The 270,937-nt window shown below is 44.2% G+C and overlaps 2 protein-coding genes, 1 long non-coding RNA gene and 2 pseudogenes across 9 annotated transcripts; 4 read left to right on the forward strand and 1 right to left on the reverse strand.

Annotated features, from left to right (window-relative positions):
* Positions 17,351–171,009, forward strand: GLG1 (golgi glycoprotein 1). The gene is given in 27 exon segments (XM_005664351.3): positions 17,351–17,871; positions 97,577–97,609; positions 111,375–111,461; positions 117,795–118,010; positions 126,318–126,521; positions 127,358–127,429; positions 128,806–128,989; positions 133,163–133,258; positions 133,261–133,376; positions 137,900–138,021; positions 139,447–139,548; positions 141,546–141,699; positions 144,394–144,531; positions 146,682–146,768; positions 148,831–148,893; positions 149,654–149,767; positions 150,793–150,881; positions 151,838–151,955; positions 153,112–153,204; positions 155,273–155,410; positions 157,268–157,391; positions 158,793–158,935; positions 159,115–159,216; positions 160,314–160,421; positions 162,924–163,044; positions 163,665–163,771; positions 165,734–171,009. Coding segments are annotated over 27 exon segments (3,588 nt in total). The 5' UTR covers positions 17,351–17,382; the 3' UTR covers positions 165,902–171,009.
* Positions 86,830–88,768, forward strand: LOC110260915 (annotated as a pseudogene).
* On the forward strand, positions 192,899–236,123 carry PDPR (pyruvate dehydrogenase phosphatase regulatory subunit). 7 transcript variants are annotated; one of them, XR_002344508.1, is made up of 20 exons: positions 192,899–193,141; positions 203,363–203,651; positions 206,134–206,267; positions 210,420–210,501; positions 210,598–210,761; positions 211,649–211,770; positions 213,517–213,634; positions 214,376–214,525; positions 214,818–215,010; positions 217,529–217,653; positions 219,742–219,897; positions 220,360–220,493; positions 220,872–221,020; positions 221,487–221,599; positions 223,318–223,412; positions 224,870–224,959; positions 229,341–229,523; positions 231,150–232,723; positions 233,922–234,083; positions 234,253–236,123. XR_002344508.1 is itself a non-coding variant. In XM_021093788.1 (18 exons), exons 2-18 carry the CDS (start codon positions 203,428–203,430, stop codon positions 231,552–231,554), a joined length of 2,637 nt encoding a protein of 878 aa, XP_020949447.1. In that variant the 5' UTR covers positions 192,899–193,141; positions 203,363–203,427; the 3' UTR covers positions 231,555–236,123. The 7 variants fall into 7 exon arrangements, 2 of the variants coding, with proteins under 2 accessions (XP_020949447.1, XP_020949448.1); XR_002344509.1 differs by having other exon boundaries at positions 234,701–236,123; XR_002344505.1 differs by having other exon boundaries at positions 231,150–234,083.
* LOC102164581 lies at positions 234,234–239,251 on the reverse strand. The gene is made up of 3 exons (XR_001306914.2): positions 238,741–239,251; positions 237,850–237,999; positions 234,234–237,557 (listed from the first exon to the last, which is right to left on the reverse strand). It is a non-coding gene; the product is annotated as an uncharacterized LOC102164581 (long non-coding RNA).
* On the forward strand, positions 259,956–261,727 carry LOC110260916 (annotated as a pseudogene).

Here is a 270,937-nt window from a genome sequence, read left to right on the forward strand (position 1 = left end):
TTATTTTTGCTTTTTAGGGCTGCACCTGCAGCCTATGGAAGTTCCCAGGCTAGGGGCAAATTGGAGCTACAGCTGCCGGCCACAGCCACAGCAACATGAGATCCAAGCCACGTCTGCTCATGGCAACATCAGATCCTTAACCCACTGAGCAAGGCCAGGAATCAAATCGCCTCCTCACGGATGCTAGTTGGGCTTGTTAAATGCTGAGTCATGAAGGGAACTCCACCCTTTTCTTTCTATTAGTCTTTGGCAGCTTTTCTGAGGGTGGTGGCAGCACTGGGCAAATGTGGGCTCCTGGGTTTGTGCTCAGCACAGTTCTGGCCACTTGCTCAGCTTCTTTTTCTGTTGAGTTCAGGGATCCCTTTTGCCATAAATAATGGGGTTCTGGGATTAGACTGGAAAGGCTGAAAATGTTTTCTAGCCAAACAGCAAGTGGAATTTAATAGATTACAGGAGGACTAAATCCATAGGTATAAATAAGCTTAACATTGTCAGGGAGCCTGACAGAAAAGGATAAAGAGGTAAAACCCCAAATTACCAAGAAACCTAACACCACTCTTTTCTCTTCCGTAGTGTTCTTTTTTGTTTCCCATCTCAGTGATTGGCTGCAAGTGAAATCTCTGAAAATAAACGCCTGTGTGTCCTTGTCCTTTGATCAGTCAACTTGTTTGTTGGTAAGAATCTCTTCTGTTTATTAATCCCTGTATAGTACACAAAGCCCCTTCCTAATAATTTTTAAACAATGTTGTGGAATAAATATTATTATTCCAATTTATAGGGAAAGAAACAGGTTAAAAATCCAGTTAAAGGCGTTCCTGTTGTAGCTCAGTAGGTTAAAAACCCCATGTAGTGTCCATGAGGATGTGGGTTTGATGCCCGACCTCACTCTGGGTTAAGGATCCAGTGTGACCACAAATTGTGGCATAGGTCACAGACATGGCTCGGATCTGGCATTGCTATGGCAGGTGCAGCCCTAAAAAGGAAAAAAAATTAAAAATCCAGTTAAAGAGAAAAAACATTTAGGTGGCATTTAATTCAGTTTTACATATCCTAGTCTTTACATTCTATACTTTGCATTTAAAATTAAAGCACACAGGTAGTTCCCATCGTGGTGCAGCAGAAACAAATCAGACTAGGAACCATGAGGTTGTGGGTTCAATCCCTGGCTTCACTCAGTGGGTTAAGGATCCGGTGTTGCTGTGAGTAGGTCGCAGATGCGGCTTGGATCTGGCGTTGCTGTGGCTGTGGTGTAGGCTGGCAGCTGAAACTCCAATTAGACCCTAGCCTGGGACCCTCCATATACCGCTGGGGCGGCCCCCACCCCCCACAAAAAAGAAAAAGTAAAATTAACGCATTTTCTTGTGACCCTTTATATTCTTCCGAATGCTCTCATTTGTCTTGGGTTTCTGGGTGCTGAGGCTGAGAACACTGTCCAGTGGAAGAGTCCATGATACATGGGCCAGAGCTACCCAGTTCACTGCTCATCGGAGTTGGGTTGAAGGGAGAAGGAAGGTGGTGAAACTGCTCTGTCCTGCTGTAGAAAGCAGGGTTCAGGGCTGGCAGGATAGAAGCCTCCTGCTGTTGAGGGGTGAGAAGGGCCGTGAACTCTCACTTGGCCCTAAGAAGTAACAATAGGTGTATCTAATTATGGACACACCAAGCAGAACTGGAATGTGGGCCCAAAGTAACAACATCTAGATTTGATTTTTTTTTTTTTCCTTGTTTAGGGCCACACCCATGGCATATGGAGGGTCCCAGGCTAGGGGTTGAATCAGAGCTATAGCCGCCAGCCTATACCACAGCCACAGTAACATGGGATCAGAGCCGCATCTGGATCCTTAACCCACTGAGCGAGGCCAGGAATGGAACCTGCAACCTCATGGTTACTCGTCCGATTTATTTCCGCTGCACCACAACGGGAACTCCTGGATTTAATGGAATGTTGCACATTGAGAAGAAAACACAGGGAGTTCAGAACTTAAAGACATGAGGGTAAAAAGGCCTAGAAGTTCTAAGCTAAGTTTTGTGTGAGCTGCAACAGTTGGACTATAGGTTAATGAAAATCGGGGTTTGGAGGACTCCTTGTTCCTGAAATAAAGGAGAAATATCTGGCCTGGATAAATGGCTATACATGCCTTCAAACTGTCCACTGCTGGGGTCTGTATCGTGCCCTTAGACCCTGCTGTCTGATTAGAATGCCACCATAAGCTTAAAACAGTGCATCCAGAGGGCCCTCGCTGGTAAATTCCCAGCCTTGAGGTTGGTAGGGGTGTTGGGTGCTGGTGTGGCTCAGTTGTGTCTCTTACACATAGTCCAGAAAATTGATTGTTCATCAGATTAGCCAGGAACAGGTAAGAAAGAGTGATGGGGGTGGGGGAAGAGGAGAAGTTGCTGTGGAGTCTAAGCCCAGAGAAGTTCTGCAACCTGAATTATACTCCAGTGGAAGCCCGCAAGCTGACCATGACCCCAGTTCCTCTCATGAAGATGGAATCCTGACATGGAGGTGGAGAGAATAACAGTACTTTTAATGCCACTAGGCAAACACTACACCCCTTCCCTCAGCTCACATGAGTTACTTGCTGCCTGAGGCAAGCAAAGGAAACGGAGTTCCTATTGTGGCTCGGGGAAAACGGGGGAACCCGACTAGTATCCATGAGGATGTGGGTTCAATCCCTGGCCTTGCCTACTGGGTTAAAGAATACATTGTGTCATGAGCTGCAGTGTAGGTCACAGACTCGGCTCCGATCTGGTGTTGCTCTGGAGGTGGTGTAGGCTGGCAGCTGCAGCACCGATTTGAGCCCAGCCTGGAAACTTCCATATTTGCTTCTCTGATTAAGACACTTCCCTCCCCTCCAAAAAAATAAACATGGAATTCCTTGACAAACCATAGTTTGTGCCACATGGTAAATTGTTGTAAGGGAGGTAGGGACATCCACACTCTAGAAAACTGGACTTTCTCTGGGTCTTAGATGCTCACCCTAGACAATCACTGAGATGTCTCTGACAGACAAGTTCAGATCCCATAACTGGATAGTTGGGGGGGTGCTTGGAAATACATTATTCAGTTTTTCATCCCTTATTGATTTTAAGCCACTGATGCTGAGTAGTCATACCATTTGTTTTTCTAAAATTCAAAAAAATCAGAACAGTTTATTTTAGGTTTATAGTAACAGCTTACATTTACTGCGAATGGGACTGATGCTGTGGCACACCTCGTATATGAAAGGAACTCTCAGAGAAGTGAAAGAATTTGCCCACCGGGAGTGTGGTCGCGAACCTGAGCCTCTCAAATCTCCAACCAAGGAGGGCCATGACTGTGGTTCCACCTGCTGAGCTCTGAAATCCATGACTGCATCACAGGAAGGCCTCACTTCCCAAGGTCTGCTCCCAGCCCATGACTGATACTTAGGGATACTGAGGCAGGCCCACTTCTGGGAGACGCTGAATGCCTGTGGGCAGCTTCAGCGTGAGGACTCTCCTGTGGCCTTGGCCAGATTTTTTTAGAATTGAACTTCAGTCCAAATTGTTTCCACTCAGCCATCCTTTCTTCCTCCCTCTTTCCTTCACAGGGTGAGGTCTGTGTTTGCTCTGCTTGCCTCATTGGAGTAGAATCATGCAGTATTTGTCTTTTTGTGACGGGTTTCTTTCACTTAGGGGAATGTGTTCAAAGCTTCTCCATGTTGTGGCACTGTCAGGATTTCCCTCCATTTAAAGACAGCAGCATTCTCTTGTGAGCATGTACCACATTTTACTTATCCATTCATCAGTCAGTGGACACTCGGGTTGCTTCCACATTTTATTTTACCTTTTGTCTTTTTAGGTTCCCAGGCTAGGGGTTGAATCGGAGCTGTAGCCGCCGGCCTACACCAGAGCCACAGCAACTCGGGATCTGAGCCGCGTCTGCAACCTACACCACAGCTCACGGCAACGCCGGATCGTTAACCCACCGAGCAAGGCCAGGGATGGAACCCGCAACCTCATGGTTCCTAGTCGGATTCATGAACCACTGTGCCATGACGGGAACTTCTGCATCCACATTTCAGCTGTTGTGAATAATGTTGTCGTGAACATGGGTTTACAAATACTTCTTTGAGACCCTGCTTTCAGTTCTTTGGGGTACACACCCGAAGTGGAATTGCTGAATCATATGGTGATTCTAGTCTTAGTTATTTAAGGAACTGCCATACTGTTTTTTCACAGCAGCTACACCAATTTACATTCACTAACAGTACACAAAATTCCTGTTTTTCCACATCCTCTCCAACTTTTGTTATTTTCTCTTGTTTTTCTTTTGACAGTAGCCATCTAATGCTGAGAGGTGGTATCTTACTGTAGATTTGACTTGCATTTCCGTAATAATTAATGATGTTGAGCATCTTTTCATGTGCTTATTGGCTATTTGTAGATTTGGAGAAATGTCTATTCAAGTCCTTTGCCCACTTTTGCCCCAGTTTCTTTTCTTTTTTCTTATTTTTAAGGCTGCACCCATGGCATATGGAAGTTCCCAGGCTAGAGGTTGAATTGGGAGCTGCAGCTGCCAGCCTACACCACAGCCACAGCAACACCAGATCTGAGCCATGTCTGCGACCTGCGCCACAGCCCAGGACAACACCAGATCCTCAACCCACTGAGCAAGGCCAGGGGTCGAACCCACATCCTCATGGATACTAGTTGGGTTCATTTCCACTGAGGCACAAAGGGAACTCCTCCTTTGCCCACTTTTAAATTGGGTTGTTTGGAGTTCCCTTTGCGGCTCAGCAGAAACAAATCCAACTAGTATCCATGAGGATGTGGGTTCGATCCCTGGCCTTGAGCAGTGGGTTGAGGAGCCAGTGTTGCCATGAGCTGTGGTGTAGTTTGCAGACGTGGCTCAGATCCCATGTTGCTGTGGTTGTGGCATAGGCCAGCAGCTGCAGCTTCAATTCCACCCCTCTCCTGGGAACTTCCTTATGCCTTGGGTATAGCCCTAAAAAGCCAAAAAAAAAAAAAAAAAAAAAAAAAAAAGACTAGGTGGCCACGCTTAACTGCCAGAAGCCAAGAGGCCACAATTTCCGTTATTACCAGCAAGACTAAAGAGGTGACCAAGGCGTCTTGACCAGCAGGAAGCTGGGGAGAGGGTTAAGGAAAGCTAGCATCCCTAGAGGCAAAAGAGACATAGCCACTGAGGGTGCTTTTAAACATCTGTAACCAAAAAGGTCCACAAGAAGGGACGGGCGGGGGCTAAAGTGGTCATCCCCAGTCAGTCGTGCTCCTGTGCTCAGTTTCTAGATCTGAGCCCGTTTTCAGATCCAGAGCCCAGTGCTGAATGAGCAGCTGGGAACCTAGGAAAAAAGACCCTACAACACCATGGCTGCTAGTTACCACCACTGTGATTCCCTCAGTCCTTCCTTCCCCAAGGAGACTCGGGGCAATTTACCTGGGTGACCATATGCTGACCAAAGGGCAATTACCAAATATTTGAAGACCGTTGGATACTTGGTCCTACTTGCCATTGATACTCAGACCAAAAGCAGCATCATAGACCCCTGGGACCCTGGAATTATAAATGCAGTCCTGGTTAGAGTATGGCTCCCAGGGGTCGAACTGGTTACGTGGACCCATCCAGGAATCCTTTCCCCAGTCTCCAAATATATAACTGGAAATGATCTGGAATAATGGAGCCCAGAAACACTACATCGTTGTGAAAATGATCTCGAAACACATTGTTTCTGGCCTATGGGGTAAAAATTAGGACAGGAAAGGCCCAGTGTAAACTTTGGAAACTGCTCCCCAATCCATGGCCAAGAAAATAAATTAAAAGCAGTGTCTTATTGGGGGATGGAGAATGGTGGAAATTCGTGCCACCATCAAAACCGAAAGGATCCAAGTATGACCCTGAAAGATGGCAGAGAGTGGAAAGATGAAGCTGTGCCCTTCATCTTTCCACTTTGTATGGAAGGAGAAGTGGTTTAAGGTGAGACTATAAACAGGGCCCGACAAGCTGGTCTGGGATTGAGGTGTGTTGTTGAAGCATGTAGGAAAAGGGACAACGCGCCAAGATTTTTCATCACAGGACAATGCCCACCATGGAAGAGGCACTGAACCACCAAGTCGGCAAAATGACTCGGCCACTTGACCACCAGCCTTCAGCCTCTGCAGACCTGCTATTCTGAGCCTATGAACGGAGTGGCCATGTTGGCAGAGACGGAGGCCACGTATGGGCCTAAAGTCCGTATGGGAGAATGGACTGCCCCTTAGCAAGGCACCTCTGAACATCCAACCTGCCAGCAACAGGGACCAGCACTGGGTCTCTCATATACATGGTTCCTAGAGAGGAGCGTGCAGCTCCTTGGTGGCAAGTCAGTTACAATGGGTCCCTTCCTCCTGAAAAGGCCAGCAGTTCTTTACAGGGATAGATACCTATTCCAGATATGGATTTGCCTTTCTTGCTTTTAGAGCTGCAGCCAGTGGAATGCCAGACTGAGGCATAGATTGCTGCAGAGCATCATCTCTGAAGCATGATGCAGGGACCCACTGCATCATGAAGGGATTGCAGAAGTGGACCCGTGACCGTGGGATCTGTTGCCCTTGTCATATACTATACCATCCAGAAGCAGCCAGCTAAATAATGGCCTTCTAAAGACACAGCTGAAACACTAGCTAAGAAGCACCCTGAAAGAATAGGGTGCCACTCTTCAGGACGCAGTGTTAAATAAGAGACTTCTGTTGGTGCAGTTTCCCCAAAAGGAAGAATAAATGGGTCCAGAAACCAGCATGGGGAAAGAGGAACAGCTCCCCTAACATCACTCCTCATGACCTGGGAGTGATTTTGTACTTCCCACCCAGCAACCCTGGGCTCCACATGGCCGAAGGTCCTAGGTTCCTACAGGGGGCGCACTTTGCCAGAGGACACGCAAGGGTCCCACTGAACTACAGATGATGGCTATTCCCAGAGCAGTTTGGGATCTTGTACCCAGGGATCCGTAGGTGAGAAGAATCACCATCCTGGCAGTGGTAACCATCCCTGATCAACGGGAGGAAGTAGAGCTGTTTCTACATAATGGAAGGAAAGGGAAATAACCTAAGCGGTCTCTTGGATACTGTCTGGCCCTCCGTTGCCTCTGCACCTGCAACCATACCGCACGAGAAAGACTGGGTTGGGATGACCTCTACCCGCACCAGCCCAGGAAGGAAGGCGTGGGTCCCATCACCAGGGAAGCCACCAAGACCTCTGAGGTGCGAGCTGAGGGTAAATGAGAGAATGAACACCACTTGCAGCCCCAAGATCACCGGCAATGAAGGATGTTAGTATATCTCACTAATCTCCCTCTTCGGAGTTTTCCCTCTGAAAAAGAGATTCATGGAAACTACAGAGTTGCTGCTCACCAAATTTTTTTTTTTTTTTTTTTTTTTTTTTGTCTTTTGTCTTTTGTTGTTGTTGTTGTTGCTATTTCTTGGGCCGCTCCCGCGGCATATGGAGGTTCCCAGGCTAGGGGTCTAATCAGAGCTGTAGCCACCGGCCTACGCCAGAGCCACAGCAACGCGTGATCCGAGCCGAGTCTGCAACCTACACCACAGCTCACGGCAACGCCGGATCGTTAACCCACTGAGCAAGGCCAGGGACCGAACCCGCAACCTCATGGTTCCTAGTCGGATTCGTTAACCACCGAGCCACGACGGGAACTCCTGCTCACCAAATTTGGGTAGAGAAATCTGTGGGGCACAGGGAACGGAATATTATGGTCATGGAAATTTGCCTCTCAGATCACCAATCATGAGGACTGTAATTGACCAATGGTCCCAGCTGCTGTGCGGCATATGGAGGTTCCCAGGCTAGGAGTCTAATTGGAGCTATAGCTGCCGGCCTACACCACAGCCACAGCAACACAGGATCCAAGCCATGTCTGCGACCTACACCACACCTCGAGGCAACGCCGGAGCCTTAACCCCAAAGAGCAAGGCCAAGGATCAAACCCGCAACCTCATGGTTCCTAGTTGAATTCATTTCCGATGAGCCACGATGGGAACTCCCAACATTGCGACTGAGCATTAAAGGATAAGAAAAAAAAATTTTAGGATGAAAGTGTTAGAACTTCATGGGTCGATGTGACATTTATTTGATCTCCAAATTTTGGATATGCTTGAGGAGAGGGAGCCCACCAATGAAAGCAGTCCTGCACTAGAGCAATAGTTGCCAGAGACTGGCAGGGACCAGAGCTGGCTTAGTTGTTGCGAAAGCATATGCCTGGATTCCAAATCAGAAAAATTTGCAAATCGCTCCAGGTGATTCAGCTGCACAGGCAAGTGTGGGAAAGTATTCCTGTACTTTGGAAACTGCCAGAGTCCTCAAATGGGAAAGATGGCAAGAAGCCAGGGAGGAAAGTGCTCGGCCCCAGTCACCTCCTTTCACCTACTTGCCCAGACAATGAGGGGAAAATCAGAGAGCTGCAGGGAAATAGGAACCTTCAGCCAATCAGCAGTGGGAGGAGCAGTTTGACCAGTTCCGTAAGCCTTCATTGATCGCCCTCTGTGTGCCCAGAGTCCCGCTGAGCTCCAAGGGTAGTTGTGAGGCAGTTAAAGAGTGTTAGCTCTTGCTTGGTGATTAAACCGCACCCCTGCTGATCCCTCTCCAAGTGTTTTCCAATGCACTTCTATGTAAGTAGACTTAAACCTAATGCAATTGTTTTCTATTTGCCCGTGTTTTTTTTGTTTTGTTTTGTTTTTTTGTCTTTATGCTATTTCTTGGGCCGCTCTCTCGGCATACGGAGGTTCCCAGGCTAGGGGTCTAATCGGAGCCTTAGCCACCAGCCTACGCCAGAGCCACAGCAACGCAGGATCCGAGGCACGTCTGCAGCCTACACCACAGCTCACGGCAACGCCGGATCGTTAACCCACTGAGCAAGGGCAGGGATCGAACCCGCAACCTCATGGTTCCTAGTCGGATTCGTTAACCACTGCGCCACGACGGGAACTCCTGCCCGTGTTTTTTTAATTTTCTTTTCATTTTTTTAAGTAGACTTAAACCAAATGCATTTGTTTTCTATTTGCCCAATTTTTTTTTCTTTTTTCTTTTTCTTCTTTCAGTTGCACCCACGTTGTGTAGGTGTTCTTAGGCCAGGGATCCAACCTGCACCACGACAGTGACCTGAGCAGCAGCCTTGACAACTCTGATCCTTAAGCCAGTTCCACAAGAGAACTCCTCCTGGCTGTTCTTTGTTCCTTTATTCCCATGCTTTTGGTCTTCTTTTGAATTACCAGTGCTTTACACTTACTTACAGCACTTTTTTTTTGTTTTTTGCTTTTAGGGCCACACCTGCGGCATATGGAAGTTCCCATGCTGGGGGTCAAGTCAGAGCTGCATCTGGGACCTACACCACAGCTCACAGCAACACCGGATCCTTAACCCACTGAGCGAGGCCAGGGATCAAACCGGCAACCTCATGGATCATGGCTACTAGTCAGATTCATTGCCACTGAGCCACAACGGAAACTCCTACTTGCAGTCCCTTTGTAGCATTCTTTTAGTGTTTATCCTAGACTCCAGGGCCTAGCAATACAATCTGCCTTCTCTATATAAGCTCTGGGGGTCATGTATTTCACTCTCACATATGTTAAAAATCCTCACTATCATTTAAAACAGTGGTAACTGCCCACATACTTACCCTCTCAGGGCTCTTGATTCCTTCCTGCAGTCCTATGCTTCCATTGGGGAATCATTTTCCTTCAACCTGGAGCCTGTAGATCATGTAGCAATCAATCACCTCACTCTCTCAGCTTTAGTTTGTCCGCAAATGTCTTTATTTCATCTTTTTTTTAATGGACCCCATTGTATTAAAAGAAAAATATTTATTGAGATAAAACTCAAGTAACATAAACTCCACCGTTTCAACAATTTTCAGTGTACAAATCAGTGGTTTTTAACGTACTCAGAAAGTCGGGCAACCATCATCATCTGATTCCAGAATATTTCCATCATTCCCAAAAGCAATGCCTTACTTCTAAGTTCTCCCTTCCTCCCATCTCCTGGAAACCATTAATCTACTTCTGTCTCAAAGGATTTGCCTATTCTGGTTATTTCATATTAATGTCATCCTACAACAGATGGCCTTTGTCTCTGGTTTCTTTCACTTAGTATCGTTTTCCAGGTTCATCCATGTTGTAGCATGTATCAGTACTAATCATTCCTTTTTTGTGGCTGAATAATATTCCATTGTATGGCTAAGTCCCATTTGATTTATCCCTTCATCATTTCCTGGAGACTTGGGCTTTTCCACCTTTTGGCTATTGTGATGTGTGCTGCTATGAACATTTATGTAGACGTTTTTGTGTGAACATATACTTTAAATTCTCTTGTAGTAATGGAACTGCTGGGTCATACGGTGACTTTGTTTAACTTTGTGGGGAATTGTCATTTTTCCACAGTGGCTACACCATTTTACATTCCCGCCTGCAATATTTGAGAATTTCTCCACATCCTTTCCAATGCTTGTCATTTGGTATTTTTTCCTTTTCTTTCTTTAGAAATTGTAACCATACTAGTGGGTATGTAGTGGCATCTTTTGTCTTTGGTTTTTTCTTTCATTTTTTGGCTGCTCCTGAGACACATGGCGTTCCTGGGCCAGGGATCAGATTCGAGCCCCAGTTGTCACCTTTGCTCTACCTGAGGAAACACCGGATCCTTTAACCCATTACTTGGACTGGGAATTGAACCTGCTTCCTGGCACTGCAGAGATGCTGCCTATCCCATTATGCCACAGCGGGAACTGCTCATTGTGTTTTGTTTTGTTTTTCTTTTTAGGGCCACACAGGTGGCATATGGAAATTCCCGGGCTAGGGGTCTAATCAGAGCTACAGCTGCCAGCCTATACCTCAGACACAGCAACGCCAGATCTGAACCACATTTGCACCCTACATCACAGCTTGCTGCAATGCCAGATCCTTTACCCATTGAGTGAGGCCAGGGATCAAACCTGCATCCTCATGGATACTAATTGGATTCTTAACCTGCTAAGCCACAATGGCAACTCCTTTACTTTCTTGATAGTGTCCTTTGTTATTTTTAAAAATTTATTTATTTATTTATTTATTTTTGTCTTTTGCCTTTCTAGGGCCACTCCCGCAGCATATGGAGGTTCCCAGGCTAGGGGTCTAATCAGAGCTGTAGCCGATGGCCTGCACCAGAGCCACAGCAAAACCGTGTCTGCGACCCACACCACAGCTCACGGCAGTGCAGGATCCTTAACCCACTGGGCAAGGCCAGGGATGAAACCCACAACCTCATGGTTCCTAGTCAGATTCATTACCCACACCACAGCTCACGGCAGTGCAGGATCCTTAACCCACTGGGCAAGGCCAGGGATGAAACCCACAACCTCATGGTTCCTAGTCAGATTCATTACCCACACCACAGCTCACGGCAGTGCAGGATCCTTAACCCACTGGGCAAGGCCAGGGATGAAACCCACAACCTCACGGTTACTAGTCAGATTCATTAACCACTGAGCCACGATGGGAACTCCTCTTGATAATGTCCTTTGATGCACAAAAGTTCTACATTTTGATGGAGTCCAATGTATCTATGTTCTCTTTTGTTGCTTATGCTTTTGATGTCATATTTAATTTACTTCTTTTGGGAGGGAGGTGAACCTGCAGCATGTGGAAGTTTCTGGGCCAGGGATTGAATCCACACCATAGCTGTAACCACGGCCACAAAGTGACAAAGCTGGATCCTTAACTTGAGCCCTGAAGGAATTCCTAATTTTTTTTTTTTTTTTTTTTTTTTTTTTTTTGCTTTTTAGGGTCACACATGAGGCATATGGAAGTTCCCAGACTAGGCGACAAATCAGAGCTACAACTGCTGTCCTATGCCACAGCCACAGCAACGTGGGATCCGAGCTGCGTCTGTGACCTACACCACAGCTCACGGCAACACTGGATCCTTAACCCACTGAGAGAGGCCAGGGATTGAAACTAATGGATACTAGTCAGATTTGCTTCCTCTGCACCACGATGGGAACTCCCTAATTTGCTTCTTTTTTGAGGAACAGTTTTCCTGGGGTGTAGAATTCTAGGTTAGCAACATTTTGTTTCTTTCAGTATTTAAATACTACTGCTTTCTGGCTTCCCTAGTTTCTTACTGAAAAATCAGATATTAGTGTTATTGTTCCTTTGAAGATAATCTGTCTTTATCTGCTTTTAAGATTTTCTCTTTCTCTTTTGATTGTCAGCGGTTTCACAATGACACACCAAGATGAGATAGTCTTCAGATTTATCTGCTTGGGGTTCACAGAATTTCCTGAATCTCTGGCTTGATATCTTTCATTAGTTTGAGGAAATTCAAAGCATTGTTTCTTCAAATATTGAGATGTACCTTTCTCTTTTGTCTCTCCTTTTTTGGATGCAAATCATATGTATGTTAAATTTTCCGTATGTCTCTTACAGTCTGTTCTTCTATAAAAATCTTTTTTTCCTGTGCTTTCTTTGGGATATCTTCTATTGGCCTGTTTCCCTTCAATAATTCTATCTTTGTCCCTATCTAGTGCTGAACTGAATATTTGTGTCCGTCTTAGATTCATATGTTAAATCCTAATCCCCAATATTATGGTATTTGGATGTGATTAGTGGAGATCTCGCTGTGGTGCAATGGGATAGGCAACCTCTTGGGCGTGCTGGGATGTGGTTTGATCCCCAGCCCGGAACATTGGGTTAAGGATCCCGTGTTGCTGCAGTTGCAGCTTAGGTCTTGACTTCGGCTTGGATCTGATGCCTGGCCTTGGAACGCCATATGCCACAGGTGGCCAAAAATGAAAAGAAAAAAATTATCGAATTAAATAGGATTTTAGTGCTTTTATTTATTTCTTTGGTCACATGTGCAGCATATGGAAATTCCAAGCTAGGGGTCGAGTCAGAGCTGTAGCCATTACCCTACATCACAGCCACAGCAATGCAGGATCCAAGCTGTATCTGTTTCCTACACCACGGCTTGCGGCAATGCCAGATCCATAACCCACTGAACGAGGCCAGGGATCAAACCTGCATCCTCGTGGATACTAGTCAAATTCATTTCCACTGAGCCACAACAGGAACTCTGATGCCTCATAATTTTTTTTTAATTGTTATTTCTCCAATACATTTTTTTTTCTACTGTACAGCATGGTGACCCAGTTACACATACATGTATGATGCCTCATAATTTTTTATTCGATGCTGGACTGTGCAGATTAAAAACATAGAAGCTCTGGATGATGTTAATCTTTCTCCAAAAAGGTTAATTTTTCCTCCTATAAAGTACTGAAGGACACCTTGACCCTATCGAGGCATGTTTTAAGCTTTATGAGGGTCCGCTTATTGTAGTTTTACCTTTTCTTCTAGGGAAAGGTACTGACCCCTGAAATGTGGTCCTTTTTCCTGAAGTATGGCCTTTGTTCCTAAGGTATTAAAAAAAAAAAAATCCAAGCCATTTTTATGGTTTTATTTCAGTGGAATTACATACTCGCAGTAATAGTTGAAATCAGAAGCTTCTTCAATTACATGCATGTACAGGGCCTGCAGGGCCTTATGTGGCCTGACCTTTGATGGGTTCTCTGACTCTTTCTTCTAGTCCCCTCTTTTCCCCACTAGAACACTGCTACATAGGCCTTCTTTTTTTTTTTTTTTTAATTAAAAAAAAATTTTTTTTTGTTTTGTCTTTTTGCCATTTCTAGGGCCCCTTCCCCGGCATATGGAGGTTCTCAGGCCAGGGGTCGAATCAGAGCTGTAGAAACTGGCTTACGCCAGAGCCACAGCAAACGCGGGATCTGAGCCACGTCTGTGACCTACACCACAGCTCATGGCGACATCAGATACTTAATCCACTGAGCAAGGCTAGGGATTGAACCTCCAACCTCATGGTTCCTAGTCGGATTCGTGAACCACTGAGCCATGACGGGAGCTCCTATGCCTTCATCTTGAATGCTTAGTCCCATTGAACTTGTCGTTAACTTCTGCTTCTGGAAGTCTTCGGTTATGGTCTAAATGCTTTTGTCCCTCCTAAATTCCTATGTTGAAATCCCAATGCCTACTATGATGGTAGAGCCTTTGGAGGTGCTTCGATCATGAGAGTAGAATGAGATTAGTGTTCTTATAAAAGAGACTCCTTAGCCCCTTCCACATGTGAAGACAGACCTAGAAGTTGGCAGTCTGCAACCCAGAAGAGAGCCTTTGTCAGAACTCAACCATACTACAACCCTGAACTTAGACGTCCAGCCTCCAGAAGTATGAGAAATAAATTTCTATTTTTTTTAATAGGCACCCAGTGTTATAGAAGCCGATTGGCTCTTAGCTCACCGGTCACTAGCTGCCTTTATATGAAAGCTCCTCCCTGGGAGTTCCTCTGTGGTTCTGCAGTTAAGGACCTGGCATTGTCACTGCTGTGGCTCAGGGTGCTGCTCTGGTGTGGATTCAGTCCCTGGCCTGGGAATTTCCACATGCTGCAGGCACAGCCAAAAGAGAGAAAACAGTGCTCCTCCTCATCCCACTTATCTTTTTTTTTCCATAGCACTTAAATTGTGTGGAATTATCTTTCTCTTCCTTCACTATCTTACTGTTCCTCTCTAATATAAAACAGTTCTTGAGCAATGCCTGGCATATTAAAGAACATACTCAGGTGTTCCCATTAAGGCACAGCAGAAACAAATCCAACTCGGAACCATGAGGATGTGGGTTTGATCCCTGGTCTCGCTCATACTACGACCCTGAACTTAGACATCCAGCCTCCAGCACTATGAGAACTCAGACCATACTACTACTCGCTCAGTGGGTTAAGGATCTGGCATTGATGTGAGCTGTGATGTAGGTCACAGATGAGGCTTGGATCTGGCATTGCTGTGGCTCTGGCGTAGGCTGGCAGCAATAGCTCCGATTAGACCCCTAGCCTGGGAACCTCCATATGCCGCAGATGTGGCCTTAAAAAGACAAAACAAAAACAAAACACATACTCAGTACCTACTGAATGAGTTAGGAAAGTGAGGCAAGAAACAAAGGGTCAGTAAAGGGCAAAATGGATTCCTAGTTTTGACAAAGAGATTCTGTTTTTCTGTTTGTTTTTTGTTTCAGGGCTGCACCCTCGGCATATGGAAATTCCCAGGCTAGGGGTTGAATTGGAGCTACAGCTGCTGGCCTATGCCACAACCACAGCAACACCAAATCTAGCCAAGTCTGTGACCTACAGCACAACTGGCAGTTAGTGTAGCCGGCAGCACCGGATCCCTAACCCACTGAGCGAGGCCAAGGATCAAACCTGCATCTTGAGGATATTAATCAGATTTTTAACTCACTGGACCACAGCGGGAACTCCAAAATATTGTTTTTATTGAAAGGTCACTGAGGTCAGGAGACCCAGATCAGGGCAACTGTCTTCCCACTGGGTTATGGGTTGGTGCCATGTGTAAAGTCTAGACTTGCCTGACAGTTGAGCTGGCTGGTTCCCAGATTTCTCTCCATTTCTTGCCTCTTGGTCACTGTAATTTCAAGATAGGCACATATACTCCTCCCCATCTCCAGAGGCAATCAGGGACCAGGTATTGGGTTTCCTCACTGCAGGCTGTCAGGCTACTGCTGGCTTCTCATAGCAGACTGTCACTTCCTAGCCTTAAACTGGCTTACAGTAAACTCTCACTGGTTGTCTGAGCACATGCAGACCCATCATTGAAAATTCGTAAGTCTTAGTGACTTTTCAAGAACTTTAGGTCTCTAGCCTGCCTGAGATTTGCCTACGCCATACATCTGTTAAGCAACATGAGCATTTATCTGGTCTACCCTGGGCTAAGTCAATGCTCAAGGTTGGCACCACATTATGGCAGTAGGAGGGGTGACTTTTGGTAGCGATGTCAACATACCCTCATTCCTAGAGATGGAGGCCTCTGGTCAGCCACAGTGTGCAGTTTTGTTTTTTAACGATTTTTATTTTTTCCATTATAGTTGGTTTCACGGTGTGCAGTTTTTTACCCCCAGAATATTCTCTGTCTCAGGGGTTCCTTTGGGGCCCATGAGCCCCCACCTGACTTTTCAGGTTCTACTTATATCTAATCTGGTCTTCACTGCTCATTTGTAGGTCAGGACAGCAGAAGGTTCATTTTTGAACATGGATGACTAGTTGGGATCACATGCTCCAAGCTGCCCTCATTCTTCAATATGGTATATTGGCAGAGTGGGATAAAAGTGCACCACATCAGTAAGCGCCCAGGGATTCTGGTCCCAAGCTGGCAAAGTTCATCCTGGGCAGGACATTTAACCTGCTGTACAGAACCATTACCATCTCTCCCATTCCTCAGTTGACTCAGAACCCAACCCAGGCCTGAGGCATGGCTCAAATGACACAATAGATGTGAAGATGCTTTAGGAAATATCATCTCACTGATGGAAGTCTGGTCTGGACACTGGTGTAAAGAGAAGCAACCATTCCAGCCTATGGTGCTGCTGAAGATGCCGCATGCAGGAAAGCAAGATGGTTACTGAGGCACAGACTTCACCCGAGGCCTCAAAGTCATGCTTAATTATTTTCTTTCCTTCCTTGAAAGATGAATTTAAAATCTGACTCACAGGGTGTTCCCTTTGTGGCTCAGCAGTAACGAATCTGACTAGAATCTGGGAGGAGGCAGGTTCTATACCTGGTCTGGCTCAGTGGGTTACGAAAAAAAAGGAAAAAAAGAAAAAAAAATCTGGCTCACAGGCAAAGGGCTTCCCAGTTTATTTGAAACACTGTTACAACTTTTTGAATTCCATACTGTGGATTAGACACTTTTTTTTTTATTATTTCCGATCTTCACAATTACACTTTACAGTAGGGCTCCTACTCTTCTTTCTCAAAGGCTCAGAGAAGTTAAAGGACTTGCCTAGTCTGCGGAAGCGCAAGGATTATAACGGAATCTGGGCTCCTAACCCGGCTGACCTCTTCTCTGGGTAAGAAAGACTTTTGAGGCAGATGGAGGGAAGCAAGGAGAAATGCAAAATGAGGTTTTTAGATTCCAGAATACACCTGATCGTGTAAAGTTCACCTCTACACATAAAGTTTTTTTTTCAAGTCATTAGACGGGGGACATACTCTACCGGCCATCTTGGTTGTGGCAACTCCGATTTTTAAAAAAAATTTTTTTCTGTGACGACAACCAAGGGAATTAGGCAAAGCCGCCCTACCTAGGGTTATTGAGGAGCACCAGGAAATCCCCCGGCAAAGAGCGCTGCTTTCCTGCCGCAGAGGTGCAGGCAGCGGACACCCCCGGCCTTTGCTCCCAGCTGGCGGGTCGGCGCCAGCGCAGGAGGAGCTCGGACGGACCCCGTCAGGCCCCGCCCCGCCGCCCCGCCGCCCCGCCCCCTTATCTAAATACGCGGCGCCGGCGGGTGCGTCGAGCTCGCCGCGGACCCAAGATGGCGGCGTGTGGACGTGTACGGAGGATGTTCCGCTTGTCGGCGGCTCTGCAGCTGCTGCTGCTCGCGGTGCTCGGGGCAGAGAAACTCTCCGGCCCAGGCGGCCACAACCAGGGCCAGGGCCAGGGGGGCAACTTTCTGCCTCTCGTAGGGCAGCCTGGAGGCGGCGGGCTGGCGGGTCAGCCGCTGCTCCAGCTGCCTCAGTCATCTCAGTTCCAGCAACAGCAGCAGCAGCAGCAGCAACAGCAGCAACAGCAGCAGCAGCAGCAGCAGCAGCAACAGCAGCAGCAACAGCCTCAGCAGCCACAGCCGCCTTTCCCGGCGGGTGGGCCTCCGGCCCGGCGGGGCGGAGCAGGGCCTGGCGGGGCTGGCGGGGGTTGGAAGCTAGCGGAGGAAGAGTCCTGCAGGGAGGACGTGACCCGTGTGTGTCCCAAGCACACCTGGAGCAACAACCTGGCGGTGCTCGAGTGCCTGCAGGACGTGAGGGAGGTGAGGAGGCGGGACGGGGCCGGGAGGTCCAGGCCTGGTGCGGGCCCGAGGGTGTTGCCGGCCTTGACGCCGGTCTGCTGCTTTTCTGGCTTCCTCTGTGGTGCGCTCGCTCCTTCCCTCTCTGCCCCTTGCCCTGGCGCTTTCCAAAAAGGGACCCCACCCCCACCTTTCATTCCCTCGGGGTGCGGGGCCTGGGACTCAGATCCCGGCTCCGCGCGGCTATCAGCGAAGGCCCAGAGCGTGTTTATGTTTGCTCCGGTCTTTTGTGTGATGCTCTAAGCTCTGTGGCTCCTCGCTGAAGACCTGTTTAGGATTTTGCCACGCGTATCGACTTGGATAATTTGTAGCAACCTTTTTAAACACGAAAAATGGTTGGCGTACTTCAGCTGTTAAAGAATGTCCTGGTGTTTGTTGGCGGTAGATAACGTTTGTTTAGACAACTCGGGTTCTATTCTGATGTGTGTTACGGTCAGCAGCCGAATTTACTGTCTTTGCCCTAGTCTTTTGTAATTCGAAAATTCCTGTTATTTACCAGCTTCTGAAACTAATGTGTGCTTTTTTTCCGCCTTAACTTCTTTTGGTTAATTTGTAGTGAATCTCAGCTGTAAGATCACTCCAAGTGATTCAGAGTCCCAAAGCTTGAAAAGTTGGGGTAGCGTTTGAAGTTGTAATACAGCTACAGTATTTATGATTGCTTTGTGGAGTCTTTGCCTTTGTGACGTCTGAATATGATTTTAACAGTACCTCTTAATGCAATCTAGGTTTGGGATTGTAGCAGAATTTCTCCTCTGCATTTAATGCTGCAAATGTAAATGCATTTTTGACAGTTCTCAAAGTTTGGGAGCAAATCTGGTGGGGATACTTAAAAAAATTTTTTTTAAATTAAAGTATAGTTGATTTATGATGTTCTGTCAGTTTCTTCTGTTCTGCAAAGTCACCCAGTCATAAATCTGTATATACACTCTTTTTCTCATGTTATCTTCCATCACGTTCTCTCACGTGGTAGGAATACTTTTTAAAAAAGGTTTTGATGTATAGAATTAGGGCCAGAGGTTGACAAGTGGAATGTAGCCACTGCTTGAAACACTTTTATTTGGAAAATTATCAGAATTGTCTAAGGTGTTCGTAGTCGTGGGAAGACCCCTGGTTTGTCCAAAATTGCTAGTCTTGGCAGTGTTTCCCCCCCTTATCCCACTGTGATATTTGTTCTGGTATTCCATGCAGAGTAATTCACAAGAGGAATAGATATACATACTCAAGAGACAGAAAGGACGTTTCTAGAGCTGCCTGAAATATAGGGCCTTAGATGACTTCTTATCTACATTTTGAAAACCAGAAGGATAATCCCTTGTTATTCTTTATTCTTCAGCTATTCCTGTAGTAGATACAGCTAAGATTCTTAACTCTGTCAAGCCCTTTGAAATTTTCTCTTTGGCCTTTGAGAATATATGATAGATGTTGTTCTCTCAAACTAGGATCCTAATATTGAAGGCCAAACTCTTGGTCAGTGGCTTGTTATTAGTTAAAGTGGCCAAAAGTGGTCCGTCCGTTCAAGGAGTACATATCTCCTTATGTGGGTTTAGGGACATTTGGAAACCTTCACTCCCAGGAGCAGCCTTCCTTTGTCATGCATGTAGCATATATAATCCATAAATAATTGAGATTTGACAACTTTTGGAGTCTGTTTAATTTGGTAGGTACTATCTTTCTTTCATTAAAGAACCTGGCCTGAAAATGGAGTCCCTGTTCTTCCTTTGTATGATTCTCAGCACACATTTTGTTTCTGTAACTACATTTTTCTTCCTTTACGGGGTTGTTATTTAAACTCTGATTTTTAAAGTTTTCCAGAGTACCTCATTCAGTGCTGAGACTCAGTAAATAGTATTGACTGTTTCAGGGTGAGTAAACCAGTTTTTGGAGTCCATTTGTTTTATGCTCCAGAGGAAGAAAAGGTGTCATGTGAATTGGAAGAGGGGTTTGGGGAGGGGGGGCAGGGGTTTCCAAATTTCCAATTTAATTAATTTTCCTCAAATTTTATGTACATAACAATTGAAAGATGGTTTCCAAGGAGGAGGGGAGAGGGAGTGGGATTTAGCAAATACAAACTATTCAATTTAGAATGGATAAGCGTGAGGTCCTCCTATAGAGCACAGGGAATTATATTCAATCTCTTGGGGTAGAACATTATGGAAGATAGTATGAGAAAAAGAATGTGTATGTGTATACTGTGTTAGTATACTGTGTAGCAGAAATTGGCCCAACACTGTAAATCAACTCTACTTTAATAAAAAGAAACAAATAGGAAGTTACCTTTGTGGCTCAGTTAATTAAGAATACGACTAGGAGTTCCAGGAGTTCCCATCGTGGTGCAGTGGTTAACGAATCCGACTAGGAACCATGAGGTTGCGGGTTCGGTCCCTGCCCTTGCACAGTGGATTAACGATCCGGTGTTGCCATGAGCTGTGGTGTAGGTTGCAGACGCGGCTCGGATCCCACGTTGCTGTGGCTCTGGTGTAGGCCGGTGGCTATAGCTCCGATTCGACCCCTAGCCTGGGAACCTCCATATGCCGAGGGAGCGGCCCAAGAAATGGCAAAAAGACAAAAGAATACGACTAGTATCCATGAGAATGTGGGTTCAATCCTTGTCCTCACTCAGTGGGTTAAGGATTCGGCATTGCCCTGAGCGGTGGTGTAGGTCGCAGATGCAGCTCGGATCCCTTGTTGCTGGGGCTGTGGTGTAGGCCAGCAGCTGTAGCTCTGACTTGACCCCTAGTCTGGGAACTTCCTTATGCCAAGGGTGTGGCACTAAAAAGAAAAAAAAAATTGAAGTAATAGGACATGAACAATTGTGTATGTTCTTCAGGAGGTGAAGCTGTTTTTAAACTAGTTTTTTTCCTTCAAAGACAGCAAAAGGAAATTTTATTCTACTTAGTTTAGGAATTAGTTAAATCTAATTTATGTGTTTGAAAGAATATAACAATGAAAAAAGTAAAGCTAGACATGTTTGATGCGAAAATATGGAATATGTTTTGTATGTGCTTTTTGATAAGTAGGACTGTTTGTTAGGCAGTAGACATATATGCTTCTTTTTTGGGGGGGCTTTTTGTCTTTTTAGGGCCGTACCTGCAGCGTATGGAAGTTCCAAGGCTAGGGGTCCAGTGGGAGTTATAGTGCCAGCCTACACCACAGCCACAGCCACACCGGATCCTTAACCCACTGAGCAAGGCCAGGGATCAAACGCGCAACCTCAGTGTTCCTAGTCAGATTCATTTCTGCTGTGCTACAACGGGGGGTCTTTATGCTTTTGGATACATATTTGGGGAAGATTGTTCTTGCTATTAGAATTATGAAAAGGCAAAGTGTCTGAGTATTTAAATGGCAGTATAGTAAACTACATTTTTATTTTGAAACAACATGATAATATTAGGTTAAGTCTTTAGGTTCAAGTTTTTTTTTTTTTTTTTTTTTTTTTTTTTGTCTTTTTGCCATTTCTTGGGCCGCTCCCACGGCATATGGGAGGTTCCCAGGCTAGGGGTCGAATTGGAACTGTAACCACTGGCCTACGCCAGGGCCACAGCATCGCGGGATCCGAGCCGCGTCTGCGACCTACACCACAGCTCACGGCAACGCCGGATCCTTAACCCACTGAGCAAGGGCAGGGATCGAACCCTCAACCTCATGGTTCCTAGTCGGATTCGTTAACCACTGCGCCACGATGGGAACTCCCAGGTTCAAGTATTTTAAGGTTCTCTTCAGTGTACACAGTTATGTACTGTTTCACTTACATAATCTATTTGAAGGTATTTTTGGTTACATTAAATAATTTTGATGGATACTTTGCCTAATGCATCGTATACCAACAAATCCAAATTTTACGTATAAACTATGGTAAAACTGCACATAGATTAAGATTAGCTCACAGCTTTTTCTCAGTCATTGTGGCCACTATTTTGAAGATCTGGGTTGTGTGGAGGGTTGCCTTTTTTACCCTAACCCTCTCAGATGAGTCATACTTTTTAAAAGGTCAAGTACACCCAGTGGGCCTGCTATTATGTACTTGGTATATTAACAGTAATGGTGAGATAGTAGTCCTGGTTTTACACACACACAACACACACACACACACACACAGATGCATATCTAGTAGTAGTTCTAGTTGTAAAAATACATAACTAGAAAGTATAAGGGGAGAAAGGAAAAATACACCCTGGGCTGTTTTCCCAGGTGCAGGAGCACTAATACCAAAGAGAGAGAAGGTACTGCTGTCTAGTATGGTACTTGATAAAGAGATAATACAGGACTTTTCTTTGTGGCGTAGTGCAGACGAACCCGACTAGTAACCATGAGGACGCAGGTTCGATTCCCGGCCTCACTCATTGTGTTAGGATCTGGCATTGCCATGAGCTGTGGTGTAGGTGGCAGATGCAGCTCAGATCTTGAGTTGCTATGGCTGTGGTGTAGGCCAGCAGCTGCAGCTCCAATTTGACCCCTAGCCTGGGAAGTTCCATATGGCAGAGGTGCAGCCCTAAAATGCAAAAAAAAGAAAGAAAGAAAAAGAGATAACACATGGTTTATGTTGATAGTAATTTTAAAATACTTTATATATATTTTTGGCTGAGATGACAAATAGTATCTTGTGTTTAGAAGTTTCAGATGAAGATGTTGGTTCTTGAGAAGTTTATTAGTGATAAGCATAGTTTTTCTTAGATTTTTTTTTGTTGTTATTAGATTTAAAAAAAGTTCTGAAGTTCCCCATGGAGTAGCAGAAACAAATCCGACTGGGAACCATGAGGTTGTGGGTTTGATCCCTGAGCTTGCTGACTGGATTAAGGATCCGGCGTTGCCGTGAGCTGTGGTGTAGGTCGCAGACATGGCTCAGATCTGGCATTGCCGTGGCTTTTGGTGTAGGCTGGCAGCAACAGCTCCAATTGGACCCCTATCCTTGGAACCTCCATATGCCACCGGTGTGGCCCTAAAAAGACAAAAGGACAAAAAAAAAATTTCTAATATGGAAAATTTCAAACAAACAGAAGCAGAAAGAATAGTATAAGACTCCTCTCGTATGCATCATACAGCTTTAACTATCCCCACTTTTTTTTTTTTTTTCTTAATCACAGGGATTGGGAAAAGGGCATATTTTAAAGCAAATGCCAGACGCTTTGTCATTTCATTTATAAATACCCCAATGTTTATCTCTGATAAGGACCAAAAAAAAAAAAAAACAAACAAAAAAAAACCCCACCAGAACCTTAGTGTTATTTTTTTAGTATTTAAAAGCACTGTGAATATTCCTTCTGAATTTCTTGGTACCCTCTCTTGATATATCAGTTTCAGGTTATAGACTGTCTCTTCACTGTGCACAAAGTGAATATTTTATAAATATTTATTTATTTATTTACTTATTTTTGTCTTTTTGCCATTTCAGGGCTGCTCCCGCGGCATATGGAGGTTCCCAGGCTAGGGGTCTAATCGGAGCTGTAGCCACCGGCCTACGCCAGAGCCACAGCAACGCGGGATCCGAGCCGCATCTGCCACCTACACCACAGCTCACGGCAATGCCAGATCCTTAACCCACTGTGCAAGGGCAGGGACCGAACCCTCAACCTCATGGTTCCTAGTCGGATTCGTTAACCACTGCGCCACGACGGGAACTCCTTTATAAATATTTAAGATGGACTATTATATATATTGAACAGGAATTAACATTTCAACATTACAAACTGTAAACTTACTTTCAAACTCATAGGTGAACATTTTTTGTACTCGATTCTTAGCCTTTCTCTTAACTGTATCCTAAGATAGTATACCACACTATATATTATCTCATTTAATATTCTTAATAGTCCTTTGAGATGGTAGTGAGTGTTCTCTTATTATCTTAGTTGAGAAACAGACTCAGAGGGAGGAAGTAACTTGTCCAATGTTAAATCCTAAGTGGTAGGACTGGTAGTGAAGTGCTTTGAGTTCAAAGACTGGTTGCAGCTAAGGAAATTAGTATGTGGCTTTTGAGAATGCCAAGGGTTCATAAATAGACACAAAATAAGAAGAGTCACCTGGAATTAGAATCCTCTTTTCTTCATGATCAAAGAACCGTTGGGTAGCAGCAGCATCTTTGCATTGGAGTATTGTAGATTTCTTAGGCAGACTGATGGGCATTATTAGAAAAAGCTAACTTAAGTACTAGTCTGAGTTCATTATGAATAGAATTTCTGCTTCATGAAAAGATTTGCAAATCCCATCTCACTTTAGGCAGAATTTATACTGGTAAAATGGAAGAATTTAGTTATAATCCCCTATTTGTATTGACTCCGTGGAATACCACAAAGAGGACTGTAGCTGGCACTGTCATTAGCTAATAGTATGACTGTGGGCAAGTCATTTTACCTCTGAGTCTCAGTTTCCTCATGTGTTAAGTGAGAGGTTTGAGTAATAGAACAATTTCTAAGACCCCTGTTATTTAACCTGTATGAGTTGTTTCCTTGTATATATTCTCTGTCTGTATGTATTTTATAGTTTCTAGGATTTATATGCATACTACCATCTCCTGATTCCTTATTCTTTCATGGGGGAAATAGTGATATGAATAATGCAAACAGCAATTAATCCAAATGCTATTTGGCTTTAGGATGTAATATGATTGTTTTGTTTGAGCCAACATGGAATTTCCTCCTATGCAGACTCTCAGTGGAAACAATCTAACCACATAGTCAAAGCATTTATTGATCTCCTCTTGTTAGGCACTTAGTGTGGAAGAACACTAGTACTTTAAGGCACCACCATTGCTTACAGTTGGCTTGATAAATGCGATTGTGATCAAGAAACAGTTATATAAGAGAGGGTTCATCACTTGGTGTCATACACACAGTAAATTTTTAGGACAATGAAAAGAGCACAAAATTAAGGATTTAAACTTGGATGGAACTCTGCTATTCTTGGATTAAAAGTTATATCACTTTTTTTTTTAACCCTTAAGTAGTGACACACTGGATCCTTAACCTGCTTAGCCACCAGGGAACTCCTACTTTTTATTTTTTAATATGACTACTAGAAGACAGAAAATAGGTGGCTTCCATTATATTTCTGTTGGACAGCACTGACCTGGAAGAAGAAAAAGATAGCTTTTTTTTTTTTTTTCCTCTTTCTTGGCTGCCTTGTGGCATAAGGAGTTCCTCCTGGGCCAGGGATCAGATCCAAGATGCATCAGTGCTGGATCCGTTCACCCGCTATGCTGAACCAGGGATCAAACTTGTGTCCTTGTGCTGCAGAGACACTGCCAGTACTGTTGTGCCACAGTGGGAACACCAAGATATCTTTATTAAAATCAAAATATAAGGTATAAAATAGTAGGTACTGTAAGAGAAGGATACATTGAATGCTGTGGTCATATGTTAGAGGAAATGGTTCAGAGAATCAGAAAAAAGATCTTCAGTACTTTTCATTCTTAAGTTGATTGTTCATGTCATGAAATTCTTAATTTAGCTGCCTTAAAACGCCTGTTAATCTGGTTAATGGATGGATCTCATCTTCCCCATGCTGAATTTATGAGTTGTTAAGGGATGTAATAGCTCCTTCATATTGAGACGAGCTGTACTCATAAAACTGGAAGTCAGTAAGTGACTCATCTTTATTTGATTGAGTTCAATATATTTGCAACTTAAGAAAGAATTTCAAGTGATGGCCCTCAGGACTGTGCCAGTAGTAACCCTTGTATCTGCATTAAAGTCGAGTGTGGAGGAACAAGTGTGAACTGAAATCTACAAACAATGAATTAAGAGAACCAGACATCTGTTTTTATTGAGCTTTAGTAATTTCACTAAAATTAGGAAATTATCTTGGATTGCATGGTATTTACAGAACCTATAAATTCTCCTATTGAAGGCTTGAATAATATGTAAAACTCTTTATAGGGGGAGTCAGACTGAAAATGGGTACTTACTTGAATTCCTGGATCTACATATTTATAAAATAGAAGGAATCCTTAAAATTGTTTGTGTTCCTTTAAAATAAAAATAACAAATTTGATGCACACTTAAAATCACAAGCAAGATAAACAAGTGAAATGATATGAGGGAAATTAACCAGGGGAATGTGCATATGTTATAAATCAATTCAAATGTAGAGTTAAAAAAAAAAAGAGAAAAAGAAATCATATTTAAAGAAAATACTCTGATATCTAAGAAGGTTTCTTTTTCTTTTCTTTTCTTTTTTTTAAAGTCTTTCTTTTTAGGGCCGCCCTCACGGCATATGGAGGTTCCCAGGCCAGAGGTCCAATCGGAGCTGTAGCCGCCGGCCTACGCCATAGCCACAGCAATGCAGGATCTGAGCCACATCTGTAACCTACACCACAGCTCACCACAATGCCAGATCCTTAACCCACTGAGCAAGGCCAAGGATCAGACCTTTGTCCTCATGTATGCCAGTCAGGTTCGTTAACCGCTGAGCCATGATGGGAACTCTGAATAAGGTTTTATTTGTAATTTAAGTTTAATTAGAAAGATAGACTGCAAGTTGCTTAACAGAATTCCCAAAGTTCCTACACTGGCCAGATAAGCTCTAAGCAACAAGAAGTGAACAAAACTTCCAGGAGGGGGAAGGGGAAGTAATGGAGCGTTTTAATCATGCGCAGAATCTGCCATCTATTAATTAGCATCATCTACTGAGCAAACCTATTGCTCATGAAATAATTGGAAGAGACAAGGTCCTCTGGTCATGTGGAGCTTATGATAGGAGAAGCAGTGTCGTGAGTGGCAAAAGAGATTGGGCTCTGGAACTACTGTCCTGGATTCAAATCCACTTACCACGTTCTGTTACCTTGGACAGATTTATGTCTTCAACCTTCACTTGTCTGTAAAACCTATTCCCACATGGTTATGATGAGGATGAAAAAATTTTAAATGAATAGATCATCAGTCAAATTGCACTTGCTGGGAGTTCCAGTCTTGGCACAGCGGGAAATGGTGAGGAACCATTGAGGAACTAGGATCCATGTGGTTGCAGGTTTGATCCCTTTCCTCTCTCAGTGGGTTAAGGATCCAGTGTTGCCGTGAGCTGTGGTGTAGGTCATGGACGAGGCTCGGGTCTGGCCTTGCTGTGACTGTGGTGTAGGCTGGTGGCTACAGCTCCGATTTGACCCCTAGCCTAGGAACCTCTGTACGCCACAGGTGAGGCCCAGAAAGACCAAAGGAAAAAAAAAAAGCCCCACCACCAAATTGCACTTGCTCATCAGTGGCCTTTCTCTGCCCATTGTTGCTGCAGGTGACATCCTTCAAGATAAGGCTTCATGTTCACTGTCTGAAGAGAAATGTTAAGTGAACTATAATGTGCCATACCTTTTTATATAATCCTTCTGAGACTTCTTGAAGAGAACTATAGTTGAAATTACTTGAAGAGTGATAAGATCAAGAACATTTATAGAGTCTTTACTGGGTATTTAAAATGTGTATACTTTGAGGAGTTCTCTTGTGGCACAGCAGGTTAATGATCTGGCATTGTTACTCTAGCGGTTGGGGTTGCTGCTGTGGCATAGGTTTGATCCCTGGCCTGGGAACTTCCACATGCTGGGGGCGTGGCCAAAAAAAATGAGTACACTTTGAGGGGAGTTTCCGTTGTGGCCCAGTGGAAACGAATCTGACTAGTATCCATGAGGACACAGGTTCGATCCCTGGCTTTGCTCAGTGGGTTAAGGATCCAATGTCGCCGTGAGCGGTGGTGTAGGTCACAGATGTGGCTTGGATCTGGTGTTGCTTGTGGCTGTAGTGTAGACCAATAGCTACAGCTCCAGTTTGACCCCTACTCTGCGTATGCTGTGGGTACGGCCCTAAAAAGACCAAAAAAAAAAAAAAAAAAGTGTACACTTTAAGATTGTGGAGTGCAAAGGAGTGAATTAACTCTCAGTAAAGGAAATCAGTTCTACCAGATGTTCTTTAGTTCTCTTGCCCTAAATACTGCTGAAATTTGGATTATACTGCCTTTCAGACAGATATAGACACTCTATTTTTCATCTGTAGGGATTTGATTTGGGTTTTATATACATAGATATATTTTTTCCCATTTCTCTTTTATGTTCATATTTTCCTTTACAACCTTGAGTGTATTTGTAATAGTTGTTTTAAGGTCCTCATCTGCTAATTCCATACTTTTTCATCATTTTTTGGGTCATTTTCTACTGATTAATTTTTCTTCTCATGATCACATTCCTACATCTTTGCATGTGTGGTGATTTTTTTCATTGGGTGTTGGCCATTGAATGTTTTACATCTTTGTTGAATTTTGTTGAATTCCTTTAAAAGAGTGTTGGCTTTTGTCTGGCACACAGGTTACATGCAGATCAGTTTGATCCTGTTTGCTTTTAAACTTTGTTAGGGCAAGTTCAGAGCAGCCTTTAGTCTATGCCTAATTTAATTCTACTGCTGAGGTATGACTCTTCCGGGACTTTGCCCAATGTCCGAGTCATATGAGGTCTCTCCTTTCTGGCTGGTGGGAATGAACTACTCCCTGCCTTGAGTGAGCTTCAAGAATTCTTTGGCCTATTTGCTTTTTAGTATTTTGTTTCCCACAGCACACACACAGGATAGGTCTTGACTCAGAGGGATCCCTGTGAAGATCTCCTGGGCTCTTTGTACAGCTCTCCTTTCCATTACTGTCTTTGTCTTGCAAATTCTGGCCCCCTTTGATCCCCTGAAGTTTGATTTCTCTCCTCTACTCAGCAAGAATACTGGAGTCTGTTTGGGTTCCCCCTCCCTATGCTGCTGCCTAGAAACCTCCTGGCCGGAAGCTGGGGTAATTGTTGCGCTCACCTTGTTTGTTTCCCCTTCTCTCAGTGCTCGTAGGCCTATGCTGCCTGTTGTCCAGTGACTGAAAATCATTTCATGTATTTTTTTCTAGTTGTTAATTACTATGGGCGCAATGCCTGTGGTAATTAATCCTTCAGGGTCCAAAGTAGAAATTGCTGTCCTTTGAATTTTAACTTCTGGCATGTCAAATGGAAATGTGTAGGAGAATTTGTTAGAAAAGGAGATTGAGAATTATTTATTAAAGTTGGAAAGGTATGTATCTCTCTTTTGACCTAACAGTCTTAGGTCAGAAAACTATATTAGGTCAGAAAACTTATATGTGATCGATGTGTAGGAGGTTTTTAAGTGAAGCTTTTTTTTTGTTGGGAAAGGTAAATTATTGTGGATCCATACAATGGACTATTGTATTGCTGTGGAAAATAAGCTCTTCATGTGAGATATGGAAAGATCTCCAAGATCTGTTATTAAATTAAGAAAGTTGGAATTCCCTGGTGGCTCATCTGGTTTGGGATCCAGCATTGTCACAGTTGTGGTTTGGGTCGCAGCTGTGGTGTGGGTATGATTCCTGGCCTGGGAACTTCTGCATGCTGAGCGTGTGGCCGGAAAAAAAAAAAGTAAAGTTACCGTTGGTATAGTATCTACCTTTTTTGTAATCAAAGAGAATAATAAAAATATGTATTCATATTTGCATTAGAATGTTCTGGAAGAACACAGGAAATACTGGAGGATAAAAATGGGTGGGAAACTTTTTCTACTAAATAATTTTTTTTTTTTTTTTTTTTTTTTTTTTTTTTTTTGATGACCACCCCTGTGGCATATGGAAGTTCCTGGGCCAGGTTGAACTGGAGTTGCAGCCACAGGCCTGTGCCGTAGCCACACCAGATCTGAGCCACATCTGTGCCCTATGCCACAGGTTTCAGCAACACTGGATCAGTAACCCACTGAGCAAAGGATTAAACTCGCCTCTTTATAGAGACAACAGCAGGTCCTTAACCCACTGAGCCACAAGGGGAATGACATTTTTTTTATTTAAAAAAATTTTTTTGGGGGAGTTCTCTTTGTGGCTCAGCAGTAACAAACTAGACTGGTATCCATGAGGACTCGAGTTTTGATCCCTGGCCTCGATCAGTAGATTGGGGATCCGGCGTTGCCATGAGCTTTGGTTTAGGTCACAGACACAGCTTGGATCGGAGTTGCTGTGGCTCTGGCGTAGGCCAGTGGCCACAGCTCCAATTTGACCCCTGGCCTGGGAACTTCAATATGCCACACATGCGACCCTCCCCCCCAAAAAAAATTTTAGGGCTTTTTTTTTTGTTGTTGTAAAATAAGGAGCATAAACCTGTAGGAGTGCTACAAACAGCATATCTCTCTGAAGCACAAATATCACACACACCAACATCAGCAGTAACAATCAGATGCAAATTTGTTCAAACATGTTAGAGTAATGACTGCATTATTTTTCTGCTCTTTCCATAAAACAATTCTGCATGAGAGAATTGGTCTGTATTCTGTTTGAGAATACAGCCAAAAATGTAAGCAAAAGCATTTGAGATGCATTTATTAATTCATACAAATGTTATTTTTCTGAATTTTGTGATGTTTGTGGCATTTGTCATCTTAAAATACATAGCTGTTGGCTTATTCATTATACAAAGTTTATCATAAAATAACTAAAATATTACAAACTTATTGTAAAACATGTATATATTACATAACATATACATTGTATTACATTACTGTAAGACTGTGTATACATATTTTTTAAAATATACATGTTATACAAAAATATGGGGTTTTTTGTAGCCAATTTGTTTTTATAATTTCACACATTTCCTTACAAATTATACATGCCTTAGGTCCCACCAAGCCTACATCCACCCCAGCCTGCATCATCTGTGCATCAGGGAAGCACACCTCTAGAGAAGTAGAACTTGGAATTGCCTGCAGGGTGACCAAAAAAAAGGGCATGAAACTGAAACTGACTTCAACTACAAAAAAATCGATAAGGCTACCTTTCCTTTGCATCCAGTTTGCCCACCCACCTTTCCTGCTTCTGGCCAGGTGCTGGCTGGTGGCTCCAGATCCCCGAAGTTGCAACCAGGAAGCAAGGTGTGCCTACCAGCGCTCCCTCTTCTCCCTGGGTCCCCTCCTCTCCTCTTCAGTCCCTGGTGCTCGGTGCTCGCTGCTCTCGCTGGGCACCCCCATTTGCATTTCCCCTTACGAGACCCCACCCCACATCCTGCACCCCCAACCTGTTCCGAAGGCCTCGCAGCGGAAGGCCTCGCAGCGCTGTCTCCCCTAGCTGGGTTTCGCTTCCCCTTACCTCATGTCTTCTGCCTCCCCCTAGCGCCCCGCCCCCCCACATCGTCCCTCAGTGCTCCCAAGTGCCCTCTCAGTGCCCCCCTAAGCACCCCCAGCGCCCCCTGCCCCCTCTTCAGCTCCCCATCTACAGCCATGCTCCACTCTGACCCTGACATCTCCTGCCCTGCGTCCCCGCTCCCCCCCACATCTTCAGATGAGCAGGGCACGGATTGGCCTTTGAGGGCATTCTTATTGTGGCTCAGTGGATTGAGAACCTGATACGGTGTCCATGAGATGCGGGTTCCATCTCTGGCCTCATTCAGTGGGTTACAGATCCGACATTGCCACAAACTGTGGTGTAGGTCACAGGTGTGGCTCCAGCCCTGCATGGGTGTGGCGTAGGCCTGTGGCTGCAGCTCCAATTTAATCCCTAGCCTGGGAATTTCCATGTGCCGCAGGTATGGCTGTTTAAAAAAAAAAAGTGGAAACACATCCAACTAGTATGTATGAGGATGTGGGTTCCATCCCTGGCCTTGTTCCTTAGGTTAAGGATTGAGCATGGCAGCAAGCTGTGGTGTAGGTCACAGACGTGGCTTGGCTCTGTCATGGCTGTGTCTGTGTCTGTGGTGTAGGCCGGCAGCTTCAGCTCTGATTTGACCCCTAGCCTGGGAACTTGCTTGTGCCACAGGTGTGGCCCTTAAAAAAAAGCTGTATGTATATGATACCTATTTATTTCTTTAAGATAAGATAAAGATCTTTTTTTTCTATTCTGTTGACAAAACTACCTTAGTATGAGAGTTCCACAGGTATAATTTCATTTTGTATCAAGAAGATCAGCTTTTTTGTAACTGGGTTGAGCCACACCTTTAGAGTCCTTAGTACCCTTCCTTTCATATAATTCATATGCCAAAAATTCACCCTTTAATCTCATATTTTTAAAAGTCCTGGCCACCAGGTTATCAGCTGTTTTGTTCACATCCCACTGGAGAGAACTCTTAACGTGCAGCACCTAGATGCACGGGGACTGGGTACTGCAGTCCCAGTGACAGTTCCCCACTGTGAAACGGGGGAGCACAAAATGCTAGTAGACAGCTAGCAAGTTGTCACACTTGTCTGGGCACGTCAGGTCAAGCTCATGTTCCACCCTTTGATTTTTCTTAATAAGCAGTTATGGTCCTTCCCGTTTTCTTTAGGAAGTGGAAGTTGTTGATAAACAAGCAGGTTTTTCTTTTCTTTGCTCTAAATGTGTGGTAATACCTTCTTTGTCAGTTTTCAGTGTCATAATATCTCTCATTAAAAGTATGGAAGCAGTGTCAGCTTTGTGTAGTGATCTCAGTTCCAATTTTATACTTGCCAAGGGTCAAGACCTGTATCAGATCCCTGGTTGTTAAGCCTCAAGCCCTAGGTTCATGGAACAGTCAGTCTCCCTTCTTCCTTCCTCCCCTTCTGGTGCCATCCTTTCTAACCCTCTCTCCTTTTCTTGGCATGTAGAGAATTCCTCTTTCTCCTAAGTTCATCTGCTCCTTTAGAAAACTTTGCTTATACTTCTAAGTGTTTATCGTTGAAGGCTTTTTAAGTTCTGAACATACGTATTGCTAGAACTTGAAGGTCTTGACTTTTGAGCTAGCTCATTCTTTGGATAACTGACACTGTTCAGAAGGGAAAAGGAGATAGATTATTTATTGGGCAACTGCTGTGTGCTTGTGTGTGTTATCTGATTTAATCACCACTGTTACTCTAAGAGTTATGTTTAGTTTTAGCCCCCATTTTATTATGAAAAATTTTAAACATACAGAAAAGTTTAAAAAAATTACACACTGAACATTCATATAGACAACCACTAAAATTTTACTATTAACATTTTACTATACTTGCTTTATAGCATAAAAATATTAATTATAAACATCTTTTGTATATAGAATTATATTCCATGTCATTTTTATTTAAAAAAAATTTTTTATAGTCACAGATTCAGCATATGGAAGTTCCCTGGGCCAGGAATCAAATCCTGTGCCACAGCTGTGACAGTGCCAGATCCTTAACGCATTGTGCCACGGCGGGAACTCCCCATATCAGTTTTAGTTCATAGCTCTTCTTGTACTTAATAAAAATAATACTCTACGGCAGAATTTAAAAAATTAAAAAAAAAAACTTGTTCTTAATTAAAAACAACTCCATTTATTTTATTATTATTATTTTTGCGGAGTTCCCGTCGTGGCTCAGTGGTTAACGGATCCGACTAGGACCCATGAGGTTGTGGGTTCGATCCCTGGCCTTGCTCAGTGGATTGAGGATCTTGCAGACAAGACTCAGCTCCCTCGTTGCTGTGGCTGTGGTGTAGGCTGCTGATTAGACCCCTAGCCTGGGTACTCTCCATGTGCCGCGGGAGTGGCCCTAGGAAAGGCAAAAAGACCCCCAAAAAAAAAAAATTATTTTTGCTTTTTAGGGCCGCACTTGCGGCATATGGAAGTTCCTAGGCTAGGAGTCAAATCAGAGGTACAGCTGATGGCCTGTGCCACAGCCATAGCAACACAGGATCCAAGCCAAGTCTGTGACTTACACCACAGCTCATGGCAACACCAGATCCTTAACCCACTGAGCGAGGCCAGGGATCCAGCCTGCATCCTCATTGGGTTCGTTAACTGCTGGGCTGCAAAAGGAACTCCAACTGCATTTATTTTATATTAGTCTTTTTTTTTTTCCCTCAAGGTGGTTGGGAAAACCAGTGTCTTTCTGAGGCAAGTCTGCTCATTTTGCTCTGATGAGCCAAGATCCTTAGACTTTGCTTTTTCCCTCACTTTCTAAAGATGTTATTTTCACAGTTGTCTTTTTCTAGATTTGGCTTTTCCATTATAAGTATCAGTTTATGTAACCTAAAAGGAATTCCAGCTGATTGAGGATATACCGAGCTTGGGAAATTAAGCTTTCCCCTGAATGGCAGACCCTGCAACATGGCAAGGCAATCCAGATTGACACATGTTGTAACTTCTGCTATTTCCCATGAGAGTTTAACAATGCCAGAGTTCCCTGGTGGCTTAGGGGGTTAAGGATTCACTGTTGTCACCATTGTGGCTCAGGTCCCTGCCATGGCATGGATTCAGTCCTTGGCTCCGAAACTTCTGCATGTCACAGGCACGGCCAAAACAAAAACAAGCAAAATGCCAGGTAATGGTGATTAATAGATTGTATTGAGATAATAATAGATTCATTCTTTTTTTTTTTTTTTTTTTTTTTGTCTTTTTGCCATTTCTTGGGCCGCTCCCACGGCATATGGAGGTTCCCAGGCTAGGGGTCTAATCAGAGCTATAGCCACTGGCCTATGCCAGAGCCACAGCAACGCGGGATCCGAGCCGGGTCTGCAACCTACACCACAGCTCACAGCAACGCCAGATCCTTAACCCACTGAGCAAGGCCAGGGATCGAACCCGCAACCTCATGGTTCCTAGTCGGATTCGTTAACCACTGCGCCACGACGGGAACGCCCCAATAATAGATTCATTCTTTAGATTAATTGGAACCTAGAAAGTAGCAAAGGCACAGAATATTTGTTCCTCTGAGCTTGTATCTTCCATCATCCAAAATAGTTGTTTAATAATTTAGTTATAATAGCAACAGCCTATATAGTACATTGTCAACCTTTTGACATGTCTGTGTTTAATTTACCCTTTTGTGTGTGTGTGTGTGTGTGTGTGTTTGGGCCTCACCTGCGGCATATGGAGATTCCTAGGCTAGGGGTCAAATTGGAGCTACAGCTGCTGGCCTACACCACAGCCACAGCAACACAGCATCCAAGCTGCCTCAGTGATCTATGACCTACACCATAGCTCACGGCAACGCCAGATCCTTAACCCACTGAGTGAGGCCAGGGATCGAACCCGAAATATGATGGTCCTAGTTGGATTAGTTTCTGCTGCATCCTTTTTTTTTTTTTTTAATTTACCTTTAATTTACTTTTCAAAAGTTCTCATTGTGGCTCAGTGGTAATGACCCCAACTAATATCCATGAGGATGTGGGTTCCATCCCTGGCCTTGCTCAGCAACGCAGCTTCCTGCGTTGCTGTGACTGTGGTGTAGGCTGGCAGCTGCAGCTCCAGTTCAGCCCCTAGCCTGGGAACTTCCATGCCTCATGTGGGGCCCTAAAAAAACCCACATGTGGGGCCCTAAAATGATAGGCATTTGTGAGGTAGTTAATAGTAACATTTCGAAGGTGATATTAGTGCTGGAGTTCTGCAGGGAACTAAAGGAGAGTCAAAGAGAGGACTTAGTATTTTTCAAAGCCGTGGTCAGTGGTAAGGGCTGCCCTGAGCAACTGACATTAGTGTTCTTGGCAAATTGAGCTCTTCAGTGAAATGTCTGTATTAACTTAGTTTTTGAGGGAAATAGGAAGTCATGAAGATTGTTAAGAAAGAGAATGGCATGGCAAATAGTTTAAAGAAATTTTTTTTGGAGTTCCCGTCGTGGCGCAGTGGTTAACGAATCTGACTAGGAACCATGAGGTTGCGGGTTCGGTCCCTGCCCTTGCTCAGTGGGTTAACGATCTGGCGTTGCCGTGAGCTGTGGTGTAGGTTGCAGACGCGGCTCGGATCCCGTGTTGCTGTGGCTCTGGCGTAGGCTGGTGGCTACAGCTCCGATTCAACCCCTAGCATGGGAACCTCCATATGCCGCGGGAGCGGCCCAAGAAATAGCAACAATAACAACAACAACAACAACAACAAAAAAAAAAAAAAAAAGAAAGAAATTTTTTTTGTGCCCATGTGGATTGAAGTCAGGGAGATCTGAAGGGGCTTATTGAGTGAGCTGCTTTTTTAATTAAACCATGGCCCACAATGGACTAGTAGCAGTGGAGATAGAAATGAATGGGATTGATGGGAGACTCAGGACACATCTAGAGTACTTTTGTTCATTCATTTGACAGATTTTTAGATAGATATTGTTTCCTACAGGTCCGCACCTTAATGGTAGGTGCTGGGAATATGGGGATTATCATACCCTCATGTCCCACTCTTAAAAGGCACGGTGATCCTGGTTCTCATGGACCTTACGTCTAGCAGAGGAAATAGCTGCTGAAGAATCAGAACATAAGTGGAAAATTATAGTTATAATAAATGGTTTGAAGGAAATGTATGTGGACATACATTAAACAGAGAGTCAGGAGATATTTTCCTGAGAAACTGATGACTGAGCTGAAGGAACAGTAGAATTTAGCCAAGTGAAGAAGGTTAAAGATTAACTGTTAGGCTCCCTCCAGAAGTATATAATTCTTAGCTTGTGTTGAATTCGGAATGACAGCCAGGCATTTCAAGCAATTTCCAGTAAGAGAGTGTATATTTGGAACTGAATCTTGAACTGAATCTAAATTTTAGTCATTCAGCTTAAAAGGCTGTCGTTGGCGGTATGAAAATGGTTGAGCCCTCTTAAAGAATGTATAAATAGAGGAGTGCGAGTCCAAGGACTGAGCCCTAGGGAATGCTCACAATTGAGGGCTGCAGAGAGGCTTGTTGAGGGAATTATAGGGAAGAGAAGGGAATGGTTGAGAGTTAGAAGAAGGTTTAGAAAAGTTTTTAATTGTAGAAGCCAAGGAGGGAGATTTTAGTTGTGGGAGCCAAAGAAAGGACATTTGAAGGAAGGTGACAGTATTCTCAAGGGTAACTAATAACACAGTTAAGGTTAATGACTGAGAAGAGAGCTTTTTAAAAAAAAAAAAAAATAGAGATGGAACATATTCTGTAGAATCCAGATGTGGACTATTTGAAACTGTTTCAGTCTATTTCAGAAGTTTGTTAGTGACAAGAGGTGAGACTCTCTGGGAAGTTCCTGTGTGGTGCAGCAGGTTAAGGATCCAGCATGGAATTAGGCCAGGAATTTCCAAATGCTGTGGGCATGGACAAAAATGAAATATTACATGAAGATTTAAAAGTAATAAAAAATATTTTTTTAAAAAGAGGTAAGAATATCTGGAAGGGAAGACATCTCAGCTAAAGATTTTTTCAAGATTCAAGAAAGGCATTTTAGTTTAAAGGCAAAGAGAAAGGAACCAGGAGAAAGTGGAAGGTAGATGTTGGTGAAGAAGAAGGTGAATATAAATGCAGATAAAGGAAGGAGGGAGTTTCTGTTGTGGCACAGCAGAAACTAATCCGACTAGTATCTGTGAGTATGCAGGTTCGATCCCTGGTCTTGCTCAGTGGGTCAGGGAACCGACCTTACCATGAGCTGTGGTGTTTAGTTCACAGATTGCAGCTCTGATTCCGTGTTGCTGTGGCTCTGGTGTAGGCAGGCAGCCATAGCTCCAACTTGACCCCTAGCCTGGCTACTTCCACATGCTTCAAGTGCCTTAAAAAGGAAAAATAATTAAATAAATAAAATATTTTTAAAAAGGGAGTTCCTGACGTGGCGCAGCGAAAATGAATCTTATATCAGCCTAAACTCAATACCATTAAACAATAACTACTCATTATTAATATTATTATTATTTTGTCGTTTCCAGGACTGCTCCTGCGGCACATGAAGGTTCCCAGGCTAGGGATCTAATCGGAGCTGTAGCCGCCAGCCTACACCAGAGCCACAGCAACGCGGGATCCGAGCCACGTCTGCGACCTACACCAAGGCTCATGGCAACGGTGGATCCTTAACCCACTGAGCGAGGCTAGAGATCAAACCTGAAACCTCATGGTTTCTAGTCGGACTCGTTAACCACTGAGCCACGATGGGAACTCCTCATTATTAATATTATTGATAACTGCCTATAATCTCGCAAGTTGCTGGCAAATACCATTCTGTTTTCTGTCTCTGAATTTGACTACTCTGGTACCTCCTATAAGTGGAACATACAGTTTTTTTTGTCTCTCCTAGGGCTGCTCCTGCAGCATATGGAGGTTCCCAGGCTAGGGGTCTAATCGGAGCTGTAGCCGCCGGCCTTCGCCAGAGCCACAACAACGCGGGATCCGAGCCGCGTTTGTGACCTACACCTCTGTGACCTACACCACAGCTCAAGGCAATGCAGGATCCTTAACCCACTGAGCAAGGCCAGGGATGGAACCTGCAACCTCATGGTTCCTAATCGAATTCGCTAACCACTGCACCACGATGGGAACTCTGGAACATACAATTTTTGTTCTTTTGCGTTTGACTTAGTTAGTGTCTTTAAGATTCATCCATGTTACAGAATGTGTTAAAATTTCCTTCCTTTTTAGGCTCAGAGTTTAATGAACGTAACTAGGATCCATGAGGATGTGGGTTTGATCCCTGGCCTCCCTCAATGGGTTCACGATCCGGCGTTGCCGGGTGTGGTGTAGGTCGTAGACGCAGCTCGGAATCTGTGTTGCTATGGCTATGGTGTAGGCCGGCACTTGTAGTTCCAATTCAACCCCTAGCCTGGGAACCTCCATATACCACAGGTGCAGCCCTAAAAAGACGGAAAAAGAAAAAAAATTTCCTTCCTTTTTAAAGCTGAATAATGTTTTATTGTATGTATATATTACATTTTATTTATCCATTCAGCTATAAAGCAGCTTGGGTTGCTTCTGCCCTTTGGCTGTTGTGAATAATGCTGCTATGAACACGGATATACAAATATCTGAGAGCCTGCTTTCAATTTTTTGGGGTATACATGCACTCAAAAGTAGAACTCCTGGATCATATAATAATTTTTTTTTAAATTTTTTGGGCTATAACCATACTGTTTTCTGTCATGGTTATACCATTTTACATTCCCACCAGCAGAGCACAAACTTCCAATCTCTCTATATCCTCTCCAACACTTGTTATTTTTAAACTTAAAACTAGTATTCTAGTGTGAAGTGCTATCTTGTGGGTTTAATTTACATTTCCCTGGTTATTACTGACGTTGAACATCTTCATGTGCTTTTTGGCTCTTTGTTTGCCTTCTTTGGAGAAATGTCTTCGAGTCCTCCCCCCTCCCGCCCCCGTTATTATGGCAAGACCCATGGCATTTGGGAGTTCCCAGGCCAGGAATTGAATCTGAGTCAGAGCTGCAACCTACACCACAGCTGTAATAACACTGGATCCTTTAACCCACTCTCTCAGGCTAGGGATTGAAACTGTGTCCTGGTGCTGCAGAGACATCATGGATCTGTTGCGCCACAGCAGGAACTCCCAAAGGTCTTTTCTTAACTCTTGTTTTAACTGGATGATGCAAGATAATCTATGCAGATCTTATTTTGAGGGAATTAAAGCAGAGCCAGTATCTCTAGACCAGATAACTTTCTCTTTGTACCGAAACACAGCAGAATAGGAGTACATTTTTAGAAAATGTTCCCATATTCACATAGATTCTACATGTCCTGATAAGCATTTGTATTTTGTCTCTCCCCCTCTTTTTTGTTTTTTCATTTTATGGCCGCATGTGCAGCATGTGGAAGTTCCCAGGCTAAGGGTCGAATCAGAGCTACACCTGCCAGCCTGTGCCACAGACACAGCCATGCAGGTTCCAAGCCCTGTCTGTGACCTACACCACACCTCACAGCAGCACTGGATACCTAACCCATTGAGTGAGGTTAGGAATCAAACCTGAGGCCTCATGGATACTAGTCAGCTTCGTTACTGCTGGGCCACAATGGGAACTCCCTTCCCTTCCTTTTTTAATTCAGTGGTACCTACATAGTTTTACTACATAATTTTAATTTATTTTTGGCCATGATGTACAGCAGCTTAATGTGGTGTCTCAGTTCCTAGACCAGGGATTGAACCTGGCTACAGTGGTGAAAATGTCAAATCCTAACCACTAGACCACCAGGGAACTCCTTTAATACATATCTATATATATATTTTTTTGGGTCTTTCTGCCTTTTCTAGGGCCGCTTCCCATGGCATATGGAGGTTCCCAGGCTAGGGGTCTAATCAGAGCTGTAGCCCCCGGCCTATACCGCAGCCACAGCAATGTGGGATCCGAGCTGTGTCTGCAACCTACACCACAGCTCACAGCAACTCTGGATCCCTAACCCCACTGAGCAAGGCCAGGGATTGAACCCGCAACCTCATGGTTCCTAGTCGGATTCATTAACCACTGCACCATGACGGGAACTCCAATACCTAATTTTTAAAGTCAGAGTATAACCAGGTTTATAATGGAAAACTAATATCCTATTTTAGCTCTCCCTAATTTCAACGTTTAGTTCTTCTTGTATTTATGTAATTTTTTTTTTTTTTTTTTGGATCCTTTTAGGGCTGCACCCATGGCATATGGAGGTTCCCAGGCTAGGGGTTGAATTGGGGCAACTTGGGATTCGAGCCACATCTTCGACCTACACCACAGCTCAGTGCAACGCTGCATACTTAACCCACTGAGTGAGGCCAGGGATCAAACCCTCAACCTCATGGTTCCTAGTCGGATTTGTTTCCACTGCACCACAATGGGAACTCCTGTATTTATGTAATTTTTTTTTTTTTTTGTCTTTTTGCTAGTTCTTTGGGCCGCTCCCGCGGCATATGGAGGTTCCCAGGCTAGAGGTCAAATTGAAGCTGTAGCCGCTGGCCTACCCCAGAGCCACAGCAACGCGGGATCCGAGCCGCGTCTGCGACCTACACCACAGCTCACAGCAATGCTTGATCCTTAACCCACTGAGCAAGGGCAGGGACCGAACCCTCAACCTCATGGTTCCTAGTCGGATTCGTTAACCACTGTGCCACAACGGGAACTCCTATTTATGTAATTTTTAAGTAGAATTCTTATGTTCTCTTTTTTTAATTAGACATTACCTATTGATTTCTTACAGTTTACATTTAATTTTCATAAAACACACTTAACAGTATTTACTCTGAAATTGAACTTCATAGAGCAAGAAATCCTACAAAGCTGAAGGATAAAATAGATTGTGCTGCACCGCAGGCAGGATTCATACAACCAGTGGCTTTAGAATGTGGTATTAATTGGCTGAGTTCTACAGAAAGCTTTTATCTACTCTCTAATGAGATCAATTTTGGTCCATTTCCTTCTTGTCTCAGTCTCATTCATCAATCATGAGTCATCAACACACTTATGTACTAAACAGTTTTTTAAAAAAGATCAGATTCATTGCTACTTAGGTCTGATTACTTAAGAAAAGCAAACAAATGAAAAAACCCACAAAACCCCTCAAAGTTGTATCTTACTCATTTTTTAGGTTTAATAGAGAGCAGGAGCAAGTCTAGTCATTGCTGTTAAGAATATTTTAGTGTGAATTCAGAATACTTAATGCAAAGCAGTGGTCTCCCTTTGTGTTTTATAACTTTCATTATTACATTTGGGATTCCTGTTATGGTTACACTCTTCTAGCTGTGTTTCTTTTGCATTTCTGGACCCATAGTCATGGCCCATATTAACTGCATAATTCTTTTGTTAAAAAACATTTCTGGAGTTTACCTTTTGGCGATGATTTCTTTGTGATTCAAACATTACCAAAATAGTTTACTTAGGTTATCCCTCTGTGGTGCAGTGGGTTAATGATTGGCTTGTCTCTGTGGACGCATTGATTCAATCCCAGCCCAGACCAGTGGGTCAAGGATCCAGCATTGCTGCATCTGTGGTGTAGGTCACAGCTGCGGCTGGGATTTGATCCCTGGTCCGGGAACTTACATGTGGTATGGGGGTTGCTAAAAAAGAAAAAAAAGATTTACTTAGAACTTGTGTGAACCTTTTTTTTTTTTCCTTTCTTTCTCTTTAGCTTTGCCTGTGACATACAGAAGTTCCTGGGCTAGGGATTGTACCTGAGTCACAGCAGTGACAATGCTGGATCCTTAACCTGCTGTGCCACTAGGGAACTTGTGAATCTGGTTTTTAAATTTGGAAAAGTTTTATTCTGCATAGGAACAGCTAAGGGTATATGTGTGGTCAGTTTGACAGAGATCCTTCTGAATTGGTGTTCAGTTTTTAAGTTTCTCTTAATAACTATTGAAAAAGCCATTTATATAAAATTCAGCAGTAAATTTATTTTCCGTTTTATAAACAAGTACGTACTAGGCATCATGAATACTAAAACTGTTGCCTTAGCCTTGGCTTCTTCTCACTAGTCCTGGAGAGTTAATTTTTTGTTATTGATGGTTATTAAAGCCTGGATAGGCTTTGCTACTAGCTAAAGTGAGTAGGATGATCCTCTGAAAGTTATTTTTTGTATATTTATGTTGAAGCTCAGGTTTGGAGAGGGCGGGGTCCCATGTCTAGAGTATGATAGGCATCATTAGAAAAAATGATTTGATCTCAATGTCTGTTTTTCTAAATTAGAATTGGTACATGATTATCCTCCAAGAAGTAAGAATTAAATATTTCTTTATGTACTCATTCATTATGAGTACATAAATTATGAATAAACAGAACCTTGTCAAAGGTTATATTTTAAGTGAAAAAATAAAAAAATAAACTTTTTCTTTGGTATGCTTCATTGCTTTTTTTTGGCTAATCAGTTCTGGTTTAAAGCATTACTAAATAGCTGTTAATTTGAAATCTAGACTAGATCAGTTCTCTAATTTCTTCACCTTGTTTTATGAAGCACACATTTACACCCATTTGTATCTTAGACTAGAGACTGGCAAACCATTGCCCATGGGCCAACCAGCCCACAGCCTGTTTCTCTATGTCTCTGGAGGTAAGAATTGTTTTTACAGTTTTTTTAAAACCTTAAAAGAAGACACCACAAAACTGTAGAGACTGTTTATAGCCTGCAAAGACTAAAATAATTACATGTCGTTTTATAGAACAAATTTGTTTCAGACTACTATATGTAATGTATATGAAGCTTTTTTTTTTTTTTTTTTTTAAATGTCTGCACCCATGGCATATGAAAGTTCCTAGGCCAAGGATAGGATCCGAGCTGCAGCTTCGACCTGCACAGCACCTGCTGCAGTGCTGGATCCTTTAACCCACAGTGCTGGGCCAGGTATCGAACCCGCGCCTCCACAGGGATGTGAACCGTTTCCATTGGATTCTCAACTGACTATGCCACAGTGGGAGCTCCTGCAGCTTTTAAAAAATGGTTTATAATCCATCTGAGTTAGTGTCGCCTTCAGTAAGAAAAATGTCTTGGTATATCTCATTGCATATCCTTCATTTTTATAAGAATTCACCAAATTTGTCAGTTTTATAGTTGGTGTGGGCTTTTATTCATCGGATGCTATGTATAGGTTGCTGAAGACTTTAATTAAACTAGCTTGAGGTTTGAGAGAGGAAGCGAGCACCCCTGTGCACCTGTGATTATCCTTGTGCTTGCTCTTGGGTGTGTACCTTTTTGTGATACTGCCTTAGGAATGATAATGAATTTGAATATTGCCATTTCTCCACAGATGAAACATTTTCTCATTTATGCCTTTGCCTGCTCCATAGAGTGCGTGTTATTTCTTTGAGGCTGTATTTTGATGTTAAAATTGGCTGGTGTGTTTGGTTTGGTTGAGTTTTAATACTGGTAGGAGAAAAAAACCTGGTTATAATGCTTTGTCATTTATCATATTTTGTTGATTCTAAAACATACTTTTTATTTTTCACCTTAAATTTCTGAAATCAGGGAGTTCCTGTCGTGGCGCTATGGAAACAAATCTGACTAGGAACCATGAGGTGTCGGGTTCTATCCCTGGCCTCACTCAGTGGGTTAAGGATCCAGTGTTGCCATGAGCTGTGGTGTCGGTCCCAGATGCAGCTTGGATCTGGTGTTGCTGTGGCTATGGCGTAGACTGGCAGCAACAGCTCTGATTGGACCCTTAGCCTGGAAACCTCCACATGCCGAGGGTGCGGCCCTAAAAAGACAAAAAAGAAAAAAAAAAAAAAGAAAAAAAATTTTGAAATCAGGATGTATCTTAAATTTTATGACCTTATTATAATTGGCAGAGTTTCCCCTCCAATGGTACATAAAATAATGGTGCATATTCCAGTCAATAGGTATGGTTCATATATTCTACTCATTTATATTATCTATTAGATGAATTGTTTTCTTGTTCCTTGCATTGATTCCACCTGCTCTTACTCATTTCAGTATTGCAATTTCATTATTTTGGAAATCTTTAATCATTAAAGAATTTGTTTTGGGGCTTATTTTAATTCTGAAATTTGAGTTAATTTGAGTTAGTCCATATCTAGTCAACAGAGCACTTTAGGAAAGTAAACAGTTAACATAGGGGTTTGAGTAGCACAATATCCTGATCTATTACTGTTAATTACCAGGTGGCTGGCAGCCTGATGTTTTGTATTAGTTACTATTTTGCTGTGGATACTGTAGAAGAACATTAACCAGAAAACCAGTTTCTCTTCTGCTTTAGCTGAAATTTTCTTGGGTGTTTACAACTGAGAACACCTTGTGAATGTATAGTAGTAACCTGTCAGTGGGAAAAAATTAGTTATATATGGTGGTTGTTTTTTAGACCTTTAGTATCTCTGAAAGTGAGCCAATTAGTATTATAGAGATAGTATTTTTTTTTGGTCTTTTTGCCTTTTCTAGGGTCTCTCCCGAGGCATATGAGGTTCCCAGGCTAGGGGTCCAATCAGAACTGTAGCCGCCGGCCTACACCGAGCCGCGTCTGCGACCTACACCACAGCTCACGACACCGCCGGATCCTTAACCCACTGAGCAAGGCCAGGGATCGAACCCGCAACCTCATGGTTCCTAGTCGTATTCATCAACCACTGGGCCACGAAGGGAACTCCTAAAGCTTATTTTAATGGAGAATCACACATCAGAAACTTGAAAAGGCAAGCCAAATAAAAGGGGAAGGGAAGTGAGCATCAATGCCACCGTTAAAGATAGAGGCATAAGCTTTTTAAGTCAATGATTATAAATTCTCGTTGCCCCTAGGGTGATTTTTATTTTTATTTTTTGTCTTTTTAGGGCAGCACCCACAGCATATGGAAGTTCCCAGGCGAGGGGTTGAATTGGAGCTATAGCTGCCAACCTATACCACAGCCACAGCAGCATGGGATCTGAGCCACATCTATGACCTATACCACAGCTCACGGCAATGCCAGATCCTTTACCCACTGAGCAAGGCCAGGGATCAAACAAACCCGCATCCTCATGGATACTAATTGGGTTCATTACCGCTGAGCCTTAATGGGAACTCCTAGGGGTATTTTTAAAATATCCATACTCTGAGGTCTCAGGTAAATTAAATCATAACAGCTGAAATTGGTTGCTGGTGTTGAATTTTATTTTTTATTTTATTTTTTGGTCTTTTTGTCTTTGTTGTTGTTGTTGTTGTTGCTATTTCTTGGGCCGCTCCTGCGGCATATGGAGGTTCCCAGGCTAGGGGTTGAATCGGAACTGTAGCCACCGGCCTACGCCAGAGCCACAGCAACGCGGGATCCGAGCCGCGTCTGCGACCTACACCACAGCTCACGGCAACGCCGGATCGTTAACCCACTGAGCAAGGGCAGGGACCGAACCCTCAACCTCATGGTTCCTAGTCGGATTCGTTAACCACTGCGCCACAACAGGAACTCCTGGTGTTGAATTTTAAAAATTCTTTAAGGTACTAATATTGTATTACAAAAGCAGTGTTTCTGGATTTACCCATATGGTTAGTACTTTCTTTGCTTCTCATGCCATCTTGCATCTCTTATCTTCCTATAGGACCACTTTCCTTCTGCTTACAATGCAGTTTTTAGACTGTCTTTTAATGAGGATTTCCTGAGGGCGAGCTCTCAGGTTTTGTTTGTCTTTATTCTGCTTTACTCTTTTTTTGTGGGGGGCGGGCGCGCCCATAGCATATGGAAGTTCCCAGGCTAGGGGTCGAATCAGAGCTGCAGCTGCTGGCCTACACCACAGCCACAGCAATGCTAGATCAGAGCTGCACCTGTAACCTACACCACAGCTTTCGGCAGCAATCTCATATTGCTGTGGCTGTGGTATAGGCCAGCAGCTACAGCTCTAATTTGACCCCTGGCCGGGAGCTTAGGTCACATACTGCAGGTATGCCCCTATTTCCTCATGAACCTGTGGGTCAACAGTTTGGTTAGGGCTCAGTTGGACGGCTTGTCTCTGATCTACATCGTATCTCATTCACGAGTTTAGAGTCACTGTTGCATCAGCTGAGGCCTAGACAATCCGAGACGGTCTCACTTATATGTCTGGTGCTTTGCTAATGTGAAAGAGGAACTGGACAACATACCTCTCATCTCTCAGCGACTAGGCTAAACTCCTTCACATGGTGGCTGAGTTCAAAAAGCAATACAGAGATGGCAAGCTCCAACGCATGAATGCTTTTCATGCTTCTGTTGTCATATTTGCTAATGTCTCATTGACTAGAGCAAGTCAGATGGCCAAAGGGTGGAAAAATTAGACTCCGTGTCTTGATGGGCAGAGGGACACTGTTACATTCAAATTGGTTTGCATTAAGAAATTAGAAGGAATCATGGCCTTAAAAAAAAAAAAGTCAATCACAGGAGTTCCTGTCGTGGCTCAGCGGAAAATGAATCTGACTGGTATGCATGAGGACACAGGTTTGATCCTTGGCCTTGCTTAGTGGGTTAAGGGTCTGGAGTTGCTGTGAGCTGTGGTTTAGGTTGCAGGTGCAACTCCCATCTGGTGTTGCTGTGGTGTAGGCCAGTGGCTACAGCTGATTTGACCCCTAGCCTGGGAACTTCTATATGCTGTGGGTGCAGCCCTAAAAAGCAAAAAAAAAAAAAAAAAAAAATCAATCCGTATAGAATTTTAAGTTGGAATATTTTTTCTTTCAGCACATTTTCTTTCCTCTGTCTTTTGGCTTTTATTGTTGCTACTGAGCACTTGGTTCCTATGGCTTCTTTTTTGATCTTTGTTTTTTCTTGTGCACTGTGATTTGTCTTCATGTGAATTTCCTTTTACTTGTCTGACCTGGGCTTTATTGTATTTCTTTTTTATTTGGTATCTCACTCTTTCTGGAAAATCCTTAGCCACTGTCTGCCTCTTATTTTCTTTCTTTTTTGGTTGAACTTAAGTTAGAGTTCTTACTGTTTTTCCATGTTTATTTATTTATTTATTTTTAAATCTTTGTCTATTTAGGGCCACACCCACAGCATATGGAGGTTCCCAGGCTAGGGGTCGAATGGGATGTGTAGCTGCTGGCCTACACCAGAGCCACAGCAGTGTGGGATCTGAGCCGTGTCTTCAACCTACACCATAGCTCATGGCAATGCCGGATTCTTAACCCACTAAGCAAGGCCAGGGATGGAATCCTCAACCTCATGGTTCCTAGTCGGACTCATTAACCACTGTGCCACAACAGGAACTCCTTTTCCGTGTTTATATATTTTTTCCTATAAAGGTTTTTATTATGCACAGAGTGGAAAGGGGGCTTGGTCCTTGGCAGCTGCTTTCCTCTTGACAGCCGAGACATCACTCATCTCCTTGTTTCCTCTTGGCGTAGATGTGAGTCCCCACTCTTTTCCTTTTTTTTTTTTTTTTTTTTTTCCTTTTTGCCATTTCCTGGGCCACTCCTGTGGCATATGGAGGTTCCCAGGCTAGGGGTCTAATTGGAGCCGTAGCTGCCAGCCTACACCAGAGCCACAGCAACGTGGGATCCGAGCCGCGTCTGCAACCTACACCACAGCTCACGGCAACGCCAGATCTTTAACCCACTGAGCAAGGCCAAGGATCGAACCTGCAACCTCACAGTTCCCATCCGGATTCACCAATCACTGAGCCACGGCGGGAACTCCCCCACTCTTTTCTTGATGAACTTCAGAGCCTGCATGTCCTCGGAGAGCTTGAGCATCTCCAGAACACTCTGCTTGTATGAGATCATGGGCCATAGGAACTTGGTGTGCTTGGTGAGGAGTCTGTGGCAGTGGCTGTGCTTCACCTTGCTCATACTCTTGGTCACTCATGATCCTTGTTGATGCCTGTGGTCATGGCATAGTACAGAACCATGGCTCTGATCTTTTTTGCGGGGGTTGGGGAGGGCCTGCCCACAGCATCCAGAAGTTCTAGGCCAGGGATTGAATCCACACCACAGCAGTGACCTGAGCCACAGCAGTTAACAGTGCAGGATCCTTAATGGCCACCAAGGCACTCCGGCAATCTTTGAGTTTTATCTATATATCTCTGCTTTTGCCAATAGCGAACTCTTAATTACTGTTGTTCTACTATATGTCTTAAAATCAGGTAGTATTCCCATTAAGGTCTTACATTTCCAATCTGCTAGATCACTTTTTTATATCAGAAGATTTTGTCGGAGTTCCTGTCGTGGCGCAGTGGTTAACGAATCCAACTAGGAACCATGAGGTTGCGGGTTCGGTCCCTGCCCTTGCTTAGTGGGTTAACGATCCGGCGTTGCCGTGAGCTGTGGTATAGGTTGCAGACTCGGCTCGGATCCTGCGTTGCTGTGGCCCTGGCGTAGGCCGGTGGCTACAGCTCCGATTCAACCCCTAGCCTGGGAACCTCCATATGCTGCAGGAGCGGCCCAAAGAAATAGCAAAAAGACAAAAAAAAAAAAAAAAAGAAGATTTTGTCAAGTTTGTTTCATTTCTATAACTCTTGTTGTACTGAAAAAGTTCCATTGGACTCAGTTTTAGATTTTTAGTTTCTTTTTTGAAAAATAGTATTTATGAAGATTAATATCTCATGATCCTTATTCTTTTCTAGAAATCTTTCAAAGAACAAAGAGAATATTTGTTTTCTATCATGCAATTATCATGTGAGTGCATTGGATCCTTTTATAATTCTAAGATAGTGTCTTTGTAGTTTACTTTAAGCTTTCACTGAACACAGTTGAAAAATCAGGATTTTTCATTTTTTTTTTTTCCATAATGGCAAAGAGAAGAAGATTGACAGAAGAAAATACAGTTTCATGAATTAGAAGATAAACATAAAGAGACAAATAGCAGCACTGTGGACACATGCATTTTGGTATGGTAGCCACCAGCCATATGTGGCTAACGAGCACTTAAAAAGTGCATCTGAGGTGTTACTCTAAGTGTAAAATACTCATGGGATTTCAAAGCCTTGGAAAGAGAAAAGAACTTTAAAATATCTCAATTTCTACATTGATTGCATGTTGCAATATCAGTTTGAACGAGTTGGAATAACTAAAGCATATTAAAGCTCATTTCACTTATTTTATTTTGTTTTTTAATGTGGCTACTAGGAAATGTAAAATTACATTGCTGCTCATATTACATTTCTGTTGGGCAGCAGTAGTCTGTACTTTAATAGTATAGAAGTGGAGTTCCGTCATGGCGCAGTGGTTAACGAACCCGACTAGGAACCAGAAGGTTGCGGGTTCGATCCCTGCCCTTGCTCAGTGGGTTAACGATCCGGCGTTGCCGTGAGCTGTGGTGTAGGTTGCAGACGTGGCTCGGATCCAGCGTTGCTGTGGCTCTGGTGTAGACCAGAGGCTACTGCTCCGATTCGACCCCTAGCCTGGGAACCTCCGTATGCCGCGAGAGCGGCCCAAGAAATGGTAAAAAGACCAAAAAAAAAAAAAAAAAGTAGTATAGAAGCAACACTTCAGACTGAGTCTTCAGATGATAATATCCTAGATACACTTTCTGAAACTAAAAATTCAGTGGGTAAACTGGAGTTAAGACCTGACATAGTTTCCATGAGGATGTGGGTTTGATCCCTGGCCTTGGTCAGTGAGATAAGGATCTAACGTCAGCGTAAGCTGCAGTGTGGGTCACAGATGCGGCTTGGATCTGGTGTTGCCATGGCAGTGGCATAGGTCTGCAGCTGCAGTTCCAATTTGACCCTTAGCCTGGGAGCTGGATATGCCACATGTGCTGCTGTAAAAAGAAAATTAAAATGGGTGAATAGGGAGTTCCTATCGTGGCTCAGTGTTTAATGAATCCGACTAGGAACCATGAGGTTGTGGGGTTCCATCCCTGGCCTCGCTCCTTGGATTAAGGATCCTGCATTGCCGTGAGCTGTGGTGTAGGCCAAAGACGCGGCTCGGATCCCGAGTTGCTATGGCTGTGGTGTAGGCCGGCGGCTACAGCTTTGATTAGACCCCTAGCCTGGGAACCTCCACATGCTGGCGGGGCCCTAGAAAAGGCAAAAAGACCAAAACAAAAAAAAACAAAAAAAATGACTACAACCACAAAAACAACAACAAAAAACAAAAATGGGTGAACAAATTATTTCTTTTTTTTAATTTATTTTTTTATTTTTTTGTCTTTTGTCTTTTTGTTGTTGTTGTTGTTGCTATTTCTTGGGCCGCTCCCGCGGCATATGGAGATTCCCAGGCTAGGGGTTGAATTGGAGCTGTAGCCACCGGCCTACACCAGAGCCACAGCAACACGGGATCCGAGCCGTGTCTGCAACCTACACCACAGCTGACGGCAACGCCGGATCGTTAACCCACTGAGCAAGGGCAGGGACCGAACCCGCAACCTCATGGTTCCTAGTCGGATTCGTTAACCACTGCGCCACGACGGGAACTCCTATTTCTAAGGATAAAAATGAAATACAATATTCTCACTTAGTTATTCAGCAAGAAGGTCTTTATCATGAAGTGTTCAATGACATGTACCTAGAATACCTCCTTTTGCTAGGAGGATGTGTGACAGTGTTTGTACATCTTTCATGATGTTTTTGCACTCAAATTGACTAGACAAGTGGTCAGATGCTAAAGTCAAGTGTATATATGAAGGTGAATAGAAGGATACAGGTGTTGTAGAAATGAAAATTTTCTTTGGATTTGTTATTCTGATTGGTTTTTATTAATATACGAATGAAAATGTTTTGCAATGATGAAGCAAAGAAGAGTTGCTCTTGTTTCTGACAAGATTATGAAGTATCAAAATGTGTAAAATGGAGTTCCTGTCGTGGCGCAGTGGTTAACGAATCCGACTAGGAACCAGAAGGTTGCGGGTTCGGTCCCAAGGATCCCGCGTTGCCGTGAGCTGTGGTGTAGGTTGCAGACGCGGCTTGGATCCCATGTTGCTGTGGCTCTGGCGTAGGCCAGTGGCTACAGCTCCGATTCGACCCCTAGCCTGGGAACCTCCATATGCCGTGGGAGCGGCCCAAGAAATAGCAAAAAGACAAAAAAAAAAGTGTAAAATGATTACATTTGATGATGCAGGTGCGTGAAGAACTAGAAGTAATGATAAGTTAGAATCTTTTGGAGATATTTATTGAAATCTGGGATTGGTATTTATGAGATAGATCTTGTTCCAGGTTTGTGATTAACAGTTGATAATCATATATATATATGTGTGTGTGTGTGTATACCTTCAAACTCAGGAGAATGTAGAACAGATATTTGGGTTTACTATGTGCAAAATGTATGTTAAGATTTCTAATAGACTCTTTCACTTTCACTTTATTCTATCCTAAATTCTTAGAATATTTTTCTCATAAAGTAATATAAAAATAAATACTGTTTTTCCTGTTGCTTTAAAGGTTAAGTATAGCAAATATGATTGTTCTATCATCTCTGTCTGATAATTCCAATAACTGAAGTCTCTTAAGATGTTTTTGTCGTAGTGGTGATTCTCGTTTATGGTGTTTTGTTTCATAGAATGTTTATTATTTTTAGTATATGTTGCTCATTGTCTTTTGAAAAATTATTTGTAGGAATAGCTTATGGCCCAGATGAAGTACTGCTTTTCAGAAAGGATTTTTGTTTCTGTTAGATAGTTAGGACCACCACCAGTCCAGGACTACCTTAAATTGATTTTGTAGTTTTGGGGTTTTTTGAAAGGTCCAGACAGCGTGAATCTGTGGAAGGGCTAGTTTACTTGTAGGTTGCCCTTGATTTAAGACTGTAGCTTTTTGAGGGCTCATCTCTTTGTAGGTTTTCTACCTTGGGTAGGACTTGAGCTTGGTTTCTGCCCACATGGCTCTTAAAAAAGGAGGACCTAGGAGTTCTCTTGTGGCACAGTAGATTAAGGATCCAACTTTGTCACTGCAGAGGCTCAGATTGTTGCTGTGGCACGGGTTCAATCCCTGGCCTGGGAACTTCCACATGCTGCAAGTGCAGCAAAAAAAGGGGTGGTGGGGTGGTGGAGGAGGACCCATTTCGATGATTTCAGCAAGTCCCTTCAGGGGAAAAGTGAGCTTTTGAGCTCTCCCATGTTTTTCGGCACCCCCTTTTTCTTTGGCTCTGGTTTACTGACACCTATAGTATTGTTAGTTCTTTATTGCTTTTAAGATTTTTTTTTCTTCCAGCATTTTTAGTTGTTTATAGTTTGAAGGTTGTTCCAAAAAATCTGACCCACCATTACTAGAAATGGATTGCCACAGTCCTATTTTTTAAAGCTTTTTTATGTATATTAGATTTAGAATGATAGTAATTAAGCATCTTGCAAATAGGAGATATATGTAGAACTATAATAATCAAATAGATGAGGGACATATTTTAGGAGGGGGAACCTAACAGTCATTAAAGACAAGGGTGACACTCATTTCAGTTTAAACACACACACACACAGACACACACTTGCACCCACCCACCCAGACAAAAACTTGCTTTTCTTCAGTTATTAAAAGAGTGAAACAAAATGTTTCTATTATCTTCAGGGTTTTTGAATTGATCATATATGTTTGAGGCTGTAGGAAGTTGAGTGTTACCATGTGGAAAATTAAGGAGTTCCCGTCGTGGCATAGTGGAAACGACTCCAACTAGAAACCATGAGGTTGTGGCATTGCTCAGAGGGTTAAGGATCGGGCGTTGCTGTGGCTGTGGTGTAGGCCGGCAGCTGTAGCTCCGATTGGACCCCAAGCCTGGGAACCTCCACCTGCCACGGGTGTGGCCCTAAAAAGACAAAAGACAAAAAAAAAAAAAGAAAGCAAGACAGCAAGCAAGCAAGCAAGCAAGCAAGAAAGAAAATTCAGGCCTGGTATGAAAAAAAAAAAGATCACCAAGACACTGATTAATGGCTGTTACAGTGCCTGGATGACAGAAGATCACCCATTCCATAGTCATGAGTTGTGACATGCCTAATGGAAATGAAAGGTTAAAACTTTTCTAGCAACCTTATTTTGAGGATAGCTTAATGCAGTAATTTATACTTATTTTAGGATTCTGTGGGGTTTTTTTGGGGGGTGGGGGGGATGCTGCGCCTGTGACATGCAGAAGTTCCTCAGCCAGGGATTGAATTTGTGCCACAGAAGTGACAATGTGAGATCCCTGACTGCTAGGCCACCAGGGAACTCCTGGATTTAGTTTTTATAATTTATAGTGAGCCATTTTTCTAAGCTACTATATATAAATGCAACAAAACATTTGTAATTTTACATTCTCTAGTCTAAATCTACAAGTGAGGTATAAAATAATTTGATCAAATTATTGTTTCCTAAAGATTTTAACTTCTACTAAAAACAAGTTTTTCTTCCTCAGTGATTTTCTATTACATTTACATGCTAGGTACCTAAGGAATTGACATTTTTTCTTAGCACTTAGCAAGTAGTTTGGCTTGCACCTCCTCACTAAGAATGTGGTTTGTAATGTCATTCTGGACTACACAAGCTAGGAATTAAGGTATTTAAGTATTAGAGGAAGATCAAATATTTTGGTAACTTATAGTAGGTTGTTGCTGTGGCACTTGGATCTTGAGGTTTGTGGTCTCAAATTAGACATGGCAGAAGGTGAATAAAATCTGTGTGATGGTGAATACAAGCATAACAGCTGGTACCTTTTTCTTTTTTTTTTTTTTTCCTGACTGTGCCCACAGCATGTAGAAGTTCCCAGGCCAGGGATCAAGCCCGTGCCATAGCAGTAACTCATGCTGCTGTGGGGACAGTGCCAGATTCTTAACCCACTGTGCTGGAAGAGAACTCCAGCTGCTGGTACTTTTGTCTCCATTAGTATTTTATAGTTGACAGAGGCAAAAGAAGAAATAAATTGATAAATGTATTTGTTTTCTAAGGAGTGAAATTTTTTGCCTTTTACATAATTTGACAACTGTGTGGCTCATAGCATGCTCATTCGTAATACTTCGGTTTATATGTTAAGAGTTCCCTGGTGGCTCAGTGGGTTAGGGATCTGGAATTGTCACTGCTGTGGCTTGGGTTGCCACTGTGCTGCGGGTTCAGTCTCTGACCCTGGAATGTCTACATGCCATGAGTGTGGCCAAAAAAAAAAAAAAAATCACAGCTATTAAACATTTAATGTGAACACTGATGTTTACATTTGGCATAATGACTTATATTTAGGTTCATTGTCAGCCGAGAAAGTCAATATAAAGTCAGCTGGAGTTATTCCAAACATTGAGCAATTCAGAATGCTTTGAGCTTAATATTTTTCAGGCTGTAAGATTTACCACATTTTTATAGCAACGATCTAGTGCTATTGTTATAAAAACACAAGTAAGTTCCCTTTCTATACTTGTCTTTTTTAATATAATCTTTTTTATTTTCTCTCTTGACTTGCATTCTTGTAGTAGTTGACATAGCAATTACTACAAACCAACAGCAAAACTCTTATTTTTTGCTTGTTTTTTTTCACACACATATTTCTGAGAAAACAAACATGATGACTTCTCTCCAGGGCTAATTACATGTCATCACCCTCTGGGCCTTCTAGAGAGGCAGGCATTCTGTTTTTAAAATGTTCCACCAAAACGCCCATTTGACTTGTTTTGCTGTGGGACTATCATGGAAGTCCCCTTCAGGATTTCAGTACACTGTAGCCGCAGCCAGAGATCCGTTAATTGAATTTATTTAATACCGAGATGTAAACTTAGTAGTTTGCCATCTGCCCATTAAAAAACAGAAGAGAGTGAAATAATCAGGTTATTTCTAGACTTTCTAAAAAATGTGATTTAGAAGGCTGACAGATCCCACCAAGATTACATAGGTATAGGATATGAAAGTGTGTCATGTTACTTTCGGAAGATATTAGACAGAAGTTGCTGTTAAATGTGCTTTGAGGAGTTCTCTTGTGGCTTCGTAGGTTAAGGATCTGGTGTTGTCACTGCAGAAGCTCAGGTTGCTGCTGTGGTGCAGGTTCGATCCCTGGCTTCCTCTGAATGCCGGGGGTGTGGCAAAAAAAAAAAAAAGAAAGAAAGAAAGATGTGCTTTAGAAATAAACAGGCTCATTTGCCTAGAGCATGGAATAATTAGCTTTAATGTCTTAAAAGTACTAAGTTCCTTTTTCTCGAATCTCCTTAAATTTGACTAGGTAACTCTCTTGAATTTAACATAGAGTCTACATAATGCTCCTGGATCTCTTTGAAATAAAAGGGACCTGGAGTTCCCATCATGGCACAGTGGAAACGAATCCAGCTAGGAACCATGAGGTTGTGGGTTCAATCTCTGGCCTTGCTCAGTGGGTTAAGTATCCAGTGTTGCCATGAGCTGTGGTGTAGGCCAGGGGCTACAGCTCCAATTAGACCCCTAGCCTGAGAACCTCCACATGCTGCAAGTGCAGCCCTAAAAAGATCAAAAAAGAAAAGAAAGAAAAGGGACCGGAGTTCCCATCGTGGTGCTGTAAGTTAACGGTTCTGACAAGGAAACCATGAGGTTTCGGGTTTGTTCCCCTCCCTCACTCAGTAGGTTAAGGATCCAGCATTGCTGTGAGCTGTGGTGTAGGTCACAGACGTGGCTCGGATCCCGAGTAGCAGTGACTATGGTTTAGGCTGGCTGCTGTAGCTCCGATTAGACCCCTAGCCTGAGAACCTCCATATGCCAAGGGAGCTGCCCTAGAAAAAACAAAAAACAAAAAAAAAACAACAAAAAAAGAAAGAAAAGTGACCTTTACTATGTTGTCATTACAATTTTAAATGAACATGGGCTAGATAAAAGTAGTAAAGTTATTCTGAGGTTTCTTTCACCTTTGTTTTATCAGGAGTTAAGATTCTTTTGTAGTAACTGGAAGTCCTATCCAAACTAGCTTAAGCTAAAAAGAATTTACCTTATGTAACTCTAAAGATATAACATTGGCTTTGGGCTTAGCTGGATCCTGGGCTCATCCTCTTAGCTGGACTGCTGCTTCCTTCATGTGGCAAGGTCTTATCCTTGAGTAGCTCTTATCCTTACACCTCCATATGTGCCAGTATGTTTATCGTTGTCCAAATCCCTGAACCACTTAAGAGTCTTGGATTGGAGTCATTTGCTCTACCCCATCTCAGAAATGAGGTCCCACCCAAAGCACTTGAACTAATAATAGGACTAAGAATGAGAGAGAAAAAAGTTCAACATGAATATTAGGGTTTCTGTATAGAAAGCAGAGATTTTTTTATCTTTGAGAGTTTTTTACTTTTGAGTGACCCAAATCAAAAACAGTCCTTTGTCCTAGGAAACTAATGTTTTGAATTTACTTCTTTCCTTAGAATACTTGTCAGTTTGGTCATTTCACTTTCTAAGGAATTGGCATAGTGAACTTCCCCGAAACCACCAAGAGCCAGGCTAGAGCTGAGGGAGATGTTTATAATACAGGTAGTTGGGAGTTCCCGTTGTGGCGCAGTGGTTAACGAATCCGACTAGGAACCATGAGGTTGCGGGTTCGGTCTCTGCCCTTGCTCAGTGGGTTAAGGATCAAGCATTGCTGTGAGCTGTGGTGTAGGTCGCAGACGTGGCTCGGATCCCGCGTTGCTGTGGCTCTGGCATAGGCCGGAGACTACAGCTCCGATTAGACCCCTAGCCTGGGAACTTCCATATGCCGCGGGATCGGCCCAAGAAATAGCAAAAAGACAAAAAAAAAAAAAAAAAAAAAAAAGTAATAATAATAATAATACAGGTAGTTGAACTTACTGTGTTCCTTCCACCAAAATACAGAACAGAGGAGACCAATAGCACACGTGGGCGCCCTCTCTCACTCTCGCTACCTGTCAAGGTGAAAGGCAAGTCTAAGAGACCTAAATTGTCCATCCCGGCTGTTAGTCCTCAGCAGTTATCTCAAGAACTTTTTAATACAGTTATAGTATTTTGCTGACTTAAAATTTTCAACCTCTATGCAGTCATGTTTTCCTATGTTAAAAATAATTGTAAACCAGAGTTCCCATCGTAGCTCAGTGGTTAACGAATCCGACTAGGAATCATGTGGTTGCAGGTTCGATCCCTGGCCTTTCTCAGTGGGTTAAGGATCCGGCGTTGCTGTGAGCTGTGGTGTAGGTGCAGATGCGGCTCGGATCCCGCGTTGCTGTGGCTCTGGTGTAGGCCGGTGGCTACAGCTCCAATTCAACCCCTGGTCTGGGAACCTCCATATGCCGCGGGAGCGGCCCAAGAAATAACCAAAAAAAAAAAAATTTGTAAACCTTTTCTAGTCAGGAATGTTATTATCATTCTGTAAAAGTAAAGAAAAGTAAATGACATTTGGGTAACTCACACTTGATTTCCTTAACAAAAATAAGATGTATCCTCTTCGAACCATCCCCTGCCCCCACCTTGCCACTGTAACGTAATTTTTTTTTTAATCTTTTTTTCATTTTTGTTGCCCCACAGCATAGGGAGTTCCTAGGCCAGGGATCAGATCCGAGCCTTACTTGCGACCTATGCCTTAGCTGCTGTGGCGCTGGATCCTTAACTCACTGTGCTAGGCAGGGGAATCAAACCTACGGGCCCAGGCATTCCAGAGACCAGAGACACAGCTCATCCATTGTGCTACAGCAGGAACTCTGCTCCTGTAACATCTTTTATTTCTTATGTTAAGTACCACCTTTTCTCCAGCTCAGGTTAGGATATGAAATTTAGTCAAGATGTTTGCCTACAGAAAATTCAAAACACTAAGTTTGAGGAGACCATTGAAGAGTCCCAACGATTTCCTTAGATTCTTTTTCTGGGCAAAGACATTTTCCTTTTCTTAGCTTCTTGTTAGCTGTAGTTTTGTAGCACCTTGTACATTTTCTCTTCTAACATTTACATTCTTCCTGTATTATATGTACTTTTCATTCACACCTTAGCGATATGTGTTGTTTAAAATAATGAACATTAGAACTTCATGCTGTGGTGCAGCAGGTTAAGGGTCTGGCATTGTCTTTGTGGTGGCGAAGGTTGCTGCTGAGGCATGGGTTTGATCCCCAGCCTGGTGCAGTAGATTAAGGATCTGGCATTGCTGAAGCTGCAGTGAGGTCACAGCTGTGGCTCAGGTTCAGTCCCTGGCCTGGGAACTTCTATATGCTGTAGCTGCAGCCGAAAAGAAAAAAGAAAAAATTTAACATTTAAATATTTCTATTGTTTCTTTTAATTTTCAGCAAGCTGTTCTTATATTCTTAGCATGGAGACCAAACTCTGGTGAAGAAAAGTTTTATTTTATCTTCTACTTCCCAACAACTATTTATTATGCCCTTTTTGCATTCTAGGTATAAAACAGGGATACTCTTTCTTCTGTCTTTACAGAAATTTCTGTCTCCTACAGTATGAAAGGCAAATTGAAGCAGAACAAGGCATGGAGGCTTAAAGGGAAAAAAAAAAAAAAGAAACCCCACAACCTGCTTAACAACCTGAGCTTAGGTCATCTAGAAAATGGGGATTTGGATTAAAGCAATTATAGAAGGAAAGGAGATTGGCCGAATCTAAACAATACTGAAAAAAGATGACTAGGGAGAGCTTGTTAAATGACTAAGATAGGACTAATATATGGAACTTGCAGGAGAAAAAGGAATCAAAAGTAAACCCAAGGAGTTCCCTTGTGGCACAGCAGGGTAAGTATCTGGCATTGTCACTGCAGTAGGTCAGGTCACTGCTGTGGCGTGCGCTTGATCCCTGGCTCAGGAACTTCCATGTGTTTTAGGCGTAGCCAGAAAAACAAAACAAAACCAAGTTCCATTGCATATGTGGGAATTACTTACTGGGGGATGATGATGCCACAGAAAACTGACTTGGGGATGAAAATCAATTCTGTTAAATAGCTAATTGGGGAAGAAGAGACATTTCCTATACAGCAGAATTAAAAATAAAACCTAGCACACACTCCCTTGGCCAAATGGTCAAAGGTGGCATCATCAGCCTTTGATATAGGATGTGTTGAGAATGGCACTTCCTCCCCCAAGCCTATAACCTATGAGAAAAATAGCACACAAACCCAAATTGGGGGACATTCTGCAAAATACCTTGCCAGACTTCCTCAAAACTGTCAGGTCATTAGAAACGCAGAGGCTGAGGAGACATAATGACTAAACCCTGGATGGGAATAATGTTTGACCAGACATCTGGGCAACTGTTGGCCCGGTCAACTTGACACATAGTCTTATGTCATTGTCCAAAACTAAGAGGGGATGAGGGGTAAAGAAGATAAAGGGTTAAGGAAGAGAGAGTTATTTTTTAAAACATCAGAAATTACAGAAAGCTGAAAGATGAGATAGAGAAGATCACTTTATTGATAAAAATCACATGAAGCAAGAAATAAGGAAAGGTAGTTTGATTCCTCATTTAGAAAGTCAGAGGAAGATGCACAGTCAGTGACAGAATGGATAATGAAATTAAGTTTTCATTTTACAGTTGACTCTTGAACACACTAATTTGGACTGCACAGGCCCACTTTTACACAGATTTTATTTTTCAGTAAGTAAGTAGTTCTACATGATCTGAAGTTGGCTGAATTCGCAGATGTGGAACCATGAATACAGATTGTCAACTCTAAGGTACTTGGATTTTTGATTGTGAGGATTGTCTATGCCCCTCATTCTCCTGAGTTGTCCAAAATTCAGATGTGTTTTAAGATGAGATTACATGTTTGAAGATGCATTTATTTTTATCTGCCACTCTCTGGGGACATCCCTTTCTTCTAACTACTCTAGTCCCAAAGTAGGTCCAAAGTAACTGATACGTAAAACCTACCTTCACTGTTGGGGGGAAACATGTTTACTGCCCCCACCCCCCCACCCCAAAGAAAGCAGATTCTTCATATCCTCTAAAAATGTCTTAAGATTTGCCAGTACTCACATTTATGAAGGCGTATCCATGGAAACAAGGATAAAAGTCATAAAGGTTAAAGTCAGATTTACATGTTATGAAGCAGATGCTTAGTGAGTTTTATCGATATTATAAAATCCTAATTTACTCTTAACCTTTTATGTATAGCCTGCAATAATATAGTTCAAATATTTGTGCATGTTCTTTCATTTTACTATTCATCCTTTATAATTGAATACATGAAAAACTGGCTTTAGGCCAGAAAGCAGTCAATTAAATTTGAAATGCTTCTTTCTGCTTAAATTAGCACTTGTATTTTTCCTCCTCTTTTTCCCCCTAAGCCCAATAAAATATTTTAATAATTTTAGAAAGATGCATCTTAAGTGGTGATACTGCCTAAGGTTAAATATTGTTGGGCAAGTAGTACTCCCACTCAGTAGCTCAGAAGTTTGCCAAATTAAAAAAAAAGTTTTTTTAATTTAGAAAAAATTTTGGGAGTTCCCGTCGTGGCGCAGTGGTTGACGAATCCGACTAGGAACCATGAGGTTGCGGGTTCGGTCCCTGCCCTTGCTCAGTGGGTTAAGGATCCGTTGTTGCCATGAGCTGTGGTGTAGGTTGCAGACCCGGCTTGGATCCTGCGTTGCTGTGGCTCTGGCTTAGGCCTGTGGCTGCAGCTCCGATTCAACCCCTAGCCTGGGAACCTCCATATGCTGTGGGAGCGGCCCAAGAAATAGCAAACAAAACAAAACAAAACAAATATTTTGAATTCTTAATTACCTGGAGTTTCATTGTTTTACTGCTTTCTTTTTTAATGTATATAATGATTTTTATTTTTTTCCTTTATAGCTGGTTTACAGTATTCTGTCAATTTTCTACTGTACAGCATGGTGACCCAGTTACACATACATGTATACATTCTTTTTTCTCACATTATCAGTCTCCATCTAAGTGACTAGACATAGTTCCCAGTGCTACACAGCAGGATCTCATTGCTAATCCATTCCAAAGGCAATAGTCTGCATCTCTTAACCCCAAGCACCCCATCCATCCCACTCCCTCCCCTCCCCCTAGGCAACCACAGGTCTGTTCTGCAAGTCCATGATTTTCTTTTTTGTGGAAAGGTTCATTTGTGCCATGTATTAGATTCCAGATATAAGCGATATCATAAGGTATTTCTTTATTTTTCTGACTTACTTCACGTAGTATGAGAGTCTCTAGTTCCATCCATGTTGCTGCAAATGGCATTAGTTTGTTCTTTTTGATGGCTGAGTAGTATTCCATTATGTATATATACCTCATCTTCCTAATGCAGACATCTGTTGATGGACATTTGGGTTGTTTCCATGTCTTGGCTATTGTGAATAGTGCTACAAATGAACATGTGGGTGCATGTGTCTTTTTCAAGGAAAGTTTTGTCTGGATATATACCCAAAAGTGGGACTGCTGGGTCATATGGTAGTTCTTTTTTTTTTTTTTTGTCTTTTGTCCTTTTTTTAGGGCCGCACCCGTGGCATATGGAGGTTCCCAGCCTAGGGGTCTAATTGTACCTGTTGCTGCCAGCCTACACCAGAGCCACAGCAACATCAGATCCGAGCCGTGTCTGCGACCTATACCACAGGTTGGGGCAATGCCAGATCCTTAACCCACTGAGCGAGGCTAGGGATCGAACCCGCAACCTCATGGTTCCTAGTCGGAACCCTGCTCCACTACGGGAACTCCCTTATGGTAGTTCTATGTATAGTTTTCTAAGGTACCTCCATACTGATCTCCATAGTGGTTGTACCAGCTTACATTCCCACCAGCAGTGCAGGAGGAGTCCCTTTTTTTCACATCCTCTTCAGCATTCGTTATTTGTGGATTTTATGCTGGCCATTCTGACTGGTGTGAGGTGGTGTCTTGTGGCAGTTTTGATTTGCATATCTCTAATAATCAGTGATGCTGAGTGTTTTACTACTTTCTTTTATGTATCTGGAAGTTCTCTTCAGGCCCAGCAGGTCAAGGATCCAGCATTGTCACTGCAGCAGCTTGGGATTCTGCTGTGGCGTGGGCTCAAAAAAAAAAGTAAAATAAAAATAAATAAATGTGTGTCTAACCAACATTTTTAAATGTAATCCTGTTTTCAGCAATGTTTTCCCCAAATACCTAGTGTATTTTCTGTTTTTTTTTTTTTAAATCCTTATTGGCTGTGTCCAAGGAATATGGAAGTTCCTGGGCTAGGGATCGAACCTGCACCACATCAGTGACAGGAGCCATTGCAGTGACAAATGCCTGATCCTTAACCAGATATGCCACAAGGGAACTCCTAGTGTATCTTCTATGAAAAGGACTCATTTTTCCTCTTTAGTATAGGGAAATGGATTAAAGACAGGTCAGTATTTACCAAGGAACTAAGCTGGCTGCTTCTAGTTAGCTGCACTAGGCTTCTTTCTTTCTTTTTTTTTTGTCTTTTCTTGGGCCGCTCCCATGGCATATGGAGGTTCCCAGGCTAGGGGTCTAATTGGAGCTGTAGCTGCCAGCCTACACCAGGGCCACAGCAACGGAGGATCCGAGCTGTGTCTGCGACCTACACCACAGCTCACGGCAACGCCGGATCCTTAACCCACTGAGCAAGGACAGGGATCGAACCCGCAACCTCATGGTTCCTAGTCAGATTCGTTAACCACTGCGCCACGACGGGAACTTAGGCTTCTTTCAGATACTTCTGAGGTACAGTCCTCTGACCAGGGTCTTCAGCCTTCTTGCTTCCTATTACCATCTCTCTCTCTTTTTTTTTTTTTTAATTTTTAGGGCTACATCCATGGCATTTAGAGTCTACCAGGCTAACAATCTAATCGGAGCTGTAGCCATTGGCCTACACCACAGTTCATGGCAATACTGGTTCCTTAACCCAGTGAGCGAGACCAGGGGTCCAACCTACATCCTCATGGATGCTAGTTAGATTGTTTCTGCTGAGCCACGATGGGAATTCCTACATCTCAGACTTAAAATTCCTCACTCAAGCATTTGTTCTGTTTCCCTGTGGTTTCTGTACCTGGACTAATGTCTGAATTAATCATGCCCAGAGTTTTGATCTACCACCGTCTGTAGGTTATATTCACTTCTAGCCAGTCACATGCTCTTAGAGCAGCCTGTACTCTGTTGTTAAAACTAGAGCTTCCTGCCTGTTTTAGTATCTAAAACCCTCTATTATTAAAATTTCTCTTGAGTCTTACTGCTTTACTTCAGCTCACTTATTATATAATACAGTGAATTGCTACTCAGTGAATAAAAATCCATACAAGTAAAATGAAATTTACTACTCAAATATTATGTAGTTATAGGAGTTCCCACTGTGGCTCAGTGATAACAAACCTGACTAGTGTAGTATCCCATGAGGACTAGGGTTTGATCCCTGGCCCCATTCGGTGGGTTGAAGATCTGACGTTGCCATGTGCTGTGCTGTAGGTCAGCAGCTAGATTTCCGATTCGACCCCTAGCCCGACGTCTTCCATATGCTGCGGGAGCGGCCTTAAAAAGACAAAAAAAAGAGAGAGAGAATGCGATTAAGTTGATTAAAAACATATCTTTAGAGTTGTTCTTGTCTGCCTATGTAATGTAAACAGCCTACATACAGTTAGAATGTTAGTTTTAGCTATGCTTTTACTCCTTGCTTTTACTCCAGACTTCAGATTATTTTCCATATAACTTGTATAATAGGATGCTCCATACAAAAATTGATGAAAGAAACGTGCTTGAGTTAGTCCCAGATACAAAAGTTTTGTAGAGAAAAGTCCATTTCTTCTAGAAAAAACTATACTTTTTAGTAAAAAATCTAATAGTATTTAAAGCCAAGTTTTATAATATGATGAAAATTAAGAGTTCTCTTGTGTCATAGCAGGTTAAGGATCCAGTGTTGTCACTGCAGCGACTTGGGTTGCTGCTGTGGTAGGGGTTCGATTCCTGGCCTGGGAACTTCCACATGCTGTGGGCACAGCCAAAAATACAAAAATTTTTAAAAACTTTTTTAAAAAGAAAATATTTAGTAGGCTGCTATGTGCCTGTTTCCATGATCTTCCTCTTCTCCTATAGGATTGTTTGGCTTTCTTGTAGTAAAAGTGAAAGTGTGGGTGTGGTTTTAGAATTTGGGGTTAACTCTTATTGTAATATAAAATAAATGAATTATCACTGGCTTAATTGTCCCTGTATGACTTAGTGACTCTGCTTTTTCCACAGAAATTGTTTCAGTCCTGGACTGTTTCAGAGCCATTGCTCAACCTATATTCAGAATGAGAGCATATTTTATAATTAACTCAAGAAAAACATAATTAATACAGTTAATCTATTGCTAAATAGAGCCATATGATGTTCCAAAGCAAAAATATAAATGTGGGTTTATGTATTCCAAACCAAGTTCCTTAGCATAAGTGGTAGAAAGCCTAGGAGTCCTCCTAGTTCTTGTTATAGAAAGAGAGCTAGCAAGAGACTGTTTTTTTTTTTGCCATTTTCTGCAGTACGTGAAAATTCTACCACTACTGTCCTATGTTTAAGAAAGTAGTTAACACACATTAACAATTATTTTGATGTTAGGCATGGTTATTTTATACAGAAATGTAAAAATATTTGGAAATCATTCTTTGGAGAATAGTATAACACTTTAAATGTACTGATGGAATTGATTTAAAGGAAAAACTTGTGCTGACTTTGGGTTTTTTGTTCCTGTTCTGTGTAGTGAGTCCTTTCACAACATGAATAATTGACTTATGTTTTGTCTCTGTGAAACAAAGCCACTAAACAGGATGATACTACGATTTGGTGAGTTTGGTGACCTAATTTCAAAGAAGGAAAAATTGTAATTTGTGAACTTCTAAACCTCCGCAGTGATCATCTGCTCAGTATGTAAGGATAGTCCATTTAGTAGTATTTCTGAGCACAGGTGTAACTTTTTTAATTGATTTTTTCCCATTTTACCACAAAATCCTGTAAAATAAATTACATCTTTTTATATTAGCATCTCATCATTATTGAGGTATCTATCAACAGGTCCACTGTTGAGCAGAGATGTAGTTAAAGTGACAAGCAATGATGCCATTGAATTTGCAAGTTGAGGAAATGAATATTAATAAGATACATCCATCAAAGGATAATTTTATTCATGGCGTTTACCATAGTTCCTGGGTATAACATAGTTCTTTCCTTGACTTGTCATTTTCATCATGACATCTTGAATGATGTCTCATCTGACTTTCAGTGACCAACTTAAATTGATATTTAGTAGTAATATATTGCAAAAAGTGTAGGAATCTCAACCCATTTATTGAAGGAAATCTGTCTTAAATCATTTTTGAACAAAGTCAGGTTTAATAAGTAATACTGAGAAATTGTACAAATTGGTTTTTTTTTCCTCAAGACTAATTTTGTTCAAATAATAATACTTAAGTATCTCTTATAATGACTATTTTGTGTTGTACCTGGTTCTTAAAGACTGAGGTTTGCCATGGTTAACTATGTTGCCATGATTGAGAATGTTGCAGACATATTCTTTGTTTGAAGACTTTTTTTTTTTGGCTGTGCTCCTGTCATGTGGAAGTTCCCAGGCCAAGGACTGAACCCATGCCACGGCAGTGACCTGAACCACTGCAGTGACAATGCCGGATTCTTAACCCTGTGCACCACAAAGGAATGATCTGGTTGAGGACTTTTAATAATCCCATAATCAATCTATGTTGATAATTTGTATCTTTGTATATGTGACTCCTGCTATTATCACATGGCTCCTTCTTTAAGAGCTGTTTTTTCCCAAATTATTGAATTTGGATATACAGTGAAAACTCAGCTTTTCACAGCTATGAGAGGACCAAAATTTTGGCAAAGTGTGAGAACTGGAATGGAAACTGTCCTATGGAGTCAATATTTCAAAGAATGTTCCAGAAAAATGCCCTTTATTTAGTTAATACTGATAACCGAGAGTCTGTCAAAACACATTGTGAACAAAGATAAAACAAAGTACTGTGACTCAACCATAAACTTAATTGAGAGAAAATTTCTCTCTCATAGAGGAAGAGGAAGTAAAAGTTGGATTTAGTGAGGTTGTCTGGGAGAATGGAAAGTTCTTCCTGAATTGTATGTAGCCCATACTAACTATACTGAGGCTGAGGCGTGGCTGAGGTGTGGCTACTGGAGACACTCTACAGACAAATCCCAAATGAAACTACTCACTTTCTTCTGGGCCCCTGTTGTGCCTGAAATGCCCCAAGCTGATTTTGGTTTTTTAAAAGGCAGTTGTAGCAGAGCCTGAGCATCCACCTCATATACATCACTGCGCTTCTGCACTGGTGAACTAGTGGCATATTTTCTAAGGAACCAGGTTTCCCTCATTTTTTAAGAGTGTAATATAATTAAAAATATGTAATTGGTCCTTGTCCTCAGTTTCTGGCACAGAGTTCCTAAAATCCTTGGAATTTCCAGAGCGGTAGGAATTCTTTTGTTACTTCATAAAAAGTCCCTTTCATTATATTAGAGTTTATGCTAATGAAATGACTTAAGATTGGCCCCCTGGGGGAGAGCTCAGAGGATGGGCCGGTCACCTGAAGGAATGATTGAAGGTTGGAACTTCACTTCCACCCACTAGCCTCCAAGGAAGGGGTGGGATGGCTGACTGGAGACTGAGCTTTATAAAAACTCCAACTAGAAGACCTGCGGGAGCTTCTGTATTGGTGAGCAGATCAAGGTGGCGGGAGGATGATGTGCCCTGAGTGGACACCAGGGCTCTGTGGCTCCTTCCCTCACTTTGCCCTGTGTATCCCTTCCATTCGCCTGTTCCCGAGCTGTATCTTCTATAATAAACTGGCCAATGTATGTAAAGTATTTTCCTGAGTTCTGTAATGTGGTCTACAGAATTATCATACTTGAGGAGGAGGTGATGGGGCCCCCTCAAATTTGTAGCTAAGTTAGAATTACAAGTGTCCTTGAGACCTGGGACTCAGGACTGGGCATCTGAATTAAGGGCAGTCTTGTGAAACAGAGCCCTCGACTTCCAGGTAGTATGACGATGAAAATTAATCAGTAGTCAGTATATGAAAGAAGTGGAAAACTTTCTTTGAGCTAAATTGGAGGATTATAACCCGGAAGAGCATCTCAGAAAGCTTCAAGAACTGTACCACCCATTAGAAGTCAAAACAGCTATAAAAGTTTTTTTTAAACAGTGCTGTACATTAAATGATGTTTATTTATTTATTTATTTATTTGTGGTTGAATCCATGGCATATGGAAGTTCCTGGGCCAGGGATAGAATTTGAGTCACAGCTTCCACCTACACCACAGCTGCAGCAACACCTGATCCATAACTCACTGTTCTGGGCAGGGTATCGAACCTGCACCTCAACATTGACCTGAGGCCCTGTAGTGGGATGCTTAACCTACTGCACCAGAGCAGGAGCTCTTAAACGATGTATTATTGACGGTTTACACAATCTTGATCTAAACATAGCCCCTTACAAGATCAAGAAGGAATGCTATCTTTTAAGGGGTTGTCTTGTTGATGCTAGGAGAATGTCGCTCTTCATGGTTGAGCAGGTCTTTCTGCTGCTGGGGGAGGTTTGATTGGTGCATAATGCGGATACACAGCACACAGTAGTGGGGGGAGAGGAGACCAAAGGGCAGAGACAGTTTTTTATGCTTAAATTTTTCTTGTCTTGCCATAAAATACGAATTTTATTTCACCGTGTCAGAACTAAATTGACATTGTAGCAGAATTTGAGAGTTGGTATTACAGAGAAATAAGCTCTGCTTTGTTTTTATGTTGTTGGTAGAGATTAAAATTTGCATTGAAAACGATACATAAGGATAAATTTACTCAAAGATTAAGTGTTGACTGAAGAAATACGCACAACCTAAAATTGCAAGTTATGTTTTTGTCTTTTTGCAAGTTATGTTTTACTTTGTGACCTTACTGAGGTCTGTAGCCCAGGAGAGAAACTCTCACAACAACTTCTCAGACTGTTTTAAAGAGTTAAGGAAGGAGCCACGATATGTAGGAGTATTTGCTGAAAAAGAATTACGTAGTTGAACCTCAGAAGATTACTACTAATCACAAAAAACAGACATTTCAAGTTAATGATTTTATAGCTTTTCTCTGTATGGGAAGATGCTACTAGCATCTAGACCCATTGAAATTATTCCTTTAAAAAAGAAAAAGTTCTCGCTGTGGCACAGTGAGGTAAGACTCTGACTGCAGCGGCTTGGGGCACTAAGGAGGCATGGGCTTGATCCCCAGCCTGGTACAGTGGATTAAAGCATAGGTCACAACTGTGGCTCAGATTCAGTCCCTGTCCCAGAACTTCCACATGCCTCAGGTGCAGCCATAAAAAAAAAAAAAAGAAAAAAAAATATTGGAGTTCCGTTCGTGGCTCAGTGGTTAATGACCCCGACTAGGATCCATGAGGATGCAGGTTTGATCCCTGGCCTTGCTCAGTGGGTTAAGGATCTGGCATTGCTGTGAGCTGTGTAGGTTGTAGATTCGGCTTGGATCCTGTGTTGTTGTGGCTGTGGCACAGGCTAGTGACTACAGCTCCGATTTGACCCCTAGCCTGGGAACCTCCGTATGCTGAAGGCACAGCCCTAAAATAGCAAAAAAAAAAAAAAAAAAGAAAGAAAGAAAAAAAAAAGAATTATTCCTTAGGTATACATCTTAACTCATCTAGGGCCAGTATCTTGTTTTTTCTCCATCCTGAATTCCCCTTAGAGCACATTGTGGAAGGAGGAGGGGCTGCAGTGTCTGATGGCTTGGTGGTGGCCACATTTGTTTTTTACTGGAATGACAGGCAACATTCTTTGTCCACAAAAGTGAAGATCCAACTAAACAGAAAGAGATAATGTTATTTCTGGATTTGGAAGACCTGCAGATCACTCCAGTGCAATCCCAACCAAAATCCCAGCAGATTTTTTTGGGGGGGGGAGCTATGAGATAGAAAACCTTATAAGTTGAGTCTAAAATTTATTTATTTATTTATTTATTTTACTTACTTATTTACTTACTTATTTATTTAGGGCTTTAGGGCTGCACCTGTGCCATATGGAAGTTCCCAAGCTGGGGGTCAAACCGGAGCTACAGCTGCTGGCCTGCACTACAGCCACAGCAACACAAGATCTGAGCCATGTCTCCAACCTATACCACAGTTCATGGCATCGCTGGATCCTTAACCCACTGAGTGAGGCCAGGGATCAAACCCATATCCTCATAGATCCTAGTCAGGTTCGAAAACTGTTGAGCCACTGTGAGAACTCCCTGAGTTTAAAATTTAGATGGAAATGCAAGTGAACTGGAATAGCTAAAATAGCTGAACAAGAAGAATAAAATTGGACTACTTGCGTTACTTGTATTTCAGCACTTTAAAAAAGATTTCCTGGAAAGTAATCAAGACAGTATGGTATTGTCAGAAAGATAAACTTGTAAATATGGAGTCCACAAAGTGGCTGTATATTTTGTAAGTAAAATTTTATTTGGAACAGGGCTCAACCTATTGGTTTACATATTCCCTAAGGCTGCTTTTGGTCTGCAGTTACCAGATTGAGCATAACGGAGACTGTATGTGGCCCCTAGGCTAAAATACTGTCTATCTCTCTAAGATAAGTGGTTCAGAATAGAAAGTTGATAAAAAGGTCCACGTGTTTGATTGTTACTTGCAGACTGGTTTTGCCTCTTGGTGGGTGTCAAGCCAAAAGATAACCAAACCAAAGACTGGGAAGAGGAAGGATTTATTACTTGCAGCAAGTAAGGAGAACTCCAGGGATCTTTCTCAAAGCAGTGTCTCCCAGAACAGCAAAATTGGGGAAGTTTCAAGCTAAAGGTACATGCAGATTCATGAGGGGGCATGAGTAGAGAAGTCAGCATAGAATTGAGGCAGATGTTGAGTCCAGGCTTGAGTTGATTAGAGTCGTGAGGGTCAGAAAAGGTCAACATTACAATTCCTTAGGTATTGACCAGTTTGGGTTTCTTAACATGTAGTTGCCATTCTCCACTTGAATGGGGGCCTTAGTTTTTGTGGAACAGTTCAAGATATGTATCAGATTGTTTATGTCCTTCCAGGAGGAGCTAGACTCTTTTATTGTTGAATTGTTGTTTCTGGTCTGCTTTTCCTCTGTTGCTGTATTCCTTTGTTCCCCTAAGATCATTGATTACTAAGACCTATTCTAGGGCAAGCATTGTGGCCAGACTTAGGCCAAAAATGCCTCCTTTTATGTCGGAAAAAAAGCTATATCTGGTTCTTTTCTTCTTGGGACCCTGTACCCTATCTGCCTACAGGATCATATGATGTTTAACAAAGATGCCAATCAAAAGGGAAAGGATAGATGTTTGAGCACAATCTGTTGAGGAATCTGTTGGTTTTATATGGAAAAAAAATTTAACTTCAGCCCTACCTCATACCTTCATAAAAATGCTGGAAATGGCCCTACCTCATACCTTCATAAAAATGCTGGAAATGGATTATAGGTATAAACTTAAAACTTTGTTAAACTTTGACTGAGTAAAATGTAAAGATCTTACTGGCTTTATTTGTGAACAGGACAGCATCCCATCCAGCAAAGAGAAAGGAGCTCTGAGGAGCTGTGCAAAATCAAAGGCTTTTATAGGCAAAAGTGGGTGGGAAAAGGAAGTTTATAGGAAAGAGTGGGTTGTTTTAGGAAGGTCACTTTCCTTTAGGGGGCAGAAGGGGTCTGTGGGGTGGATGACCTCAATAGTGCTGACCAGTTATTGACCAGATTGACTGGATAAAGTTTCCATTCCTCTTAAAGGCTGAAACTGCTGTCAGGTTAGGGAGTAAGTCTTTTTTTAACTTTTTTTTTTTTTTTTTGTCTTTTCTAGGGCCATACCTGCGGCATATGGAGGTTCCCAGGCTAGGGGTCCAGTCGAAGCTGTAGCCACAGGCCTACGCCACAGCCACAGCAACTCGGGATCCAGGCCAAGTCTGCAACCTATACCACAGCTCATGGCAACACCGGATCCTTAACCCTCTGAGCAAGGCCAGGAATTGAACCCACATCCTCACAGACACTAGTCGGGTTCTTAACTGGCTGACCTACAATGGGAATTTCATGGTTAGGTAGTAAGTCTTGATTTGCTGATGTGGAGCTTAGGACAAGTGACTCCATTTTGAGCCTGCTATCTCTTTTTTTAACAAACTAAAACTAAAAATTCTAGAAGATACAGAATATTCATCAACTTGGAGTAGGCAGGGAGTTCTTAAGACATAAAAGCACTAACTCTAAAAAGAAAAAATAGATAAATTTGATTACATAAAAATTAAAATTTCTGCTCTTTAAAAAGCACTATCAAGAAAATGAAATGGCAAGCCACAGACTAGGGGTAAATATTTGTGAAACACGTATCCATCATTCTCTCCCCAGTAGTTCTCTAAGTGCATGATTTATCTCATACTTCTGAAATTAGCTGTATAACATCATTGTAGCCTTTGGCGTGACACCTAAAGACAAGTCCCTTATGGCCCCCAGCCCACACATGTGCACACTAATCAGCCGACACGTTAAAGTTGTATTTCCTTTTATTAAAAAAAAATAAAAGATTTTGAAGGGATGAGAAGATACAATTCTGTAAAACCCAAAAAGCATTTCTCATTTCTTCCTGTCATAGTCCTCTGATTAATTTATATCTTTCAGGCATTAATATTCTCAAGAAGTTACAACAGCGAGTATGACAGAACAAAGCAAAATTGTTAAATTACTTTTTGGCAGTTGTGATCTCTATTTGGCGTTCTTTGTCTTTCTCGTGTCAAAAGCCCAAGTACTGTTGCCTCAGTGGTTCTTAAACTCGAGGTGTCACATCCCCTGGAAGCCTTGGTTAGAATACAGATCCAGTAGGTCCAAGCATTTGCAGGTACTGATGCACTTTGAGAACCACAGTTGCTTGGATGAATATTCTGCATGTGGGGTTATTTATTTCTTTATTGGCTGCACCCACAGCATGCAGAAGTTCCTTGACCAGGGCCAGCGATCATACCTGGGCCAGAGCAGTGACATGAGCTGCTGCCGTGACAACAGCAGATCCTTAACCCCCCTGCCCCGAAGAGTAACTCCCAGAGCCCTCTTTAGTTGAATGTTATTTGAGTTTATGGTTCATCTTATCTAGATAATTTGTGTTTATTGTTGTTCATGGAATTGAACATGCAGGTAAATGGAGTTCTCATCATTTTAGATTTAACCTGGTCCTTATCTTAAAATTTTTCTTGCCTTATATAAAGCAGTTTGTAAAACCCATTTTGTCAGCTCAGGGAAAGCTAAAAGCTATTTTTATTACTTATAATTAACCTAATTCAGGAAAAAGAAGCAGGCTTGGGGGAATGGTGAGCATTGGAACAAGTGTGGAAGCTCAAAAATTGCCTTTCTGTTAGTAATGTTAGCAGCCTCAATATACCATTTGAAATTTTTAGAATCTTAGACCTAGTTACTCAAATCTAGGGCTGAGTTTGTAAGGGTTAAATAGTTTTGTCTATGGATTCGACATGAATATTTCCAAGGTGGGTCTAAATTCAAACATAAGATCAATTTATTTGAAAAGTTGAAGGTGTGTCACTATGCACACACTTGAAGTCGCTATGAACCATCTTTCAGCTTCTCCCATCTTCTGCCCGTGTTTGATGTTATCAAAACATAGTATTCCAAAAGCTGATTCTGTATATTGCAGCTTTATGTTTATAGTATAACTGTGGAGAGGTTTGTTTAAATCTTCAAAAAAATTTTTTGAAAGAATTGTTGCCAAGCTTATTCCCTGTTTCTTGACTTTTGTTTGAGTCTTTGTCTTATTTCAAAGACTGAGAGCTGTTACCCAGTGGAGGCTTAAGTTATAAATGTCCTGTATTTTTGGAATTCCCTGGTGGCACAGTAGCTTATGGGTCTGGAATTGTCACTGCTGTGGCTCAGGTCGCTGCTGTGGTTCAGGTTTGTTCCCTGGCTCAGAAACTTCCACATCCCTTGGGGTGCGGCTTAAAAAAAAAAAGAGTCCAATATTTTTTAAATCTTAAAATTAAAAAAATCTTTTTAAATTAACATTCTTATGTTTTAAATTTGGGATTTATCACGTTTTATAGACCAAAATAGCACATTCAGTTTTTGGCAGCTTCTGTCCTGTCCATGCCAATAAAAGCAGCACCATATGGTGCGACTGCTGTTATACTAGGAAACCCACACCCTGTGGAGACATTGCCTGGCACGAAGCAGAGCCGCTGCTCCCCATATGCTCATCCTTTTAAGCCAGCCTATTGACCAAGATACAATAAGATGCCAGGACATCCTATCAGCTGAGTCTTGTAGCCTCTTTTCCTACCAGCTTTAATGCTGACCACATTATGAAAACACATACTCAAAACTTTATGGAATCTCTTACCCAACCTCAAAACGAAACTTTTGAATGACTTTTATAAGAAAGGAAAAATACTTTTTAGTTGCAGTCAATAAATGTTTTTTAGTGCGCCTTAACTGCTGGTACCCCTCCATAGCTATCTCCTTTTTTGATGATAATCTCTTCCTCTCCTACTCACCCAATCCCCTGACCAAATATCCAAAAGGAAGAGAGTTTGCGATATTGATCTTAGGTGTTGGTGTAAGTGTTGGAAGATGGGCTGAAATTTGTCATCCTGGGTGATGGAAAGAGTTTAGAATATGACAAAAAGAAAGGGGATGCTTGCTCTTCTCCTCACGCCTGTGTATTTTGTCCTTTGTTGAATAGATGTACTTTGTTTTCCAAATAACTGTCCTCTGCCTGTTCTCTTTTATGCTGGAGCATAACTTTCATCCAAACATTTCTCAACCTTATGAAATTACTGTTAAGTCTTTCCAGTTATAAAATTAGCTAATTCTTCTGAAAATAAAGGCACACAGCTAAGTTTTGTTCATCCTACAGATTGTAGTGTTCAGTAACTTTAGTTATTCCTGAAGCAAATATTAGTGAGCATTTACAGTGCTAATTGTATAGGAGTAGACAAAATTCCACCCTCCAAGAACATATGAGCAGATTATAATTCAAAGCAATGCTTTACTGGCAAGATATAAAGTATATTATGGTTGTACCTTTTTTTTTTCTTTCTTCCCTTTTTGGCTGTGTTTGCAGCATATAGAAGTTCCTGGGACAGGGATCAAACCTGTGCCACAGCAGTGACCTCAGCTGCTGCAGTACCACACTGGGTCTTTAACCTACTGAGCCACAGAGGAACTCCACTACGGTTGTACCTTGAGACAGCCCCTGTAATTACACTTTCTTTTCTTTCTTCTTTTTTTGTCTTTTTAGGGTCGTACCTGTGGCACATGGAAGTTCCCAGGCTAGGGGTGGAATTGGAGCTGCAACTGCTGGCCTATGCCTCAACCACAGCAATGACAGATCCGAGCCACATCTGTGACCTCCACAGCAGCTTGTGACAGTGCTGGATCCTTAACCCACTGAGTGAAGCCAGGAATTGAACCTGCATCCTCATGGATACTACTCAGGTTCTTAACCCACTGGGCCACAACAGGAACTCCCATAATTATAATTTTTAAAGACTCAAAGAAAAATAAAATACTTTGACATTACAGCTAAGTCCTTATGCATGTTATTGTCCGGTCTGTCAAAAAAAATTTGCTTAGGAGTTCCCGTCGTGGGGCAGTGGTTAACGAATCCGACTAGGAACCATGAGGTTGCGGGTTCGGTCCCTGCCCTTGCTCAGTGGGTTGACGATCCGGCGTTGCCGTGAGCTGTGGTGTAGGTCGCAGATGCGGCTCGGATCCCGCGTTGCTGTGGCTCTGGCGTAGGCCGGTGGCTACAGCTCCGATTCAACCCCTAGCCTGGGAACCTCCATATGCCGCGGGAGCGGCCCAAGAAATAGCAAAAAAAGACCAAAAAAAAAAAAAAAAAAAAAAATTTGCTTAAAGCTCAGAAATTTGTGGAGTTCCCGTTGTGGCGCAGTGGTTAACGAATCCAACTAGGAACCATGAGGTTGCTGGTTCGATCCCTGGCTTTGTTCAGTGGTTTAAGGATCCAGCATTGCCGTGAGCTGTGTTGTAGGTTGCAGATGTGGCTTGGATCCCTTGTTGATGTGGCTCTGGCATAGGCTGGTGACCCCTAGCCTGGGAACCTCCATGTGCCACAGAAGCGGCCCTAGAAAAGGCAAAAAGACCAAAAAAAAACCCTCAGAAATTTGGTTCAAGCTAAGTGACAAGTAACTGAAAAAAATCTCTTTAAATATTTTATATTATGTCTAAAATCTGAACATCTAATAGTCATGTTTGATTTTTCAAAGTTAAAATTTTGGAAATTTATATATTTTTATTTGAATATGGTAAAATATTTTGTTAGTAATGCAGGTGCCTTATATTTAAATATTCTAGAATAAGAATCTACAGGTACTTTACCTTTTGAGATGTTAGTCGATAGGAACATGGTTTAAATCCGTGTTTTTTAGCAAGAATGTTTTTGGCATTTTTATTTTATTTTATTTTATTTTTTTGTCTTTTGTCTTTTTGGTTGTTGTTGTTGTTATTGTTGCTATTTCTTGGGCCGCTCCCGCGGCATATGGAGGTTCCCAGGCTAGGAGTTGAATCGGAGCTGTAGCCACCGGCCTACGCCAGAGCCACAGCAACGCGGGATCCGAGCCGTGTCTGCAACCTACACCACAGCTCACGGCAACGCCGGATCGTCAACCCACTGAGCAAGGGCAGGGACCGAACCCTCAACCTCATGGTTCCTAGTCGGATTCGTTAACCACTGCGCCACGACGGGAACTCCTTTTTGGCATTTTTAGAGGGACTGTGCCCACAGCATGCAGTTCCCAGAAGTTCCCAGGCCAGGGGTTGAACATGCCACGGCTATAACCAGAGCCACAGCGGTGACAATGCTGGATCATTAACCTGCTGAGCCATAAGGGAACTCCTTTTTTTTTCTTTTCCTTTTTTTGTTTGGTTTTGGCATTTTGAGGAACCTTTCCTCCTTGTGCAGTACTGTCCTGTGCATTGAAGGATGTTTAACATACCAGCCTCTTTCTATGTTTTGTATTTATATAAAAAGTTGAAGGTCTGCTTAAAACTGTTTGACCAGTAACATTGAGGCAGCTTTTATTAAGTTTAAATGAATGAATACTCTTGTGGTGCAGCAGGTTAAGGATCCAGCATTCGCTGCTGTGGCTTGGGTTGCTGATGTGGCATGGGTTTATTCCTTAGAGTGCGAATTTCTACATGCCGCCCCCCAAAAAGGAATGGCAGTATGTATTTACTTTTTTTTTTTTTTTTTTTTTTTGTTGTTGTACTTTTAGGGCTGTACCCAAGGTGCATGGAAGTTCCCAGGCTAGGGGTCAGATTGGAGCGATAGCTGCTGGCCTACATACACCACAGCCACAGCAATGCTGGATCCGAGCCGTGTCTGCAGCCTGTACCACAGCTCCCAACAGTGCCGGATCCTTAACCCACTGAGCGAGGGCTGGGATCGAACCCAAGTCCTCACAGATGCTAGTTGGGTTTGTTACCACTGGGCCATGATGGGAACTCCCTGAATTACTGTTTTTAAAAGCAGTAAATCATATTTAAAACATTACCCTCTAAGTGCCAAAGTTGCCCCCCTCCCAGCCCAAGTCGTTTTGATGAATAAAAATATCCCTTCACATTCCCAAATGTACTTGGTTGGAAATTGACCATCTGCTTATTACGTAATACTTTTACTATCTGTACATGTGTACCAAAGTTTATTTTCTGAACTTTGAGGTTTGCCCTAAACTTTAATAAAACATTTCTCTCTCCCCCCCTCCTTAACTCTCTCTCTCTCTCCCTCCTTCCCTCTCTTTCTCTGTCCCCTCCAGATCTAATCCATTGGTATTTATTTGTATGAAGTGTTTTTTCTTAGTCATTTCTAAAATCTTCATCTGAGGATGAGCAGTTTCTCCTGATGGAATTGGATTTAAATAAATAATGGTGATGAATTCCTTTTGTGATGTGTAGAGAATCTCCAGAAATGTCGTGCTTGATAATTCTTTCCTTCTTCATCCTAGTTCTGTGCCATCAATTAAGAGAAATAATAGTGCATTTAGTGTTCTAAGAATAGTGCTCTTTGACATCCTTATTTAATAATTTCTTGTTCTGTCCATCTTAAAGTCATTGCATAATATCAGGCTTAATTTGGTGCTTTGTTAGGGAATTGATATTAAAATGAAAAGTGAAAAATAGACCAAAAAAGGAAAAAGGTTGGGAGAAGTTGTTGATTTCATTCTGACCCCAGTAACTGACAGTGTGCCTTTGGAAGCCAAGACGTTAAATTGAATTTCTGTCAACCGAGTAACGACTGCATGTAGAATGCCTGTGTATGCCTAGTAGTGTATCCCAGGATGTAATTACTGCCTTCCAGGAACTTCCTTAAATGTAAGTTATCTGAAGAAGAAAAATTCTGCCAATCAACCAATAATTTATTTTATTAGGATTCTTTTTTTTTTTTTTTTTCTTTTTAGGGCTGCACCTGTGGCATGTAGAAGTTCCCAGGCTAGGGGTCTTACTGTAGCTGCAGCTCCCAGACTACGCCACAGCCACAGCCACGCCAGATCCCAGCTGCGTCTTTGATCTACCCACAGCTCATGGCAACGCTGGATCCTTAACCCACTGAACAGGGCCGGGTATTGAACCTGCATCTCATGGATGTTAGTCGGGTTTGTTACTAGTCAGGGAGCCACAGCAGGAACTCTTGGGATCTAATACCTTTAAGAAGATTTCAAAACAAGTGTAACTTGAAGCCAGATTTATGCCAGTAAAATTATCGTTTCATTGCCTGCTCTGTAATGTCATAATTCCATTAAGGAAGAATTAGAACATAGATTTGAAATTCTTACTCAATTTCAGATTGAATAAAAGTATCCTGTAGCAGATATCTTCAGAATGCAGGATCAGCTATAGGACTTAGATTCTCATGAAGAATCTAATACTGGATTAGTGACTTTTAAAAACTTGAACTTTTTATTCTGAATTATTTTTGTGTTCTGAAATGCGAGTTTAAGTTGTCATCAGTGGATTAAATCACTATTTAATTTGTCCCAAACTAAAAGTTATATTCTTGCATTAGTAGAAAGTGGATATTTTTTCACAGATGTTAACTATTGTGAGAATTGTCAGATGGCTTTAGATAAGTATGGCTCTAATTTTTATGGGAGAAAGGTGTGAAAAAATATGCATTTTTCTTTTCACCATAGTTAAAATTTAAAGTATTCTGATGGCAGAGGGTGCATTTAATGATTGGCTTCTCCCAAATCATAGTTTAACTGGTAGAATAGAAATAGGAATTAACAATTTCGTATTCTAGTCAGTTGCTTTTCTCACCGTGCAAAAAGGAAGCTAAATATGAAAAAAAAATTTGAATTTTGTTATTAATGGAAACTGTAGCCTTAAGCCAATACACAGATGTAAGACACTTTTGTTGTGTCTGGTCTATTTTGGTGGAGTTAATTATATTCTAGAATGGCTTAATCTTAAATTCTAAGGTGAAGGTCATTAGTCATCTTTGGGAAAAGAATCCGCTATTCACTTTTTTTTCCCTTTCCTGAAATTTTTAGAGAGAATATATAATTCTACTAAATACACTATTGGTGAAACAGGGAAAAGATTGAAGAGATAACTTACATTTTTAGGAATTTTTTTGTCAACTGTTTTTAAACAATAACAGAAGCACACCATAGCAGTGACCCAAGCCACTGCAGTGACAATGCTATTTCCTTAACAAAGGGACTCCAGAATTTTTTTTTATTGAAGTATAGTTGACCTACAAATCAATTTATTTAGTTTCTGTTCAGCACAGTTGCGCGCGCACACACACACGCGCACATTCTTTTTCATATTCTTTTCTAGTATGGTTTATCACAGGATATTGAATATAGTTAGTTCCTCCATGTATAATAGCTTACATCTGCGGACTCCAAGCTCCCAATCCATCTCTCCCCTACCCCCACTCCTCCTTGGCAATCACAGGTCTGTTTCTTTTTTGTAGATAAGCTCATTTGTGCCACATTTTATTTTATTTATTTTTAAAATATTTTTAAAATGAAGGTATAATTGACTTACAATGTTTTGTCAATTTCTGCTATACAGCAAAGTGACCCAGTCATACAATGTGTATACATAGTCTTTTTCTTGTATTATCTTCTATCATGTTCTATCCCAAGAGATTGGATAGTTTCCTGTGCTATGTGGTAAAACCTTGTTGTTGATCCATTCTAAATGTAAGAGTTTGCATCTATTAACCCTAAACTCCCAGTCCATCCCACCCCCTCAGCAACCATACATGTGTTCTGTATGTGAATCTGTTTCCATTTTATAGATAGGTTGATTTGTGCTGTATTTTAGATTCCACATATAAGTGATATCATATGGTATTTGTCTTTCGCTTTCTGATTTAACCTCACATGGCATGATAAGTTGCATCCATGTTGCTGTGAATGGTGTTTTGTTCTTTTTATGGCTGTGTAGTATTCCATTGCATATATGTACTGCATTGTCTTTATCAGTTCATTTGTTAGTGAACATTTAGGTTGTTACCATGTCTTGGCTCTTGTGAATAGTGCTGCAGTGAATATAGGGGTGCATGTATCTTTTTTGAATTACACTTTTGTCTGGTTATATGCCTAGGAGTAGGATTGCTAGAGCACATGGACACTCTATTTTTTTTTTTTTAAGGAATTTGCATACTATTTTCCATAGTGGCTACACCAGCAGTGTAGCAAGGTTCCCTTTTCTCCACACCCTCTTCGGTATTTGTTATTTGTAGACTTTTTGTTGATGGCCATTCTGACCGGTGTGAGGTGGTACCTCTTTTGATTTGCATTTCTCTAACAATTAGTGCTGTTGAGTGTCTTATCATGTGTTTTTGGCCATCTCTATGTCTTTGGAGAAATGGCTGTTTAGTTCTTTTGTTCATTTTTGAATTGAGTTGTTTGTTTTTTTGGTAAGTTGTATGCGCTGTCAGGAAAACTTAGGAATTTTTAATGGCCCCAAATGAAGAGATTGTTTGAAATCAGGGATGTTGATTTCCTATTCTTATGCACTGTTTCTTCAATTAGGAAGCAGGGCCAACTTAATAACCAGTGTAATAAATTTCTTGTTAAGTCATGGATGTTGAGATCAGCATGTGTTGTGCAAATTTTTATCTCCTGCCTGTTCCTGCTTTAACTAGCACATCCTGGAGTTCCCTGGTAGTGGAGTGGGTTAAGGATCTGGTGGTGTTATTGCTGTGACTCAGGTTCTGTCCCTGGCATGGAGACTTCCACATGCTGCAGATACAGTCCCAAAAAAAAAAAAAAAAATTACAGGAGTTCCCATCATGGGTCAGTGGTTAATGAACCCGACTAGTAGCCATGAGATTTCAGGTTCAATCCTTGGCCTTGCTCAGGGGGTTAAAGTTCCGGTGTTGTCATGAGTTGTGGTGTAGGTTGCAGATGCAGCTCGGATCTGGTGTTGCTGTGGCTGTGGCGTAGGCTGGAGGCTACAGCTCTGATTGGACCCCTAGCCTGGGAACTTCCATATGCTGCCCTTTAAAAAAAAAAAAAAAAGACAATCTATCATATCCTTTAGAATTAGGCACTGTAGTTACTCTCTTAATTCTGGTGGAGGGCCAGTCCCTGAATCACATCTGTTCTCTTAAGCAGCACCAGTCATCTGAACTGGGTCATGCAGAAATGGTTCTGCACAATCTGGTAGTTCAGACCTATTTGCTTCTCTTCAGGCTAAAGAAAACAGTGTATTGGAAGTTCCTTTTGTGGCTCAGTGGGTTAAAGTTTTAGATCTGGCATTGCCATGAGCTGCGGTGTAGGTCACAGATGCAGCTTGGATTTGGTATTGCTGTGGCTGTGGTGTAGACTGGCAGCTGTAGCTCTGATTCAATCCCTAGCCTGGGAACCTCCATATCCCCCTAAAAAGCAAAAAAAAAAAAAAGAAAAGAGCAAAGAAAACAGTGCACTCGCCACAGACCCATATGGAAGAAATGTGGTATATTTAGATACTTGAGTATGGGACATGAGAAATTACATTTAATTTCAGGACCTTTTTTTGCATCCTAAAATTTTTTTTTTTTTTTCTTTTTTGGCTGCATGGCATACGAAAGTTACGAGGGATGGGAATCTGAGTCACAGCAGTGACCTGAGTTGCCTCAGTGACAATGCCGGATCCTTAACACACTGGGGCACAAGAGAACTCCCATCCTCTAATCTCATATCCATTTTTTTTTTTTTTTTGGTTTTATCTTTTCACAGTCATAGAAGTAGCATGGTTGGATTGGAGGTAATGAGCTACATTGATAGAGTCATTTCAGATTTACTAGGTACACACATTAATAGTACTGTCAGATGTTTAGAAATCTATTTTAGTCTCCTTTCTCACTTTGCATTTGGCTATAGTACCCACTATTTTGACACATTTGTGCCTATATTCAGCTGTTCCAAATCATCCGAGATGGCAAATAAAGAATATGAAGGATACTGTATTAAAGTTGATGTTCTGTTACTTTTTTGTTTCCAGTTTTACTGAGATGTAGTTGACATACAGCCCTGTATAGGTTTAAGGTATATAGCATAATGATTTGATTTACTTTCATCCTGAAGTGATTATCACAAAAGTTAAGTGAACATCATCCCATAGAGGTATAAAGTTAAATAAACAGAAAACTTTTTTCCTTGTGCTGATAACTCTTGGGATTTACTTTTAACAACTTTCATATGTAACCTATGGCAGCTGTCATTATATTTATTATGTTATACATTGCATCCCTAGTCCTTATTCATTTTTATAACTGATAGAACGTGTGCCGCAATTGCAACTTGCACACACAGGAACTTCCAAGTTTGCACTTCAGGACTGCCTTTATCCAGTTCCTTCTACCCTCCCCTCATCCCTGTCCTCCTTCTCAGGCACCCACAAATCTAATCTCCTTTTCTATGTGCTTGTTTGTTGTTGTTGTTGTTTCTTTTTTACTGTTGCACCTGCGCCATATGGAAGTTCCCAGGCTAGGAGTCAAATCAAAGCTGCAGCTTCTGGCAGTGCCAGATCCTTAAACCACTGACTGGGTCTGGGATTGAATCCACATCATCATGGACACTACGTCAGGTCCTTAGCGCACCCAGCCACAGTGGGAACTCCCGTGTGTTTGTTCTTGAGGTATAATAGACCTACAACACTATGTTCCTGTTACACAGCATAGTGATTCGATGTTTCTGTACATTGCAAAATGGTCACCACAAGTCCAGTTACATACTTCACCATACAAAGATATTACATAGTTATTGACTGTATCCGCCACAGTGTACACGTCCATGACATTTATTTTGCAACTGAATATTTGTACTTCTTAATCTTCCTCATCTATTTCTTTCTCTCTTTTTTTTTGGTCTTTTTTGCCTTTTGTAGGGCCGCTCCCGGGGCATATGGAGGTTCCCAGGCTAGGGGTCTAAATTGGAGCTGTAGCTGCCGGCCTACGCCAGAGCCACAGCCACGCGGGATCCGAGCTGAATCTGCAACCTACACCACAGCTCATGGCAGCGCTGGATCTTTAACCCACTGAGCGAAGCTAGAGATCAAACCTGAAACCTCATGGTTCCTAGTCAGATTCATTAACCACTGAGCCACGACGGGAACTTCTCCCTCATCTATTTTTTACTTCTCCCACCCTCCTTCCCTCTGGGAGACATCTTTTGTTCTCTATAATTCTGTTTGTGTTTTGTTATGTTTGTTCATTTGTGGGTTTTTTGTTTGTTTGTTTGTTTTGGTTCCTATCAGATTGGTTTCCACTGTGCCATGACGGGAACTTCCCATTTGTGTGTTTGTAGATTTCACATATAAGTTATACCATAAAGTATTTGTCTTTATCTGTCTGACTTATTTTTCTTTTGTCTTTTTTTTTGTCTTTTTAGGGCCACATGTGCGGCATGTGGAGGTTCCCAGGCTAGGGGTCCAATCAGAGCTGCATCTGCCGGCCTACATCACAGCCACAGCAACTCGGGATCTGATCCACGTCTGCAACCTATACCACAGCTCAGGGCAACCCCAGATCCTTAACCCACTGAGCAAGGCCAGGGATGGAACCCGCAATCTCATGGTTCTTATTCAGATTCATTAACCACTGAGCTATGACGGGAACTCCCTGACTTATTTCACTTAGGATAATACACTCTAGGTCCATCCGTACTGTTGCAAATGACAAGATTTTATTCTTTTTTATGGCTGAGTAATATTCCTGTGTGTGTGTGGGTGTGCATGCGCACACACACACATATGCGTGCACACACGCGTGTACACGTGTGCATACCATATCTTCTTTATTCATCTGTTGATGGGCAATTAGCTTCCATATCTTTGCTATTATAAATAATGCTGCAGTGACGTAGGGGTGCATATATCTTTTCAAATTAATATTTTTGTTTCCTTTGGATAAATACCTGGAAATTGAATTGCTGAATTGTATGGTAGTTCTATTTTTAAATTTTTGAATCACCTCTGTAGTGTTTCCATAGTTGTTGAACCAATTTACAATTCCACCAACAGTGTACAAGTGTGACATTCTGTTTATGATTCATACAATGCTCTTCAGAGAATTTTGTTTTCATCTCTCATTTTAAAACACCCATGTAAAAGTTGACCACACTGGGAAAAATGGACCATAAAATTGTTAATGTGCTTTTCTTAGAGTAGATAACCAGCGTAGGACTCTTAGCAGGGCCAGATTTCCACTTGCCGTGTTCCAGAGAATGCACATGTCCCATGTTTCCTCACCTGATCTGAAATGAAATAGACAGTGGAAGAGAAAAAATGAGAAAAATATGCACTGAGAAGAGCATATCATTAAACTTCCTTGGTGACTCCATCATGAAGATATATTCCACATATTTTCAAAGTTGTCTATAGTTATGTCTTAAAATAGAGTTGTCTTTGGCTTTTTTTCTTTTTTTAATTTTTTTCCTTTTTTTCACATCATACAAAATTCAAAAAGTGCAAAAGGGTATGTCGCAAAACTAAATATTTTGATATATACTTTCAGAAATATACATACACAATCAAATATGTATGTCATGGGGTTTTTTTGTTTTGTTTGGTTTGGTCTTTTTCTTATTAGGGCTACACCCGTGGCATATGGAATTTCCCAGGCTAGGGGTCTAATTGGAGCTATAGCTGTCAGTGTATGCCACAGCCACAGCCACACAGCATCTGAGCCCTGTCTGCAACCTACACTGCAGCTCATGGCAACACCAGATCCTTAACCCACTGAGCAAGGCCAGGGGTCAAACCCACATCCTCATGGATATCAGTTGGGTTCATTAACCACTGAGCCACAACAGGAACGCCTATATTTTGAATTCTTATTCTTTGCCTGCATGAATTATGGACTACTAGAAAGCAGTAATGTTGCTTTTGATGTTTATATGATTAGATTATATGCAGAGACTGAGGGTCAGTTTTATGATCCTCTATAATTTTCAGAGGCCTTTTACATAATTCTAGTCATAACAGCCCTGTGAAGTATGTAAATCAGGATTTATTTGTTTTGTAGACATGAAATTTGAAGCCTAAAGAATTATGTGACTTGACCAAAGCTTGTTATGCAATGAATTTGCAATGGAACTGGAATCAGAACTCAAGTTTTTTGGCTCCTAAACTGGAATTGTTTCTACCATGTTGCCTCTCAAACATGATTACATGAGGGGATCTATTATGTGGTGTCTGTTTTTATGAGGTATGAAAAATAACTGTGAGTAGCTTTTTAGAAGTTTTTTTTTGCTTTTTAGGGCCGTACCTGTGGCTTATGGAAATTCCCAGGCTAAAGGTTGAATCAGAGCTGCAGCTGCTAGCCTACATCGCAGCCACAGTAATGCTGTATGGAAGCTGCATCTAGGATCATAGCTCACAGCAGTGCTGGATCCTTAACCCACTGAGTGGGGGCCAGGGATCCAACGCACATCCTCATGGATACTAGTCAGGTTCATTTCTCCTAAGCCACAACGGGAACTCCAATTTTAGAAGAAATTTTTTTTTGCTTTTTAGGGCTGTACCTGGGGCATATGTAGGTTCCCAGACTAGGGATTGAATCAGAGCTGCAGCTGCTGGCCTACACCACAGCCACAGCAACGACAGATCCGAGCTGCGTCTGCATGTACACCACAGCTCATGTCAACACCAGATCCTTAACCCACTGAGCAAGGCCAGGGATCGAACCTGTGTCCTCATGGATACTAGTCAGATTTGTTCTGGCTGAGCCACAATGGGAACTCCCGATTTTAGAAGAATTTTGATGCTGTATTTTTATAGGAGTGGTATAGTGGTAGCAGTCGTTACAGCCTTACAGTTTTGAGGAATTATGTCCTTTTTGGTGTGTTGTCTGCAGAGCAGTTTATAAGTATTAGCCACTTTAGACTGAAGGATAGATAATGCTCTAGGTGCCACTCTTGTAACATGGGCACCAAAACTGACTTTATCCAGGAAACTGGGCAAAGAAAAACTAGGTCTTTATTCCTTTGCAGCTGTGTGCCTGCCATGGCTCAAGCCAAGTTGATAGACCTGTCCAAGATTCTTTCCCGTGAGTCTCAAAGGAGAATCTGGCCAAGCACCTGATGGAATGCCTGACTGTCTTCTTCCCCCATAAATTAGGACCAGACTGGATTCTAGATTTCTAAGTCATCTCCTGGGGAGAAAAAATGAGTAGGTAGGAGGTAACTTTTCCCTCCTCGGGATAGTAGGCCTTCACGAGGATGATTTAGTCTCAGAAAAACTCATTCGTTCATGGAGGCGAAGTGTGGCAGAGGCCTTGCAAGGCCATAATTGGATTTCAAAACCCTTGTCATTATAAAACAATCCCTCTGTTTCTTCAGTATCAGGCAGTCCCAAATGGGACATTCATGAAAAGGTCGAATGAGTTGTCTTTTTTTTGTGTGTGTTTGTCTCTTTAGGGCCACACCCTCAGCACATGGAGGTTTCCAGGCTAGGGGTCCAATTGGAGCTGTAGCCACCGGCCTATGCTACAGCCACAGCAACGCACGATCCAAGCCTCGTTTGCAACCTACATCACAGCTCATGGCAATGCTGAATCCTTAACCCACTGAGTGAGGCCAGGGATTGAACCTGCATCCTATTGGATGCCAGTTGGGTTTGCTAACTGCTGAGCCACGACAGGAACTCCGGTACTTTTATTTCTAATTCATAACAGTAAAATGGGGAGTAAATGGGGTTAGAGTTCACAACATTTCTTATATTAGAGAAAATTACTTGGTTTTGTAACTTACGGTTTTAAGTAAACTTTGATTTGTAGGAGTTCCTGTCGTGGCGCAGTGGTTAATGAATCCAACTAGGAACCATGAGGTTGCAGGTTCGATCCCTGCCCTTGCTCAGTGGGTTAAGGATCCGGCGTTGCTGTGAGCTGTGGTGTAGGTCGCAGACGTGGCTCAGATCCCGAGTTGCTGTGGCTCTGGCGTAGGCCGGCGGTTATAGCTCCGATTCAACCCCTAGCCTGGGGACTCCTATACCGCGAGAGCGGCCCTAGAAAAGGCAAAAAAGACAAAAAAAAAAAAAAAAAAAAAAAAAAACCACCACCACCAACAACAGCTTTGATTTGTAAAACCATAATCCAGTGTGTATCCTTTTGGCCATAATGTAATGATGCAGTTTATGTTCAGTAATTAAATTACTATATCCTTATTTGTCATTCCCTGGTTTGGGCACAGAAGATGATAAATTACATTAATTTTGAGTGTTTCCATTTGGTTATTTTAACTAGTTTTAGAGTTTTCTTAGGCAAAAATAAGATGTAATTTGACTTCTCAAATTTTGAGGCATAGCATTTTCATAGATAATGGATCATTCTGTCAGTGAGTCAAGAGTTACTCAGTCTTTCTGTGTGTGCACTGTTCAGTCCAATAACTAGCCAGATTATTGTGTTTTCCTGTTTTAACAGGAGTAAAACCTCACTGAAGATGACTTAGTACTTGACAAAGCTGAAAATCTTGCCAGTATTTTAAATGTATGAGTAGGAAGGAGAAAAAAAAAAAAAAAAAAAGGAGTTCCCGTCGTGGCGCAGTGGTTAACGAATCCGACTAGGAACCATGAGGCTGCGGGTTCGATCCCTGCCCTTGCTCAGTGGGTTAAGGATCCGGCATTGCCGTGAGCTGTGGTGTAGGTTGCAGACGCGGCTCGGATCCTGCATTGCTGTGGCTCTGGCGTAGGCCGGCGGCTACAGACCCCTAGCCTGGGAACCTCCATATGCCGAGGGAGCGGCCCAAGAAATGGCAAAAAGACCAAAAATAAATAAATAAATTAATTAATGAATTAATTAATTTATGAGTAGGTATGTTATCTGAACCAGAGCAGAACTATTTGCTAATTCCCACTATAAGGTAGATAGATAGATAGATTAATAGATCAATTGATCAAATTAAAGAGCATTGAGGATATTTTCCACTTGAAAGTTAAAGGTGGAATTCCCGCTGTGGTGCAGTGGCATCTCTGCAGTGCCAGCACTCATTCTATCCCTGGCCCAGCACAGTGGGTTAAGTGGCATTGTCATAGCTGCAGTAGGTCACAGCTGCAGCTCACATCTCATCCCTGGCCCGGGAACTCCATATGCTGCAGGGTGGTCAAAAGAAGGGGGGGGGAAAGGTACAAATAAGTCTTGACCTTACCATAGTCCCTTGATTGCTCTCTGTTTATGTGAGACTGTCCAAGAGCCAGGGATGAATGGGCCCTAATTTGTCTGTAGGAGAGTCTTGCGTATTTATCTTTTATCCCTTTAAATTGCATTGTGTTCCTGTGGAATTAACTATACATGATTCTTGGCATTGAGTTTTGGGGCTGTTTCTCTGGACTACGTCTAAAGTGGTGCCCTGGTCAGTAGTCTGCTCCAGCACCTCCTACCGGGGAGAGTGTGACAACAGTGAGCAGCCCCTTGATGTCTGCTACTGGTTTTGTTGCCAATTGGTCTTGGTGCTGGACTGTGAGAGAAAATACCCATGAGGCCTTGGGATTGGTCTGTGTGATCGATGCTGCCAGACACACCCACAAGTTTTATAACACAGAAGACACTGTGTGTCATTGGAGGGCTGAATGTCTTGAAGGACAGAGATATGTGACGTGCATATGGAGCAGTAGACACATTTGGCTAGGGTTTGGGGAATACAAAATACATAAATATATATACTCAGGAACAAGAGCCTCCTAAGAAGGTGATGGTGACCAAATGGACTAAAGACATGATGGGCATGTGCAGCTGTGTCACTGTGTCGGCTGTTGATAAAGAGGAAGGGGAGGTTGAGGCTAGGAATGCTGGCTTGTGTGCACAGAATGCCGGAGTGATTGAGGCCTGAGCAGCAGGCACTTGCAAGAGCCAGCTGAACTGGAGGCCAAGAAAGTGAATATGAAGGGACCTTGACTGACAACTGGTTCAAATGATTAGGATCTTTCTCTGAACCCAGACTGGAGGCAAATGTTTAGATAAAGAGGAAAAAGAACTTTTTCTTGACTACATGGACTGGTTTCTACCTTTATGCCCCAGCAGAAGGCTTTACGTGGCTTCTCCTTGATTCTCTTGTATTCATTGAAATCTGTGAGTCCATATGACCTGCTTTCTAGAGTTGGATTTTTCTGAATCTTTCTGTATAAATAGTATATAGGTTTTGTGTACTATTTTTTATCTCTTTGATGTAAACTTCTTGAGCTGTGTGAAAACTCTATGAATAGATCAATATTTACGTGTCTCCGTTTTCCTAAGTAGCTCTTCTTATTCATGTTAGTAAAATATTTAAAGATTATTAAAAAAGAAGTAATTATACAATATTTACCAGTTGTTACCTCAACACCCACTGAGGAAACATGCAGGTAAATAACAGAAAATTGAATCACTTTGTACTCTGTTTAGCATAACACATTTCTTGGACTTTGGAAACAATTACTGAACCAGTGTTGGGATTTCATTACAAATTGGTAGTGTTTCTCTCACCGAATATGAGGAACCAAATGTCAAGTCTGAGATTGGTCACCATCGTGTTCCTTGCTTTGTCACTCAGGTCTCTGCTCTCTTTGCGGAGTGTACCTTTCATGCCTCGCAGTTCTGCCCTGCCCAGCCCCTCTCATCTGCCTCAACCTACGCACAGTGTGTATCACCAGGTCACAAGCTTTTTTTTTTTTTTTTTTTTTTTTTTTTTGTCTTTTTGTCTTGTTGTTGTTGCTATTTCTTGGGCCGCTCCCGCGGCATATGGAGGTTCCCAGGCTAGGGGTCCAATCGGAGCTGTAGCCACTGGCCTACCCCAGAGCCACAGCAACGCGGGATCCGAGCCGCGTCTGCAACCTACACCACAGCTCAGGGCAACACCGGATCGTTTAACCCACTGAGCAAGGGCAGGGACCGAACCCGCAACCTCATGGTTCCTAGTCGGATTCGTTAACCACTGCGCCACGACGGGAACTCCCACAAGCTTATTTTAAGGCTGAACTCAATTGTTCCCTCCTCCAATACACTCTGATTTCTTCTTTCTTTCCCTTTCTTTCTTTCCTTCCTTCCTTTCTTTCTTTTTCCCTCTCTTTTCTTTCTCTCTTCTCTTTCTTTCTCTCTCTTCCTTTCTTTCTTTCTCTTTCTTTCTCTCTCTCTCTCTCTTTTCTTTTTCTTTCTTTCTCTTTCTTTCTTCTTTTTCTCTCTTCTTTCTTCCTTCCTTTCTTTCTTCCTTTCTCCCTTTCTCCTTTTTCCTTCCTTCCTTCCTCTTTTCTTTCTTCCTTCTCTTTCTTTCTTTCTCTCTTCCGTTCTTTCTTCTCTCTCTCTTTCTTCTTTCTTTTCTCTCTCTCTCTCTTTCTTTCTCTCTCTCTCTCTCTCTCTTTCTGCCATACCTGTGGCATACGGAGGTTCCTGTGCCAGGGACTGAACTGAATCTGAGCCACAGCTTCAACTTCAACCACAGCTATGGCAACATTGGATCCTTAACCCACTGTACCAGGCCGGGGATCAAACCCTTGCCTCCACAGTGACCTGAGCCGCTGCAGTCAAATTCTTAACCCACTGTGCCATGGTAGGAATCCTACTCTCTTTGATTTCTGTCATCCTGATTCATGATGGGGGATGGTACTTCTTTCCTTCTTTAAAATATCAGCCCCCTCATCCGCACACTCAGCTGTGTGTGATGCTTAGGTATAGACTCATGTTTTACCTCCACTATCACACTAATTTACTTGAGAGCTGGCATCTGTAATTCTTTCCCATACCTTTTTATCTCCCATTGGACCTCTACAGTAAATTCTTTCTGAAAAGATGGATGAGTGTGAAAGAATCATATAAAAGCAAAACTCTTTAGTGAATCAGAGCCTTGTTGGAGGGCACAAAGCCTATGTTGATCACTGATCTTTTGATGAAACAATACTTAGCAGTTGTCCCTGGATACAAATAAAAATTAATTCTGATTGAGCCAGAATAAGGCACTAAGAGGAACTTAGTTGTGAATTGACTGAGGGTCAATATTCAGTTTACACTTGCTCAGGGAAAGTTTACCGAGATTAAAAGACCGGATTTACCTAAGCATTACCAGCTGCATTATTTTCAGTTTGCTGTTTTTGAATAGCTTGTATGATTGGAAGTTTACTAGGTTCTTAATGAATAAACTCCCAGAAGAAGAATTTACTTACTTCTGCAGCAGAATGTTTCTAATCAGAAGAAGGAATCAGGGTATTGCCCAGCCTTCAGATTTTTACAAGGCCAGGAAAGCACAAATACACTGATTTTTTGTTGTTCATTTGTTTGTTTTCTCTCTGATGATTAATAACCAGCATCTCTTGCCACTTACTTTAGTATCAGGTGTGATCTGGTGAGTAGTTCAACTTCTGTTGCTGTGACTATAGAAATGTTTTATCTTTTAGACACAATCTCACTCCCAGGTATTTCTTTTAAAGAACTGGGACAACTTCCAAGTTAGTTTTGTGAATCCTTTAATTTCTTCTGCCAGACTCATTACCTCAGCCTGTTCGCCTTGGGGAAATCATAGTTCCAGACTTGTACTCTGTAAAAATCATCCTCTTAAGTGAATGTGATGGTTGATTTAATTGAGAACATTCAGACTGCAGCTTTTCAGCAGTGTGTTAGGAAACCTCTGTTGTGATTTTGACCAGCAAAGAATGATTAAGATGAAGTAGTAGGAAACCGTAATAATAATAATATGCAAATTACCTGCATTAGAAGATGTGGACTTCAACAAATACTTTTTTTTTTATGTTCCACAGCTCAGTTTTGTAGACTAGAAAGCTGGAAAAAATTTCAACCATCTTAGACCAATGTTTCTTAATTTTTCCTTAAGGATCTTTTTGAGATTATGATGACAGCTGTGGATTCTCAGAAAATACCTGCACACAAAAGTTTTCTTTCAGATTCAGGATGATCTCATTCCTAATGTTTGTCATGCGATCCTTGGGAGTGAATCCCTATTTTAATCCAAATCCTGTCCTTGAGGTTTGAGAGAAGTTAAGTGACACATCTAAAATCTCAGATCTTCTAGCTAAATACATCTGTTAGTCTATTGTTCTTTTTCCACAGTTCTGTCCCTTAAAGCTCATTCTGAGTTTATGGAACTTAGAGGAAGGGCTAGGGGTATTAAGGTTTAAAATCAACTACTTCAGCTTGGCTTATCCAATTAGGAGATTAAAATAATACCCAAAACATTGTAAGCAAAGTTTTTTTTTTTTTTTGTCTTTTCGTTTTGTTGTTGTTGTTGTTGCTATTTCTTGGGCCTCCCGTGGCATATGGAGGTTCCCAGGCGAGGGGTCTGATCGGAGCTGTAGCTGCCAGCCTACGCCAGAGCCACAGCAACGCAGGATCCTAGCCACGTCTGCAACCTACACCACAGCTCACGGCAACACCGGATCGTTTAACCCACTGAGCAAGGGCAGGGACCGAACCCGCAACCTCATGGTTCCTAGTCGGATTCGTTAACCACTGCGCCACGACGGGAACTCCAGTTTTTTTTTTTAAATATAACTTGTGGTAATTTGAAGGGCTAATCCAGACCGTAGTTGATCTGATTACCAGTTTCTTACCCAGGCTATTGATGAATTCATTACATAGTTGTCAAATCAGTCTAGAGCACTAGTTCCCTTTATTGTCCTGTCTCCCTTTCTTTTTCTTGTACCTCCCAAAGGCCACCCCCCCATCATTGTGCTCAGCCTGACTTACTCACCCTTTTTTGGGAGTGTCAAGGTGAAAGCATCACAGTAAGCATTAGTTGTCATTTATGATCAATGTGTAAATCCAGTTTTGTCGTCTCCTAGCCTTGCATCTTTGATTATGTCCCTCAGTTTATATTATCTGTAAATTGGATGCAGTACTCTTTTTCTTGCAGTCCATCATATTGTAAGAAATAAACGTAGCACCAGTTCAGTGACCGCCTGTGCTGTTTTCTGCTGCACTCATCACATTCTTTACTGGAGTCGAGCAGGTGTCTCCAAGGACTCAGTGCTTGTCTCTCCTGTGCTGCTGCTGCATCCTTCATTCAACATTAACTGAGTTCCTTCTCTATTTTAGTCACTGCTGTGTTAGGTTAGAGGGATGTTTCATGTTTTCTCCTTTTTTTTTCTTTCCTCTATTCATAATAATTTCTTTATTGATACTAATATGCAACTTTAACAGACTCTTCTCCAAAATTTGATCATTAATTTAACAGCTGTTGGTGAGGCTTTTTGTAAATTTTTCTCCTCCCAGTTTTCCATTGTTAAGAGGACAGTATTTTAATTCCAGTGAGGAAACAATTGATGTTAGAGACTTTTCTTTTTGAAGTCCAGATTTCTGTCTCCAAACTAATAGAGAGCAGCTGATAATGTGGCAAAGCTCAGCTTCTAATTTGATGCTTCCACAGCCTACGAGCCATCACTTTGCTCTGTGATTTGAAGGGGCGGGGATTTGGGGGGGTAGGACTCCTAAACTGGTCAGAAGAAATGTTTTAGTTCTTAACCCTCTATCTTAATTGTGTTCTTCTTATCATTTGAAAAAAATTATTAAGCAGACTCTAGTGTGTGTGTGGTGTGTGTGTGTGTGTGTGTTGTATATATAGTTATTCATAAAAATATTAAAATATAAATTAAAGGATGAACTTTTCAGGAGATTTTTTTTTTTTTTTTTCCTTTTCTTTTTTGGCTACCTTGAGTCACATGGATCCCAGGCCAGGAATTAGATCCAAGCTGTAGTTGCAACCTGAGCTGAAGCTCCTGCAACAACAGATCCTTAACTCATTGTGCTGGGCCAGGGATTAAACCTGCATTCCAGTGCTCCCAGGATGCTGCTGATCCCTTTGTGCCGCAGCAGGAACTTCTGAAGGCGTTCTCTCGTAGTGCACCAGGTTAAGGATCCAGCATTGTCACTGCAGTGGCCCAGGTTGGATCACTGGCCTGGGTAGCTTCCACATACCATGGGTATGGCCAAAAAACAAACAAACAAAAAAACCTTTAAAATCTTGTGACTATTTAGAATAAAATATCATTATAATTTAAGATAGGGAAAAAAGGGATGAGCTTTTTAAAAAGAGAGGTTCTATTATTTTCTTCCTGAGCCCCAGGAGATCATCTAACTTAATCCTCTCTGGAAACTATTCTTTGGTCTACTCCTTTATTTTATTTTATTTTTTTGCTTTAATGATTTTTATTTTTTCCATTATATTTGGTTTACAGTGTTCTATTTTCTACTGTACAGCAAAGTGATCCAGTCTCACACTCTCTCACACACACACACACATTCTTTTTCTCACATTATCCTCCATCATGCTCCATCACAAGTGACTAGATGTAGTTCCCAGTGCTATACAGCAGGGTCTCATTGCTTATCCATTCCAGAAGGAATAGTTTGCATCTGTTAACCCCAGATTCCCGGTCCATCCCACTCCCTCCCTCTCTGCGACCACAAGTCTGTTCTCCGCGTCCATGAGTTGTCTAATCCTTCAGATCTAGCTCAAGTCCCTATTCTTGTTTAATTGCTTGATTTCACCGTTTTATTTCTGCAGCTGGATTATAAACTATCTGAGGTTAGGGACAGTGCATTACCTTTTTTCTGTATCCCACAACATTGCCCAGCACAATTTTGGGTACATCATAATTATTCAACATTTACTTGTTGATGCCTTTCTTGGGATCATTTCAGAGCGTCATTTCACTGATTGTTAACAAAAGGGGAAAATCCTCAGGCTTACATTCTCCCTTAGTAGTTCTGGGGTTAGTCCCCATTGTATTCATCTCTAGGATGAAACATCATCACGCCTATATGCATTTACAGATTTTCAGAAATACACTACATCGATGAAGTGATGTGATTGGGACCTCACAGCGGTGGTACAGTGGTGCAGGCTCAGAGCAAGGCCTGTGTCAGAACCAGTCCACGCTTGTTTTCGTTCCTTGAGATTTCTTTTAGTTTCTTACCAATGGCTGAGTGCTGAACCACAGCATTTTCTTTTTTACTTTCTCTAGAGTTAATTCGTGCTGGCATTCTTCATTGTTTGGGTAATCTACTTTTTATTTTGTATTTTGTAGGTCTCTCTTCTGTTCCTGTGAACCATTACTGTGTCCTTTGATTCTAAAGGCCTTTTTAAATTTGTGAGAGTAACTATTTGTAATGACACGTGGAAGTTTTTATAGCTGTTCACTTCTATGAATCTCAGTGATTTAACATCATATAACATCATGTAACATATATCATATAGCATTGTATAACATTTAACCTCATATAAACATAGAAACATTGCTCTTAGGGCATTCCTATATTGGCATGTTCTCTTTCTAGGTGGAAAAACTAAATCTAGATAGAAAAAAACAAGATCGGTTTATTCTTAGTTGCACATCAAGACAGTGAAAGAGATGAAAGCCAAACACTGATTTCCACATTTGCAGTTCACTTAGTCTCTGTGGACTGTGTCATTCCTTCATAAAAGGTGCAGTACTCTGTGCTTAACTAATGTGGTTCACTAAATTAGATCACAGCAGTTACTAACTACAACTTAAAGTTTTTGAAATTTTTATTATATCATGTGCTCGATGGGCATATTAGTCATTTTTTTCTTCATTACAAAGACCCCCAAAATTTCAAGGGCTTATAATGAGAAATATTTGTTTTTCTCATTCATGGCTATGCAGGTCACTTGGGGTGGCTGTGCTCTGGGCTGTGGGTTAGGTTTGGGTCTGCTCCACGTGTCTTTTGTTTTCCTTTTACTAGCAACTACTTGTACTTGTTCTTCTCATGGGGAATGGCAGGAGTGGGAGAGTACAGGCCAAACCACCCAAGCACATTTAAAGCCTCTGCTCATATTACACCTGCTAAAATCCCATTGGCCAGAGCAAATCCACGATGTAGCCTGACATGAGTGGAACAGGGGTATACTCAGTCCATAGCAGGAGGCTGTGCAGAGTTCCAGGGCGAAGGATCTGGATATCAAATCCTATTAAAGAGGAGTGGAAAACTGGGTGAAATAATTTAGTCTGCCATTGTAGGGAAGCAAGCTGTTAAAACAGTCATTAACTTGCTAATGTAAGTCCTGTGGATTATAAACATGGCAACACTTTTTTCCCATGGGTAGCTTAAATCTCATTTGACTATGTTACTTTGAAAATTCTCCAATGTTCTGAATTTCTTTCAAGAATGCCCCTTTAGGAGTTCCTGCTGTGGCGCGTGGGTTAAGAGTCCTGGCTTGGCTTTCTGTGGCATGGGTTCAATCCCTGGCCCTGCTTAGTGGGTTAAATGATCTGTCATTGCCACAGCTGTGGCTCAGATTCAGTCCCCATCCCAGGATTTCCATATGCCGCGTTTGCAGCCTTTAGGGGGAAAAAAAAAAGCCCCTTTAAACCAAAGTTATTGTTCAATAGAAATATGTACAAATAAGACGATAGTGATATTAATTGCCATCTGTGCTTTGTTAAGGATTATAAATCTGAATTGAAGTGAACACAGTTAAGCTAGATTAATTCACAGTATAGAGGCTGATTTCTGAGACTCAGAAAGGCTTTAAAATATCTATTCTTACTTAGACAAGGAAGGAAAAAGCTCAGAAGTGGTGTGTTATATTATTATAATTGCCAAGCAATCTAATTAAAGTCAATTTTAATATATTTTATAAGTAACTACAAAAGTGAGTTTGTAGGAGCTCTTGCTGTGGTGCAACAGGATCAGTAGCATCTCTGGAGTACTGGGATGCAGGTTCAATCCCTGGCCCTGCACAGTAGGTAAAGGATCCAGCGTTGCCGCAGCTGCAGCATAGGTAGCAACTGTGGCTCGGATCTGTTCCCTGGTTTGGGAATTCCATAAGCCTTGGGGTGGCCAAAAAAAAAAGGGGCATTTGTACATCAGTATTAATACCTGCTAAATACTGCAGTATAATGAATAGTTCCCTAGAAAACTTTTTCTTCCTGAAGTGATGCTAGGTATGCTTACTTAATTTGTTAACATTTGCCGTTTTATTTATTGTCTTATTTCTATCCTTGAATATAGATAATCTTTTTATTTTGAAAATGGCAACTTTAACAACCTATGTTGGAAATATTTCATAGAGGGAACACAGAATTCACTTTGAACAGATTGGAATGCTTTGGAGACTCAAAGGAAATACTTTGTTATGGTGTGCATTATGATAGTTATATCTTTTTAAAGGTATGACCAGAGAAATTAAAGGAGAGGTGTATAGCAAAGCTATGCAATATTAGACATAACCTAGGCTACTTTTTTGGCACAGAATTCAAGTTCATTTCATCTCAGGTATATGCACCTGGCTTTATGAGCAAATGTATTCATGGGAACATGTAAATAATTTCTGTTCTTTCTTTCTTTATTTGTTTAGAGTTCCCTGGTAACCCAGCAGTTAAGGACTCGAGATCGTCACTGCTCAGCTTCAGTTATTGCTGTAGCTCGGGTTTGATCCCTGGCTTGGGAACTTTTGCATGCTGTCAGTGGAACCAAAAAAAGGGGAAATTTATGGGTTTGTTTTGTGTTGTTTCTTTTTATAGCCACACCTATGACATATGAAAGTTTCCAGGCCAGGGATTGAATCAGCACAGCCACACCGGATCCGAGCTGCATCTGAGACCTACACTGCAGCTTGCGGCAATGCTGGATCCCTGACCTACTGAGTTAGGCCAGGATCAAACCCTCATCCTCACTAAGCTGGGTTCTTAGCCCATTGAGCCACAATAGGAAATCTGAAATTTCGTTTTTTTTAAACTTCTTATTTTTAATCATAGTCCTGCAAGATTATAGGCACATAGAAAATTACAAATGTAGTACATAAAGGTCCTGTGTACCTACTATCTTGCTCCCCTAGTGGTGACGTGAGACTAACTTTTAATCATTGTCAGACCTTTTTTGCTCTCTTTAATAAGCCGATTGTTTCAGATCTTTAACTTTCTTTAAAGCAAGGAAACCTGTATTATGCCTGATTCTCTTTAGCTTTCAGAATTATCGCGTGTCGTATAAGGATTCTTCTGTGACTGTTGCTTTATATCTTTAGTACATTCTTCTCCATTTTCCCAATTTCCAGATTGTACCATCAATTAAAAAGGGACTGTGCTGCATCTACTTTTCTGGTGTCTTTCTCTCCAGCAATCTAAAAGATAAATAAGGCCCCTTCCCCATGTTTTTGGTTTTTTTTAGATTTTTAGGGCTGCACCTGCAGCATGTGGAAGTTTCCAGGCTAGGGGTTGAATTAGATCTGCAGCTGCCAACTTACAGCACAGCCACGGCAACACCATTTCCTTAACCCACTGAGCAAGGCCAGGGATCGAACCTGCATATGCCCTCATGGATACTAGTTGGGTTTGATTCTGCTAGCCACAATGGGAACTCACATAAGCCTCATTTTACTCCTCATATTGAAGAAATATATGCAGTTGAATACTCACATTTCTTGTTTTTAGTGTATTTTGATGGTGTTTGAATACTTGAGAAGTTTTTAACAATCTCTTCTTTTTTTTCACTTTTAGCCTGAAAATGAAATTTCTTCAGACTGCAATCATGTAAGTATGGATTTTTCATAATTCACCACATATGCTTTATGTATATGATGACAGGTTTTGGGATACTCTTCCTGTTGTTTTATGAAATGTCATGTTTTCTTAGATTCACTTAATCTTAACAAGAGGATGATTAACCTTATTTAAGAGCCGTGGTCTACAAATCTACAAATATTTCTTTCTTCTAGAAAGGAGCAGTCTCTGCCAAATAATATTTAATACTTAAGTTTAAATTTTTCTTCAGTTACAGCTGCCTTATGAAATTGTTTATTTGCATATCAGGCTACAGAATTTTAGAGTTCCATATTTTAAAGTTGTTTCATTTAGTCATCATACCGTCATCTGTCAACTCTGTACTAAACCCTGGTGGAAGTGTGACACATAAATAAACACCTTGAAGACAGAGACATATATTAGAATTAGCAGGTTAGAACTCCAGAGATAACTAATTAATATACTCAAGGCCATATGTATATATCTCCATATTACATGAAGTCTAACATTGAAAGGGGATTAACTGATGTGAAGTCAGATCTGTGCAAAAAGTAAGAGTGCAATGGGGACACAAAAGTGAATTTTGCCCAGATGGGTTGATGTCAAGAAACACTTAAGAGTGGAGATGGTACTTGAGTTGTGACTTGAAAGAGGAGTAGTTATCTATCTGACAGAACTGGAATAAACCGCTCTCTCACTGCATTGTTTGATAGTTTGAATGGGAGACTACAAAAGCAGAGAAGCAGGCTGGTCGCTTAAGTTGACAACTTAGCCTAGAGAAGGTCTAGGTAGGTCTAAAGTAAAATAAAATCTCAAGGGTGGTAGAAGAAAACATACAGGGGGAAGGGTTTAATGTTTTTATTTTTTATTATAGTTGATTTACAGTGTTCTGTCAATTTCTGCTGTACAGCAGTGTCCCAGTCACACATATGTATACACATTCTTTTGCTCACATTATCCTCCATCATGTTCCATCACAAGTGACTAGATATAGTTCCCTGTGCTATACAGCAGGGGTGAAGGTTTTTTGAACATGATACAACCTTTAAAAAATACAGAGGAGTTCCTGTTGGGGAGCAGTGGGTTAAGAATCTGACTGCAGTGACTCAGGTCACTGCAAAGTGTGAGTTTGATCCCCATCCTGGCGCATCGGGTTAAGGATCTGGCATTGCCTCACCTGTGTGGTGTAGGTCACAGCTGCAGTTCAGATTCGATCTCTGGCCTGGGAACTTCCATATGCCCTGGGTGCAGCCAAAACAAAACAAAAACTGTATTGCTAAAAAATAAAGAAAACAGAGATCTCTAAAGCTAATTGCATTGAAAATTTTTATAAAGAGATTTGAAGGTTTTTTTAAGTTAAATTATGAAAAGGTATTTGCAACAGATGCAAAGGACTACATTCTTTAATAGAAAGTGCTGTTAATAAATGTAGATAAAGGTGTGTCAAAAACATAAATAAGTAAACACAGCAGACATAAATTATTCACAGGAAAAGAAAAAGAATGAGAAAATATTTGCAAATCATATATCTGATAAGGATCTAGTGTTGAAAACATTTTAAAAATCTTACAACTCAACAATTAAAAAAAAAACACCCAAACTTTAAAATGGGCAGTGGAGTTCCCATCGTGGCGCAGTGGTTAATGAATCTGACCAGGAACCATGAGGTTGCAGGTTCGATCCCTGGCCTCACTCAGTGGGTTAACGATCCAGCTTTGCCGTGAGCTGTGGTGTAGGTCGCAGACACAGCTCGGTTCCCACATTGCTGTGGCTCTGGTATAGGCCAGCGGCTACAGCTCTGATTAGACCCCTAGCCTGAAACGTCCATATGCCACAGGAGTGGCCCAAGAAAATGGCAAAAAGACAAAAAAAATAAAATAAAATAAAAATAAATGGGCAATGGATTTGAACAGACAGTTCTCTGAGGAAGGTATAAGCACATGAAAAAGATGCTCAACATGATTCATCATTAAGGAAATGCAAATCAGAACCACAAGATACTGTTTTACATCTACCAAGATGACTGCAATTTATTTATTTTGGCCAAACCCATGACAGACAGAAGTTCTCTGACCAGGGTTGAACCCACACCACAGCAGTGACAATGCTGGGTCCTTAACCCACTGTCAGGAAATTATCAAGATGTCTGTAATTTTATAAGATGGACAGGGAGTTCCCATTGTGGCACAATGGAAACGAATCCAACTAGTAACCATGAGGTTGTGGGTTCAATCCCTGGCCTCGCTCAGTGGGTCGAGGATCCGGCGTTGCTGTGAGCTGTGGTGTAGGTTGAAGACATGGCTCAGATCTCATGTTACTGTAGGCTGCCAGCTATAGCTCGTTTGACCCCTAGTCAGGGAACCTCCATATGCTCTGGGTGAGGCCCTAAAAAGACAACAAACAAACAATAACAAATGTTATTGAAAATACGGAGAAATTGGAGTTTTCCTACATTGTGGAGGTTCAACAGTTATCATCTAACCCATCAGTTCTACTCCCAGATGCTCCCAAGAGAATTGGAAGCATATGTTTACACAAAAATGTGTATACAGATAAGCAAAAAATAGAAACAGCCCAGATGTCCATCAGTGGAATCATTGATAAGTGAGATGTAATACGTCCATACAGTAAAATATTACTTGGCTGTAAAAAAAAGAATGAAGTACTAATACATGCTGCAACATGATGAAACTTAAGAACCAGACACAAAAGGCCACATATTATGTGATTCTATTTATATGAAATGTCTAGAGTGGGCAGATCAACAAAGATAGAAAGATTAGTGGTTGCCAGGGACTCGGGGGGAAGTGGGAAATGGGTAGTGACTGCTGCTGGGTATAGAGTTTCTTTTTGGGATGATGAAAATATTCTCAAATTAGATAGTGGTGATGTTTGCACAACCTTTGACTATACTAAGAGCCACTAAATTATACTTTAGAAGGGTAAATTTTAGGGTATATAATTAATATTTCAGCTGAGTATATAAAATTGGCTCTCATGTAATCACCACCTCACTTTGATCATTTAGATCAATCTTATATCAACTATACCTCTTCTTGCCCTCCTTTTGTTTTATTTTAAAGCAGAACCAAAATATCTAATTTTAGACCTGTCCTAGAAGGGAATTTATTTATTTAATCTGATAAAAGGTGGTTGTAAAAAGACCTATAGCAAACATGATGAAATACTGACAGGTAGAAAGGTAAGACTGGCAATAAGACATAGTTGGCTCACTCTCAGATCCTAGCCACGGTAGTATGGTAAGATAAAAAGAAATAAAACAGGTAAAAACTGGAAAGGAAAAAGCAAAACTCATTGTTTCCAGATGGCATTATTTACAGATGACATGGTTGCGTAAATAGAAAATCGAAAAGAATTTACGGTCGGTTAATAGATAAATTTAGTGAAGGACCGAGGTACAAGATAAGCATACAAAACTTAGTTATACATTTAACTAATCATAACAAGCCAATTTTTGAAAGTGAATTAAAAAGTAATACTATTTGAGGAGTTCCTGTCATGGCACAGTGGAAACGAATCTGACTAGTATCCATGAGGACGCAGGTTTGATCCCTGGCCTCGCTCAGTGCGTTAAGTAAGGATCTGGTGTTTCCATGAGCTGTGGTGTAGGTCGCAGATGTAGCTTAGATCTGGTGTTGCTGTGCCTGTGGTGTAGGCCGGCAGTTATAGCTCCAGTTGAACCCCATATGCTCCAAGTATGGCCCTGAAAAGACAAAAAAAAAAAAAAAAAAAAAAGACAAAAAAAAAGGCGGTCTATTTGAAATAGTGTACAAAGCATCAAATACGTAAGAATCAAGCTAACAAAACATTTAAGAAATCTCTACAGATAACTATAAAATATTATTCAGAGGAACTTGAAGACCTGAATAAATGAAGAGATAGATAATTATGAGTTGGGAGACTCATTATTATAAATGCCAACTCTCACCAAGTTACAGATTTTGTGCAGTCCAATTTCTGTTGTCATCAAAATGGCAAGCTGATTCTAAAGTTTATGTGGGAACGTATTCTTGACCAATAATAGCCAAAACAATCTTGAAAAGAACCAAGCTGGAGTTTCCACTGTAGCGCAGGGGGTTAATGACCCCACTTGTCTGTGTGGTGGTGCCAGTTTGATTCCCAGCCCGGTGCAGTGTGTTAAGGATCCAGCATTGCCACAGTAGTGGTGTAGTAGGTTACAGCTTCATTCGGATTTGATCCCTGGTCCAGGAACTTCCATATGCCATGAGTATGGCCAAAAAAAAAAAAACCAAGCAGAGAAGATTTCACCACCTGATTGAAGACAATGTACCATGGCTCTGTGTGTGTGTGTGTGTGTATATGTATATATATATATGTGTGTGTGTGTATATATATATATATGTATTTGCCACACCTGAACCATGCAGATACAGAAGTTCCTCACCAGGGATTGAACCTGAGCCACAGCAGTGACACCAGATGCTTAACATGCTAAGCCACCAGGGAACTCCTAAAGTAGCAGTAATTAAGGCAGTGATCAAGGCACAAGGATCAACAAGTAAACCAATGGAACAGAAACAGACTCATATGTGACTCTTGAGTAAAGAGTCTTAAGCCTTAATGTGCACCATTCACAGAAGATCCATTCTAGATGCATTATAGATCTAAATGTCAAAAGTAGAACCATGAAATTTCTAGAAGATAACATAAGAGAATATGTGGGATTAGCAAAGATTTAATAAATGGGAAACAAAAAGCAGTAAGTAAAAACAAAAGATTGATAAATTGGATTATATTAAAGTCTGTTTCATCAAATACAGTATTGAGAGTATGAAAGGCAAGCCATAGAGAAGGAAAAAATTCTTTTTTTGGGGGGGGGGTCTTTTTGTCTTTTCTAGAACTGCTCCTGGGGCATATGGAGGTTCCCAGGCTAGGGGTCTAATTGGAGCCTAGCCACCGGTCTACGCCACAGCAACGCGTGATCCGACTGAGTCTGCAACCTACACCACAGCTCACGGCAATGCCAGATCCTTAACCCACTGAGCAAGGCCAGGGATCAAACCTGCAACCTCATGGTTCCTAGTCGGATTTGTTAACCACTGTGCCACGACAGGAACTCCAGAAAAAATTCTTTAGTACATATCTGACAGTATGTGCAGAATGTGTGACAAATTCATAGAAAGTAGTAAAGACAAGACAATGAAGTAGAAAAATGGAGAAGATAAATTTAACCAAGGAAGTGAAATTTCTTATATTGAAAACTATAATATGTTAATGAAGAAATTGAAGAAGACACGAATGAAAAGATTCCATGCTCATGGGTTGAAGTTAGGATTGTTAAAATGATCTACTGGGTATTTATCCGAAGAAAATGAAAACACTAACTCTAAAAAATATATGCACCCTCCTGGTCATTGCGACATTATTTACAGTAGCCAAGATATGAAAACAGTGTGTTAAATGGTTAAAGAAAATATGTCTATGTATGTATGTGTGTGATGAAATATTACTCAGCTATGAAAGGAAGGAAATCTTGCCACTTGGAATAACATGGATGGACCTTGAAGGCATTATGCTAAGTAAAATAAGTCAAAGAAAGTCATATACCGTATGATCTTTTTTCTTTTCTTTCTTTTTTTTTTTTTGCTACTTTAGGGCCACTCTAGTGGCATATAGGAGTTCCCAGGCTAAGGGTGGAATTGGAGGTTGCAGCTGCCACCCTATACCACAGCCACAGCAACATGGGATCTGAGCCGTGTCTGGGACCTACACCACAGCTCACAGCAACGCTGGATCCTTAACCCACTGAGCGAGGCCAGGATTGAACCTTCGTCCTCATGGATACCAGTCAGGTTCATAACCTGCTGAGCCACAATGGGAGCTCCCCGTATGATCTTTCTTATGTGTGGAATCTTAAAAAGAACAAAACAAAAACAAAAAAATCGACACCAAAGCTCATAGATAACAGATAATAGATTGGTGGTTGCCAGAGGTGGGAGAAATGGGTGAGCTGATTTTTGTTGTTATTTTAGTTTAAATTGAAATTTTTTAAAAATAGAAATTATGCCATATGATATGTCTATTGTATGGACACGTTTAGAATAAGCCCTTAGTTTAAAAAAAAAAGAAAAAAGAAAAAAAATGTGTAAGGTATTTGAACATCCATGTCTTAAAGATGATACTTGAACGACCTATAAACAAATGAGAAGGTATTCGTCCTCATTAGTTATCAGGGAAGTGGAAATTCAAACCTCGGTGAGATGCCAGTATCTACTTTTCATCATTAGAATTGCTACAGTTCAAGACTGACAGTGTTAATACCAAGTATTGCTGTGAATATAGAATAAAGGAGTTTTCATGTACTGATGGTGATTATAGCTACTTTCAAAGCTGTGGGTATTATTTACTAAAGTGGACCATACCGTGGTATGTGTACAGCCATTTTACGTTGAGGTATTGACTCCCCAGAAATGCTTATGTATCTCTTACCCATGTAAGGAACATTTACAGCAGCTCATAGTAGCCCTGTGAGTAAAAGGTTAACACAACCCTTTCTTTCCCTTTCTTCAGGGGAATTTGAATCCTGTTCACTACCTAGCTTATTAGTTCCCTGGTGACCTGATAAGAGTGTAATATCAACTAGGTTCAAGGCAGTATTGCTTGTGATAAAATGACCCTGATTGGTAAATTCTGTAGGGATTTGGAAGAACTGTAAGGAAAATTTTAAATACTCAATGGGGATACTGTACTGCAGGCTCCCCGAGTGTGGTGACTCTTATACCTGGGGTATGTCCCTTGCAGGAACCCTGGAAACTATGCCCAGAGGATTGTTTCAAGCAAGAATGGCTCCCATAGGGCATGAGGTTTCTAAGCAAAGCTCCTCCTTCTAGTGCCTGTTGTGAGTCTTGTCTTCTCACACCTGAGCTGTCCTCTGGAGAGAAGATCCCTCCAGATGGCTACATGGACTGCTGCCAGGACTCCAGTTGGAGACGATAATTGATGCTGCCCCTGCTGACAGTTTGTGGTTCCTGTCTTCTTTCCAGCACAGGCTTTTCCATGAACTCCAGGCTCCAAGTGCTGATTTCACATTTCTACTCTCTCGTAATCATTTCTAGAACTGAACTCAGGATATTCTACCTCTAAACCTCTCTTGTTACTGTCTTCCCAATCTCAGTTAGTGGCTCCTCAGTTCTTCCCATTGCTCAGATTAAAAACCCTGATTCCTCCCTTCCTCTTAAATTCCACATTCAATCCCTTAGCAGCCTTGCTGACTGGCTGCTCTTTTGGAAATGCATCCTGATCTGGCCATTTTCATTGCTACCTCCCTGGTCCCGCCATCATCACTCTCTCCTATGCTCCTTTAATAGCCTCCTGAGTAGTCTCCCTTCTTCTGCCCTTGTCCCTCTACAGTTAGACTCCATGCTGCAGCTCACATGATTCCTCTGATAGGTAAGTCAGGTCATATTACCTCTCTGCCCAAAAAACGCTAAAGAATTTTTTCTCACTGGTGAAGCTCTTAGGTCCTTAATACTGGCCTTCAACACAAGCAGAGAGCACAGACCTGCTCTATGGCCTCTTCTACCACTGTCCCCCATGCTGACCTGACTTAGGCAGCAGCAGCGTCCTTGCTGTCCCTTCAGAATATGCCTGACTTAGGTTCTGCGTATTTGCCCTTCTTAATGGAACAGTGGCCTGAGGATATTCACTGTGCTTGTCCCCCTCTGTTACATAAAGTAACACCCCTCATCCAGTCACTTCAATTCTTTTATCCTAGCTTAATTTTTTCACTAACATTTATCACCTGATCTGTTTGATTGTTAGCGTCATAGAATATAAACCCCTGTGGGCAGGGATTTTACCCTTTTTTTGTTCACATCCATCTTGAGTGGCACCTGGTATGTATTAGGCACTCAAAAAAAAAAAAAAATAGATTGAATGAAAAATAGAAAATTCCCAAGAACTATGAAAGATGAATTTCTAGATTAAAAGTGTCCATCGAATGCCTTACACCCTGGATGAAAAGGTAACCCAAACCAATTTTAGGGTTCCAAAAAGAACCCTGGGAGTAAACAAAAGATCCCAAAAACTTTGGTTGGGGGTGGGGCAGGTGGGGAAGAGCCCTGAGAGTTTGAATATGATACTTCTCTTTGACGTTACTGGAAACTAGAAGATAGTAGGCCAACGCCTTCAAAATTCTGAGGAAAAATGATAGGAAAGAGAATACAAAAGAGACATTTCAGACATGTACTTTTCCAAGGTATTTACTACCCACACATGTTCTCAGAAAGCTGTTAGAGGATGTGCTTCAATAAAATGCGGGAATACAGCAAGACAAAGAATGTTAAAGGATCCAGTGGTGAGTGAAGGATGACACCTGACACCTGTGGGCGGCCTAGCCGACAGCCAGGCAGTGAAGCCGGAAGATGGAAAACACCAAGTCTCACCCGAGAGATCTTTTGAAGCCTTTTTTTTTTGCTGTTGCTTTGTAGGGCTGCACCTGCGGCACATGGAGGTTCCCAGCCCGCCTACACCACAGCCACAACAACACAGGATCCGAGCCACCTCTGCAACCTACAGCACAGCTCCCGGCCATGCTGGATCCTTAGCCCACTGAGCAAGGCCAGGGATCGAACCTGCGACCTCATGGTTCCTAGGTGGATTTGTTTCCACTGCACCATGACAGGAACTCCCTCTTGAGGCCTTTGAACATTTTGAGAGATTTTCTTTAGCAGTAAAGAGAAATTTGGATTAAAATAATGGGTTTGTCAGGAAGCAGGCTTATGAAATAAATGTTAAGTGTATGACAAACTATAAATTGAAAGAAACATAATAATACTCTGTATGGCTCATTATGCAGTTTTTTGCATAACACAAATACTGAATATCTGACACCGTTATGATTTAACTCTGTTGGGAGGATTGGGATCAGGAAGAGGTTATAAGAGTCCATTCCTTATCTTCTGTAGTATAAAGCTATTATAGAATATTATAATATCTAAAACTAACAGTTCAAGAAATAGCCATTTTAGTTGCTTAAAAGTATAGAGGTGATTACCATAAGAAAAAGCTAAAAGAATTAAGCATTTGCCTCTGGGGAGTGGGTAGGGGTTTAGAAAGGGACTTTGCTGAGGAACTTCTTGTTTGTTTTGACTAACTAATTGACTAAATTGACAAGTTTGATTTAAAAAGTTTTAAGGATGAGTGGAAGAGTTAAATAGATGAGCTCACTTTTATCTGTTTAACTCTTCCATTCATCCTTAAAACTTTTTAAATCAAAGTTATCAGTTTGGCTGTGCCCTAGGCTGGCACTTATAGCTCCACTTGACCCCTGGCCTGGGAACTTTGAGATGCTGCAGGTGTGGCCCTAAGAAAAAAAGAGCTTAAACTATGCTTTCAAGGGGCTTGACTTTGAAGGAAGAATTTTCCTCCACTCCCGCCCCGTACCCAAATCTTGTCATTATTCTGTATATGTCAGATACATCCCATCTTCTCCCATTAAACAATTCTTGCCTTTTAACCCCTCAATGTCGTCCTTCTCTACACTCTGGTTAAAATTACCCATTAGCTTCTCATTTCCTTTGGACTAAAATTGGATTCTTTAAGATCAGCTGTAATACTCAGTGTAACCTAACACCCCTCCTCCCCTGACTTTCATACCCTCAACTGAAGCCATTCTGAACTAATCCCAGAAGTTAGCATTGTTCTCTTTTTTCCTTTCTACCTTTGTAGTCCCAGGACCCCCCTCTTCCTCAGTTCATCTGACACAATTCCATCTTACTCCTGGCCCAGTATCACTTGACCACGGCCAGCCCCACTTAGCCCTCCTCTGGAATCACTGTGATGTGTTCTTCGCTTGTATTCCCATAATATCCTCTCTATGCTTCTGTTACTCCGTTTGTCACACTGTTTTTATTGCTTATTTTCTTCCCATTCTGTCTCTTCCTTCTTTTGTCTCCTGTGGTTGAGCTTCTTGAGTGCTGAGATAGTGGGGTTTTTTTGTTCTTTTCTTTAAACTTCCACCGTTCTCAACTCTGTCACTAGCGTGATACATTATAGTATCTGCTCAGTACATATTTGGGAGAGAGACATGGGGGAATAGATGGATTCAAAGATAAACATTTTAAAGTTAAGGAAATTGAACCTGAAATATATCATGCTAACCAACAGTACTTACTGTCAAATTGCAGTTATTTTTCTTAGTTGATTATAGCCACTCAGAGGAAAGGATACTTATTAAATACTGTGTAAATAATCAGCTCTCAGTAGTCAAGTGTAATGTGTGTTTATCTGTATTGTAGAGGAAAATGTACTTGTGGCAAATCTATGTTGAATTCCCTTTTTTCCCTATGTTCTTAAAAGAATAATAGTGTATTAGTAAGTCAAACTAAAAAAGAACAGAAATTAGATTAATGGATGCAAATGATGGGAGTAGAGAGGCTGGGGAGTGACAATAAGCATGGGGTTCCTGCTGGATGATGAGAATGTTCTAGAATTAGAAAGTGGTGATAGTTGTACAGCTTTGTGAATACAGTTGACCCTTGAACAATGCAGATTTGAAATGCATGTGTCCACTTATACGTAGATTTTTTTTTTCAGTAATAAATACTGCAGTACTGCACGATCTACATCTGGTTGAATTTGAGCATAGGGAGCTGTGGGTACAGATCTTATTTGTTCCAATAGTAGGTATAAATTTCCTTACAAATAGGACCCCACCTGACAACTATGATACTCTTGTCTAATGCTAAATATTCTACCTCTCATTTCTTTTTTTTTAATCATGTGGTTGCAACTATAGCTTGGATTAGGAGTGCCATATGCTAAAGAGCAGCCAAAATGACAACAACCAACAAACAAAAAAATATGTTGCTTTAATTTTAAAATTAAATTTGAACTGTTCAATTAGATAGTAGCAGATAGATAGATAGATAGATAATAGTAAAATGTGGAGTTCCTGTCGTGGCTCAGTGGTTAGCAAATCTGACTAGGAACCGTGAGGTTGCGGGTTCGATCCCTGGCCTCGCTCAGTGCGTTAAGGATCCGGTGTTGCCGTGAGCTGTGGTGTAGGTCACACACTTGGCTCAGATCTGGCATTGCTGTGGCTGTGGTGTAGGCCGGAGCTACAGTTCCGACTAGACCCCTAGCCTGAAACCGCGAGTGCGGCCCTAGAAAAGGCAAAAAGACCAAAAAAAAAAAAGGGTAAAATGTATTTGTCTAAAGCTAACCTTGTCTTTTGAATCATGGACTTCATCTCTATTTCTGAGGAGCCAGGAGGCCTAAGATTTCTTCAGTTAAAACTAACTTCTCCTTTATCCATTCTCAGTTTGGCTTTACATGTCCTATTGGTTGAACATATCATGACATAAACTTGTTCTTTCGTTGATCTATTCAATAAATATTTATCCATGCCTATGTGTTTTCCATGCACTCTTTGAGGCCCTGGGCCTACAGTGGTAAACAAGGCAAAAGTCCCATCCTCTAAGCTTTTCATTGTAGATGGTGGCCAGATTCTTACTCCTTTTTCTAAAACCTCTTATTGATGATAGTTGGGAGATTAGAGCGTTGTTTTTTATTTTAACTTTTTTTTTTTTGGCTTTTTAGGGCCATACCCATGGAAGTTCCCAGGCTAGGGATTGAATTGGAGCTGTAGCTGCTGCCCTACACCACAGCCACAGCAATGCCAGAAATGAGCTATGTCTGTGACTTGTGCCACAGACCATGGCAACACTGGATCCTTAACCCCCTGAATGAGGCCAGGGATCAAACCCACATCCTCATGGAGACTAGTTGGGTTCTTAACCCGCTGAGCCACAAGGGGAATTCCAGGAGATTAGAGGGGTTTTTTTGTTTTGTTTTGTTTTGTTTACTGCTTTTCTTTGTTTTTGAGTAGGGAGTAGAAGAAATCCTATTCTTCCTTTATATTTTATTTCTTCACACAGTCTTCCTCAGCCCTCCTATGTGTAATTAACTGCCTGTTCTTTGTCTTTCCTCATGCCCTTTATATGGCCTCTGCTCTACTTCTGAAAAGCAAATCTGGCCATGCCACTCCCTTCTCTTTCAAGTGACTCCCCATTACTCTTAGGTTAAAGTTGAAGTCTGACTTAACGAGGGCTTTATGATCTGGCCCTGGCCTGTGTTTCCAGAGTCAGTCAGTCCTCCATTGGACTTTGAGATCCTCTAACATGCTCTGCTTCCCATTGCAGTATGCCGTTTTATTTACTTAAAAGTCTTTTCCTTACCCCTTTTAATAAGGCTAACCACTGCTCATCTTTCATATTTCACCTTAGGCAGCTCTTTTTCTGGTGCACCTTCTCTGACCAAACCCCTACCACAGTCTGGGGCACTCCTCCCCAGTTGGACCTAGTGATGGCATTAACCAAATACCCGGTCTTATTACCTGCCATTGAGCTTAGCCACCCTGGACGGTCTTGGTTTTTCTTCTCGTTTTATCCCCCAGTTCCTAACACAGTATGTGCTCAAGCCTTTGCTTCTGTTCTCTGTAATAGCCGGTGATGCCCTTGAGATTAGACTGTGTGTGGTATATCATAAGAAGTGCTAAGCAGATGTTTCAAAGAATCAGTCAGTGAGCGGTTGTATTATTTAGTCTTGGATTGCAGCAGTCAGAGAGAAAGGCTTGCGAACTGCCCCTCAGACGCCAGATCTCTTCAAGTTCTACCTCATACAAAGCCCCTGCAACTGTTTGTCCATCTGCATAGAGTTTAAGAGCTCATTTTTGCTACTTTTCAGAAATTCAATCATGATGAAATTGTTAAACTGAAGCTGCAGAGATAAATATTCAGCCCTTACCTGTGAATAGTAATAATGGCTTTAGAGATTTCTTAGTTTAAGACATGTTAAAACAGTTGTGTAACATAGACCTTTTAGTGTGTATGTCAAATAGGATTTTAGAGGAATAAAAATAGGCCTGAAAATTAGGCTATGGACAAGTCTCCTTCATAAAAATATGCTCTATAGAGAGCACTATCAATTGTGAAATCTGCAACTAAACCTAACAGTTCTGAGCTTCTGGGTATGACTTTTATTTGAAGAAGAAGTTTGTTTATACAACCTCTTTATATTTTCTCTGAAATCCTCATCAGGAATTTTCATTTTGATTTTTTTCCTGACTTAAAAAAGTTTATCCTTGGGAGTTCTCTTATGGCACAATGGGTTAATGATCTGGTGTTGTTATTGCAGCAGCTCCCATTTCTACAATGGTTTGGTTTGATCCCTGCGCCAGGAACTTCAGTGTGAGCACTCCCCCCCCCAAAAAAAGTTAAGAAGTATGTCAAAATAGTAGTGTTTTATTTTGTTTGCACATTATTTTCCTTTTATTTGTAAATACAGTGACATTTTGTCTGACTTTTTGTTCATTAACTGAAGTGTGAATATGCTTTATCTGACTCTGTATGATGGAATTTTATCATTTATAGTAACCGTTAATGATAAATTTTGTGCTATTCTGGAGTTCCCGTCGTGGCGCAGTGGTTAACGAATCCGACTAGGAACCATGAGGTTGCGGGTTCGGTCCCTGGCCTTGCTCAGGGGGTTAAGGATCCGGCGTTGCCGTGAGCTGTGGTGTAGGTTGCAGACACGGCTCTGATCCAGCGTTGCTGTGGCTCTGGCATAGGCCAGTGGCTACAGCTCTGATTTGACCCCTAGCCTGGGAACCTCCATATGCCTCGGGAGCGGCCCAAGAAATGGCAAAAAGACCAAAAAAAAAAAAAAAAAAAAAAAAAAAAAAATTGTGCTATTCTAAACTGGATTTTCTTTTTCTTTCTCTTTTACCTAGTTGTTGTGGAATTATAAGCTGAACCTAACTACAGATCCTAAATTTGAATCTGTGGCCAAAGAGGTTTGCAAATCTACCATATCAGAGGTAAGTTGTGAAAGAAAAAAATTTGTGTGTATTTACGGCTTTGAAGAGAAAATTACACCTGGTGACCACACCAGTTATTAGGGGAGGGATAACTAATTCCATTTACTTTGCTTGGAATTCACATATGTCTTGGTTGAGAGATAGGCTAAAGGGGTGTAATGGGATTTATTTTCCTTAGCATTTACTCACACTTACAGTTGGATGCCACTGATTCAGACAAGTTGGAGATCAGGCTCTTTTTGTCCCCAAATGGAGAATATAGTCGCTTCTGTCATCAGTCAGTGCTTTCACACATTGTACAGTCTGCTTATTTCCTCACGAGGCTCCTAAACATTTCTAAGTGTTTTGCCTGTGCAGTTGGATCAGTTGAACCATGGAGGCAAATGCTTCAAATAATAAGAGTTGTTTAACCTTTGGAGTTCTCGTCGTGGTACAGTGGAAATGAATCTGACTAGGAACCGTGAGGTTGCAGGTTTGATCCCTGGCCTTGATCAGTGGGTTAAGGATCCGATGTTGGTGTGAGCTGTGGTGTAGGTTGAAAACACAGCTTGGATTCTGCGTGGCTGTGGCTGTGGTGTAGTTCCAGTTTGACCCCTAGCCTGGGAACCTCCACAGGCCGTGAGTGTGGCCCTAAAAGGCAAAATAAATAAATAAGAGTTAGCCTTTAAAAAACTTGAAAATGATTGTTATAAATGGCTATTGAGGAATTCCCGTCGTGGCATAGTGGAAACAAATCCAACTAGGAACCATGAGGTTGTGGGTTCGATCCCTGGCCTCACTCAATGGATTAAGGATCTGGGGTTGCCCTGAGCTGTGGTGTAGGTCAAAGACATGGCTTGGATCTGCCATTGCTGTGGCTGGCAGCAATAGCTCCAGTTAGACCCCTAGCCTGGGAACCTCCATGTGCCATGGGTGTGACTCTGAAAGGACAAAAGAAAAAAAAAAAAAGGCTATTGAGTAGAGACAAAAATAATTAATGAGTTCCCGTCGTGACTCAGTGGTTAACGAATCCAACTAGGAACCATGAGGTTCGGTCCCTGCCCTTGCTCAGTGGGTTAAGGATCTGGCGTTGCCATGAGCTATGGTGTAGGTTGCAGACGCAGCTCAGATCCCGAGTTGCTGTGGCTGTGGTGTAGGCTGGCAGCTACAGCTTCGATTAGACCCCTAGCCTGGGAACCTCCATATGCCGAGGGAGTGGCCCTGGAAAAGGCAAAAAGACCGAAAAAAAATTAATGAAAATTTATAACATTGTATGGATGCTAATTGGTGATATTTTTCAATTATTTCTCTTGGCTTAGTGTATATATCAGATAATATTAGTGAAAATTACGGTATTGAGATTTTCATTTTATTTTTTAGAATTAGTGATAGAAATTCTTCAAAGCCAGAGATTTCTGCATGCTGAAAGAATCACAAAGAAAACAGTTGCTGTTTTTTTTTACCTCAGAGTTAACTACAGATCTTGCATCATACAGATCTGTCCCCAAACTACCTCATTGATGACAAGTCAGGACCATTTTCTCCTGAGCTCTTAAGGAAGACCCTGTTCCAGCCAGATAAGCCCTCAGCTAGTGTTCCTCACTCACGTCTTTATGGGATCTTGTAGACCCTGTTTTCTTCCTCAGACCTTCTATGAATCAGATAAGCTTTATTCTTCTAAAGCTGTGACTCTTCTTCATATTTGTTGGGGCTTCAAAATAGACTAGCTTCTATGTATTTATTTTTTAAATATTTTTTGTTTAATTTTTTAAAATTAAAATACAGTTGATTTACAATGTTGTGCCAATTTCTACTGTACAGTGAAGTGACCTGGTTATACATATATATACGTTCCCTTTCTTACGTTATCTTCCTTCATGGTCTGGCCCAAGAGACTGAATATACAGTAGGACCTCATTGCTTATTCATTCAAGAATAGCTTATTTTAAAACGTAGAGGAGTTCCCGTCGTGGCTCAGTGGTTAACGAATCTGACTAGGAACCATGAGGTTGCAGGTTCGGTCCCTGGCCCTGTTCAGTGGGTTAGGGATCCGGTATTGCCGTGAGCTGTGGTGTAGGTCGCAGATGCAGCCCAGATCTGGCGTTGCTGGGGAACTGGCGTAGGCCGGCGGCTACAGCTGCCGTTCGACCCCTAGCCTGGGAACCTCCATATGCCTCGGCAGCGGCCCTAGAAAACAGCAAAAAGACAAAAAAATAAAATAATAAAATAAAATAAAACATTGATCCTCAGCTTCTAGCTTCTAACTCCCTTAGCTAGCTTTGTCACTAGCTATACATACCAGGTTGAGTGCCATGTGGAAAGTGAGCTCAGAGAATATGCAGATTCATCAGAATAATTTCACCCTCTGCTGGTTTTATCTATCTCCCTATCTAGAATAGAACTGGCTTCCTTGTAATGTATATGTAAAGATGGCCCTCTTATAACCTTTTGGGCTGTTGTGGTTTTATAAAAGATTCAAGTAATAGGGGCCCTTCTCCCTCCCTAGAGGGATATTATACTGGAGTCAGGAAAATTAAATATAAGGAAGGACATAATTGCCAACAAAACATTTTATTCTACATCTCCCTATTATCTTCTTTCTTAATTTTGGAATCCTTCTTCCAAGGAGGAAAATAAACCCAACTTTTATTTACTCTCCATGATTGAGCCAAATACTGCTTGCTTTTCTCCTGCCTCATGTCAAAAATAGAGTGATTATAGGGAGTTCGCCTTGTGGCTCAGCAATGACGAGCCCGAGTAGTATCCATGAGGACATGGGTTCAATCTTTGGGTTGGGATCTGGTGTTGCCATGATGAGCTTCAGTGTAGGTCCCAGATGGGCGTTGCTGTGCCTATGACATAGGCCCGAAGCAGCTGACAATTCAACCCCCAGCATGGGAAATTACATACGCTGCAGGTGCGGCCCTAAAAAGACAAAAAAATTAAAAAAATTAGAGTGACTGTAGCATTTTTTTATTGGCACCTTAAGAATCTGCTCCACAGCCACTCCCGAGTTGACTCTCATTCGTAAATATTGATGATTTAATGCTGTTTTTTTGTTGTTAATCTTAGAAATTTTCTTTGTTGCATTGAACTTCTCTCTAATAGGTTAAAGAAAAGCATAAAATTTTTATTCAAACACTATATCCAGTTATAATTGGTGGTGAACTGAAATACAAATAGGTTCTAACATCTCAAGTATTTCAGTAAAATCTCAAGTGATTGAAACTAAATATACATTTAATTTCTCTGGGTCTTTCTTCAGATTTTTAAACTGTTGGTTCCCCAGTATTAGAGCCTGTATTAATACTTGTATTTCATTAATTTTAAAACCCAAGTATCTGCCACTAGTTATGTTTTTGTTTTGTTTTTTTTTTAATGATGAGCTTTTTTCAATGGTTGGATTACATGAGTTCCTGTCATGGCTCAGTGGTTAACAAACCCGACTAGGAACCATGAGATTTCGGGTTCGATCCCTGGCCTTGCTCAGTGGGTTAAGGATCCTGCGTTGCTGTGGCTCTGGCCTAGGCTGGCGGCTACAGCTCCAATTCGACCCCTAGCCTGGGAATCTCCATGTGCCGAGGGTATGGCCCTAGAAATGGCAAAAAGACAAAAAAAATAAAAAATAAAACAAAAATAAATAAATGGTTGAATTATAGATGGTAAAATTTTTCAAGCAGCTCGTTATCCTTTCACTTTTGAAACTTAACCTCTATTTTGCTTTAAAAAAAAAATCCCCAAAATACTTTTTCCTGGAATTACATTCATGGCTTGCGCTCTCCCTCTTTCACTCAGTCTCTTTTTGGCTCCACCCGTGGTAGAAGTTCCTGGGCCAGGGATCGAACCCGCAGCTCAGCAGTGACCCAACCCACTGTAGTGACAATGCAGATCCTTACCCTGCTGCTCCACAAGGGAACTCCTCTTGGCCTTCTTTTTAGGCATCTCCAGAAAAAGAGCTCTAGGTTAAGCTGAAAGAATTGCATTCAACTCGTTGATGTCGAAGAACTCTGCTGCCTCTTGAAGCCAGTGTGAGACTATTCAGTTTCCCAAGTTTGCTTAAAAATAAACAGTTCTTTCTCTTGCACTGAGTCTTTGACTTGCTCTAGATTTAACACTGGGGTTAGACATGAAGCGATCCAGGGGCTTGTAGGATAATTAGTGTGTGGTGTGTCCTTCACCCGGCAGCACCTTTTGATGAAGGAGATTGTGTTTGTTTTACCGTGTGTACATATTTGCCATAGGTGGTGTAATAGTGGAGAATGGTCTCTGTTGGTTTCAAAGAAACCAATAAAATATTCCCGTCTCATTTATACTGGAAAAAAAGTTACATTTGGCTCTTCCTCGTGTCAAAACTGCCATTTTTCTTTGTTTTTAATTTCTCCAAATGAAATAGGCTTTTTCGTTTTATTTTTATTTTAATTTTTAAATTTTTTTTGTCTTTTGTCCTTTTAGGGCTGCACCAGAAGCATATGGAGGTTCCCAGCTAGGGGTCCAATTGGAGCTGTAGCCACCAGCCTACGCCAGAGCCACACCAGATCTGAGCGGCGTCTGCGACCTACACCACAGCTCACAGCAACGCCGGATTCTTAACCCACTGAGCGAGGCCAGGGATCGAACACACAACCTCATGGTTCCTGGTTGGATTCGTTTCCATTGCGCCACAACGGGAACTCTGAAATAGGTTTTTTCAAACAACCTTCTCTACTTTATAATTCAAACTTATAACCCTAAAAGTAGATTTCACTTTTTTATGCCTGAATTTCAATACTTTTTGGCTAATTTCCTTCTTTAACACTTGTGGTTTTAAATGTACTTTGAAGGACTGCTACCCCCCTGTGAAGTCACTCTGTGGTTGATCCACTAGATCGCATGTCTAAACCACCCAAATTAGATTTGCAGTAGCCTTCACCTTCCCAAATTTCTCGACAGACTGCACTGAACATCATTTTAACCACTGTTCCAGACCCTGCTGGTGACGCTGGGATTCTACTAAATTCAGAAACACATGTCCAGGGAGTTCCCCTTGTGGTGCAGCAGAAACGAATCCAACCAGTATCAGTGAGGATGTGGGTTTGATCCCTGGGCTTGCTCAGTGGGTCAGGGATCCAATGTTGGCGTGAGCTGTGGTGTAGGTCACAGGTGCGGCTCGGATCCCGCGTTGCTATGACTGTGGTGTAGGCCTCAGCTGCAGCTGATTTGACCCCTAGCCTGGGAACTTCCATATGCCACATATATGACCCTAAAAAGCAAAAAAAAAAAAAAAAAGTCCAAATCCGTAGTTAATCAGAGCACATTAAAGTCAAGAAGTAATATTGTGTCTACTCCCTCTCCTTGGACATTAGTTACCTAACAATAATAGTTTGGTTTGTAGCTTGATTTGGGATATACAACTAGTGTTCAGTTCTGCACCTATTTTCCAGACCTATTCCCTAGATTAATTTCCTCACTGTCCATTGCATTCTTTGTGTGGAAAAAGAACTCAGTAGAATCATTTTAAAGCTGTAGCTGGTGTTCCTGTCGTGGCGCAGCGGAAATGAATCCAACTAGGAACCATAAGCTTTGCAGGTTCAATCCCTGGCCTCGCTCAGTGGGTTAAGGATCCGGTGTTGCTGTGAACTGTGGTGTAGGTCGCAGATGTGGCTCAGATCTGGCGTTGCTGTGGCTGCTGTAGGCCAGAGCTATAGCTACGATCGGACCCCTAGCCTGGTAACCTCCATGTGCCACAGGTGCGGCCCTAGAAAGACAAAAGACAAAAAACAAAAAACCGAAAAAATAGAGCTATAGCTGCTCTTTTTAATGAATGCATTTTAATAAATTTTCTAAATAAAGCTGATTTTTTTTTTTTTTTTTTTTTTGGCTTTTTAGGGCTGCACCCGTGGCATATGGAGGTTCCCAGGCTAAGGATCCAATCAGAGCTATAGCTCTGGCCTACACCACATCTCATAGCAATGCCAGATCCTTAACCCACTGAGTGAGGCCAGGGATTGAACCTGCAAGCTCATGGTTCCTAGTCGGATTCGTTTCCACTGTGCCACGATGGGAACTCCAAAAGCTGGTATTTTGTAAAAGTTTGTTTTACTCCATTTAAACATGAGTTCTACCTGAGCATTTGTATACGTACGTATTTTTTGCAGAATGCATTAATCAGGTGTATCCTAGAAGGTACAACAATCTGAATAGGTATGGCCACACTATTTTCTTTAAAACAAAAGCATTTCTAAGTGTTTTCCTTTTCTTCCCCCCACGTGTAGAGGTGGGAAGTCAACCAGAAAATGTCAGACATTCTCTCCTTCATAAAGGTTGTTTGGTAAGAGAATAGAACACTTGTGTAAAACAGCCTCTTCTTTTGAGCAGATCAAAGAATGTGCTGATGAACCAGTTGTAAAGGGTTACTTGGTTTCCTGCTTGGTGGATCACCGAGGCAATATCACCGAGTACCAGTGTCACCAGTACATCACCAAGATGACAGCCATCATTTTCAGTGATTACCGTCTAATCTGTGGCTTCATGGATAGCTGTAAAAACGACATCAACATTCTGAAATGTGGCAGCATTCGGCTTGGAGAAAAGGTATCTACTATACTGGCTTTGTATAATGGATTTGGGAAAAATTTAGGGCTGAACTTGGAGTTAAAACTGAGGTCTAGCCTGCCCCAGTATCTAAGGCTAGTCTACCAGTGAATGCATTTCATCTCTTTGTAACACAATGTTTCAATAGTGTATGGGGCAGTAGAAGAATTGGTATCTGGTAAGATTAGTGCTACCTTCAAAATACAAAACCAGTTGCTGGTTATTTATAATTTCCCTCTGGAAAAGCATTCTGTAGTTTTGTGGGAAAAGTTGTTGGTTTAGGAGAAACTCGAGTTCTCTCCCTTTCTTTGCATATTCCTCACTGTCACCATAAAAAAAAAAATTACTTAGCACACCAAAACAAAGGAAGATAACGTATTTAAATATTAGAAAATTTAAAGGAGTTCCCGTTGTGGCTCAGTGGTTAACGAATCCTACTAGGAACCATGAGGTGGCAGGTTCGATCCTTGGCCTCACTCGGTGGTTTAAGGATCTGGAGCTGTTGTGAGGTGTGGTGTAAGTTGCAGATGAGGCTCGGATCCCGCGTTGCTGTGGCTGTGGTGTAGGCTGGCAGCTACAGTGCCGATTAGACCCCTCGCCTGGGAACCTCCATATGCCACTGGTGCAGCCCTAGAAAAGACTAAAAGACAAGAAAAAGACAAAAAAAAAAAAGAAAAAAAATTTAAGGATATGAGAAGGTGTATCTGGCTTGTCAGAAGAAAGTTACTTCATAAAGCTGTTATATTGTTATCTTCATCTCCAGAGAACTAATTTTAGTAAAGACAATAACTACCAAGTTTCTTCTTTAATTATATCTGATCTTATTTGTCCGTGATAGTCTGTTTTCCAGAAGGTCCTAATGGAGGTTCAGCCAGATTTATGCCAAATTTGTTTGCTCAGCAGAAATGAAAGGAACTCCTGAGAAGCAGTGGGTGCCAGTGGGAGAGGTAGCCTGAGGCCTGTGTGTGGCCTCAGCTGCTCATTAATCTGCTGTAGAGGAAGTGTGAGAGAAAACAAAATCCCTTTGTCTCTGCCCTCTGTTTGTTCAGAGCACCCTGGCCTGCAGGTTTCCCTCACATGGTGCTGCAATGCTGGACTGCACATCCCAGTGCAGAGGAAGCTTTGAGTGCTGGTGATTGTCTGACTGTCACCAAATACCCGTTGCTTCATACCAGCACAGGGCCCTGGCCCTCTCACCCGACACTTCTGAGCTGGTCTTGAGAGCACTGTGCACTGGCATACAGCTCTCAGGCAGCTAATGAAAGGCCAGTTTTTGTTTTGGGGGGTTTTTTGTTTTTGTTGCTCTTTTTTCTTCCCTTCTTTTCTTGTTCTCTCCTCTTGTGGTTTGATGACTATCTTTAGTGTTGTATTTGAGTTGATTTTTCTTATTTGTGTGCGTATCAGTTGTAGATTTTTGGTTTGTATTTATTCTGACGTTTTGATACGAGTCTACATATATACAGGATTGTTTTAAGTTGTTGGTCTCTTAATTGCACGTTCATCTCCAGTGTCCTGCATTTGTACTCTCCTCTTCTCACGATTTCTGATTTTGGTGGAATAATTGTGTGTGGATGATTTCGTATCTTTATATATATATATATACCTTTACTGGTGAGCCTTGTCATTCGTGGTATTTTTGTTTCTGGTTGCGGCCTTTTCTTTTCTGTCTAGAGAAGTTCCTTTAGTATTTGTCATAAAGCTGGTTTAGTGTTGCTGAATTCTCTTAGCTTTTGCTTATCTGTGAAGCTTTTGATTTCCCTTCAAATCTGAATGAGAGCCTTGCTGGGTGAAGTCATCTTGGTTGGAGGTTTTTTCCTTTCATCACGTTAAGCATATCATGCCACTCCTTCTGGCCTGCACAGTTTCTGCTGAAAAATCTCCCGATAACCTTATCAGGGTTTGTGAGTGTGTGATTTGTTTCTTTTCCCTAGCTGCTTTCAATATTTTCAATATTTTCTCTTTGTCTCTAATTTTGGTCAGCTTGATTAATATGTGTCTCGGGGTGTTCCTCCTTGGGTTTGTTTTATATGGTACTTGTTGTGCTTCCTGGATTTGAGTGAGTGGTTCCTTTCCCATGTTAGGGCAGTTTTCAGCTATTATCTCTTGGAATATTTTTTCTGTACCCTTCTCTCTCTCTTCTTCTGGCACCCCTATAATACAGATGTTGGTGCGTTTCACATTGTCCCAGAGTTCTCTGAGACTCTCTTCATTTGTTTTCAATCTTTTTTCTCTTTTCTGTTCTGCATCCGTAATTTCTACTAATCTGTCCTCTACCATTCTTGTTTGTTCTTCTGCCTCCTGTATTCTGCTGTTGGCTGCTTCTAATGAATTTTTATTTCAGTTATTGTATTTTGCATCTCTTCTCATTTAAGTTTTATATCTTGTATCTCTTTGCTCAGTGTTTCCTGTAAATTATCCATCTTTGCCTCCAGTTTATTTCTATTTATTTCTTGCATCATCTTCAGCATCAACAGTCTAAAGTCTTTTTCCTAGAGGCTGAGAATCTCCTGATCACTAAGCTGTTTTTCTGGGTTTTTTTTCTTTCTCCCTTATCTGAGTTATAGTTCTCTGTCTTTTCATTTTTATAGGTTTTTGGTGTGGTGACCTTTTTACAGATAATAGAGTTGTAGCCTCTCTTACTTCTGGTGTCTGCCCCCCTTGTGGCTGAAGTTGGTACAGGGGCTTGCTGTAGGCTTCCTGATGGGAGGGACTGATGACTGCCCACTGGTAGATGGAGCTGATTCCTATCTCTCTGGTGGGTGGGGCTTTGTCTCTGAGTGAGATTAGAAGCTAGCTGTGTGCTGGCCTGGTTCTTTAGGCAGCCTGTTTACTGATGGGTGCCGCTGTGGTCCTACCTGGATTGTTGTTTGCCCTGGGGCTTCTCAGCGCTGATTTTCCCATTAAGGCCACCTCCAGAGAAAGGCACGCTGCTGAATATTCCCAAGAGCTTTGCTTTCAATGTCCTTCCCCCACAACAAGCCACATTTACCCGTTTTCCCAGAAGGTCCTCCAAGAACTGCAGTCAGGGAGTTCCCGTTATGGTACAGTGGTTAACGAATCCGACTAGGAACCATGAGGTTGCGGGTTCGATCCCTGCCCTTGCTCAGTGGGTTAACGATCCGGCGTTGCCATGAGCTGTGGTGTAGGTCGCAGATGCGGCTCGGATCCCGCGTTGCTGTGACTCTGGCGTAAGCTGGTGGCTACGGCTCTGATTCGACCCCTAGAATGGGAGCCTCCATATGCCGCGGGAGCGGCCCAAGAAATAGCAAAAAGACAAAAACAAAAACAAAAATAAAAACAAAAACAAACAAACAAAAAGAACTGCAGTCAGGTTTGACCCAGATTCCTACGGAGATTTTGCTTTGCCCTGGGACCCAGTACACATGAAAGTCTGTGTGCACCTTTTAAGAACAGGACGTTTCCCCCAGTCCCATGGAGTTCCTGCGCACAAGCCCCCCCGGCCTTCAATGCCAGATGCTTTGGGGGCTTTCTCCCAGTGCCAGATACCCACACGTGAGAGTTTGATGTGGGGCTCAGAACTGTCATTCCTATGGGCAAGTCTCTGTGAAACAGTTACTTTCCAGGCTGTGGGGCTTCCTACCCAGAAGGTATGGGGTTGCTTATATCGCATAATTGCCCCTCCTACCTCCTGATGTGGCCTCCTCTTTGTCTTCTGGAATAGGATATCGGCTTGAAGGTTTCCGGTCCATTTGGTTGAAGATTGCTCAGCATTTGGTTGTAAATGTTATTGTTTTTAGGGGAGAAGTTGAGCTCCAGTCCTTCTATTCTGCCGTCTTAATCCCATCTCCACAACAATGCCTTACTTTGATCCTCATATCTTTGAACCTCAGGTGTGTCTCTTATCTGACTAAAATCGGTCTTTTCTCTGAGCTGCTACCAGCCGTGCCACGGGTCCCTGGCATTCTGCCTCTCGCACCTGTCGCAACCCAGCTGCAGCACCTACAGTTCCCTGCTGCCCCCTGGGTTTTTTGTTGTTGGGTTTTTTTTTCCTTTTTTAGGGCCACACCCGAGGCATATGGAGGTTCCCAAGCTAGAATTTGAATTGGAACTATAGCCACTGGCCTACACCATAGCCACAGCAATGCAGGATCTGAGCTGCATCTGCGATCTACACCACAGCTCACGGCACTGCCAGATCCTTAACCCACTAAGCAAGGCCGGGGATTGAACTTGCATCATTGTGGATCCTAGTCAGATTCGTTTCTGCTGAGCCACAGGAGGAACTCCAAAAGACCAGTTTTTATAAAGCAGGCACAATCTTTCCTTTCCCAGCACACTCTAGAAATGGCACAGAAGCCTTAAGTCACCCAGACAATTCAGGAAACTCCTCTAACTTTATTTAGGGTGTGAGGATTATATCCAGTTCCAAACCTCACTCTTAAAAATCTTTATGTAATTGTTTCAGACATACTTTTCAGGAATCACTGATGACACCTTTTCATATTTGTGGTTAGTGGTCTATCTTGTAGAATAGACCATTACAAATTACCTCTCTTTATAGTAGTTTTTCTCTATTGCCCATCAAAATAATCACTGGTGAGCTTCCTGCCAGCAGTCTGAATTGTCACTATAAAACTTGCTTTTAGCTGCGTACATGAGTTACTGAGCCTGCATTGACTTAAGTGATGGCAGAAAATAGTGCTGGAGCCCAGAGACAGCATAGTAAGGGTTGCTTTTTAAGCTTTGTTGAAATAACAGAAAACATTTCTGTGGACCATCCAAATGCACATTTTTGTTATTTTTATCTTTTGCTATACCTGCCGGTAAGATAAATTTCTTTTTATGTGAGACCCCACCCTAGGACCAGATGGACTCCTGCCTGCACTTCTGAAAAAAGCATGTCCTTTCTGTATAATGCTCTCTGTTGCTATAGCCAAGTTTGAAGATGCTGGCCGTCTGTCCTCAGACCTTCTCTGCCTTTTCTGGCTATAGTTTACCTCTCTGAAGCCAGTTATTTAGATAGGAAAATTATCCTGAAAATTAATAAATCAGCTTCTGACCATAGAAAAGAACACTCTCATCATTTGTAAACTTGTTGCTTTGAAGCTTGCAAACTCCTCTGTGACCAGCTTTGAACTGACCTCCAAAGGTCAGAGAAGAGGGGTTGTGGTTCATCTGTTTGTACCCTGCCACTTTATGGACATATAAATGTCATGATTTCAAAACTATGATTATTTTCAAAATGTTAATATGTATACATTTTAAAACAAGACTATATACTTAATAATATCTTTAGAATTTTCGAAATAGCTTTTTTAAATGAAAACAGGGAGTTCCCGTCGCGCAGTGGTTAACGAATCCGACTAGGAACCATGAGGTTGCGGGTTCGGTCCCTGCCCTTGCTCAGTGGGTTAACGATCCGGTGTTGCCTTGAGCTGTGGTGTAGGTTGCAGACACGGCTCGAATCCTGCGTTGCTGTGGCTCTGGCGTAGGCCTGTGGCTGCAGCTCCGATTGGACCCCTAGCCTGGGAACCTCCATATGCCGCGGGAGTGGCCCAAGAAATAGCAAAAAGACAAAAAAAATAAAATAAAATAAAAAATAAAATGAAAACAAAGATCTCCAAAGATAAATGTCCGTGATTTATGTCATCCGAAGAGAAGTAGAGTGTGGGGTCCACAGCAGGAACTTAACGGTGGACGTGCGACACGTTATTATTACTTTCATATTTTTCACTCAGACATGTCATTTTATCATTCCCTGCTTTTACCAGCTGCTTTGAGTAATTCACACAGTCTTTTCCCCTCTTTATCTAGAGATGTAGTTCACAGGAGGCGTCATAAATGTTGAAATGGAGAAATGAAAGAGCAGAAATGAAAACAGTTCCTGCCTACCTTTTTGTGATTAATGTTATCATGTTATCCTTCTTTCTCTCTCTTTCTTTTTTTTTTAAGGACAAGGTTTAGGAAAGAAAAAATAGTACCTTTTGAAGTACGAAAGCTGATCAGAGCACTAGTAGTAGTTTTGAGACAGACATTTGTCTCACCACAGTAGAATTTTTGAAATTCATTTAAGTCCATTTACAGGATCATATGTTACTCATATGTCAAGCCTGTATGTTAATAACTTAACTTTTTTTAACCTAAGTGATTTTTTTTTTAACCTAGGTAATTTTATTTTCTTGTGGCTAATGCCCTTTACTCTGATTCATATTCAGTAATAACCCTACAGTCTTCTTTGTCAAGTATTTGTGTGTATTTCAGTTGTATAATTCAAATGGGCTAAACTGCAAAGCTCAGAGACTCTGGGTAACTGAAAAGTATTCCTAAAATATCTTTATTTGAAGAAAATTATCTAAAGCTACGATGAATGAAAACGTCTAATGGAGGTGATATTGTGGCCTGATCGCAATATGTGGTGCTGCAACTGCTGTCATTAAAATTACATCTCAGATTCTTCAGGGGGTCTCAAACCATGCTGCTGCTGCATTTAAACAGTTATGAACCCTGAGTATCCAAGGAAACACTTGACTCATTACACGGAAATCATTTCTTTATTCTATGATGCCAGAAGTAAAGGCTCAGTCTGAATCTAAAGTTGACTCTCATGCTTCTATTTTCAGCCTCTTTTATATGATCTTGACCTGATTGCTAGTGACCATCTCAGTAAGTTATTATGTGCTATGAAAATTTGGTATAGGACATGACTTTATAAAATCGTGTTGATACTTATCTCTTGTATACTCTAAATAGAAAGTGACTGATGTGTTTCCATCCAAATCTGTGTTATCCTAGGTTTGTTTTTCTTTCGGGCAGTGGAAATGGTTAGGGCTCTTCTAAGAGGGCCAAAGTCAGACGGAGGACTTGATTGTCACTCTCAAGTTAGGAAGGAAAAATAAGCCTTTCTCTGGGTTTCTGGGATTTGTGTCTCCTTCTCTCTCTGTCCTTAATCGTTTTGTTACTTGTCCTTCAGATTTTTGTTTCTCCCAGAATTACTCTCCAAAAAACCCTTCTGGTCATCTCAGGTCACGAAGCACTGGACAGATCATAGAGCTGGTGAGGAAGTTTGAGGTACAGATAGAAAGTAGGAAGGCACAGGAATCTGCTCGTGTAGTGTGCTTCCTGATCTTTTTGGGTTAGAAAACCTTTTGAAATTTAATGAAAGCTATGGCCTCTCTTCACAAAAAATTTACAAAACCCACATACAAACTGTAGGAATTTCATAGAACTCTGAGGTCTGAAAAAACAAATGACGGGCAGTTAACCAGGTGCCATCTGCTCTGCAGTTGGACGAGCTGACAGACTCCTCTAGGCCTCTGTTTACTCATCTGCACAATGGGAATCACAGCTCCTACCCCTTTTTCACAGGCCTATGAGGAGAGAACATGAACACTTTTTTGGAAATACCTGGAAATTAACATACTATGGAACAAAGCCAATTACAGCAAAATGGGGAAAACTATGTACATTTTTGTTGAATCAAAATTTTACCTAAATTAGATGTTTCCCTACCTAGTTTTAGGAATTTTTTTTAAATATATAGATTCCATCAACATGATATTTAACATAATGAGATTTTATATGCATGAGTGTGTGTGTTAATAAATGATAGCCCTGTATTTTCTGCTGCTTTGGTTTGCTTTGTTAATGATATACCTCTCACATTATTGAAGCCTATCTTCTAAGTATAGAAGATTGGGATTCTTGAATAAAAAATGTTTAGGGGAAATTTTTCGTATTTTGAATGAATGTGTGTGGTTGCTATGGGGTCGATGCCTTGTATATTTGAAGATTATTGGATGGTTTTAGGAAGACTCTCAAAAGTAGTTTAGTAAATGGAGGTAATCTTGTTAAAATCGCATTAAAATAAATCCAAAACATCAAGGTGAACATTACACTCAAGATTGGGCTCTTTGTGGATAGTATAAATAGAAAAAAGAGAAAGAGGGTCTCTCTATCATCTTTTCTCAATGAATTTTATGGTTTCTTGTTTTTTTTTAAAACTTGGCTAAAGCACTATTATTTGGGAAATACATAACCCTTCAAGGTAAATGAACAGAGATTTCTGCAATGTTATTTCAGTATTGACATGTACTATGATCAGTGCATTGGGCTAAAGTAATTTCTTTAAATTTTTCTGACTTCCTAATTTCTAAAAAGTCAGGTTCCTGTTTCTAGTACAAACTAAACTGACTTAAATTTCCCAGGATCTGGTTGGTTCCCACTCTGTTTCCCAATAGAACAGTGAGAAGCTATGTGTGTTGAGGGCTCATTTGTTCGAACCAAATGACATTTTTTGAAGCTCATTGTGGTGAAAGTTTTAAAACGTGAGTATCCTTGCTATTTTAGGATGCACACTCACAGGGTGAGGTGGTGTCATGCCTGGAGAAAGGCCTGGTGAAAGAAGCGGAAGAAAGGGATCCTAAGATTCAAGTCTCTGAACTCTGCAAGAAAGCCATTCTCCGGGTGGCTGAGCTGTCCTCAGATGACTTTCACTTAGACCGGCATTTATATTTTGCCTGCCGAGATGATCGGGAGCGTTTTTGTGAAAATGTGAGTCATCTCAGAAACTTTTCGCCTTTGCTTCCTTTTCTTCTTCAATATTTTTTTTATACTTGATTCTAAAATTAAACCAGCACAGCCCTCGCATGTGGAAAAGCCAGTGAAATGGAAGGTGGAGTTGGTCCCAGGAGAACGGAAAGTGATATACTAGCCTTAATGGAACATCTAGTTAATGCTTGGCTTTGGACTATCTCTGTGCATTGTTTTTTGTACTTTATCTCACTTTTCAATTTCAGTTCTTGAAAGTCTCTTTTATCTATAAGAATCCTATTTTGCCAGGGAATCCCATTCGTATATATTCCACAGCTAAAACTTGGCCATGTTACGTATTTATATTTAAATAGTTTCAGCTAAGAGAAGGAAACAGCTTCTAAAACTAAATCCTTAATTACTTCCTGCAAACCCTATAAAACAACTTTCTAACCCTTTAGGTAGAAATAATCTCCATCTTTACCACAAAGGACTGAGAGTGGCTTGTGTATACTCCCACTTGGTCTGCTGTTTTGAATTACTAGCTTTAACTACCAGAACCACTGATCAGAGCCAATGCTAGAGTTTTATTGACTCAGGCATAAAGTTGTAAGAACTAACACTTCTCTTTGGGTCCCTAATTAACTGTATATTTGGGAATACATGACAATAGTCAGACACCATGGGAAATTATTTTTCATCTTTATTGCGATGACTGTTTTCTTTCCAAGGCGACTAAATTTTATAAATGGCTGAGGCTCTGTTCAAAGGTCGTCATCATTGTTATAATTTAACAGAAAGTTGTGGATAATGCAAAGCGTAACTAGTCATAGTGATGATGACGTTATCTCTTCCAGACACAAGCTGGTGAAGGCAGAGTATATAAGTGCCTCTTTAACCATAAATTTGAGGAATCAATGAGTGAAAAAGTAAGTATTACTTTGAAACAAACCAGCATTTTATTCATTTTCTTAAAAGTGTTCTCAAGTCCTCTCAAATAACATTCTTCTTATAAACTCATACCCAAATTTAAAATGCTAATACATACTCTGGTTTCTCTTCATATCGTATAAATCTTTCGCCTTTTAAAATACTGATACGGAAGTGCCCATCTTGGCACAGTGGAAACCAATCTGACTAGGAACCAGGAGGTTGCAGGTTCAATCCCTGGCCTTGCTCAGTGGGTTAAGGATCCGGCATTGCCGTGAGCTGTGGTGTAGGTCGAAGAGGTGGCTCAGATCTGGCATTGCTGTGGCTGTGGTGTAGGCCAGCAGCTGCAGCTCCAATTAGACCCATAGCCTGGGAACCTCTGTATGCCATGGGGTGCGGCCCCAAAAAGCAAAAAAATAAAAATAAAATAAAATACTGATACAGTTTATCCTTTTCAGATAACTTGGCTTTTAGTAGAAAACCAAAGCATATTTCACTTAAATAAAAAAAATGAAGTTTTTCATGATACCTGGATAGGGAAGCCAGGTGAGAATTTCGGGAGTAAAATCAGACAGTTTTATATCAGAATTACACTGAAGCCATCCTTGTGTACTTAGGAAGTTTATACTAAGCTAACCAATGCACTTCCCTATATACTTAGGAAGTTTAGGCTAAGCAAACCAATGTACTTCATAGGTAATTAGTAATTTAATTTTTCATCAGCTGTCTCTAAGCATTCTCATGACTGTTAGTCCTCTGTCCCTGGATGGATGCAAGAATCTTTAAAAAAATTTTTTTTCTTTATTAAAGTGTAGTTGATTTACAATGTTCTGTCAATTTGCGAGAATCTTTTATGGCTTTTAGAAGTAATTACTTTTGGCTTTGCCAACGTGTCATTTACTTTCCTTGTAGCTGAAGGAATGCTTTTCATTTCAGTTACTTATATCATTTACTAATGAAAAATTATATTTTAAAAGTATAGAATGGACCTTCCATGGTGTTATGTCAGTTGCCATTTTCATTCTGGTGAATTTTACTTTAGGAATATTGTTGATGAGGAAAAGAATGCTTTGTCAAGTTAATGTATTAAAGTCTAAAACAGCCTTTTCTTCTCTCTAATGTATTAAAGTCTACCAAACTGTGTTTTGGATATTTGCTATTGCTGCAGCAATCAGCAATTCACCATAGAATTCCAGAGTTTCCCACTTATTTACTCCTCCTTCTTGCCACAGTAGATCTTGTGTTGAATTTTAACCAAACTTAAACATTTTGCTTCCTGTGCTTGGCCATGAACCTCTGCTTGTCTTAGAGGTATATGTGAATGGCTGAGCCACCTGCGTGATCTCACACCTTTCTTGCTGCGCTCTTCCCTCAGTGTCGAGAAGCACTAACAACCCGCCAAAAGCTGATTGCCCAGGATTATAAAGTTAGTTATTCATTGGCCAAATCCTGTAAGAGTGACTTGAAGAAGTACCGGTGCAATGTGGAAAACCTTCCCCGGTCCCGGGAAGCCAGGCTCTCCTACCTTCTGATGTGTCTGGAGTCAGCTGTGCATAGAGGTAAGAGTTAATTTCTCTGTCCTTTTCACTCCTTTTTGGATTGTTTCCTTCTTTGCTGACTCTTTGGAGTACATTCGTACAAGTGGCTCAGGAGCCTTTCTTTGTCAGCAGAACTCTGGGCTGAAGGCTTCATATCCCTAAGCCGTGTTGAAGGCCCTTCCTCTTAGCTCAACAGTCCTCATTTTGGTTTTTCATTACACCTCAGCTTTTTCTTTTCTCTCTCTCTCTCTCTTTTTTTTTTTTTTTTTTTTTGGTCTTTTTGCCTTTTCTAGGGCCGCTCCCTCAGCATATGGAGGTTCCCAGGCTATGGGTCTAATCGGAGCTGTAGCCACTGGCCTATGTCAGAGCCACAGCAACTCAGAATCTGAGCCGCATCTGCGACCTACACCACAGCTCACAGCAACACCGGATCTTTAACCCACTGAGCAAGGGCAGGGATCGAACCTGTGACCTCATGGTCCCTAGTCGGATTCGTTAACCACTGCGCCACGACGGGAACTCATTCTTCTCTTTTTTTAAAACTAAGGTCTATTTCTCAAATCCAAATTTTAATTTTTAAAATGCATGTCACATAGCAGTTTTAGGGGTGTCAGGGAAACATAATGATTTAACAGGTGAGCTTTGGGTCAGAGAGACACAACTTCAAATTATGGCTCTATCTCCAGACTCACTGTCATTGTTTATGTCTCTTAATCCCTCCAAGCCTCATTTTCTTTTCTTTTTTTTTTTTTTTTTTTTTTTTTTTTTGTCTTTTTGCTATTTCTTTGGGCTGCTCCCTCAGCATATGGAGGTTCCCAGGCTAGGGATCTAATCGGAGCTGTAGCCACTGGCCTACGCCAGAGCCACAGCAACGTGGGATCCGAGCAGTGTCTGCGACCTACACCACAGCTCACGGCAACACTGGATCGTTAACCCACTGAGCAAGGGCAGGGACCGAACCCGCAACCTCATGGTTCCTAGTCGGGTTTGTTAACCACCGAGCCACGACGGGAACGCCTTTTTTTTTTTTTTTTTTTTCCATTTTCTTAATCTATAAAACAAAACTGTATTACCTATGTTGAGGAGTTCTTGCGAGGATTGAAGGAGGTTATTTGGCATAGCACTTAGTATATAATAAGTATTGTTATTGTTCTAACAGTGTTTTGTGTTTTGTTTTGTTTTCGTCTTTTTAGGGCCATACCTGCAGCATATGCAAGTTCCCAGGCTAGGGCTCGAATTGGAGCTGCAGCTGCCAGCCTATGCTACAGCCACAGTGACACAGGATCTGAGCTCATCTGCAACCTATACCACAGCTCACAGCAGTGCCAAATACTTAACCCACTGAGCAAGGCCAGGCATCAAACCGGCATCCTCATGGATACTAGTCCAGTTCGTTACCACAAACCACAACAGGAACTAATAGTACTATTCTAACAGTATTGATATCAAGAAATTACACCCTTAAAGAAGAAAGGATTTCCTCATAAGGTCAGATGCAGGGTCTTTTCAGTCCAAAAGGCAGTCCCCAACAAAGGAACCAAGAAAGTCAGGGTCATTAAGGAAGACATTTCTTAACATTGACTATAGGCTATAAAAATCAAATCCTAGCTGTTGGGAGTTCCCGTCGTGGCTCAGTGGTTAACGAATCTGACTAGGAACCATGAAGTTGCGGGTTCGATCCCTGTCCTTGCTCAGTGGGTTAAGGATCCGGCGTTGCCGTGAACTGTGGTGTAGGTTGCAGACACGGCTCGGATCCCACGTTGCTGTGGCTCTGTCGTAGGCTGGAGGCTACAGCTCCTATTCGACCCCTAGCCTGGGAACCTCCATATGCCACGGGAGCAGCCCTAGAAATGGCAAAAAGACAAAAAAAAAATCCTAGCTGTTGAATAGATGGTGCTAGGACAGTTGGCTAGTGATTAAACAGGTAAGTGGGGAGTTTCTGTTGTGGTTCAGTGGTAACAAACCAGACTAGTATCCATAAACACTCAGGTTCCATCCCTGGCCTTGTTCAGTGGGTTAAGGATCTAGCATTGCTGTGGCTGTGGTGTAGGCCAGCAGCTGCAGCTCTGATTTGACCCTAGCCTGGGAACTTCCATATGCTTCAGTATGGCCCTAAAAAGCAAAAAAAAAAAAAAAGTGGAAAAAAAATAAGTTGTTAAATAAAGCTCAGAAGGTTTTGGTGATTTTTTTTTTTTTTTTTTTTTTTTTTTCATATCTGGGTCGTTAAAGAATCCTAAGCTTAGAAGCAGTGGAATAGCAACCAGAGATAATGCATGGTCTGAGGTTGAATGCCAAAGGACATTTTGGAGGCAGTTGGAAATTTTGATTATGGTCTGGTTGTTTGATGAAATTTTCCTGAAATGTAAAGGTAGAGATTGTTGACCAATAAAAGCATATTGTAAAACAGTATGCATAATATCTAATTTTGCTGTTTAAAAAGTAGAGTTAATCTCCTTAAACTGCAAATTAGTAGGAAATACACAAAGACTCAGTAAAACAATGACCACAGGATAGGAACAGATAATTTAGAAAAGTTACGCAGATTTCTAATACCTTTTTTGCGGGGGGGGGCATACCAGTGGCATATGGAGGTTCCCAGGCTAGGGGTTGAATCGGAACTGTTGCTGCCGGCCTACACCACAGCCACAGCAACGCAGGATCTGAGCCATGTCTGCGACCTACACGACAACTCAAGGCAACGCCAGATCCTTAATGCTGAGCGAGGCCAGGGATGACCCCTTGTCCCCATGGGTGCTAGTCAGGTTCATTACCCACTGAGCCAGGACGGGAAGTCCACAGATTTCTAATACTAAAAAGACGGATCATATTGAATGTCGGCAAGGATGTGAAAGAGCTGTAGCTACACTACTGATAGGAATTTTTTAAAATGGTACAACCAGTTTGGAAAATAGTTAAAAACATACATCTACCTTATGACCCTGCCATTTAACTCCTACGTATTTACCCAAGAGATATGAAAGCGCTAAGTCCATATAAACTCGTGCATGAAGCTCATAATAGCTTTATTTGTAATAGCGCCAAACTGGAAATAACCCAAATGTCTGTCAGCGGTTGGAGCAGTAAACGAATTGTGTATAGTCACATAATGGAATAATATTACTTAGCAGTGAAAAGGAAGGCACTGTTGATCTGTGGCTGAATCTCCAACTAGTTATGCCGAAACAAGTCAGACAAAAGAAAGGGTCCGTACTGCATAGTGCCGTTTGTAGGAACTATAAAAAATACAAACTAGTAAACTGATCTGTAGTCACAGAAATCAGCTGGGTGATTGCCTGGGCAAGGGGTGAGTTGGATAGAGAGGGAAGGAGGGCAGGGACTCTCAAGGAACAAGAGGAAGCTCTGGGAGTTAATGGGCATGTTCTGTGTCTTGGTTGTGGTGACGGTTTCACCAAAGCAGACGTATGTCAGACTTTGCCAACTGTAGGTTTTAAAAGCGTAGTTTAGTGTATGTTGGTTATTCCTCAGTAAAGCTGTTTTTGTTTTTTTTTTTTAATTTCCTTTGTTTTCCCAGATGGCATTGACAGCTTAACCAAGCATGAAAAAGCTGTAGTGAATATTCAAAGTGAAGTTTTCTCCACAAGCTTTAAGGGTGTAAGCTAGTAGGGATTTTCCTGGCTTTCACTTTTTTTTGGGGGGGGGGGCTCATTAGGGGCACATTGGCAGCATATAGAAGTTCCCAAGCCAAGGGTAGAATCGGAGCTGTAGCCGCTGGCCTACACCACAACACAGCAACACCAGACCAGAGCTGCGTCTGCAACCTACACTACAGCTCACGGCAACGCCGGATCCCTGACCCACTGAGCGAGACCAGGGGTTGAACCCACATCCTCATGGATACTTGTCAGATTTGTTTCCTCTGTGCCACAACAGGAACTCCCCTAGCTTTCATTTTTACCCCAGTAGTTATCTTATTGACAAGACTTCCACTGGCAAAACATATGCATTATTAGTTCAGTAGCATAAAGGTCTGTATAAGGCAGAACACTGACAAGATAAACCCTAGTTTTCAGAGTCTTAAACTCATGCTGAAAAGGCTCGATTCTGAGCTTTTCAGTCTAGGTAATAGCATGACTGGCATGTTATATTGAGAGGGAAACGTGTACTTTTAATACGTGGTGGTATCTGACCCTAATGCTCACCGTCCATAATGTTATGACTTAAATCCTAACTCAGGGCGACAAGTGAGCAGCGAGTGCCAGGGGGAGATGTTAGATTACCGGCGCATGCTGATGGAAGACTTTTCCCTGAGCCCTGAGATCATCCTGAGCTGCCGGGGGAGATTGAACACCACTGCTCTGGATTACATCGAAAGGGGCGCACCCTGCATTGTCTGATGAAAGTAGTTCGAGGGGAGAAAGGGAACCTTGGAATGAACTGCCAGCAAGCGGTAAGGACAGATCTTCCACTGCCCTTTTAAATGTTACATTGTATCAGCTGAGGAGCCTCTTGCTGCCACTGCCCCAGCTTATTTATCTGGATCATGTGTGACATCACAGTGAACCTTAGATACTAAGAACTAGACACAGATTATTGTTCCTTCAGGAATATCAGAGTAAGAATGTGGAAGTTGAGCTCATAATTAATAAAAAGAGCTATATAGTATATTAAAGAAATAGATAAAATGCATTTGCTTTTTTAAAGAAAAGATATTTGGCTGGATTGGGTTTACCAAACTCAGAATCAAAGCAAACTAGATTCTGGTAAATCAGAAAAGGTCTTCCGCCAAAAGAGAATTTGCCTCTCTTACCAGGTGTGATTAAGTTGAGGCTGAAAGAGATCTGAAATGAATTGAAATTTTCTGAGTCTTTTTTTATTACTTATGTGCAGTATGGCATGAATTCCTGGCTTGAAGGATCAAGAAAACATGTCATTTTCAAAATCCTACCATGCATGGCAGGGTCTGTCTACTGCTGAACTATAGTCAGTCTGTGAAGACAGTTGGAAAAAATTAGCATGCTTTGCTTTAAAAGATAACTTTTTTTTTTTTTTTTTTTTGCTTTTGCTTTTGCTTTTGCTTTTTAGGGCTGCGCTCGTGGCATATGGAAGTTCCCAAGGTAGGGGTTTAAACAGAGCTGTAGCTGCCGGCCTACACCACAGCCACAGCAACGCTAGATCCAAGCCGCAGCTACACCTACACCACAGCTCATGGCACATGGCAACGCAGGATCCTTAACCCATTGAGTGGGGCCAGGGAAGGGGTCGAACTCACATCCTCATGGATACTAGTCGGGTTCGTTAACCGCTGAACCCTGATGAGAACGCCATTCTTTTATTTTTGTTGTTGTCGTTTTTATTAAAAACTGTATACTGTTGAATTTTATTTTCTTGCTAATCACATAAAGTCATAGTTTTACAGTCTGAAACACAAAATGTTTTTCAAATTTTGATGTGGAGTAAAATTTTATCTTAACTTCTATTACTCATGCTGACCCAGAGTGGGCAGTAGTTGGCACATCCCACAGTGGGGAAAAGAGACAAATGTAGCCTCTTCTCCAGAATACGGAGCCTGGCTAGAAGGAAAGCTTCTGGGTGTCATTCCTTAGGAGCAGTCCTTGCTGGTGATTGTCCTAGGAGACCTCTGTCTGTGACAGTGGGTATCCCTGGGCCCCAGACCAAACAAATCAAGACGTTTCATCCTTAATCCATTGTGGAAAGGGGAACATGGAGGTTAGGAATAAACTTGTTTTTACTGAGGCTCCACTTTGTACTGAGGTGTACAGAAAAAAGAAATTGGTTTCACTTTATTGAGAAGCATATAGTTTACCTCCAGGGCTTTTTGAAATTTATTTGTTGATAGAGCTGGTGACTCAACTCGAGAAAAAATAAGTCCCACCCATCTCATCCTTTCTGTCCAGGAGAAGAGTGCTCCTAAACCTAAACCTAGAAGTTAGCCTCAGAACGTGAAATAAGTGGTTTTGCCCACATTAGGTTTGGCCAATTAGGCAACAAACACTTCTTCTTCTTTTTTTTTTTTCTTTTTTTCTTTTTTGCCACACCTGGGAAGTGCACATGTTCCCAGCCCACGGCTTGGACCCCCCCCCCGAGCCACTGCGGTGACAATGCCAGATCCTTAACCGCTACACCACTAGGGAATTCCCTCATTTTGCTTTTTATGAACCCTTGGTCTTTAGCCTTTGCTCACAAAAACTGAAGGAGTAGATGATCCAAAGGAAGAAAATTTTCCCTAGTCTCCTACTTCATTATCCATCCTCAGTCAAATGGAGGAATGTTTTGAAATAGTTATTTCTTCAAAATTTTCTTTCTTGATATGGTAGATTTCCATGCTTGTCTGTGGTTGACCATTAATTTTCTTTATTCTCTGCTTGCTGGTGTTTCAATTTAGTGATTTTTCATCAAATAGTAAACTGTGAAGCATAAGAATAATTATTATATTATACACTATTATTAATTATGAATATATACTCTTCCAAATACACTGAGATCATGAACTTAAATTCTTTTCAGTTACAGTGGAACAGATCTGGGCCCAGTCTCTCCTGGGCCAAGGGGAACTGCCCAGTCTAATCTTTAGACTAATCATTTCTTAGAAGCATTTTCTCAGGTTTTCCTAAGCAGTCAGGGGCAGAATAGATGTATAATCATGTTAACAGTTCACATTCTTAGTGTTTATGTCCCATGCTGCTGTCACTGGATTCCAGGGTGGCAGTGATCCCTCGAGGCGTTAGCTTCCTAGAGAGTCTAAAGGGCATTCATTGTCTCCTTTTAGAACCTGCAATTTGGTGCCTGCCTGGAGAATTCTCAAAGTTTGCCTGTCAGTCCTGGCTATTTAACTGATACACTTCTTGGAGAAACTTTTAGACTCTCATGATGCTTATAATATCCCTCAGAAAAAGATGTAAATATTTTTGTCATTGTCAGCAGATGTCCTAACTAAAGTTGGTTGTCATTTGACAGGAGTAGTAATCTTCTTGCTAACTAACCACTGGGTTTTTGTAGCTTCTCCACCTTGCCACCAAGGTGTAAATCACTTCCATCCCAGAATATCGGAAATCTTTCATACTTCTCTCATCTTGGTTGTTGACTTCTTTTAGGAGAGACGAAGTTAGGGCTTTCTTTCTTCATTTCTTCTTTTAACCTTTGTTCTTTAATCAAATATGTGGTGGGATCAGTGCTTTCATGTGAGCCCCTGTAGGATTGTAGCTCAGATGTGTGAGGATCAGAGAAGGCGCCAACAGAGGCTAAATCCATGACACAAAAAGGGCTCCAGTTCTTTCACTTGGAAAAAGGAAGGAACCCCAACCAAAAGGATTGTAGCTTTTAAGTTTGCTTTGTCTTATTTAAGACCCCTACCCCAAAGCACCATCTGCTGCCCATCTGCAGTAATGATGATCTTTGGCATGTCACGTGCTCTGCAGCTTATGTACCCTTCTATACGTTCGTCCTCTGCAGTTAAAGAAACCGGAACTTCGAAGTTAATCGCCTTGCCCTTGTTCTCAGAGCGAATATCTGGCAGAGCCAGATCTGTTAATAGAACTCAGGTTTTCTCAGCCTTCAGTTAGAGCTTTTTCTACTGTGTCCCAACTGCTCTCTCCTCAAAAACAGGAAAAAAGAATCTGAGGCACATCTTCTCATGCTTTCACTTTATTCCATGACAGAAGGTGGACCAAGCAAAAGTAAATTTGAAGAATATATCCTCATTTTCAACTGCATAATGACAAATATTTTTCTATAAATTGTAATAAACAAGCTCTGATTTATGTCTTGGTTATATAAAAGATAATACAGGAAAAAATAGGAAATTATAAAACTGTATTCTTGTTTTTTGTAATTGATATTTCTTGCAACTAGAATCGCAGTCTGTTTTTAATAAAAGCAGAAATATGTTTGTTTTATGCCAGTATCTTTGTAGGCAGAATTCAAATTCTAGATAGCTTTTTTAGGGGCACCTGTGGCATGCAGAAATTCCTGGGCCAGGGATCAAACCCATGCCGCAACAGTGATGCAGGTCACAGCAGTGATAACACCAGATTCTTAACCCACTAGGCCACCAGGGAACTCCAAGTTCTAGATTCTTAAGACCAAATTAGATCTTTAACTGGGAATATCTTCTCTTGACTCTTCTTCACTCAACTCTGGCTTGGCACCGAGTGTCAGATTTAGTCATGTGAATAATAGATGCGAGGAAAGAGGCAGCTTTTATATTGCAAAGACCTTTTGTTTTACAAATACCCACGGATGGTTCAGACAATAGGCAGGCTATCCCTAAATGAGTTAAACAGGAAAAGCTTGCAATCAAAGTAGAGGAACCAGTTGGAAAATATTTGACAAGAACTATATTGAGCTTGGCCAGTGACAGTTGTAGTACCTTATTAAGAGTACATTGTGGAGTTCCCGTCGTGGCGCAGTGGTTAACGAATCCGACTAGGAACCATGAGGTTGCGGGTTCGGTCCCTGCCCTTGCTCAGTGGGTTAACGATCCGGCGTTGCCGTGAGCTGTGGTGTAGGTCGCAGATGTGGCTCGGATCCCGAGTTGCTGTGGCTCTGGAGTAGGCCAGTGGCTACAGCTCCGATTGGGCCCCTAGCCTGGGAACCTCCATATGCCGTGGGAGCGGCCCAAGAAATAGCAAAAAGACAAAAAAAAATAAACAAATAAATAAATAAATTTAAAAAAAAGAGTACATTGTGAGAGAGTTCCTACTGTGGCACAGCAGGTTAAGGATCTGGCCTTGCTACAGCCATGGCATAGGTCACAGCTGCAGCTCACATTCCATCCCTGGCCCAGGACCTACCATATGCCTCAGGCACAGCCAAAAAAGGAGAAGAAGAAAAAAAAAAAAAAAAAAAAAAAGAGCACATTGTGATATCCTAGAATGAGATCTGACTGAAGAGATGACACTGCTCTTCCCTGATGTTTAAGTGACTTTTCTTCCTTATTTTTTTTAAATCCAGCTTCAAACACTGATTCAGGAGACTGACCCTGGTGCAGATTATCGCATTGATAGAGCTTTGAATGAAGCTTGTGAATCTGTGATACAGACAGCCTGCAAACACATAAGATCTGGAGACCCAATGTAGGTTATCTTGTTTGCGGTGTTTATCCACATACTGTGTGATATTTGGCGACGTAGCACTGGGAACATATCCCCAGATGACTTCTGGATAGTTTAACAACTTAACTGAAATTTTGTTAAGCAGGAACACCTACCAGCTTTTGGTAAAACTTGTATTGGTTTTGAGACTTGGGCTCTGCCTGCCTCATCTGTGATGTAGAACCTAGACCAGCAATGTGATGATGTTTGTTGACAGTGAGCATATACAGTCCTAGACATCAGGTCACTGAAGAAGTCCACCTAATTGATTTACATACATTGGCTACTTGATAATTATTAGAGAGTAATTAATTATCATTGAAATAAAATACAAAGTGTGGTAGTTGAAGAGGGTGATCATAGACAAAATGAACTCTGAAGTTACACCCCAGATCTAGGAAAGCTGTAAAATGCTGTAATAAAGCATTGAGTCTCATGTATTGGTTTTATTCCATAGGAGGCGCAAACAGTTCTTAAAACCAGGTTGCGAGTAAGAACAGGTTTCTCGTTCCGCAGAAACCTCTTATCGCCTGCAGCCGGCAGTACCCAACTGCATAAAACAAATGCAGCCCATGTTTCTCATCCTTCTGCTATGTGTTCATTCCAGCTGTTCATGCTCTGGAAGGGGTTCAGAAAAGGTCGTCATCCTTAAAAGCTCTTAAAGCTCTGTGAGGGTGGAGGAGGTAGACAAACACTTAAGACTGAGCAAGCATATTTACTAATGTAAAAATAACTGCATCAGCTGTAAAGGGAGCAGGGGGGAAGGAAGGAACTGTACAGATTAAATAGATTTAAGGCACCATCAATTAAATGCCAAGTGTGGGCCCTTTCTAGTCCTTGATTTGAACAAACATGTAAAAAGACGTGAGATAATTGGAAAAAAATGAAAGCTTACAGGATATGCATGATATGGAGGATTTTTAAGTTATTGGTGGATGATGGTATTATGTTTTCATATAATAGAGAAACATGCTAAAGTATTTGCAAACAAAATTATGGGATATCTGAGATTTGCTTCACAATATCAGCAAGGTGGGACGGGGGCGGAGGGTGGGTAGAGAGTTAAAACAAGCTTGGCCATAGATTGATAAAGCTAGTGGGAAAATAATATTATATGATTTTCTACTTTTGTATGTGTTGGAGATTTTTCATAATAAACAGCTAAATATAAAGCAGCTGCACCCAGATCTTGTGCAAGTTGAATTCTAAGTGCTACGTGGCTCTGAAGTTGATAGAAAGCATAGTGACTGTTAGGCTGAGTTAATTTGAGTGATTCTTAAGCAAAGTACATCTCTGATTGCTCTAGGAAAAGAGCTAAATGGCTTTTTTCTGCAGACCAAGGAAATACTGGAGTGAGAGTTAGGAACCTGTTGTCTCTCATTACAATTTCACCCGTTTTATGCCCAGGATCCTCTCGTGCCTGATGGAACATTTATACACAGAGAAAATGGTAGAAGATTGTGAACACCGACTCCTGGAACTGCAGTATTTCATCTCCCGAGATTGGAAGTGAGTATTTTGAAGCCATCATAAGTATAAGCCTCAGCCTGTTCTCCTGTGTAGTCACGATCCCTTGTATTTTTAAAAAATAATCAGTAGGAATGTGTTTTTGTTAAGTTCTTGGATAGCTGACCCTCTGATCTCTAGACAAACCTTTGTTGCTTTCAAAACAGTATCAAAGAGCAGCGACAAGCCCTGCAGTTCTGTCCCTAAGTGTCCCCGTTAACTCTTACATTGAAATAGTTTCTGATACCACAGACATCGTTCTAGAAAGAACTTGGGCACATGTGGGGCAGCAGAAGCATCCACACTTACATCTCTAAGAAGATAGTTGTGCATTTTATTTTTATGGACTTGTCCTGGGTATGGGAATTTGCTTTATTTCTTTAACTCTTCAAAGTTACTGAATTTATTCTGTCTTAAGAGGCACTTCTCGATAAGTGACAACTTGGTTCTCTTCTCATCCCATTAGCCAGAAAAAAAGAGGGAGTAGATGAAAGAGAAGCATCTCTATTAGGGTCAGAGTAACTGTCGTTCATGGGCTGCGCCCCCACCGTCTTTCCGGGTCTCCTTCTCCCTCCCCACCTCCGGACCAGGCTTCTCCTCCTGCCTTCCAAGTTCAGCTGCTTCCTGATTCAGTTGTTTTAAGCCGCTGTACTTTGATCATTAGTTTTTCTGGTGCTTAATATATATTTTACCATGTACTGCACTGGAAAGAGATTACTTGAAGATTCAATATGTTTCTAATTCTGTTCCCTCAAATTAGTTCTGGAAAGGACTTCAGAAACCTGGGTGGGCGTTTCCCTGTGCTTACTCAGACTGTGTAAACCATAATAACAAAGAGTTCACGGAATTAACTGCCTTAAAAAATCATGTTTCTTCCTCTTCTGTAATTCCTTCACCCATGATCAAAAGATGCTTGGAGTTCCGTGGTAGCCTAGTGGTTTAGGATCTGGCGTTGTCACTGCTGTGGCACAGATTAGCTCCCTGGCCCAGTAACTTCCACATGCTGCAGACACAGCCAAACAAAGATGCCCTACAGTCTTTAAATCTCCTTATTAAATATTAGCCCTTTTTCCTCCCATTAAATAGTCCTCCCCCAAAGTTGATATAATAATGTGGACAGAATTAAGTATCTATTGGTCTAATTTGGAGATGCAACAGACTCATTGCCTAATCCACTGTCTCCAGGGTCAAAGCCAAACATCAGGAGGTGTTTTTAATTGATAAGCAGGTCCAGGTAAACTAAATGTATAACTGCCTTAACTTGTGTGGGAAAAAGAACAGGAACAGTATTACTAGAAAGGAACTTGACTGGGAGTCTGGGGTTAATAGATGCAAACTTTGCATTTGGAGTGATAAGCAATGAGATCCTGCTGTGTAGCACAGGGAACTATATCTAGTCACTTTTGATGGAACGTGATGGGGGATAATGTGAGAAAAAGAAAGTATGTATGTGTGTGACTGGGTCACTTTGCTGTATGTAGAAATTGACAGAACCCTGTAAACCAACTATAACAAAAAATAAAAATCATTAGAAGTGAGAAGAAAAAAAAAAGAAACAGTAAGAAAGTCTGTTTATCTTGTCCTTTCCTGATCTTATTGAATCTAGTATATCAGGCAGGATTGAATTGTAGTCACACTTAGAAAAACTGTTGGGCAGATGTTGCAAAGTGCCTGGTGATAGCTCTGACCGTTGTTGTCTCATTTCAGCCAGGGTGTGTTCAAGTCTCGTAGTGTCGTGTGCCTTATACAGCCAAGATACAATCTTTGACTTAAATCTAGAACTTAAATCTTTTGTTTTAAGGTATAATAGACTTGTACAGATAGACCACCGTGTGTTCACACAGAACAAAATTCAGAACTATACTTCTGCTTGTTACCTGCTATCTCCGTTACTCTACAGGGATGGTCACTGGCTACACCAGCACCTTGCAGAAACCCTTAGCATGTGTTGGGAGGCAAGCTATAATAAGAGTGGTTATCTTTTAATTCTAACCCTATAGGCTGGATCCTGTCTTATACCGCAAATGCCAGGGAGATGCGTCTCGCCTTTGCCACACCCACGGCTGGAATGAAACCAGTGAACTTATGCCTCCTGGAGCTGTGTTCTCTTGCTTATACAGACATGCCTACCGCACCGAGGAACAGGGCAGGAGGGTATGCACTCAGTATTAACTTCATTCCTTCCTGTTGTCCTGTGTTTAATTAATTTGCTGCAAATTGTGATTTCCATCATCCTAGGAAAGCTTTGTTGGTGTATCTGGTGGGGAGGGGGTTGCTACACTACCAGAAACCACTTCATTCACTGAGTGTACGTGGAGTTGTCCTGACAGCTTCTTTCTATCTGATTTTATGGGGTTTTTTTTGGGGGGTTTGTCTTTTGTCCTTTTAGGGCCACACCGGCGGCATATGGAGGTTCCGGGCTAGGGGTCTAATCGAGCTGCAGCTGCGGCCTCCCCAGAGCCACAGCAGCACCACATCTGAGCTGCATCTGCAGCCTACACCACAGCTCACGGCAATGCCAGATCCTTAACCCACTGAGCAAAGCCAGGACTGAACCCGCAACCTCATGGTTCCAGTCGGATTTGTTTCCACTACACCAAGATGGGAACCCTTCCTGATTTTATGTTTTAACGAAGTGAGTCAGGACATTGCCAGTTTTTCTTTAAATTGTCAAAATCTAAATCACAAGTACACAGATTCTTCTACACTAACTTTATGTAGCTTTAAAGATCCATTAGAAGCTCTTAGCCAGGATGTAAATGGCCTTTATGCTTCTGCCCTTGGCAGCAGAACCCATAATGCCTGTATTGATGAGGCCTCTCCGACAGTACACTGATTGGAGCTGAAACCTCCACACCCAAGGCTCTTGGTATTTGTCTGCCTGAGTGCTTCCTCTTGTCGGGATGTTTGTGTATGCTTGGCTTTCTGGCAGTATTTGCAGCCTTCTGGTGCCACCCTGGCATGCTGCTTGCTGTCTAGAGTGGCCTTTTTAAGCCTTCTGAGACACTCTACTGCATTTCAGCCCTGCATTTATTACAAAATATAGAGATGGTATTATTTCACATGCATGTTTACAAATACCCCTTCTGAGCTTAATGCAAAAGTCTCTTTACAATTCAGAATGAGGAGACTCAAACAGAAAGAAATGTCTATTGTAGGAGTTCCCGTTATGGCACAGCAGAAACGAATCTGACTAGGAACCATGAGGTTGCAGGTTCAATTCCTGGCCTTGCTCAGTGGGCTGAGGATCCAGCGTTGCTGTCAGTTGTAGTGTAGGTCGCAGACACGGCTCTGATCTGGCATTGCTGCGACTCTGGCATAGGCAGGCAGCAACAGCTCTGATTGGACCTGTAGCCTAGGAACCTCCATGTGCTGCGGGTGCAGCCCTAAATAGCAAAAAAAAAAAAAAAAAGTCTGCTGTAGTTACTTCAGTCTTAACTCAGCTTTTATATTGCTTTGTAGGAAAATATGGGCATTTATTGTTACTTTTTTCTTCATGTAATGAGCCTGTCGTTAATCCCAGAAGCTCCTAAAACCTGGTATCTTGGTAGTCACTGTAGTAAGAGGTTCCTTGGCCTGTAAATAAAGAAAAGGTTGGAGTCTGGTATGCTGTCCTCTTAAAAAATCTGCTTCTTTTAAAAATTGAGATGAGGAGTTCCATTGTGGCTTAGCAGGTTAAGAACCCAACTAGTCTCTCTGGGGATGTGGGTTTGATCCCTGGCCTCACTCAATAGGTTAAGGATCTGGCATTGCAGCAAACTACAGTGTAGATCCCAGATGTGGCTTAGATCTGGTGTTGCTGTGGCTCTGGTGTGGGCTGGTAGCTGCAGCTCCAATTTGACCCCTAGCCCAGGAATTTCCATATGCCGCAAGTGTGACCCTAAAAAGAAAAAAAAAGTGTGAAATTTACATAACATAAATTTAGTCATTCTAGAATGAAAAATTCAGTAGCATTTAGTATATTGACAGAGTTGTGCAGCTACCACCTCTATTTCCAAAATATTTCCGTGTCTCCAGAAGGAAAATGCCATGTCCATTAGCGGTTACTTTCTAAACCCCTCCAAGACCTCCTCAATATCCCCCCCGCCCTGCCCCAGATGCGTTGGCTCTTTTAGGAGGAGAGACTGACTGTACCTGTCAGTGACGTCTTGCTCACAACTTTTCCAAAAATACTAGTTTTCATCTGTTTCACCTGCCAATTACCAACTTACCTAGAAAGAGTCTGGTTCTGACCTGTAGTAATTTGTCACCTGCTTGTTCTGAGTTTGGGTAAATCTGAACTCATTTCTTCTTACCCAAGTATTTATTCTTTTTTTAGTCTTTTTGTCTTTTTAGGGCCACACCCACGGCATATGGAGGTTCCCAGACTAGAGAGCTGTAGCTGCCGGCCACAGCCACAGCAGCACCAGATCTGAGCTGCGTCTGTGACCTACATCACACCCCAAGGCAGTACTGGATCCTTAAACGGTGGAGTGAGGCCTGGAATCAAACCTGCGTCCTCATGGATGCTAGTCAGGTTCATTACCACTAAGCTATGACGGGACTCCCCAGTTCACTTTTTAATTGAAGGATATGGAGTTTCCCTGTGGTACAGTGGTTTAGAAATCCAACTGCAGTGGATTGGGTTGCTTTGGAGGCACAGGTTCAATTCCTGGTGGGGTTAAAGGATCTGCCTCGGAATCCTCATATGCCACACGTGTGGCTCTAAAAAGACAAAAAAAACAAAACAAAACAAAACAAAAAAAACTATAAAGTTATTTGTTAGTTTCCTGGCAATAGATTTACTTTATCTAGTGTCTTTTTGTTTCTTTGGTATCTTTGAAGCATTTTGCTTATTTTTTCACATAGCTCTCACGGGAGTGCCGAGCTGAGGTCCAGAGGATTCTTCATCAGCGAGCCATGGATGTGAAGCTGGATCCTGCCCTTCAGGATAAGTGCCTGATTGATCTGGGGAAATGGTGCAGCGAAAAAACAGAGACTGGGCAGGTAGGTGATAAAGCTGCCTATTTCTTGACCAGTAGCAATAATGTTCATGAGTAACACTTTCTGTGGAGTACACACGCCGTAAAATCCGTCTCCATCAACCTCAGAGACACAGTTTGTTATATTATTCACTGTTCTCTCTATAAAAATCCTGAGGAAAATGTTCTTTGGTCTCTATAATTATACTTTTCCTAAGCGGTTGTTTGTTTTTATGTTTTGGTTACCAGATTTTGTATCGATTGTTTTCCCTCTTTGTGTTGCTTCTTAAAGAGCTTCAAGCCAGAAACTAAGACCTAGAGAGACTGATTTTTTTAACACAGCTAGTTAAAAAGCCTTGAGCAAGTGTGTAAGATTTTCTGGTAGGCATTTTGTGTACTAACTTACTACTGGCTTCATCCCATTTTCCTTAACATATTTGCCTTTTCTCTTTTTCCCTCGTTTTTTATTTTATCTTGCCTTTTTCTCAATTTTATAAACCACATTAAGTCCTTTTGTGGGAATGCAGGGCATAAATATATACAGAGATATGTAAATACGGACATGCACACATAGTGTGCTTGCCCTACAACCACCCTGCAAGAGATGGAGCAGTCCAATTATTTTTCCCGTTTAATAGTTGATATAGTTGAGGCTCAGAGACGTGAAGTGTATTGACTTTCATACTCAGACCTCAGGTCTGATCCTAGGCAGGCGTTTGTTCCATTATATTATAACCTCTCCTTATAGGAAAGTGCCGAGAAGGAGAAGCCCCAGAATTATGTGCATGCTATGAATGGCTCCCTGGGATTTTGTGCCTAGTTATAAAAAAAAAAAAGTATGTTACTGCATTCAAGCAAATTAAATGGGAAGGTAGCTTGACTTCTTTCTTAAATAGGGAGCCAAGCAGTGAGGAATAGCTACTTGTTTAAAGCCCCATTAATACGAGAATGAGGCATGAATTCAGGTTTTGCAGTTCCCTTTGCACCACTCCAAAACACCCTCTGGGATTAAACTAATAAAAAGTCACCTATACAGGAATTGGACGTTTTTAAAAAGCAACATGACTGCTTACTCAGATCTGTTAGGCCTGGGAATCATTTTCAGGAGTCTCTTTCCTGGGCCTACTGCAGTTCTGACAAGTTTATTTATAGAAAATGCCTATAGTTCAGCTTATCTACTCCCCCAAATTTTATGCGTTTTCCTTTAGGAGTCCCCTCCCAGCTCCCTTTCTCGCCTTTCTATAATTCCTACAATCCTTCCCCTCCCTTCCCATTCTCATTCCCAAACAGAGAGATTCTTGCAGAACAGTCAGTAAGTTAAACTTGATCCATTAACAGAGCCCTTTGCTGAGAAATAACTGTTTATGTGCTTTGGGAAAGTCAGCTAATGTAAAACTTAAAACCTCAAACTCTAGGAGTTACCACTGTGGCGCATCAGTGTTGGAATGTGGGTTCAATCCCTGGCCCAGGCACTCTCTAGGCCGTGGGGCTGCCAAAGATTAAAAAACAAAGCAAAACAAAACACAATCCTGTAACTCTCTAAAAGCAATAGTAATTGATGTTGCAGGTAACTCCTGCTCAGTTTCCGAAGCCCAGGCAAGGTTGCTTTTACATACTCATACCCTAGTGTGCTTACTTGTTATGCAGTTTCCCTCAGAGGATCCTTTTGTGTGGGCTAGGCCTGAAATCCCGATTTGATTTGCAGGAGCTCTCAGCTCTGCTCCTGTGTTTTAGGTCCTGGGTCCCAACCTACTTTGCCCATGAATAGTCTTAAAATATGCTGTCTTTTATTGTGAATTTTTTTTATCCAGTGATCATTATCGAAATGCGGATTAGCAGGGTGTTAGCAGAATGGAGTAAAGGACTGATAAGATTTTTAGACTCTGAGGGCACCTGAACATTGATTCTTGTTGGACTTATCAATTTGACCTTCTGGAGGATTTACATGGCTGTTGTACCCCCGTGACCCTCTAACCACCCTGTTACATCAAATAATTATCTTTTCAAGAAATCTAGTTTGGGGAATCAAATAAAGCTTTAGCATTCTGTTCAGTGAAGTCATTTTAAAAAGAAAAGAAAAGGAGAACCACTGAAGAGGAAGGAGACCCTGGTATCTCAGCTTCCCTGATCTTTTATAGAATTGACAAATGCTGAGGGATCGCCTTTGTATTGCAGGAGCTTGAATGCCTCCAGGATCACCTGGACGACTTGGCTGTAGAGTGCAGAGATATAGTCGGCAACCTCACCGAGCTGGAATCCGAGGTGAGCGGCCCTATCAGCAGCCTTTCTTGGTTCTGCTGTTTCTAGATTCTTGAGAGTGCAGATTCTCAGCAGAACAGAAAAAACCTTGTCAGATTCCGTGTGTGCTCTATAAAGAAGAGGGTTGTATTTCAGTAGACTAATTTTATTTTTTATTTTATTTTTTTGCTATTTCTTGGGCCGCTCCCACGGCATATGGAGGTTCCCAGGCTAGGGGTCCAATCAGAGCTGTAGCTGCCAGCCTACGCTAGAGCCACAGCAACGCAGGATCCGAGCCGCGTCTGCAACCTACACCACAGCTCACGGCAACACCGGATCGTTAACCCACTGAGCAAGGGCAGGGACCGAACCCGCAACCTCATGGTTCCTGGTCGGATTCGTTAACCACTGTGCCACGACAGGACTCCAAAAATGCTTTTAATAACAGATTATATGAATCTCTTTGTCTTTAATTTGTATTGGCTTTTAAAACCTTTGTTACTTTGGTTAGATAAATAACTAATGTTCAACAGTAATCAATGATTTTATCTGGCCAGGTATTTTTAACATTTTCCTTATATATATATTTTGTTTGTTTACAAACTTCCTAAATATAAATTACCAGGAAATTTTTGTCAAATAAAAAAATATGGCAAACACACACACACACAAAAAGAGTATTGTGATACTGCCTGAACTCCTTTCCCCATTTCGCCAGCAAAACGTGTAGCCCTTCGGTTTTCTTCATAAGCTAGAATTATCACAGTAACAAGACCAGTCTTTTTCCCCCTTTGAGAAAAGACAGCAGCCGTACTTCAAGTCTCTTAATCACATTCAAGAATAGTCCAGGCATTCTTATTCTGTCATCCTGGCTCTTTCATTTGTGTCATTTGGTAATGTTTGAGTGTTCACAGAAGTAAAATAAAAACCTGGGACCTGCAGTTAAACAGGGTGGATTGAACATATGTGTTTTTCCATCAAATCCACTAAAATACAAAAAATGAGATTAAAAAGCCTCATAAGCATACACATATCATTTCAAAATAGATTTTTGGGGAGGCAGTTAAAAATGTCGAAATTGAGTTGTAGAGTCAGAAATCAGGGGAACAAGATTGCTTTTTTTTTTTTTTTTAAATCATAAGCTTTTTAGAACTGTTTAAGTTGTCAGAATGAGCAATATATAAAATTACACTTCTCAGGGTCTTTTTTTTCTTCTGCTTTTCAAGAATGTATTGTCTTCTGTTATCGTCTGTCATCTCCTCTCTTTCTTGTTGTCCTTGTGGGCTAATGAGGACATTCTGGGGCGCGTAACTGTTTAAAGGAAGATGTTATTTTCTGCAGCCAGTGCTTCGCAGCAGTTACTCTGCTTGAAGGCATTTAGTGTATGTTCCCAAGAGGCAGTGGTTTGTCATCTGGTTTAAGGACAGGATGATAGATGTCACTTACTCCTGTTTTCTTTTTGAACTGCTTCGCTTTTGGGAAAACCGCCAAAAGCTTTACATATTCTAATGTCATTTTTAAATGTTTTTTTCTCCCTACTGTTCTTAATTCTGCCTTTTCTCATTCAAGCACAAGTGGAGTCTGTCTCTAGAAAACCTGCCTTCTGTTGTGGTTGCCAAGAGGGAAGGGAAGTGGGGGGACTGGGAACTGGGGTTAATAGATGCACACTACTGCCTTTGGAATGGATAAACAATGGGATCCTGCTGTGTGGCACTGGGAACTATGTCTGGTCATTTGTGATGGAGCATGATAATGTGAGAAAAAAGAATGTATACACGTATGAGTGACTGGGTCACCTTGCTGTGCAGCAGAAAATTGCCAGAACACTGTAAATCAGCTATAATGGAAAAAATAAAAATCATGATTAAAAAAAAAGAAAACCTGTCTTCCAAAGTATAATAAAGGAGCGTAGAACTGGTGTTCTGCCTGCGCTGGGGCTGACAAACTTAAACTCTAGACTAGTTTCCAAATGCACATATTGGATTATTTGCCCATCAGATGATACTGATGCAGAGAAAGAAACCACTCTTCCCCCACCCCTGGCTCTTTCTCATGCAGAACTATTAATGTATTTAATCTTGTACAGGATATTCAAATAGAAGCCTTGCTGATGAGAGCCTGCGAGCCCATAATTCAGAATTTTTGCCACGTAAGTAATGTCTAGAGGAAAAAAGTTAAAAACAGAACCAGTTTTGTTGGGGCCCACACTTGTGTTGGACTCGTCTCTGTCTGTAGCACACATTGCTCCTGAGTGATAACCAGCTTTCACAAGTTAAAGTTGCAAACGGAAGTAACCTCGAGGGAAACCATCCTGGGAAACCTTATTTGCTTACCCCTGTAGGTGACCAGATTGGTGATGAGCTGCCCTTGCTGAGGTGCCCTTTGTAAAGGAAGATGGGGCGGGGGGGGGATGGAAAAAGCCCCCTTAGCAGGGCTGAGTTGCTTCCCATATGTACAGCCAGGATTTGCTAACAGTAAAGTGGCTTGCCTTCCAATGTCGCGTGTACCTGGTGTTGAGGGTGTGCTGTTACTTTATCACTTAGTCCTTATTGAGCTACCTAAATTGTGGGAGTGAATCACACCCAGGAACCGTAAGGATCTGACAGCCAGGAGGCAACATTAGATACTATCCCAAAAGCCAGCTGCCGGCATCACATAAGGAAAGGAATTAAAAGAACTGCATGGTACCTGTTCTGGTTGGAGCTTCATGCAAGACAACTTGCTGCATACATTTATTCCCTTGAACGTTTATCCTTCGTATTTTCTCAGGCTTATTTTGACATAATTTGTGATGTGTCTTGTTGGTAAAGGCACTAGGATCAGCTCGTTTGCATTTTTTCATGGGCTGGGGTGCAGGATTTGTTCTTTAATGATTGCAGATGAAGTGTGCATGTGCATTGCTTCCGCAGGATGTGGCAGATAACCAGATAGACTCTGGGGACCTGATGGAGTGTTTGATACAGAACAAACACCAGAAGGACATGAATGAGAAGTGTGCCATAGGAGTCACCCACTTCCAGCTGGTCAGTAACACCTGGCGCATCCTTCCTGAAAGGTTACCGACTGCCTTCCCTTCTCGAAGCATCGAGCACCTTTGTGTGAAAAAGCAGGGAGTTCCCGTCGTGGTGCAGTGGTTAATGAATCCGACTAGGAACCATGAGGTTGCAGGTTCGGTCCCTGCCCTTGCTCAGTGGGTTAACGATCCGGCGTTGCCGTGAGCTGTGGTGTAGGTTGCAGACGAGGCTTGGATCCTGCGTTGCTGTGGCTCTGGCGTAGGCCGGGGGCTACAGCTCCGATTGGACCCCGAGCCTGGGAACCTCCATATGCCACGAGAGCGGCCCAAAGAAATAGCAAAAATCAATCAATCAATCAATCAATCAATCATTTTTTCCAAATATCTGTTCAGTGCAGCAGTCCAAGTGTATTTTGGTATACTGGACTCTAAGCCTTTCTCTCTCTCTGTTTTTTTTTTTTTTCTTTTTAGGGCCATACCTGTGGCACATGGAAATTCTTGGGCTAGGGGTGGAATCAAGCTGCAGCTGCTGGCCTACACCACAGCCACAGCCACGAGGGATCCTTAACCTACTAAAAGCCAGGCCAGGGATCAAACCCACATCCTCAGGAGTACTAGTCAGGTTTTGGGGTTTTTTTGTTTTTGTCTTTTGTCTCTTGTCGTTTTAGGGCTGCACCCAAAGCATATGGAGGTTCTCAGGCTAGGGGCTGAATTGAATTGGAGCTATAGCTGCTGGCCCACACCATAGCTAACAGCAATGCCAGATCCTTAACCCACTGATCGGGGCCAGGGTTCGAACCCGAATCCTCATGGATACTAGTCGGGTTTGTTCACCACTGAGCCACAGCACGAACTCCTAAGGTTTTTTTTTTTCTCTGAAATCGTATTATGCAGCCCTGGCATTTGAAGGTCCTGAAATCTGAGAGAGACAGTCGTGGAGGGCCTGGAAAGCCAGTCGCCACAAATGGTATATGAACACTGCTGGTGACACCTTGTCACAGAGCTTCTGATTTTCTTTCTCATCATGTTTTTTAGGTACAGATGAAGGATTTTCGGTTTTCTTACAAGTTTAAGATGGCCTGCAAGGAGGATGTTTTGAAACTTTGCCCCAACATAAAGAAGAAGTATGTAACTTTTAATTGATTCATTCTGCTTCCCTCAAGTCCCTCTTAGCTACTGAGTGAGTATCAGATATGTCAGGTGGCCTGCTGCTATCTGGCAGGACCAGCCCTGCAGGCCTCCTCCCCACTCCTTTGGAGGTATGGCTGAACGCTTGGACTGTACAGACAGATCCTCCTATAGCAGCCTAGAGCCACACATGCTGATGGTAGTTCTGATATGGGGAGCCTGTGGGCTAAAGAAGCATTTTTAATTTTTCCAGGTTCAGGCTGTCTAACTGATGAGACAGATACAGTTTGTGTACTTAGAAGGGCAAGTTGCGGAGTGAATGAGAGGGTAACTGACTTCCTCCTGACATTGTTCCATTATGTCATCTCCTCAGGGAAGCAGGAGAGGCATTTACTGAGTAGGAGATGTTGTAAAGAAACAAAAACTTTATTCATTTAAGAAGTAGGTCTTAAGGAGAGCGATAAGCTTTTACAGCATGGCTGCCCAAATTCTTCCATGCTGCTCTTTGCCAAGGAGTGTATTCTGGAATACATTTCCCCGCGTATAAACCACGTTCCCTCTTTTGCTTCGGTTTCTGTGCCTTTCAGGAGTGATTTTCATAGTGTATCAAAGACACGGTGCATTGTTAAGAGTAGCATTCCCCTCTGGTCGCATGTGATTAACAAACAAGTGTTGAACTGCCCTTGCACACATGTGCCCTCCTTGACCTCCCCACCAGCCAGGGATGTTATCAGTATTTGGGCTGTGGCCCAGCTTTTATGACGTGTACAGTCAAATTGCTGCTCTTAACTCTCTGAAAACGCAGGGAGAGTTTCAAGAAAGGCATTGAAGAAACTTGGTAAAGGGGGTCATGGGCTCTGGAGGGATGCTGCGGCCCCTGGCCCAGCCCAGGCCTCCGCCGTCTGCCCGGATGTGGCTCCAGCCAGTCTCAGGCCTCTCCTTTCCTCGGCAGGGTGGACGTGGTGATCTGCCTGAGCACCACCGTGCGCAATGACACTCTCCAGGAAGTCAAGGAGCACAGGGTGTCCCTGAAGTGCCGCAAGCAGCTGCGCGTGGAGGAGCTGGAGATGGTAACACCTTGCAGCCCAGCCTCTGGTCCCAGAAACCGCAGGGCAGGGCTTGGAGAGTTGGGCGAGGGGCGAGCGCAGGTCATTAGATTTCAGCCGGAAGTGTGATTGATGGTTTTAACAGACTTGGAATGACGTCCTAAATTTTTACCATAGGACAGCTTCTTGTTTCCCTTGTTTTAAAATGACAAAAGTATTTTTTGAGCACACATAACTGCACGTCCGCTCTAAGCATGTGATGCGATCACTGCATCAGTGATGTCCTTGAGGATCCAGGGCCTCTCCCACTCCACTCTGCTGTCTTGGGGCACAGCTTCATCATTAAGGCAAGTTTCCCTCGTGGCTGCACAGTGGCTGCCTGCAGCAGCTGGGCCTCCTGCTCCAGTATTCATCTTCAGCAGGAAAATAAAAACAAGAGTCATCAAGATCCTTCCCCTCAGTTGGCTGTGTCACTGTGAGATCTGTGCTGCCTCCATGAACAGCTCTCATAATCAAGGTCAAGTGGATGTTGGGAAGCCAGCCACAGTGAGCACTATAAGAGGACACCTCTCACTTTACTTTTGAGGTTAAGCCCAAGCCATGTTAAGACAACTAAAACTATGTTTTAGTATGTTTTATATTATGAATCACACTTATTTCACCTCAGCCTAAGCAAAAACTAGTAATAGATACCAGACACCATTAATATCCCAGAAGCAGCATTACCAGATTTTCATATATTCTGGTAGTGATTCACTGATAATTATGTTCAAGTGGAGCGAGTCTAAACATCCTTCTATAACAGAAACTTAGGGTCCCTAGATCTGAACCTGGCTCTTTCAGTAAAATAATAATAATAAAAGTAGAATCCTACATTTATATAATGGCTTTAGCTTTCAGAGTGGTTTCCATGTCACATTATCTTATTTCATCTCACAGTAGTCCTGTGAAGGGGTCAGGGGAGATGGTAGCTTTTTCATTTTGCAAAGAAAGTCTGAGGCCATGTAGCTAGTTAGTGGCAGAACTGAAACTCAGTCCTCTTACTGCAGTGACCACACTGCTGCCACTTAGCGTAGAAGTTAAGACAAGACAGGATCTAATCAACAAATAAGTATATAGAGTGTTTGACCTCTCCAGCTGAAGTAAGGTCACTTTTCCATGCTGGTTCGCACTCCTACAGACAGAGGACATCCGTTTGGAACCAGATCTGTATGAAGCCTGCAAAAGTGACATCAAGAACCACTGTTCCACTGTGCAGTATGGCAATGCTCAGGTAACTTTTCAATAACTGGTTCTCTCCTGTGGGCTAGGCCTCATCACATCCTGTCCAGCCTGATGCTCCAGCTCCCCCACGCTACTTTTCCCAAACAGGCTCCTTTTGCTCACTTTCATTCCTCTTTGTCACCTGTTCATTCTCTTCCCTCTTTCAGGTTGCCTTGTCCTCCCTGACCTTGTCTGCCTAGTAAACTCCTAATGATCTTGCAATGCCTCCTCCTCTCTAAAGCATTCCCAATATTCTACTCCTCCTACATTTCTTAGTCCCTCATAATCCCATTGCACAAAAGTTCTTAACTAGCAGTCATGTAAGAACCTCCATGGGAGGTTTTTTTACCCCTCATTCACAGGACAAGGCCCACCTGGAATTGTCAGGAATGAAGTCCAAGCGAGTGCATTTATTTTATTATTTTTTTTATATTCTCCTGTTGACTCATCTCCCTCTTCTAGTTCAGGGCATTGCTATGGTGCTTTAGCCTTTGAGAAAATGGCTTCGTTGTCTTCTTATGTCTGCTGTTGGTGATGTAGAGACCGAGGTCAGTCTCGGCCTCATTTCTGTGTAATTAATCCACCTTTGAGTGTTTGCTTTATCTTTAATGATCTGTCATTTCAGTGTGATGTAATTAGGTGATAGTTTTTGTTTCCTTTATCCTCTTTGGCTCATTGAGCCTCAGAATTCATGTCTTACTTCAGTTCTGAGACATTCTCCAACATTGTTCTTTTTGGTATTGCCTTCCTTCTCCTTTTTTCTGGAACTCCTGTTAGACATTTGGAACATCTGAATCTGTCCCCATGTCTCTCAGTTTTTCCTTACACTTTTCATTTCTTTATCTCTGTACTACATTGAGGTAATTCTTCGTTCTGTATCCCAGCTTCATAATTTATTATTTAGCTCTTGCCATTCTGCTCTTGAGGGAGACCGCAATTGGATTTTATTTTTCATTTCTGTCATCTCTATTTGGCTCTTCTCATAACTCTCTGTTCTTGATTCTGTTTACTCTTCCTTTTTATATTGCTTTGAGAATATTAAATATACATTTGATTGCTCTGTCACCTTTTCCCTTCGGCTTCGAAGCCTTGATTTATTTTATCTATCATCTTGCTTATGGTAGTAGTGGTCCCTAGCTGCATTTGATCCTTGAACAACGTGGGGGTGAGGCGCACCAAACCCCCACATAATTGGAAACGTTTGTATAACTGGTAGTCAGCCGTCCATATACACGAGCCCTCCCTGTCTGAAGTTCCATGTCTGCAGATTCAGCCAACCATAGACCCTGTAGTACTGTAGTTTTTACTACCGAAAAATTTTGGAAGTTGACCTGCACACTTCAAACCCTTGTTGTTCAAGGGTCAGCTGTATTTGGTGATTTTTCATTGTGCCTTGAGGATTTCATAGAAGAATCATGATTTCATGCTACCACTCTAGCTCCTACAGCTTCCCATCTGTTTTCCTTCTTTATCTTTAATGATCTGTCATTTCAGTGTGATGTAATTAGGTGATAGTTTTTGTTTATCCTGTTTGGCTCATTGAGCCTCAGAATTCATGTCTTACTTCAGTTCTGAGACGTTCTCCAACATTGTTCTTTCTGGTATTGCCTTCCTTCTCCTGTTTTTCTGGAATGTGTCTAACGTTTCTTGTACAGAAGAGGAGATTTTAGGATATACTTAATTCACTCACTTAAAATCTATTCCATTATACTTTATGCTTTTATGTTAACTCACTCATGTTTTTACTGTAGTTGTTAGTATTTAAAAAACTCTGCCCTGTGAGACTACATGGTCTTCAAGGGTAAGGATTGGGTTTGACTCACAAGTGGCATCTAATGTTCTCTTCTCTCTTGTGGTCAATGGTGAATTGAACTGAACTCCCTGGCTTGTGCCTACTGTCTATGCCAAGAGCCTGATGTATGCTCCACAGGAGTCTTGACCAGCAAAAGGAATTAGAAATGGAAAGCACTTGAATAGAGAAATGAGGGCTGCACTAAGAATTGAGTAGTTCATTCAGAATACATGGATTATTAATCCCTGATCCACCCCTTAACTTGGCCATAACTCTTATGCCCTAGATCATTGAATGTCTGAAAGAAAACAAGAAGCAGTTGAGCACCCGTTGCCACCAGAAAGTTTTTAAGCTGCAAGAGACAGAGATGATGGACCCAGAACTAGACTATACACTCATGAGGGTCTGCAAGCAGATGATAAAGGTAAGGGATCCAAAACCAAGAGCTGAGCTCAGCATAAGTCACAATAACAACAGGAGTTCCCACTGTGACTCAGCGGGTTAAGAACCTGCATAGTCTCCATGAGGATATGGGTTTGATCCCTGGCCTTGATCAGTAGGTTAAGGATCCTCCAGCCTTGCCACAAGCAACAGTTGTGACTTGGATCTGGTGTGGTTATGGCTGTGGCGTGGGCCTGCAGCTGCAGCCTACTTTGACCCCTAGCCTGGGAACTTCCGCACGCCAAAGATGCAGCTGTAGAAAGGAAACAAAATAACAACATCAACTTCTTTCAATTTCAGAGAAAATCCGTATAATCTTTCAATTTGTTTTGAAGAGCGAAGGCCTTTCTTCTCAAAGTCTGGTCCGTAGACCAGCAGCATCAGCACCACCTGGGAACGTACAACATTTCAGGCTCTAGCCCTGTCTCTGAGTAAGAAGCTCTGGGAGTGGTGTGTTCTGTTTTCACAAATCCCCAGAGTCCTGACGCAGCTCCACTTTGAGAACCGCTGAGCTGACTGATCTCACTTTGACCTGAGGCACAAGTAAATAGATGTCCATTAAATGCGTTTTGAGGGAGGTTGGTGGTAGGTATACTTAGAAAGCCACCACTGAATGTCCTGATCATCCATCTGCCACCATCAAAGGCTTTTCTGTTCTATAAGCTGTTCTGTTTTGTTTGCTTGCAGCAGGGCTGACTGGAGAGCCTAGCTGTCAATTCCTGGATTTGTCCGCATGTACGGAGATTCAACTTAGAGTGCTAACCCATTATTTTAGCTTCTCTTTAAAATGAAATGATCTCATCCAATCAAGTAAAACTCCAAACGTTGTGAAAGTTAGAAGTCTCTTTAGCTGGGCCCAAAAGGTTGAGTCCTCTGTAAAAGTGGAAATGTCAGGCTCTGATTTGACAGAGCTTTGTCAGTTTTGATGACTTTGATAAAAATCCATCAGCAATTCACATCCCCGTTACTAAGATATCAGTAGACTCTAATTAATAGACTCTGGATTACCAGACAGAGATGGAGGTTATTACTAGTCCAAAATGGATCTTTGACTTCAAGGACACTTAAAAGTGCACAGAGGCTGGCCCACAGGGTTTGGTAGAATTATAGCTCCTGTAGGTAAAAGATGGATCACGTTGTGTGATGATGGGTAATTCCTCAATTTCCCATTGGAATTGAGTAGGTACACCCGAGGGCCACATGGTTACCTGGTACAGTGTTATGTTCATGCCTAAGCAATGTTTAAGTTCAGGAGATGCTGTGAAATGTAGCATAGCCATCTAAGTAGGGAATCAGTCTTGTGCAAAAGAGGAAACAGGTGGAAAGAAATATGGGAAACAGAGTAAAGATAAAGGGGAACTTGAAACTGGGTGGGTTTTTTCTCCCCCCCAGTTTTTTAGGCCCGCACTCATGGCATTTGGAGGTTTCTAGGCTAAGGGTCAAATCTGAGCTACAGGTGCCAGCCTACACCACAGCCACAGCAACTCAGGATCCAAGCCACATCTTTGACCTACACCACAGCTCATGGCAATGCCGGATCCCTGGCCTACTGAGCGAGGCCAGGGTTCAAACCCTTCCTCATGGATACTAGTTGGGTCCGTTTCCGCTGCACCACGATGGGAACTCCGAAGCTGAGTATTTATTCAGGCTTAGCTGTTTCTCCTGTCCCCGGTGATAACCTTTACGTTGTTTCTGTCGTAAACCCCTCAAAAGATTTAAGAGTGGTAAATAAGGTGTTAATTGCCATATTTTGAGGCTGACCCATTGCCGACTGCACTAAGGAGGCTGACTAATTGCCATATTTGGATAATTGCTTATATAAAATTTTGTCTCTTTGCAGAGATTCTGTCCAGAAGCAGATTCCAAAACTATGTTGCAGTGCTTGAAGCAAAATAAAAACAGTGAATTGATGGATCCCAAATGCAAACAGATGATAACCAAGCGCCAGATTACCCAGAACACAGGTAACCTCTTGCCGTGCGTTTCCTGGTCCCATTTGGTATAACTTGCAAGGAATTGGGTGGACATATCCTTGCCTAGTTAAACTAAAGGTGCTTTGTTGTTCATGAATGTTAAGGAAAGAGATTGAAAGTCATAAGCAAAATGACTTACTCCTTCCTTGAAGACTCTCCAGAAGAATGGAATAAAAGTCATGGGGAAAAGGAGGCTGAAAACATAGAAAAGTGCCTTTGAAGGGCATACAAAAGGAATTAGGACTAGAGTTCCTTGAAAAGGCCAGAGATTTAATAAAACCTCATCCATGTAACAGAAGAATATGTGGACAGTCTAAGAACAGAGGAATTTAATCTCTGAATTGGAGAGACCCTGTAACTTAATGAGCAGAGTGAATTGGATATTCTTTTCTCAAAAATACGTATTATGGAGTTCCCGTTGTGGCTCAGTGGTTAACGAATCCGACTAGGAACCATGAGGTTGGGGGTTCGATCCTGACCCCTCTCTGTGGGTTAAGGATCCGGTGTTGCCAGGAGCTGTGGTGTAGGTTGCAAACTCGGCTTGAATTCTGTGTTTGCTGTGGCTGTGGCCAGTGGCTACAGCTCCAATTAGACCCCTAGCTGGGGAACCTCCATATGCTGCAGCTGTGCCCTAGAAAAAGACAAAAATATATATATGTGTGTGTATTATGGGTAAGGTTGCTAATGTCTTGATTTTTATGAGGCCTACTTAGGGTGTTGGTCTCAATAGACCCAGCAGAGCTGCTCCAGAGTAGGATTCCTGGGCTTCTCTTTCACTACGTTATATCACTCATTTAAAACAGTGTAGTGGGGTTCCCATTGTGGCTCAGTGAGTTAAGAACCTGACTAGTATCCTTGAGGATGCGGATTCAATCCCTGGCTTCAGGGATCTGGTGTTGCCGTGAGTTACGGTGTAGGTTGCAGATGCAGCTTGGATCTTGCATCGCTGTGGCTGTGGTGTAGGCCAGCAGCTGCAGCTCTGATGTGACCCCTAGCCAAGAACCTCCATATGCTGCGAGTGTGGCCCTAAAAAGAAAAAAAAAAAAAAAAGGAAACGGTGTTGGTACAAGCTGAGGGGTAGGTCATAGATGCAGCTCAGATCTAGTGTTGCTGCGACTGTGGTGTAGGCCAGCAGCTGCAGCTCCAATTTGACCCATAGCCCAGGAACTTCCATATGCCACAGATGTGACCCTAAAAGGAAAAAAATAATAATAAGGAAAGAAGGAAGGAAACAGAATAGTGAGAGTTCAGTAAACATTTATTGAATGAACAAATAAATCATTGGTTGATTAGTGGTCATTGATACAGTATACCCCCTTTGGGAGGTAGATCTGAAAGCATTGTGAATCCAGATGGAATGTTTAATCACATACTTACCACTTTCTGCTCTAGATTACCGCTTAAACCCTGTGCTGAGGAAAGCCTGTAAAGCTGACATTCCTAAATTCTGCCATGGTATCCTGACTAAGGCCAAGGATGATTCGGAGTTAGAAGGTCAAGTCATCTCTTGCCTCAAACTGAGATACGCTGACCAGGTAAACTGACCTGGGCTTGCCGTAGAAGTGTACTTATGGCACTCACTATGTCTGGCAGTTTTTTTAGTTGGAAGTCCTTAGCTTGCTCCTACTTTTCCCAAGACCTTTTCCAGACCGTCTCCAAGCCAGGACCCAAATAAAAGTTCTAACAGGGACATATTCTTCCTTGTCACATGCAGCGCCTCTCTTCAGACTGTGAGGACCAGATCCGGATTATTATCCAGGAGTCTGCTCTGGATTACCGACTCGATCCTCAGCTCCAGCTACACTGCTCAGATGAGGTAAGATTTGTGTACAAAACTGGTTGTGAACACAGCTAGTCAGAGAAATTTTTATTGGAGAAAAGTTCTTTATTCTTTCCCTTCAGTCCTAAATCCAGGGTTAGTTGAATGCCCATCTTCTAGGCTCCCCATTGTCTGAGTTCCTGGTTCCCTGTAATACTGCATTTGGTTCGGCCTTCGTCCTGTCACTATTCAATTTTGATTCCATAGTTCTCTTTTGAAGAAGAGTTTTCCTTTATCGTATCTACCTATATATGTAGTTTGTTCTTCCCTCTCCTTATTCTGATGGTCAATCCAGAACATCCCTCTACTTGCCAGAAAGCTAGACGTGATCCTTTAATATCTCTAAAGAAGTGCCTATCCTTGTAAATTAGTCGAATTTCTAGCTAGAAGAAGCCACGTGGAGACTTCATTCAACATCCGTCAACTTTAGGAATTCCCGCTGTGGTGCAGTGGGATGACAGGCGTCTCTGGAGCACCAGGACGCAGGTTTGATCCCTGGCCCAGCGCAGTGGGTTAAGGATCTGGTGTTGCCACAGCTGCAGCTCAGATCTGATCCCTGGCCAGGGAACTCCATATGCCAATGGGTGGCCAAAAAAAAAAAGTCAGTTTTATATGAACATATAGCTAAAGCTCTTTCAAAGAGGCTTCCTCATAAAGCTGTCCAAAGAAGGTGAAATTTTAAATCTGTGCCACAGGCTGTATGTCAGGACCTGTGTGTGTGTTTGTGTGTGTTTCCACATTGTGCCTCTGAGTTGACCCTGAACCTCTGTACATGTCAAGCATTTGCTTTTAGTATTTTACTTGGTTGTATGACCTTCTTCCTGAGGAATCAGGGAGTAACCTGCTTTGTGACCAGTTCTGGGACAGTCTGACTGAGGTCTGGGAGTAGACAGCATGAAGATATGTGCACTGATTGCCTTTTGACTCTCTGCCAGTGCCTGTGAAGGAGACAGAGCCTGGCATCCCAAGTGGGGGCGAGGGAGTGAAATCCAGCAGGGTTCCTTTGGAGAAGAGCCCTGGGCACCTGGGTGTGGGAGGATCACCACGTCGACACATTTCAGAGACCAAGGCTTCTTTGTGTGTGTCCTGAGCAGATCGCCAGCCTCTGTGCCGAAGAAGCAGCAGCCCAGGAGCAGACAGGTCAAGTAGAGGAGTGCCTCAAAGTTAACCTGCTCAAAATCAAAACGGAAATGTGTAAAAAGGTAACCACCATCAGTCACCATTCTCTCACTGCATTTCCCTCCTCTCGCTCTTCTTCCTCTTAAAGCTGTAATGTCTACGTCTTTTTTTTTTAATCATTTCAGAGCCTCATCTGCAACATGTGGAAGTTCCTAGGCTAGGGGTCGAATTGGAGCTGCATCTGTGGCCTTTGCCACAGCCACAGCAATGCCAGGTCCAAGCCATGTCTGCAACCTACACCACAGCTCGAGGCAGCACCAGATCCTTAACCTACTGAGAGAGGCCATGGATCAAACCCTCCTCCTCACGGATACTAGTCGGGTTCTTAACCTGCTGATCCACGAGATCTCTTGTACATCTTTCTTTTTTCCCCCACACCTGCAGAAGTCCCTAGGCCAGAGATCGAACCTGCACCACATACATAACCAGAGCCACAGCAGTGACCATGCCAGACCTTTAACCTGCTGAGCCACCAGGGAACTCCTGGAGTCTGTACATCTTAATGATAAAATCTAAACCTTCCTTCCCTGAATTCCATCCTGTTCCCTCTTACCAAACTAATTTGGCTTTTAACTTAAATATTCTTTCACATGTACAAATTGTTTGTGAATATGTCTCGTCCCCACGATGAGACCATTGCTCCAGGACATTGTTTAAGTGCTACACCAAAGCAAACTATCGATTTCAATATACCAGTGATTGTACTGCATTCATAAAAATCAATGAAACTAAAATTTAGTTCATTTCATAAACAACACATAAAAATAAAATTTTGAAATTACAGCTGAGCATACATTATCTTAGATTGAAAGTAAGATAATATATTTGATCTTTTTTAAAAAGCTTTATCCTTTTTCTGAAGTGTTTAAGTGATATCATTATTGAGTCACTGTAAATATGACGTGCGATAGTTTCATCTGCTAGAAGAGTTTTTCTTAATATTGTTTTTAATGTTTAGGGCCACATCTGCAGCGTATGGAGGTTCTCAGGAGGCTGGGGGTCAAATTGGAACCTCAGGTGCCAGCCTACACCATAGCCACAGCAACGCCAGATCCGGGCTGAGTCTGCAACCTACATTGCAGTTCCCTAACGCACGGAATGGGGCCAGGGATCAAACCTGCATTCTCATGGATACTGGTCGGGTTTGTTACTAATGAGCCACAATGGGAACTCAAAAAGTTTCTAAATCCACATCACCTGAGGAATGGTAGGAAGTGGCTAAAAGCCGAATCTAGGTATTTTCCTTTGACTGCTGTTTCATTAATGATCTCATTTAACTTTGAGGAGGACTTTTTGAACAATATTTCACTCTTACTGTTTTGTTTTTATTGTTGCTTTACAGTGTGTTGTGAGAGCAAACTTTTTTTTTTTTTGTCTTTTTGCCTTTTCTAGGGCCACTCCCATGGCATATGGAAGTTCCCAGGCTAGGTGTCGAATTGGAGCTGTAGCCACCGGCCTACACCAGAGCCACAGCAACTCAGGATCCGAGCCGCATCTGTGAACTACACCACAGCTCACACGGCAATGCCGGATCCTTAACCCACTGAGCAAGGCCAGGGATCGAACCCACAACCTCATGGTTCCTAGTCGGATTCGTTAACCACTGAGCCACGACAGGAACTCTGAGAGCAAACTTTTTTATTTAAGAAAGCATTTCTGGCCTGTCCTTACCGCCTATAATTACGTCATGTATAAAAAGAGTCTATAGAGTTGATATCTTTTCTGTATTGTTTATATTCCTATTGTTCAGAACATCTTTAAACTCACATGTGAGTTATTCTTACACTATAAGTTATGCTCTGTTAATTCTTTTTTCCTTTTGAGGATAATGGAGACAAAGTGAAACAGTTTACTTATTTGGGAAGTTATGTAAGACCTTGCTGTTTGGGAATTTTAATATAACTGATTACTCTTTATTTTCAGTTTTCACATTTTCAGACTTCTGAAAGTAGCAAAACAACTATATTAAATCAGTATAAACACTCTCACTTAGTATTTAATAATATGGCATACCGGAATGCCAGAAACCCAGTCCTGCTTTGCTTAGCCATCAGCTTTGCATATGCTAGGTCCCTCAGTTGTATTTACTGAATTAAATTGGATGCTGAAAATCTGCCTTCTAGAGTTCCCATTGTGGCTCAGTGGGTTAAGGACCCAACATAATGTCTGTGAGGATGCAGGTTCGATCCCTGGCCTCACTCAGTGGATTAAGGATCCTGCATTGCCTCAAGCTGCAGTGTAGGTCCCAGATGAGGCTCAGGTCCCGTGTGCTGTGGCGGTGGCATAGATCAAAGGTCCGATTTGACTCCTAACCTGGGAACCTCCATATGCCACAGGTGTGGCCCTAAAAAGAAAAGGAAAAGAAAATCTGCATTCTTGGTAGCATCACCTCCTTGCCTCCTATCTCAGAATAGCCTCTGTTGGCTCAGCTTGCCCTGCTTGACTTTTTTGTCTATAAAGTTTTACAGACAACAGTTCTGATGTATTTCCTCCATAAAAGCTCTCTGATGATCTTCCCTTCCCAGGAAGTGTTAAACATGCTGAAAGAGAGCAAAGCAGACATCTTTGTGGACCCAGTTCTTCACACAGCTTGTGCCCTGGACATTAAGCACCACTGTGCAGCCATCACCCCTGGCCGAGGGCGTCGTAAGTCAGCCTGTTCCCCGACCCTGTCTGAACTGTCTTGGGGGAGGAGCGAAGACTTCCTCTGAGACGTCACTTCAGCTGCTCTGTTCTGTAGCTCCAGCTCACCCGTAGACAGCACCTCTGGGGGCCTGGTTGATGCTGGGACTAGGCCTTTGTAGCCATTTGAATTCAGAAATAATCCTGCAGGGTTGAACTGGTGCAGCCATGACCAGAGGTGAAGATCTGATGAAAAGAGAGGTTGAGTTACTTCTCACGAAAGCAGAAGCTAACATGGCCCCTTCCCCACCTTGTCCAGCCTTGTACGGCTTCACCAGTTTCCTCAATGGCCACGTTGGGCCCAGGAGACAGGTTCTGTGTGAGGTGGAACCTGGGCAGGTGCAAAGTTGTATCTGAGCCATGTGTTTCTAATGAATAAGAGAGGTTTTAAGAGAAACTGTGGATAGCCAACCTTAAGTATTCTTCTCCATGGTGGGTCTTGGGTTAAGTGTCTGTGAATGGATTTTGTTTTGTATAGCTTATAAATCTCAGTTCTCTGGCGGCTAGATGCCCTTCTCCTCAACCTTCCAGAAATTTCTGTCCTGTTCAGTTTCAGGCTCTCCTTAATCTCTTTTCTTGCACAGAAATGTCCTGCCTTATGGAAGCCCTGGAAGATAAGCGGGTGAGGCTACAACCTGAGTGCAAAAAACGCCTCAATGACCGGATTGAAATGTGGAGTTATGCTGCAAAGGTAATGACCCCGAGAATCTTCTGAAGTGGCTGTCTCCTCTGTCAGCTTCCCAATCTCTTTGAGATATTTCACTGGCCTCTTTGTCCTTGTTGTGAGACTGGCAGTATTAAAAAAAAATCCAGAGTTCCCATCGTGGCTCAGTGGTTAATGAATCTGATTAGGAACCATGAGGTTGCAGGTTCGATCCCTGGCCTTGCTCAGTGAGTTAAGGATCCAGCATTGCTGTGAGCTGTGGTGTAGGTTGCAGACGCGGCTTGGATCCCGGTTGCTGTGGCTCTGGCGTAGGCTGGCGGCTACAGCTCCGATTGGACCCCTAGCCTGGGAACCTCCATATGCCACAGGAACAGCCCAAGAAATGGCAAAAAGACAAAAAGACAAAAAAAAAAAAAATCTGCCAGTGCATCTGCAAGACTCCTGGGCTCTGTGAGCCTGGAGCTGTCGTCTCCAGGTGGGGCACCAGAGACATTAATTAGGCTCTTCTTTCCTCATCAGTTTCCTCTTTTGAGCTGCTAAGCATTGCTCCACAGTGATTCCACAGCTTGCTTTGTATGGGCAAATGTTGGGGCTCAAATCGCATTAAGCTAAAGCCCCCTTATTCTGTTCTGGGTACAGGGATGAGCATAGAGGCAGCCCAGACCTCTCTGGCCGCAGCCTCTCAGGCATCCAGACTAAGTTGAGACTTGAAAGAACAGGTCCATGTGCAGCTAGGGACACTTTTGGTCCTGTTTCTGCCATAGCAAGCTACCATAGAGGTCTCCTGGAAGAAGCAGTGTGGAAAACCGAGGATGAAAACTGGCTAGACTCTGTGTGTCCAGGACTGGGGGAGTGGTTATTTCTAGTCAGCCTAAGTCCTGTTTGCAAGTTGTTTTTGGTGTAGGGATGCTGATGATATGATGGTGAGTGGACACAAGATAGAGAATTAGGAATTCCCATCGTGGCTCAGCCAAAATGAATCTGGCTAGTGTCCATGAGAACACGGGTTCAATCCCTGGCCTTGCTCAGTGGGTTAAGGATCCGGCGTTGCTGTGAGCTGTGGTGTAGGTCACAGATGCAGCTTGGATCTGATGTTGCTATGGCTGTGGTGTAGGCTGGCAGCTCTAAATCCAGTTTGACCCCTAGCCTGGAGACTTCCCTATGTCTTTGTGTAGTCCTAAAAAGACAAAGAGAATTAGCCTCTGACACAATCTCAACTTTTCTCTTTGTTCTTAGAAAGGCAGGCACATGTGAAGAAAATCAGTCAGAACATGTAAGAACCTGTGACCTTGTGCAGGTCACTTGACCACTTCCCACCCCTTGGGCCTCTGGGTCTTCATCAGTAACATGGGACTCATGAAATCTATTTGCCAGGATTGGTGTGAGGACTGAGTGACGGAAACATGTTGAGCCCTTGGCAGCACATCTAGTCCTCAGCCTGAGGGCTGTCACTCCGTGGGCGGTGGTGGTCACTGCAGTGAGTTGTATGAAACTCCACTTCTTTGTGTTTGTCTGCATTTTCTAATCTAGTGCAGAGATAGACAGCATCCTGATCAGGAAAAAGAGTTAGGGCTCTGTTTCCTTGTCCCTTGCCCTCCTCTCTCCCCAGAAGAAATGACGTAAGTTAAAGTAAGTGTTGAGGAGTTCCCGTCATGGCTCAGCGATTAATGAACCCAACTAGCATCCACGAGGATTCGGGTTTGATCCTTGGCCCTGCTCGGTGGCTTAAGGATCTGGCGTTGCCATGAGCTGTGATGTAGGTCGAAGATGCGGCTCAGATCTGGCGTTGCTATGGCTGTGGTGTAGGCCAGTGGCTACAGCTCCGATTGAACACCTAGCCTAGAAACCTCCATATGCTGCAGGTATGGCCCTAACAAGACAAAAACATGAAATAATAAAAAGTCAAGTAGATGTTGACGAGGCAGTTTGGGGCAAACATCCCTCCCAGTCCACTTCTCTCTGGGGATGATACTGCTGCGTGTTTTCCAGGTGGCGCCAGCGGATGGCTTCTCGGACCTCGCCATGCAAGTGATGACATCCCCGTCAAAGAACTACATTCTCTCCGTGATCAGTGGGAGCATCTGCATATTGTTCCTGATCGGCCTGATGTGTGGACGTATCACCAAGAGAGTGACACGAGAGCTCAAGGACAGGTAGAGCCGCCTTGACCGCCAGAGGAACCGCCTGTCCAGTGCCCCGTTTGTACAGCCCTCCTGTAGAGTGTACCCACGCACCTCGTCCTTCTGCGAGGTGACACCAGTACCCATGTTAGAGCAGCCGCAGGTACCCACCGCGTTGTCCCACCTCAGACTTGGCCCTTGTCCATGGTGTCCTCCTCCTCGACCATTTGTGCAGCAGCTGGCCGCTTTGGGTATTGCCTTTGTTGGCAGACTTGGGTTTACCTGCCCATAGACAAGTCTCATACCGATGGAACCACCAGTACTTCCAGAACCAACTCACCTGACCTGCAACTCAAATGATTTTTTTTTCTTTTTTTTTTTAAAAAAAAAACAAAAAACAAAAAAAAGAGAAAATTTTTAAAGAAAGAAAAAAATGTATATAGTAACACATCTCTTCCGGGCTTGATTTGAGCAGTGGGGTTGTTTCTTCTGTGTGACGGTGTACAGTGAAGGCGGGACTTGGGGGGAGCACGCCTCCCAGTGCGCTGTAACTGGGCTGTCTGGCTTGTTTCTCAGAAGCACCGTTGGCCCACGTTGGGGCCATGGACTTCACTGATGAGTGGGAAATGACTAACCAGCCCGCTTCAGGGCTTGTTTTCTTCTGCTGCCACCCTAGTAGAGCCACTGCTGGTCAAGACCCCAAGGCCATGGGTGTTTCTGTGACCGCCTCACCTCAGTGAAGTAGAGTAGGCGCTTCTCTAGGCCACGGGCAGGAGGGTTGGAGAGGGGATCCGAGTGTGCGAAGCCGATCAGTCCACTGATCTGCACTGGAGGCTGGATCCCGAGGCCCAAGGCAGCTGGATCCCAGCAACCTTCCTCCTCCAGGCCAGTGAGGACTCAGCCGTGTTCAGACGGACTCTGCCGGGGTGGCAGTTCCTCCAGAAGTCCTGCGCTTCTCTGGGAAGCCGTGGCTGTGGGAGAGGGAGCAGAGGGCAGGAAGGAGGAGCAGGGGTTCGACTCACTTTGCTTTATTTTTCAGGCCACAATGCAGGTCAGAGACAATGGCTTATAAAGATTTAGCTTGGGCTCGGGGTGTGACTGGCAGTCCAGCCTGACCTTTCTGCAGGCTCAAGGCCACCTTCCCAGACAAGCTTCCTTATGCCTCCTAAGTGGAGAGGGTGTGGAGAGTTACTGCATTAAAAGATGGGGGCTTTTCTCCACTTTTTCTGTCTCCCCATTTGCGGCATACACCCCCTGTCGTAGGCGTTTGGTGACTCGTCAGTCTTGCCTGAGGCTGAGCTTTGTGGAAGCACTGTTCCTGGCTGTCTTCCCCCACCCTCCTCAGCGTAGAGATGACAGGTTCGGGGTGTAACAGGGAGGAGGCAGGCATCACGGTCCAGCCTCGCGCGCCTTGGCTGCACAAGAGGGCGGCGTGTACAGTTGGAGATATATTTATATAATATATATTTTATTAACCTGTTAGACGTCCACAAAGTATTATAAATCACGTGCCTAAAACTGTCCACATAGCCCACGCGCGCTTCCCCGCCCTGCCCCCGCCTCTGTCCACACGTGCTGCGCGACCTTCCCACGTCTGTCTTCCCTGAAAGCGGGTCCGTTGATCCAAAGGACTCCTTGTCTAACCTGACTGACATATATTTGAATACTGTGGTTTCCTTTTTCTTTCTTCTTCCTTTTCACTACCCTTCCCAGAGGCAGTGGGTTCCAAAAGCCAGCTGCACACCCCGCCTAGGATACTGTAAGTCACCAAGGGGAGCGTCAAAGCTGCTCGGTCCCTTCAGTCCTGCTCTTAGGGTCTTCTTGATTCTCAGCAGCTGCCCTGGGACTCTTCAGTCTCATAAAACTTGAAACTCTTGGAGTCTGAACAACACCCCCGGCTACCGCACTGCCGGACTGAACTGAGCCGGCCCAGGTAGTTCACCTCCAGGGTTCCCGCTGGGCTCGAGGGCCTAGGATCGAGGGGTCGGGATGTCATCTGTACACAGGTCCCCACTGACGCGTGTGATGCGGTTTCCAGGATAGAGTACGTGTTCCCCATTTGCTGAGAGCGGGGGTACCATTCTCCTCCTCCGCAGTCTCCCCCCAGTACATGTAAAACACCTCTGTGGTTTAAGATGTCTTGATGCTTTTGTTCTTTCTGAGCTGAGAGATGATCTCAATTGTCTGAAGCAGATCTGGAAGTTTGAAAAGGAGTTTGATTCTTGAAATATTTGTCACCTTTCGAAAGGATCCAAATAGATAGAAGGGATAATGCTGCTGCTGTCTTTGCTCATTGCTAGAAAGCATTTCACCACGCTACTTGGAATAGTTTCACATGACCCATTCTTGAGAGTCCCCGGGAGTGTCCTGAGCAGTTGCCTACGTCCAAGGGGCCCAGCACCATCTGAACCTGCAGCCCGCCAGTCCCCCTTCTGACCGCATTTGGTGTAACAGCACAGGTTCTGGGACACCTCTGGTTACTGGCCTCATAGGTCCTCTTGGGTAAGTTATCTAGTCGAGAACTAATCAAGAAGAAACCATGGCTTTAGTGGAGGAGCTGGTGATGGGCCTCGTTCTTTATCTCCTCTCCTGGTGTCTAGCCCATGATAGTAACAGAAGCAGCGGGTGGGGTTTTTGGCCTGGGCCAAGGCTCTAAGCACTTGCTGAAGATGACAGCAGCCAGGAAACTCATTAGGCCTTGTCATTTCACTCCAGTGTCTCAGGAACTCAGATTTAGTGTCTCCACAATACTCCAGAGGTGCCAGGAAGTCAGAAATGTAGGCAGAATGTCAAGAGCAAGGCTGACTGCTCCCTCTAACGGAGCTTCTCACACAGACGGCAGGCTCGGGGAGGGAGACCTTAACCCTAGTGCCTCCCTGGCCGCTGTTCTTGCCGCTGTCCCAAGAGAAGTCTGCCGGCGAGGTGCGCCAGGATGGGAGGCAAGCACAGGAGCAGGAAGCACTCCAGCAGGAAGGCCCCCCCTCTCAGCATTCCCTCAAACTCTGGTACCACTACCAGGCCCGGTTCTGTGGCTGCCGGCAGCTTGCCCTGAGCCAGTGCATCCGTGGAAGCGAGGGGAATTCTGGTTTTGAGTGAGAAGGTGTGGACTGGTATTTGTGGCAGGTCTTTGGCTGGCTCACCTCATGCACTTCCTCTTCTCAGGGATGCTAAGAGAGGGAGGGAGAGTCTCCTTTCCTAGGTGAGACAGAAGGTTGCCATCGGATTTTACTTGTTCCGTTTTCCTAAGGTCAGGTAGTTAGAGAATCCAGAGATAAAAGGTCATGGCACCCGTCTAGGTTTTAGCAGGCAGAGTGCCGACTTGCTTCCACCTCCCAGGGCAAGACTCCCTCTCTTTGTGTGTGACTTCTGCACCACTTCCAGGCTCCCATCCCCACTAATGTGAGTCACCCGGGAAAGGGGTCGTGGCTTTCTGGGCTTCCTTTCTTAGCTGGTCTCAAGTTCCTCAGAGAAAAGGCCTTGGCTTCCCATTTCTTCCCCTCCCCTCCCCCACCACAAAGCAAACATTCTCTGCATGTCACTTGCTCTGAGCAGGCAGATACAGAGAGGGAGCCTGGAGTGGAGCCCCTTGGAAGCCAGCCAACAGAGCCTGACACATTCAAACTATATGTCAGCCATAGAACAAAAAGAATATGGCGTTTTGAATCATGTGCATTTTCGTATACTTACTTATATCTCAGATTCTTAGGAATTTGAAAAACTTCAGACTCCTTTTATTTATTCTCATCATTTGGAAAACCCCTAAGTAGTTTTTTAAATGCAGGATTGGGAGTTCCCGTCGTGGCTTAACGGTTAATGAATCTGACTGGCATCCATGAGGACGCAAGTTCCATCCCTGGCCTTGCTCAGTGGGTTAAGGATCCGGCGTTGCCATGAGCTGTGATGTAGGTTGCAGACACGGCTCGGATCCTGCGTTGCTGTGGCTCTGGTGTAGGCAGGCAGCTACAGCTCCGATTCGACCTCTAGCCTGGGAACCTCCATATGCCTTGGGTGCGGCCCTAAAAAGCCAAGGAAAAAAAAAAAAAAAGCAGGATTCCAGTGCTCTGAGTTCCCCCCAAGCCTTTAGAGACTCTCCATTCCTGAATCACCTCTTCCCCAGTGGTCTTCAGTTCCCCAAGGGCGTAGGGCCAGAGCCCGTGTTCTGGTCTCTCTCCCCGCTTCCCCTCATTCTCCCTCTCTGTCTCTGACTCTGTCTCCTCCTTCCCCTGCCTCTCTCATTCTTTTTCTCTCTCACTTGCCTTTGCTTTGTCTTCTCTCCAGCTGCACTCCTCTCGGTCCTCCTCTGCACTAGGACAGGGTCACATGTCAAGGCAATCGTGTTTGAAGCCGAATCCCCTTTCCTGCCCAGACCTCAGACAAAAGATAAGTCATGAGCAAACCCAGACTGACCTTCCGGGGTGACACGCTCCCCCAGACCATCTGGTGAGATCGCAGTGGAGACCCAGGGACTGTCGCTGGAGCACAGAGAGAGCACTGTCTTCTCAGGCTGGTGGTGAGGGAAGCCCACGGTGATTTCCTCTCCTTCCCCATCCCCAGGACCCGCCACGACACACAGGTAGGGATGTCGGGAGGCAGGTAGGGATAGCGGGAGACACGCAGTGGGCGAGTCTCCCTGGGCCAGGACAAAGCTGAGATAGTGCCTCTATATTCTGTTTTGCCTTCCGCCCAACACTGACACCTGGACCCCGTAGCCCAGCAGGCCCTGCACCACACATGCTAGATGAACATGTGAACAGCTCCCCCGGTCAGACTGCAGTGCACTGGATGGCACGGCCGACACGAGGGCTGGCAGCCCGAGGCGTCCTGCGTGGCTTCTCCCAGCGCAGTGTTCCCAGGTCAATCCAAGCAGGAAAACAGACTATACAGCAAATGCTGTGTGAGATCTTAGGCCTTTACTTTTATGTTTTTGTTTTTGTTTTTAGAGAAAGAAGGAGAAAAAGAAAAGTAAAATTAACACGCCTCTTTTGTAAATGGTTTTCCTTTCTGTGTATAAAATCCCTGCAGTTCCTTGTTTTTACATGTTCATGCTGTGTAATTTTGAGATGTTACTGAGATTCTGAACATAATGTGCATTTTTTTCTGTACAGATGAAATGGGAGACTTTAATAAAGAGTTTGCAGGTTTTTACTTGTTAAATCTTCTCTGTGCTGACTGGGAGGACCGTCCACCCCCCTGCTCTGCTGGTAGAAGTCTCCTGAGCTGTGAGCCCTGACGGTGAACTTGGCACTGATGTTCAAAACGTAACTGCTAGAATGTCTGTGTTCTTGGCTACTTAGGTCAAGCAGAGTAGGGCTACAGGCCTTTTAGAGGAGAGCGGGAAGCCAGATCTGGAGTTTTTCTGACTCTCAGGCTGATGCGTCCAGAATTACTCATTCTAACTGATGTGTTTAAGCCATGTCATGAGTCTCCTTCCTGTGGGAGCACGTATCTGGAACTTCTTACAGATGTGACGCATGAGCAGCACCGTGTCTCTGGTGGCCCACCTTCTCATTCAGGCCCGGAACTAGGCCGCGTTTATTTTCCAGGCCCTGCTCTGTCCCATAGTCAGTGCTTGCTTCCCCATTCCAACAGCCCAGTCCAGAGGTCATGACACTCCTCCCATGTCTTTTCTTCTCCCTTCCCTCAGCTAAACTAATTTGCATCAGGGCATTAAAAAGTGACAGTTTAGGAGTTCCTGTTGTGGATCAGCGGTTAACAAATCTGACTAGCATCCTTCAGGGTGCAGGTTCAATCCCTGGCCTCTCTCAGTGGGTTAAGGATCCAGCATTGCCGTGAGCTGTGGTGTAGGTTGCAGACGAGGCTCGGGTCCCGCGTTGCTGTGGCTCTGGTGCCGGCCGGTGGCTACAGCTCCGATTCGACCCCTAGCCTGGGAACCTCCATATACCGCGGGAGCAGCCCAAGAAAATGGCAAAAAAAGACAAAAAAATAAAAAAATAATTAAAAAAAATAAAATGTAATACAATGAACTTATTTACAAAACAGAAAGAGACTCAGATTTCAAAATCAAATTTATGGTTACATGTGGAATACACAGGGGAAAGGATAAATCAGAAGTTTAGGATTAACACATACACACTAATATACATACATCATAGATAATCATAGAGTCTGCAGACCCCCAGACAGGCCACCCCTGCGAGCTTTTAGCTTTATTGCTGGGTTTCCACCTCCGTTGCCCAAAACAACAACCCACAGCACAGCAGGGTCTTCTCAAATTACTTGTTAACTACAGAGAACAAACTAGTCCTTTGCAGTGGAGGAGATGCGGCCAAAGCCCATGATCTGTATGAACATCATCAGGAATGGGACGAATAAACATCCCACTCCTGATCGAAAGTACCGAGGGCACAACGTCCTTCCTGTGGCATTTCTGTCAAAAGTGCTGCAGAGTGTGACCCTGGATTGAAAAAACCATTTTTTTTTTTTGTCCCTGCCCAAGGCATACGGAAGTTCCTAGGCCAAGGCTCAAACCCATGCCACAACAGCCACCTGAGCCACTGCAGTAACAATGCTGGATTCTTAACCTGCTGCACCACCAGGGAATTCCCAGAAAACAAACTTTTTTTCGTTACTCAGCACACACTAAGGTAACCTTTATGGAGAATTGTGTCTCTAGGGTTTTTGTTTTTGTTTTTTAATTTTATGGCTGCATCCACAGCACATGGAAGCTCTTGGGCCAGGGGTTGAATCCAAGTGGCAGCTGCACCCACGCCACAGCTGCAGCAACACTGGATCCTCAACACACTGTGCCAGGCCAGGGATTGAACTTGAACCTCCTCAGCGACCCAACCACTGCGTTACAGCAGCAGCTACTAATTGTGCCTCTGGGTTTTAAATGATGCTTCTACGCTACTGAGAACCAGGCAGCCAATAGTAGTTCTTACTTTGTTTTTTGGTTCTTTTTTAAAAGGTTATTTTTGGAGTTCCCATCGTGGCACAGTAGTTAACAAATCTGACTAGGAACCATGAGGTTGTAGGTTTGATCCCTGGCCTTGCTCAGTGGGTTAAGGATCTGGCGTTGCCGTGAGCTGTGGTGTAGGTTGCAGACTCGGCTCAGATCCCATGTTGCCGTGGCTCTGGCGTAGGCCGGTGGCTACAGCTCCGATTTGACCCCTAGCCTGGGAACCTCCACATGCCATGGGAGCGAGCGGTCCTAGAAAAGGCAAAAGGACAAAAAAAAAAAAAAGACATTTATTTTTTCCATTATACTTGATTGAGTACTTTGGTTTTTTTTGTTTGTTTGATTTTTGCTTTTTAGGGGCCACACGCACAGCATATGGAGGTTCCCAGCCTAGGGGTCAGATTGCAGCTATAGCTGTCAGCCTATACCACAGCCACAGCAACGCAGGATCCAAGCCGTGTCTGTGGCCTACACCACAGCTCCCAGCAGCACTGGATCCTTAACCCACTGAGCGAGGCCAAGGATCAAACCCAAAACCTCATGGTTCCTAGTTGGATTCATTTCTGCTGTGCCACGACGGAAACTCCATGTTCTTACTTTGTAAGAATAGTTTGATGCAACCAATAAAGAAGATTTGAATATGGAAAAAAAAATTTTTTTTTTTCAGGGCCGCACCTGTAACATGCAGAAGTTCCCAGGCTAGGGGTCACAAATCAGAGCTACAGCTGCTGGACTATACCACAGCCACATCAACGCAGGATCTGAGCCATGTCTGTGACCCACACCACAGCTCCCAGCAGCACTGGATCTTCAACCCACTGAGCAAGGCCAGGGATCGAACCCGCATCCTCATGGATCCTAGTCAGGTTCATTAACCACTGAGCCATGAAGGGAACTCCTGAAAAAAAAATTTTTTTGACAATTGTATTATGTTACACTAAGACTGATGCCTGACTTATCAGAAATGATAGAAGTCAGAAGACAGTGAAAAGACATATTTAAAGTCCAGGGGTAATAAACTGCCAATGTAGAATTTTTTACCTAGTTGAAGTAGCCTTTAAAACAAAGCTGTTTTCATATAAAGGAAAGCTGAGAGAATTTGTCACTGTAAGACTTGGACAAAAGGAATCCTAAAGGAAAATCTTCAGGCAAAAGAAAAACGATCCTAGATGGATGTATAGAAATGCATGAAAGAAAAAAGACGACTAAAAAAGGTAAATATGTGGTTTAATGTAAGTAAAAATTTAAATAAAATTTTATATTAATTTTAAATAATTTTAAAATTAGGCATGAGTAATAAAATTTTAAATTAAAATATATGAAAATATTGTTCATACAAAGTAATAGAAATATCTTTAAAATATATACTGACTTAAAATGTCTTACAAGAACACTACAGAAGTTGGGAGAAGTGAAGTCAAAGTGTTTTAAGGTTGTAGCCTTACTCAAGAAGTGACCAAAGTAATGTATTGGACTGTTAAGTCAAATGCATATTTTAATCTGTAGGACTAACCACTAAGAATAAGAATGTATAATTAAGTTATTAGAGGAGGGAATGATATTTTTAAAGAGAAAACGGTAGAAAAAAGAACAAGAATTAATATGGTAAATACAAATGTAAATATATTAGTAATTACACTAAATATAAGTGGACTAAATTCTATTAAAAGACTAATAGAGGAGTTCCCATTGTGGTGCAGTGGTTAACGAATCTGACTAGAACCATGAGGTTGTGTGTTCAATCCCTGGCTTTGCTCCATGGGTTAAGGATCTGGCGTTGCCATGAGCTGGGTGTAGGTCACAGACACAGCTCGGATGTGGTGTTGCTGTGGCTCTGGCGTAGGCCGGCGACTAAAGCTCCGATTTGACCCCTAGACTGAGAACCTCCATATGCTGCAGGTATGGGCCTAGAGAAGGTAAAAAGACCAAAAAAAAAAAGACTAATCGATTAAATCTAAGAACTGTGTTCTGCTAACAAAAGATACCTTAAAAACAAAGGACATCAAAGGTTGAAAGTAAAACATACTAGTAGAACTGATGTAGCTCTACTAATATCAGACAAGTAGACTTTCAGGCAAGAAATACTCCTCGAGATAAAAATGTGCATTGAGTGATGTAAAGGATTTCCCAGTGATGCAGCAGGTGAAGGATCTGGTATTGTCACTTCAGTGGCTCGGGTGCCATCCCTGGTCCACGACCTTCCACACACTGTGGGCGCAACAACGAAAGGTCAGATTGGATAAAATAAATAAGACCTAATAGAATTCCGCCTACAAGAAACCCATTTAAAGACACAAATAGCTTAAGAGAAAAAAGATGGAAATGCTATACCATGCTTTTATGAATTTTCAAGGAATTGAAGTGGCAGTATCAAAATCAGATAAAGTAGATTTCAGAGCAAAGAATATTACCAATGGTTTAAAAAGGGGCTTATTTCATCATGTTAAAGAGTTTAACCCATCAAGAGACAGGAACAGTCTTAGGCACATGATACCAGAATTTTAAAACAGGAGAAGCAAAAGTAATAGGACTGCACAGAGAAATGAAGAAAAAGACAATCTACAATAACAGAAATTTCAACACCCATCTCTGTTTGATAGGACAAGTAGACTGAAAATCACTGGGGATAAAGATGACTTGACAGGAGTTCCCGTCGTGGCGCAGTGGTTAACGAATCTGACTAGGAACCATGAGGTTGCGGGTTCGGTCCCTGCCCTTGCTCAGTGGGTTAAGGATCCGGCGTTGCCGTGAGCTGTGGTGTAGGCCGCAGACTCGGCTTGGATCCCGCGTTGCTGTGGCTCTGGCGTAGGTTGGCGGCTACAGCTCCAATTAGACCCCCCCCCCAGCCTTGGGCCATGGGAGCGGCCCAAGAAATGGCAAAAAGACAAAAATAAATAAATAAATAAAATATATGGTCTATTAGAATTAATAAGTTTATCAAGATCACTAGATATAAGGTGAATATAGAGAAATATTGTACTTATGTATCACCTAAAAATAGACAATGAAATTAATATATTTATGATAGCATCAAAAAAAAGTCAAATACATAGAAATCTTAGAATCTTAGAAATATTAGTAGTGGAGTTCCCTGGTGACCTAGCAAGTTAAAGAACTGATGTTGCTGCTGTGGTGAGTGTTTGGTCCCTGCCCCAGGAACTTGCGCATGCCGCAGGTGTGGTCAGAAAAAAGAAAAGAAAAGGAAATCTAGGGAGTTCCCGTTGTGGTGCAGTGGAAACAATTTGACTAGGAACCATGAGGTCGTGGGTTCCATCCCTGGCCTTGGTCAGTGGGTTAAGGATCTGGCATTTGCGTGAGCTGTGGTGTAGGTCGAAGACACGGCTCAGATCCCGCACTGCTGGGGCTGTGGTGTAGGCTGACAGCTGTGGCTCCAATTAGCCCCCTAGCCTGGGAAACTCCATATGCCGTGAGTGAGCACCGCCCCCCAAAAAAGCAAAGGAAATCTTGGCAGAAATTTCTTGATACAACACCAAAAAAAAAAAAAGTTCAATTATAGTGGAAAAACTATAAATTGAACAACTTTAAGATCAGGAGGTTCAAAAGACACCAGTAACAATAGCAAAAAGATCACAGATGGAATATATTCATGATACATATGACAAACAAGGGAGTTTATTTATTTATTTATTTTGTCTTTTTGTCCTTTTTAGGGCCGCACCCTCGGTATATGTAGGTTTCCAGGCTAGGGGTCTAATCGGAGCTGTTGGTGCCAGCCTATGCCAGAGCCACAGCTATGCCAGATCCAAGCCATGTCTGCAACCTACACCATAGCTCACGGCAACACCGGATCCTTAACCCACTGAGCAAGGCTGGGATCGAACCTGCAACCTCATGGTTCCTAGCTGAATTCCTTTCACCTGCCCCACGACAAGAACTCCGGGAGTTCTATTTAGACTGTAGAAAACTTCCTATAAATCAGTAAGGAAAAGTCAAATGAGTTCCCCAAAAAGTCAAACGAGTTCCCTAAAAAGACAAAAAAAAAAAAAAAGAAAAAGTCAAACAAATTGATTTTGAAAAGAGCAAAAGACTTGCACAGGACAGACATCCAGAAAGTTGATAAACATGAAAGTTGTTCAGTTTCCTTAGTCATCAGGGAAACGGAAATGCAGACTAGAGTGAAGTCAGCTGTACACACACACACACCTGAATGGCTAAAATGTAAAGACAGAATATTTCATTTTAGCAAAGATGCCGAACCATTGGAATTCTCACACGTGTATTTTATCCGTTTTTGCTCATATTCCAGTCAGAAGCCATTCGTAGCAGCAGTGTATGGTTTTATGATTATAGGAAATGTTCTTTCTTTCTTTTTAGGGCCATACCCACGGCATATGGAGGTTCCCAGCTAGGGGTTGAATTGGAGCTGCAGCTGCCAGGCTATGCTACAGCCACAGTAACTCCAGATCTGAGCCCCACCTGCAACCCACACCACAGCTCCCAACAATGTCAGATTGTTAACCCAATCTGAGCAAGACCTGGGATCAAACCTGCATCCTCATGGATACTGGTCGGGTTTGTTGCCACTGAGCCACAACAGGAACCCCTATTTGGGAGAGCTTACACCGTTCAAAGTACTGCCTCTGCCTGGTGCTATTCCTCTAATCCCTCAGGTGGCCTTCGGAGGCCCCACTGTCTGTCCAGGTCCAGCCCTGGTAACTTCTCCCCGTCTCCCTGGCCTCCATCATTCAGGCTGCCTTCTTCATGTGGGGTGGCAGTGGGGATCCACAGGATTGCACCAGGATTCTGCTCTCCAGCCCATGGCCTCTCCCTCCCTCCCCAGCCCAGGAGGCCCCTTCTTTATGGGCTCCAGAATGTGTCTTTTGCGCAGCCCCTCGTCTCCCTCACCCCATTAAGAAGGAGGGAGAAACGCAGGATCAGGGGAAGGAAGAAGGGAGGACCTCGCCTGAGGCAGAGAATAGCAGCCAGAGCCCCAGGGCCCAGCCAAGGCTGTGGCTCCTCCCAGAAGCCTTCTGTGGGTTACCATCTCTATACCTGCCCCAGGGCAGAGGGTGCAGCGCTTCTCAAACTGAACCCTCTCTGTGGCTCTAGAACCAGGGGCTCGACATCTGCTTCCTCCCTAGGTGTGGAGTGGGGGGGCAGACAGGTGCAGTGCAACCGTGGGCCAACTCCAATACCCAGGTCTCCCAAGCCCCTAGTCTGAGCTCAGGAGGGGAGGTGGGGTAGGCCATCTGAGTGCTGGAGTGAAGCCCAGAGGACTGCTTCATTTGCAAGGAAAAGAAACTCAACTGCAGCTGGTTTAAGGAAAGAAGATCATTCATTCATTCATTCATTCATTTATTTATTTTTCAGGGCCGCACCTTCGCCTATGAAATTTCCCAGCCTACACCACATCCACGGCAATGCCAGATCCAAGCCACATCTGCAATCTACATCGCAGCTTGCAGTAACGCCAGGTTCTTAACCCACTGATCGAGGCCAGGAATTGAACCCACATCCTCGTTGATACTAGTCAGGTTCTTAACCCACTGAATCACAACAGGAACTCCTTTAAAGAAAGTTTATTGGCACATAAAATAAAAGTCCTGGGGAGGTATCAGCTTCAGGCATAGCTGGATCTAGGACTTTAACTATGATGTCAGAAATATATCCCTTTCCTTCTCTCTTCTCTGCCTCCCTGTTTTGGTTTGGTCCTCAGGCAGGCTCTCCACGTGTGGTAGAGAGATGTCCACCAGGTACCCAAGGCTCAAGCCAGCTTAGCCATCCCAAGGGAAAGGAAAATCTCCTTCCTGTCAGTTAGAGCACAGGTCCAAGCCATATTGGCTTAAAGTAGCATGGATCCTGAGTTTGCCCAAACCAATCACCGTGGTCAGTGGGCTTCCCATGCCTGGGTCACCTGTGCCCCTTTGGAAGCTGAGGGCATGGGGAGAAGGAGAATGTCAGTTGTTCTCTGAGGACTTTAAGTTCCCAGAGGAAAGCTGGATTCAATTACTAAAGGGCGCTGGGCAGGCATCTACCTGTTCAAAGGAACTGATAGCAGCAGAAGGGGGACCACCACTGCCCAAGAGGGGCCCTGCCCTCTGCTGGCCTCACCCCACCTCTCAGTTCAGCTGTCATGCCCTGACCTCTCCCCACAGAACCTCCCCCTGGGTGCCTCTCCAAGTCGCTCTCTAGAGGGTGCCTCTCCTTCCCGATGGATCCCAAGAAGTGGGCAGCAGTTTCTCCTTACAGCTCAGGGAGAAGAGCCCCGAAGTTCTGGTCACCAGAGCCCTGAGACACCCTTCCCTCCCAGAGACCAAGGCCTCACGTTCTAAGATAACAGTCAAGACCATTATTATTGGAGTTGCCATCATGGCACAGAGGAAATGAATCCGACTAGGAAACATGAGGTTGCAGGTTCGATTCCTGGCCTCGCTCAGTGGGTTAAGGATCCGGTGTTTTCGTGAGCTGTGGTGTAGGTCAGCAGCAACAGCTCCAATTAGACCCCTAGCCTGAGAATCTCCATATGCCGAGGGTGTAGCCCTCAAAAAAAGACAAAAAACAAAAAAACAAAAAAAATTATTATCATAGAAGGTACTGGCCATCTCATCTCCGCCTCGGGCTGGCTTGTTGGGAGGACTCAAGGGTGGTGCTGTGAAGCTCTTAAGCTCACACAGGGCCTGGCCTGTTGGAAACTGTTGGTGAATGAGGAAGGTTGTATTTTCCAAGATAGCCACCACAGCCTGTCCTCTCCACGTGCCCTTTTTTCACCATCCTAGTATTTGTTATTTTTATTTTTATTTTTTTTTTTTTATACTTTTTTTTTTTTTTTTTTGGTCTTTTTGCCTTTTCTAGGGCCGCTCCTGAGGCATAGCCACAGCAACGCGGGATCTGAGCTGTGTCTGCAAACTACACCACAGCTCATGGCAATGCTGGATCCCTAACCCACTGAGTGAGGCCAGGGATCGAACCCACAACCTCATGGTTCCTAGGCGGATTCGTTAACCACTGAGCCACGATGGGAACTCCGTATTTGTTATTTTTAAAATTGAGATGTAATTGGCTCACAATAAACTGCACACATCTAAAGTATACAACTTGGGGGAGTTCCCGTCGAGGCTCAGTGGTTAACGGATCTGACGAGGATCCAAGAGGATGCGGGTTCGATCCCTGGCTTCGCTCAGTGGGTTAAGGATCCAGCATTGCCATGAGCTGTGGTGTAGGTCGCAGACTCGGCTCGGATCCCTGGCATTGCTGTGGCTGTGGTATAGGCTGGCAGCTGTAGCTCTGATTTGACCCTTAGTCTGGGAACTTCCAGATGCTGCGAGTGCAGCCCTAAAAAGCAAAAAATAAATGAATAAATAAAGTATACAACTTGGTACAATTTGACATGTATACACCTATGAAACCATCACCACTATCAAGATACTGAATATTGGGGGTTTCCTGGTGGTCAAGCAGTTAAGGATTCAGTGCTGTCACTGTTGCGGCTCGGGTTTAATCCCTGGCCCAGGAATTTCTGCATGCTGGAAAATCAAAAAACAAAATATTGAATATTTCCATCAACCCTAAGTTTTCTCCTGCCCCTTTGTCACCCCTCCCTCGCCCCAACCCCTGGCATCTCCAGGTAACCACTGGTGTGCTTTCTTGTCACTCAAGGTGAGCTTGCATTTTCTAGAGTTTTATATATATTGAGTAATACTGGCTTCTTCCACTCAGCATAATAATTTTGAGAGCCATCCATGTTGTTGTCTGGATCAATACTTAATTCGTTTTTATTGCTGAATTGTATTTCTCTATATAGCTATGCCACAATTTGTTTATCCACCTGTCTTTTGATGGACGTTTGAGCTGTTTTTCCTTTTTGTCTAGTTCAAATAAAACTGCCATGAACATTCATATGTTAAGTCTTTGTATGGACCTTTGCTTTCATTACTCTCAGGTAAAGGCCTCAGAAGTGCATGGCTGGGTCGTACGGTAAGTGTATTTTTTAACTTCCAAAGGAACTGCCAAGCATTTTCTAAAGGGGTTGTCTGAGAGCATCCTCGACAGCCGGGGGTAGGGGCGCTCTTTTTTATTTCAGACCTTCTACTAGGCAAGTAGTGGTTTCTCCTCGGGGTTTTCATTTGCATCCCCCAGTGACTCTGATGATGTTACCCAGTCGCCAGCAGGGAGAGGCCTCCGTGTAGGTGTCTCTTGATCACCAGCCTCATTGTGTAAGTGAGCAAACCCTCAGCTGACCTTAGCTCCCAGCCTTCCAGCCACTCCTGCTAATGCCACCACGCCCTGCAGATTCATGGGCAAAGCAGGTGATGGGCGTTTTAAGCCTCTCTCTTCGGGGTGGTTTACGCAGCAATGGATAACCGGAACAGTGAGTCTAAGCTGTGATGTGTTATCACTACGGACCTAGCTCTTTCCTCCATGTGTGTTTTATGTTCGTCTTCTCAATAAACCCTCAGCTCCTAGAAAAGAGACATCATCTTCACTTCTGGAATCCCAGCCCCAGAACCTTGCTCCTCACTGTCCCAGCTTATCCTTTCGGGCCTCACCGCCCGCCCACTCATGGCAACTGCCCACCCCCAGTCCTGCTATAGTCTCCCATCTGTTACATTAGCTCCCCACCCCTTCTCTTAGCCACCTTCTCAGGGGACAGAGTGGTGTGTTGAAAAGCTGAGGGTCTCCTGTCGGACTGCCTGGATTTGAATCTTGCCTCTGCTTCTACTTTTTTCCTTTTCTTTTTTGCTCCTTCTTTTCCAAGCTGTAAGAAATTGACCACATTCTTGAACTGCTCTGAGCCTCAATTTTACCTTCTATAAAATGGGAACAATAGCACCCACCTCAGGGTGGTGATGAGGCTTCGTGGTGATGAGGCTTCAAGATGATGAGCCTTGAAGGTGATGCTGTGTGTAAAGAACTTAGCAGCCGTGGCTCGGTTCCCGCTACTGTTATTTTCACTGCAGTGTTGTCTGTTGCCTGTGTGCATATAAAACACCTTCCCTCATTCTCTGCCTGGGAGCTCATCTGCCCAGCTCCTGCTGGCAAGGCATCAGGTGTCTGGGTGGGAAGATTTAGTACCTATTGTTCTAAGAGATTGACAAACCTGAAATCACTTGCAATTTTTGTTCCTTTGGCCACACCCACAGAACATGGAAGTTCCCAGGCCAGGGATCAAATCTGAGCTGCACCTGTGACCTCTGCCAGAGTGGCAGCAACACCAGATCTTTAACCCGCTGTACCATAGCAGGAATTCCTCACTTGCGTTTTCAAATCCTGTCTTCTCTCCTTGCAGATCTTATATTGCCAGGCAAAGTGTTGCTTCCTTCTGAGCCTGCTTCCTGCAGCCAGAATGGGGGTAACACTGTCTGTCATACAGGAGTGAACACAGTGGCCTTAAAGGCACAGTCCTGACACAGAATGAGCCCCTATATCTAGCTGGTAACACTGATAACATTTATGCCTTGGTGCAGCTAGTAAGAGTTTACTCAAGAAGGAGAACAAGGATAGGGAGATTTTTTTTTTTGGCCACAGCTTCAGCATGCAGAAGTTCACCAGGCCAGGGATCAAACTCATATCACAGCAGGAACCTGAGCCACAGCACGGATCTTTAACCTGCTTAGCCACACAAGAACTCTTTTTTTGGGGGGGAGATTTTTTAATGAATTTTTTTTTTGAGCTTTAAAATGTTCATATTATATATATTGCTTTAAAATTATATATAAATTTAGGAGTTCTCATGGTGGTGCAGCAGTAACCCAACTGGTATCCATGAGGACTCAGGTTTGATCCCCAGCTGCTCTCAGTGGGTTAAGGATCTGGTTTTGCCATGAGCTGTGGTATAGTTTGCAAACACGGCTCAAATCTGGTGTTGCTGTGGCTGTGGTGTAAGCCTGAAAAGTTTCATATGCCTCGGGTGCAGCCCTAAAAGAAAAAAAAGTTAAATATAAATTTAAATGAATAACATCAATAAATTCAAATTATTAATAAATAATATTTAAAATATACTGTGTGCCAGATGGATATTTTTATCCTATTTTATAGATGAAAACTGAGTCTTATAGTGGAATATCTTGTCCAGGATCAGCCAGCAGGAGCTGGAGGCAGGATTAGAACCCAGTCAGCCTGACTCCAGCGCTTGTGGCCTTTCCCTGCACTCGCCATCCGGTTTCTGGGTAAGCATCTTTGGGTGGTCAGGTGATCTAATGGATGGGAGTACTTCCTGAAATCAGCTTCCCGGGGAGAAGCCGGCCATGGCCAAGCCTCCTTGGAGTCCTGAAGGTGGGACGTCCCCTCTGGAAATCTTCTCTTGGGCGTCTGGGCCTCTTGGCACTCCCACTTTTGCCCCAGCAGTGGTCCCCACGCCTCAGACTGCAGCTGAGTCTAGGACTGAACAGGCCCCTTCACAGGTGCAGGCCCCCCACTCCTAGTTTCACTAACTCATGGTCTCATGTGGGGTTTAAGCACCTCAGAGTCAAGCTGTTGAAAATCAATGATAAAAAGAAAATCTTGGAGTTCCCGTCGTGGCGCAGTGGTTAACGAATCCGACTAGGAACCATGAGGTTGCGGGTTCGGTCCCTGCCCTTGTTCAGTGGGTTAATGATCCAGCGATGCCGTGAGCTGTGGTGTAGGTTGCAGACACGGCTTGGATCCCGCGTTGCTGTGGCTCTGGCGTAGGCCGGGGGCTACAGCTCTGATTGGACCCCTAGCCTGGGAACCTCCATATGCCGCAGGAGCGGCCCAAGAAATAGCAAAAAGACACACACACACACACAAAAAGAAAATCTTGAGGAGTTCCCGTCGTGGCGCAGTGGTTAACGAATCTGACTAGGAACCATGAGGTTGCAGGTTCGGTCCCTGGCCTTGCTCAGTGGGTTAAGGATCCGGCGTTGCCGTGAGCTGTGGTGTAGGTTGCAGACGCGGCTCGGATCTGGCGTTGCTGTGGCTCTGGCATAGGCCAGCATCTACAGCTCAGGTGGACCCCTAGCCTGGGAACCACCATATGCTGCGGGAGTGGCCCTAGAAAAGGCAAAAAGACAAAAAAAATTTAAAAATTAAAAGAAAAAAAAAAGAATCTCAAAAACAAAGAGAAACAGGAAATTTCATACCAGATTTGCATGACTTGCACTGCTCATCCGGAAGGGAAGGGGAGGAGTTCCCATGTGGCTCAGCATAGCAAACCCAACGAGTATCCATGAGGATTCGGGCTCAGTAGGTTAAGGATGTGGTGATGCGTGAGCTGTGGTGTAGGTCGCAGACAAGGCTCGGATCTGGCATTGCTGTGTCTGTGGTATAGGCTGACACCTGTAGCTCAGATTCAACCCCTAGCCTGGAAACCTCCATATGTCACGAGTACAGCCCTAAAAAGCCAAAAAAAAAATAAATAAATAAATAAAAATAAAGAGATAGGGAAACAGATGTTCTTCAAGATGAACACTTTTATTGATGTATGCATGTATTTTTTTGTTGTCGTTGTTGTTTGTTTTTTAGGGCAGCATCCATGGCATATGGAGTTTCCCAGGCTAGGGGTCCAATCAGAGCTACAGCTGCCTGCCTACACCACAGCCACAGCAATGTAGGATCCAAGCCACGTCTGCAACCTACACCACAGCTCATGGCAACGCCGGATCCTTAACCCACTGAGTGAGGCCAGGGATCGAACCCTCGACTCCCTGGTTCCTAGTTGGATTCATTTCCACTGCTCCACAATGGGAACTCTAATGTATGCATGTATTTATAAGACTTTTTTTTTTAATTTTTAAAATCTAAATTTTATTGTAGTATATTTAACTTTGAAAGTTGTGTTGGTTTCAAATTCACAGTGAAGTAAATCAACTATACATGTATCTGTTCTTTTTCAGATTATTTTCCCATATGGGTTATCATACCGTATTGAGTAGAGTTTGCTGTGCTGTGTCAGTACATCCTTGTTACCTATCTTTTACATATAGTAGTGTCTATATGTCAGTTCTTACCCCCTAATTTATCCCTCCCACCCCACATTTCCCCTTTGGTAACCATGAATTTGGTTTCAAAATTTTTTTTTTTTCTTTTTGCTATTTTAGGGTCACACCCTCGAATATGGAGGTTCCCAGGCTGGGGGTCGAATCAGAGCTGTAGCTGCCAGCCTACACCACAGCCTCAGCAACGCCAGATCCGAGCCGAGTCTGCAACCCACACCACAGCTCACGGCAACGCCGGATCCTTAACCCACTGAGCAAGGCCAGGGATCGAACCCACGACCTCATGGTTCCAGTCACATTCGTTTCCGCTGCGCCACGACGGGATCTTTGGTTTCAAAATTTTTGAGTCTGCTTTCAGTTATGTAAGTTCTTTTGTATGAGCATCTTCAAAAAAATCTACAACAAATGCTGGAAAGGGTGTGGAGAAAAGGGAACTCTATTACACTGTTAGCGAGAATGCAAATTGGTGCAGCCACTATGGAGAACAGTATGGAGGTTCCTCAAAAAACTAAAAATAGAAGCAGGAGTTCCCTGTTGTGGCACAGAAGAAACAAACTAGTAACCATGAGGTTTCGGGTTCGATCCCTGGCCTCACTCAGTGTGTTAAGGATCTGACATTGCTGTGAGCTGTGGTGTAGGTCACACCACAACTTGGCTCAGATCCTGCATTGCTGTGTCTGTAGGGTAAGCCAGCAGCTGTAGCTCCGATTTGACCCCTAGCCTGGGAACCTCTATATGCCGCAGGTGCATCATATGGAGGTAAAGCAAAATAAATAATTCATTAATTAATATAAAAGATTAAAAAAAAAAATAGGAGTTCCCGTCGTGGCGCAGTGGTTAACGAATCCGACTAGGAACCATGAGGTTGCGGGTTCGGTCCCTGCCCTTGCTCAGTGGGTTAACGATCCGGCGTTGCCGTGAGCTGTGGTGTAGGTTGCAGACGCGGCTCGGATCCCGTGTTGCTGTGGCTCTGGCGTAGGCTGGTGGCTACAGCTCCAATTCGACCCCTAGCCTGGGAACCTCCATATGCCGCGGGAGCGGCCCAAGAAATAGCAACAACAACAACAACAACAAAAGACAAAAGACAAAAAAGACAAAAAAAAAAAAAAAAAATAGAACTACTGGAGTTCCCTAGTGGCTCAGCAGGTTAAGAATCCCAAATTGTCACTGCTGTGTCTCAGGTCACTCCTGTGGCTGCAGGTTCAATCCCTGTCCCAGGAACTTCCACATGTTGTGAATGTAGGCAAAAATAAATAAGTAAAATAAAATAAATTGAACACCATATGACCCAGCAGTCCCACTCCTGGGCATATATATATCTAGAGAGAAATCATAATTTGAAAAGATACATACACCCCAGTGTACACTGCAGAACTATTTACAGTAGCCAAGACACTGAAACAACCTAAATGTTCATTTATAGAGGAGTGTATAAAGAAGATGTGGTATATACACAATGGAATATTACTCAGCCATTAAAAAGAACGAAATAATGCCATTTGCAGCAATATGGATGGACCCACAAATTATCATACTAAGTGAAGTAAGACAGAGAAGGGCAAATAGCATATGAGATCACTAATATGTGGTATCTAACAAAAGATCAACATCTTTAAATACTGAAAGAAGAAAAAGCAGTCCATCCCAAATTCTATATCCTCTGAATATGTCCTTTAAGAATAACAGTGAAGGAATTTCCCCTGTGGTTCAGCAGTAAGGAACCTGACTAGTATCCACGAGGATGCAGGTTCCATCCCTGGCTGAGTTAAGGATCCCACATTGCTGTGGCTATAGCGTAGAGCGGCAGCTGCATCTCCACTTTGACCCCTAGCCTGGGAACCTCCATATGCTGCAGGTGTGGCTCTTAAAAAAAAAAAAGACAGTGAAAGCACAAACATTGTAAATCAATGATACTTAAAAAGAAAAAAGAATGAAAGTGAAATAGGAGTTGTCCTTTGCACAGCATGTTAAAAATCTGGCATTGTCACTATAGTGGCTTGGGTCGCTGCTGTGGCATGGGTTCCATCCACAGCCCAGGAACTTCCACATGCCTTGGGCATGCCCCCCTCAATGAGGGTGAAATAAAGACATTTTCAGATTAAAAAAACTAACAAATGTGATTATAGTACATGAAATGGCGCAAATGGAAAAATATTTACACAGTTAAAACAATGTAAACAATGAATACTGACAGATGTTCAGATAAAACCAAATTTAAAGGATCAGTGGCAATCAGGGGAACCAGTGTGTATATATTGTATGAGAGATAAATTATCTTCCAGGTCAGCAGAGTATATCTGAAAACTGGAAAACTAAAACAGAGCAGGATAAACATGAATTAAGAAATAAAGTGTTATGGAGTTCCTGTCGTGGCTCAGCAGAAACGAATCCGACTAGAAACCATGGGATTTAGGGTTTGATCCCTGGCCTTGCTCAGTGGGTTAAGGATCCTTTGTTGCCGTGAGCTGTAGTGTAGGTCAAAGACGTGGCTCGGATCTGGCATTGCTGTGGCTGTGGTGTAGGCAGGCAGCTACAGTTCTGACTGGACCCTAGCCTGGAAACCTCCACACGCCTTGAGTGCAGCCCTCAAAAGACAAAAGAATAAAACGAAAAACAAGAAATAAAGTGTTAGAAGGGAGTTCCCATCATGGCTCACTGGGCTGAATTCCAGGGGGGAATGAAAAGCAATTCTCCAGTGCCACGCAGGGTCCCGAAAAAGCTGGGAAGCTCGGAGGCCAAATCAGCCAAGATCACAGAGGCCTGGGGTGGAGGTGCTCACAGGACATCCACACACGTGCAGCCCTGGGCCTGGAAAGAGCTCAGTGAGCTCAGACGAGTGCACTGGATCCCCAGGGTGCTCCTGACTGAGTTTCCACCAGGCCCAGGTAGATGGGAAACAAGTCACAATGAGCTCAAAGCATTGGCCCCAGTAGCACCTGGGGGTCCCCGTTCAGCACCAGCCACAAGCAGTGGACTGACGGTCTCTGCTCTTAGGCTGCATGACCCCAGCCCCTGTGGTCCTTTGATTGGGCTCATCTCCCTACCCCACACAGCCTGGAGCCTCAGGTGCCAGGCCTGGCAGCAGACTTTGGAAGAATAAGAACAAAAGCAGCTGTTGTACAGTGGAAAGTGATGCAATGGGAATAGTATTTTATAAGCATTAGTTGAGCCTTGCTAGAAACGAAAAAAGTATCATTGCCCATTTTACAAGCAAGTACACAGAGGCTAGGTGATTTTAGGTGTCAACCTGACTAGGCTGTAGTGTCCAGATGTTTGGTCAACACCAGTCTAGGTATTGGGTTTTTTTGTTTTTTATTTTTTTGGTCTTTTTTTTAGGGCCGCACCTGCTGCATATGGAGGTTCCCAGGCTAGGGGTCATATTGGAGCTGTAGCTGTGGGCCTGCACCACAGCCACAGCAACGCCAGATCTGAGCTGCATCTGCAACCTATGCCATGGCACACAGAACCTTAACCCACTGAGCAAGGCCAGGGATCGAACCTGTGTCCTCGTGGATACCGGTCAGATTCATTTCTGCTTGACGGGAACTCCCAGTCTAGGTACTGTTGTAAAGCTGTTTCCTCAGTGTGAACAGCAGTTAAAGCACCGACTTTGAGTGAAGCAGGGCACCCTCCGCGGTGTGGGTGGGCCTCATCCATTCCGCCCAGAACTGGAGAGGAAACACCGCCGTCCTGCGGAGGAAGAAGGAGTCCCGCCTCCACACTGACTGCCTTGGGCCTCGAGAGCCAACTACCACCCTGGCCTCCAGCCTGCCGCCGGCTGCCCCCATCTCAGACCTGCCAGCCCCTCCATCCCGCCAGCCCCTTCCTCAGCAGGAATCTCTCCCTCTGCAGATACACACACATGCTATTGGTTCTTTATTATTTCCTCTACTGGTGACTAATACAGAGGCCCAGGAGAGGCAAGCCCCTCCCAGGGTCACACACCAAGGAAGGGCGATGGTGGCGCCCAGACCCAGGCCAGGTGAGCTCCGCCGTGGGGCTCTTAACCAACCGCCACGACCACCCCTCCTCTCGGACTCTGAGGGGCTCCAGTCAGATGATGCTCCGGATCCTAGAGTCGGAGGGTCCCGAACGCTGCAGAGCCTCTCACGGGGGACAGCGGGGGGATGGGAGGCTGCACCAAATCAGTCCCGCCTGCGTCACAGGGACCAGGCGGGGTTATCACCTACGGGGGAGGAGATGTTATGAGCCGCGACCGGGTTTCTGAGTGATATCCACGTAGCCCTGCTTTTCCTGCCCCGCGCTGTGCGGACCAGGAAGCTCCATGTCTTAGGCCACAGCGCCACCTACTGCTGGTTTCTAGGAACAAAGGAGGAATCCCGGTGCCTGAGGCCACTCCCGGCTGGGTGACCCGGGAAGCCCCATTTCATAGGCCACAGCGCCACCTACTGCCGGTGTCTAGGAACAAAGAGTGACTGCCTCACCGGGTCTGAGGCCGCTCCAGCATCAGCCCCACTTTACAGATGGGCAAACAGAGCTTCTTTACGAATCAGCTCAATCCTACCTCACCCACGAAGCTTCACACAATGACCATTTCTCCTCCGGACTCGTCAATAGTTGGCACTCAGTGGATTCTAGATTCAAGAGAAGTTTCTGGAAAGCTCTTTAGAGGAACAGTGTGTCAGCCTTGGTGATTCCAGTTCACGTGGAGGCGATGGTTTGCATTCTTCGCAGGTGATTCTACTGCACCCAGGTGATGCTCGTTCACGGTTCCCACCGCCTTAGCACTCACTTGACTAGATCACTGCTCCTCTTGCTAAAGGCTGAGCAGTGAGACCTGGTCTTGAGTCTCTGTACCTGGAGCATGTGCTTCTCTCGGCCCCACTTTCCTCGCAGTTGAAGCGGGACCCCTCTCCTCTAATCCACACGGTTTGGGTGAAGTTTCCACAAGGTAAGGCAGTTAGGGCAGCGACCCAGCGCCTGGCACAGGAGCCCCTCGCGACATTGCTGTGTCTCGCAGGGCCTGTGAAACAGCGGCCCTGCGCCCGGCACAGCACAGAGTCCGGAGCAGGTGTTTTACTGCACAAGCGCACTGTGATTTGGGGGTGGAAGTGGGTGTAGCGAGAACACTGGCTGCTTCTCTCGGAGAAGGGATGAGCAGGGATGCACGCACAGCCCGCTGTCCACACCCGGGCTCCCGGGGACGTGGGGGATGCGCCCAGCGCCAGGTTCTCACCATGAAGTCAGGGTAAGGCAGGATGTCAAGCCCAGGGACAGTTGCCCAAGAGGAGGAACGGGTTCCCCCAGCCATGCCCCCGCTGTGTGGGGGGCCACAGTTGGCAGTGCCTGTACTTGGTTACCGTGGTCCCCAAAGTCGGTTTTGCACTTTGGTAACAGGACACCCATTTTACCCGCAATGTTTATCCTTTCTGATGGCAAATACACATGCTGGGTTGCTGTTGGTGTAGACTATTTCTTGGCAGCCAGGTCAGGTAGTTAAAATGTCCGTTTATTCATTCGCAAAGCGAGTGACCTGAAGAGAAAAATCCTTTTAATTGAGGCAGAGTTGATTTACGTTGCGTCTGCTGTATAGCAAAGTGATTCAGATAAATATATGTATACACTTTAAAAAAAGGTCTTTTCCCTTATGTCTGATCACAGGACACTGACTGCAGTTCTCTGTGCCGTACCGCAGTATCTCGTTGTCCGTCCCCTCTGTGTGAAATAGCTTCCATCTGCTAAACCCCAACCTCCTCCCCACTGGCCACCACACGTCTGTGCTCTGTGTTTGTGAGTCTGTTTCTGTTTCTCAGATAGGTTCGTTTGTGTCACATTTTAGATTCCACCTATGGGACATTATATGGTATTTGTCTTTCTCTTTATGGCTTATTTCATTCAGCATGATAAAGTCTAGTTGCCTCCATATTGCTGCAGATGGCATTATTTCGTTCCCTTTTGTGGCCAAGTACTATTCCATTGTATATCTGCCCCACATCTTCTCATGAGAAGAAAATCTTAATTGAAATCTGGCTCAATGGAAATACAGTGCACAGTGGTAATACCGCGTTCCCGGAGGACAGAAGTGCTCGGGCACCCCATGTGCCTCTCGTCACCAGGGCTCATGAGAAAGATCCCATTTACTAAAGGGCCTCGAATGCCTCGGGACCACATGCTGACACTACAGAGGGACAGAAAAGGCTGCGCTGAGCTGGACATTTACAAAGGCAAGGAATGAGTTGTAGCTCTTTACAGTAACTACAACGACAGTGTCGTATATGCCAAGAGTTGACCAAAGATTAAGGGTTAGCTCTGCTGCTAGAAAACCCTTCCCTGAAACGAGCTGCAGAGATGTCTCTTGCACATCCCCTTGTTCTGGGGAAGGAGAAGCTCTGTGGAGTGGATGGGTACCCTCAGACAGAAATGAAGGTACTTTTTCTCCATCCTTCCTGGCTCCACCCACCATGTGACACTCTGGAGCATGAGGCACTAGAACCTAACTTGGAGGGAAGAGGTGCTCCAAGCTCCGGTTCTTGGTGTGCAAAGCAAATCTTGGCATAGATCTTTTGAAACAGCTGCTAGTGGTACCTTCCTCACTTCCTGTAATTCCTGCCCTTGAGAGAGTGAAAAGGAGAAGGCAGAAGGTTTACAAAGATAAAATAGATGCATCTAAATATCAGGTGAGGGAGTTTCCGTTGTGGCTCAGTGGGGTACGAACCCAAACAATATCCCTGAGGTTGTGGGTTCGATTCCTGGCCTCGCTCAGTGGGCTAAGGATCCAGAGTTGACAGGAGCTGTGGTGGAGGTCACAGATGCGGCTTGGGTTGGCATTCCAGTGGCTGTGGCCACAGCTCCAATTTAACCCCTAGCCTGGGAACTTCTCTATGCCTGGATGCGGCCCTAAAAAGACAAAAAAAAAAAAAAAAAAAACACACACACACAAACAACAAGAACAACAACAACAAAAAACTGTGACAGCGTTCCCTCGTGGCACAATGGGTTAAGGATGTGGCATTGTCACTTCAGTGGTTCAGGTTGCTACTGTAGTGCTGATTTGATCCTTAGCCTGGGAACTTCTGCATGCAGCCGGCGACCTAAATAAATAAATAAATAAATACTTGTGACATTTTCCTCCTGAAATTGCCACATCTAGGTATCAAGTACATCTTAGCAAGAATATGCCTCAGATCTGTTAGTCTATAATGTCTTCATTTGGGAGCAGCTGGTGACCATAAGCTTTAAGCCCATAACTGAACCATTTAAGTACATTTCTTGCACCGAAGCCAGGAACGCCTTGAACATTCATACATCAGGGTAGCAAAATGCAGTGTCTGTTGCCGGGAAACCAGACCTCAAATGGGCTGTCTTGTGTGAGTTCACTGGCAAGTAAAAATGCATAAAGTGCAAGTTTCAGGCTGGCATGGTGACACAGGGGTCCCTGGAACTTCACTGCCACACTTTAGTGGCAGAAGCCCTTTCTTGTGCACGGCTGAATCCCATCACCTGGCACAGTGCCAATCCTTTAACACAACTGGTTTGAGTGGTGAGATGGGCTTGGGTGTGGCCCCAAGTGGAGAGAAGCCTGTACCATTAGATCGCTTTCCATTCTAAGAAATATTTACTGGATAACGTGCCACACGCTAAGCGCTGAGAACACAGCAGAATAGGAGATTTAGGGTCTACTGTCAGAGGGCAGAGTGTGCAGCTAGTTGGGAAAGGTAGTCAACTAATTTACTTTAGCACAAGTTCTATAAAGGAAAGAAAACAGCGTGATGTGCTAATAAGCAAGGTGCCCAGATCGCAGGTCTTCTTAAACTGCCTCTGAGATCGGGCGGGGACAGCAGAAAAGATTCCTGATCCGCTGTACTAGTGATTCGCCCAGGAAGACCGCAGCAACGGCCAAAAACAGAGCAGCTTTCGGTCCAAGAATCTTTTTTAGGCCCTGGACTGAGTGTCCTTAGGCGGCAGACACGTGGGACCGGACCTGAGGACTCGCCTCGCGCGCGCGGTAAGAGAACCCCTGCCCTCCGCAGGCTCCACCAAAGCTCCGGCCATCTTGGCCGTCCCAGCTGCATCGGTAGAAATCGGTAAGGTCCGAAGCTGCAGTTCTAAAGCGACTTTGAAACACCCCGCCTCCAGTGCGACTGCATCTTCGTCGAGACGGTGGTTCCCCTCCGCCCACCTTCAAGCGGAGACACTCGGGACCCAAACAACCCCCCACGTGTCAGGGGCGGAGCAGTCGATGACGTCACGACGCGCGTGCGCGAGTGGGATCACGCGCTGCCGTACCCTTCCTACGGATCGTAAAGCGCGGAAGGTCGCGGACTCAAGCTTCCCCGGAACTTTTTCGGCCCACCGCCCCGCCCCCTTCCCATTCCCTGTCCCCACCCCCCTTCCGGCCCCCAGGACCCCAGCCAACTGTTGTGGTCGCTTCCCTGCTTCAGCCGGGGTGTGGCTGCTTGCGGAGCTTGTGGAGGCCGGTGAGGTAAGGAGAAGCTCCGGGGGCCGCTCTGGCCTCCGGGTCTGCTCGGACTTTGCCGCCACGGGGCCCTCAGCCCCCCACCCCCGTTCCTGCTGGGGGCTCCCGGCCGCGCTTCGTTTCCCGTGGGTTCTGCCTGGTCCTCCCGCAGGCTCGTCCTGGCGCCGGGACTCCGCCCGCCCGGGCCGACACTGCGTTGCCCGATCTTCCTTAATCTCACCCGCGGCAGTGGCGCCTAGCGGACCGGTGCCCGGCTCCCCGGTTCTTCCAGGCGCCCTCAGCCTAGCCCGGATGCCCAGGACGGCGGGAATGACCTCGTTCCTGGCGCCCCGCCTCGGGCTTGCACACCGCCCCCCCGCCAGCCTCCGCAGCGGGGGTCAGGCTTGTTCAGCTGGGCCAGGTCTGCAGGTGAAATTGTTTTCCCGCGTGGAAACGTGGTCCGCTTGCGCTTAATTAACTAGTAAAACTGCTGCGGAGTCGGCAGTGAAGTTACCTGGAAAGTCCAGGCCGGGGCAGTGAGCTCGCTACTAACGTTTGACCTCTTGGTTCTGATGTGTTTGACCCTGAGGTTTGATTCAAGCATTTTCAAGCTTTTTTCGCCCTCGCTTGTGTAGGGGGATGCGGGACATGGAGTTAGCCTGTGTGAAAGGGACACTTTTCCAGGGCCAGGGATTTGTATTTGTACAGGGATTTGTATTCATTTCTTAAACTAGTCTGATTATCTGGTACACTTGTTGAAAAAAACAGCAACCTGAACCAGCAGGATCAGAATGTTAAGAGATGGACTCTGGGAGGAAGAGTGTGTCTGTGACTTGAGTTTTAAAGCAGGTGTCCCAGGGGGCTCTTGCCGAGGCAGGTGTGGGAAATGATGTGTTCATCTCTGTCTTCTTACCCAGTCTTCCTTGGGACTAGCAGCCCATTTCTCCAGGGTGCTGTGGCCATGCAGAGGAACAGCTCAGAGGGAGTCGGGGCTGTCCTCTTGTTCTAGGTGTAAGCAGATCTGAGCATAACCAGCCCCAGCAGTGAGGTTGTTTAGCAGAAATTCTTCTTAGCAGGAGTTCCCGTCGTGACGCAGTGGTTGACGAATCCGACTAAGAACCATGAGGTTGCGGGTTCGGTCCCTGCCCTTGCTCAGTGGGTTAATGATCCGGCGTTGCCGTGAGCTGTGGTGTAGGTTGCAGACACGGCTCGGATCCCGCTTTGCTGTGGCCCTGGTGTAGGCCAGTGGCTGCAGCTCCGATTCGACCCCTAGCCTGGGAACCTCCATATGCCTCGGGAGCGGCCCAAGAAATAGCTAAAAAGACAAAAAAAAAAAAAAAAAAAGAAAGAAAGAAAGAAAGAAATTCTTCTTAGCAGAAGTTGAGATCGTAATTTATTTTCAACCAGGTGTGTTATTTTACTTTTTCTTTGACATCTTCTGTTTCTTTTCTACTTGCCGTTACCTCCTTGCTCTTAAGCCTTGCTGTTGCTGCCAAAGCTACTGGTATAAACTCTGTGCCTTCCTTTTTCCTTCATTCTTCAAATCCACTGGAAGTCTTTTTCTTTACCACTTCACTCTTTTGAAGGTCATGATGAGCCCAAGGTCAAAAAGCCTTTTTTGGTGCTCAAAGCTCTGGCATTTTAGCATTGTTTCTTCCATCTTGCAACTTTTTATCTGTTATGATGAATGCCACCTTTGTAATTCCCTTTTTCTGTTAGGGGAAGGTAGCACAGAGTAATGCTTCAGTGGCAGACTCTAGTGCTAGACTGGCAGGCTTTGAATTCAGGCTCTGCCAGTCACCAGTGTTAGAGGATCTTGGATGAGTCATTTCACTTCTCTGTGCCTCCGTTTCCACAAGTGTGGAATAGAAATTGTGACACCTCCCTTACAGATTTGTGTAGATTAAACTGGCAGTTGGCGTTCCCATTGTGGCGCAGCAGAGAACCAATGCGCATGGTATTCATGAGGATGAATACTGGCCTCACTCAGTGGGTTAAGGATCCAGCGTTGCTGTGAGCTGTGGTGTCATTTGCAGACGAGGCTCAGATCTGGCATTGCTGTGGCTGTGGCTGTAGCTGTAGCTCCGATTCGACCCCTAGCCTGGGAACTTACATATGCATGGCTGTGGCCCTAAAAAGGAAAAACAAAAAAACACTACCTTAAAAAAATCCTTTCACGTTATTTATCTATCTCTCAAATCCGGGGTCCCAGCCTTGAGATCTGAGTCCCATTGAATTTTTTTTTCCATATCCTTTGTTTTCTGTTCTCATTCATTCATCAAGTTGTGTCTCCAAGGTGCCTCCAGTGAATGCTGGGAAGACGATGCTCAAGTTATAACTGGTCCCTCCTCTCAGAGAGCTCTGTTATGACAAGGGCCTAAAGGCTTCTGCTTTCCGGGTGCTTCTTAGCTGCCACTTGCCATGTTTTTCCTGCTTTATCTGCTTTAGTCTTGCAGCAGCCGTGTGAGGTCAGTGTTCCTGGCCCATGTTACAGATGAAGAGTCCTAGGCACAGAGATTGAGTAACTAGCTGAGAGTCATACAGCTCATGCAGGGCGAGGTAGATTTTCAAACCCGGATCTGTCTGCTTCTAGAGTCTGTAGTCTCCTTAGCGGCTTGCTGTTTTGCTTCCCTGACTGACTAACAGACCGTTACACAGTGTGGCTGGCTCTGAGCTGGGGGACATGCAGGGTGTTTGGGGGCACATAGAAGAGTCAGCTAACCAGGTGTTAGGGGAGAGTGGGGACAAATAAGATGTCAGGCTGAGAGCTGCGGGGACCATCTTTATTTTTTTAACTATGTTTTTATCATTTAATCTCAGGTAATTTCTGTGACCAGAATACAAATTATGTGACAGTTTTTTTTTTTTTTTTTTTTTTTTTTTGGTCTTTTGTCTTTCAGGGCTGCACCCACGGCATATGGAGGTTCCCAGGCTAGGGGTCAAATCGGAACTGTAGCCACCGGCCTACAACACAGCCACAGCAATGCAGGATCTGAGCCGTGCCTGCCACTTACACCACATCTCACGGCAACACTGGATCCTCAACCCACTGAGCAAAGCCAGTGATCGAACTGGCAACCTTATGGTTCCCAGTCAGTTTTGTTTCCACTGCTCCACGACAGGAACTCCTTATGCGACAATTTTGATTTTCTTTTTTAACTAGACATAATGATTTAGCTGAAATGAAGGCAAGGAAAATAAATTTTATGGAATAAATAACACTTTACAAATTATGTTAAAATCTTTATTTTATGACTCATCCAAACCCATCAGAACACTCAGGCAAGTCGTCATAATTAAATTTAGTAATCTTCAGCATTTTGCCAACCTGCAGTCATATATAAACCATAACTTACTACAGCCTCTTTTGTTTAAATTTTTGTTGATGTTTAATTGATTTACTATGTTGTTCAGGTGTACAGCAGAGTGAATCAGTTATACATCTATCCACTTTTTTTTAAATTTATTTTATTTTCCCACTGTACAGCAAGGGGATCAAATTATCCTTATATGTATACATTACATTTTTTCCCCCCACCCTTTGTTCTGTTGCAACATGAGTATCTAGACATAGTTCTCAAATATCCACTTTTTTTTCAGATTCTTTTCCCATATAGGTTATTACAGAATATTGAGAAGAGTTACCTTTGCTATATAGTAGGTCCTTGTGATTATCTATGATATATGTATTTTAGTGTGTATGTGTTAATCCCAAATTTCTGATTTATCCTTCCCCCCATGTATTCCACAAGTAACCATAAATTTGATTTTGAAATCTGAGTCTCTTTATGTTTTGTCAATAAGTTCATTGTATCACTTTTTTTTTTTTTTTTTTTGTCTTTTTGCCATTTTCTTGGGCTGCTCCCGCAGCATATGGAGTTTCCCAGGCTAGGGGTCAAATCAGAGCTGTAGTCACCGGTCTGGGCCAGAGCCACAGCAACACGGGATCCGAGCCACGTCTGCGACCTACACCACAGCTCACAGCAATGCCACATCCTTAACCCACTGAGCAAGGCCAGGGATTGAACCTGCAACCTCATAGTTCCTAGTTGGATTCGTTAACCACTGAGCCACTGATCTCTTGTATCACATTTTAGATTCCACGTCTTAGCACATAAATATATATTTGTCTTTTTCTGACTTACTTCTCTTAGTATGATAATCTCTAGATGCATCATGTGGCCACAGATGGCATTATGTCATTCTTTTGTATAGCTGAGTAATATTCCATTGCATAGATGTGCTGCATTTTCTTTATCTACTCCTCCATTGATAGACATATAGGTTGCTTCCATGTCTTGGCTGTTGTGAATAGTGCTGCAGCAAACACAGTGGTGCACGTATGTTGGCTTTTTCATCTCTCTCTTTTGGTTGCACCTGTTGTATATGGAAGTTCCCAGGCCAGGGATCAAAGCCCAACTGCAGCTATGACCTCCGCCACAGCCAGATCCTTGACCCACTGTGCCACAGTCTGAACTCCACATATATTCTCAAAATATGGTTTTCTCTGGGATCTATGCCTAGAAGTGGGATTGCTGGATCATATGGCAACTTTATTTTAGTTGTTTAAGGAACCTTCATTCTGTTCCCCATGGTGGTTGTACCAATTTACATTCCCACCAACAGTGTAGGAGGGTTCCCTTTTCACCGCATCCTCTGCAGCATTTATTGTTTATAGACTTTTCATGGGGATTATCTTTACTTGGGGGAGGGGTGGCAAGAACTGTGCCAGTTAGAAGGAACAGTCTGCACAAATCTTGGTGGTGAAAGAGGAAATGCATGCCTGATACGTGTGAGGAATCAAAGTAGTTTAGGTTTGATTGAATCTGAGAGGAGAGAGGAGAGAAGAGAAATGAAATCAGACTTAAGAGATGGTGAAGGGTCTTGCACTTCATATTAAGGAATTTGACTTTTTCTGAGGGTATTAGCCAGTCATGGAAGGGTTTAAGCAGAGCCCTGAAAGAGGTGTTTTGTTTGTTTTTGTTTTTTTTTGTCTTTTTAGGGCCACACAAAGGCATATGGAGGTTCCCAGGCTAGGGGTCTAATTGGAGCTGCAGCTGCCGGCCTAAGCCTCAGCCACAGCAACACCAGATCCGAGTCTTGTCTGCGACCTACACCACAGCTCATGGCAACGCCGGATCCCTAACCTGGCAAGGGATCGAACCTGCGTCCTCAGGGACGCTAGTCAGATTTGTTACTGCTGAGCCGTGACGGGAACTGCTGAAAGAGGGTTTTCATGTTAGAGACTTGCTCAGGCCCCCACGCCAAGGTTGTGGGCTGTGGGGAGAAGGTCTGCAGGTCAGATCCGGAAGCTGCAGCAGGAAGCTCCTGCAGTGAACTGAGTGAGACAGGCTGGCGCCCGTGCTCCGGCCGCGGCAGTGGATGTGGAGAGAAGTGGATGGTCAGAGGGAAGGGGAGGAGGTCGAGTAGTCGGGCCTTGGGGATTGGCTGGAGAGAGGAGATGGGAGAAGGGGCTCCAGGATGATGCCCGGGATCCTAGCATGTGGTGTCCCTGGGGGCACGGGAGGTGGAGAGGAGCTGGAGGTGGAGGACGATGGCCTTGTCTTTTGGATGTGCTCGGTCTGACCTCTTCTGGAGCTAGACGTGCAGGCCTGGGGCGCAGCAGTGCTGGGGGGAGGCCGTCCGTCATGGCAGGACAGGGAGTCACCCTGGACCGTGGTGGGTGGGGATGAGAGGCTGGCCTCAGGGAGCCCTGAGGGACATGGGCACATGGGGGAGCCCCGTGGAGAGAGGCCGGCAGATGGGATCCGGGACGTAGGTGTCAAGCAGCCAAGGCGGGTGTGAGGAGGGAGGAGCCATCGGCGGGCGAGGGTGACGATGTCCGGAAAGTGCCCTCGGAAAGTAGCACCGTTTGTGTTGCGGGTGGGAGCGGTGCAGGGGCCTGGGGGGCAGAAGCTTGACCTCTTTTGGTGCAGGAGAGAGGAGGGTGGGGAAAAGTGAAGGACAGTATTGGCAGCCCTTTCTGTGCATTGTCTTATTGTGAAGTAAAAAAAGACAGGTTGTTAAAACTGTTGGTTAAGGAGCCCCCTGGCTGGCTGTGCCCTTGCCAAGGTAAAGAGACGAAGGACTTAAGGTGGTGGCAAATGAGTGGACATCAGGGCAGCTCGTTGCTGCAAACATAACACTCCAGGAAAATACCATTAACACTGGTATTGGGGATCTTTGAGCGGTGGGAAATCTTAGTTTACCCCTGCTTTTGAGTTTTTATGGATGCCATCATTTTATTGTATTTAGTTATTTTAAAAAATCATATCCTTTTGTCTTTTCTTTCTTTTCCTCTTTTTTTTTTTCTTTTGTCTTTTTTAGGGGCACATCCATGGCATATGGTGGTTCCCAGGCTAGGGGTCAAATCAGAGCTGTAGCCACTGGCCACAGCCACAGCCACACCAGATCCGAGCTGCATTTGCACCTACAGCACAGCTCACAGCACTGCTGGATCCTTAACCCACTGAGCGAGGCCAGGGGTTAAACCAGAATCCTTATGGCTGCTAGTCGGATTCGTTACCGTTGAGCCATAACGGTAGGGAAGTCTTCCCATCATTTTTTAATTTAGAATTGTAAAAATTAAAAATCACTGATTGAGGAAAGTTTTGGAGTGTGTTGTGTATCTTAAGTCCAATGGGCAGGTGTCGGGGGCACTTGAGCACATCCAAGTGCTGAGGAGGAGGGAGACGTGAAGGCACAGGAACGAGGGAGCACAGTTGATGGAGCTCATTCCGGGCAGGGAGGCAGGAAGCCAGATCCAGGCCACTGTAAGGGGTTGATTTTTAACCCTAGGAAAAAAGGCAGAGGTGGTTGCAGATGCAGGGTGGTTTATAGGAGTTCCCTGGTGGCTCAGCAGGTTAAGGACCCAGCCTTGTCACTGATGTACCTGGGTCACTGCTGTTGCACAGTTCTGATTCTTGGACTGGGTACTGCCTCATGCTGTGGGTGTAGACCAAAAAAAAAAAAAAGGTTGTTTGCAGGTGGTGTTTCAGGGCGAGAGCTGAGACAGGTTATCTGCTTCACTGAAGGAAGGGGGAGGGCGGTCAAAGGTTGGGAGAGGAGCAGTGTTAGGGGTTCAGAATCCGGGTGGAGACAGGGAAATGCCCGTGGCTTAAAAGGAGAGCCCAGAGCTAGGTGCGGCGGCTGCTGGTTTAAGCCACAAAGGAACAGAGTCTGCTTCAGGTATGACCCAATGGTAGTGGTTTAGAAGCCAGGAGCCTGCCTCCCATACCTCTTGTTGGCAAGGTCAGTGGAACAGGGCTGGCTGTGTGACAGTGACCATGGCCTCGGGAGAGCTGCATTTCCAGTGAGACGGAGGGTGGAGGGAACCTCAGTGACTCACTTTGGAAAGGGTGCAGGAAGAGGTGTGAGGGGAAGCGGAGAGGGGCTGGCCCTGGATAGATGCTGGTCACGTGAGGATGAGCTTCCAGCAAGACTGGCTGTGGAGAAGCTTCCATCTTGGGTCAGAGTTTGACAGGGACACGTGGCGGGGTGGGAACCACAGGGTGGCCAGAATAGTGAGTCCCTAGCTGGGTGGGATTTCTCTCGGGGTACAGTCTGTGCCTGCATCAGCCCCGTGGTGAGTGTTGTGATGGATGGGCGTTGACACCTTGGCCTTAGATGCTCAGGGCTGGTGGTCGAGGGGGTGGTGCTTTACTGCCATGTGCTGCCCTGATGTCTGCTTGTTGCCCCCACTCTGGTCTTGAGTCCTCCTCTTCCTCACTGCAGTGGCTGCATAGTCTGCCAGGACCTTCCTCAGTTTCTGGAAACTTGAGCAGTGCTGTTTTGCTTAATTAGATTACAGTTGTTAAAAGCCTGCCTCTGTCATAGGCAGCCTGTGCTGCTGGAACAGGTCAGACCCAGTATCAGCCTTGCCTGTCTGGCCTCAGCTCCTTCAGTTCCTGCTCCGACCCAGGCCTCCTAGACCCTGCGGCCTCCAAGCAGGTCCCTCCTGTCATCCACAGGCTCGCAGGGTCAGACTTGTTCTGCTCCTTGATGGCCTGGGCTTCCCTCTGTCTGTGTCCCAGTTTTACCCCCACCCCCAGGCTCAGCGCAGGTCTTGCTCTCTATGTGACCCCTGTCCTGATGGACCTGGCCTGCACGCTCCTCCTTCTCTAACTTAAGATTTTTTTTTTTTTTTTTTTTTTTGGGCCATACCCACAGCACATGTAAGTTCCCAGGCCAGGGATCAAAGCTGCCCCAGGAGTTCCCGTGGTGGCGCAGTGGTTAATGAATCTGACTGGGAACCATGAGGTTGCAGGTTCGATCCCTGCACTTGCTCAGTGGGTTAATGATCCAGCGTTGCCATGAGCTGTGGTGTAGGTTGCAGACGCGGCTCGGATCCCGTGTTGCTGTGGCTCTGGTGTAGGCCAGTGGCTATAGCTGCGATTCGACCCCTAGCCTGGGAACCTCCATATGCCGCAGGAGCGGCCCAAGAAAAGGCAAAAAGACAAAAAAAAAAAAAAAAAAAAAAAAAAAGCCGCCCCATAGTGGTGACAGTGCTGGATCCTTAACCGGCTCAGCCACCAGGGAACTCCCTAACTTAGGATGTTTATTGCCTTGTAGAAATGTGTCTTGGTGACAGGCCGAGACTCATGTGTAAGTGAAGAGCCTGAGGAGACAAACGTCCCTGCTCTCAGGAGCAGACACCTGTGCCTTCAGCGTCCCCATCGCCCAGGAAGCTTGGCTCTGGGGGCCCCTCTCTCCTCCTCCAGGACCTCGCCCTGCTTACTGCCTCTCCTCTCTCCCCGTCTCTCCCCTCTCCTGGCTCAGCCCACTGCTGGGAAACACGCTTACTCACTGCCGGCCCCAAACCCTGTCGGGCCACCTTGCCCGCTCCGCGTTCTGCTTCCTTCCAAGCGCGGTGAGGCCGTCACCCGCCCCCTCCCTCATCTCATGGACTCTTCAGTTCCGTGGCTGCCACTCCCCCAAGAATGTTCTTTCTGAGGCCCCGGGGCCTCTGTGCTGCGGTCACATCCTGTGGACCCGCGGCCGTCTTGCTCCCTGGGGCGCCCTCTCGAGCTGCGCCCCTGCAGCCCCTTTCCTCTCCTGGCTCCTGTGGCCTCTGCCTGGGCTTCCTCTGCCTCACCCGCCCTCCTCCTGCAGCTCGTTCGCCGCTGTCCTTTCTCAGGACGCTCTGCCAGCCGCCCCGGCAAGCAGCCCAGTCTCTCGTCCTTTCCGTCTCTTCCTCGAGTGTAAGTGCCCTAAGTGCCGGCAGCCCCGGGGGTCTCGATCCTGCAGCACTGGGGCCTCACTACACGCGCTCAGGACGCCCAGGCCACTGCCCCAGGGTTGGGGCTGCGCTCCAGGTGGGGCTGGCTGTTCCCATGCGACGTGAGGCCTGCTGCGTCTCTGCTCTTGACATCCACGGTGGACCGTCTCCTTGTCCACACAGCCGCACAGCCTCCCTCCTCCCTGTTTCCAGTCCTTCTCACATAGTACGTGGCCTCACTGCTTAACTCAGAAGCCTAGCTGGCACCCTTGCTTCTGTCTTATCTCCATTTTAACATCCATTTCTGCTTCGCAGCCAATCCAGTCATCCAGTCATTTTTCTGACTCCACTGCCCATCCTTGTCTGAGCCACCATGGGGTCCCCCTAGGATCGGCCGTAGCTTCCCAACTCGCCCCTGCTTTCCCTGTCCTTTGACAGACCACTCTCCACCATGAGCCGCCCCCCGCCGCCTCCGGGGGAAAAGCAGACAGATTCTTTCATTCCCCTGCTTCAGGCTTTTTCCTTTGCACTTGCAACACATCTTGCTCCTCGTAGTGGTGTCTGAAGGCTGTGCAGATTGGTCTGTGGCGCCTCCAGCTTTGTCTCAGGTTGCCTCCAGTGCTGTGGACATGCCGGCCTCCTTCCTGTGCTGGGGCGCATTGGGTCTGTCTCACTTCAGGGCCTTTGCATGTGCTCTTTCTGTCTGGACACTCGCATAGCTGCTGCTTGTTCATCCATCAGGTCTTTTCAAGTGTCACCTTCTTTCTGACCGTCGCATTTTGAGTATGCCCCACGTGACCCCGTCTTATGCCTGTGTTACTTGTTTCATCAGTGTATTGTCTCCCTCTCTCAACTGTAAGTTGTGTAAAGGCATTTGTGTCCCCTGCTGTAGCTGTACCTAGCAGTGTGTCTGGAACTCAGGAGGTCTTCAGACATTTGCTGAATGAACAGTTATTATCTTTGTCTCAGCCTTCTCTCATTAATCCTATTCTCTGAGTACAAAGGAATGAAATTTGGTTTTCTCTGTCTAGTTTGAATTCCTGGGATCAGCTTCTTAGCCGAGTGAGAGGACACCTGCCAGGTGCTGCCGGACGTGATGTTTTACCGCTTGCTGTCGGTGGTCCGAAGACGGGGCAGCAGCCGAGGATGGCAGAAGTGGTCCTCGGCCAGGAGCAGTGCATCAGCTGCCGAAGTACATTCTGTGGCCCTGCCTGCCGAGGCACAGGTGGTCATCTGCGGCGGTGGCATCATGGGCACATCCGTGGCCTATCATCTCTCCAAGATGGGCTGGAAGGATGTTGTCCTTTTGGAGCAGGGCAGGTAGGGATCACACTGGACATTCCTGGGGCTGTTCTGCACTGACTACTGGGCTCCCATGGCCCACTCCTGTCAGTGATACTGATGCATCGGTAGCTAATCTAAACGTCAGTGAGCAGCATGAGAAGAATTACAGAAGAGTGAAATTTCCAGTACTTTGTTTTGTGGTGCCTAATACTCATGTTTCCTGGTTTTCAGAGAGATGGCAGATTCGAACATAACAAGTAACTAAATGTTGTATTTGGGAGTTCCTGTTGTGGCGCAGTGGTTAACGAACCCGACTAGGAACCATGAGGTTGCGGGTTCGATCCCTGGCCTTGCTCAGTGGGTTAAGGATCTGGCATTGACGTGAGCTGTGCTGTAGGTCGCAGACGCAGCTTGGATCTGGTGTTGCTGTGGCTCTGGTATAGCCTGGCAGCTATAGCTCCGATTAGACCCCTAGACTGGGAACCTCCATATGCTGTGGGTGTGGCCCTAGAAAAGGCAAGAAGGAGACAAAAATAAATAAATAAATGTTGTATTTATGTCCTGCTCAAAGCACATCTGGTCACGTGGCTCTCTTTGTTGTACTAAAACAGCAATAAATTCTGTGGCTCAGGTGCTTCCTCTGAGCTGAAATGAAATGCACTACATTCAGTTTCTGTTCCTTTTCATTTGATTAACTTACTTTAGAGCACTTACAGGTTTACAGAACAATTGTAGTGATAGTGCAGAGTTATTTACCATGTACCTCCCAGCCAGTTTCACCTGTTATTTACATCTTACCTTAGGATTAATGTTTCAGTTATGGAGTCAATATTGATACATTATTATTATTATTATTATTATTATTATTACTATTTTTTGTCCTTCCTACAGCAAATGGTGCTTCTGGGCCAGGGATAAGATCTGAGCCACAGCTGCAGCAATGCCAGATCTTTTGGGTTTTTTTTTTTTTTTTTTTTGGCTTTTTGCCATTTCTTGGGCCGCTCCCGTGGCATATGGAGGTTCCCAGGCTAGGGTTCTAATCGGAGCTGTAGCCTCCAGCCTACACCACAGCCACGGCAACACGGGATCCGAGCCGCATCTGCAGCCTACACCACAGCTCACGGCAACACCGCATCCTTAACCCACTGAGCAAGGCCAGGGATGGAAGCTGCAACCTCATGGCTCCCAGTCAGATTCGTTAACCGCTGCGCCACGACAGAAACTCCAATGCCGGATCCTTAACCCACCGTGCCAGGCTGGAGATCAAACCCGCATCCCAGCACTGCCAAGATGCTGCCGATCCTGTTGCGCCACAGCAGGAGCTTCTGATAGAGTATTACTAACTACAGTTGATGATTTATTCACATTCATTGACTTTTCCCCAGCAGTGCAGTTGAATTCCTAACCCGCTGCCCCAGAGCAGGAACTCCATCTGTTCTAGGCTTTTTATGTTCTATTGCCTACCACAAAGTGGACAACCATTAAAAAAAAATTGAAGTGTGATTAGTTCTGAATAGGCGATACATTTGCATGGTTCATTTTTTTTCTTTTTTTATAGTGATTTTTATTTTTATAGTTGGTTTACAGTGTTTTGTCAATTTCTGCTGTACAGCAAAGTGATCCAGTGACACACATATATACATTCTTCACATTATCCTCTATCATGTTCTGTCACAAGTGACTAGATAGAGTTCCCTGTGCTATACAGCAGGCTCTCACTACTTATCCACTCCAAATGCAGTAGTTTGCATCTGTGAACCCAAGACTCTCCGTCCATCTCCCTCTCTCCCCCTCTCCCCTTCCCCCGTGGCAACCACAAGTCTGTTCTCCACGTCCAAGAGTTTTTCTGTGGAAATGTTCATTGGTGCCATATATTAGATTCCAGATATAAGTGATATCATAAGGTGTTTATCTTTTTCATTTACGTAGTTTAAAATTGAAAATGTGTGGAAGAGCATTCAGGGAATTGTCTCCTTCCACTCCCTGACCTGCAGTTACAGGTTTCCCCCACTGGAAGTGAGTCAATTTCTGTGGGTATCATTCCAGATAGTTGTCCACATGTATAATCACATATGTATTGGTAGGTATGTATATAGTTATCTGGCTATTCATTGATTTTTCTTCCTTTTCATGCAAATGGTATCATACTTTTTTTTTTTTTGGTCATGCCCACAATACGTGGAAATTCCCAGGCCAGGGATCGAACCTGTGCCACAGCAGTGACAACTCTGTATCCTTAACCCACGGAGCCACCAGGGAACTCTGGTAGCATCCCTTAAACAGTGTCCCTCCCCTGGCTTTTTTCCTTAGGGTTGGCGCATATAAGCTCATTTTTTATGGCTGTAAAGTCTTCTGTTGTGTAGGTGAACTCCAAAATTTTAGGTCATTCTTAAGTTGATGAACGTTGTGGTTGATTCCATCTTTGGATGTTACAGACAGTGCTATCATGAGGAACCTTGAGCTTGCTGTATTCGCTGATGTGTGAGCCTATCTCATAGCATTCGCATCCATCCCGCAGGCTGGCTGCTGGCTCTACGAGGTTCTGTGCCGGCATCCTAAGCACTGCCAGGCACTTGAGTATTGAGCAGAAGATGGCAGACTATTCAAACAAACTCTACCATCAGTTAGAGCAAGAAACAGGGATCCAAACAGGTAAGCAGATAATCTGGTCTCTTTTACTCAGTACTGTATTTGGTCCTACCCCAAGACAGCCAGGTGATTTGGTAATTCAGACTTGAGATTTATTTGTTTGCTTTTGGCCATGCATGTGGCCCATGGAAATTCCCAGGCTGTGGGATTGAACCCACACTGCAGTGGTGACCTGAGCTGTGGCAGTGACAGCACTGGATCCTTAACCGACTGTGCCACAAGGGAACTTCCCGATTGAGTTTTCGTCCACACTCTCCTGGTGGTCAGGGTATGACCTTGGGCAAGTCACTTAGCTTGTTGAGCTGTCTTTAGTTTCTTTTTCTATAAATTGAAGGTCTTTGGTCAGTATCCTAGCTCCTTTTCAGATTTTATAATTCTTATGAAGTGAAAGTTTTCCTGGGCCATTTCCCGTATATCTCACCCAATAAGGTATAGTGAGGGGCAGCGTTTGGCTCCTAAATGAAGAGGAGGAGAAACACCTTCAGGTGCTTGATAATTAAATCTTTGTTTGACCCACTGCAGTTCAAAAAGTGATATTAAAGACATTTCTAACTAGAAAGCATGAGCATGTATTTCTCCGTACCTGTGTAGTAGGGTAAGGACACGGAATTGTAAGTTAAACAGAACTGGAATAAGCAGGAACTGTCGCAAGAACAGGAGATCAAATGTGCCCTCAGCTCCCATATGCTAATGGTGGGCAGACTGTTAAGCATGTGTTGTAAGCTGGTGGACTGGCTAGAAGCCCAGCATCATACCTGGTCCTGTGGTGGATGGAACAGTTCGGTGACCACAGCATAATCATGAGAGGGTAGGGAGGCCCGTGATGAAATTCAGGGTGGTGTCTGTGTGAGGGATGCTCTTTGGAAGTCTTCGCATAATTCAGGTCGCAGATGCTTCTGGGTTCATACTGACAAAGGACGGTAGCTCTTCTTTTTGCCCAGTGAAGTGTAACCTTATTTGTAAATTGTAGCTTTACTTTTTTAGTGACTTGAACATGATAGACACGGACCCTAACTGTATTTTACTCATTCTTGGTTGGATTAAATTTGATGGGAGCCAGGTACTTGAATCAGATACTAACCAGGGTTTGAGTCGGAAGAGGGTTCACATGGTGGTCCCTGGGTTCAGTGATGGTGCTTTGCTGAGCCTTGCATTGCTCAGCTGGTTAGATTCCAGAGGAATCAGGGCTGCAAGCTTCTTGTAAGTTAGCTTAGTTTTCACTCTTGGTCACCATCTGGGACCCCTTATTGGGTCTGATCTCCTTGATGCCTGTGGGGCCGTGAGGAAGTCAGGCAAGGGAGAGTGGGGGCATCCCCGACAGTCTAATACCCCCATTGTAGTTCTCCAGTGATGCAAGGAGAGGCGATGGAGGGGCTTCCCCAGAGGAAGATTCTGTTATCCAGCAGAATGTGCGGGGTACACTCCCAGGACCAGTGTCATTCACTGGGCTGCTCTGAGGCGTTAGGTAAATGACATATGTTCAACCTCGATTTAATAAGAAATTATATGTGGAGTTCCCACTGTGAATCAGCGGGTTAAGGACCTGGCATTGTCTCTGTGGTGGCATGGGTTCGATTCTCAGCCCAACACAGTGGGTCAGGGATCCAGCATTGCTGCTGCTGCGCCTCAGGTAGCAGTTGAGGCTCAATTTGATCCCTGGCCTGGGAATTTCCATATGCCATGGATGTGGCTGGGGAAAAAAAAAAGAAATTCCATGTTAATCCTCTGAAAATACTTGATGAGAGTGGTGTGCTTTGTACTGGGAATTACTGATCATCCAGGAGTTCTTATTACATGAATAGTAGTTTCTGCAGCGCTTCTTTTCAATGCAGGATAATTCTGTCAGGTGATAAACCTGATAATCTATACGTTTCAATAACCTTTTCAAAGCATTGCACATATTACTTGATCTTCCAGTAAGGAAGGGTCATTCTTTTACACGTGAAAAAACTAGATGTGAGTCAATTAAGCCAGTTTACTAAGTCAGGGACATATCAATTTAAAAAATTATTTCATTGGTTATAAGGAACTTGGAAAAGTTCTAAACTTGTAATAAGTTATATACTTATTATGGTAAATGTGAATAATACAGAAATACAAAAATAAAAACGTGGAGTTCCCGTCGTGGCGCAGTGGTTAACGAATCCGACTAGGAACCATGAGGTTGCGGGTTCGGTCCTTGGCCTTGCTCAGTGGGTTAACGATCCGGTGTTGCCGTGAGCTGTGGTGTAGGTTGCAGACGCGGCTCGGATCCTGCGTTGCTGTGGCTCTGGCGTAGGCTGGCGGCTACAGTTCCGATTCAACCCCTAGCCTGGGAACCTCCATATGCCGCGGGAGTGGCCCAAGAAATGGCAGAAAGACAAAAAATAAATTAAAAAATTAAAAAAAAAATAAAAACGTGATCCTCTCCACTCAGTACTCACCAAAAGGTTATCATTCTATGGTTAGTTTGTATTTGTTTACAGGTGTACTTTTTTTTTTTTTAACCATAATGAGATTATATTAAGCATATTGCTATGTGTACTGTGTACCTTGTTTTTGCCACTTAAGAATGTCTTGTACAAACATATACATGCCTAGGATTTTTTATTGTAATAGTATTTAATTGCAGATGTAAGGTTGCAAACTTAAGTGATACCCATACGAGATTGGTAAGATAAAATGGAACATCCACACAAAGCACCACTAGCTAGATTTAAAAGAATGAGGACGAGGTTAGTGAACCGCTGGGGAGTGACCGCTGGAACACATTGCTAAATGGGCAAAGCAGGGCATTAGAGAGTATATACGATGTGCTACTTTTGTGTGATGGTAAGAAATAAGAAAATATGTGAATGTATACTTACTTATGCAAACAACGAACGGTGGGAAGGATACCAGGAAGGTTACCTCCCGGAGTCAGTGGGAACAGGCTGCAGGGTCGGGTGTGTGTGTCGGGGGTTGATAATTCTGGCCTGACTTCATGTGGTCTTGACTTTTAGAATGATGTGAACCTTTTGCCAACTAAAACATAAAATGATAAAATGAAGCCATCGGGATGGGGGGAAACCTACAGCAGAAAACTACCAGAAGTAACGTAATTATATTTCGTTTGAATACATATTGCTTTACTCTAGGGGTAAAAGAACTCACCCAGAGACTTCTGACCATAGGATTTGTCTTTACCCTCAGTCCACGTCACAAGGAACAGATGTGAACAAACATGGACCTGTAATCAGCACATGTGTTTTTCAAGTAGTATGGACGCTTCTGTTTGTGTGTATCCTAAAGTTCAGCAAAGAAGTAAATAGATTGAGGTTACATCTACCACCTTTAAAAATCAGGCTCTGAAATTTCAGTTCTGCAAACATGGCAGTGAAGGGCACAGTTATCTGATGATTTCAAAGGAATAAGAAAATATTTAAGTGATCCTGACTGTATTTCCCTTTAAAAAGTTACCTGATTGAGTCAAGTGTTTTTTCTTCATGGGACCCAAGAGCCACTGCATTCTGGGAGGATTGTCATTGACCCGTGTGTAATAGTGGTTATATCTGGTACGTGGATTGCAAACAAGAAGAATTGACTCTGGCTGACTTGGGCAAAACGGAGTTTGTTGGAGGGCCGTTAGGGGTCTGCAGAGTTGTCAGGAGGCTGCCAATTGGAGCCAGGTGGAGGCCAGGGTGTGGGGACCCAAGAGCAGCCAGTCCCTTGGCTGGCACAGGAATAGTCTGGCCAGGACGCTGCTGCCACAGAGATGAGGGACTTGCAGCCAGTCCCCTCCTTGCTCAGGACTGAGGATCCAGGAGGGTCAGGTGGGCTGACTTAGGTCACAGGCTGCTGGCTGTACTGAGGGGGCTGGTGTGGTGAGCAGCCTTCCACCAGGGTTACACGCCCACCGAGAAAGCACAGGAGTGAAGAATAGATGGGTCACAGTTACCTCTCCCCCCAGAAAGGTTTGTTCAGCAGTGGCGCCCTTCTTCTCTATCGTGAGTGATTTTAGGTACAGGAGCATCTCATTTGATCCTCACAAAACTCTGGTGAGAGTGTGTGGTTGGTGGTGGTGCAGGACTCAGCCCAGGTCTCCTGCTTTCCGGTCTAGGGGGTTCGCCACTCTGCCCTGACCCCGACCGCACGCCTGGCCTGGTCTGTCTCAGTTTGGGCCGTTCTTCCTTGCAGGTTACATAAGGACGGGCTCCATCTTTCTGGCCCAAACTCAGGACCGCCTGATCTCCCTGAAGCGCATCAACTCAAGGCTGAAGTACGTATGCGCTAGAAGCCTGTCCTGACTGTACTGTCAGCTGACCTCTGCCGCAGGGGCCAGCGAATGTCCTTGTCCCCCTGTGTTCTGTGGCAGTGTTATAGGCATCCCTTCCGAGATCGTCTCCCCCAAGAGAGTGGCTGAACTTCACCCTCTCCTCAACGTGCACGACCTGGTGGGGGCCATGCATGTTCCCGAGGACGCGGTGGTGTCCTCCGCCGACGTGGCTCTTGCCCTGGCGAGTGCCGCCTCCCAGAACGGTAAGCAGCTTTGGGGGTTTGGAAGGAAGGGTCGACTGAGAGAGTGTCCCACAGCAGGCAGGACGCCAGCCAGCTTCCATACTGGAACACTGGCTCTTAGCTCTTAGTATTTTTTTTTTTTTTTTTTTTTTTTTTTGGCTTTATGCCATTTCTTGGGCCGCTCCCACAGCAACTCGGGATTGGAGCCGCGTCTACAACCCATACCACAGCTCACGGCAACGCCTGATCCTTAGCCCACTGAGCAAGGCCAGGGATTGAACCCGCAACCTCATGGTTCCTAGTCGGATTCGTTAACCGCTGAGCCATGACGGGAACTCCTTAGCATTTTTGTTTTCACGTAAGATGTCTTAGTAAATATTTTCCTGAGGGCCACAGTTTTCTTACTAAAGTCCCAAGGCACTGCTCTTAGTACTCCTTGCAGCACTTTCGATGTAAGGGCATTTTATTTCCCCACAGGACTTGAGCAGCTCCACGGGTGAGACACACCTTGGGGTTTAATCCACAGCTCGGATGATGTCCTGCTGTTGGAATGAATGAGGCGAAGGCTTGTCAGTGTCAGGGGCATTGCACACTGGGGATGAACTGGTTCGTGGTGTAGGCAGATGGGGATTTAAGATGCCCTGTTGAACGTGTCCTCTGCTGCCCGTTCTGTGATTCCTCGCAGGCAATGACGTGCTCCAGTCGCTTTTCAAGGGGCCTGGTATTCCCCTCGCTCTTGGGAAGGGCCCATTTCCACGGTCTCAGGACGAGGTTCCAGGGGTGTTTGGTTTTTAAAGCTAAAGCATCAGCCTGGCCTTTTCCTTGTTGGTTGAGTTGAGGGTCTGCCGCAGGCGCCTCATCCTGAAACATCAGATGGTGACACCAACTCTCTCTTTCCCGTGGAACAGGTGTTCAGATCTATGACCGCACAAGCATTCTTCACGTTATGGTCAAAAAAGGTCAAGTCACTGGTGTGGAGACAGATAAAGGACAGATCCAGTGCCAGTATTTTGTCAACTGTGCTGGTCAGGTAGGTTAGCAGCAGTACTGGGTCCTGCATTTTCTTACTGAACTTTTGTCTCCAGGTATTTTTGGTGTAGAGACCTAAGGTTAATTCTGTGACAGAAGAAACAGAAGTCAGGGCCCATGTTGTTTCTTGTCTGGACGGGAAGACTCAGAATTCGCGCACCCCAGGTCGGACCCCTGTGCTTCCTCCTCACGCAGAAGCACAGGGGACCTTTCCTCCCTCCGCCCTGGCAGGTGGGCGCTGTCCTGGTCAGGAAGGCGGGGAAGCAGCTGGGCATTGACTTAAATCAGTCCTCGGCTTCAGAGCTCTCGGTGGTGGTGCCTTTCATCCTGCCACCCAGCAGGGAAGTGTTAGGCTGTTCTATTGTGTTGGGAACATGGACGGAGTTTCCACTGAAGGCAGATTGGTCCATTGCCTCCCACTCAGTAGTCCTAAGGGGATCCAGAAGTATTTCTGTCACGTGAATTTCTTTGCTTTTCATTTTTTATTTTTATTTATTTCTTATCTTTTTCTAGGGCCGCACCCATGGCATATGGAGGTTCCCAGGCTAGGGGTCGAATTGGAGCTGTAGCCACCAGCCTACACCAGAGCCACAGCAATGCCAGATCCAAGCCTCGTCTGTGACCTACACCACAGGTCACAGGAACACTGGCTCCTTAACCCAGTGAGCAAGGCCAGGGATCGAACCTGCATCCTCATGGTTCTTAGTCTGATTGGTTAACCACTGAGCCACGATGGGAACTCCTTCTTTGATTTTTAAATTTTATTTTTTTCCCCTTTTACAGCCACAACCTTGGCATATGGAAATTCCCAGGTTGGGGGTCAAATCAGAGCTGCAGCTACAGGCCTATGCTGTAGCCATGGCAACACTGCATCCTAGCCGCATCTGCGACGGGCAACGCTGGATTCTTAACCCAGTGAGCAAGGCCAGGGATTGAACTCACATTCTCATGGAGACCATGTCAGGTCCTTAACCCGTGAGCCACAATGGGAACTCCAGTTTTTTTGTTGTTGCACCTGGTACATGTGGAAGTTCCCTGGACCAGGATTCAAACCCTTGCTACAGCACTGACACAAGGAGTCCCCTTTCTGGCTCAGCAGTTAATGAATCCGACTAGGATCCATTAGGATGCCGGTTCATCCCTGGGTCTCCATCAATGGGTTAAGGATCCAGCACTGCCGGGAGATGTGGTTGTAGGTCACAGACACAGCCTGGATCCCGAGGTGCTGTGGCGTAGGCCAGCAGCTGTGGCTCCAGTTTGACCCCTAGCCTGGGAACTTTCATATGCTGCCAGAGCAGCCCTAAAAAAGAAAAAAAAGGAAAAAAAAAGTTAAAAAAAAAAACCCCAGTGACTTAAGCCACTGCACTGACAGCCCCGGATCCTTAACCTGCTGCGCCACAAGAGAAAGCAAACTCCCATGCGAAGTTCTTTATGGCTGGGACTTGGGGTTGGTCGTTGAGACCAGGCGTTTTTGTTAAAGGGCCTCACGGCTGCCCACGAGCTCCTTTGACCAGCTGGTTGCCCTGCCTTCTGTGATCCGAGAGCAGATTCTGCGGTTTAAAGGGTACAGAGTGTGGCTCGCCGTCTGATCGTTGTATACAGCAGGCTGGGACCTGGCTTCTTGCAGCCGACAGGGTGGCAAGAGCGCACAGAAGCCACTTGAAGTTCAGCCCTTTTCCAGGGGCTGGACTTGCTCATTTGTCTTTCTGTTCCTCTTCCACCCACAAATCAACCTGTCCGTTTGTAGTGGGCATACGAGCTGGGTCTGTCCAACGAGGAGCCGGTTAGTATCCCGGTCCATGCCTGCGAACACTTCTACCTTCTGACTCGCCCCTGGGAGACCCCTCTGCAGAGCAACACACCAAGTGAGGACCTGCGCTTTGTCTTCCATCTCGTTTCCTTGCCCCGGTCTGTCCTCTGCAAAGGCTGCCGTCCCGCTGAGGACAGGCCGTGCCCGGGAGAGTCTCGTCTCTTCCAGAGCATGGGACAGGGAGGGGACCCCATTCTGGCCTGACTTTAATGACTCTTCGAGGAAGGGTGGCCCGGACGGGCCTTCCGCTGGAGCCGTTGGCTTGGCTCTCTGCCAGCTAGCTGGCGACCCAAACGGAGGTCTACACTGAGCCTGTTTGCGAAGTTAGCGAGGTCTTGACTGGGTGCTGGACGCTGTGGAGGCGTCCTGGGTGAGCTCTAAACTCGGGCTGTTAACCGAGTCCCTCCTGGGGCCTCGGCCCGGGTGTGGTGGCACCTTGAGGCCCTCAGCCCTGGAGCGGGCTCTGCAGCCCCCACTCCCACCGGGCTTTCACGTGGCACCGGGCCGGTCGGGCAGTTTGACTCGGAGAACTAGTCAGAGCTTCTAGGGACGCGATCAGGCTCGGGATCACCTGAGGAACGTTCTGCACTGTGAGAGTGTGTGTGGGGGGTCCCCCATGACCCGGAGAGGGTTTTAAGCGAACGGATGCCTGTGTCCGCGGGGGGGTGCTGTCTGGTTGAGAAGGCCAGTCCCGGGTGTTGCTGTTTGGCGCTCTCTGCCCAGGAGCCCGCCGGCTCGCCTCTGAAGCCCGTCTCTCCCCTCTGCTCCCCGCTCCCTTGTCGTTTCTCTTCCTCAGCTGTGGTGGATGCTGACGGCAGAATTTACATCCGCAACTGGCAGGGCGGCATCCTGTCCGGGGGCTTCGAGAAGAACCCGAAACCGATTTTCACCGAGGGCAAGAACCAGCTGGAGATTCAGAATCTGCAGGAAGACTGGGATCACTTTGGTGTGTGAACGAGCTCATGACAGGAATGCCTGATACTTGTCTGCGATGCTTTAATTTCCTAAGCGTTGTAAGGAATAGTTCCTTCCTTGGTCTTTGTAACAAGCCTGAGGGCAGTTACCCAGTTTGCCTGTTGTAAGGTTGCGTTTGCTGACGAGCAGGTTCGAGGAACTAAAACCATGTAAAGGAAGCTCTGGCTTCTTGCTTGCCACTTAGAGTCACCGCTGACACTGAGGCTGGGAGGAGGCCTCTTTGGTGCAGAGAGCTGAGGACTCTGGGTCTGGTTTCGCCGTAGAGCCCCTGCTGAGCTCCCTCCTGCGCAGGATGCCGGAGCTGGAGCGTCTGGAGATCCTGAAGCTGGTCAACTGCCCCGAGACCTTCACCCCAGACATGAGGTGCATCCTGGGCGAGTCTCCTTCCGTGCGGGGCTACTTCGTCCTGGCGGGAATGAACTCCGCCGGCCTTTCGTTTGGCGGAGGAGCGGGGAGGTAAGTGCTCCAGCCCGGCTTGCTGGGCTCCTCCTCTCTGGAGGTGCTTCCTGTTCACATGGTCTGGGACATACTCAGTCCAGGGTGTTCGGAGGAAGAGGAAGACCCGGTAGTGACAGAGCTGTCCCCTTCAAGGTACTCACCGGGGGGAGGCTCTCCCCGGCTTCCGGAAATGTCACTGTGCCGAGCGTTTGTGGGATTCCTCTTTCGGAGTCAGCCCGGAGCCTGGGGGATGTTCTTTTGAACTACTTAGGGTCATAACAAATGTTGGTCCTTTAAATGCGTAATTGAGTTTGGAAACAGCCACGTGTCAGGGAGGTGGAAGATCATGCTGATTACACAAGTTCTTATTTTTAAAATTTGTACTAATAAAAATTAAGCTAGTGTTGAAAGGACAAATACTATATAATTCCACCTTGAATACTTAAGAGTAGTCTAGTTCCTAGAACTGCAATGGTGGTTGCCAGGGACTGGGGCGAAGAGGACTGGGGAGTGTCTACTTGGTGGATAGAGACTTTGATTTTGGAAAGATGGAAAGACTTCTGGAGATGGATGGTGGTGATGTAGGTGATATGAAAATACTTAACGTCATTGACGTATATATTTGAAAATGGTTGAGATGGGAAATTTTATGTTGTGTGTATTTTACCACAATTAAAAAAAAATTTAGAAGATCCCATCGTGGCTCAGTGGTTAACAAATCTGACTAGGAACCATGAGGTTGCAGGTTCAATCCTTGGCCTTGCTCAGTGGGTTAAGGATCCAGCATTGCCGTGAGCTGTGGTGTAGCTCGCAGATGCAGCTCACATCCCCGTTGCTGTGGCTCTGGTGTAGGCTGGCGGCTACAGCTCCGATTTGACCCCTAGTCTAGAACCTGCATATGCCGCGAGTGCGGCCCTAGAAAAGACAAAAAAAATTTTTTTTTTGATTAATGGACCAGTATTCCTTTCCTTTATTTTCCTTTTCTTTCTTTACTTCTTCTTTTTTTTTTTTTTTTTTTTTTGTCTTTTTAGGGCCATACTGGTGGCATATGGAGGTTTCCAGGCTAGGGGTCGAATTGGAGCTGTAGCCGCAGGCCTGCGCCACAGCCACTGCAATGCCAGATCTGAGCCACATCTTCAACCTACACCACAGCTCATGGGAATGACAGATTCTTAACCCCCCGAGCGAAGCCAGGGATAGAGCCTGTGTCCTCATGGATCCTAATGAGATTTGTTTCTGCTGAGCTCCCCTTTCTTTTTTATCTCTTTTTTTTTGGCTGTGCCGTAACGTGGGTTATTGAGTTCCCAGACTAGGGATCAAACCCGGGCCACACTGGTGAAAGCACTGAGTCCTAACCACTACCAGGGAACTCTCTGGACTAGTACTTTTTTTTTAACTAATTTTTTTTTTTTTTTTTTTTTTTTTTTTTTTTTTTGAGTCATGCCTGCAGCATATGAAAGTTCCCAGGCTAGGAGCCAAATTGGAGCTGTAGCAGACGGCCTGTGCCACAGCCACATGGGAACCAAGCCACATCTGGGACCTACACCACAGCTTGCGACAATGCTGGATCCTTAACCCACTGAGCAAGGCCAGGGATCAAACCCATATCCTCATGTTTTCTAGTCATGTTCTTAACCTGCTGAGCCACAACAGGAACTCCTAAAACTAGATTTTATCTGTGAATTTTTATTTACTTGCTTTGTTTTATGACTTTTTTCTTTCCTTTTTTTGGCCACCCCACGGCATATGGAGTTCCCAGGCCAGGGATCATATTCGAGGCACAGCTTCGACCTAGTGCACCAATGCTGTATCTCAAACCCACCCCACTGGGCTGGGGATGGAACCTGCTTCCCAGCATTCCCCAGATGCCGCTGATTCCGTAGCACCATGGTGGGAGCCCCTGACTTTTTTTTTTTTTAACTGAAGACTGCACCCATGGCACATGGAAATTCCCAGGCCAGAGATTGAATCAGGCCTCAGCCATGACCTAAGCCACAGCTGCGGCCACATGGGGTCCTTTCACCCACTGCTTGGGGCTGGGGATCAGACCTGCACCTCTGCAGCGACCTGATCTGCTGCAGTCTGATTCTTAGCCCCCTGCACCACAGTGGGAACCTCTGGGTCAGTATTGTTATGTGAGTTGTGGAGTGGCTTTGAAAAGAGTTAGGGAATAGAAGTTACCAACGAAACGTTTGGAGCAAAGGAGATACAGCCAGATGACTGTCTTCTCCTGAGGCGACTGTTTTACAGAACAAAAGCCCCTGGATGTATAAATATGGAGTACACTTGTACGTATATTTTCCTCTTATTTCTTGATAGTTGTGGCTTATCTCAGATACTTTTTAGGGTATCATTAGAGCGGATACCCTCATAGTGTTCTTGTTAGAGCGGTAGATGGATCCAGTTTGTTTCTTCCAGAAGTTAAGGAAATTGCCCATAATTGCTCAGCGCATCTACCACAGGATAGGGTCTCTCGATTCAGTTGCTGCTTGATTCCTGGTCCAGTGCTGGGAGTGTTGCCCATCTGTCTACACAGGTACCTCGCTGAGTGGATGGTGCATGGCTATCCCTCAGAAAGCGTCTGGGAACTGGACCTGAAGCGTTTTGGAGCCCTCCAGAGCAGCCGCACCTTTCTTCGACACCGGGTCATGGAAGTCATGCGTAAGTGAAGCTTTATCCCTCCTGCCCCTGGTTGTCGGCATCTGCCCAGCGGCCTGTGCGCGCATCCAGAGGAGCAGGTGCTTCCGCGGTTCTTTAGTAATTGCTTCAAGTTGGGCTTCTGGTGTTTGGCTGTTTTTTTTTTGTTTTTTTTTTGTCTTTTTGCCATTTCTTGGTCCGCTCCCGCGGCATATGGAGGTTCTCAGGCTAGGGGTTGAATTGGAACTGTAGCTGCCAGCCTACGCCAGAGGCGCAGCAATGCGGGATCCGAGCCGGGTCTGCGACCTACACCACAGCTCATGGCAACGCCGGATCCTTAACCCACTGAGCAAGGCCAGGGATCGAACCCGCAACCTCGTGGTTCCTAGTCGGATTCGTTAACCACTGTGCCACGACAGGAACTCCTGGTGTTTGGCTGTTTGAGGCCTGTGTTGAAGGTCCTATGTCCATGGGACGTTTATGGAGCATTTTCCTTAGTGATTGTACCTTGTTTACCTCTGGGACCAGGAAGGTGGACTGAGATGCACAGGTGGTAATTCCTGTCAGACTCCTGGCAGCATCTTCTTGCACTTTCCCCGCCTCCTTGCACTTGGCTCTGTCAGAGCGAATGCCTTCACTCCCTGCTTGGTCTTTGCGAAGATGGTGTGCTTCCCAAAGCAGAGGCTTGGCCACGTTCGTCTCAAAGCTTCAGGCCTCTTTGAGTGACTCTCATTTACCCATCATGTGCTGGCAAGATAGGAAACCACTTTTTACGTAAAAAGAGAGCATACCTTCTTGCTCTTTCTCTTTGTTTCTGTTTTCCTCTGATTTTGAAGAATTGACCTCTTTTTAACTTGTTACTCTACCTCGTTTTGGTTTTATTTTCCAGTGAGCCCTCTAGAGACAACTTTTCTTTCACGAATTGAACCAAAACAGATGGTAATTTCATTTTTCCGTGCTGAGGAGCTATTCTCAGATTGCCAACATATGGATAAAGATCTTGGACATGTTTATGGTCAGGGCTAAGTTTCTACGTTGCCTGTGGCCACCATTCTTGGTTAAGGATAGACTGTTAGTTACCTCAGTTACCTGGAGCTTCCGCGCACGGTGAGGCCTTTGACCCCTGTGTGCTCACTTTTGGCTTGAGGCAGTTCAAGGGCTTGGTAAGCAGTATGTGTGACTGCTAAGGGTCTTTATTTTTAGCAGCTGTCTTGGTTACAGTGTGAACTGTTATAAGTCTAGGTTTGCACGGCCATAGTTACTTTGGAACCTGTGCAAATCATAACCGGGCCAGAGCTGCTTCTTGATGATACAGCACTTTCGGTGGCTGTGTCTGGTTCTCCTAAGATGGAAGTCGGAGGCGTAATAGCAAATGGGGAGGGGAAAGGAGAGCCTAAAGCCCCAGGGAAGGACCCCAGCGTGCGTGGCCGCCTTCATCTCCTGGCCTCCCTCCACGCTGACGTACCTCTCGTCTGGCCTCGTGTGATGTTTTCTCTCTGGAAGGGACTAGAGAGCGTATTCTCTCTGGATATTTTTACTTGTTGCCATTGCAGATTGGACATTAGGAGAACTGAATTCTGACCCTAGCTTTGTTATGTGAATAATGTCACTGGGACAATACTGTGCAACCTGTCAGATTTCAGAGCCACCAAATCAAGGTATGCTGTGTGTCCTTTCACTTGAGGAATGGTTACATATTAGGAAGCGTGTGTGACAGGTCTGAGGCTCCAACAGCACAGGCACTGGCAAGAATCAGGTGCCATTTTTTCATACTTTGTAGCCACCTATGTCCCTTATGGGGCTTCAGCAAGGTTCAGAACTATGACCTTTCTCCCATTGTTTCTACCTACGTATTTGGAGCAGTGATTATGAACAAAGACCCAGGGTCAATATATGACTCAGAGCTGCGTAACTCCATGGGGGGGCGGTGCCAGCTCTTTGAATGGGATCCTTTCTTCTGGATCTTGCCTGTTATGCTGGGTACTGTTTGGCAGATGAGACTACAGCAGCTTGGAAAGCATGCTCTTGGGAATAGGAGCAACCCAGTCTCAAGAATATCGGGTGCTCAGCTCCGTGGCCTGGGCTTTCAGAGACTGTTGTTATCTTTCCCAGCTCTGTTGTATGATCTGAAGGTTCCCCGTTGGGACTTCCAGACCGGGAGGCAGTTACGGACCTCTCCTCTCTATGACCGGCTGGATGCGCAAGGAGCCAGGTGGATGGAGAAACATGGATTTGAGAGGCCCAAGTACTTTGTGCCGCCAGACAAGGGTAAGAAGGCACATGCTCATTTTTGTTCTTTTTTTGGTCCTGATGATGATAAACCTTGTTTTCATTTATTTATGTGTTGTGTGTCTTTTTAGGGCCACACCCGCAGCATATGGAAGTCAGGGCTAGGGGTTGAATCAGAGCTACCGCTGCTGGCCTAGGCCATAGCAACACGGGCTCTGAGCCGCATCTGCGACCTACACCACAGTTCACGGCAGCACCGGATCCTTAACCCATTGCATGAGGCCAGGGATCGAACCTACGTCCTCCTGGATACCAGTCAGATTCGTTTCTGCTGAGCCGCAACGGGAACTCCAAACCTTGTTTTTAAATGTATATAGCTAGACTGTGTTTCTGGGAGAATAAATAATAAAAATCTACTACACTCTACTAAGCTACCAAGGAGACGCCCCAGTACAAATCCACTCCTTTTCTGTCTTCCTTTGGTTTCTCTCTGTCCTGCAGACCTCCTGGCCTTGGAGCAGAGCAAGACTTTCTACAAGCCAGACTGGTTTGAGATTGTGGAGTCTGAAGTCAAGTGCTGTAAGGAGGCCGTGTGTGTCATCGACATGTCCTCCTTCACAAAGTTTGAAATAACAGTAGGTATTTGGGAACCAGAAGAACAGATTTGGCGTGTTTATTGAATGCCTCCTGTTTTTCATCTGTCACTTCAAAAGTGATTCTGTAACAACTCTGGCATATTTTAGTGTTTCACCTGTATTAGAACATTTTTCTGGAATGTTTAGCTCTGTGTTTCTATTGCTTTATCTGCGTGCAGAGGCCCACTTATCACTAGAATCAATAGCTCACTTTGCCTGCAGCTCCTTGCAGTGGACTAAACCTACACATGATGTCGCACAAGCCCCGGTTAATTGGTTAATCGATTCTTCTCAGCAAGCGGCCCTGCTCGTCAGGTTGCGTGACCCGGCCAGAGAGTCTTACGTTTGTTCTCTCTGCTTGCTTCCCTAACCCTCCAGTCCACTGGGGATCAGGCGTTAGAAATTCTCCAGTACCTGTTCTCCAACGACCTTGACGTGCCCGTGGGCCACATCGTGCATACCGGCATGCTCAACGAGAGTGGAGGATATGAAAATGACTGCAGCATAGCCCGGCTGAGCAAGCGCAGGTGAGCCGGCTGCCGCCACCGCTCTGCAGACCCCGCTCCGCCCCCGGCCCCTCTTGGCTGTGGCAGAGCATCAGCTCACTTCTCCAGGAAACCGTAATTATTCCGAGCACAGAAAGCCATTGTATTAACTCAAGGCCAGTTCGTTAGCAGCCCAACCCCCAAAAAATCACCAGGAAAAAAACCCCACCAGATTCATTAAAACTCCCCGTGGAAAAATGAGTTCCTCCCCTGGGAGAAGATGCCGCATCTCAGGCGAGCGGGTCTGTGTGATACCTTGGCACTGGCAGGAAGCCCAAATCTTCTGTTTCGCTCTGACGTTGTCTCCTGGAAGTACATGCTCTTGGGCTTCCCTGGAAGCTAAGGGATCGTTTGCCCCACTCGTTGCTTTGAAACTACCTGAAAATTGAGTGCTTCCTGATCACTCTCCTGCTGCCTGGTTTTGATTATTTTTGGGTCCCACTTCCAGTTTCTTCATGATTTCTCCAACTGACCAGCAGGTCCACTGTTGGGCCTGGCTGAAGAAATACATGCCAGAAGACAGCAACCTCATTCTAGAGGACGTCACCTGGAAATACACTGGTAAGGGGGCGCTCTGGGACCAGCCGAGTGAGAAAAGGCCAGATGAGTCACATTGATCCAGATCTGTCTTCTCCATTTGCCTTCTCTATATTTGAAAAATGCGGAGTTCCCATTTGAACCCGACAATGTCTGCGAGAATGTATGTTTGATCCCTGGTCTCGATCAGTGGGTTAAGGATCCGGCATTGCCCTGAGCTGCGGTGTAGGTCACAGACTTGGCTCCCATCCTGTGTTGCTGTGGCTGTGGCATAGGCCAGTGGCTACAGCTCTGATTCAGTCCCTATCCTGGGAACTTTGATAAGGCCGCAGTTGCAGCCTTAAAAAGAAGTAAAAAGAAGAAGCTTAGAATAGGCTCTTGGTCATAGAAGATTGATCTCTAATGCTTCCACATATTTTTATTTAGTTTTTATTTTGGCCTCGCTTGTGGCATGCGGAAGTTCCCAGGCCAGGGATTGAACCCGCTCAGTCACTTGGGAACTCCGTTGTTGTTGTTTTTAAATAGCTCTTTCTGCATCTGATTCCAAGTCTTTTTTGTTTTTAAGTAATGGTAAATTCCTTTGTCATTATTAATTGTTTATTCCCCATATTTTTATAAGTGTGGAATGAGTTAGTGCTTTCGTTTCTGTGTGTTGTATTCACTGCTATATCCCCCTACAGCCAGCATATAGGAGTGCAAATATTTGTTGAATAACTCTTTTTTTGAAGTATTTTACTGAGTTGCCGTGGTGGCTCAGCGCTAAAGGACCCGACTAGTATCCATGAGGGCCCAGGTTCAATCCCTGGCCTTGCTCAGTGGGTTAAGAGTCCCGAGGTGCTGTGGCTGTGGCATAGGCTGGCAGCTATAGCTCCTATTCAACCCCTAGCCTGGGAACTTCCACATGCTGCAGGTGCGGTCCTAAAAAAAGAAAAAAGTATATTTATTACCTAAGAATTTTCTTCGAAATTTCCCCTTAGGTTTTTTTTTCTTTTTTTAATGAGTAAATAATTTTTCAGGGTGATTTTCTGATTGTCTCTTCCTCAGCAGTCCTCTCAGGGAGCAGCACCTCCTCTTCTGCCACCTGATTCCAGCTTTAACCCCTTCCCTACCTCCCACTCAGTGGACTCCTGCCCCAGCTTCCTCCAGGCCCTCCTCCCCAGTTCACTGTGGGAGCAAAGATGACTACCTTCTTGCTACCAGATTGGGAAACTATAGACGCTTATTGAAGCAAGGCTGTTTTCTGGTCCACTTGAGGGTATTTGCTGTGTAGTTGGCTTGGATGTGACAGAATCCAGGCTGGCTGGGCAGCTCTCCTCAGGGCTCTCCTGGCACTGATTTGGGTTTGGTGCTTTTTCCATCGTGTAGCCACACTGCGGAGAGGGGAACAGGAATTGTGCGGGGGGTTTATGGCCAGCCCTAGGCGTGGGCTCCTGACCTCTGGCCTCATGATCCGGGTCTAGCTGCAGGGAGGCTGTGGAGGTTTGTCCTCCGTGTACCTGGGAAAGGGAAACACGCGGCCAGGCTCTCAAGTGCTAGGAGTCAGCAGCTGCATTAAGCAGCCCTGTCAAGGGAAGTGTATTTGCCAGAATCAGGGGCCACTCTGGGGTTGGCTGGGCAGAGAGACGCTATCACGGGCTTGCCACCCAGCCCTGGCATGGGTGAGCAAGGCCAGAAGACACCTTTCCCAGTGGCTCAGCTCTTCACCTGGAGTGGCCTGACGTCTCTTGTTCTTTTGCATTTAGCCCTCAATCTGATTGGTCCTCGAGCTGTGGACGTCCTGTCCGAGTTGTCCTACGCCCCGATGACTCCAGACCACTTCCCAAGTCTGTTCTGCAAGGTGGGTCCTGGTAAAGTTCTAGTTTTCAATGCGTAGGGAGTGTTTTTTAATAGAGATGGCGATTGCATGTTCTCACCATGGTGTTAACATCTACAAAGTGTGTTGTGACTTTTATTAAGGAAACAAAATTAATGCATTTCTTTACTTTTCAACCTTCCTGGTCTCCTTATTTAATAAACATTGGTATCTTTGAAGTGGACCTAACTTGGCTGAGTGTCAGTTCTATATACTAATTGCTGTCCGTTGCGGTGGATTAAGTTTTTAAGTTACAGTATTAGGACACGGATGTGAAAAAATGCCAGTCAGGGTCAGTCCACTTCTCTCCATGCAGTGCTTCCTCTTTTCCGTACACATAGTAACTTCTGTGTATGTGGCATCTTCAGGTAAGAAATGGTTTAGGTGAATCCCTAAACAACTCACCTGATTTTCTTTCACCCTTCCTCCCTCCCTCCCTCTCTTCCTTCAGCTTCCTTTCTGTCGTCTTTTTAGGGCCACACCTGTAGCATATGGAAGTTCCCAGGCTAGGGATTGAATCAGAGCTACAGCTGCTGGCCTATGCCACAGCCACAGCAACGAGGGATCCGAGCCCAACTAGTATCCATGAGGATGTGGGTTCTATCTCTGGCCTCACTCAGTGGGCTAAGGATCCGGCATTACCATAAGCTGTGGTGTAGGTTGCAGATATGGCTCAAATCTGGTGTGGCTGTGGCTGTGGTATCGGCTAATAGCTGCAGCTCCAATTCGACCCCTAGCCTGGGATCTTCATATGCCACAGGTGCAGCCCTAAAAAGCAAAAAAAGGGAGTGCAGCAGTGGCACAGCAGGGCACCACTCGCTTGTGGTGTGACAGGTTAAGGATCTGGCATTGTCATTGCAACAGCTTGGGTAGCTGCTGTGGCTTGGGTTCAGTCCCTGGCCCAGGAACTTTCACATGCCCTGGGAGTGACCAAAAAAAAAAAAGAAAGAAAATTAGAAGCCCAGTCTCTGCCCCCAGGGTGGCAGTGAAATGTGTTCAGTGGCCATCCTGTGGGGCAGGTGCTCAGGACCTGTCCGCCAGGTGCGCTTGGTCTGTCAGAGGAGACATGGGCCTGGGCTCCGTTGCTCCCAATGCCCCTGACTAAACACATCTTCAGCAGGCTGTTGGGAAGGGAGTATTGCAGGCTGGTCAAAGACTTGGCCTCCACTTGGCTCCAGCAGCTTGGCTGGCACGCCTGTCCTGGGGCTGTTCATGAGAAGAGATGCTGGAAAGGCCGGGCTCTGCTCTGCAGGACCCAGCTGACACCTGGAAAACACCAAGTTGAGCAAGAAATTCTTTCATTCACACGTGTCCCCTTTAGTGTCAGACAAATGGGTGCAGAGCTAAGGAGAGGAGTTTCCTCAGCCATTCATTCCTCCAACGAGGGGAGGGGCCGCTTCCCTGAGGCGTTTCCGTGGTGACCTGCTCCCTTTGCTTCACAGGAGATGAGTGTGGGCTACGCCAACGGCATCCGGGTGATGAGCATGACGCACACGGGCGAGCCGGGGTTCATGCTGTACATCCCCATAGAGGTGAGAACCGGGACGAGGGTGCTGGCAGGGTCCCAGCACCATGTCTGCTGGGGCCTTTGCTCACGCAGGTAGGCTGTGTGAAAGGAATTTTGAACATCTCTAGCTAAGTTCCTTGCTTTTTTTGTATAGGTAAGCCATGTACATGGTCTAAAAATGAAAACCTGTGAAAGTAATCAGTGCCACCACACCGGTTCCCCCCAACCACCACTAGTGATAGAGTTAATAGTTTATATCCTCTCTGAGGTTTTTGTGCATATGGAAGCAAAATCCAAGACTTTCTTCTTTCTTCTTTGGCCGCCCCATTGCATATGAAGTTCCTGGGCCAGGGATCAGATCTGAGCTGCAGTCGTGGCCCAGGCCACAGCTGCGGCAACATGGGATCCTTAACCCACTGAGTGAGGCCAGGGATTGAAGCGGCAACTTCATCGTTCCTAGTCGGATTCGTTAAACACTGAGCCACGACGGGAACTCCCCAAGAGTCTTTTTCTTTATTGCGTGCACCAGCACAGAGAGTTCTCAAATATTGGGCTGATGGGTGCAGAACGGTTCATCTGTGCAGTTTTAATTTCCCTTAAGAGACTGAGCTACTTTTCTTTTTTTTTTTTTTTTTTAAATTTATTTATTTTTCTGCTGTGCAGCATGGGGGCCAAGATACACTTACATGTATACATTTTTTTTCCACCCTTTGTTCTGTTGCAATATAAGTATCTAGACATAGTTCTCAATGCTACTCAGCAGGATCTCATTGTAACTCCATTCCAAGTTGTATCCGATAACCCCAAACTCCCAGTCCCTCCCACTCCCTCACCCTTGGCAACCACAAGTCTGTTCTCCAAGTCCATGATTTTCTTTTCTGTGGAAAGGTTCATTCGTGCTGTATATTAGATTCCAGTTATAAGTGATATCATATGGTATTTGTCTTTGTCTTTCTGACTTATTTCACTCAGTCTGAGAGTCTCTAGTTCCATCCATGTTGCTATAAATGGCATTATGTCGTTCTTTTTTATGGCTGAGTAATATTCTGAGCTACTTTTCAAAACCTGTCTACTGCAGGTAAGAGCCCATCTGCAGGGTGTGCACCGCTCTGCCCACCCCTCCTCCACGCTGCTGTTCCTGGTGTCCCCGTCCCCTTGCCTCCCCCGACCATGCTCCGGCCTCAGGGCCTTTCCACTGGCTCTTCCTCTTCCCTGGGCGTGTCCTTCCCCCACACAGAGCCTCCCAAGCTCGAGGCCACACCTGCCGCTTGGCTCTTGTTCACTCTTCACCTTGGTGACAAGACCTGTGGGTTGCAGCCCCCCCTCCTGCGTAGCCTCCTTCCCTATTTTCTCTGTTGTGCTTAGCAGTGTCTCAGAATATATATTTTCTTTACTTTCTTCATCAGCTTACCCCTGTTTAAATATGGGTTCCTTGAAGGCCGGGATATTTGTCTTAAGTTCTGTATCCCTAGCACTTAGAGAAGTACTTGGCACAGAGTAAATGTTCTGGCCGCATCTTTTGTCCATTTTTGTACTGAATTATTGGTCTTTTTCTTTTTTTTTTTCTTTTTTTTTTTTTTCTGTCTTTTTGCCTTTTCTAGGGCCAAACCTGCAGCATATGGAGGTTCCCAGGCCAGGGGTTGAATTGGAGCTGTAGCCGCGGGCCTTCGCCACAGCCAAGCCACAGCAACGTGGCCCCTAGTTGGGTTCGGTAACCACTGCACCATGACGGGAACTCCCAGTCTTTTTCTTAATTTCTTAATTTCTCTGAATCAGACCATTCTTTCTGTTAAGTTGTAAATTTTTTTTCCCAGTTTGTCATTTGTCTGGACTTGGGTTTTTTGCTATGTAAAAGGGCTTTTAAATTTTTAGTTTTTATTACAGAAAGTATTTCATACGTCGCAAAAATTTTTTCTGCACCTATGGCATATGGAAGTTCCCAGGCTAGGGGCGCATAGGAACTGCAGCTGCAGGTCTACACCACAGCCACAGCAACGTGGGATCCAAGTCAGTGACCCGCACCACGACTCAGGGTAGGCAACACTGGATACTTAACCTACTGGATCCCTGGAGGCCAGGGATTGAACCTGTGTCCTCAGGATACCAGTTGGATTTGTTACCACTGAGCCATGATGGGAACTCTGGAAGGGTGTCTTTATTCTAGTATCTTTTAAGTGATTATGATTTATGAAAGCTATTTTTCCTGTGTAATAAGGCTTTAACCTGTTTCCTTCCTAGACTGTTCTGTAGTTTATACTTTTTAGTTGATTCTCTGGAATTTCCAGGGTTCAAGCCTAGCATAAACAAATAGTAATAGTTTTTCTTGGTTCTAAATAATTTTGACCAATTTCTTTCCCTTGCCCAGTTGTCACAAGTAGCATTGACCTCCGGTGTCCTCATCGTGTTTATTAGTCACATCACTCATGGTTAAGCTCTGTTACGTGAAGCACATATCGGCCCATGAAATTTCTGAGTGTAGAAAAGTGGATGAAATAGTGTAACAGTATTACAGTGACTGCGACTAGTTGATGACACACGTCGCTGATGTGTTTTGCGGATACTGACAGGGAGCGACCGTGAATGCCAGAGAGTCATCGAGGTGTCAGCGCCACTCCCAGGTCGTTAATTGGCCAAGCCCATCAGGAGGGGGAAGACTTGTCTGCTACCTGCTCTTCCTGGGCTGGTCCCACTTTATGGTTTTCCCTGTGTCCAAGAGGTCATTTGTGTACTGCCCAGGTTCTTTTCAAGCTGGCCTTGTGTCCTCAGGCTTACACTTGTCTCTTGGAGGAGATGCCTTTCAAAGCACAGTGGTGGACAACAGGTTGTTTGGTTCACACCGAATGCCTGGCAGTTAGTAGGCACATGAGTAAGCCGTGAGCACTGGGTCAGCACTGTCCCCCTTGCCTTTCTCCTCTAGCCTCAGACTAGTTGTCCTCAGCTGCTTGAGCTCTTGCCTCCTCTGTCTTCCTTTTACCTCAAGCACAGAGCACTCAACCTGAGCTGCTACTGAGCCCGCTCCAGATGCAGCTCCTTCGTCCTCTCACCTCCCCGCCAGGCTCCGCTGGTCTCCTCCACCTGCCTTGGCTATTGGCGGTATTTCACTTACACGCCTACCACAAGCTTTCCTACATCTAAGGCTGTCTTGACCTTGGTGCTCTGTGTGTTTAGTCGATGCCGTTGAGCTCAGTAGTGCCATTTATAGAGCAGCATACACGGCCAGGATAAGGAACTGCAATACCAATCAAGCCGAGGTTTTGTCCCCTGCACCCCCTCTCCAGTTTTATTGAGGTTTAATCTGTATGCATCATTGTATAAGATGAAAGTGTACAGTATATAGACTTACATAGCCTATAAAACGATCGCCGCAGTAAGTTACCATTCATCACCTCACATAGATACAGTAAAAAAATGTTTTCCTGGTGCTGAGACCTCTCAGGAGGTACTGCCAACTTGGACCCGTATCGTACAGCAGTGTCCACTCGTCATCACGTCGTCCATTACAGCCCTGGTCTGACCTGGTAACTGAAGGTTTGGACCTTCTGACCACTTTCCTCCAGTCCCCCCCTACCCCCCGGTGATGACAAAACTTGTTTGCTCTTTGGGGATGGGGTGGGGTGGAGGTTCTGTATGTGAGATCACACAGTATCTGTTTTGTTTATTCCTTTGTGTCTTATTTTCTCTCTGTTTTACTGTTTTTTAAAGTTAAACAGTGTATTGATGTTGGGCTAGTGTGTTTAGATTATTTGCTTTCCGTTTGGAAGACTTGTGTTCATTGAAGTTGCCTGATACTGACATGTGTACGGAGCCAAGAACAAAACGTGAGAGGCCGGAAGTGGTGGGACACGGGTAGGCGAGCTCTGCATTCCGGGGTCCCTGTGACTCGCTCTGGGTCTCTGAGAGCAGAGTCGCACGTGACATCTAGAGTGACGTGCACCAGCAGACTCACAGTTCAGGCCGGGGTCCCTGTGACTCGCTCTGGGTCTCTGAGAGCAGAGTCGCACGTGACATCTAGAGTGACGTGCACCAGCGGACTCACAGCTCAGGCCAGGGCCCAAGGGGAGGACCACGACTGGGGATCTGGAACAGGAGAATAAAGCCAGCGGAGGACGTGTGGCTGATGGAGAGGCAGTTACGGGGCTGGTCTTGTACTGAGTGTGAGAGCTTCTGTGAGTTACTAGGGAATAAATGGTACTGCTTAGATCTTAGGCATTTTAGAGAAGTGAACAGATGAGGCTGCTTCTGCTTTTGTTGAGCTTAAGTCTAGGCTGTAGCACTTTGGTTCCTCAGGCGGGTGGACAGCTTTCCCCCTCGTCGAGTAGCAGTGTCAGCCGTCAGGCACTGCCGGTCGCATCCCACGGTTGACGCCGAAGCTCTGCTGGTTACGCACCTTTCCTCTCTCCCTCTAGTACGCCCTGCACGTGTACAACGAGGTGATGAGTGTCGGGCAGAAATACGGAATCCGGAATGCTGGGTATTATGCTCTCCGTAGTCTCCGAATTGAGAAGTTTTTTGCCTTCTGGGGTCAAGATTTAAACACACTCACCACACCCCTGGAATGTGGACGAGAGTCTCGGGTGAAGTTAGACAAGGTACTGTATCTGCGTGTATTTCCTCTGTCCTCTGCTTCCTGAGCAGGGAGCCTGCGTGGGCACAGAAGGAGCCGCTATGGGAGGAAAGGGTGCAGGTGTCAGGGCCTCAGTGGTGACGATCCGGGTGCCCTCAGCACAGAAGATGCACCTACGGCATAAAACACTCGTTCTGGAAACAATACATAGACAACACTTGTTTGGGGCACCGAGACAGGGCTTTCTGGGCCGTTTTTCTGAGTTGACTGGTGATTCATTAACATGCCATGAATATGTGTGCAAATGAGTCACTTTACATTCAGTTGCCTATTTTTTTTCCAAAGTTAATATATGAAAATGATTTTAAAAATTACAGTTCAAGAGTCTGTTGAGTGAAAAGTCTCTTTCCCACCTCTGAGCCCACCCAGTCCCACTGCCCACTTGACCAGTTTCCTGTGTCTCCTCCTGGGGAGCTCCCTGCAGTGTGAACAGAGGACTGTGTCATGTCCCTCTCACCACTTTTTATCTTGGGGAATTTTTTTTTTTTTTTTTTTTTTTGCATTTTCTGCCCACCTGGGAGGCATGTCTAAGTTTCCAGGCTAGGGGTCAAATCAGAGCTACGGTTGCCAGCGTATGTCACAGCCACAGCCACATGGGATCCGAGTCGTGTCTGCGACCTACACTGCGGCTCAGGGCCATGCTGAGCGAGGCCAGGGATCGAACCCGAGTCCTCATGGATGCTGGTCGGGTTCGTTAACTGCTGAGCCGCACCGGGAACTCCCTCCCCTCACCACTTTCTTAACTTAGATGGTTGGATGCCACATACTGGCTATATTGCACCTGGCTTTTTTCACTTAACAGAATACCTCAGCAGTAATTCCCTGTCTACACAGTAGATTTTTGGTCTTCTTTGCGAGCAAAAATGGGGAAAACATAAAGAAGAAAATTAAAATCACTCATTTTATCTTTTCAGAGAGTCACTGTTAAGAGTTTATTTTATCCTCCCCTTCTTTTTGTACATATGCATATGTAAATATTTATGCATCAAATACAGATATGTATGCATGAAGTTTTTGTTGAGATTATATAAAAACATTGCTTTTCTCAAGCAATTCTAGCAAGCATTTTTGAGTGATTTTTCTTCCTAAGTATTTTTGCTCTCTGTGGCCTTGTTATTGAAATGTGTTTATAGAACAGAAAAAAGAGCGATGTGTGCCTGTTACCAAAAACATTCTCTGGAGTTCCCTTTGCAGCACAGTGGTTAACGACTCCGACTAGGAACCATGAGGTTGCAGGTTCGGTCCCTGCCCTTGCTCAGTGGGTTGACCATCCGGCGTTGCCATGAGCTGTGGTGTAGGTTGCAGACGCGGCTCAGATCCCGTGTTGCTGTGGCTACAGCACAGATTGGACCCCTAGCCTGGGAACCTCCATATGCCGCGGGAGCGGCCCAAGAAATAGCAAAAAAAGACCAAAAAAAAAAAAAAAATTTCTCTGAAGGCGTCTTTCATCTCGTGCCTGCCATTTTCCACAGCCTGGGAAACACAGCCTTGGCCCGGAGCTTGCCGGGGGGTGTGTGTTGGGGGTGTGGTCCGCGGCAGCAGCACCAGGCCTGCATGCAGACCTCGTCTCAGTGCTGCCTCTCTTTCCTAGGGGGTGGACTTCATTGGGCGAGCTGCCCTCCTGGAGCAGAAGCAGAATGGGGTGTACAAACGCCTCACCATGTTCATCCTGGATGACCATGACACAGACCTGGACCTCTGGCCTTGGTGGGGGGAGCCCATTTACCGAAACGGGCAGTACGTGGGCAAGACCACCAGCAGTGCCTACGGCTACACCCTGGAGCGCCACGTGTGCCTGGGTTTTGTGCACAATTTTTCTGAGGACACGGGGGAAGCACAGGTGGTGACAGCGGATTTCATCAACCGGGGAGAATATGAGATTGACATCGCGGGACACCGGTTCCAGGCCAAGGCCAAGCTCTACCCCGTCCCCTCCCTCTTCACCCATAAACGCCGAAAGGATGACATGGAGCTAAGTGACTTGCATGGAAAGTAATGCCAGGCCAGTCTCCCACCTCCTCACCTTCTCATCATCTCAGGAGCTTTTCTCCTCCTCCTGGTCCCATCCCTCTTCTGGATTTAACCTTGGCCTCCCACCTCTTAGCTCCTTGATAGCATTTTAAGCGTTTAAGCGTGTCCTTTGCACCCTCTCACTTCCCTGCTGGAGTTTGCCCATCTCCCGATACTCACTCTGGGCTGGTCGTGCGCTCCCTTAGTGACAGGAAGGCAGGGTGGGCGAAGCCTCCACTTGCGGACACGGGTTACGGTGGCAGCCTAACGTCAGATGCTGTGTTCTTGAAGCGGGGGGGGGGGGGGGGCTGGTGGCCTGCAGGCCTCTGGGTAAGAGTCCATCTCTGTGGGGCTCACTTTTCTCCGAGGAACCTGTCAGTGCTGGTGGGTCGGTGCCAGTTTGGGACAGCCCTGGGGACTAGCCCCCTTTGAGCCTGGCAGCCCCTTCTCCCACGCTGTCGTGCTGGGGGTTGGCACCCCGACACCTCTAGCAAGAGGATGACCATCTACCTCGGTGGTATGGGGTGGGCGTTACCTGTGGGTTTGCAGATATAGTTACCTGTCCTGGGCTCCGTAACGAGCCGCTTATCAAGATTGTTGGGCCAGAGCCATCTGCCTATCACTTTCTTCATCTCTTGTGAATCTCTGTAAGTAGAAGGGTTTGGTGGGTCTGTTGATCTAGGTTAACAAGGCAGCCTGAGTTTGCAAGGGAAAGACCATGTTGCCGTCTGTGTTGCTACTGCCCGCAAACAGCGCTGAGTTTTCAGTGCAAACACGACTGCTCTTCCTCCGGCTCCCCGAGTCGAGCCCTCCGACCTTGGCGCGCCTCTTCTCTAAGTGCATGGGACGCTCGGTTCAGCCCACTGTCTCCCCACTTTCCCTCCCTTTCGAACGAGGTTGGGGAGGCAGGACAAGCATCCTTGGGGCCGTGCTGCGTTGAAGAGAGCTACTGGGACCCCAGGTTTTGCTTCCCTGCAGAGACCAGGCAGGTCACACAGAGATGATGCACGCGGGTGCACTGAGGATTCCGAGCGTGGAGGGTGAGTGAGGTTAACCTGAACCCACGGTCTGCTCTCCATCTTCTCATTCCAGCCGCCTCTCCGAATCTTCTGGAACAGCAAGGGACCTGAGGTAGCACAAGGGCCCTGCACGCTTGTAAGCACTGTCCCTGTTTTCTGAGGGTGAAACTTGGATCCCACAGACTGTGGGATCCATCCCCCCACTGAACTCCCCCTGAATGTCCACAATGAATTTGCTAACAAACTGCTGCTAGAGATTTTAATTAACCATAGCCTTTGTTGTCTTGGGTGCATTAGCTCTGATCGGTCCATAAGTATATTACAGAAAATTGTTTTTGGAGTTCCCGTCATGGCTCAGTGGTTAACGAACCCAACTGGTAACCATGAGGTTGCGGGTTCGATCCCTGGCCTCGCTCAGTGGGTTAAGGATCCGGCATTGCCATGAGCTGTGGTGTAGGTCGCAGATGAGGCTTGGATCTGGTGTGGCTATGGCTGTGGTGTAGGCTGGCAGCCGTAGCTCCGATTAGACATTTGTGTTAGAGGAGTTTAAAATTCTCAGGTGTCTGCCAGCTTTGGCATTTCTCCGGATTTCTGTTCAGTCACTTGATCACTGACTTAAGTGTCTGCTTTCTTACAAGGGCTTCATTAATTTAATGAGGGAGTGTGTAGTTAGAATTCTCTTGGGCGGGGACACCAGATACTGCTTCTAGGCAAAGAAGAGCTCTGTCCAGCTAGAGAGCAGAGCAGAGCAGTGAACAGCGGCTGGGAAACGTGGGGGAGCAGCACACGGGGCCCTGGCCAGTACAGGTGTCCTGCAGCATCTGACCCAAAAAGATGGAAAGAGATGTAGAACTAAAGGTATCTGATGCTCTCTGCCACTGCAGAGTCCTCTTTACAGATGAAAAATTATTTGGGACTGAATCCAAAAGAAATTCCAGATTTGTATATAAGTTACATCTTGTCCATAAATACGGGTCACACTCCTAAGACTCTGGCAAGATGTTAAGATTCTGGGGGCATCACTTGTTCACTGGAACATATTTATCTTCTGCACTTTACAATCCATCCTCGAAGTCACCTTTGGCTCAGTCAGCTCTGGGCAGTATCTATCAATCTGGTCTATTTGGTCCGAAACTGAAGGGGTGACCCTTTCTTGCCTCAGGCATCACTGACAATCAGAACGTCCTCCTTCCTAGGTCACTGCCAGTCCTGAGCAGGGGGACCGCATGGGTTTGCCTTCTGTGATGACTCACCACACCCTAGAGACGGGAAGGATTGTCGAAGGGGTGCCTAGAGCTTTGTTTCAGGTGGTTGGTACTTTCTTCTCTCTGAAGTGATGTCATCACCACATGTGCTCTCTTGGGAGAGGGGCGCCAAAATCTTCTTAGCATATTCAACTGGAGAATCATTTTGAACCTAGAAACACAAAGTGTGCTGGCCTCAAACAGATGAAGAACCCAGGTGGCATGTCTCCCACGGCCGTCTCCTGCTTTGAGGTGAGCCCCTAGGTCTTTAAGCCACGTGTAAACCCCACAGTCATGTGACTGACAGTGACGAGTTCCTTGTGACGAAAGCTCTAATTCAGAAAGTAGAGCGAAAAGGGACAAGACCTACTTGCTGGGACAGCCCATTCAATGTCCCTTAACTTGTGTTTCGGTCACGTAGCACTGCACCAGCAGGATGTGCTCCAGGCGAGAGAACTCAGCAGTTGCCGCTACATCTCTAGTGCTCTTCTGGGGAGTCCCTGTACCCCCAAATGCAGAGGTGCCCTTTAGCCCGGTAATGAACCCTAGGCTTACTTTGGCCCCACAATTCCCATTTCGGCAGGAGCAGAGCCTGTCGCTTCTGCGTTTGAGTCTCAGCAGGAGGTGTGCTGTCCCCAGATCCACCTTCTTGTACAGACCAAGAGTTTCAGCTGTATCGCTTCTTTCCTGGGCTGTTGTTTCCAAAAACGTAGCTAAACATGAAAAATGAGCTTTCTCCTTTACCTGCCTTTGCATGCATTTGAGATGTGAAGCCCCCCCACTGCCAGCACGTGTGTGGCAGGAATGATAGGAGCTTCCTAAAGCGATTTTGCTTCACTAAAAGGTGTCCTCCTTGCTGTGATTTCCAGCTCTTTTCTCCTCTGGCCTTCGGACGCGTTTGCTGGCATTTGAGTCGTCACCGTCCCTTGAGAACCTGGGTCAGATAGAAGGGGATCGTCCATGAACTAGGTCTTGGTTCTGACCCCAGACTCTGTCCTGGGAGAAGTGTTGTGCGGACTGGCTTCTAGGCATTAACTGTGAGGTTCCTTTTTCTATCTCTTTGTTGTCTCTGGGCCAGTGTCATCAGCAGGGTTCATCTTTAGTATCTAAGAAAAGAGAAGTCAACAGTGCTTAATGCTGAAGCATATAACCTACTGTTTTCATTCTGTCTGAACACCCTCCCACCCCATCTCTCACAAATTTTGATAGAAGCAGCGTTTTATCAATATGATGTAGAGGAAAGTTTCTCATGAGTAAGGAATTCTCGTCTGGCACGTCCCGTGCAGGCACATGGACGCAGTAGAAGCACAGCTGGTGGAAGAGACGGCGGCTGATGTCGCGGGCATTAACCAGGCCCTGCAAGAGCTGGGGGGCTGTCTGTCGGCGCCCCGCCCCGCCTCTCTGCCCTCCACTTTAAGGTGCTGAGTTGTAAGGCTCCTTCATTGTCACTACGGGGCTGGCATCTGCAGTCTCTGCAAATACACTATTTTTCAAGAGGACTGAGTATTTTTTGTATCTCGTTGTGTTCTCCTTGCCCATGAAACTCCAGAGCTGTTCCTTGTATAATATGAGTCTGGACTTCTCTGAGTAGAGCTCTTGGAGAATTACACATTTCTTCATGGGCCATTTTTCTCATATTTAGATACACCTATTTTTATCCTTGGCAAGCCTTCTGCCTTCTCGTTTTTCTGTCTCTTAAGGACAGAAACTCTAAGAAGTGGAGAGGATACTTTTAGCATCTGTTTCAGTGGATCCATGCCAGGTTTTCCATGCACACCGAGAACCAGATCCGGGAACACCGCTTTCCTCCGAGTCAGGTTCTAGTGCCTTACACTCCAGAGTGTCACATGGTGGGTGAGGACAGGAAGGACGGAGAAAAAGTACCTTCGGCAGATGACTGGGAATTGAAAGCTGCTGCAGCTCGTTTCAGCGAGAGGTCTCCAAGCAGCACAGCCAATCCCCTCCTCTTTGGTCAACTCCTGGGAGGTATGAAAACACCTCTGCAAGTACTGTCAAGTGCTGGAACTCATTTGCATTTGTCAGTGTGCAGCTCAGCCCAGCCTCTTCAGTCTCAGTGTAGCGTCAGCATGTGGTCCTGAAGATGTTCAAGGCACTTTAGTAACTGGGCTCGTCCCCTGAGCCCTGGTGAGAAGGGCACACACGGGGACCGAGCATTTCTGCCCTCTGAGAATGCCGGATTAACAGTGCGCACTGTATTTCTATCAAGCCAGACTTCAATTATGATTTCATGTTACTAAGTTTATAAATGAATAAACAGACATTTGAACTACACTGGCCGTGTCCGCTTGTGAACTGTTGTGCATCCTTAGTAACCAGGTGTACGTATTTGCCATTGCTAAGGACAAAAACTGCGTGAAACCATTTGTACCAGCTACCAAAGCATAAAGGGGACTGTGAGGCCAGAGTAAAGCAGATCCCTGCCCTCCTGTTGCTCGTCCTCAGGTTCCTGTCACTGAGCTGGACATCCTTCCTTAAAACAGACTTCATCACAGGAACCTGGCGCTTGACGTGTGACTCCTGTACCAGTGAGCCCACGCCTGTAGGAAAAACGAGCTGTGCGTGCCTTTCCTCACAGCAGTAGAGAGAGAAAAACATCATCAGACAGAAGCAGCCAGGGATCTTTTACTATTCTAAGCTTCCGTCCAGAAACTTAGTCATCAGCTTTAGTCTGCTTACCCAACTGTTTCATTTTGTTTTGCTTTGCAAGCTGAACTGCGGCACGTGGAAGTTCCTGGGCTGGGGTCAAATCAGAGCTGCACTTGCTGGCCTGCCACAGCTCACGGTAACAGTGGATCCTTAACCCACTGAGCAAGGCCAGGGATCAAACCTACATCCTCATGGATGGATTCTAGTCGGGTTCTTCACCTGCTGAGCCACAACAGGAACTCCCTACCCAACTGTTTTTTGAGCAACTACATCCGGGAAACTCTGAGTAGGCACATATGTCTATTGCAATCTCATCATCTTCCAAACCTACTCCTGCTTTTTAGGGCCACACCCATGGCATATGGAGTCATAGCGGCATGAATGGCTACTGACAGCTGCCAGCCACAGCCACGCCAGGTTCGAGCCGCATCTGCAGCCTACACCAAGCTCACAGCAACATCAGATCCTTAAGCCACTGTGCAAGGCCAGGGATCAAACCCACAACCTCATGGTTCCTAATCGGATTTGTTTCTGCTGCACTACAACAGGAACTCAAAACCTACTCTTTTTATTTCCAATTTCATGAATGAACAACAATTATTATGACCATAAATATTACCAAAAAACAAAACATCCCCCAGGCTCCGGGCTGACTCCGAAAGAGGAATCCCACAAACGCTCGGCACAGTGACATTTCCGGAAGCCGGGGAGAGCCTCCCCCCGGTGAGTACCTTGAAGGGGACAGCTCTGTCACTACCGGGTCTTCCTCTTCCTCCGAACACCCTGGACTGAGTATGTCCCAGACCATGTGAACAGGAAGCACCTCCAGAGAGGAGGAGCCCAGCAAGCCGGGCTGGAGCACTTACCTCCCCGCTCCTCCGCCAAACGAAAGGCCGGCGGAGTTCATTCCCGCCAGGACGAAGTAGCCCCGCACGGAAGGAGACTCGCCCAGGATGCACCTCATGTCTGGGGTGAAGGTCTCGGGGCAGTTGACCAGCTTCAGGATCTCCAGACGCTCCAGCTCCGGCATCCTGCGCAGGAGGGAGCTCAGCAGGGGCTCTACGGCGAAACCAGACCCAGAGTCCTCAGCTCTCTGCACCAAAGAGGCCTCCTCCCAGCCTCAGTGTCAGCGGTGACTCTAAGTGGCAAGCAAGAAGCCAGAGCTTCCTTTACATGGTTTTAGTTCCTCGAACCTGCTCGTCAGCAAACGCAACCTTACAACAGGCAAACTGGGTAACTGCCCTCAGGCTTGTTACAAAGACCAAGGAAGGAACTATTCCTTACAACGCTTAGGAAATTAAAGCATCGCAGACAAGTATCAGGCATTCCTGTCGTGAGCTCGTTCACACACCAAAGTGATCCCAGTCTTCCTGCAGATTCTGAATCTCCAGCTGGTTCTTGCCCTCGGTGAAAATCGGTTTCGGGTTCTTCTCGAAGCCCCCGGACAGGATGCCGCCCTGCCAGTTGCGGATGTAAATTCTGCCGTCAGCATCCACCACAGCTGAGGAAGAGAAACGACAAGGGAGCGGGGAGCAGAGGGGAGAGACGGGCTTCAGAGGCGAGCCGGCGGGCTCCTGGGCAGAGAGCGCCAAACAGCAACACCCGGGACTGGCCTTCTCAACCAGACAGCACCCCCCCGCGGACACAGGCATCCGTTCGCTTAAAACCCTCTCCGGGTCATGGGGGACCCCCCACACACACTCTCACAGTGCAGAACGTTCCTCAGGTGATCCCGAGCCTGATCGCGTCCCTAGAAGCTCTGACTAGTTCTCCGAGTCAAACTGCCCGACCGGCCCGGTGCCACGTGAAAGCCCGGTGGGAGTGGGGGCTGCAGAGCCCGCTCCAGGGCTGAGGGCCTCAAGGTGCCACCACACCCGGGCCGAGGCCCCAGGAGGGACTCGGTTAACAGCCCGAGTTTAGAGCTCACCCAGGACGCCTCCACAGCGTCCAGCACCCAGTCAAGACCTCGCTAACTTCGCAAACAGGCTCAGTGTAGACCTCCGTTTGGGTCGCCAGCTAGCTGGCAGAGAGCCAAGCCAACGGCTCCAGCGGAAGGCCCGTCCGGGCCACCCTTCCTCGAAGAGTCATTAAAGTCAGGCCAGAATGGGGTCCCCTCCCTGTCCCATGCTCTGGAAGAGACGAGACTCTCCCGGGCACGGCCTGTCCTCAGCGGGACGGCAGCCTTTGCAGAGGACAGACCGGGGCAAGGAAACGAGATGGAAGACAAAGCGCAGGTCCTCACTTGGTGTGTTGCTCTGCAGAGGGGTCTCCCAGGGGCGAGTCAGAAGGTAGAAGTGTTCGCAGGCATGGACCGGGATACTAACCGGCTCCTCGTTGGACAGACCCAGCTCGTATGCCCACTACAAACGGACAGGTTGATTTGTGGGTGGAAGAGGAACAGAAAGACAAATGAGCAAGTCCAGCCCCTGGAAAAGGGCTGAACTTCAAGTGGCTTCTGTGCGCTCTTGCCACCCTGTCGGCTGCAAGAAGCCAGGTCCCAGCCTGCTGTATACAACGATCAGACGGCGAGCCACACTCTGTACCCTTTAAACCGCAGAATCTGCTCTCGGATCACAGAAGGCAGGGCAACCAGCTGGCCAAAGGAGCTCGTGGGCGGCCGTGAGGCCCTTTAACAAAAACGCCTGGTCTCAACGACCAACCCCAAGTCCCAGCCATAAAGAACTTCGCATGGGAGTTTGCTTTCTCTTGTGGCGCAGCAGGTTAAGGATCCGGGGCTGTCAGTGCAGTGGCTTAAGTCACTGGGGTTTTTTTTTAACTTTTTTTTTCCCTTTTTTTCTTTTTTAGGGCTGCTCTGGCAGCATATGAAAGTTCCCAGGCTAGGGGTCAAACTGGAGCCACAGCTGCTGGCCTACGCCACAGCACCTCGGGATCCAGGCTGTGTCTGTGACCTACACCACATCTCCCGGCAGTGCTGGATCCTTAACCCATTGATGGAGACCCAGGGATGAACCGGCATCCTAATGAATCCTAGTCGGATTCATTAACTGCTGAGCCAGAAAGGGGACTCCTTGTGTCAGTGCTGTAGCAAGGGTTTGAATCCTGGTCCAGGGAACTTCCACATGTACCAGGTGCAACAACAAAAAAACTGGAGTTCCCATTGTGGCTCACGGGTTAAGGACCTGACATGGTCTCCATGAGAATGTGAGTTCAATCCCTGGCCTTGCTCACTGGGTTAAGAATCCAGCGTTGCCCGTCGCAGATGCGGCTAGGATGCAGTGTTGCCATGGCTACAGCATAGGCCTGTAGCTGCAGCTCTGATTTGACCCCCAACCTGGGAATTTCCATATGCCAAGGTTGTGGCTGTAAAAGGGGAAAAAAATAAAATTTAAAAATCAAAGAAGGAGTTCCCATCGTGGCTCAGTGGTTAACCAATCAGACTAAGAACCATGAGGATGCAGGTTCGATCCCTGGCCTTGCTCACTGGGTTAAGGAGCCAGTGTTCCTGTGACCTGTGGTGTAGGTCACAGACGAGGCTTGGATCTGGCATTGCTGTGGCTCTGGTGTAGGCTGGTGGCTACAGCTCCAATTCGACCCCTAGCCTGGGAACCTCCATATGCCATAGGTGCAGCCCTAGAAAAAGATAAGAAAAAAATAAAAATAAAAAATGAAAAGCAAAGAAAGTCACGTGACAGAAATACTTCTGGATCCCCTTAGGACTACTGAGTGGGAGGCAATGGAGCAATCTGCCTTCAGTGGAAACTCCGTCCATGTTCCCAACACAATAGAACAGCCTAACACTTCCCTGCTGGGTGGCAGGATGAAAGGCACCACCACCGAGAGCTCTGAAGCCGAGGACTGATTTAAGTCAATGCCCAGCTGCTTCCCTGCCTTCCTGACCAGGACAGCGCCCACCTGCCAGGGCGGAGGGAGGAAAGGTCCCCTGTACTTCTGCGTGAGGAGGAAGCACAGGGGTCCGACCTGGGGTGCGCGAATTCTGAGTCTTCCCGTCCAGACAAGAAACAACATGGGCCCTGACTTCTGTTTCTTCTGTCACGGAATTAACCTTAGGTCTCTACACCAAAAATACCTGGAGACAAAAGTTCAGTAAGAAAACGAGGGACCTCAGAGAAGCATCAAGATGGCAGAAGAGTAAGGTGTCGCACTCACCTTCTCCCACAAACACATCAAAAACACACAACTACACTCTTCCTCTCTTGTTATTTCTGAGTCTCCTTCTCTCTCCGTTTGCACCCCCCCCAACCCCTGCAGCCTGCCTGTGCCTGTATGTTGTCCACACCTATCTTCCCTCTCTTCTCTCTTTAAATAAACACATAATTGCATCACTGAGGAAAAAACCACAATGACATGTAGAACGATTCGCACAGAACATCTGAATGCTGGCAAAGAATTTAAACCTCTGAAAAGGGCAAGAAACGCTCCACGTAACTGGGTAGAACAAAAGAAAAAAAAGAGAAAAGGAATCGGACAGCACTAGCACTCCTGAAAGGAGCTGTCAAAGAGAAAAGGAACCCACACGCTGGGGAGCCACCTAACCGATGGGGAGATAAGTCGAGACCCAGGGACCTCAAAGTCACCGAGAAAAGCGCGGCAGCTGGACTGAGGAGGGCAAAGTGGAGTGAGCGCCACTCGGATCATCTGCCCCACCGCCCTGGACGCCACAGTCTGAGACACTCAGGTGGGGGCCGGGCACTGAGACTCAGGCTCTGGAGGTCACTTCCAAGGAGAGGACTAGGGTTGGCTGGGTGGAGACAGCCTGAGGGGCTATGGAACGGTGCACCCCTGGCAGGGGAGCTGAGGGATCCTGGGAAGAGGTCTGGGCCTGCAGGAGAAGCAAGGCACCGAAGAGGAGGGCATTGTGACCGAACACCACCCACTATTGCTCACTCCCCTGGGAACTCACAGACCCTGCCACTGCCACTACCAAATGCTCCAGGCACCATCTAAATCTGCCGGAGGCTCATGGCCACTTTTCAGGGCCCTGCAAGTAGGAGTAGCCTGCATCAACTTCCTGCAGGTCCTTGCTGCTGTCCAGAGCCCAGCAACCAGGCCCTGCCCCTTGTCTCCTTTTCCCTGGAAATATCCTCAGGGGGATGACAGCCTACTCAACGCCAAAGAAAGAAGCAGCAAATATCCAAACTCCCAGGCCGAAAATAAATAGTAACCCCTACAAAACACAAAGGGGTGCTCTTGCATAGAACTAGCCCTCCAAGACTACAGTAGTTGGTTTCTCTAAACTCACAGAAAAGGGAAAGTATAAGTGAAATGAAGAAGCTCAGGAACCATTCCCAGTTAAAAGAACAGGAGAATTCACCTAAAGCAGCAAATCACCTGAAACAGTGGAGTCTAATAGACACTGAGTTCAAAAGGGAGACAGTGAAAATACTGAAGGAATTAAGGGTGAATATGAAGGAATTAAGAGCAGATATAAACAGTAATGCAGATTACATTAGAAAAGGACTAGATAATATAAGGAGGAGCCAAGAAAAATTAGAAAATTCACTTGCAGAGACAAACTGAGTTAAAGGCACTAAAGAGCAGGATGAATAATGCAGAGGAACAAATTAGTGACTTGGAAGATAGAATAATGAAAATCACCCAATCAGGACAGCAGACAAAGAACCAAATGAGAAAAACATGAAAGCAATATGAGAGATCTATGGGATAACATAAACTGGGCCAATCTATGCATAATAGGAATTCCAGAAGGAAACGAAAAGGGGATTGAAAATGTATTTGAAGAAATTATGTCTGAAAACTCCAAATCTAAAGGAAACAGATATCAAGATACAGAAAATACAGAGGGCCCCAAACAAGTTGAACCCAAATAGGCCAACACCAAGACATTATAATAAAAAATGGCAAAATTTAAAGAGAGGATTCTAAAGGCAGCAAGAGAAACACAAAGTGTTAATTATAAGGGAACCCCTATAAGGCTATCAGCTGATTTCTCTACAGAAACACTACATGCCAGAAGAGAGTGGCAAGATATATTCAAAATTCTAAAAGGGAAAAATTTGCAGCCAAGAATACTCTACTCAGCAAGAATATTATTTAAAACAGAAGGAGAAACAAAGAATTTCTCCAACAAACAGAAGCTAAAAGAGTACAGCAACACTAAACCCACTCTAAAAGAAATACTTCCTAGAAGAAAACATAGGCAAAACACTCTCTGACATCAACATCATGAATATTTTCTCAGGTCAGTCTCCCAAAGCAATAGAAATTAGAGCAAAAATAAACCCATGGGACCTCATCAAACTGAAAAGCTTTTGCACAGCAAAGGAAACCCAAAAGAAAACAAAAAGACAACTTACAGAATGGGAGAAAACAGTTTCAAATGATGCAACTGACAAGCGCTTAATCTCTAGAATATATAAACAGCTTATACAACCCAACAGCAAAAAAACCAATCAATCAATGGAAAAATGGGCAAAAGACCTGAATAGACATTTCTCCAAAGAAGATATACAGAAGGCCAACAAACACATGAAAAAATGCTCAACATCGCTGATTATAAGAGAAATGCAAATCAAAACTACCATGAGATATCACCTCACACCAGTCAGAATGGCCATCATTAATAAATCCACAAATAACAAGTGCTGGAGGGGCTGTGGAGAAAAGGGAACCCTCCTGCACTGTTGGTGGGAATGTCAACTGGTACAGCCACTATGGAGAACAGTTTGGAGATACCTTAGAAATCTATACATAGAACTTCCATATGACCCCGCAATCCCACTCTTGGGCATCTATCCGGACAAAACTCTACTTAAAAGAGACATGTGCACCCGCATGTTCATTGCAAAGCACTATTCACAATAGCCAGGACATGGAAACAACCTAAAGGTCCATCGACAGATGATTGGATTCGGAAGATGTGGTATATATACACAATGGAATACTACTCAGCCATAAAAAAGAATGACATAATGCCATTTGCAGCAACATGGATGGAACTAGAGAATCTCATACTGAGTGAAATGAGCCAGAAAGACAAAGACAAATACCATATGATATCACTTATAACTGGAATCTAATATCCAGCACAAATGAACATCTCCTCAGAAAAGAAAATCATGGTCTTGGAGAAGAGACTTGTGGCTGCCTGATGGGAGGAGGAGGGAGTGGGAAGGATCGGGAGCTTGGGATTATCAGACACAACTTAGAATAGATTTACAAGGAGATCCTACTGAATAACATTGAGAACTTTGTCTAGATACTCATGATGCAACAGAAGAAAGGGTGGGGGAAAAAATGTAATTGTAATGTATACATGTAAGGATAACCTGACCCCCTTGCTGTACAGTGGGAAAATAAAAAAAAAATTATTAAAAAAAAATAAAGAGATCAATATAGTAGAACAGACCAAAAAAAAAAAAAATACTGAAGGGCTTCTCTAAAGAAGAAATAGGATGGAGGAAATCACAGTTGGAAAGCAATCACTTAAATAAGCCAGTATACAGATCGAAAATGAAAAACAAACAAACAAAAAAAGCCTATTGTAAAAGTGATGATAAACATAAGGAACAGCAAAAGGACAAACAAAAGGATGTTAAAAAAATGACTTCAAAATCATAGAGTGGGGAGAAGGAAAGTAAGAAAATCTAGACTTTTTTTTTTTAATATATATAATGTGTTTGAGCCTATATGACTATCAGGCTAAAGCAAGCAGATACAGCAAGGGGTTAACATACTTGAAAAACAGGGCAACCACAAATCAAAACCAAACATTACATTCACAAAAACTAAAAAGAAAAGTGTACAAGAATAAAATAAAAGGAAATCATCCAACCAGAAAAAGGAACAAAGAAACACAAGCAGCTGGAAAGCAAGGTTTGAAATGGCAATAAATACATATTTATCAATAATTACCTTAAATATCAATGGACTGAATGCCCCGATCAAAAGACACAGAGTGGCAGACTGGATAAAAAAGCGAGAGCCTACAATATGGTGTTCACAAGAGACTCACCTTAGGGCAAAGGACACATACACATTGAAAGTGAGAGGATGGGAAAATATATTCATGCCAGTGGAAAAGACAGGAAAGCAGGAGTTGCAATACTCCTATCAGACAAAATAGATTTTAAAATGAAGGCCATAAAGAAAGACAAAGAAGGACACTATTTAATGATAAAAGGATCAATTCAAGAAGAGGACATTACAATTGTCAATATATATGTCTCTAATAAAAGAGCACCCAGATACATACAACAAATACTAACAGATGTTAAAGGAGAAAGTGAAGGGACTACAATAATAGTAGGAGATTTTAACACCCTACTCCATCAATGGACAGATCCTCTAGGCAGAAAAATCAATAAGGCAGCAGAGATCCTAAATGACACAATAGACAAATTAGACTTCATTGACATTTTTAGGACATTACATCCATATATATATATATATATGTATATTTTTTTTTTTAAGTGCACATGGAACATTCTCAAGGATTGACCACATGCTGGGGCACAAAACTAACCTTTTTTTTTTTTTTTTTGGTCTTTTCTAGGGCTACAGCTGTGGCATATGGAGGTTCCCAGGCTAGGGGTCTAATTGGAGCTGTAGCCGCCAGCCTATGCCACAGCCACAGCAACACAGGATCTGAGCCATGTCTGATCTACACCACAGCTCACGGCAATGCTGGATCCTTAACCCATTGAGCAAGGCCAGGGATTGAACCTGCAACCTCAGGGTTCCTAGTGGGATTTGTTAACCACTGAGCCACGATGGGAACTCCCAAAACTAATCTCAACAAATGTAAGAGTATAGAAATTATTTCAGGTATCTTCTCTGACCACAATGGCATGAAACTAGAAACCAACCACAGAAAAAAAATGAGAAAAACTGACTATGTGGAGACTAAACAACTAAAAAATCAATGAGTCAATGAAGAAATCAAAAAGGAAATTAAAAAATACCTCGAGACAAATGATAATGAAGACACAATCATTCAAAATCTATGGGATGCCAAAAAAAGCCGTATCTAGAGGGAAATTCATTGTGATACAGGCCTTCCTCAAAAAAAAGAAGAAAAATCTCAAATTGACAACTTAACCCACCACCTAAATGAATTAGAAAAAAAAGAACAAACAAAACCCAAAGTCAGCAGAAGGAAGGAAATCATAAAGATCAGCGAGAAAATCAATTAAATAGAGATTCAAAAAATAACAGAAAAAAATCAATAAAACTAAGAGCCAGTTCTTTGAAAAGGTAAACAAAATTGACCAACCTCTGGCCAGACTCGCCGAGAAGAGAGAAAAAAAAGCGAAGAAAAAAAATAAGAAATGTAAAAGGAGAAATTTCAATGGATACTGCAGAAATACCAAAAAACCATATGAAAATACTATGAACATTATATGCCAAAAAATTTGACAACCTAGAAGAAATGGACAGCTTTCTAGAGACAGCCTGCAAACTGTAATAGAAGAACTAGATTAAAATGAACAGACTGATCACTAGAAATGAAATTGAATGTGTAATAATAATAAAAAAAAAAAACACTCCCTACAAACAAAAGCCCAGGACCAGATGGCTTCATAGGCAAATTCTACCAAACATACAAAAAGAACTTATACCCATCCTCCTTAAACTTTTCCAAATGGTTGAAGAAGGAACACTCTCAAAGACATTCCATGAAGCCACCATCACCCTAATACCAAAACCATACAAAGATATTACCAAAAAAGAAAAGTATAGACCAGCATTTTTGATGAACATAGATGCAAAAATTCTCAACAAAATTTTAGCCAACCAAATCCAACAACACATAAAAAAGATCATACACATGACCTAGTGGGATTCATCCCAGGTTCACAACGATGGTTCAACATACACAAATCAATCAATGTCATATACCACATTAGCAAAAGAAGTCAAAAACCACATATCATCTCAATAGATGCAGAAAAAGCATTTGACAAAGTCCAACATCCATTCATGATAAAGAACTCTTACCAAGTGGATACAGAGTGAACATACATTAACATAATAAAAGCCGTTTATGACAAACCCACAGCACATATAATACTCAATGGAGAAAAGCTAAAAGCCTTCCTGCTAAAAGCCTGGAACAAGACAAGGATGCCCACTCTCACCACTTTGATTCCACATAGTATTGCAAGTCCTAGCCACAGCAATCAGACAAAAGAAATAAAAGGTATCCAAATTGGAAGAGAAGAGGTAAAACTGTCACTCTATGCACATGACATAATATTATATATACAAAGCTCTTAGGGACTCCATACAAAAACTACTTGAACTGGTCAATGAATTCAGCAAAGTATGAGAATACAAGATTAACATTCAGAAATCAGTTGCATTTCTGTATACTAACTGTATTAGAAAAGGAATAGAAAAATACAGTATCTTTTAAAAATCACTAAAATTAAATACCTAGGAGTAAACCTGACCAGGGAGGTGAAAGACTTATATGCTGAGAACTATAAAACATTAATGAAGGAAATTAAAGAGGATTCAAAGAAATAGAAAGATATTCCATGCTCCTGGGTTGGAACAATATTGTAAAAATGGCCATACTACCCAAAGCAACCGATAGAGTCAATGAAATCCCTATCAAATTACCCATGACATTTTCCCCTGAACTAGAACAAACAATCCAAACATTTATATGGAAACATAAAAGACCCAAAATTGCCAAAGCAATCCTGAGGAACATAAACCAAGCAGGAGGCATAACTCTCCCAGACTTCAGGCAATATTACAAAGCCACAGTCATCAAGACAGTGTGGTACTGGAACCAAAACAGACAGACCGACCAATGGAACAAAATAGAGAACCCAGAAATAAACCCAGACACCTATGGTCAATTAATCTTCAACAAAGGAGGCAAGAATATAAAACAGTAAAAAGACAGTCTTTTCAGCAAGTGGTGCTGGAAAAACTGGGCAGCCACATGTAAATCAAAGAAAGTAGAACATACCCTCACACCATGTACAAAAATAAACTCAAAATGGATTAAAAGGAGTTCCCGTTGTGGCGCAGTGGTTAACGAATCTGACTAGGAACCATGAGGTTGCAGGTTTGATCCCTGCCCTTGCTCAGTGGGTTAACGATCCGGCATTGCCGTGAGCTGTGGTGTAGGTAGCAGACACGGCTCGGATCCCGCATTGCTGTGGCTCTGGCGTAGGCTGGCAGCTACAGTTCCGATTTGACCCCTAGCCTGGGAACCTCCATATGCCGTGGGAGCGGCCCAAAGAAATGGCAAAAAAAGACAAAAAAAAAAAATGGATTAAAGACTTAAATGTAAGACAAGATACTAGCAAACTCCTAGAAGAGAACATAGGCAAAACATTCTCTGATAGCAACCTTACAAATATTTTCTCAGGTCAGTACCCCAAAACAAGAGAAATAAAAGCAAAAGTAAACCAATGGGACCTAATCAAACTGACAACCTTTTGCACAGCAAAGGAAACCATGAAAAAAAAGACAACTTACAGAATGGGAGAAAATAGTTTCAAATGATGAAACCGACAAGGGCTTAATCTCTAAAATATACACACAATTTATACAACTCTACAGCAAAAAAGCCAAAAAACCTAATTGAAAAATGGGCAAAAGACCTGAATAGACATTCCTCCAAAGAAGATATACAGATGGCCAACAAGCACATGAAAAAATGTTCAACATCACTGATTATTAGAGAAATGCAAATCAAAACTACTATGAGGTACCACCTCACACCAGACAGAATGGCCATCATTCATAAGTCCACAAATAACAAATGCTGAAGAGGGTGTGGAGAAAAGGGAACCCTCCAGCACTGTTGGTGGGAATGTAAACTGGTACAACCATGATGGAAAACAGTGTTGAGGTACCTTAGAAAACTATACATAGAACTACCATATGACCCAGCAATCCCACTCTTGGGCATATATCCAGACAAAACTTTCCTTGAAAAAAGACACACGCTCCTGCATGTTCACTGCACCACTATTCACAATAGCCAAGACATGGAAACAACCTAAATGTCCATTGAGAGATGATTGGATTGAGAAGATGTGGAATATATACACAATGGAATACTACTCAGCTATAAAGAAGAACAAAATAATGCCATTTGCAGCAACATGGGTGGAACTAGAGACTCTCATACTAAGTAAAGTAAGTCAGAAAGAAAAAGACAAATACCATACGATTTCACTTATGTCTAGAATTTAATATATGGAACAAATGAACCTTTCCACAGAAAAGAAACTCATGGACTTGGAGACCAGACTTGTGGTTGCCAAGGCGGGGGGGAGGGGGAGGGAGGGACTGGGGTTAATAGATGCAAACTATTGCCTTTGAATGGATAAGCAATGAGATTCTGCTGTGTAGCACTGGGAACTGTGTCTGCTCACTTGTGATGGAGCACGATAATGTGAGAAAAAGAATGTATACATGTATGTGTGACTGGGTTACCTCGCTGTGCAGTAGAAAATTGACAGAACACTGTAAATCAGCTAATATGGAAAAAATAAAAATTATTTTTTAAAAAAAGAAAACATACATGCGCCCCTATGTTCCCTATAGGACTGTATACAGTAGCCAAGACATGGATGCAACCCTAAATGTCTATCAACAGGAGACTGGATTAAGAAGATGTGGTGCATATGTACAATGGAATATTACTTAGGTATACAAAAGAATGAAATAATCCCATTTGCAACAACACAGATGGATCCAGAGATTCTCATGCTAAGTGAAGTCAGACAGAAAGACAAATATCACATGATATTGCTTATATGTGGAATCTAATTTAAAATATGATTCAAATGAACTTATTTACACAAGAGAAACAGATTCAAAGATTTCAAAACTGTACTTATGATTACCAAAGAAGAAATGCAGGGAGAGAAGGATCAATTAGGAGTTTGGTATTAACATATACACACTATTATATATACAACATAATGGGATTTCCTGTTGTGGCGCAGTGGAAACTAATCCAACTAGGAACCATGAGGTTGTGGGTTCGATCCCTGGCCTCACTCAGTGGGTTAAGGATCCGGCATTGCCGTGAGCTGTGGTGTAGGTTGCAGACACGGCTCAGATCTAGCATTGCCGTGAGCTGTGGTGTAGGTTGCAGACACGGCTCAGATCTAGCATTGCTGTGGCTGTGGTGTAGGCCGGAGACTACAGCTCCGATTGGACCCCTAGCCTGGGAACCTCCATATGCTGTGCGTGTGGCCCCCAAAAGACAAAAAAAAACAAAAACAAAAAATCGTAATGAACAAGGATCTACTGTATAGCCCAGGGAACTCTACTCAATATTCTGTAATATTGGAAAAGAATCTGAAAAAGAATGTATATATGCATAATGTTCATTCTGCTGTACACCTGAAACACAACAGTGCAAATCAATTAAACTCCAATAAAATTTTAAGCAAAACAGGCTGTAAAAAGCTATGGTTTAGGAGTTCCCATTGTGGCTCAGTGGTAAAGAATCCGACTAGTATCCATGAGGATGCAGGTTTGATCCTTGGCCTCAATCAGTGGGTTAAGAATCTGGCCTTGCCATGAGCTGTGGTGGAGGTCACAGACCCGGCTTGGATCCTGTGTTGCTGTGGCTGTGGTGTAGGCTGGCAACTATAGCTCCATTTCGACCCCTTAGCCTGGGAACTTCCATATGCTGTAAGTGCGTCCCTAAAAAGAAAAAAAAAGCTATGGTTTATATATGACTGCAAGTTGGCAAAATGCTGAAAATTATGGAATTTATTTACGATGATTTGTCTGAGTGTGTGTCAATGGATTAGCAATGTTTGGATGAGTAATAAAGATTTAACGTAATTTATAAAGGGTTATATACATATACATTCCATAAAATGTTTTCCTTGCCTTCATTTCAGCAAAATAATTATGTCTAGTTTTAAAAAAGATAAAATCCAAATTATCAAATAATTTGTATTCTGTTCACAGAAATTACGTAAGAGCTTAAATGATAAAAATATACTTAAAAAAAAATAAAGATGGTCCCCTCAGCTGTCAGCCTGTCTGACATCTTATTTGTCCGAACTCTCCCCTAACACCTGGATAGCTGACTCTTCTATGTGCCCCCAAACATCCTGCATGTTCCCCAGCTAACAGAGGACAGAGAACAAAGGAGATGAGAAAAAAATTCAGTGTGACTCAGATCTCGAGGCTGGGGCCCCGGATTTCAGGAGATAGAGAAATAACCTGAAATAAATAAATAAATAACCTGGGAACCTCCATATGCTGCAGATGTGCCCCTAAAAAGACAAAAAAAAAAAAAAAAGAATGAAAAGAAATGAGGACAGTCTAAGAGAAACTTGGGACAACTTTAAATGCACTAACATTTGCATTACAGGGCTGCCAGAAGGAGAAGAGAGAGAGAAAGGGCCAGAGAAAATATTTGTAGAGGTAATAGGCAAAAAGTTCCCTAAGTGGGAAAGCAATCAGTCACTCAAATCCAGGAAGCATGACAAATACCATATAGAATAAACCCAATAAGCATATTAATCCCAAGACACATATTAAACAAACTGACCAAAATTCAAGACACAGAGAAAACACTGAAAGCAGCTAGGGAAAAGCAACAAATAACATACAAGGGAAACCCAATAAGGTTATCAGCTGGTTTTTCATCAGAAACTGTACAGGCCAGAGGGAGTGATGAAAGAAAAAAAATCTACAGCCAAGAATACTCTACATAGCAAGGCTCTCATTCAGCTTTGAGGGAGAATCAAAAACTACAGACAAGCAAAAGCTAAGAGAATTCAGCACCACCAAACCAGCTTTACAACAAATACTAAAGGAATTTCTCTAGGCAGAAGAAAAATGGCCACAACTAGAAACCAGAAAAAAATAACCAATTAGAAGGTTCATTGGTAAAGGCAAACATATAGTAAAGGCAGGAAATCATCCAAACGCAAATATGATACCAAACCCAGCAATTGTGAGAGAAGAGAAGAGAACAAGAAAAAAAAAAAAAAAGAACAAAAATCCAAAACAACGGACAAAATGGGAATAAGAGCACATATATCAATAAATACCTTAAATGTAAATAGACTAAATGCTCCAACCAAAAGACATAGACTAGGTGAACAGATGCAAAAACAAAACCCATACATATGTTCTCTACAGCAGACCCACTTCTGTTCTAAGGACACATACTAACTGAAAGTAAGAGGATGAAAGATATTTCATTTCCAAACAGACATTGAAAGAAAGCTGGAGTAGCAATACTCACATCAGACAAAATAGAGCTTAAAAAAAGAATACTATAAGAAATAGAGAAGGACATTACATAATGATCAAAGGATCAATCCAAGAAGATGTAACAATTTTAAATATATATGCACCCAACACAGGAGCACCTTAGTAACAGTTACAAAAGAAGAAATTGACAATAGCACAATAATAGTGGGGGACTTTACAACCCTACTTACAGCAAGGGACACAGCATCCAGACAGAAAATCAATGAGGAAACACAGGCCTTAAATGATGCATTAGACCAGATGGACTTAGATATTTATAGAACATTTCATCTGAAAACAGAATACACATTCTTTTCAAGCACACACGAAACATTCTCTAGGACAGATCACATTCTGGGCCAGAAATCAAGCCTCAGTAAATTTAAGAAAACTGAAATCCTATCAAGCATCTTTTCTGATCACAAAACACTAAGATAAAAATCAACAACAAGAAAAAACTGCCAAAAACTCAAACACGTGGAGACTAAACAATATGCTACTAAACAACCAATGGGTCACTGAGGAAATCAAAGAGGAAATTTAAAAATACCTACCTAGAGACAAATGACAATGACGACATGATGATCCAAACCTGGGGCACAGCAAGAACAGGTCGAAGAAGGACGCTCACAGCAATACAAGCCTACTTCAGGAAATGAGAAAAATCTCAAATAAAACCTAAACTTACACCTCAAGCAAACAGAGAAAGAACAAACAAAACCCAAAGTTAGTAGAAGGAAAGAAAACATAAATATCAGAGCAGAAATAAATGAAGTGTAAATGAAGACAAAAATAGAAAGGATCAATGAAACTAAAAGCTTGTTCTTTGAAAAAAAATCAGCGAAATTGATAAACCCTTAGCCAGACTCATCAAGAAAAAAAGGGATTTCTCAAATAAATAAAATGAGAAAGGAAAAGAGAGAAGTTACAACAAACACCACAGAAATACAGAGGATCATGAGAGACTACTACAAGCAACCACATGCCAATAAAATGAACAGCCTAGAAGAAATGGTCACATTTTTAGAAAGGTACAATCTTCCAAGACTGAACCAGGAGGAAAGAGAAAAGATGAATGGACCAATCCTAAGTACTGAAATTGAAACTGTGATTAAAAAACTTCCAACAAACAGGAGTTCCCGTCGTGGCGCAGTGGTTAACGAATCTGACTAGGAACCATAAGGTTGCGGGTTCGGTCCCTGCCCTTGCTCAGTGGGTTAACGATCCGGCGTTGCCTTGAGCTGTGGTGTAGGTTGCAGACGCGGCTCAGATCCCGCGTTGCTGTGGCCCTGGTGTAGGCTGGTGGCTACATCTCCGATTTGACCCCTAGCCTGGGAACCTCCATGTGCCACAGGAGCGGCCCAAGAAATAGCAAAAAGACAAAAAAAAAAAAAAAAAAAAAAAAAAAAAAACACAAACAAACAAACAAAACACCTCTTACCAAAGTGGGTATAGAAGGAACATATCTTAACATAATAAAAACCATTTATGACAAACTCATGGCCAATACAATAACTCAATGGAGAAAAGCTGAAAACCTTCCCATTAAAATTGGGACAAGACAAGGATGCCCACTCTCACCACTTTGATTCAACATAGTATTGGAAGTTCTAGCCACAGCAATCAGACAAACAAAATAAAACATACCCAAGTTGGAATAGAAGAGGTAAAATTGTCACTCTAGGCAGATGACATGATACTATATACAGGAAGCCATAAGGATGCCACACAAAAATGACTCGAACTGGTCAATGAATTCATCAAAGTATGAGAATACAAGATTAACATTCAGAAACCAGTTGCATTTCTGTATACTAACAATGAAATATTAGAAAAGGAATATAAAAATACAATACCTTTTAAATTGCAGCCCCCCCAAATTAAATACCTAGGAATTAACCTGACCAAGGAGGTGAAAGACTTATATGCTGAGAACTATAAAACATTAATGACGGAAATTAAAGAGGATTCAAAGAAATGGAAAAATATTCCATGCTCCTGGGTTGGGAGAATTAATATCGCAAAAATGGCCATACTACCCAAAGCAATCGACAGATTCAATGCAATCCCTATCAAATTACCCATGACACTTTTCACAGAACTAGAACAAACAATCAAAAATTTGTATGGAATCACAAAAGACCCAGGATTGCCAAAGCAACCCTGAGTAGGGGGTGGGGGAAGCAGGAGGCATAACTCTCCCAGACTTCAGACATTATTACATAACTACAGTCATCAAGACAGTGTGGTACTGGAACCAAAACAGACACACAGACCAATGAAACAGAATAGAGAACCCAGAAATAAACCCAGACACCTACAGGCAATTAATCTTTGACAGAGGAGGCAAGAATATAAAATGGGAAAAAGTCTCTTTAGCAAATGGTGCTGGCAAAACTAGACAGCTACATGTAAATCAATGAAACTAGAACACACCCTCACACCATGAACAAAAATAAACTCAAAATGGCTTAAAGACTGAAATATAAGACATGACACCACAAACTCCTAGAAGAGAACATAGGCAAAACATTCCCTAACATCAACCCTACAAATGTTTTCTTAGGTCAGTCTTCCAAGGCAATAATATAAAACCAAAAATAAACAAATAAGGAGTTCCCATCATGGCGCAGTGGTTAACGAATCCAACTAGGAACCATGAGGTTGTGGGTTTGATTCCTGGTCTTGCTCAGTGGGTTAGGGATCTGGCATTGCTGTGAGCTTTGGTGTGGGTCACAGATGTGGCTCGGATCCCGCGTTGCTGTGGCTCTGGTATAGGCCAGTGGCTACAGCTCCGATTAGACCTCTAGCCTGGGAACCTCCATATGCCAAGGGTGCGGCCCTAGAAAAGGCAAAAAGACAAAAAACAAAACAAAACAAAAAAACAAATAGGACCTAATCAAACTTACAAGATTTTGTACAGCAAAGGAAACCATAAAAAAAAAAAAAGACTACCTACAGAATGGGAGAGAATATTTGCAAACAATCCAACCACAATGGCTTAATCTCTAAAATATACAAACAACTCATACAACTTAACAGCAAAAATACAAAGAACTCAATTGAGAAATGGGCAGAAGACCTAAATAGACATTTCTCCAAAGAAGACATACAGATTGCCAACAGGCACATGAAAAAATGCTCAGCATCACTAATTATTAGAGAAATGCAAACGTAAACTATGACATATTACCTCATGCCAGTCAGAATGGCCATATTAGTAAGTCTCCAAATAACAAATGCTGGAGAGGGTGTGGAGAAAAGGGAACCCTCCTGCACTGTTGGTGGGAATGTAAACTGGTACAACCCCTATGGAAAACAGTATGGAGGGTCCTCAGAAAACTAAATATAGAACAACCATATGACCCAGCAATCCCACCCCTGGGCTTATATCCAGACAAAACATTCACTGAAAAAGGTACAATCACCCTTATGTTCAGTGCAGCACCATTCACAATAGCCAAGACAGGGAAACAGCCTAAACGTCCATGGACAGATGAATAAGAAGATGTGGTACTTATACACAATGGGATACTACTCAACCGAAAAAAAAAGAACAAAACAGGAGTTCCATTGGGGTGCAGCAGAAACGAATCTGACTAGGAACCATGAGGTTGCAGGTTCAATCCCTGGCCTCGATCAGTGGGTTAAAGATCTCGCGTTGCCGTGAGCTGTGGTGTAGGTTGCAGATGCAGCTTGGATCTGGCATTGCTGTGGCTCTGGAATAGGCTGGCAGCTGTAGCTCCGATTAGATCCCTAGCCTGGGAACCTCCATATGCTGCGGGTGCAGCCCTATAAAGCAAACAAAGAACAAACAACGTCATTTGCAGCAACATGGATGGAACTAGAGATTCTCATACTAAGTGAAATAAATCAGAAAGAGAAAGATAAATACCAGATGATACCACTTATATCTGGAATTTAATACAGGGCATAAATGAACCTACCTACAGAAAAGAAATAAACTCATGGACTTGGAAAAAAGACTTGTGGTTGTCCAGAGAGAGAGGGGAGAGAGTGGGATAGACTGAGGGTTTGGGGTTAGTAGATGCAAAATATTGCATTTGGAATTGATAAGCAATGAGGTCCCGCTGTATCACACAGGGAACTATATTCAACCACTTGTGATGATGGAAGATAATATGAGAAAAAGAATGTATACATAAGTATAACTGGGTCGCTTTGCTGTATAGCAGAAATTGACAGAAAATTATAAGTCAACTAAACATAAAAAATTTTTTTAAGCTGTATGGAAATACAAAAGATCCTAAATAGCCAAAGCAATCCTGAAAAAGAAAAATGGAGCTAGAGGAATCAGGCTCCCTGACTTCAGAACTACAGTCATCAAAACAGTATAGTACTGGCACAAAACCAAAAATATAGAACAATGGAACAGGACAGAAAGCCCAGAAATAAACCCAAGCCCCTCCAGGGAACTAACCTATGACAAAGGAGGCAAGAACATACCCTGGAGAAAAGATAGTCTCTTCAGTAAGTGGTGCTGGGAAAACTGGACAGCTATGTGTAAAAGAATGAATTTAGAGGAGTTCCCGGTGTGGCTCAGTGGTAATGAACCCAACTAGTATCCATGAGGATGGCGGTTCAATCCCTGACCTTGCTCAGTGGGTTAGTGATCCAGCGTGGCTATGAGCTGTGGTGTAGGTCACAGACTAGGCTCAGATCCTGTGCTGCTGTGGCTGTGGTGTAGGCCATGCAGCTATAGCTCCAATTGGACCCCTAGCCTGGGAACATCCATATGCCGTGAGTGTAGCCCTAGGAAGACAAAAGACCAAAAAAAAAAAAAAAAAAAAAAGAAAGAAAAAGAAAAAGAAAGTGAAATACAGAACTACCATACAATCCAGCAATCCCACTCCTAGTCATATATCTGGACAAAACTATAACTGAAGAAGATCCATGCACCTCTTTGCTCACAGCAGCACTATTCATAAAAGCCATGACATGGAAACAACTTAAATGTCCATCAACAGATAAATGGATTAAGGTGTGGTACATATATACAACAGAATACTACTCAGCCATAAAAAAGAACAAAATAATGCCATTCTCAGCAACATGGATGCAACTAGAGATTCTCATGCTAAGTGAAGTCAGAAAGAGAAAGACAAACACCTTATGATATCACTTATAAGTGGAATCTAAAATGTGGCACAAATGAACTTATCTACAAAACACAAACAGACCCAGGGACAAGGAGAACAGATTTGTGATTGGAGAAGGGAGGCAGCGGGAATAGACTGGTTTGGGGTTAGTAGTTGCAAACTATTACATTTAGAATGGATAAGCAATGAGGTCCTGCTGTAAAGCACAGGGAACTATATCCGATCTCTTGGGATAGACCATGACGGAAAAGAGTATTTTAAAAAAAGAATGTGCATGTATGTGTACATGTACACATATAGATGTATATATAAAACTGAGTCGCTTTGCTGTATAGCAGAAATTGGCACAACATTGTAAAACAACTATACTTTAAGAAAAGAAGAAGAGGGAGTTCCCGTCGTGGCGCAGTGGTTAACGAATCCGACTAGGAACCATGAGGTTGCGGCTTCGGTCCCTGCCCTTGCTCAGTGGGTTAACGATCCGGTGTTGCCGTGAGCTGTGGTGTAGGTCGCAGACGCGGCTCGGATCCTGCGTTGCTGTGGCTCTGGCGTAGGCTGGTGGCTACAGCTCCGATTCAACCCCTAGCCTGGGAACCTCCATACGCCGCGGGAGCGGCCCAAGAAATAGCAACAACAACAACAACAAAAAAGACAAAAAAAGACAAAAAAAAAAAAAAGGAAAAGAAGAAGAAAATGTGTTTTCCATTTGGGGTATATTCCTATAGGCTTACTTTGGCTATATTTGGTAAAAATGAGGGTAATTTTAGGATAAAAAGTTATGTTTCAATAAATATTAAATTCTAGTTTTATTTATTGAGATCAGTATTTACTGTCTAAAACTCACTTCCTAAATAGCTCTTTGTTGATATATTACATTATTATAAAATTTAACTGAATTATTAAGAAGATAATCTAAGCTTGTTTCTGAAGCTGATCACTTTTTTTTTTTTTTGTCTTTTTGTCTTTTTTAGGGCTGCACCACGGCATATGGAGGTTCCCAGGCTAGGGGTCCAATCAGAGCTGTAGCCTCTAGCCTACACCACAGCCACAGCAACATGGGATCTGAGCCACATCTGTGACCTACACCACAGCTCAAAGCAATGCCAGATCCTTAACCCACTGAGCAAGGCCAGGGATTGAACCTGCATCCTCATGGATGCTAGGTGGATTTGTTTGCCTTTTCTTGAGCCACTCCCGCGGCATATGGAGGTTCCCAGGCTAAGGGTCTAATCGGAGCTGTAGCCGTGGGTCTACACTGCAGCCATAGCAACACCAGATCTGAGCTACATTTTCGGCCTACACCACAGCTCACAGCAACGTCAGATCCTTAACCCACTGAGTGAGGCCAGGGATCGAACCTGCCTCCTCATGGATGCTAGTTGGGTTTGTTAACTGCTGAGCCACGATGGGAACTTCAAGCTTTTTTTTTTTTTTTTTTTTTTTTGTCTTTTGGTCTTTTGTTGTTGTTGTTGTTGTTGTTGCTATTTCTTGGGCCGCTCCCGCTGCATATGGAGGTTCCCAGGCTAGGGGTTGAATCGGAGCTGTAGCCACCGGCCTACGCCAGAGGCACAGCAACGCAGGATCCGAGCCGCGTCTGCAACCTACACCACAGCTCACGGCAACACCGGATCGTTAACCCACTGAGCAAGGGCAGGGACCGAAGCCGCAACCTCATGGTTCCTAGTCGGATTCGTTAACCACTGCGCCACGACGGGAACTCCCAAGCTATCTTTTTGATTTTTTGTTTTTTTGGCCACACCAGTGGCATGTAAAATTTCCCAGGGCAGAGACTGAACCCACGCCACGGCAGTGACCTGAGCTGGCTGCAGTGACAATGCTGGATCCTTAACTCACTGTGCCACAAGGGAATTCCACTTTTATCTATCTTTGAGATCAGATGCCCTATGATAACCAGGGGCTTATACACACTGAAAAAGTATCATTTTAAAGGACTGTCTCCAACCTAGATGAAAGGTTTCCTATCAGGTATTCTTTAGTACCTCATGTGCAAAGAAACTGAGGAGAATTAACTCTTAAATTTGTATTTCCCACTTAAGAAGGGTCTCTGCATTGGACTGGTCTATAGGAAAGATCACTGACTCCAAGCAACATTAATACCCAGATAAGAAAAAGACAACAACAGTAGGCAGCTGACCCAATAATCTGGACTTGTAAGACTTATACTAATCTAATGAAACTGCTTATCAAATGTTGCTCTTCCTATCAACATTCAAAGTTGCTGTTTTACTTTTAACCATGCTAGTGCCCTCAGTGCTTAAGATTTTTTAAAAAATTATCTAACAGATAGTTCACAGCGTATAACTATTCATGATGTGCAATACTATCTAAAGCACTTGTATCATGTTTATGTGACAACTGGGTATAATTTTTTTTGCCTTACCTGCAGCACATGTAAGTTCCCAGGCCAGGGACTGAATCCTTGCCCGGCAGCAACCCAAGCCACTGCAGTGACAACACCAGATCCTTAGCCCTCTGTGCCACAAGGGAGCTCCCAAACTGGGTATAATTAATAAAATGTACAGCCTATAAAGTGTTTCCCTCTCAACATGCCTCTCTACTTTCTTAACAAATCTCATCAGTCTTCCTCCAACATGGAGAACAAGGCAAATGGATAAACAAAAACGTAAGCCTAGCACTGAGGGACATGAACGGACCCAGAGCAGGCAGCTAAATCAGTCTGGCAATGACGGAAAAAAGAAACTGATTATCCATGCTTTCCGTGGATAGATTTCCACTATAACAGGAAAATGATGGGGGAAAAAAAATCACATTGAGATATGGGGAAATCATTTTGGCTTATATATTACTTAATCTCAACTTTAGGCTAACCAAAACAGCCTGTTTATTGCCTATTAAACATACATTGGGGAGTTTCCATTGGGGCTCAGCGGTAACGAACCTGACTAGTATCCATGAGGACACAGGTTCAATCCCTGGTCTCGCTCAGTGGGTTAAGGATCCGGTGTTTCCATAAGCTGTGGTGTAGGTTGCAGATGTGGCTCGGATCCGATGTTGCTGTGGCTGTGGTGTAGGCCAGCAGCTGCAGCTCCAGTTCGACCCCTAGCCTGGGAACTTCCATATGCCGCGGGTGCAGCCCTAAAAAAAAAAAAAAAGACAAAAAAGAGAAACATACATTATATACTTGCTTTAACCACTAAGAAAAAATTACATTAATAGTACAAAGATACATTTTGATTATAATCCTCTTTGAACTACCTTCCTCCTACCTCCCCTGATAAAAACACGATGGACGTTTTCTGGTTTTCACTGGTATGATCACTTGTTAAACGTCTTTATGCTGGGCCTACGTCTTGAAGATGCTGCAGTTCACATTGAAGCTTTAACAACATTTACACAGGAGGCTTAAAATAACAGTACTCATGCTATCTCTTTGCTCAATGAAAAAGTAACTTTTATGAAAAAGCCGTTCTACAAATCAGAATGGCCTTCGACATAGCCTCGCCGGGAGGTACCTGTGCCATCCTGAAGATGAAATGTGCTTTTATTCCCGATGAATGTGCTAACGTATCTCGAGTGCTAAAACACTTTGCCCGAACAGACTGAGGCTCTAAGTGACCCGTTTCCAGATGTGGGAATTCTTCTGGAAAAACAAAGTTTGGGTCTCCAAAATCCGGTTACAATTCCTTTTAATGACTCTCTTGATACGTAGCTACTGTTTCTCTTGATTTGTATCTTTTATAGACTCAGCATCCACAAGAGCGACAAGGGTGCCACACTAAGAGGGACGGCTTTGGCTTATGACTCTCCCAACAGAGAAGGGACGGTCGGCCAGGTGTCTTACTCCTTCTCCAGGCAGACCTACCCTCCTCCTCAGCAGGAAGGAGCTAATGACTGGTCATCACCCTATTCCCTCCTTTAAGCTTAAAGGAGTCAAACACCTGCAGGGGGGAATGATAGGGATAGAGGATGATTAAATAGTCCAAAAACCCTACTGTGGTATAAAGGCAGAGAGGGAATTTTGAGAGAGTTTGGGAGACTGCTGTACGCTCATGACCACTCAAGAAAAGAATTGAGTAACCTGGCGACAATCTACACTACCTTCAAAGAAGACCAGGTGCATCTAAGCACCAGACACACTCAAGCCACAAGTCCTGAGAGTTAAAACAAAAGACAATGGACAATGGGGTCTGAATCTTGTTACATGAAGTCAGGGATTTAACAGTCCTAAAGGGTAGCATATCTGCATGTAGCCAAGACACAAATATAGATGAAAGGAAAAATGAGGTAAAAGAAGGCATTATATCAAAACCTGACATGGGGCAGGGTCTGGGAAGGGGCAGTAGGCTCCACGTGGGGCCATGAAGGTGGCAAAAAAGCCCCTGGAGCAGCCCAAGAAACAGGCCAAGGAGACGGAGGAGGAAGATGTGGCATTCAAGCAGAAACAGGAGGAGCAGAAGGAACTCGAGGAGCTGAAAGCGAAGGCCGGGGTGGGGGGAAAGGCCCCTTGGCCACAAGTGGAATTAAGAAATCTGGCAAAAAGTGAACTGTTCATTGTGCCTGAGGCAATGATGATTCCATTCCCATTTAAACATCTGATTCCCTGCTGTAACATCTTTTGCCACCTGTAGGACTAGAATTAAGTGTTGTCTTGGAACCTACTGTACATTAAAGAACAAACTTTAAAAAAAAAAAAAAACCTGAAATGAATTAGCATATTTCAGTATGTTACCACCCTGTTGCTTACAGACGTATGATTTAAATGGTGCCATGAGAGTCCCTGTGAAACCATATAGGGTCAAAGGAGAACCAGTGATGGAAGCCTTGATGTCGGCCCCAATACGAGGAAGAAGGTGGTCTTCTCCCCTGCCCATTTTTTATCTATCTTTCTTTCTTTCTTTCGTCTTTTTAGGGCAGCACTGGTGGCATTTGGAGGTTCCCAGGCTAGGGGTCAAATTGGAGTTAAAGCTGCCGGCCTACGCCAGAGACACAGCAACGAGGGATCTGAGCCCCATCTGTGACCTACACCAAAGCTCATGGCAATGCCAGATCCTTAACCCACTGAACGAGGCCAGAGATCAAACCTTCATCCTCATGGATGCTAATCCAGATTCGTTTCCGCTGAGCCACAACAGGAACTCCTCACTTTTTCTTTGATTATAAATATGTACCTCTCAGAAGTTCCGTGTGGGGCAATGGTTAAGGATCTGGCATTGCCACAGCTGTGGTGCAGGTTCAGTGCCTGACCCTGGAACTTCCACATGCTGCAGGTGCAGACAAACAAATCAAACAAAACCCAAAATGTAGCCCCTTTTGTTCTCAGGGCTGCTGAATTCCTTTGCCAGCTGCCTGTGTCTCTCGCAAGCATCCTGTACTAATAAATTCACTTTGCCTGCCACCCGGCCTCACGCTGAATTCTTTCTGCAACTAGACAAAAGAATCCGAGCTTCATTAAGTCCTGACACCAGGTGAGCAGTTTCAATTGAAAGACAGTGGGTTCAAGTGTTCCCCTGTCAGGGATCATGGGTTCAAGTTCCACCCTGAGGTGTGGGTGGATGTGACTCCCAGCCCATGGGTTCGAGTCCCAGTCTGAGCTCTGGCTGGGCTCGAAGCCTACATGAAAGAGAGTGCAGTTTCATACCTGGTTGAAAATAAATCATGATCTTAACTTCTGCTAAGAAGAATTCCTGCTAAACAACCTCACTGCTGGGGCTGGTTATGCTCAGATCTGCTTACACCTAGAACAAGAGGACAGCCCCGACTCCCTCTGAGCGGTTCCTCTTCATGGCCACAGCACCCTGGAGAAATGGGCTGCTAGTCCCGAGGAAGACTGGGTGAAAGACTGAGATGAACACATCATTTCCACACCCGCCTCGGCAAAAGAGCCCCCGGGACACCTGCTTTAAAACTCACTCTCGGAGTTCACGTTGTGGTTCAGCAAAAACACCCGGCTAGTATCCATTAGGATTCGGGTTCCATCCCTGACCTCACTCAGTGGGTTAAGGATCTGGTGTTACTGTGAGCTGTGGTCGCAGACTGGGTTTGGATCCCACTTGCTGTGCCTGTGACATAGACTGACAGCTGCAGCTCGAATTCGACCCCTAGCCTGGGAACTTCCATATGCCACAGGTGTGGCTCTAAAAAGAAAAAAACAAAAAACAAAACTCAGACTCTCACACTCCCAGGCTCCATCTGGAGATTCTGATCCAGCTGGTTCAGGTTGCTGTTTTGTTTTGTTTTTTTTTCCAACAAGTGCACTAGACTAGTTTAAGAAACTAATACAAAGCCCTGGCCCTGGAAAAGTGTCGCCTTCAGACCAGCTACCTCCGCGTCCCGCATTCCACCCCCCATCCCCCACCCCACAACACGCCAGGGTAAAACAGGCTCGAAAACTCTTGAATCAAACCTCAGAGTCATACACATCAGTCGAAGCGTTAGGAAGAGCGCTCACTGCCCCAGGCTGGACGTTTCTGGGTAGCTTCCTCTTTAGAACTCTGGCCTCAGACTTGCTGATTTCTGCAACTACAGCCCAGCGGCCGGCCGAGCGCTCTGCAGCCCTGCTGAAGCGTGGGAAGCGCAGGTGTTCTCTGTTCCCTTGAGGTGAGGCACCAGGTCTCGTCCCACCTGGTCTGCTTCCCAAGTGGTCCGCCGCCCAAGGACGCTCTAGTCCGAGGAGTAAAGAAGAGTCTTGCAGGGACAGTGAAGTTTGGTTTTTTGGAAGTGGCCCGGGTCTTCTCGGGTGAATCACTAGCAGAACTGACTGGAAATCCGGCCTCCTGGCTGGCCTGACCTCAGAGGCAGAAGGCGATCTGGGCTCCAGGCCGGATCTTACTCTTTGCACCGCTCCTGCTTCTCTGGACCAGAGGAAGAGGAATCATTTGCCCCCTGCTCTGAGAAGTTCTCCATTCACTCCCTTACCTGGCTTACTATCCTACTGCCCCTCAGCATAGCAGTTCCTGCGCCAGGGATCAAATCTGAACCACCGTTGTGACCTATGCCACAGCTGTGGCAAGGCCAGATCCTTAAACCACTGTGCCAGGCTAGGGATCAAACCTGCGTCCCAGCACTCCAGAGATGATGCCAATGCCATTGTGCCAGCCTACGCCACAGCCACAACGATGCAGGACCTGAGCTGCGTCTGTGACCCTCACCACAGCTCAGGGCAATACTGGATCCTCAGCCCACTGAGCGAGGTCAGGAATTGAACCCACAACCTCAGGGATACTGTTTGGGTTCATAACCCGCTGAGCTACAAAGGAAACTCCTCTCCTGATATTTAGATGCATCTATTTTATCTTCGCAAACCTTCTGCCTTCTCCTTTTCACTCTCTCAAGGGCAGGAATTACAGGAAGTGAGGAAGGTACCACTAGCAGCTGTTTCAAAAGATCTATGCCAGGATTTGCTTTGCACACCAAGAACCGGAGCTTGGAGCACCTCTTCCCTCCAAGTTAGGTTCCAATGCCTCATGCTCCAGAGTGTCACATGGTGGGTGGAGCCAGGAAGGATGGAGAAAAAGTACCTTCATTTCTGTCTGAGGGTACCCATCCACTCCACAGAGCTTCTCCTTCCCCAGAACAAGGGGATGTGCAAGAGACATCTCTGCAGCTCGTTTCAGGGAAGGGTTTTCTAGCAGCAGAGCTAACCCTTAATCTTTGGTCAACTCTCGGCATATACGACACTGCCATTGTAGTTACTGTAAAGAGCTACAACTCATTCCTTGCCTTTGTAAATGTCCAGCTCAGCGCAGCCTTTTCTGTCCCTCTGTAGTGTCAGCATGTGGTCCCGAGGCATTCGAGGCCCTTTAGTAAATGGGATCTTTCTCATGAGCCCTGGTGACGAGAGGCACACGGGGTGCCCGAGCATTTCTGTCCTCCGGGAACGCGGTATTACCACTGTGCACTGTATTTCTGTTGAGCCGATTTCAATTAAGATTTTCTTCTCATGAGAAGATGTGGGGCAGATATACAATGGAATAGTATTTGGCCACAAAAGGGAACGAAATAATGCCATCTGCAGCAATATGGAGGCAACTAGACTTTATCATGCTGAATGAAATAAGCCATAAAGAGAAAGACAAATACCATATAATGTCCCATAGGTGGAATCTAAAATATGACACAAACGAACCTGTCTGAGAAACAGAACAGACTCACAGACACAGAGAACAGACGTGTGGTGGCGAGTGGGGAGGAGGTTGGGGGAGGAATGAGGTGGGAGGTTGGGGTTTAGCAGATGGAAGCTATTTCACACAGAGGGGACGGACAACGAGATCCTGCGGTCTGGCACAGAGAACTGCAGTCAGTGTCCTGTGATCAGCCATAAGGGAAAAGACCTTTTTTTAAAGTGTGTACATATATTTATCTGAATCACTTTGCTATACAGCAGACACAACGTAAATCAACTCTGCTTCAATTAAAAGGATTTTTCTCTTCAGGTCACTAGCTTTGCGAATGAATAAACAGACATTTTAACTACCTGACCTGGCTACACCAACAGCAACCCAGCATGTGTATTTGCCATCAGAAAGGATAAACATTGCACGTAAAATGGGTGTCCTGTTACCAAAGTGCAAAACCGACTTTGGGGACCACGGTTACCAAGTACAGGCACTGCCAACTGTGGCCCCCCACACAGCGGGGGCATGGCTGGGGGAACCCATTCCTCCTCTTGGGCAACTGTCCCTGGGCTTGACATCCTGCCTTACTCTGGCTTCATGGTGAGAACCTGGCACTGGGCGCATCCCCCACGTCCCCGGGAGCCCGGGTGTGGACAGCGGGCTGTGCGTGCATCCCTGCTCATCCCTTCTCCGAGAGAAGCAGCCAGTGTTCTCGCTAAACCCACTTCCACCCCCAAATCACAGTGCGCTTGTGCAGTAAAACACCTGCTCCGGACTCCGTGCTGTGCCGGGCGCAGGGCGCTGTTTCACAGGCCCTGCGAGACACAGCAATGTCGCGAGCGGCTCCTGTGCCAGGCGCTGGGCCGCTGCCCTAACTGCCTTACCTTGTGGAAACTTCACCCAAACCGTGTGGATTAGAGGAGAGGAGTCCCGCTTCAACTGCGAGGAAAGTGGGGCCGAGAGAAGCACATGCTCCAGGTGCAGAGACTCAAGACCAGGTCTCACTGCTCAGCCTTTAGCAAGAGGAGCAGTGATCTAGTCAAGTGAGTGCTAACTAACGCGGTGGGAACCGTGAACGAGCATCACCTGGGTGCAGTAGAATCACCTGCGAAGAATGCAAACCATCGCCTCCACATGAACTGGAATCACCAAGGCTGACACACTGTTCCCTAAAGAGCTTTCCAGAAGCTTCTCTTGAATCTAGAATCCACTGAGTGCCAACTATTGACGAGTCTGGAGGAGAAATGGTCATTGTGTGAAGCTTCGTGGGTGAGGTAGGATTGAGCTGATTCGTAAAGAAGCTCTGTTTGCCCATCTGTAAAGTGGGGCTGATGCTGGAGCGGCCTCAGACCCGGTGAGGCAGTCACTCTTTGTTCCTAGAAACCGGCAGTAGGTGGCGCTGTGGCCTATGAAATGGGGCTTCCCGGGTCACCCAGCCGGGAGTGGCCTCAGGCACCGGGATTCCTTCTTTGTTCCTAGAAACCAGCAGTAGGTGGCGCTGTGGCCTAAGACATGGAGCTTTCTGGTCCGCACAGCGCAGGGCAGGAAAAGCAGGGCTACGTGGAAATCACTCAGAAACCCGGTCCCGGCTCATAACATCTCCTCCCCCGTAGGTGATAACCCCGCCTGGTCCCTGTGACGCAGGCGGGACTGATTTGGTGCAGCCTCCCATCCCCCCGCTGTCCCCCGTGAGAGGCTCTGCAGCGTTCGGGACCCTCCGACTCTAGGATCCGGAGCATCATCTGACTGGAGCCCCTCAGAGTCCGAGAGGAGGGGTGGTCGTGGCGGTTGGTTAAGAGCCCCACGGCGGAGCTCACCTGGCCTGGGTCTGGGCGCCACCATCGCCCTTCCTTGGTGTGTGACCCTGGGAGGGGCTTGCCTCTCCTGGGCCTCTGTATTAGTCACCAGTAGAGGAAACAATAGAGAAAGACCAATAGCATGTGTGTGTATCTGCAGAGGGAGAGATTCCTGCTGAGGAAGGGGCTGGCGGGATGGAGGGGCTGGCAGGTCTGAGATGGGGGCAGCCGGCGGCAGGCTGGAGGCCAGGGTGGTAGTTGGCTCTCGAGGCCCAAGGCAGTCAGTGTGGAGGCGGGACTCCTTCTTCCTCCGCAGGACGGCGGTGTTTCCTCTCCAGTTCTGGGCGGAATGGATGAGACCCACCCACACCGCGGAGGGTGCCCTGCTTCACTCAAAGTTGGTGCTTTAACTGCTGTTCACACTGAGGAAACAGCTTTACAACAGTACCTAGGCTGGGAGTTCCCGTCAAGCAGAAATGAATCTGACCGGTATCCACGAGGACACAGGTTCGATCCCTGGCCTTGCTCAGTGGGTTAAGGTTCTGTGTGCCATGGCATAGGTTGCAGATCCAGCTCAGATCTGGCGTTGCTGTGGCTGTGGTGCAGGCCCACAGCTACAGCTCCAATATGACCCCTAGCCTGGGAACCTCCATATGCAGCAGGTGAGGCCCTAAAAAAAAAGACCAAAAAAATACAAAACAAAAAAACCCAATACCTAGACTGGTGCTTGACCAAACATCTGGACACTACAGCCTAGTCAGGTTGACACCTAAAATTAATCACCTAGCCTCTGTGTACTTGCTTGTAAAATGGGCAGTGATACTTTTTTCGTTTCTAGCAAGGCTCAACTAATGCTTATAAAATACTCTGCCCATTCAACATTTTTTCGTTCACACTATTGTTATTACACTTCCAAAGTCAAACTGAATGACCAGGGGAGCTGGGGACGTGCAGCCAAAGAACAGAGATCTGTGCCCAGGCCTGTCAGCCCACTGCTTGTGGCCGGTGCTGAACCGGGACCCCCAGGTGCTACTGGGGCGATGCTTTGAGCTCATTATGACTTGTTTCCCATCTACCTGGGCCTGATGGAGACTCAGTCAGGAGCACCCTGGGAATCCAGGGTGCTTGTCTGAGCTCAGTGAGCTCTTTCCAGGCCCAGGGCTTACAGATGGCCATCTTCTACATCTTCACAGGGACTTTCCTGTGTGTATGTGTGTCCTAACCTCCGCTTATAAGAGCAACAGTCATACTGAGTTTGGACCCAGCCCAGTGACTCCTTTAACCTTATTTTCATCTTTAAAGACTCTATATTTACATTCTGAGGTACCGGGATTAGTATTTCAACATATGAATTTGGGGGTGGGGGAATCCTATCAGCCCCTAACAGGTGCCCTTTAATTAGGATGAAGAATTTTTCTATTCCTAGTTTGTTGAGAATCTTCATATGGAATTAGGATTTGATCAGGTGCTTTCTCTGTGTTTTTGCAGATGGGTTTTGCCCTTTGTTCTACTAAGACAGTGCACTACATTAATTGGTGTTTCCATTTGTTTTTGGCTGTGCCCATGGCACATGGAAGTGCCCCAGGCCACCGATCAAACCCTTGCCACAGGAGTGACCCAAGCTGCTGCAGTGACAATGCTGGATCCTTAACTTGCTGAGCCACCAGGGAACTCCAAAAAGTTGGGGGTTTTTTTGTTTTGTTTTGTTTTGTCTTTTTAGGGCTGCACCCGTGGAATATGGAAGTTCTCAAGCTAGCGTAGAATTAGAACTGCAGCTGCCGGCCTACACCACAGCCACAGCAACTTAGGATCCTTAACCCGCTGAGCAAGGCCAGGGATCAAACCCAAGTCCTCATGGATACTAGTTGGGTTTTTTACTGCTGAGCCATGATGGGAACGCCTCAAAAACTGGTTCTTAATATTCCTTACAACCTTTCTGATCTCTGTAGAATCAGTTGGGATAATAACCTCTTTCTTTCCTAATTTAAGTAATTTTGCCTTTTCTTTCTTTTAGAGGTGTATATTAAAAGAAAATTTAAATTGTAAATCATGTTTTCTTTTTTTATCACCACACCCGCAGCAAATGGAAGTTCCCAAGCCAGGGACTGAATCCAAGCTGCAGATACGACCTAGCTGCGGCAATGCTAGATGCTTTAGCCCACTGTGCAGGGCCAGGGATCCAACCCACACTCCGCACTAACCCAAGCCACTCAGTCAGATTCATAACCCACTGTACCACAGGGGAATGCCATGCAAATCATGTTTATAGCAACTATATTCATAATAAACAAAAGCTTAAAATGACACTATCATTAATTAAAACACCACCACCACCACCAACAAAAAAGCACCCTATTGATATAGGCAACAACATGGATGACTCTCACAGACGTTTCATGGAGCAAAGCAGTCCCTGGCCTCAAAGCGTGTATATTCTGTAAGTCCATTTATATGAAGTTCAGAACAAATAAACTTAACCTACGGCAACAGAAGTCAGAACAGAAGTTGCTCCTTGGGGAACCACGTCTTGCAAAAAAGGGGATGCCTATTTTCAAAACCCACCCCAACCACCCAAAAGGCTCCTATAAAAAGTCTGGACCCAGGAGGAAATACGACATACACCAAGGTGCCATGGCCTGGTTAGGGGGTCCAATTAGGGGTGACTAGGGAGTGTCACCTGCTTTACACCATTGGACATTGAGACCCAGGGTGGAAGTGACTATCCCAAGGTCACACAGAACACCTTGACTAGAACCTAGGCCTTCAGATGTCTGTTCTGGCGTTTTCTCTGCTCAGTTTCTCCTCTTCTGGTTCCTGAAGCCAGGCTCACCCTGACCTCCTCTTACAGTGATCCAGGGCCCCTCAAAAGTCGCTCTACCTGGGTCCCCAAATAGATTTTCCTCCCACGTGTCATGTGCCCAGCACTGTGTGAGGTGAAAACTAGCCATATTTATCTTCAAAGCCCAGGAGCAGGAATAGGATCTTGCATTACCTGGCATAGAGCAGGGCTGTGGGAATTGAACACAGGGGCCATGATGTGAGTTAAAGCCAACATGCACCAGGGTGCTTGCGACAGTGAAGAAAGACACCCCAGATTAGCTGGGATGCATCATGTGCTCGCCAGGTGACCTTGGGCAAGTCCCTCAGACACAATGAATCTAGTTTCCTCATCTACAAAGTGGGCACCGCGTCTACCACCACCTAGAAGTGTCGTAGCAATGAAGTGAATTCACATAGGCAAAGCTGCTTTGTAAGGTCTACAGAAAAGGTCTATTTTACCAAGTATTGCTGACACCCAGACAGGGTGAACTTGAGGTTGTCGGATCATCTGTTTGAGGGAGAAAAAACTCCTGAGGCCCTGGGTGTTGAGCGAAGAGATGCAACCCCAAGCTGGCTTAGGGGTCCTTCTGCCTGGCCCTGGCCCCACTCCCTGGCACCCACAAAGGTGTCCACAGTGGTGTTTCTCCCCGAAAGCCACGTTCACGTGCATTTCAACAAAGCTTCGAGGGAGTTGACACCTGTCTCTGAGAGGCCGCTGGCCCAGGGGTCAGGGGTCACACGAAGTCCAGATGGAGGAAGGACCCGGCATGCAGGGCTGTCCTTTGGGATGGCTGAAGAAACTCTGATCTGCTCTAAGGGGAAGCTGAGCCTTTGGCTGTGGCCTGCAGGACAGACTTCTTTTTTCTTTTTTCTTTTTAGGGCTGCACCTGTGGCATATGGACATTCCCAGGCTAGACGTCAGAAGTGGAGCTACAGCTGCTGGCCTACACCACAGTCATAGCCACAGCCGATCCAAGCCACATCTGCAACCTATACCACAGCTTGCAGCCATACTGGATCCTTAACCCACTGAGCAAGGCCAGGGATCAAACCCGCATCCTCATGGAACTAGTTGGATTCTTAACCCGCTGAGCCACAACAGGAACCTCAAGACTTATTTTCTAAGAAATGTGAGCCATAGTGTTGATCTGCTCTGACTTATTCTGGTCGGGTTTTGCCGGCCACCGCCAGGCCTGGGAGCATCAGTGCAAGCCGCTGCCCTCCTGCTGCACCTGCTTGTCTGGACGCCGACTTGTTCCCAGCAGGACTCAAGTCAGCCAAGGGCATCACGTGCTCTCCTCCACGCTTGCCTGCAGTCACGTGGGTGGGGGTGGGGGCACCAGGGCAGGGGCCAGCCCCGCCCCCCACCGCCCAGAGACACTGTCCTAAGGCACCCTTTTCCGCTC

The sequence above is a fragment of the Sus scrofa genome, chromosome 6, assembly GCF_000003025.6.
Source record: "Sus scrofa isolate TJ Tabasco breed Duroc chromosome 6, Sscrofa11.1, whole genome shotgun sequence".
Classification (NCBI taxonomy): domain Eukaryota; kingdom Metazoa; phylum Chordata; class Mammalia; order Artiodactyla; family Suidae; genus Sus; species Sus scrofa.

Coding starts and splice junctions, on each gene's coding strand:
- PDPR (XM_021093788.1), top strand. CDS start 203,428: ATGTTTTACCGCTTGCTGTCGGTGGTCCGAAGACGGGGCAGCAGCCGA. Junction 211,771..213,516: donor TTGTCAACTGTGCTGGTCAG/GTAGGTTAGCAG, acceptor GTCCGTTTGTAG/TGGGCATACGAGCTGGGTCT. Junction 221,600..223,317: donor CGTCACCTGGAAATACACTG/GTAAGGGGGCGC, acceptor TTTTGCATTTAG/CCCTCAATCTGATTGGTCCT.